Genomic DNA, 221,611 nt, shown 5'->3' on the forward strand with positions numbered 1-221,611 from the left:
TGTGCCTTGACCAACTGGAAGTAATTTGGCTTTTTTTTTTTTTTATCTCAGAAGCTGTCATTCGGAAAAGACTGGCTTTCAGCATGAGTGCCCATTTATTTCCACTGCTTATTGAGCGGGACTGAAATGGTGGAAAACAAGCCTCTCCTGATGTGACGAGGGCAGAGTGGATATCCTTAACATGGCAGCCTGCTGTGTTTCACATGTAAGGACGGACCGCTGGACCTAATGGATGCAGAGAACAACAGATGCCGCTTCCTCTGGGAGTTCAAATTGGGCTCCTTTAATAAAAACGAAATAAAGTAATGGTAAATTTATGCATCAGTGTAATCAAAATGAGAGGAAGGAGGTGGGGGAGCAGAGCGGATGGCCTTCAGTGGAATATTCTCGGATGCTGATTAGAGAAGCCATGTTAATGAGATACATTGACAGGCTAATACGGAGAACAGCATGCCCCCTGCTGTGTCTGTCTGTGCCGTCCCTTACTCTCTGCTGCCTTTATTGTCTCGTATTTTGCTCTTTTTCGCACTTCCTCTTCCTGTCGGCCTGTCTCGTCTCCACAGAGGGGACCATGTTTACACTGGACTGAGACAGCGGGGAATCTGGCTCTTTCCACCAAACTCTGTGATGATCACAGTTATAGAGTCGTACCTTTAACATCACAGGCTTTGCACAGCCCTCCTGTCTTTTTTTCCTTAGGGGCTTTAAGCAGGAGGAGCAGCCAACACACACACACCCAAAGGACCTTGGGATTTGGGGACGGGTGGCGCCACGTGACAGGCAGGCAGCTGGGCCACATTAACAGGAGTAATGACAAACGGGCCACTGCTGTTGGTTTTTTCGCCTATAAGCTGTGTATCATATCCTGTCAGGTGCTGTCACTCAACAGAGTGCTTCGGTATGTGTGTCTGTGAGTGTGTAAACACTGTATTGCCCACCAGCCAAATCCTGAAGGATCCATCTCTGGTCTCAGTGGAAAGCTGTGCAGGGAAAGTAGGGGGCCCAGATGTTTTAGCTCAATAAGCTTAAGGATGAGTTCATAGGGAGAACATCTGAGACTTTCAGCTCCATTGACCCCAGGAAGAAACTCTTAATCCAGCCAGTTTGAGGACGTATGTGTACATATCCTTTTCATAGGAGAGAAAGCTGGAAATGCGACTATTGTGCGAGCACTTTTGTTCAGATAAACTGTGACCTATTTCCTTTTCTTTTGGCATAAGAGCACTTAAAAACAAAGATGGAAAGAGTAAAACATTGGCCAGATGCAGAAACAGAAACAAATGTTGGAATGCCTGTAGGTGTGTATGCAAAAGATTGTGTGTGTGTGTGTGTGTGTGTGTGTGTGTGTGTGTGTTTGCGTTTGTGCAAGAGGGGGAGATAAAGAGGGAGAATCAGGGGCGACTGAGAGGTTTTTAAGGAAATTGTTGAGACTGTGATTGTGGACAGCAGGAAGGGGGGCTGGAGGTGTTTGCAGCCAGACTAAAGTGGCCCCTATTAAGCAAAAGTGTGTCTGTGTGTGTAGGTGATCCAGTTTCAGTGCAAAAAAAAAGTCATACCGGTGCTAATGGCCTCCCCCAGGCCACACACTTCCTCAGCCATGCTAGCTGAGCGGCTGCAGCTTCAGCGTCGTGACAAGAGGAAGAGGTCAGCAGAGGTCAGATGGAGGGATGGATCTCAGGGTGCTGCGTTTGCACTCAGGTCACAACACCCAACTTCCCCCAGCAGAGGATAAACAAGGCCAAACCACAAACAAACATCCAGGGAAAAGTCCCCCACATGTTACTGTCCAGACTGTACTGCTGCAGACTCACATAACAACTGATATATGCTATCAGTTAGTCATGAAATGGTTGTTTTCTTTTTTACTTTCTCGTTTTATATTTTTCATACTTATTGTTGTTAGACAATGATCACTGGTGTGTGTGATGTATGTTGAGAAGTGCCTGTTTCTGCAAAGCAGCACATTAAATTTCCACTTCCACTTGAGACAACAAAGAACTGAGCTACACTGAACTGGAGTGCACTTAACTAACTCAAAATACAGTATATATTTGTTTTTTGTGCCCAGATGGGGAGCTTAAGGTTTGCCTAAGTACACTTAGGTGTAACACTGGACCACATAAGACTTACCTCATTAAAATGAGTTACAGATTTCAGTGCAGTAAGCAGAGCAAAGGCATAGTTGGTGCTCTGAAGCAGTCTTTAAACTTCACACTGGGGAGTGGTACTGCAAATGTAAAAAAAAAAAAGACTTTGAATATTCTTTTATGAATTCATGGTTATGGATAAATGATTGGTTAACAGCGGCCGCTGATCAGTCAGGAAACAAAGACATCTAAAAGTGCCATTCCTAGTCAGAAGATTACAAAAAAAAAGAAAAACAATCGCAAAAATCTTGGGGTGTGGAGTTCAAAAGAAGTGAGCTCATCATACTTACTGTATGTAGCAGCTCCTCAGCTCTGCTAGAAGATAGTGCCTCAAGGCTGCATTAGCTGCTACCTGCATAACACACTCCAGTCAAACTGTCAATAGTTAGGTTGCATTGTGGGTAAGGTAGACACCAAGTTTTGACAATGGAGAAAAATGAGTGGCATAAAAAAGATGATATCTCTGATTTGGCTACATTGATTTTGATCCTTTCTTTTCTTTCTTTTTAAACTTTAATTGTGAGTCTGGCATTGTTTGTGAGTACAATGTTAAATCAATGAAGTAATTATATTGTGAAACTGCAAATTGGAACATTTTTTAGTTATATTTCAACTTTTGTTCATTGTTCAGGACCAGATAGACACAGGAGGGACCCTCTTCAGACTGAGCAGACAGCAGCGGGACAGGATGAGCTCAGCAGTGATCCACCTTGTCCTTTACAGTCTGCACCAGTGGACAGAGAGGTCATATGAGACCAGTTAAGTCTTTTATTAGGCCATGCCAGACAGACAGAGGGGAATAGGACAGGAGAAGACTGTCTTTTATGGGCTACTGGGGATGGTGAGCTTCCATCTCAAGGCTATTAAAGGTCTCCCCAGCATGCAGACACTCAGAGCCTGGGGGTGGGATATGGTGCACCTGGGCTCTGGATGGAGACAGAGGCTTAACCCCTACTCTCCCTGGACCCTGTATTATACTCTGTGTCTTAAGTGAGAGACATAATACACTGATTTTTAGATTCAGAGTGACTTACATGTTGATTATACCAGTTTATAATGAATAAATGTCCCTAAATCAGCTCAGAAGTAACCGAGACGAAGACGCTCCTATAATAATCGTGTTTTTAAGTTTCCTTTTAGATTCAAATCCAGTAATAGTTGTCTGCATGCAAAGAAATAAAGGCTGAAAAACAGCATTTCGTTGAAACCGGCTCCATGAAATCATTACACTTCCTGTTTACATCCCCCAAAGACCCAAAGTTTTCTTTATTTTGACCACCTTCATGCTTCTGATAATAATTCTAACAGCTGAATTCAACAGTGAAAGGCAAGCAGTATATATGTATACTGTACCCTCTTGAGGTTAGCTTGTGGCTCTGGTTAGTTTTATACTCAACAGGCAGCTGCAGGGATAAGTGAACTCACTCGACTTTTACTGACCTTCCCCATCTCCGCCGACAAACCTTTATGATGCACATGTACACCCGCAAGAAGTGAAAGCCTGTATCACTGGGGAAAATTGTGGTCCCATAAATGTGATTAACTCCACCACTGGGGAAAGAGAGGTGGGGTTGTTGAGGCTCCACACCTAAATGAATTTTATTTTTTAAATTTAACTCACAATTCCCCCCCCCCCCCCGCTCGCAATCCTGTACCCAGCCATCCAGAGAGCCGAGCAGTTTGCTGCCAGCATAAGAGAATTTTTTCGCTAGATTGGCTTTGTCATTTTGATTCATGTGGGGCTCGCTAGTGAGTGTGTTATTGTGTGATCATGAGTCTGTTCTTCTGCAGCACCATGCTCTCCTCCTGGTGTTATTACTTTACCACCTTAGATGTGGCCTGTAAGAGAAGAGTAGTCACAGGGGGGGATTTGGAGAAAGATAAATTGTAAAAGGAAAGTTTCTTTTTTCTCACTTCCTCAGTCTTGCTGCTGATTGAAATCTCACAATCTTCACTTATGAGTGAGTAGACTGAAAGTGGGTGGGTGAAGGTGGGAACACAAGGGAGCAGGAGGAAGAAGAAAGAGCGTGAGGGAGAAGGTACAAGGTGAGTATCGGCTCCATTTGGCATGCAGTGCATGACACCGGTGAGCAGTAAATGATTGTGGATGTAACAGCCTCCTTTTTACCTCTTGCCTTCTCTGATGTGGATCATCAGCTGCCACAGGGCTCCTCCTGCCCACCTCAGGGAGTGATGAATACTGTGTTCATGCCAAATCAAGTGGAAAAAAAATCAGGTGTCTGATTTGTCAGCAAAATTATTTTCTCACATTGGAGGTGTGGAACAATTTATGTTGCTAAAGCATGTTGTGCAATTACTTTAATGGAATTCTTCACTCCTAAAATGACCTTGAGGAAATTCCTGATGAATTGGTGTTTTAGGTGGTGCATTTAACAACAACATACCTATATCTAAACATCAGTGTAGAAACTCTCACACTTTCACTCATGCTTACCTTTTTTACAACCGTTTGCATTTTTGCTAAAGACTATTTAAATTACTTCCACGTAAACAGTCACACTTGCGCAGGCACACTTACTCATCTATTTGAATGACTATTTATGAGGAAATTTGTTCACTTTCGAGGCATATGTGAAAAAAGGTTTTCGTAAGAAAATTTTAAGGTTTATGGGGTACAAATGATCATTTTGAGGGTGAAGTATTCCCTTGTAAAATCACAACATGTGATCTATTCTTTTTTACTTATTAAATAAACCAATATAATGTGTGCATTAGTGAGCTTTAGCTTTAGTGAGGTGCTGGGAAGTTTATAAACAGGCAGAGTAGCTGCATCCCTTGTTCCCAGTCGTTATGCTAAGCTAAGCTGCTAGCAGTATCTCCATATTCAGCATACAAACATGCGAGTGGTTTTGATGATCTCATCTAACATCTAACAAGAAAGCGAATAAGTCAGATCAATGTTGAGTTAAACACTCTATATATTAGTGTAAATTTAAAAAAAACAAATCCCCAGTGTCCAGCTCATATTTTTCTCTTTCTTTCTCCTCCTCACTGCAGTCTGGACTTGGATGCCATTTGCTTTCGTGGCCTGTGGATAAGAGAGTGAAAGTGACAGGGCGGGACGGTAACTGTCCCCAGAGGGACGTGATGTCCTTCTGCCTCGGCAGCGAGTGAGAGCCAGCCAGACCAAAATGAAAGTCTCATCCCAAACTCACCATGACAGAGAGGATGGAGCCTCAGCACAGCCCTGATGGCGACTGGACTCTCAGTCTGGTCTGATCGAGAGCCAGGTTTACATGCTACACTGCACCCATATGGTCTGAAAAAATACCTCCAGGATCCTGAATATGTTGGGAATCCAAATCCATACATGAAAAGGGAACATTATGTAAAACTGCTTTGTGATATTGCTGTATTCTCAACAGGTGCCACACTTCTGGCTCTGAGCCACTGCCCAATAGTGTGTGGTGAGGAGATAGAAGATGGCAGCAGCCATAGAGTGTCATTGTAAATCACTCATAGAAGAGTTTTACTGGCTCGTCTGCTGTAGTGCATATGCAGACGTGCTGGTAAACCTCAGAAGTCTGCTCTGTGATTGGAGAGAGAAATGATGGGCCTCTTGGTTAATGGGGAAAGCAACCGGCGGAGGAAGCCTGTGTTTTTCTAGCTCATCTGGCTTAGATTAGAGCACGCCTGCACTCCACTGTCACAGTGAGAGTGGAGAGGAGATAGAGGCATTAAGACACGCAGAGAGCAGAGAGTGAGGAGGGAGGGGACTGAGGGGAGGGAGAGGGGGAGTAAAAAAAACAATAATAAAGACAGAAAGCAGCCAGGGAGGAAAAAAAGCATTTGCAGAGGGTTTTAGGATTTGTGATGAGCTCTGGCTCTGTCACCCCGAGTGCTTAGCACAAGTCAGAAGCATAAACCCTTTAGATAGGCCTTGTGGAACAATGAAGGGGGGAAAAGCTCTTAAGACAAGACCATGAATGAAAGCAGAGGGTCTGGGTTCAGGGAACGGAGCCAAAACGCGACTGCACGTCCCTGGCACGTCCTTGTCCACTAACTGTGAGCACATGCCTGGCACAGGAGGACAACTTTCACCATCTCCACCTTCAGATCATCCTTCTGCCTCAACAGCCCCCCTCCTCCTCTTCTGCTAATTCACTCAGACGTGACCCCTAAGACTCTTGACGCTTGTTCCCTGCACTCTAAATGAATGAAAGAAAAACAGAGAGGAAAAGGTGAGGGTGTCCATATCACTCACTGCAGGTTACTGTTGTTTACATGGCTTGCCAGCTTCCTCGCAGCATGCAGTACCTGCAGAGTCAGAGAAACAAGTTACAGACATGCTGGAACTAATTGTCTCTTCTGTTGACAACTGCACAGAAAGCTATTTCAGAGGCTTTAAATTAGTTGCCCAATTTCAGTGTTGGCACTCCGCCCATGTCTGTTTTTTTTGTCGTCCAACATGCAATCTCTACATACCTCTCTCTGCATGTTACTCCAGCTATAAACAAGTATTGGGATTGAGGTTTTTTTGTTTTTAAGTGGCATTTTCTGTTTGCATGTGTGTTTATATGTGTTAGAGTTAATCCAGGCTTTTAGACAGTGAGCTGAGTTGAGGGATTTGGAGTGTTTTGAACCCGTCAGTCTGTTTCAGCTTGTTGTGTAGCTTTCGTGCAGACAGGCTTTCTAGGTCAGGCCTAATTGACGACCTGTATTAATAACAGTGAGTGGCGTGAGTGTGTGTGCGCGTGTATTTATATGTGTGTTACTGTCCTGGTTTTGCTGTCTCACTGTCCTCAGGCACAGCTGACACCCCCCTCCACCACCACACAGACGTCCCAAAAAAAATCCCTCCCTCCTCTGCTGCTCTCTTGGGTTCTTGCTGTTTTGGGGGGATCTCAGTGGGATGTAGAGGGTTGTGTGTGTGTGTGTGTGTGTGTGGGAACGCCCTGCTGTCACTGCAGGCAGCCCAGTCTTCGTCCACACCCTCGTCTATTTTGCCTCTACATGGGGTCTCTCTCTCCTACTCAGATAGTAGTGGGGGATGTTTGGGGTCGCAGTCTGAACAAATAACATCACCTCTAATGGGCAGACAGCACGAAGCAGTGGCGAATAGCAGGCGATTTTCCTAGTGGACACTGGTTATGAATATGAACAAATCAATGGAAACAAAAGAGCCTCTGATAATAACAAGAATTAGAGGTTTTCAAACTCATGCGTGCCTTTATTTCCAGCAGGGGGGACAGCTGCAGCTGCTGTGGCGTTTGCAATGGAAAAGACCGTTTAAGACAATTTAATTACATTTAGAGGAACCACAGTTTTAACAAGAACCAAGAGAACTAAGCACGCAATCTCTATCAGTAGTCATAACATTTTGCTCACCAGAGATCTGGAAATTGCTGAGGAAAAGTCAGTTTTTAAGCTGCTGAACTCATTAAGAAGAGAATATTGTTATTAACCCAAGCTGCCTGTTATAAACATCCATCATAGTTCCTGTTTCAACTTTGATCTTCTCTAATTGTATGCACATGCTGTTAAAGACATCACAGGTGTGCTGCCCTTTGAGTTTACCTCTCAAATAAAGTGGTTCAGATAATCTGGCCAAACAGTTTGTTTACAACCTGTATGATGTTCTCACTGCTTGTCCCTCTTTCCCAGGTGGACTGCATTGTAGTCAGGTGGTTGTGATTCCCAACTATCAGCACTTATGTTGGTGAGTCTCTTATAACATCCTGTTAGAGCTTCGGTTTGGCTCCTGAATGTGCTGCAATTGTCTGATGGTCAATTCTGAGAAAACCATTGTGGGGTGGCTGTAATAAACTAAAAATATCCTTTAAATCTTTACACAGGCTTTCGGGTAGTACATAGAACAGATTTTAAAGCTCTGCAACTAGTTAATAAATTACTTTGTTGGTCTTGGGCCAAAATACACTTTTAATTTGCTAAAAAGGGTGGCATTGTACATTTCTGCAAATCACAGATATGTTTATTATATATATTATATTATATAATTTTGGCACCGATTAGCATCTGTATGAGACATTCTGGGTTGGTGATGTCACAGTCTGCAGATGGAGGAGGTTGCTTTGTTTTATAGGTACAACAGACTTTACCCTTTCTTTACTTTCACCCAGGAGACCTGGGTTTGGGTACCATTCAGGTCCTGTGAGAAACCAGAAATCATTAATGTTTCAAAGTTGACCTGTAATTTAACTTCTGTATGTAAATAAGTTACATTCTGTGTCCCCTTACTGCATCGAGTAGCTGTTTTTTCAAATCTTTATTGAAACTATGTCCAGTACATCTGTACAGATGAAGTTTGTTTCAACCCAAATTTGGATTGTTTTCCTAATCTTAACCTTAATCGGTAAGTTTAGTTTTCAGTTCCCAACGTTAAACAGGTTTTTATAAATGCAATCCTGTGTGTCAAAATATGATGAGTCGGTATAGTAGGGAATGAGAACATTTTGCAGGGTTTCTGAAGCATCGAAATTTGACAAATCTGTGGTTTGTAGAGGCGCACAGGGCCAAAATTTTATTCAAGTTTCATTCAATCAGTACACTAAACACAAAATGGAACCGACCGTCTCAAGATATTAAATGCGCACCAACTTTAATCACTTAAAAGTCTGAATTAAAGAGGCTATTGTTTCTTTTATTTGATTGGCTCAATTCTGGTTGACTGAATTATTGCAAGAGGTGAAAAAGAGACTTTTATTGTTTTTTTCTGTGGATTTTTTTTCCTTGTTTTTTTTTACCACACTTTCAGTTGCATCTATGTTCGGAAGACTCTATACCAATAACCTTGCTTTGATTTTGAGGTCATCTCTGTGCTGGAAAGTGAAAGTCTTTGAGGACAGCTTGACGGACAGACCCTTGTCATTAGAGGAACTCTCTCATCGTGGGGAAAATGACTAACTGTATGATGTAAGCCCTCACCTCACAAGCTTTTTTCATCAGGAAAAAACTCAACTTTTCCAGCTCCATCTTTTTGTGGAAGATATTAGCTTTTTTTTCACACAATGACCAAACTTCCCGTTAATCTTGCGAGAGGCACTTTGAGCGAGTGCATGCATGCATGCTGAGTGTGGAAGTGAAAGCTGTGTTACCTTGAAAGCAGAAAGTCAGTAAGCTGTTCTCTCTGGAGCAAATCGCTCCTGCTGCTCGGCCTCCTAATCCCTCATGGAGCTGCTGTGTTCAACACAAACTCTAATAACCCTCCGCTTCTGTTTTCTGACACACGCCTCAGCTTTATCGGTGCTGCCTGTCTTTCATTTGTTTCTCAACCACCAGCTGTAGCTGGAAAGACCCCCCCTTCATTCTCCATCCATCTTCTATCCCAGAACCGTCGCTGCTCCCACAGGAGATGTCGGAGCAAAGAGAAATCATGTCCGTGATCACAAAACTCCTCTCTCTGACAGGCTAAAAGCCCAGAGCTGCAGAAACAACGTGTGTGAGATGTAGAGAAGAGAAGTGAGGGTGAAATTATTTGTTTGTTTATATGAGTAATAGTATTCACATGCATACTGATTCTTTCAAAATTCCCCCTTCGACTAACATCTGACAGCATGAGGACAATAAATCTCCAGCTCCTTGTTAAGACAATGTTTTGGACTTGCACTCAGGCACACATTGGTCTGTGGAATGTGAATGTGATAGCTTGTAATTCCTCACATCTGCTTTCCTCATAAGCGTCCACATCTTTATATGGTCAAAGTATTCTGTGGCTCCTGCTATTTGGTAACAATGTCTAGAAATGGACTGAGATCATCTAATCACGTCCATATCCCCCATTTGACATCTGTAGCGTATGGGTATTCACAGAGGCAGCGTTAAAGCGTGTCTTTTGCTCACTCTCTTCTGCAAAAAAAACTGTCTTTGTGATTTTTCTACATGTTAACATTAGCATGCATATTGCTGCTGGAGGACACTTAATGTGCACATTGTTTCCCCTCTCTATGAGAATCGTGCTACTTTTGCCGGAGCAGACTGACGGGGCCGAGTCCTGCTTGACTCGCTCGCTGAACTCCGTTGTCATGGCGACAGAGACATCGTGGCAGTTGGAGTGCATCTCCTTCGAAAAAATAAGACCAGTACCAGAGCATTATGCATCTACTCGTGCCGCCTCTTTACTATTAATGGACATAAATATTTATATGGTTTGGAAGACATTTTCACGGTGGAGGAGAGCCGGCGGCCTGTGGAGAGCGGAGACATGAGCTGATGAAGTGGTCCGTGTCACACATTTGTGACTGTGTGCTCATGTGTGGCTGCACAAGTACATCTCTCAACACCCTTTAATCTCACATAAGAATAATAATGTAGGATTTTAATGTAGCACAGAAACTGGGCTTTTTTATTGTGTTTTACAGGCATTTAAATCTCACTCATCTCCAGCCATCCTCTAAATTAGAATCATTAATCTCTTTTATAGAGCCCTGATACTACAGTTTGTTTACAGAGCTGGCTGCTTTCACACTACAGTGCTGTAACAGTTTGTTGATTACAATGAGAAGTCAACCACAAAAACATTTTATTGAAAAGGATTTTGATAATTTGTTAATTAGTTTTGTACTGAAAATACCAAACATGTACTGACTCGAGCTTCTCAAGTGTAATGTTGGGCTGTTTTTCCTCTTTTTTTTTATATCACTTTAAACTGAATTTTGAGTAATTTGTTTACTTAAAGTGCTTTCATTAGATTGCAGATCTCCACCAGTTGTCTCCCTCTCCTTTCTTACTGTCAAGATGGCGGCAAGATAACAAAAACAGGGATTTATTCATCTTGTATTGTGCCTAACATTAGTGGATCATAACATATCGAGTGTGAAATTAATCTGCAGATGCTTTGGTGCAAAATGAGACCAACTTTTCTATGGATGTCAGTTTTTGAACCATGAGAAAGGTCAAAATGTGGCTTGCAACTGACTAGGTAAGGCCTGTTTTTAGCTGGGCCGATTGCTTCAGGAGTAAAAGAAAATTCTGACAGTTGTTAATTACTTGTGGCCCCTACTGACCAGGTTAGTGGAGAGAGGAGTCAGCAGTCATGTCATTAAAATTGTGAACAACAACAACCAAGAAATGTTCTTGAGCCTGGTCATAAATGACACAAAAAATATTAGACTGATGGGTCCAGTAGTCTACGAGATTAATTGTGGACAGACAAACAGATGCATGCACATACACATGCACTGAAGATACTTTCAAAACCAGACAAGAAAGCAGTTTTTCTCTCAGTGTGACAGGGATTTTGTGGAGTCTGGAAACAGTCCAGTCACCTTGTAGAATGCTTAAACCAAACAATGTAGAGACAGAGAGAGAGAGAGAGAGCAGGACGAGTAATGCAGGCTGACATAAAATAAATCCAAACTAACTATATTTGCTTTTCCTTTTCTTAGCTTTTCATAAATGGCTCTCTCTGGCTACAAGGTCACCCTGTCACTTCAGTGTGATGTTTGAGATCTATATTTTATTGGCTTCTGTGCTGCCTCCGTTTTTCCCTCTGCAGCTTTGTTCTCTAACACACACATCTTCTTTTGTATTTCCTCTTTCTCTTTAGATTCTCTTGAATTTGTAACATTATTCCTGGTGAAAGTATAGCATAGAGGCTCCTCCCCGCGGGCTTCTCACAGTGGGCTCAGCTTTATAGCAGATTAAATCATAAGTAGAGCCTGTGGAATCTATCGGGAGAGAAGGAAAATCATTCTTTTTTATATTTCATTTGCATGCTCTCCTCATCTTTCCTCCAGGCCTTTTGGTTAACGCGACCCACCTCCCATGGCTGTCTCACAATCGAGCCTCTCCATAATGACTAATTTAAATGGCTTTGATAATCCGTTAGTACTATGAATTAAATAGCCATTAGACGAGGGTTCACAGGGAATGAGGTGAAGGGAGGATGTGGCCTGAGCCTGCTCTCCATCTCGCCTCTCACTCTGCAGACTTTTTTTTTCTTTTATTCAAAGCATTGAAACAAAAGGAGCTCAAATATAATTAAAAGCTGGATTCATCTTGCAGTTTAATTTCTATTTATTCTTTGAAAACAGAGTGAAGACATTTCTTTTTTAAAGAAATCTGTGAATGAAATTGCTCTTGCAGCCTGAAAGAAGTCTACACACTGGATTGTGGCATTGTTAGCTCAGCGCTCAATATCACTTGGCCCTTTCACACATTCAAACACTTTAACTCTGAACATATCTAGACATCTCGTGGAGGAGCTGTGTGTGAGAACGCCAATGTTGGTATCAGTTGGACTGGACATTAAATGCCTTTGAAATACTTTAAGAGCTTGTATTTGTGTATTTGATTCATTTAAAACTCAACTTAATCACAGGCCTGATCCAAGTAAATCAATTGATATGAACTGTGTGAACTACTGTATTTAATTTGTGTTTGGGGGTACATGGAGGAGGATCCTGTTGTTGGTATTTGGGATAAATGGAAGAGGGGTTCTTCTCTTTCTCTTCTAGTATTTTGCATTGTATCATCCTCTGCTGTAATGGTGCTGTTTTGCATCTTTGAGACTTATTCATTTGATTGCTTGTAAAGTTGACAATCTCAGAAATGTACTTACTCTGGTTCAGTTATATTTATTGTTTTTAAAAAAGCATCTGCCTGGTCTTGTCATCTGGAAGAACTCATTTATCACCATGGCCTAATGGTTCAGTTTTCCTAGTCGCATTTCAATGGGCTATTCTCTCAGGGGTCACTTTGACTGACAGAAACTGAGATATCCTAATTGATCACTTTTAAAATCTATGATATGGTAAATTAGCAGAGCTCATATTTTTCAATGTAGAGGGGGTTAAGGTTGGACTCATATTAAGACTATTGCCTAAAATAGTCTTTTATTTTGTATTTTCAAAATGCAATCACTTTTATATTTAATTAAATATATTTTCTCACACCAGCATTTGGTATTTTATTTTGATATTTCGATGAGCAAGTATTTGTAATGCATTGCCACATACTTTTTAAAATGTATTTGTTCCCATGTTGGAGAAGCGTTTCCCAAAATGTTAAACTTTTCCTTTAACAAAGTGCCTTGTCTGGATATTTGTCTGGAGGTCATGTCAGTTCACTGTACTCATAATATCCTTTTTCAGTTTGACTCGTGGGTGGTATTTTGTCCAGCGTACAAAAAAACAACCATTAATCTGTTCCAGTTCACTAGTAGCGTGCAGTCTGTCATATCCCTGCCAGGAGAGAAGAAAATGCTTTCATTATTAAACAAGGCCCTATGGCGGCAAACATTTGTATCGTTAGCGGTAATTAACACACTTTCCTTCAGGATAAACAGTTTAATAAAGCAAGCAGCTGAAGAGTTGGAAGCTCTTGACACAAGGTGAGCGGTTGGAGCAGAATTACAAGTCTTCCTGTACGCTCAAACAAGAAAAACTGATGGAGGAGGCTTGGGATTTCATATGCACATTTTACGTTAAATTTTCATGTAGGTGTCACTTTTCTGAGCGGTATCGTGGAGTCAGAGCAAATTGAACATTCATCCTGAGGGAATATAAATATCACATCAAAGAATCTGATCTTTTTTTATTGAGAAAGTGTACACTACCCACTGACAAAGGCACCAATTCTCCCCTGATGGACTTGGGCTCGTGGATTTATGATTTAAAAATGAGCTTTTATATGAAACTCGGCAGTCAGGTGTTTCCCTTGAAACCACCTGCTGAGTTTTGACATGAATAAGAAAATAAGAGTCAACCTGTGCTGCTCTCCGCCTCTCATGCTTCCTTTATTCATTATGTCCTGCATCTCATATGCTATGTGACATTTGCTCTTTGATGCTGCAACAAATGGATCCTATAGTAGAACTTTGATATGGCAATATGTCACAGCTCATTGGCTGAGCTTTGAATCGCCACTGATGGTTATTCAAGGTTAAATGTTCAATCAGACTCTCCACCTTCACCTTGTCTTGCCCTTGTATAGAAATAATTACACCATTGTGCCGCCGTTTCTCATGATAGACCGTTCCAATCAATCACCTGGATTATCTACGTCCACCAATCACATCTTCAAATAATGAGACTGAGATCCATCAGTAAATTAATGTGTCACTTCACTCAGACATGATGGGGATTATCTTTGCCCAGGTGGACATATAATTGTCCATTTCTTACCCATCACTCTACTTTCTCTGACAGACTTTTTGGCAACATGGACTTCCATGCAAAGTATGTGACCAAGCCACAATTACAATCTTAAAATGATCATTTATAATGCATTATTCTTTAAAATGTATCATATATTGGTCAAAAGGAATGGTGTGCATTTAGCAGATAAAGTGAGCAGAAAGGCTGTTTTCATTGACTATTTGTAGTTATACCAAGGAAAAGTAATGCAGTATGATGTATATATAACCTACATAATTATGTAAACACAACACTACCATTGCAGTTGATATGGCAACTTGTTACAGATAGGAAGCAACCTTAGCATTTAATTGGAGTTGTGTGTGTGCTCACATGATGATTTTAAGTTAATATTCACTCTTTTTTTTAGCTCTCTTTTGAACAACCCTTGAGGAAAAGATCTGTCTCTGTAGCTGATAAATGCTCAACTATGTTCACCAGGTAGTTCCTCTGTGCAAGTAGAGTACAGTACAGCTGCCAGAAACGATACCACTTTATTGGATATACCTGTTCCACTGCTCATTAACACAAATATCTAATCAGCCAGTCATATGGCAGCAACTCAATGCATTTAGGCGTGTCGACATGGTGAAGGTGGCCTGCTGAAGTTCAAACTGAGCATCAGAATGTAAAGAACGGTGATTTAAGTGACTTTGAATGCTGCATGGTTGATCTGAATATTTTAGAAACTGCTGATCTACTGGGATTTTCACGAAACAACCATTTCTAGGATTTACAGAGAATGGTCTGAGAAAGAGAACATATCCAGTGAGCCAAAACGTCTTGTTGATGCCAGAGGTCAGAGGAGGATGGCCGGTCTGGTTCAAGATGATAGAAAGGCAACAGTAACTCAAATAACCACTTGTTTCAACCAAGTTATGCATAAGACCATCTCTGAACACACAACACGTCCAACCTTGAAGTGGATGAGCTGCAGAAGAACGCACCGGCCACTCAATTAGATACACACCTCACCTAATAAAGTGGCCAGTGAGTGTTACTGCTACAAGAGCAGGGAGAGTGAAGTAAACAGTAATGTTTCACCCAAAGGATGAGCTTAAAGATGCTAAAACGCACTGCAGAAGTGGGGGGTATTTAGAATTGTGTGCATAGACTGTAAATACCCTTTACAATAAAACACAGCATATCAAACAGTTTTTTCTTCTTCCTGCATCAACCTGTCCTGTTTGTTCCAGATGGTTCTGTTATAATGAAGGCTGTTTTTTAATACAATGTTTTGGCTGCAGGGATTTTCTGCAGATGAAAGCTTGTGCTGCTGACCTTGTGTGACCATTAGGGGCTGGTGGTCCAGCCCACCTACACTACGTTCTGTATGGGGAGGGGGGGTCAAAAATATAATGTTTGTGTTGCTTTCTGCTCTGAGATCCCCAGTAACCTTGTACTGTACTTTATACTGTAGGCATACTCTAATATTTAAGAACTGCAAGTTCTTACAAGTCGACTGGTAAACACAAATATGTAATAAGGTCTCTCTTTAAGTCTGACATCACTTTTTCTCCAGCCTGAGGTGCTTATTAATCTGTCCATGGAAACAGCACCAAAATAAACATCCATTCAGCGTAGTAGGTTTTGTTTTGGTCACTGATTTCTGGGTATTCCCTGTTTTTTGTGTGCATCAGTGGAAGTATGGCTGCAGCTCCGGTGCATGTAGAAACAGGTTAGAAAACACTGCTGTCACGGGAGGAACACCTGATTCGTGTTTATGATCCCAAATGAAATTATGCATGCGAGTTCTGGCACTTTGAACATGTTTGAGCAATTTTAAATTTGTCTGAGAGTTTTGTTTACATCCATATCTGACGACATGTGGAGTGTGATGAGGAAAAAATCCTTTCCTTGTGTGCTCAGATTTCTGTTCAGAGTATTGGACAGGTGTTCCTGAGGAACATGCCTGTTCTTCTTATTGGACACACTGTGCACACACACACGCACACACACGCACACATGGACGCTCACGCACGTAAGTCCCTGTTGGTTGTCCTCAGGCCTGGTGAATCTCACATAGAGCAGACAGTAATGAGAAAAAGGATAACTGTGTTCCATCAACAGCTGAGCCCTGCAGCTCCTGTCAGCATTAAATGCACATATATAGCCGCTGGCCATGCAGTTGCTAAGGAAGTGTTGGTATCCAAGCAGGAGTTGGCAGGGAAACATCCCCAAAGTTGATTCAAGAGATTGGATGCCGCTGGAGTTGATTTCGAGCTGCATCCATATTTCATTTATGTATAGTAGCTCTCTGAAGGGAAAGAGGGAAATTACCTGGGCATCTGTAAAAAGGCTGCAGCGTAAAGTGCAGCAGGTCCAAAATAAACTCTGGGAACGTCATTATCGGGTTGTGGACATGAAAAAACAACGTTAGCAGTGGGATAGGACAGAAGCAAGAGTTATAGTTCTGAAAGACCCCAGCTCAAACTGTATTAACAGGTTTCCACATTAATCTTGGAGAGCGGGGTCTCCGGCAGGCCGGAGGCGGGAAAAATAGTGACCACCATGACAGTGTAGTTTCTACGCCTGGTCACTGAACTGCAGCTAAAAGCTGTCAAAACCACCCAGGCGTCAGCAGACACACCACAAAGAATACTGTAAAACATCATACTGCAATACTTATAAACTAGTATTGTTTGATGATAAACTGACGTGAAATGGTGATTTGAATGAATGTACGGTAAGATTTCATTCATCTCATCAAATTTAGTTGCTAAAGAGACATGGTCAGCTTTTAAACAGACTTCCCAGTAGGCATTTTTGGGGAGTTAACACTTCTGAGACAAAGCAATGTGATGTTTACAGATTTATTTACTCAGAAAAAGGTGTGCCTCAGGGTTCTACTTTTTTTTTTTTTTTAACATGTAAAATGTTTTTCCTCTCTTACACCTATACAAATAATGTTCAATGCATTTGACTTTGATTTATTTATTTTTCTTATGCCAGTAGCTGTCCTGTAAACAAATATACATGATGGGGACTTATTGTAGGCCTGTGTCTTTTAATAGCCTACACATTACATGTTTAAAAAAAAAAAAAATTAAAATAATGCTACCCCTGTTGATGCTAAATATTTATTTTAGTCCCTTACCCAATAAACTTGTACATTGAGGGCATGGGAGCAGCCTCACATGTTGTCGTTATTCTTGCACTGGTACAAAAGTTGCTTCAATAGGAAAAGCCAAAGCTGTAAGGACTTTGTGAACTGAACTGAACTGAACTGAACTGAACTCAAGTTTGTAACTTATTAAAGGCAGACACTATACGTAGCCAGCTTTTTTTCCGGTAAATACATTTTTGAGTTAACGTGAATAAAGGATGCACCTTGCTAACCAAGCTAGCTAGCTAGCCCTGGAGTTAGTTAGTTGGTTAGCATTGTATTACTATGCTAACTGTAGCTGACACCCCAGCTCCACCCTCTCATCCAAATACAGTCACTTCTGGCTCCAAAAAACTAAGATGGTGACGCCCAAAATGCCAAATTCAAGACTCTAAAATAGGATTGTGCTGCGCACACATTTTGAACTATCATCACCTCCAATGGTAGCAGCAAAGGGCGTGCCCCTTTATGTTATTAACTCAGCAGCCTAATCATGTCAGAGTTCTTGTATCATGATTATTTCAGTAGTCTTTTGTTTTAACCTGGGTCTAATCTACACTGTATCACTGCTGAATTATCAACAGCGCTTTCATCCATCAGAGGGTGGTGCTCCACTGCTAAAGCTAAAGGTGATTTAGCAACGCAACACATTTTTGTGTAGGAGTTTGTATGATTTCCTATTAAATCTTTTGCAGCGTGCTTTGATATCCTATAAGTTAAAAGCTTTTACAGAAGACTCTGTTTCTATAATATTTTACAGTGCACTGGGCCACAAGGCCTCAATCCCCAAATCATAATTCATTTTTAAAAATCTGTTATATCCCACATTTCCACCTTCCGAGACTCCCCGACCAGAAAATGTGTCTGGCCTGGACCAATAACCACAGACCTCCATACTTGTGCTTCACACACAACCACATAACTCTGACAGAAGAAGTGGAGCAGACCTGTTTGAATTAAAGCTGAACGGTGATGTCTTGTCAAAACACACGCTGAATGTATTGCACACCTTCAGCAAGTGAGTGGATATGAGAAATAAATCTTCAGAGTTAAAAATGCATGTTCTCTCTGGTAAACGAAATCCCCAAATGAAATGGAGGAGGAGAGAAATTGTGTGTGACAGACAAATGGATCTTTCCCTGCCGGTGAATCAGATTTCTGCAGGAGGAGGAGGGGATGCAGCGGTGGCTCCCCTGGCCTACTTTACTCCATTCACCAGCCAGTACAGCCTCCTGGGAACACTGGAGGTATGGTACAGTATATGGACATTCAGCCACGCTTGGCTTGTCACTGCAAGACAGCAAAGAAATGGCTGCACTCAGGGGGGTGGGAGGGGTGGAGGAGAGTCAGTCAGCACACTTACTGTACATAAAGAGGGAACAAGGGCAAAAATGGTCCAGTCATTCCTTATTTCCACTCTCCATTTCCTCTCGCTCTCCAGCCTCGGAGCCTCCTGTGTGTGCTTTCTTACTGCTTGGTTAAAGTCAGACGTTTCTGTTGTGTGAATTCCTGAAGAAAGAGGTGTATGAAATATCAGATTGACATACACTCTTCCCTTTACTTTCACTCCCACTTTTTTCCTCCCTTGCACTCTCTTGTATCCTCAGGCTCCTGTCACTGACTGAGCTACAGCGGGTAGACATTCGTAATTATTAAGGTGGAGGAGAAAGCCTCACACTAAAGTGCCTACAGGTGTTTTTAATGCAGGGGAATGCACTGAGAAAAAGCGAAAATGAAAAACAGTACGCTGAGTTAAAGATACCTCTAAAAGCTTTTCTAATTTCAGATTAAGCGTGTTAATAGTCTGATTTTCCTCTTAACGCCTCTTCCCACGGATTTGTCCAATTATTCCTCTAAACAGCGTCAGGGGCTTGTTGCTAGGTTACAGCCAGGTAATACACACCATTACCACAGGAGTTGTTAAGATGATGTTTCCAAATAAAGAAGATTCAGTAGCTTAAGAGAGTCATTTCTATTGTTACCTCTCTCTACCCCTTCTCAGTCAGCCTGGCCCTGTGACAGACACTGACAGGCTCACTAAGCCAGATGGAGATGCATGAATTCACAGATGATTTCATGTGAAAGCACACTGATTTTGAATGGTGTCTTAGACAAAGTCTTGGTGGGGAGAAATATGTTTGCCACTTGCCTCATGAGGACGGTTTCTGCTTAAATATCTACATTAATGATAACTATTTTAGCCTCCAAACAAATACATGTTAAATTCTAGAAAACAGAATTATGACTCACACTATCAAATGAAAATTAAAGACAGCAAAGCCTCTTCAGTGTTAGTGTAACCAAGTGTGTGTGTGGTTCCCCTATGGGCATCCAGGAGATGAGTCTTACCCGTCTACACCATGTCTCACAGTTTGATCAGAGTCATGCGGGGGGCAGGAAGCCATGAGGCACGATGGCGCGTTTCCCCTGGGTGCTGGCTGATGCCCTCTGACAGATTGAGGCTGCAACAGTGTGTTCCACGTCTTCCAGTGTGCATCTGTGTTTGTGTACGTGTTTGTGTGTCTGAGGGATGTTGCATTTATCAGAATAATGGCAGGCAAATCGCACAGTTGGGGACAAAACCTCCACGGCTTTGTTTGTTTGTTCAAGCAAATTAAGTAAAAATTCTAAAATAAATGAATCTTAAAAAGCAATCATCAGTGTTTTGTGACTGATCCTCCAACTGTGATTTCTGCTCTGTTTATCTTTTTTAAAGTTGCCAAATAACTTTTTAATTGCCTTTTAGTAAGTGTGAGCCTAATCCGAACAGTTTATGTTCAATCACTGAGTCTGGTTCTGATGCAATAAATTTACATCTAAATGAACACAAGTGGTAACGTGGTAGAACAATTACTCACCAACTGACTTCAATGGCACTCATGCTAAGCTAAAAAAATTATACCATGCAGTGGTGGAAAAAGTATTCAGATCCCTTACTTAAGTAAAAGTACAAGAATACCAGCATTAAAATGTATAAAAGGTAAAGTGCTCGGTATGCAGAATAGTTAAATCATGACCTTAACTAAAGCTATATGTAGTGGAGGAAAAAAGTACAATATTTGCCTCAAAAGCAGTGGAGTGGAACTAGAAAGTTACATAAAATGGAAAAAACTGAGTATGAACAAGGTACATACTCAACACTGGCTGAAACAGTTAGTTGACTGACAGAAAATTAATTTCCAACTAATTTGATATTCTGTTAATATGGTAATTGCAAGAATAAACATGAACGCTTTATAAAGTATAAGTAAGTAAGTGTATACTCTGCTTTGATTAATATTTTCTTTAGTACAGTTTTCCCACATAAAGTTAGAAAAAAAAACTTTTTAAAAAAGGGCTGGAAGCACAGTGCTCTTTCTCCCTTATTGAGAAATTCTGAATCCAGCCAATACCTCTGCTCACCTTAGGTTGACTGGTGAAAGAGATGTGACCATGGTGGCCGTGTGAGCTGGAAGACTCAGGGCTAGTTTTGGCATGTGGTCTATTTTTTCTGTTTGATGAAACATCAGAGATGTTACTGTAATGACACGTCTCCTCTTTGCGCGAGGTTTCAGGTTCCTTCTTTGTTTGCTTTCAAAATTGTGACACACTTAATCTAGCTTGACCAGCATAAATTTGAATCTCAGATTTTAGGAAGTGCACAGACATCTCCAGACATTTTATGGAACATTAATATAAGAAAAAGACCTTTTTAAATGGAGGGGGACTTTAAGGTTATCTAATGTGGAGATTGGCAGCTTTTCATTGGAGTAAATTGAATATTTTATGGCTTTGGACTGATAAAAAAAAAAAAACCCACTCTGTATATATATAACTTCTGGCTAAGGGAAAGTTAAGGTTAATTAAATTTTTTATGTTGTGCATAAAATAATAGTGAGTGTCAATAGAAAAGAAGATGCACCAAGCTTAAATGTCATTTTAAACCTTCACAACATAAAAACCATGCTTTAACACGAGGAAGAGACAGTTTTATCTCCATGCAGCAACCACAGGATGATGAAATTACATCTCGTGTTTACAGGAACTAAAAATTTACATATTAAAAAAAACATTTAAAGACAAAACAATCCAGCATCACATTACCACAGAATGCAATATTAAATTACTCCTATGCTGTTGCCGGGGAAATTCCTTAAGACTACGTCCCCTGTGTGCATCAGTGTGTGTGTGTGTGTGTGTGTGCACAACAATGAGGCCTACTTTGCAAGAGCTTGTGAAGCATGTCCATGGCCTGTTTAATGAGATAGCATGTGGTATGATGCTATGTGTGTGAAATTGAAACGCGGGCTGTGTAAATTGAATTAAATGGGTTTGTGTGCGATAAGAATGTCGTGTAAGAACGGCCTGTACGCTAGCATAGTTGGCCTATCAGTGTGTGTGTGTGTGTGTGTGTGTGTGCGTGTGATTAACATGGACATGAGTAAATTTTATTGCCGGCAGCTTGGAAGGAAGAGGAACAAGTAAGACCGAGCACCAAACCATGCCAAAAAATGGGTTTAAAATGATTTTTGCACACAGAATGAACACAGCGTTCAATCCAAATTCCCTGTGGTTCAACATCCGCATGATTTCATTGGAAGCTTTCACTGAAATAAATAGTTTGCTCTACTTGTTCCCCGCAGCAGCAGAAACCTTCCATCACCTCATCTGAGTCACCTCAAATGTCATTAATTAGAGTTTGGAAAGAGAATGGCATCGTGGGTTTTCTCATGTATCAGTCACCACCTTTTATAAAATCCTGAGTCAATTTAAAGTGTTTCCTTGAATTCTTGCAATGACCATCACTAAAAGGTCAAAACCGGAGACGAGTAAACGGATTTCGGAGCTGTGTATTGACTGGTGCACTACATCCCGAGGGGCCGCAGATCACTACATTTGTTGATCAATCACTGATTAGCAAGGGAAAACAAATAATCTCTGAATTGAACTGTGTCAGGGCCTGAGGAGAGGACTTCTCCTCAACACCAGTGATCCATGTGAACGCTCAAAGGCGGGGGGAGGAGGCGGTTCAGTCAGTGATTCACCTCAGCCTTTCTTTACTCTCTGAGCTCTCTGAAAATACCCAAGGAGCCAAAAAGAAAATACCTCACAGCTGTTCCCTCGGCAGCCAAGCCATTCCTGTGATACTTTTCTTACACAGGCGGGGGCCCTGTATCTGAACCGAGCTCCTGACGAGTCGCTGAATCCAACCTTTCCATAAACTAATCTCTGCCTTGTTTTAAACTTCACATTGAGCTGATGGTTGTCGTTTATTCTTGACTTCAGCAATGCTCTTAAAATTGCAGACTTCCTCAGGGCCAATAAGAAGGGGATCAGGAGAAAACACAAGCAGACTGGGGGTTGGAAGTATCACGTATGCCACTGGGAATGTCAGTGTCACGACCTTAGAGGAGAAGGCAAAAAGATCAGTCTCTGGAGCGCTTATCTTGCTCTCCATCTGTAGTAGATTTTGTGACACGAGGAGCACAGAGGGATAGAAAACACTTCAGGCCCCCCCTCTCTCTCTAACCCCCTCCAAATCCGAAACAAAAGCACTCCTCTTGTTTTCTGGCTGTGAGAGAGGCACACAGCATGAATAATTAACAAGGGACAAACAATAACTATCAGCTGCCTATCTGAGACTTGTCATGTATCAGTTGCTGGAATCAAAAACAATGTTGAGCTCATTTCTCAAGAAAGCAATACTCATTACTTTCAGAGAGATAATATTACTTTAAGCATTAGGGTACTCTGAAGCAGTAATTGGTTGTACTCAAACTTTTTCAATACTTTCCCCTCAAGTGATAAGATCTTGTCAACATCTCATCTGCATAAATAAGATGTTGACTTCCACCATGGTTCTGTGTGTAAAAGACCATCAGGGTAAACAGGATGATGTGCTTGATTAGTTTTTTCTACACTCCCAAAGAAAAGGCATTCCTCCACTGAGACTAAAAACAGTCTGTACTGAAAGATAAGAGCCATGTGGAAAAATATTTGAGTTCTGAGATTGCTATCTGAATTCAAAGAAAAGAATCAGAGTCAGAATTCGGCTCAGCATGCTTTTATTCTGCAACTAAAGTAAGAATTTGAGTTTTTAGGTGAGGAAATCCAGACTTTATTCTTACAACTCTGTCTTTATATGGGGGGAAATCCTTGTTTCTAACACACAGAATCCTGACATTAAAGCAATAGTGTTTATAATCAGCACTTTTTCCATTTGAGGATCAATACCACTCTCATATCTGTCTGTTAAATAGAAAGCTATAGTCAGTAGCGGGTTAGCTTAGCTTAGCACAAAGACCAGAAACAGCTAGCTCAGCTCTGTGCCATGCAGCCCCTCAAGCTCTTGGATAAAGCGTTGTATATTGTTTTTCATCCAGATGCAATATTGTAGTGAAGTTGTTGCTGATTGATGGGCAACTTCTCAGGTGAGGAAAATACTTAATGAAATCAAACTGCTCCTAGCCAAATAATCACATAAACCCTGGTAAAACAGCATTTTACACTTTGAGATATAAGGTGAGCCTTACACCTGTTGGTGGACAGATTTTGTCCTTGTTGCACAGAGTGAGACTAACTATTAGATTAGCTTTATGCTTGTATAAAATAACTGGCTGCTCAGATTAAAGTGATATCGATGTTTTCACCTAGCTAATGTTAACTCCCAGCAGGCATTTTATCCTCAAATGTTGTAATATTAATCTGAAACCATATTCAAAGTGATACTTCATTGTTAATATGGCCATTTGTATATCAATTACCCAGCTGTCATGCATTTTTGAAGCAAATACAGAATTCAAAAAGGGTTTATATCCTTGATGAACTGAAGTCAATGTGTGCCGATTTTAACAACAACAAAACTATCAGTTTATAAACTCTCACACAACTTTAATCCATCTCATTTATCTAGTGGTATCCATATTATTTCCTAAGTACATGCATTTTCACTGAACTATTAGTAATATAATGCTTCTGCAGTCAGTGAGAGTCCAGATCACAGACTGTTTAAAACATGGAAGTGGTCTCTGTCACGTTACCCTCTGCTTTACTAAAAAAACAAAATGAAGCTCAGTGTGGTGGCTGCAGTTGTTGCCATCTTGGCAGCGCTCCTAATCCAAAAGTGAGCAAAGAGGTGGGGCAGTGGTGAGCTGAGGCAGGCCGAAGGAAGCCTGATCGTCATTAATAATACATAACTTTAAGCATTAATACAATTTAAACAGGTGAGTTGTATCAAAATTATCCTTGTACTGTTGCCATCAATGGGGAGATTGGTTATAGAGATAAATATGTGTTTGTACCAGGCTGTAAACATTTATTGATGCTTTACAGTAGAGGATTTTAACATGGGGGTCAATGAGGATTAAAATAGTCTCAAGTGGCCACTGGAGGGAACTGCAGCTTGTCACATTGGCTTCATTTTTCAGCCCTAGATGTTGCCATTTGGTCCAAATAAGTAGCACGCCTTGTAAAAATGAATGTTTTGATGCAGTTGTGCTGTTGTAAATGCTGCTTCTATTTACTTCAACTTATGAAAAATTCTCCGCCCACCTTGTAGACAGAAAAAACTATTTTTTTCGCCAAGAATTCAAAATAACTTGGGTTGAGTAATTGATGCTACAAATAGCCACAATATGGCCATAGCAAACAAATCAGAGAGAACTTTTTGTATAAATAAACTTTGATTCAAACACGTCATTGTAATATCCTACGTGAGCCACTGTTGTTGGTGCTAAAAATGCTAAAATAAATAATAATTCCTGCTGCACTGACTGTGTTTACATCTCCAGCTCCTACCGGAGTGACAATAGGAAGGTAAACCGGAGGCGTGTGTATTCGGGGAGTCTCCGCCCTCCGGAGCAGAGCAGGCTGCTGGATGAGCCGCTCCGCTTTCAGTGACTTCACAAAACTGTTTGCATACCAATCTCCCCTCAACACTGCGTGCTTGTCCAAACTGGGACCGCAGATCTCGGAGCGGTGGATTTTATGAGTTGGACGCTGCTGGGCACAATTCACCCCCTTGGACATCCCAGCTGACCGGCGTTTTTATTTGTTTTATTTGAAAATACTTACCTCCAGCGGTCCCCGGGCTTCTCAAATCGGCTGTTTTGGTGACATTTTCGCAGGGAAACATCAGAGGGGTTTCGGTACTGAGCTGCGCTTTGAGGTAAGAAACGTGTCGCTGCTTTTACAACAAGTCTGCAACTTAAATGTGTTGAAATGAGAGCTCACATTTGGACTCCCTCTCGCTTGTTTTCGTGGCTGCAGTGTTGAACGGGCTCATTATTTACAATAGCGTGTCTAATGGGCGCTGCTGTGTGTTTGATTTCTGCTCACTTTGTTGCTGCAAGTTACATTTTCTCCTCGGATGAGCTGCAAACACACCCTGAAAAAGAAATGAACTGATGCAGAAATATCAGCCTCATTGTTTAAGTCGTTTATTAAGCTGTTACACCATTTAGACTCGAGTTAACTTCGGGTCAGGTCTGTGTTTTTTCCTTTTGGGAATAAAACAGAGTCATGCATAAACAATAAATATCCCCAGGTGCCTTGAATCAGTCTGTCCAATGTGGTGAATATGCAGTCTACATATAATAGTGTGTTATAGTATGAGAAACCTGACATCAGGGGGAATCCGGAGTGATGTGTGTCAGTCTTCAAGCTGGCATCCTTCCCACGGGGCTCCAGCCATAGCTGAGGAGGAGGCTGTCTGTGGGATGTATGGGGTCACCAGATGGATGTCTCTGACGGCGCTACCTTTGCTGTAGGGCAGGAGTTCACTGTCAGTTTGCATTAATCAGAGGGATACATCATCCCAAACCTCCTCATCCCTCTCTCTCTCTGTCTTAACTCCACTGGAGCGAACATGACACATTCAAGAGCACTGAGAGAGAAAAGTCAATAGCTCTGAGGATACTGTTAACATGCTTCCCCTCCCTTTTTTTTTTTTTTACAGTGACTTTAAAGTGAATTCAGGGTGACTGACTCAAAAGTTTGGACACCCACAGCTAAAAAGTTTCTCCTCACGCAGACTCAAACATTTGTCTAGATACAGTAACAGCTGGAAGTCTGATTATAATCAGATTTCGCCCAAGGAGATTGGCTCCAAGGGACCCATTAACACACAGCAGTGTCCAGGTGAGTGTGCTGGATTTTCTTGCCTCCAGTCACAGTCACAACCACTCGCTCTGGCTCTCCGTCTCCCTGAGGCTGGTACAGTGGGTCAGGAAAGAAGGGTGAAGAATCATATCACGCCCAGCCAGCTTGGACGGACTGACAAATCAGCTCCTGGCCTGATTAATGAGCTGGGCTACAATACTGCTGCATCATGTACAGATTTCTTTCTTTCTCTGTCTCTTTCTTTTTTTCCCTCCACCCTCTTTCTTTCCTCCCAAACCCCAAAATGACTGGGAGTTAACAATTTGTAGAGAGGGAGAAGCACACAAACTGGAAACAGAGGCGTGTTTGTTCACCATGTTGTGGGTGAACATTTGCCTTGTCAAAAAAAAAAGAAACAGTAGTATTGATGCTTTTGGAGCAGCTGCCAACACGGATGACTAAACTCCGCCTGAAGCCTTTCTCTCCTCTGCCTGATTCACATGAGTGCTGGGTTGGGAAATAGTTTTGTTGCTCAGACACACAAGTGATATCTGCGAGATGAGTACAAATGCAAACAACAGGGTTTGTAAACCTACAGTGTAATTTATACAGGGGAATAAAGGTTGGCAGCAACAATGCGGAGAGCGGCAATTAAGAGGGAGCGTGTTTGAGTGTATTCAAATCTGCTCCGAACCAAGCTGGTATTTATTCCGCCTACAGACACAAAACACCTGGTGTGAGACTTGCCACTGGTGATCAGTGCGCTCATTTTAATAGTGCCTCTGATAATGTGTTGCTCTTAATCACACATTTGCAGTGCCAGCAATGAAATGTACAGCAAAAACAAATGAATAGAAGAGGAATGAAAGGAAAGGAAGTGGAGACAGTTAGTGTGTGTGTGTGTGTGTGTGTGCGTGTGTGTGTGTGTGTGTGTGTGTGTGAGCTCCTCCGCTACCCCGGTCCTTGGCAGAAATAGAAAAGTGTGAATTTCAGTGTATGGCAGCTCCTGCTGAGAGGGACTGGGTGGCTGACTTGATGCTGCCTGGCCTGGCAGAGCACCGCTCATTAAAGGCCTGAAATTAATCAATTTGCGGTTCCACATGGTTGGGTTCCTCTGATTTCTGTCTCTTCGCTCTCACATTCACACTTTCACTCTTTCCTTAATATGGTCTGATTTACCTGCAAATGAGGCTGCTGCCTTTTTGGCCGGTCATTTAATCACTGGCCCTCATTTCGTATCCTTGATTCAACCTGCTTCACCACCACCTCCTCTATCCGTCTCCCTCTGTATCATCTCATCTATTATTCTTTCTTCCGCTTGTCCCCATCCTTTCTCATCTTCCCTGTCTTCATTCCGTCCTCATCCAGCCTGCAGAGCACGTCTGCATCCGTATCGATGGGTTCAGAGTAGCAAGGCGGAGGGAAAACGAGGCTGGGTCATCACTCTACGCTCGCTTTCCCCTGTATCAGCCCCACTACGGCAGCAGCGGTCCGTAGAGAGCCCGGAACTAAATGGAGTATCTATTGGCTCAATGAGAAAATTGCTTTTTTCGATTGCTAGAGGACCCTTCATTTAATGTGTGTGATGCAGAGGCCTCAGCTAGTAATGGGTTCAGCATCTTTGTTGTCAGGAGACATGAGAAAATGAAATTTGCTTTTCAGCTGGCAGAAATAATTTACTCTGGGAAAGGTGTATTTTTCACCAGCTGTTTAAGAGCCATGAAGGTGTGTGTGTTATTGTACATGTCTGCACTGTGTTCTGAGAGCACTGGGTGTCCAAATCCAGCAGTTTGATGAAGGCAGTTTAAGCTAAAGGTCATGTTTTTATCAAAATAACCTGCTTTGGTGCCCTAAACATGGATTTTGGGATGTTTTTTTAAGGGATTAAGGTGTAGATACAAAGCCTAAACACCCCATAGCTGACATGCAACACTTAAAAATACAACATATTGGGGCTTTTAGTATCAAAATACCCCCAATAAGTTTTGCTGATGTAGAAAAGTTGATGTATTGGAATTAATTTGAAACAAACTTGACTAAGTATTATTAATTATGTACCTTTAGTGGCTCATACTCTCATGAATGGTTTCGATTAACGTGGTTCAGTTGATTTCACAAAATAAGTTGTCTTCAACATGTTGGTAAGATTGTGACGTGTAACTAGTTGGTTAAGTTTTGGCAACAAAGCTATTTGGAAAAAGAACAGGGTTAGGTTTAAAATGACAACTTTCATTCAGAACTATTGATGTATAATAGTAAAAAACAAATTAACACTTGTCCCCTGGTGCAAAGTCCTGGGTTTGTGTCATCCACTTCCCCTCCCTGCCTGCGTTTATGCATCTGCTATCTGTAAGTTTCATGAGATGGTTATGGAATTCAGCACATTACTTTTCCTAGGTGGTAACACACCTTGAGTGACTTTTTCGCCCACTGAGGGCCAAAGATGGCAGTGAAAACATCGGATCTCTGTAGAGCGATGAGGAAACTGTGCCCCTCCTTTAATTGATGTGATGTCGTTTAACATTTGCATAACAATACTGCCTTTTCTTTTACAGATTTTCTGGAAATTTGATTAAAATTCAACCAAAATTTGAATTGAAACTTGTGATGGGTCAACTTGGACTAATTTAGCTTTCCCTTCCAAGTTTCTTATAACTCCTTCTCTAAAGACACGTTTTACTGAAATAAGCTTTTCACTTTGCTGCGTGAATGCAAGAGAAAATGCTGTATAATGCAGTAATATTCACACATTCATGCATTCCTTTGACCCTTGCGTGTCTCCATATAGGCCAGGAAGTAGTGAATGACCTAAGCGAGAGCACCGAGAGCAGGAAGCTGAGGGGCCTCTCTCTGCCGACGCTTCCTTTTTATCAGGAGGAAGCAGGCCGGCTGTTTGTGCTCAACCCAAGAATTCTTTGTGCTTATCTTGCATTCACCCTGTTTCCCTCAATAATGGCTGTGCTGAGCAGGTAATGAGGTAAAAGGTATGTATTTGACAAGCTGGCCTCGGCAGATAGCGAGCTCTCCGAAAGGCTCACGGCTTGGTAGGCGCTTAGTTGAGGGTGCACTCAGCCCCATCTTGGATGTTTGAATCACATCTGTCTTGAAATCCCTCCAGCCATCTTTTCCTCAGCATAATGTTTTTTAGAACTAATAAACCGTGTCACTCAGGTGTCCATTAAAGGCTGCTAGTGAGGACCCGCTGGTCATTACACACAGCGAGCACACTCACTAAATCCCTGTGCCTTTGCCAGGGGGTTTCTTCATCACCTCGTGCTCTTTTCATCCCCCAGATGTAGTCAAAGCTCAGAGAGGGGCTTAGGCTGGCCGGGGAGTCTGGCACTGATAGGGATGTGACACGGGGAGATTACCTGCCTGGCTTTAGCACAACTCTGATCCTGAATGATGCTGAAGTTTAAACACATTGCTGCCTAAAAGAACAAAAGTGCTGGCAAAGGAGCCACACAGTGTCATCCTTTATGTGAATACCATGCAGGCATTTGTTTTTTGTTTGTCAGATGAACAACCAGTTCTTTACTAAGTTCACACAATAGCGCCGGGCTGACTCACACTGGGCTCAGTGTTGGCACACTGGGCAGGAGGAAGCTGGGTGTTGATCAAGCAGCACCAGGGAGGAAGAGCTTATTTTATGGATGTGTGGTTGTTTCCCACACTCGCTGACCAACAGTGGCGCTTTTCACTATGGATGATATTTGGTGCCAGTTTGAACATTTTATGGATTAAGAACTCTCTAAGACTTCTTGTGTCTTGCAAATTGTTTGGTTCCTGTTAAGGAAGTCGAGACCCAATGTTTGGAGGAATCAACACAAATGAAGGATTGTATATTGTTTGTGAATCACTGCAGATTACAAGACACGTTGAGGATAAAGGAAATCACTGTTTTATTTTGGGTACCTAGTGTGTGAATAGACTCCATGTTAGGTCCGTTGATGCTGTTCTCTTTATACTTCTACAGATGTTAAGTACAGTGTTAATAAGTCCAGTTTTGTTTCAATGCACTGACTCAGTGCGTTTACATGCAGGTGTTTCATCGAGCTATGCCTAAAAATCTATATCTCTGGTGTCTAATAGGACTTCTGTCCTTGTCCCAGTTTACATGCAACTGAGAAAATCGAATAACTGACGGGAACGTGTCCTCCTCCTTAACACTGGGTGGCGATATGCATAGCTTCAGTGGGTTAATATGGCCCCCTTTCCGGGTTGACTTCACATGCACTTCAGTTGTCCAGTTATAGTCAGATTAAGGCAATAATTTGATATTTTCAAGTGTCATGTAAATGAGTGTTGTGTTTTTTAGAACACACTCTACTGTTTGTTTGACTCTCAGGATGTAACGTAAGCATTAGAGCTTAATAGATTTTCAAATTTACCAATTCAATAATTAAGATCTTGTTTTAGGGTTTCAGGTGTGTTTTAATGTAATTTTCAAGCAAATTCCCAATATCTTCTGGTTCCTTTTCTTGGTATTTAATGATGACCACCGCCAAAGAGTTTATGCTCTCGGGTCCCTTTCTCTGTTCGTCAGCAGGATTATGGAAAAACTACTGGCCTGATTTTCATGAGACTTTGTCAAACGGTGCAGCACGGGTCAGGGAAGAACTTGTTAAATTTTCGAGCGGATCTGAATCACAGGGGGGAAACAAGTTGATTTTCACTGTCGTTAAAGATTGTGACAAAGGACATATATGCTGGATTCTTGTGCTGTCGAAAAAATCTTAAAAACGAGTTTCCTGATTCTATTTCAAGACTCACGTGATCCATTTCCTTTGTTCTTCAATGTCACACAAATACTGGAAATTGTTTTCAATGTGTTGTTGAAATGCGCCGAGCAACAATGTACAACACGTTTTCTTTTTGTAGCTTTGTTCTTACCAAATTAAGACTTGCAGCTCATGAACACACTGAAGCTGGAAGAATGACTCCCCAACTCCGAAAATTGGACTAAACAATTTGAGCTTGTGAATGTGCTGCTGGCCTTGGCAGAGGTCTTCGCTCTCAGAGTGCCATTGTTGCTGTAAGGTAATTGTCTGTTGGACAGCAAAGCAAGCAATTGGAGGATTGGGCTTAAGGAAACTGCGATCATCAGTTTTCACTATTTCCCATCTTTTTGTAGACCAAACAATGAATGAATGAATCAAGAAAATGATTAGCAGATTCAGAGCTTTGGAAAATGATTGTTAGCTACAGCCTCTGTGATCTCCAGTTACCTATAAAACCCTTTTTCTATGTAGATCTGCAGAGAAAGTTACATGTACTTCTGCAGAAGTGTATATGACATCAGTCTTCACTGATGAGGAACACTGCAGGGGATAAAAAACATTGCACTTCATTTTGGGCCCTTGCTCTGCGTCTCTTTGGCGATTTGTTGGAGGATGGTACAGCGAGCCGAGCTCAGCCCAGATCTGTTTTTTCAGCCTCTCCCTGTGACTCATTGTGCCTAATGGTTCTCCCGTCTCCTGACTCAGGCATTTTTCTGATGAAATGGGACTCTCTCCCAGCTTCTGGTCTTTCTCTTTTTGCCCCAGCCACAACTGTGTCCCAGCTCTCCTCTACTCCACCCCTCGCTCCTCTCTCCCCTTCTCTATTCCCAGGTTCTCCTCCTCATTGAGTGCTCCTGCTCTTTCCATCCACATCTCTGGAAGGAGACAATATAGCTTTACAATTCTGCCCTCATTAGTCTTCTGGGGCTTTTTTTATGTGTCCTATTTTATTACATATTCAGCTTTGCATTTTTATTTCCTCTGGCTAAAGGAGATCTGAGCCCCTGTAAATATCCTGTTTATTTTTAATCACTGGTGATAGGCTACACAGTATAATGTGATATGGTAATTGTTTCTCCCAAATACAAACACACACACACTTGCTCTTACCACAAATTGATTTGGTAATGCAGAGCACACAAATTATTGTAGGGATGGACAGTATATTGGTAATGAGGACCCGGATAATTAGCCCATTATCATTTTAAACAAATTAAATACATGTCGGGATTTGAAGCTGCATGTTCAGCTCATTATCTCACTTTCTCTTGATTGAAAGTTGTGATATGAAGCGGTTACATCACATTTATGGACACAGAGAAGACTGTTAGTTGGTATATATGACGTCCACTTGTTTGCTGTCTCGGATTTTCCAGCGTGGCTGAATTATAGAGTACCTCAAGGAGATTTATTTTGAGCATGATCTGGGTTTGCATCCCAGTCTGCTAATAACACTTTACCGTTCCAGTCAGTGATAACTGTCCAATACTCAAATACACAAACACGTATGTACATGAAACTCTCCCACACACACACACACACACACACACACACACATCCCTGCAGCCTGAGAGCCGCAGGCAGAACTCAACTGGAAATGGGGTTACTTCATATTTATTCTATATATCTGCTTGAATCTAGGTTAAATGTTTTGCATTGAACTCGTAAACATGGCACAGAAAAACCTCAGATTTGCAGAGGTTTCTTTGTTTCAACTTGGAAGTGAAGGTTGTAAACTTCAGTCGATGTAACTGGGCTAATGTGATTCTTCTTTGCAATCTGATTATGTGCATTTGATTCAAATATCAGGCCAGTGTGAGAGTAAAAAGCCCCAGCATTTTTCTTTCCGCTAGGCAGGCTGCTTTTCCTTTGAAGCCCACACACCTTGTCCACAGCGCTGCTCCCTGCAGCTCCTGTGGGATAACAGCAATGTTACAGTCCCTCCCACAGGGCAAGACTCGCCACAGGTCTATCAGACATATGGGCTCCTTGTCAGCCTCTGCAGCATCAGTGGGACGGATCAGTGTTTGATTAAAAAAAAACACAGCGGGGTCCAACTTTTACCTGGGGAACTGTGGGGGAAGGGCCGGTTAATGATGTCTCTCCTGCCAGGATCACAGGCCTCTGAGATAGACGTTTGTGTTTCATTTCAGCTTGTTAAAGAACAGAAAATCTTTAGGGCATATAAACTAATAGCAGTGTCGGTGAGTGCCATCTGTCTGTTTGCATTTAGAACGTCTCTTGTGGTCTGCTTTGCTTGAGTGATAATGTTATCTCACCTGTGGTTACGGCACATAAAGTCCTCTTGTGTTAGAGCGCGATACAGGTGTTGCTTCTTCTGCAGGATTTTCTGCTACTGTTTCTTCTGTTTATTGCCCACAATCACACCATTACACCACTTTGGTTTGAAGAGTGAAGCACAAAGGGTCTGCTGAACTGTTACTGACAACATAGCCTTAATGCCAATTGAGGTCGTTCAGGCAGCCTGACTTCCTCCAGCGATCCAGACCGATTTATGTGAAGACTGCAGTGACGGTCTTTGGACAACTTCCCCATATGCTTCTCACAGTGATGAATCTCCTCTTCTTAACAGCCTCTGCATGTCTGACTGAATAATAGCCTTCGGCTTTTAACAGCAGATCAAATGTACACGCTGTAGACAGTTATTTTTACTCCTCAAAAGGGAAAACAATTAGACAGCAAAGACCGAGCGCCTCACTGCCTCATGATTATTTGATGGTGCTTTATGAAATTTTTAGCCCACCACCACTTTAGAAGTGCGCTCCTCAAGACGCCAGTCACGGGTCACTGAACTAAAACACGGCCTCTGTCCTTTGGGCAAAGAGTCGGTCAATGCCAGGCGATGTGTTACGGCCACAAGCAAACCAAGCTGCCATTAGTGTGCAGTCTGTGCCGCATTTTAAAAAACTCTGTGGTTCAACTTCTCCAAGGAATTCTTAAGGTTTTCTAAGAAGATGGAGCAAAAATAGATATAAGGTGGTATTTTCTTGGCTGTAGAAATGTCTTTGCTAATAGTTATTAGGGTAAACACACGCACACCATGAAGCATAATTCCTTTTTTCCCTAATCCTCACTTCGCTGCATCTTCTTTTCTTTGAAGCTTAAGGGAAAAAGGAGACGGCGCTGCATAGGAAAGCTAGCCACTGTCTCACCATTTGAAGTAAATTAAAGGAGTTTGATATTTTCTCGAAAATGTATTTCAGTCTGTATGTTTCTGACAGTAGAATCCAGGGATCACCTTCACATGTGTTTGTCAGAGATAGCACAGGCACGGCAGGTGTCTCTGCTATGTGAAATTAAATTGGCTGCAGTGTTCATTGATTTAAGCGTCCAAAAAAAGAGTACAGATGCTCTTAGGCGTTCTATTTTCTGTGGAACATCAGGTGATCTTGGATGGCTTCCCAATCATTTGTCAGCTGTCCCACGTCAGGACGACAGGCCAGCAGCAAAGCCGTCCAACCTCATCTTGACCACCTGGGTGTGTGATGCTCTGAACTGTGAACTGTTTGAGGAATAAACAGACAGCTCAGGCATTTCTCCAAGAGTTTGCGCCCCGGAGGAATGAGCCCAGATCATCTTTCCCGATAACACTTGGCAGAGTCAGATCCCATGTGCAATGCCTCAGCACCAGTGCTCCAGCCAAAGTGATTTTGTAGTTGTCTCTGAAAACCCCTGGTTGTGTAAAGGTTCTTTTGGTTTTATCTATCAAGCCATGTCGTTAAAAAAAAAAGCATGCCAGGATGACGAAACAGGATTTAACCCAGATAAAAACAGCATTTAGACCACTTTCTTTAATACTAAAGAAAAATCTCTGTCAATAACCGGACGTGATCTCATATGAGCTCCCCACATTAATGATGCACAAAAGAAACAATTAAGGAGGGGAAAGGCCAATGTTGTGAGCTACTACCAAAACCACTTTCGCTTATCTCTGCAGGCAGTTTGGAATTGGACGAGCTGTTTTTTTCATGTAATAAGGAACAGATGTCCAACCTTTTCTTACTAAAAACATCTCAGAGTGAGCTTTCTTTACATTTGCCATATCTAGAGCAACCCCCACCTCACACAGCCACCCACCCTTGATAATCCAGTCTATTCTACAAGCTTTCAAAACACCCCCCTTCAAATATTTGGCTCGCTCCTCATGTGTATATATTTATTCTGTTGCTTTTGGCCTGAACCAAAGGTCTGTTGTGCTTCCAAGAAGTCCGAGACTCAGCAGACAGTCGGAGATATTGCAAACTTAAAAAACGAAACCATTTAATATCGCCTACTGTAACTCCACAGCTCATTATACTGTATATCTATAATCTCCTCCTGCTTTGTTCATTTCTTCACCATTTGGTGGCTGGTATCAAAGTCTCATGCAGTGAAAGTTAATGAGTTGTGTTTTCCTTTGTTGTGTGGGCTCATATTTGTCATGTTTGTCTGGGCTATATGACAGGAATCCTGCATAAATATTACTTCGGCATGGACTTTTTTTTAACAATCTGAGACATTCATCTGTGGTAATTTAATGAACCTTCCTTTATTAATGCTACAGGTGATTAGCACTTCAGTCACACAGTGTCTTGCTTCAGCTCACAGGACGTTCTGTACGTGCATCTCCTAGACAAGTAGAATCTCAAGTCACATGCAAATGTTTAAATAAGCAGAAGAGCAGTAATGTGCTTCAGCATAAATATCCAGCTGTGGTCACTCCTGTGGTCCTGTTACAGTAGTGGAGAGCACTAAATGGACTGTTTATTTATAACTGTTGAGCTGCGGTGGGCTGATGGAGATATGCTACCCTGCTAACGCTGCAGTGTGCACGCTTGGGTGCGTTTCTCACAATTTCATCACTACACCCAATTAATACTCAAGACAGCATCTGCAGCATCTGCTGGAGTAAGACAGTTGTCATCAGCTCCCTAGAGTTGTGAGAATTAAAAGTTCATTCTGCTGTTTTTTGCTGCTTTTCTGAACTTGTCATCCGCATCTGCAGGCTCGTCGAAAAGCTTCTGTCTTACAATTATGGCTGTTTTTTTGTGTTTTCAGTCGTAAATCAAAACCAATCATTTTCAATAGGTTTGACCCTCACTGTGTTGCCAGTGTTCCCCTGACCACATGCATCCCCACACAATTGTCTCAGATCCATCATGTTTTGTGGTGTAAACCTATTGACTTGTGTTTCTTCTGGGACCAAATCTTGGACCGCCTCCAAGCGGCTCAGTTTCCATCCTCTCCCCATCTTTCCTCTGTCTCCCATAAATCAATGTGATGTAATTGCATAAACTCCCTTTCCCACAGCTTGGGCCTACAGGCAGAGTATTCTCAGAGAGAGAAAGTGTTTCAGTGTGGCCCGTTAACCTTAACCCACTGACTCCCACAACTGTGATTTCCCCGGCTTGTGAAAGTTTTATTTTGGCCTTTAAATATCTCTGTTTGCAGAGTTTCTTCCACTGGCGATATTTGATGTTTCATGCATTGTTTTTCCAAGCAGCAGGGCTGTGGAAGTTAACTTTCTCACAGCTGGTGCTGGCTGTTTACATCTGGCTAATACACTCTAAGCTCAGCAGATTAAATCTCATTTCTCTGAGTGCTTTTTGTGTTGAGCCAAGCATGATTTCTCCTGACGTCTCCCCGCTTGTGGCTCCCTCAGCCTATCGAAGGAATGTTTCTTAAAGCGCTCCTGCATTTTCACAAGATTGTGCCATGGAAAATGTCCAACCCTCTTTTTCCACATTGCAGGCCCTCTTGGCTTCCTCTTGGGACTCACTCACAGGCAGGATATCTCCTCAAAGGATATCTTTCAACTCCTTGTCCCAGGAGTACTGAGCTTAGAGTGAACCCATGTGGAAAGGTGTACCTTAAGGTTTCTGGAGTGGGTAGAAGTCTTACTCACACATTTAATGAAACCATTTTTTTTACCCTGAGTGCAGAAATACATTTTCAGGCTCCCTGGCCATTAGTGCAAGTATATTTGACAGTGTGAGAGACAAAAAGCTTGAGTCATTTTCTCCCTCTGTAATGTTGTGAGTTTGTCACAGCTTGTTACCTGCTATCACCACAGCCTGCCACATACAGGCTGACTTACAGTAGATGAAGGATTCAGAGGGATTTGGGGTTCTCTGGCACATGTGCAGCTTTATGAGCAGGTCCCAGTGTGGAGCCCCTCTGGGCTGAGGAAATGATCCAGATGCAAAGCTTCTGGCTCTCGTAACCCAGTGGGACACCTGCCCTGCTGCTCCTGTACAGCGAATGCACACACTGGAACCTCACTGTGTGCAGCAACTTTGACAGAAAATACAGTTTCATACAGATTTTCTATGCAGCTTGTATCAAGTTTGTCTGGTGGCTTTTTGTTTTGTCAATGAGCAGCTTTGTGTGTTTCAAAAGAGCACAATTATTGGTGTAAGCTCCAGTCAAACAATGTTTCCACTCGAACAGTCTGAGTTACTCCAATTTGCACCTGAATGCAAACTCTCTACAAATCCAATATTTGGCATTACTGCAGTATGAATTCACCAAGTGAATGGCTTTAAAACTGACATAATTGACAACACAACACAAGACTTATTTTTCTCTGTTTAATAGACAGAGAAACCTGCTGAAGGAGCAAAACTGCTGTTTTTTAAAATGTATTTCAACGCAGATTACTGAATACATGCCCTAAAATGGAAATTATTTCATTAGAAACATAGACTCAACATACTTTGGAGGACTTTAATATTGTCTTATTAGGTTTATTTGTCTTGGTCTTGTATTTATACCAAAAACACATTCCTGCCATTGTTGTGTGGCAGGTGCAATGTGAACACACAATGCAGAAATATCTGTAATTTTATCTAAGTTGCAATTAAAACAATCATGTTTTTGTCACTGCAAAGTCCCACAAATGTTTTGCAGCATCAGTCAGTTCTACTGTTGTCTATATTTCTTACAAACATATATTAATCAATGGTTCTGTTTGTAGGTGGTATCGAAAACAAACTAAAGAATGCAAATGTAAAATTTGCGTTGCACTTGTTTCCATTGGGTGGTAATACATTATATCTTCTTTATTAGTCAGTAAATTGTGGCACAAGATATTGATTTTAGTGTGCACAAACCTGCCTGTATAAGATCAAAACATTATTTATTTATTTATACTTTCAACTAGATGTGAGACTGCAATCAGCAGGGATCTCCAGATATGATATATTATTGATTCATGAATGCTGTTGTGTTATAGTGTTACAGTTCTGTAATATTGCCTTTCAGTATTTCTTCAGTCATTTCTACTTACTATTCAAACACTGGACTATGACAGTAGATTGATACTTTTAGTGATAGCACTTTACCCCTCGGGAAATGGTTTAGTGGAGGTGGTAGCCACCCACATCTAAAACCATTTCATCTTTTATTCAATTAAGTTAATCATTACTGGACTGAAAAAAACTGCTACACTCATTAATATATATATATTGCAGTTCTGCTCTTTTCCCCCCAAAGATAAATGTTTTATTTCTAAGGAGTGTATTGATTTTTAGGATGTTAGTGAAGGAGATCCGCTGTAAAACACTGCAGGAGGTGGAGGTTTCAGTGTGTTTCTGGAGTCTTTTGTCCAGATTAAGCAACAGGTTTCTTCATGTCTCCTCCGTCTGCTCCTCAATTGGGTTTTTGAGAGAGACTTTGGCTGTTTTACTGCAACAATTAACATTGCCATGACAAAGTTGTGAAATCCAAAATACCACCAGACGTTGGATATAAACTGGGCAGCAATCCTCCCTTCTTCCTCCATGTTTGTTTATACTTTTGTATAGTAATGTGACCCAAATGTTTGTTCTCATAAACAAGGGAAGTCAGTGTTCAGCACAGGCTTTACAGCGTTGTTTTTACCTTGTGTGAACATGGTTAAAAACAACAATTCTATGCCTCAAGTATGCCAAATCAGTCATGGTTTGTCCACTATTATCTGAATTTGAGAATGGTGTGTGAGTGAAGCAGTTAGCTTTGCTGGGTGTGCTCAGTAAGGTATGCAGAGAAAACCATCAGCAATGGGAACCAGATCCACCGGGCCTCAGATTTTGGGGCTGAACTGATTTTGTAACTACCTGGCAGTGATCCATGTGTCCCATGTTGGTTATATTGTCTTTTTGTTGGAATTTATATTTTAAACTAATCCTCCTTGTGTCAAAGTTTTTGTTTTTCATTTGCATTGCCATGTGATATGAAGGAAAAAAATGGTCACGGAGCAAAACTCAGATTAACAAAAGCAAAACATCCTTTGGTTTGGCATAGTTTGTTTTTTTTCATGGATTTGAGCAAAATAACCGTTTCAGAGACAGATATTTGCCTGTGGAGGAGCCCAAACTCAAATGCCCTCCACTGGTTTTAATTATAAAAATAAGTTGCATCTGGTCTCACTGAGTAAAGAATCTGTTTCCACTTCTTGTGTATCTTCTGCACATTTGGGATGTTTACCGCATTGTTTGTCAGTGCAATAAGCAGCTGTAAGAGTCAGTCAGAAGGATCGAGGTGAGGGCATGTTGAGGACAAGTCTTCACAATTACAGGTAATGTTGGAGGTAGACAGTAAAACAATCCTTCTGATAAGGACCGTGTGGTTATAATCATGATAAAGTAGTCCTTGCTACAGAATTTGATTTTAACAAATATACAGAACCTCCTGCTCTATGGTATTATAGCTAAATTTAAATGGGGCCGAGAAATGGTTACCAGATGTGTTCTTAACACATGTTTAAGTGGCTGGTTTGACTTATAGGACAACAGTGGCCACATATTTCTACATGCAGTGTCTTGTGGAAAATATAACCATATGTTTTAGTACAAAATTTTATGGAAACCTACTGGATTTCAGTCTGTCAGGTGTAGAATAGACAATAAACCTTGACTCATCAATTATTGTGATACAGGTAAATAGTCTGTTTTTTGTTAAGAGGGAGTAGGTTTGGGATCAGTTCTGTGTGTGCTGGCTGACTGATAATTTATTAGTGTTGAGCATGAATAAATGTAATAAAAGAGTGTGTCGTCTGCCTGTTCGCATGTGTGATGAGCTGGAACAATTAGTAAATGAATCAATTAATTGTCCAACAGAGAATAACCAATTATTTTCGATAATTGATTATTGTTAAAGCAAAAATGTTTTGTTTTTTTAAAAGTATTTAATTCCATCTGTAAAAGTGATAGTTTAATATGATTTGTGGCTTTTATGTGATTCTTTTTTTTTTTTTTTTAAATGTCTCTCTTTTTTTTAACTGCTGGTCAGCATTTAGCTGTTTGTGAGCATTTTACACATTTTATACACTTTCTAGACCGAATTATAACAAAACAATCTACTCATTAATCTAATCATCATGAATCATTATGTGAATCATGTGTTACAGCTCCAGTCTAGTCATAACTTGTTTCATTGTCCTGTCTGTCTTCTAATCTGTCTTGACTACAGATCTGGTTTGTTGTTTTGTGCGCACTCGTAATATTGCAGTTGAGGAAAACATCCTGAGGGAAGACTCTATGCAAACTTTGTCTTTGTGCCGGCAGCTTGGATCTTCATCTCAATTCCTCTCTAAGTTTGAGGCTGTGCAAGCTGCATGATTCTCAAGCTTTAACGGGCTTTAGGATTTATCTGGGATGGAAATGGTTATCATGCGGCTGTTCGTCAGCTCGTAGGGCCTGTGGGAGGAGGAGATGGGCGAACAAACTGGCGAGAGTTTAACAGCCCCAGCCCCCTCTGTGTATGTAGTAATGAACTCTTACCTTGGCTTGGAAGGCTGCACTGCTGGTATCCTTGCTGTGTTTTTGTAACCCTCACTAAAAAAGCCTTGCTCTTAATTGTATCCCACGGGGCCCTGAGCTCTCAGTATTCACAGCCTTTCCTGTCCCTCGTACTGATCCTCCCCCTCTTCCAACCTTAGCCCCATCATCCCAATTCGACAGGTCTCTCCTCTTTAATCGCCCGACTTCAAAGCGGCGTTGTGCTGCCCCTCCAGGCCTCCGGCTCCTCCGAGACAAGGGGGCCTAGCCTTTGGGGCCTGGGAAGTAGAGTGTAAGTGTGTATACAAGGCGGCTAGTTAAGTTAGACAGGCACGGGTTAAAGAAAACAACAACAAGTAGTTCCGTCGCTGTTCTTCATCACGGTGTCACCAGAGAGAAGTTGATGTTGTGTAATTATAGAAGCAGGTTAGAGATGTTTCAAAGGATCCCTGTCAGACACTTCTCACCGTTCTTTGATGAGGGCATCTTTGTAGAAAGATACGGGCTGCTACAAAGAGACGAGGCCTGGCTAATGTTTGCTGCTGAGTTCCCAAAGAGGTGGACACAGTGTCAGCTTTCATCAGCCTCAGAATAGCTCCCTCCAAACACGTTTAGCAGAAAACAATTAACACGGAGAAAACAGATGAATAGCAGCTTGGATAATTGCAACTGAGAGAATACACTCTCGCCTGGTGTGTAATTCGAGCGCACCTATAGTAGTGCTGAGAACAAAGAGTGTGTTTAGCTGTGGCCGGAGACAAGAGAGTGAGTGATTAATTGAGCGATGCCCTCTGATCAGAGTGGGGATTGTTTCTCCATCGTGGTGGTTTATCTTTATCTCTGGTGGTTGACTCACACTGTTAGATCAATAAATCCAGATGGGGTGAGGCGATAATTCTGCCTCAGTATTGCCCTCATTAAAACAGCTGTTCAGGAGATATATGGCGGCCGGTAATTGCCCTCTTTCTCATTTCTATAATATTATTCCATGATGAATACGGACTCGGGCTTAGTTGGAGATCACCGGGGAGAGCCGACGTCCACAGCTGTAGATTTTGCCTCTTATTAAGTGTGTTTATAAAGGTTTGATTCATGGTTTAAAAGGCCCCGTAGGTCATCGTGTCAAAATCTGCAGTTGCCTCTACAGCTCGGAGCTTTGCTTTTATCAATGCTCGTGAGAAATTGAGTTCAAGCCCAGCTGCGATGTGTAGATGGAAAAATTGTCACTTCCTCCTTCATTTTCCTGCCCATTTCCTGTCCCCAGAGGAAGTGTCACTGCTGTTCTCTGACCTCTAACATTTCAGTCAAGGTTGGCCACCTGATTTGCAGGATGAGAAGACTTGACACATACACATGAGATCCGGTAGTGCGAGGAAAACGCCAGTAATACCATTTCAATTTGAGTGGTGGCTGTGGCTGCAAAAATTTGAAGCAAACTCAACTTTTGGAGAAACACAGGCAGACGTTACTTCAAGAAAACTTTGGTACAAGAAAGTAAAAAGAAACTTTGAGGTTTAAAACAAAACACAAGCACACGGCTGTAACACACAGATTCTTGTTCTTTGGGGAATTTGATCAAATGTTTCCTGCAACGTAAGCGCAGTCCCTCTGTCTTTTCTTGTCTAGCTGCTGTGAAATGAATGAAGCTGGTCTTAAACACACTCAAATAGAAAACAATAACAGTGAAATATAAAGTCTACTTGTTCTACATTGTGAGGTTAAGGTTAACAGCATGACATCACATAAATGGACTCCCATGCCTCCTCACATACCTGCGGCTACATCTCATGTGAGTGTGGCCTTGTGGAGGGAAAGAGAAAACATAAAAGACAGCCCTTTAGCAGATAGTACTTATATAGTAAAGGTCAACGAATGCTTGAAAAAAACAAGATCAACAGAGATGGCGGTGCACACTTTGGGACAGTCTCTCCTCTTAGAGTTGTACCTGGATGTACATGCAACAAGTAGCTGTGTTGAGAGCTTGAGAGAGAAGTTGAAATCCTGCCTACACTGAGAAGACTTGAGGATTATTAGATAAAAAAAAGTCCAAACTGTGGTCAACCTGAACCGAGCACAACAGCAGCATGAAGTGTTATCTTTACCTCCTGCGCCAGCAACAAAACATTCTGCAGCCAACTGGACAAGTGTAGATAATCATTTTCTAGCCAATTTAATGTCTGTGAATCATCTTAATTGTCATTTAACAGCATCAATCATTTCCATAGACTGGTTTACTGAAACCGTGCTGTGATTGTGATGATGTACCATCAGTCAGAGTATGCTTGGGTCCTTTAAAATTGAGACCCGTGACAGTAAAATGAGGCCAAATGTGAACAGATTAGACTGAGTATAATTTGGAGCTATTCCAACTTCCACAAACCCCAATACCAAGGTCGGAAACTGTTTTACGATCAGATGAGCACTTTATTTGGAGCCTACTGACTCTTTCTATCCTGTTATTCCTTTATGGCCAGTTTCCTCTGGTATCTCCATTGTGAATTAGACTGCGGGGGATAACTACAGTACAAACTGTATGTAGAAGCGCATAATTCATAATGTTCCACTGTTTTACACTCTGTATAGATGGCTGTGATGCAATCATATTGTCAGAGGCTGAAATATCAGCAGACGCTAATCAATTAGTAGGCTGCCTTGATGTTTAAATTGCCCACAGTGCTCTTGAGCTTAAATGTCAATGACTAGTTGGCAGGGGGAGATATATTTAAAAGGAAAGCCATTGAGCGGATGTAGATGAAACCTTTTCTCTAGTGTTGAGTCGTTCCCCGCTTTGTTGAACCCTCATCGGCCTGGCCTTTCCAGTCTCCCTCGAGGGTTCGTCCTATTGTTGTGCTTTCTCCGCCGTCTGCGCTGATCTCTCTTCTCACCCCCATAACCGATTCAATGAGGCTCTGCGATCCTATTGGTGCTCCACTTTCCAGTGAAAAGGGTTCCCATGGAAACGAAAAAATAATGCAGACCCTCACCACTGTTGCTCTCCAACAGCTAATAGCTCTCTAAACAGGGGTTCAGGATAGACACCTCTGCAACAGGCTTCATGGTAAAAATCTGACCACTCAGCGGCTGCAGCCATGAGGATGCACCTCTCTGCTGCTGCTGTAATGGACTGAAACAAAATGGAAAGAGATTACAGTGCTGTATTGCCTGGGGATGTGTTTGCTAAGCCATATGGTGAATATTTTGTAAATGGCTCTTTCAAACAGGCTCCATCCTTTGGCTCCCCGTGCATGTGAAGCCACCGTAGAGATGCTATTGATTCCCTGAGCGTGTGCTTTGTCGAGTCTGAATTCAAGGCTCTGTGATAAGGAGGTGTATCATTCCAGTGCATCTCACCATTTCTCGGATTTGTCCATTTCCTCACTCGGGCTTTGATTGCCTTTTCTAGATGTAATCAGAGCCTCTGTATTGTGCGGGGGGGAGGGTGTGTTGCCTCACTGTCAGTTGGGTCTCTGCGTCCGGGTGAATCTGATGTCTGCTAGCAATATGGTGTGTCTGCGGGAAGATGTGACTGGCTCTATCAGCCAGAATACTCCTGGGATATTCTCCATCCCCAGCCCCCTGTCAGACTGAGAATACCCTGCCTGTATTTCACCATCTAATGTGGCAAGAGCTGCATGCTGTTCATGCCTCCGTAGGCAGCTCTCGCCATATTTGATGCTGCAGTTGTCTGTGCCAGTGCTTTGAAACCGGCTCCAAAGTACTGTCAGTCAAAACCGTGCTGCTGACTATTTTTGCACATCGAGGCTGGAATACCAGCAGTTTAATTGGCTCTCATTGCTATATCGTTATTTTCAGCGGGGAGACACTTGTGGCAAAGTAGTTTAGAAACAGGGAAAAAGTTTAAAGCATTTATGCTCATTAGACACAGTTGGAAGGAGATGTATTTTACAATGACAGTTTAAACCAGCGAGTAAGAAAGCAAGGTATTCTTCCAGTGAATAATGCATTAGTTCATATGCTCGTCAAGGCCACGTCACACACGGTATGAGGAGACCGTAGTGAGTTGGGTTTTCTAATAAAGGATAATTAAGCAAGTGTGAAAAAACGCACATTCAAATACCTCGAAGCAGATATTAAAATTTTACCTGCCCAGAACACAGGCCTGCACTTCTACTCTTAAAGGCAGTATGCTTTCTTTCATTTTATCCTTGTTAATTTTGCCTTCCAGCTGAAAAGCGAAGCATTCACACATAAAACACTGATGCAGTCTTAAATTAGCCTGCTGCTGGGAGCGAGCGCTTCATACATAATAAATGCAAACTCTGTCATTTTAAGTGTCCTAGAATTTTATTTTCTGTGGGGGATTTTTTTCAAGCTCACAGTCTTATTCTGCTTAAATGAACTGCACATAGCAAGACAAATGTGCCACTTTTCTGTCTCCTGGCCGGTGCCTCACTGTTTATTCATCTCATTAGCTCAGTCCTGACCTCTGCTTCTCTTCCATTGTGCTTCTGTCCAACAGCCCATGAAAACAGGAGAGGAGAGAGAACCGAGAGGAGTCATCAGCTTCACCTGAACAAAGAAGAGGCAGACGCAGATACACATGGTATGGTAGTATTTTTGTCTATAAATAAAGCACACATGCTCTTGAAGAAAAGCCACAACTCCCATCTTCAGTTTTCCCTCAGCAGCAGTGTTGTAGGGGTGTTGCCATGAATGATTCCCACCCAAATCCAGCAGCGATTCCACTCCGGCAGACACATGTTAAATCAGCAAGAGAAGCAGCAGCGAAAGCTTGTTGATGGTCTCTTTTCAGTAAGATGCTGACAGCACAGGCGCAAAGCCATTGTTGCCGTCAACAGGAGGCGCGGCGCTGGCGAGAGTCGGTGCGTGAAGCAGGTCCTGTGAAGAGGCAGACAAGTGCTTTTGTCCTTTACCCACCACAGCAGGCCAACACTGGTCTTTGTTAGCCTCTGATTTGCATTGGCATTTGTAATATTAGTATTCCAGGCACGGCTGAGCAGCAGACGTGTATAGATTTAGAGGTTAAAGGGGAGTTTAGACCCAGACACATCAGCTGTAATCAGTCATAGCACATAAGCATAAAAGCAGCCAAGCAGACAAATAAATGTGTGTTACATCTGCAAGCGACATGTAAGATTATAACCAGATACTTTTTAATATTATATGAACTGACTTAAAGCATCATTCTGGTTTGTTACAATTTCGATCTTGTTTCTTAGTTTTGGACAGAATTTTTTATGGCTAAAAATAAGATTCACCTCACCTAATGAATTATTGATGATAACATGTCAACAAAACAGGGAGAAAGAAACGCAAGCAGTCAGGTGACTGTACCTTTTTCAAACAAAGGTTAACAAACTCATGAGAAAGAAAGACAAAACTTCAAAATGATTAGCCAAATTGCCAGAAAAAATCATCTAATACAGTTTTTACACCAGCTTATTGATACAGCTACTTACCATAGTACAGTTTTTCTGTGCAGTTACAGTTTTTACCAACACTTCGGATGCTCCCCTTTAATTTTACCTCCTATATAAATGTGTTTAGTACATCTGGCTAAACTGTAAACCAGCGCTGGTCTTTGTTGCCCTGTACGAAGTGCAGATCCTACATCATAGTGTAGGACCTGTTGGGTAAAAGAAAAGTTGTACAATTCATACTTGCCTAAGAATGGTCCTGTTTACATAGAAATTTTATAATTACATTCATAACTTACTTGTCAGACATGTAGAAGATATGTTGTACTTACCTGAATATAGGTTCATAACTTATGGTAAATTACAAATGTTTTGTTAGCTGCTATGCCAATGAAGCATTACTGGTTCAAGACGTTTTTAAAAATTAAACAGTGTTAATTGTAAAAAGCATAGATCAGTAAGACTGAAAGTTCCCTCTTGACCTTTAAAAGTGTTGTTGATAAAACAGTCTCAATGCACGTAGTTAGCCTGGAAACCAGACAAATCTACAAATTGTGTTTTATTTGCTCTGGGGGATTCGTCTATTCCCCTCTCCTTCAGACAGATTTCCAGCCGGCCTGGTCAGGGCAGGCCAGTCACAACCATTTCTCTAATATGGACGTGTTTCAGATGATGACTGAAAACTAACAGAGCTTGTCATGATGTCATTTTTGGCTCACCCCAAGGACACTACAGTGAGCTTAAACCTAGCCTAGTAAAGAGGCATTGAGGCATTTTTTTGAAGACAACCAAGATGGCTATTTTCAAATTCTGATGGCAAAAATGGCAACACTTGTTCACAAACATATCGATAATATCTCTGCATGCTCTAGCCTGTTTACATTTGTTGCTGAGCACTACGCCATATGTTTAGTTTCAATTGGTTGTCGCCCAATCCAATGGTGTCCAGAGGCATTTTGATCTACGGCAGTTGATATAAAAAAAAAAGCCAGACTTACTCACATTTGCGATTTGGTATGGCAGTGTCAGGCTACTATCTAGCAAGATCACACGGTCTTTCTCAGTTTTTGCAATTTTTGGACCATGTTGTTTTAGAAATTGACATTGAAATTCATTCTTAACCTTAAAAACAGCATGCCAAAACAATATTCTCAGGAGGAAGTGGAAATTTTCACATCCATATTTGCAACCATCTGCTGAGTGAGATTGTGTGATACAATCAAAAGCTCCAAAACAACAACTAAATGGAGCATGTGGTGAGGTTGTTTTGTCAAAAAGAAGATCCAATAGACTTAAATTATACTTTTAAGGTTTGTGGTAAATGCTTTAAGCAAGAATGATCTCAACCATTGCTCCATAATAGCACAGTCAGAGAGTTACATTAATAACTACATAGGTGTCTCTGTTGCAGTAAATTACAAGGAAAGATCAAAGAATCATGAATTTTCTGCTTCGCTCTTCATGCACAGGCATTAACACGCTTTTGGTTTATTTCTATGAAGTTGTTATTTGCAATGGGGCCTCCGATATATGTGGATATCTCTTTCATCTGAGGCACAAACATTCACACGTTTTATCCTCGAGGCTTTTGTTTTAATCTTTGCATTCCTCTTGAAACTGCAGCCTGTAACACAAATTAGGTTACACTGTTCCTTTTGCTGTTTTCCTTGTTCTTTCGTTGAACTTTAGCTGAGTGTGTGAAGGCTGAGATGTGTGTGCATCTGCAACACAGAACCATCAGTAAAATGATGAAACTGCTTCTGGGCTTTCTACAGAGAAGAACTAGTTGTGTTCAAACTGACATATGGCCTTGCAACAGGGTGTGAGTGATCGCTAATTAGACAAATGGCTGGCCAAGCTGTCCCCCTGTCGTAAAGTGCTCGGCTCTGCTCCCCTTTGTTTTCTAACAGGAACTAGTGCTAAGTGGAGATGCCAAACACTGTTCTGCAGACAAAGGCCACTCTCACCACATATCCGGGTTGCCGTGGAGACCAGTGTCCTTATTGGAGAGCTGGAGAGATTCCAACATGTGTTACAAACATCCCCAGCGGATTTCACAAAATTATGTATTTATTTTGGGCTGTGATAAAACCACAACTCTGATTAGAAGTTTCATCATACTGCACATATTTTCTATTTATTGTCAGGATTTAGTGACGTACGAGCACTTGTGTGTGTGTGTGTGTGTGTGTGTGTGTGTGTGTGTGTGTGTGTGTGTGTGTGTGGTGTGTGTGTGTGTATATTTTGTGCTTCTGCGCATGTTTACCCTCCTAACTTTCCTTTTGTGTTTGGTCCTCTGAGGCTGAAAGAGTTGACTTTCCTTAACTCCCCCATTGTTTACTTCTGCTGAGGGCCATCTGTGATGTAAATTGTCTTTATATGGAGATTTGGCAAAGACAACATCCTCAACTTGTTCGCAATACTATATTAAACAAGGTCCTGAGAGACCATCACCGACATTTTAATTGTCTCTTGCCTGAGGGTCAAACACTGGTCAAAGTAGAGTTGGTGAGATTATTGATTGGTTTGCAAACTTTTTTTTGTCAAAATGATATTGATTCTACTCCTCATGACCCTGACATAGAAAGAGGATTGTGTGAACATGCAGAATATAAGGCAAAAATACAAGCAGGGAAATAATTCCCCCTGTTACAGTCACAGTAGTTAGTGAGCATTTACTTTTGTATTGAGTTATAACTAAATTTTGTGGGAAGCCCCAATGGCAATGTGTCATTCTCCCCGTGGGAAAAACCCACGCTGAGCCCTACCAGGCGGTTAGGTGGAGAAGTGTTTATGTGTTCATTGTGTTGCTGCTACCACATGCCCTCACTGCCAGACAACCAGCGGACTAAGAGCTGGAACTCCAGGGGATCAATGCATCATTGACCATGTGCCTGGGCCTGGTATTGATCCAGCCCTGCGCGGTCGGTTTGTATCTTCACTCAGCCAGATAGAGGTGCCGACACAATTAAGTGAGAATCTCTGCTTTGAGAGTGCGAGGATCACACACACACACACACACACACACACACACACACACACACACACACACACACTAGTGTTCAATTGAAGCCAAAATCTGCTCTTCTCAATCACATGTCCTGTGCTCGAGTTAACCAAGGAGCCATCAATACCCTCCCCCCATTCCAATCTTTCTTATCTAAGGAGCCGGAGAATCGATTTCACTGTAGGAGTATGAGCAACTGTTATAACAGCTGGATGCGTGCCCAGCTGCGATGTCAAGAATGTGGCCCGCAGTGCTGTTGACAACACATGTTCAGTGAGTTTCTGACTGTGCATTTGTTCATTTTGGGAGTCTTCTCTAGTTAATCAGCCTTTTGTTCAGGAGTGTGTCAGCTGCCTGGTCAGAGGACTTCTGCCCTCGGGGCTCACACAATCTCTTTTCCAAACTGAATGGGTCAGGAGAGCGCCACTCACAGGCTCAGATAAGAAGTGCTTTAGATTCACGGCACGTATTCCAACAATGGACTGAAATGATAAATGGCTTTGCAAGGCAGAGCAAATTCATCAGAGACTGTCTACTTTTTGTAGTGAACTAGCAGTGCCCGTAATGTGCAGAAGCTGATAATGTTCACCATTCCTGTATATGTGCTGCGAAAACTCATTAAGCTAAGCTTGCCTGAGGGTAGAGCATTTGTATGTCTCCACCTAAGCATCTACCCAACACAAGGACCTTTGCTACAAGCCTAGCAGTTTCTCCAACTTCCTAACCCGGCTGAGCTTCTATGCTGCTCTGTGTGAGCTACACCCACACACACTGTGTGCTGGGTTGCCTTTGAGCTACTTTCGTACACTTTCTCTCAGTGGTTGTTCGCTGTTGTCTGCAAGCTGCATGCCCTCTAAAGCATACAGTGCTGTAGCTGCTTAGCATTCAGTACACTTCAAAGCCCCTCAGTGTGACAGCACAGCCCAGGGCTCATTCTCTCCTAATTGGAGGTTCATTAAGGGACATGGTGCGCCTCAGGGGAGCCCTGCTCTCTGCCAGAGGAGCCTGTCTTTATTCGGATTTTGGGGTGTTTACTTGCTGTGGCTGATTTAGGAAGTCATAGAGAAATATGAAAATGGGTTTTTAATTGAGATAAAGGCTGATGTGGCATGTGTGTGGTCCCATGTCATTGTCAGAGGGTATTAATGCACTCCGGAGAGAGCTTTAGAGTGGCATACAGTGGATGGAATAAGCACACCTGCTCCAGCTGCATCAGGGAGCCGGAGGACAAAATGTGCCGTCCCAAGGGTTCAACTACAGGTGATCATTTAGAGGGTCAATGACATTTAAAGGGGTCAAGTTGCAACCCTTATAGTCTCAGCAGGGGTTTGGTATTAATGATTATTTATTATGCAGGCTCATGCTCAAGATGAAGTGAACTGGCTGGTTATCAGGGAGGTGGAGGGTGACGACGGTTTGGCGAGGAGCAGACGCAGTGTCCTTGTCGTGCTGATCCATTTGTGCAGGGCGGTGGCCAGTGGAGCGGGGGAATATGGACTCACTTCATTAATCGTGCCGAAAGTGTCAACTTCAAGGAGAACCACCCAAGGGTGTACTATTTATATATGGAGCACGCTAAATGAGGGTCTATGTCTTCCTTATCTTTAAGCCACAGTGAGTTGACATGACCATCATGGTCGATAGTGTAGACGCCGGCCAAACCACCCTCTGGTTGAGTTAAGCATGAAAACAGGCCTGTAGAAATGTGTCAGAATTCCTCATCTTCATACGGAGAAGAATGTAGGTCAGATGGGTTTGCCCTCATTACAGAGCTATGGCTTCTGTCAGTGCTGTGAATTTGATTTAGGATCACTTCTCATTAATCCACCATCAAACTCAACCGTGCCATGCTCCTCAGTCCAAGCTGGCTGTTGGATCGGTCTCTGCCAAGAGTAAACAATGGGATCTTGGTGCCTTTTGGCATTTCATGATGTCAGTAACAAGAGATGCTGCAGACGTAGACGGAGTTGGCATTTACTGGATACCTCAGGGCAAAAACTGCCACTTAGATTGTCAGATTGAGGACATACAGTGTTTCCAGCTAACAAACACATTGTCTGCAAATATAGCAGTGCAGTATTTCTCACTGCTCTGTGTCATGTTTGTTTGTAATGGCTGGTTTTTTTTTTGCTGGTCTATACAAACACAATGCTACACCACTACTTATCTTGACACATTGCTGGCTTGGCAAAGCAGCACACCTGAGGAAGATCTGCTTATAATCTAGCCGTAATTTCTTGATGTTGTTGCAAGGCTGCAGCTCCTGGGGTGTGAACCACGTTTCTCTTGTCTACACATAACATACTCTGCAGAATATTCAGAGAGACTTAGCGGTCTGATCACTATGGCTGGAGCTGTGATCGATGAGGACCTACAATCTCATGGGAGTCATGGGAAAGACCAGTGTGTTTACTCTGCACTTTCTCCAGGGTCTCTGTGGCAGTTTGATTTATACTTAGCTGGTTTGCACCATAGGCTTGTTATTTGGAACCTGGCTCGGGCTGCAGAGTCCACTTCATTCTTAAGCATCCAATGCATTTTAATGCAGGAAAGAAAATTGGCTCCACATCTGACAGTGGGCTTGACCCTGAGATGGGAGCGAAGAGCAAAAGGGTGAAGCTGGAAGAGAAATCAGACATTTTGTTTGGAGAATGAGATGTGAGCTGAGCCCTGAGAGTTTTTCCATCCGACCCCTTCCTCCCCCTCCTCGTTCCGCCTCTTCATCCCCTGCTCCAATAAATACAGTTTGCACTCTTCATAGGGGCCCAGGACTCACAGTGAGAGCTGAAGGGATGAGAAAGGGCCTTTTCTAATGCTTTTTTCTGTGACACTATAATGTATGCAAATCTCAATTAAGACCTCCTGTGCCCTCATTAGGGCTTTCAGTGGAGCTTAGGAAAGGGGGGGTTAATTAAAACCCTTCTCGGGTGATGAGGCTGTTGGTTGCTCTCAGAGTAGCACGAGGAGGCTGATCAATACCTAAGCATATCATTATGATTTAGAGGAGGTGTTAAACCATAGCTCTAAATCAATTTCTCTGGGTCTGGGGAGGAAAGGAGAAGAGGAAAAAATAATAAGCCCTCAGGCTGGTGAGGGGAGGAAATGTTCTCATTCTCAGTTAGCTCGCTCCCACAGCAGACAAAGACCGCCTTCACATTTTTACTATTGTTCAATTTTATTGTCACAGCGACTTGTACAAGCCTACAATAAGACAAAAGGAAAACTTTCTCTGGAGCTCATAGCACATTGAAATATGAAGCAGGAGTAAAAAACTGCAAGCAAGCCACAATAAAAGAATATCAGACGAGATAAACATATGGGTCATGACTTTCTTTTTCGCACAATTTCCGTACTTCTGAGTGAAATAATAATTTGCAAGCAATTGAGCAGTTTTTGCTAAAGACAGTATTTTGGGGGAGATTATGGTCTTTTTCACGCAAGAATGTGAATTTCTGAGTCATGGAGGTGAAAGGGTCAAGGCTGTATTATATTTGAACGGCAGCAGAGCCCCCTTCAAAGACGGACAGGAATCAAAGCTGGAGTCGATCATAACTCAAGCTTCTTCGCGGCTCAGAGAAGCAGAGAGATCACCCAGAGGAGACGTCTGACAGCACATCAGGCATCGAAAAGACGACTGAAGATTATGAGATTACATCTGACGGACGTGCTGCAAAGTGCAGACAAAAGAATTGAAAAGAAAGGCATTTTAACTTTATTGTTTTCAATTAGAGGTGACAGAGTCTTGCTGCCTAGTTGTGTAAACCTATTTACAATTCCTCAGAGAAGTTGCTTTTTAATCCGCTTGTTTCTCAGCCTCAATCCTGGCTATCACTATGGGAGAGCAAATTAATAATCACAACTACAAAGCAAACAGTGCCGGTTCATTTCTGCCAAATAATTAATTTTCTTCTTTCACTGAAACTGCAATTATAACTGCCCGAAAGATTTTTTTTCTACTTCGGTTTTTGCAGACTGTGTAGAGATTATTCCTTAGACAATTCCTGTCCTCCCTGAGGGGGAAATCTTGTTCATTTCTAGCTTGGTAGGTTAAACAAATGTTTGAATGAAGGCATTGTGGTGCATCAGATATATATAGATATACAGGGTCATGATACTGACGCACTCATGTTGTCTTCTAATGCAGGAGAGGTGTTGTTCATTAAACAGGAGTGCCTCCAGGACGGGCCCTCATCAGGGAAAGTGTGTTTATGTCAGATGGAGGGGTGGCCGATGGGAGCACAGGGCTTCTGCCTCTCATTACATTAAGTAGAAGAAGCTCCAAGGTAAAGGCCTTACGTTGTTGGTTAATGCGTATGGAGCCCCAGTCAGGACTCATATCCTTAAAATGCTCTGAGATAGACAGCTGAACCCGTGGACGGATTACTGAACTGGCCTCTTGGGCTCAGTCCCAGGGGTTTACCTTCAAAATGTCATCCGAAGAGATACATACTGACCATGAAGAGATGCAAAATGACCACAAAGAAACATAAAACAACTATAAAGAGATGCCAAAGAGTACAAACAGAAAAGAAAAGATTACAAAGAGACACAAAATGACAAAAAAGGGCAAAAGACCACCACAAAGTGACCACAAAGACACACAAAAGAAGCAAAACACCTAAATGATTTCGAAAGAGACACAAAATAACTACAAAGAGGGACAAAACAACCACAAAGTGACCACAAAGATACACAGAAAGACTACAAAGATGCACAAACCAACTTTCAAAGAAACGCAAGATATTTTCAAAGATGTGCAAATTGACCACATAGAAACATAAAACAACTAAAAAGAGAAGCAAAACAATTACAAAGAGACACAAAATAACTACAAAAAAGGGACAAAACATCCACAACATGACCACAAAGATGCTCAAATGACTACAAAGATGCACAAACCAACTTCAAAGAGACACAAATGGCTACAAAGAATTGCAAATTGCTAGAAAAAAGAGGCAAAAGCATCACAACGTCTATGTTCTGCTCCTATGTAAGAAAGATGGCAGGGCCTTTTACATGTCCCCATCTGTCCAGAGACAGGAAGTGCTGATGGGGAATCTGCCATCTGACTGTGAAAGTGCTTTTTAAAATTACATAAGTTGTCATGGCGTTTGGTGAAATGAGTTGTGTCAGGTCGGGTTGACATTGCGTGGCCCAAACTTGTAGTTACTTAGGGATTGCTGAGAGACTATAGCTGGTACCGTGCGCCTGAGGGGATAATACAAGGATTTTCTGCTGAAATTGGACCAAATGAACTGACAGGCCGGTGTGTGTGCATTGTGCGTTTGAGTGGCAGAACTCATTAAAAATGTGAGCAGGTTTTTTTTGCAGAGTATTATTTTCTTGGCAGTTTCATCTGAATGCCTATCCGGAGTGCAGGGGAACGGGAATTCTGCGAGCATTTGGCAGGATTCATTAAGTGGCACGTTTTAATGTTTATGTTGTTTTTCTTTCAGGGGCAGGGAGAGGCTTCAGCACGGGGGACAACCATGGAGGGGGACTGTCTCAGCTGCATCAAGTACCTCATGTTTGTCTTCAATTTCCTCATCTTTGTAAGTAGTTTTCATCTCTTTCTCAAAGACACTTAATCTGCCTATCTCTGAAGTTACTGTCAATCTAATGATTTGAAATGGGCTTCTGGTTGCCCCCTGCCCCACTGACTAATGGAGCCGCATTTGCATTTCATTAGACGGAGGCAATCTTGATTCTATCAAATTCTCTTTTGATTAGATTTTAGTGTGCTGACACACATCTGAGGCACACTGTGCCATGAAGACTTTGTGACTGGCACCTGAGTTTATCAGTCTTGATCAGACAATCAAGGGTAATCCTGTTAGTCTGAGCCTGTAAAGGGGGGAGGGTCTGAGTAAGAAGGTTTGTCTCTTTTCTTGCTTTATTAAGCGCAGCCGAACCGTTTAGAGACTCTACGCAGACGAGGTTGTTCAAGGCCGTGGTAATAATGCAAGCAGCAGAGCACAGAATGAACTTAACTGTTAGGAACACTCAATAACAACCACTGCTTTTTCACTGACATCCCTTATTTCTCTCCAAGGCCATTTTTCAAACCTAATGTACTTTCAAAATGGCTACCTCCTCTCCTCATACCCTAACCTCTGCCTCCAACATGAAGTGGCGTTCATTTGCTTCCTGTGACAGGAAGAAGGGGATTGTAGTAGAAGTGTGTGAGGCTCAGATCTCTTCCACCCCCTACCTCAGTACCTTCTTTCCTTAATCACATGAGTCACCTCTCGGCTGCTGGAGATAGGGTTTTAGTGAAAGGAAGGATGAAGGCTGCAGTGCTGTGCATTTCTTTGGCAGGTTGGGGGGTTAGTTGAAGCGGGTTGATATCTTCCACCAACCCCCCACCGAGCCTTTACAGCTCTGTAGATATCCAGCCTTTTATCGGCCCTCAACTCTCACCCCAACCTTTTAGAGATTTGCATTACCAGCATGTTTTCCTGGCAAAAAGGCACAAATTTATTTTCCATTACATGACATCTTGTTGAATGTTTCTTGTGCCACTTGGGATGCCGAGCCCTCCTCTGAGTTCTTATTAATTTTTAAAATTCAGCCAATTTCTGTTTTGTCTAACTGCAGCCTCTTTCCTTTTTTCTCCATCAGCTGGGGGGCTCTTTCCTCCTGGGAGTGGGAGTGTGGGTACTGGTGGACCCCACAGGGTTCAGGGAAATAGTGGCAGCCAACCCCCTACTATTCACTGGTGTCTACATCATCCTGGGCATGGGAGGCATGCTCTTTCTTCTGGGCTTCCTCGGCTGCTGTGGAGCCATCCGCGAAAACAAGTGTCTGCTACTCTTTGTGAGTCGACCGACAAATTTAAAATGTTGTTCTGTTACTGATCTTGTTTGTGTGCATATGTGTTGATTATTCTGTCTGTCAGCTTTTGGACTGTCATGCTTGAAACAGAAATCCAAAAGAGCAAAATGCCCTTCTATTTGCCTTGGTGCCTCAAGCCTCATGCATAGTTAATGCTGAGTGAAGCGGGCTCAGCCAGAATGTGATTTTCACTGACTGACATGCACTTTTTCTGCCACTCACCACCTTGTTCTACTCTCTCTCTCACTCTTTTTGCCTTTTTTTCTTTTGTGTTATCACAGTTCTTCATGCTCATCCTCCTCATCTTCTTAGCAGAGCTGGCTGCTGCCATCCTGGCCTTCATATTCCGGGAACATGTAAGTTAGTTTTCCTCTCAGGGATGTATTATTTATTGGCTGATACATAACATTAACGTTAACATAACTGATGATTTCACATGTTTGTATTATAAAAAAGAAGTTCAGGATCTGTAGTTTTTTACAAACCTGAGGGTTAGAAAGACTAAGATGTACTGAGTTAAGATGGATGATTTAATATCCATATATTCTAACCAAATGCAGTTCTGACTCTTCAAATGTTCATTTGTTTTTTATTTTTCCCTCCTCTCTTTTCCAACATAAAAACTTCACAAACATAATTTAGCTTTAGAGCATCTTGTCAAAGAATCCACATTAAATGCTTTGACATAATCTGCAAAATCAGACATGTAAATGTTTTAAATACTTAATAGCACTGACAAGCCACCACCACCTATTGTATCAGAGTATGTCGATGCTACACTTGTTAAGTCAATAAAAACAATTTGGCTTTGTATTATCTGCCAATAATTCCTATGATTGCATTATCGGAATAACACATTAAGAAGAACATTTCCCGTTATCGACTGATAATTTATCGGTAGTGGTATATATTGTGCATCACTAGGCATTTATTGGCAATTAATAATTCATTTCTTATTTCTTTGACTTAACAAGAGCAGCATCATCACTCTCAATACATAAGTTGTCTCTGCAGTCTGCTGATGTATACATATTGACAACAACATTGACATGTCTTATTTGACAGATTATGTCAAAAGCATTTAATGTTAAGTCTTTGGCAAAATGCTCGAAAGCAAAAGTATGTTTGTGAAGTTTTTGACATACTTTACTGGACAAAAATAAACACATTTGTAGAGTCACAACTATTGTATTTGTTTTGTTAACAATAGTGATGTCAGTTAGATTAGGTCAGAACTATGGATAATAAATCATCTATTTTTGCACACTACATCTAAGCCTTTCACACTCTCAAGATATGAAGTCCTTACAAATATGTGAAGTTATTGGTCATCTTTTTGGTATCGGCCATGAGAAGCAAGTAATTAGTGGTTATTGTTAAAATAAAATCCATGTTGTGCATCCTTGATCCCCCTCCTAGACAGAGTTCACTATTTCTAAAGTGAGAGAAACAGATGTCATGCCTGGGACACTAACCTGTGCTCTTGCCGACTATTTTCTTTCCAGCTGACCAGAGAGTACTTCACCAAGGAGCTGAAGAGACATTATCAGGGCTACAACAACACTGACGTCTTCACCTCCACATGGAATGCCATCATGACTACAGTAAGGCCACAGCACACATGTCAAAGAGCTCACACACTGTAGCTTTTACCCACTCATTGCTTCCACCAGCAGTCTGTGGAGACAGGAAGGGTTTCAGCCTGGCGTCAGGAGGCTATATTTTATAGATAAAATCCTCGACATTTAGGTCAATATTCATGCTGGATTGGTGCACGCATACAGTGGACCACAGGCCAGTGCACAAATAGGCACTCGGAAATAAGGGCTTCTTCTCTTATTCTCTCCTCTCCTCCAGTTTGACTGCTGTGGGGTGAACAGCCCAGAGGATTTTAAGGACAGCCTGTTCAGGCAGATCAACAAAAATCATATGGTGCCAGAAGCCTGCTGCAAGCGTGCCAGTCAGACCGGGGAGTTGGCCTCTATCACCCAGGAGCAGTGCTTATCAGGCAATATGATGTTCCGCATTAACAAGGTAACTTCTGACATCCACCAAGACACATCTCTCTCCCTCCCTCGCTCTCTCTCTCTTTCTCCCTCCTTCCAAACCACCTCCAGGCTTAATTAGAGCTGGAGACAGTTGAGGGGTGACATCCAGGGACTTGCTGACTCCTCCATGGCTGATTAGTGCTTTTGGGTGTCATGGGAGGCCATCCTACTATGTGTTATAGTGTGGAGACACCAGTGTATGAAAGCATCTGAGGAGGTGTTGCGTACATGTGTATGCAATGGTAAATTGGAATTTTGTGGAGCATATATGTGTGCAAAAATAGAGCATAAGAAGTGCATGAATATGTGAAAATTAAGTGCATTTCACAGTTACACACATGAACACCCACACCCCGGCTTCCATGTGTGTAAAGAAAGCCTTGGAGTGAAATGTAATTACAGTGAAAGCTGATAGGAAGAGGTTTTTACCACACTCTCCACCTGTTGTTTTCCAAACCACTAGAACAATGTGAGATGTCCACAATGTGTGTCTCTCTCTGTTCATTCACACAAAGAACCCTCATTAAAAGGCAGTGAAGCTAGAGGCCCTGCTTCCCACTCATTCAAGCAGGCTTTTGTTCGGAGCCTCACTCGATTAAAGCTGTGATGTTACTTTAATTGTCTTGGTAATTCTGCAAGTTTATAGCCTATTGATTCATCTGCTGAGCGCCATCTCCTTGTGTGTCCACAGGGCTGTTACTCTGCAGTAGTTGACTACTTTGAACTGTACATCTACGTGGCTGGAGCGCTGGCCATTGTGGTGCTGACCATTGAGGTATGAAGGTGTTTCATTTTACTGAAATCATCACATAACCAGCATTTTCTTTGTTCTCTCCAGTGATGTAAATGTTCATTTCAGAAATGGGGAATTCTGCACTGACCTGGGTATACAGTATTTTCCTGAATGGGTGTAGTGTAGTGTTATCTATAAGCTTTTTGTATGACAACATCTCCATCTAGTGGTGGGACTTGGTGCTGCAGGGACTTTATAATTGGTTACAGGCATGTTTCTGTACTAAGTTCACTTTTTCTTTACACTTTTTCCCCCAATATGCAGTTAATCTCACATCCACAATGCAATAGTGAAACCAAAACACTTCACAGTGAACTCCTGCACCCAAACACTAATAACACGTGGCTCTCAAAAGGAAAACTAAGCCACTCATAATAATACAATTACCTAAAAAGTGCTGTTACAACCAGTAGCATTACAGTATTCTATTTAATTTGATGTAGCTTTTAATATAATTGAGTAAATATTTTTGGGGAAGCACCAATACTCAACCCAACAATATCGATATCGAAGTATTTGGTAAAAAAATATCGTAATATTTGCTTTTCTCCATATCACCCAGGCCTAACATAATGTACAGTATATTCACTATACCTACTGTACAAAGCTACAGATTTAGATATAATATTGGATGGCCCAAATAGTGGTTTATTTTTTCATATCTTCTCAGTGGATGTGTCGCAGTCTAATTTACAGTAGTTAATCGATACAGAGAGTTTTTATGGTTGAATTTAAATGAAAAAGAAAAACATGAACGTGAAATTTGAGAAATACATTTTGTTTTAAAGCAATGAAAACATTTCCAGTTTTAGCAGTTTTACAGTGGTGTGTAAATGGGAACTCCGTATAGAGAAATGCATGTAACCAATGGTATAATAAATACACACAAATATAATGCTGTTGTAGTTCACCGTGTTTGTGATAATTTTGTAAAAACAACCCTCATGTCTTTTTTCAGCGTGCTAATAGTGTCTTTCTCCCTCCTGTCCTCAGCTCTTTGCCATGGTCTTTGCGATGTGTCTCTTCAGGGGAATCCAGTAGAGCTGCTCCATCTGTGAACTTCTTTTTTTTACATTAAAAAAAAAGGGAATTCAGGAGAAACAAACAAAACGGACACTTGTAAATTTGTTGATCTCTTTTTCTATTGGCTAATTGGTAGAAAAACAAACTCTCGTACTTCACAGCTGGACTTATGAGGTACTGGGTGGCAAAAAACAACAACAACACATGCACACACACTCATAAACCATAGATAAAGTGGGAGATCAGAGACGAAACTGATGTAAAAAAAGATTTGTGTGTAAAGTGGAAACAGTAATTCTTTGGACCAGGTCTAGCACAGACTGGCTGTAAAGTGGACCAGGCATGAGGACCAGGTGAAGCCTGAGCAGAAGGCACTGCACTGACTTTTGGATGAAGAATATTTATATTAAGTAAAGTTGGCTTAACTGTAAAAAAAAATGTGTTTTATGTACACTTTGGCTGTTTCCCTTTTTCTGCTCATACTGTATACTGTAACACACTCCTTTCCTCAATAGCGCCTTTTTTTTTACAGCCACTCTTTAATGCTGTATTATATAAGCTCCGTGTGTGTGTGTGTGTGTGTGTGTGTGTGTGTGTGTGTGTGTGTGTACATACTGGACGCTCTTTTTGAATGTGTATGGAGTCGTTTGTGAGCATGTGAGCTCGTGGCTCTTCATGACCCCTCCCAAGCTTGAAAGCCAACCTCTGATTCTTTTTCTATTTGTACGGTGATGTTCATTGCAGTAGTGGTTTTAATGTGGTTTTAGGTGGTGAAATGTATGTGTATGCATTTGTATTAGATCCTTGAAAAGTCAATGACATAAATGGCATTTGAAATGACCGTCCTTGTGTTTGGTTTTGTCTTATTCCTAAGCTTGTTGCACAATTTCAGATCATATTTCGAAATATAATTAAATTAATTTGTAGAGTTCTGCAGTTAAATCTCATAATGCATCATAGTACGATGGAAATATACAGTGCATAAACGTTTTTGTAAGAATGTTTTTCCAGCCTGATCAACTAAGAACAACTTCATATTTTAATCTTTATTTGTAGTTATCGTTTGATAAAAGGGACAAAACAAAACATGTTTTCCAGATGTTTTTTCAGGTCACAAGATACAATCAATTTTGTAGTTAAACTGTGAAACCAAGATATGTGTCAGAAAGACATTTTTTCTGCTGCTGCCTTGTGGCATGAGTGATAGATCTCTTTTAATAACAAATCATTAGTCTCACACTCTGCGGCACGTTTTTGACATTTGAAGAATTGAAACACAAAAGATGGATGTTTCATGTATCGATGAGCCAAAGCATGGCGGAATGTGGTTCCACATATGGCTCTTAGTGTTCTCGTGATAATGGACTCAATTTCACCTTGAATGCATTAGTCGATTGATTTTTTTTCCCCTGCAAGAAAAATCTATAAGAAGTGTGAACAACATACAGTAAGGATGGAAAAGGTAAGGTACATCCTGTATAGATGTTCCAGAGCATAATATGATGCAGTAACACTTTGTAGAGTAGACAGTGTGACCCAGTTTGTCTGAACCAAGGTCTGGTTTCCACAAAAACACACTGTTTTGGCTTAGATCCATCAAATAAGTAGGACTTCAGACACACATATCAGATTGTTGGTTGAACAAACCTGTATTCCTGAATATCTTAAGCAGGTTACAAAAATTACATTCTGGCAATGGTGACTTAACTAATCTTTATATTTTAATGATAATTTATGGATAATAACTTAAACAAAAATAATCTGCATCTCATGTTGTACAGTACACATTTGTGCTATAACTGTTTTTGTAAGAGTAATTAGATTTGACTGACTTTTATGCAGAAAATATATATTTTTTTCTTCACCATTTGCTTTTCAGATGTTTAAAGCAAGATAAAATGATATATTAAGTTCAAATCTATATGGCTGTATCCATTTATTTAGTATAAAGTGTAATATTTTCAGTGTTCAATTTTACAGTAATGCGAAAGTAGGATTTCAAATTAGATTAATTTCTTTCTAATCCAATATTATGTAACTAATCAACAACTGCATTTGTGTTTAGTAACTGACTACATTTAAAAGTGATCTGACCCAATTTAAGCCAATTAAATTGCACTAAGGTGTAATTTAAGACTCTCTTGACTAAAAGCAACATATCTGGCAGAGCCCCAGCTCTGACTTTGTCCCTTACAGCAGATCAATTGTGCCTGCTGAAATCATTTCACAGCAACAGTGTTTTTGCCAGCAGGTGTGACTGATTGCGGCAATGCTCTCAGCTCAGAAACATCCAGAGGACACCATGGCAGATTAACTTTAAATTAAATGTTTATTTCTGTGCAGCTGAAAACGCAAAACTAATCCGGGCTGTACTCCACAGAGCAGTGGAGCTAAATGTACAACCAGCACATCGTCACCCTGTTAAAATAATCGCCTAACTCATTTTTTCAAGTTTTGCAGGAAACACAAAAAACTTCACCAAAAGTGTAACATATGACATTTATTGATCATTTCACTCAAAAAGGATGTAACAAAGGATGGCTATTGTATTGGCATAGTAATAACACTGTGTGTAAATTATGTAACTTAATAGAAATAAATGACTGAGGCAATTTTTTTAACATGCCTTTGTGACTTAAGCAAGATATAGTAACACTTTATTTTGAAGGTGTCTACATAAGAGTCACACAAGCCTGTCAGAAACATGACATGACAAGCATCATGAGCATTAATGTTACTTCAAAGTGTCATTAATGTTCATGACACATCCCATGTCATGTTTATGACACGCTCATGTCACTCTTATGTAGACACCTTAGAGTAAAGTGTTACCAATATTGGTGCCAACAATAAAACACTGATAAACTAAACTGATAACTAAACAATCTCCCTCTAGCTCTTCTTTGCTGGGTTTTTATCTGATGCCTATGAATGTGGCAAATTGTCAAAGTGATGATCTTAACCCTTTATAGGGCACTCCTGGAAATTGAAAACGTCAACCCTGAAGTGTTATTGGAGGATATTACAAGAATTTTTGCTAAATGTTTTATTTTTATATTGCAAATTGAGGTCAATTGAGTCATTATTATTATTATATTTATTATAGTCTCTTTCCCACAGCAACCCTAAATAGACACCCACCATTTGCATCCATCACCACTTTATCTTTTATCTTTAAACTATTTATTATCTTTTTAGACTACTTATTACATATGCATAATGTCTGAATGTCTTTTTAAAGCACCTTATATATGAGAAGCACACGTAAATTTAGTTGTATACTTTTTTAATACAATGACAATAAAGGAAAGCTGGAATCTTGTGTGATTTACTGATTGGTCAGTGATGTAGAAATCCATGTGGTTCTATGACCTCAAGTTACCAAATATGGTTAAAGGGTAAAATTACATGATCTGATCAACTGAGGATGTAGGCGATTTTACCATAGGTGGCATGAGGAGATGATTTAGGCAAAAAAAAAAAAAAAAAAAAACAATTTTGACAAAAAATGACTTTATTATTTTATGCTGGGCTTACACCAAACGATTTTCCCAGTCCCAGACTAAAAACTGAAAGTCTTTAGTAAATCTAGGAGTCTTACTGGAGTCACAGCGCGCTCCTGTCATCCCGATCGTTAACTGTAAGATAGTAATCTGCGCTGTTTCTTATCAGTCTTTTCCTAGTCTTTGGTTTGCGATCACACAATCACAACACAATCAACAACCAATAGATGAGCGGTGAATGTGTGATTAACTAAATGAAAGTTGATAGAGCTGATAAGTATAATTATTCAATTAAACAAATGATTAAATAGGACATAAATGTATATCATGAATTCTTTTCTACAGTTTCCTTTCCTTTATTCTTCCTTATATCTATTTTACTGTAAAATAGTCAACTTTTCATGTCAGAAAAACAGAAACCCCTTTTCAGCTTTGTGAGGGGCATTTTGTGGCGTCTTCTCCTCTTCTTTTTGTTGCTTTTTTTCAACACAAACCACTGCACACAAAAATTGCATGGTAGGTAAAAAATGCTAAAGGAAATCTAGTTGTAGTCTTGTAAATAGTGATCCTGCAAGATTCACAGTCTTTGTAGAATCTCAGTCTGAGACTAGGCTGGGACTAAAACTCTCAACAGTTGTCTTTAGATGTGAGCAGGTGTGAGCTGATAGTTTTGCAGGAGTCTTTCCAAATCTTTTCAAAGTCTTCTGGTGTATAGGTAGCATTAAGTGTGACGACATTAACTCACGGCTGGAGGATGTTTGGCCACTAGGAGGCAGAAAAACATCCAAACAACATGGACGCTCTCTGTCGGCTCTCCGTCACCTGTCTGGATATAAAAGTTGTTTAGACAAATACTACCGAATATAGGAACAAGTGCCTATATTCACTCTAAGTGGAAACGGAGGAACATAAATATTCATTTGGAGTCTTGTTTCTGGCCACCTGGTGAATGTGAGTACAATTTCCGCTCTGCATTTAGCTGTTTGTTTCGTCTTGGTTAGCTTGCTAATGGCAGGTGTGCAATTGATTACAGTCTATGGTTCAAAGATGCTTTATTAGCTCAAAGTTTCAAGAACAATGTTGCCAAAATATTACTCGAAATGTTTCATCAAATGACTACTGTTTGATGAGACAAGCTCTGTTATTAAATAGAACAGAAAGTTTAAAGAGACAACCAAACTGTTTGCAATCTGGTCTGTGATTAGCAAATGTTGCACATTTACAAATATACAGCAGCTACTATGAGCCATGAACACGTGATTCTTGACAGTTAGCCTTGTGGAGCAGATACATTACAGTATTTAGAGCTAACATGATACAATGGGCCCCTGAGCACAGACAGGTAAGAGGCCCCTCACCCTGTCTACATAGAAATAAAATCAAATAATCTAAAAGAGACGATTTTTAGTAAGTTTGTGGTCTTTTTTTTTTGTGATGGTTTTGCTTATGTTTAGCATCTTTTTGTGGTGGTTTTGCATCTATTTTGATAATTTTGCTTATCTTTGTGATTGTTTTTATGTCTAGTTTTGGTTGTTTTGAATCTGTCTGTGGCTGTTGGCATTTTGTTTTTAGTAACTTTGCATATCTGTGAGGTTGTTCTGCAACTTTTTGTGGTGGTTTTGCATCTATTTTTAGTCATTTGTATCTCCTTTTAGCCATTTTACATCTCTGATTGTTTTACATACATTTTTAGTAGATTTGTATTTTTTGTGGTGGTTTTGCATCTATTTTCAGTAGGGGTTCACCACAAAAAAACAAAAGATATTTAACCCTGTCAATTAAATATATTTAGGTTTTTTTTTTAGGATAAAACATACAATTTGGCGATATCATCATGGGATCTGAAACATTTTGATGGGCATTTTCCCTATTTCTGACATTCTGTGACATTCTGAATAAATGATTAATTATTCACAAAAATAATTGACAGATTGCTCAGTAATGAAAACAGTCATTGCCCTGTGTTATTGTGGGTTTGATGTGGAAATTATGAGGATGTTTGAAGTCTTTCAATAACTATGGTCTATGCAGCTGCATTGTACCTTAAAACGTCCACTGGCCTGTAAATGCAGAGGGCATTTAGCATCCAGTCTTTGGCAAAGGGCACCATCATGAGGTGATATAATTAGTTGAAGATGTGCAGGAGAACTGCTGCATGTGTTTGCTGCTACGCCTCCAGAGCTCTCCTCTCAGTGGAAACACAGGCCTACAGTTTTGGGTGTGTAAAGTAGCTGGATTATAGCGTGTGAAATAGTGAGAGTGAAGTGCACTATTCGGTGAGCTGGAGGGTTGGAGAGGGGGCACTGAGGCTCTACAGTCAAGCACAACAGGTGTTATTACTCGTTCACTCTTTCCTGGTTGCCCTCAGTCAGTTGTCCCGGCTGCTTACAGGCACTTCTGCCATGTTTCTCCTCACCTCCCTCACACTGTTCTGTTGTTTGTTTCTCTCTGTTGCTGTTTTTTTCCATCTTGAATTTTATTCAGATCCCTCTGGGCTTTGTTTTTCAACAGCACACATTGAGTCTGACTGAGATCTAACAAATACTCAGACAGACATCTTGAGTTGCAAAAAGCTGTCTGATTCTTCACTGTCCTCTAAATAGGACTTGTCTGCTATGCGTTCTGGGTAAATTATAGGGCTGCAACTACTATTATTTTCATTATCGATTAATCTGTCGATTATTTAAACGATTAATCGATTAGTTGTTTGGTCAATAAAATGTTGAAAAATATCAATCAGTGTTTCCCAAACCACAAGGATGACGTCCTCAAATCTCTTGTTTTGTCCACAAACCAAAGAGATATTCAATTTATTGTCAAATCAAGAACAAAGAAACCAGAAATATTCACATTGAAGAAGCTGAAATCAGAGAATTTGGACTTATTGTCTTTAAAAAACTGCTCAAACCAATTATTCGATTATGAAAATAGTTGACAATTAATTTAATAATCGATTATTGTTCGATTAATCTAATAATTGTTGCAGCTGTAGTTAATTATTTCAAAGTACAAAAAACAGCTGAGGGAGCTCCAGTTTGAGCTGCACAGCACTGTTCATGAGTGAAGGAATAGCAGCAGAAAAGTGACGGGTTGTAATAACATGTAAGCTACATTTTTTATCTTTTATGGCAGCAGGTGACTGATTGAATGGAAACACTGCTTTTATTTCTGGGAATATGCAGCACTAGTGTGTAGGGCTGGACCTAAATCTTTTATCTGGATAGGTCATTTCATATGCATGTTTTCTAATACTTAAATAAATATGTCATCTGTGTGAAATAAACTCATGGTAAAGCCTATTTCTGTATAAGTCATACTGTTAAAAAATAGACAAACACTGCCACCATTCACTCCAGCTTCACTCCCACATGCAAAGATCAGAACACAATGTGTCGTCTAAATGACAAAAAGCTGTAGTACAATTCAGCTGTGATAGAAAGATATAGAAAAATTGACATGATAAACATTTTATGTAATTTTAATGATTAAAAAAATGCATATTTAGTAATAAAATATCACCCAGCCCTACTTGTGTAGCCAAGCTTTATTATTATTATTTTTTTGTTGTCACATATATGATGGATGTATTGTCATCTTGGGTTGCAGCTTGCTAATTATTTTGGCTCTATTGTTTCTACATATCAGCAAACTCTTATTCACATTTTTTTTTCTAAAGAATTTAAACTTGTTTTTTGGTTCGACACAGATTATAGCTTTTGTTACACATAAGTGTAAATGAAAATATGATAAACAAACATCTCTTGCACTGCCAACAAACAAAGTTAAAGTAATGCAATTTGCATTTAAGTAACCTAGCTCTAAACCCATCTGTTAAGCTTATTACATCCCCATTCTGTTCACTAAGTTGTTCTATTATTATTGTTATTCATTAGTTATTATTTTTTGTAAATTTGACTCTGTTTGGTGACCTAGAGTGATATGAAAGGTGGCTATAAAAATTTTATTATTATTAAGATATTATTATTATTATTATTATTATTAACCTTTTTATCTAGATGTATGGGTATGGCTGTGTAAACGCAGTGAATATCCTGTTTAGATAAAACGCAGCAACACCCAGTGTTTCTTTTATAATTATATTATTTTATGTTATATGGTGCATGTTTTGCACAGTTAATTAAATTAGAAAAATACAGATTTTTATTGCTATTCTTCCTTAAACACAATGATTTATAATTGTACTTTTAAAATAAACTCTTCAGTAATGTACTCTCATTATGTCGAGTTTCTCTGGGATCTTATTGTTCTGTCCTATTTATATGTAATTGGACACAAATTGAAAATAATAGTGAAGATAAAACTTTACACATCCGAACATGTGATTACAATTTTCAGGCTAACAGGCTTATTAAGAAACATACGTTTAGACTTTTGGGAATGTATGAATACTTGTTAAGCTCAAGGTGAACCGAACAACGGCCAGCTGAATTCTTTTACTTTCCCTCCCTCATTACCATATACTGGAGCTCATTACAGTCACCTCAAATAAAAAGAGAAATTTGCAGCTCTGTTTCCTGTGCCATACATGCCGAGGGCAATCAATAACAGTCACAAAACAGTAACCAGTGGTGTTCAGTCAATCGTAACCAAACCGAATCATAAATTTGAAAAACCTGTACAGCATCTCACAAAACTGGTATTGTGAACTGTTCAGCAGCGTTTATTTATGTCTTCCCTCCAGCTCTTATTTATAAACTTTCACTTTAAGATTATATATCAACTATCTGTTCACCGAGGACAAAGAACCGCTGACATTTTTACTTCTTACAACTTGAATTAAATGTTAAGCTTATCTTACAGTATGCCTCTTTTAAATATAAATGTCTCATTATAAGATAATGTGAAATTTGTTACAGCAGCACAAGAGTCAAGAAGGTGAAAAAAGCGATTGATAATAAGAAAATAAATTAAACAACAAAGAATATAATTCATTTATAGTATAATAATAATAATAATATAAAATTGATATATAGTCTTTTTAGACTTGTACACTTGTACAGATATAAAATTGAAATGCCAAATGATAGATAAATGTCTTAAAATAAGATCATGTGAAATAGTTACGGCAGACAAAGTGTCAAGATAAGCAGGTGAAAAAAGGGAGTGATAATAAAAAAGATAAGTGAAACACAATAAATATCATAAATAATATAAAATGAATAGATAAAAATATAAAATAGATATATACTCTATTTAGACTTTAAATACCCTTCACTTGTACAGATATAAAAATGAAATGTTAAAGATAGATGATAAATTCAGCAGTTCAACGATACATAAATGTCTAAAGTTGAGATAATGTGAAATGTGATACAGCGGCAAGAGTCAAGAAAAGCAGGTGAAAAAGTGAGTGATAAAAAAGCTAAATGAAAAGCAATAAATAATATAATAAATGAATAGATAAAAACATAAAATAGCTCAAGACTCAATATGGACTTTATACACCCTTCACTTGTACAGGTATAAAAATAAAATAACATGTCAAACAATAGAAGATAAATTCACCCATTTGCATCTTTGTACAGTAGCCAACATTTATTAAATTGACCACTAGAGGGCGGTAGCGTTCCTGCTACACTGCATCCACTGCTTTAAAATATGTTTCTCTTCTGAGGAAGAACAAGAAGGAGCCTTTGTATAGAGACAGTTTGTGACGTCCAATGAGGATTTGAGCAAGTATTTATCCATCATTATTTAATATGTATATAGTTTTATTTAAGTGTGTTTTTTCGACTAATTTCTCGTTTTTCACCTTATGTGAAATGTACTCGAGTGTTGCTGTTTGCCACACACACATTTAACACCATGGTGCCCTTTCACTGACTCTGCAAACATACGCTGCGATCTCAAGAGGTCTGAGATTTTTATCCTACAAACTCCATATGTTGACTGAAGCAAATTTGACATGACTATAAGGCCAGACCCCCAAATTAAAACGGTGTGTCTTTGGTATTTTAGGCACATTTTGTGTTTGACCTGCTGATCAGAAAGTAAGCACCAGTAGCAGTCAATGTGTCAGCCCACCACCTCTTCCCTCTTATTTGAAGTGTCTGCACTGGTTCAGGTCAGGATCTCGCTGAGTATTTAACAGCTGCTAAGTGTTACTGCTGGTCAGCACGAGCAGCTCCTGATCCTGGAGGTCTGCTCTCTGCAGCGCGCTCACACATCACATACTAATGGTGTTAACACAAGCCGGAGGTGTGCAGCCCTCATGGTGGCGTCATAGCAGACATCACCTGCAATAAAGCTGCAAAGATTACTTGATTAATTGAAATACTATTTTGGGAATCAGTTTGAGTTTTATTTTTTTTAAGGGACAGTTCACCAAATCAGAGCTTGTTGTGAGAGGTTTCATGTAGGAATTACTTTCTTTCTGGTATAGTTACCACATGAAACTAATCACAACAAAGACTAGATTATCTTAAGTAACCGGGTCGTAATCTGTTCTCGAAAGAGAGACATTGCTGTTTTTATCAAATTATTTTTTGGGTACTTTGAGCACCACAAGCCAAATGTATGTTGTTCTAGTATATTCAAGTGAAAGCAGACATCTCAATGCCCAACACTCAGCATCTTGATTAACTGAGAAAACAAGTAACAGATTATTCAATTATCAAAATAATTCTTAGATTTATCCTTGAACTGTAACTTTTTTTACCTCTGGGATGATTATGCTTGAAATTTAGACCCACGAAATCAAACTCAAAGAAGTTGAATTTTCAAATCTGGCAAAAAATCAACCCGTGTGACTTACTGTGAAACTATTTTTTGTTTGTAATATCTTATAAACGTCTTGTAAGTTGAATGAAGAATATTAAAATTAAGGATATATTCTGCTTTGATTTTTTATATGTGAACTGACAGCTTGTGTTAAAACTTCTCTCAGAGCATCTTTGAATATGTCAGCATTTTCTTTCTTCATTGTGGTCTCTCAGACGTACTTGCAAAAGCTTTCTGATCCTCTCTACAGTAACTTAGCAGGAGAACAGACACTAAGCAACATATATTCATGAACGGTCCTTTGCTGCCATTTATGTGAACAGTTCCAGAGGCAGGATTTGTAGTCTTCCTACTGCTGTTAGAGGAACTTGTATAAAAGCTCTTAAAATAATGTTGGATTTTTTTGTAGTTTGGGGTCACTGCAGAGGATTGATGTTGTAGTATTTACCTCTTTGCTCTAGTTTAGTCTTGCACCACTACATCTCTTCTTTCCTCATAAAAATTCCTACCAGGGAAAAAGGGAGAAGAGAGCGGAGGATAGGGGGGAGTGGTGGGGATGAGGGGCTCCGTGTTCAGTTTGTTTTAGCCCCCTGTTTGGAGAGGAAACTTTCATTGCTTGATGATTTATGAGTGGTTAGACTCCCAGGGGAATTAGAGAGTCCTTTTTCCTGCATGTAATAACCCACCCTCTAACATAAAACTTACGTTTCTCCTTTGTGTTGTGTTTATCCAGTGTGAAAGGTGTTAGGTCCGGTGGGGAGTTGAAGGGCCTGGAGAAGCCCCTGAGGACCGTTCAACACAAACCATACCGGGGGCAGATGATTCACATCTGCTGCGACGTGACCGCAAAACCCATTGTGAAAATGTGAGAATATAAAAAAACACACAGTAAACCAAGTAACGCTGCAGTGTTGCTGTTGTGGTACAGAGCGAGTGAATTGTCCCACAGCTATGGAGTCCCACAGAACCAGTGGCCTTTAGACTCGACAGGGCAGCCTTTGTGACGCACAGTGTGGTGCCCATGACCCAGCATGAAACAGGAAGTGAGCTGGAAAGGCCAGGAAATGAGTCTGCAGGGATGGGTCGTTTCTCAGGCCGAGCATCACTACTGTCTTGAGAGATCTCTTGTGCTCTGTGACTCACTTGTGGAGCATGTGTTTTCAGTCCACAGGACTTGGATTTAGATGACTACAAATAGACGGCCCGAGCTATCGCATGTGAGAAGACCACAAAGTTCTCTATGGTTACAAGAGAAATGTTTTGTGGCCAGTTGTCAGCAGAGTGATAGTAACTGTATCAGGCCACATTTTTCCTCATTAGATATCTTTTTTTTTCACTTTCTCTGCTCCCCTCGCTGGGTTTCTGTGCTACAAAGTTCCCTCACAGCTGGAGGCTAATGCAGCGCTTAGCTCCTCATTGCACGCCAGATTTTCTCACCCTGTGGCCTCCGCTGTCAAGCCGTCAGCTCCGCCTGTCAATCAGGTCCGGAGCGACCCGACGCACATGAGCCCATGAGGGGTCAACTGTTGTGTATGTCTGACCTTTGAGCTCTGCAGCAGGAGGGCTTTGGGTGCAAATGCACTGAACAAGGCTGGACTTGAGTGCTCAATAAATCAGAAGGATGCTTCCACCGCCCCCATATTCACAAGATTCATAATTGGAAGCATATTGCTGCGAGGAGAGACAAAATGCTGCAATTGAGCAAAGAGCTTCAGGGAGTTTAAACAGCCTGATAACAAAGTTGAATCAGGAGGAAATCAGTGGACAGGCTGCTGATTTCAGTGTGTTGACTTAAATATTTAAGGGCTGCACACAGGCAGAGAAAAAACTAGAGGAATCAACAGTGAGTCATTTCATTGCTACAGCGTGCCAGCTGACAATCGAAGCATGTTTTATCAGTCATATTATTTATGTTCTGCCATGTGTGTGTTGTAAATACAAAAAGAAAACTGCTTCCATAAACTTAACCAATCTCGTCTTATACGTAATGCTTCTGCAAATATGAACTTTTTTATTTGCCTGTTACTTTTAACAGCGCTGCCGCTCCACAACAATACACGAGTGCTGATTTAACCCACTAACCCAGTGGTTAGATCCACGCCGTTCACCTCAGCCTGCCCAAAACCTCCACCCATGTGTCAGTACCACTTTAAGTCCTTTCCCTCTCTGTTTATGTTAGCATGTCAAAAAGCCACACTAGACATTTCCACACTCTAATAAACTGGAGTTTTATTAGTGGGAGTCAGTGAATGATGTGAGCCATCGTGAGGCTGTCTCCATGGTTACAGACCGCAGTGATGCCTGTCAGGCAGCTGGCAGGGCATTGGTTGTTCGGTGGCCAGCTGATGGGAAAATACAGGAGAAGCTGACAGAGTTTCAGAAAGGAAGCTAATACCTTTTCAAACATGATATCCACTCATTTGCACAGTGATTGTAATGCAATGGTACTTTTTGTTTGTAGTTAAAACCAGAAGTTCCAGCAAAGCAGCATCCTCTGGGGCTGAAGAATGAAGCAGACGCTTAAATGCTAAAAACTGCAGTTTCTTATATGGCCATTTGAGGCTGGCTCCAAAAACAACTCAATCTTCATAAATCCCCATGTTAAAATGCCCAACTTTACAGCAGAAATGTTTAGAACCCTACAGAAAAAGGTTTCTCATCTCTGTAGCAAATTTCACCATTCAAAGCAAATGTACAGGGGTACATTTTTACATAATTCACCCATTTAAATTATATAAATGCTTTAAGTTCTGTATATTTAGGGATGTGTTGCTTTGAGTGACATGCAGGTGCCGTCACAGGTTGCGTGACTTCATTCGGCCCAACACGGCTCACTCATGCTCCACCTCTTTGCTCATTTTTGGATTTGCCGGGAGTTTGGTAGAGTCAGGGGTCATAATAATGAATTATTAAATGAATGAATGAATGTTTCCAACACCTTTTTTTCACCACAGATGGTTTTCATTTGGACAACTTTGTTGCAGACACAGTGGTAACATCAACAACCCTTGCAACCAGATAGACAAAAAAACATTGTGGTTTCTTGCTAAATTAAAAAAATACAGATAAGACCTCTCAGCTAGAATAATTTGCCTCACAGAAACGTTATGCACTGTTGAGTGCTGCAATTTGGTTGTGTTGGACTGGTTGCCCTGCGTTATAAACCTCCTCATTTAATTTGTTGCTGAGGTTGTGAAAGATATTGATGAGAATAATGCAGTACAGGCAGTTTTTGCCACGTTGGAGGAAATTACCACAATAGTTTAAGACCTCATGAAGTTATTGAATTATTATTATTATTCTTTGCCACATCTCATTGTTTCCTCACAGCTTGGTGGCAAATGTTCCTGTTGCCCAGAAGTGTTCTTAGCCTCTTGAATATTAAGTGGAGAAGGAGAGGACCTCTGAGAATTTATACTTCAATACAAATCATTTTTATCAGGTATGACCACTGCAAATTATTTGCAAATTTACAGCCCTGCAGATGTGCTCCAGAGTATGAGCATCAGAGGAGATGAAACTGATCTGATTGATAGAGTTGAGTTGTAGATCCGTTGATAGTACAGGCTGGCCCCAAGCCAGAGAGCCCATTAGAAGGAGCTTGGGGAAGTAAGGTATCCATGCTCCTCTCTCAGTAAACCACCACTCTGATCTCTCCTCTGAGCCAAGTCCTCCTCCTACACGAACCTCCTCCTGCAGACACAGTGACCTGTCACGTCCTGAGGTGCACAAGCATGCTGACATGCAAATGCACATTTCTGTAATTCTGAGTTGCATCCTAAAATGGAGGGATACATGATATAGAATTTATTTTCAGCCATTACCAGTTACCGAAAATGACCTGCTTCTATTGTCCGGTGTCAATAAGACAACCCCATTTTTGTATTGTCAAAAGAAACTTATAACCTGTAGTTTATGCACACCTGAAGACAAGAAAGGCTAAGCGGAAGTCTGAAAAGGTGGATTATTTAATTTTCTACAGCTCTGACAAAATCTTAATGGCATGACTATTGTTAACAACAACAAAAAAAGAACAGGTCAGTCTCCTCTGTTCATTAATTTTTTTAGATAAACTTCAGAAACATAGTTTGGCTCTTATGGAGCATTTAACCAAATAATTCAATAATTTGAAATAATAGAATGTATTAAATACAATGTGAATACGCTTTTATGGTCTGCAGAAACACCATGACAAAAAGCATATAGTAAACTGTTCTGTTAGGCAAAGAAATGGGAAAGAGTTTAGAAACAGCTAAGATACTTTTAATGCATGAGGATTAGGTTTTTCTATATTTTGGCCGTATGATTAGGTGCTGCGTTTGTTGAGTCAGTAAGTAAGTAAGTACGTTTTGCTTTGTATCAGTTCTATTTATCAGCAATAATTTATCGTAATTATACATAAAAATATACATTTTCTATTATCAATACATATCCTGCATCTCTGCTAAAATTTGCACACTTCATGTCCCTGTGAGTACAGCACAAAACACTTTTTAACTCAGACAGTACCACCCTGTCTCTTGCTGTTTGTCTGTTTTTCTTCTTTACTAGGTCGGCAAATCTTGCTAAAAACAGATGTCACTACTTTTAGATCGGTGGTATATTGGAGCTGTTTGGGATTGGTTTCTTGTGTGTGTCAAAAGCTTAGCTAAGCCAAGTTGTTTACTGGCATTTTCAGCTTGTAATGAGGGACGTTTTACAGGACAAAGTGATGTATGTGGTGTTCCTTCCTCTTCAGCCGCCTGCTTTTCTCCACAAAGCCGTGCTGAGGGGCTGCAGTGCTGACTTATGACCACAGCAGGAGACTGCTCTGCCTTTTATGTCCCTTAGGACAGCATCAATATATTAAGCTTCTACTGGCTCTTTTGATTTATGACAGCGCGTCACTTGAAGTTATTTGAGTGAGCTAGACTTTGGTTTCATAGTAGCAAGCATGCACTTGCGTGAATTTAAATGTCTGGGTTTGTCAGGAGGAGTTTTTTTTTTTACTGGTCAGTGTACTTGTCATTTTCCTTTGGCTCCAGTCCTCTACAGTTCATAAGAGTCTCTTCACTGGTCCAGAAATAAGTGGAGAAATTTGATTTACAGTGCAAGCACCAGCTTTATTATCAAACCAAAGGGATCATTTAACACTGTAAGCCAAAGTGTCAGCTCTAAAATATGACCTATAAGATTTTTATTTTTTTTTGCTGAAAGCTGATATAAGTGCTGATTTACTGCCTTGGCCTTGCTAACGATGGCCCTTAATGAGCGGCTCAAGCATCCACTTGTTTATGGAGCAGTCTGATTGACAGGCCGACCAATGGAAAAATAAAGTAACGGATGAGGAATTGGATCTGTCCCCTCTTTGCCATATCAGCAGGGCCCTAATGTAGTGGGGTGAACTTTGAAGTGCCCTAATGGTCTTCATGGTCCCTTAACCATGCAGGCTTCTATTAAGGGTGTCAGTGGAGCCTGGCTGGAGCAGTGTGACCCATTAGATTTAATGAGTGCTGCTCAGGGCACAGTGGGCTGCTCTTCCTCCTCTCTGCAAGTGTTTATTTATCTCATCTAGCCGTGTTTTAGACAGAAGGGGAGTGAAGTCGAGGCAGGAGGAATGTCTCTTTAACTAGCAGCCTTCTTGTCTTTTGGGTCTCTGATTGTATCAGTCCTCTGATGACCTCTCTGTCAGTTAGATGGTCTCACTGGGGCCGTAACCTTTTAATTTTCTTATTATCATTGGTTATTAAAGGATCATTCTGATGATATTCTTTAACAAGTCCAACTAGCTGTAGCCTCTTATGGCTTATTCCTCTGTACCATAGACCTCCTACAGCAGTACTCCACACTTCAAATTCATCTTCATTTTGATAGGGTTCATCTTAAAAGCATTCTCCATTTGGACGATCCAAGTTAGACCTTATTTGAAAGTTTTTGGACAAAAATCTGTGCATGGTGTGAAACACATTTTAAGACATGTGGGATATGCTGATTTCATTCAGGTTTTAGGGACATTCATAACATGCATCTCAACTTTTAAACAGGAATATTATGTTTTATTAGCCATGTAAATTCTTTAGTGGGATTATTGCCTTTTATTTTGGAAAGAGGACAAAAACTGGAGTATTTTTTGCATGTGACATAGCTTACAGAGGAATATAGTTCGTAACAATTGCACAATTTACTCCTCTTAGAGTAACATTTGATAGAAGCTAATGTCCAGATTTTCTAAAAATGAAACTCAGAAGTTTGAAAGTATTGACAGATGGAATAATTCTAACTAATGTATGTCTTTTCATGTGATTTGGTGACCACAAGAAACATCTATAATATTTGTGGAATAAACCGTGTTTTCCTGACAGCATTGCAAATGTCAGAAGAGTTCAATGTCATTTAGTTTATTGTTATTGCCATTGTTATTAACATCATAAAGGCAAAACAGAGAAAAGGGAAATTGCATAAGACACATTTTTGTACAAGCCTGCAGTGAGGCAGGTCCTCTTCAACCCTTCCAGTGCAGTCTTATTGATGATCTCCAGTTCCTCGACGAGAGCTGGAAGCTTTAAAGGGTGACAGCAAACTTCTCTTGAGTTTTCCCATTCTCGTGCGATCAGAGCGATCCAGTTAAACTCTTGCACAACTGTGGAAAAGACAGCAAATTTTGGTGGGAGCGAGCTGAAATGGGAGCGATCCAACATTCTTCGTAGGGCAAAGACCACAGCAATGGCAAGATGTGAATTGGCACAGGTTAACTTTTTTCTTCTCTTGGCCATGTCTTCTCTTTGTCTTTTGTGAAAGTTGTCCTAAGTTGTTGTGCCTTCTGTGGATGATATTCAGCACAAAGTTTCAAATAAAGGGTGGATTGATTACAGACATAGTTTTTGTTGTGTAGGAAAGATGTTTTGAAGTGATTAGAAATGTTTTTCTGAGGACTGTTTTGTTGCATGATTGAGCTCGTATTGCAAAAACAAAGAACATCTGTGTGAGACAATGTTGCATACTGTATTGCATGACATCTTTCTCTCGCCCGGGCCATAACTTCACTGTTAGCCAAAGACCACCTGGAGGTATTTAAGTCCCATTCAAACTATTAGGCTTAACTCTGGGTTCTAATGGCTTGGGCAGAGCATCCCATCTGGAAGCTGCTGATGCGAGAAGAAGAGCGGGATCACATATCATCCACCTTCAACCACACGCTCACACACACACTAAATACACAGATCCAGATGCATTCATCTTGAGTCAGTGAAACATTGAATATTTCTATGCTTTGCTGCTGCATGTTGGTTGTATTACAGTCTTTAAGCATCAGCATGCCAGTATCTGTGTAGATCTGCCTCTGTTATAATGTCCGTTGGCTGTCACCAACTCAGACATGACACTGACAACCGCTGCAGGCACTGTGGAAACGATATAGAAAAACAAACGATGGACTGTATGGTTTTGACAATATATGTTGTCATATCGACCGGCCCTAAAGTACACTATATTTAATCCATCAACATTTTATTTGAGTTTCAAACATTACACAGTTCCCTAGTGGACCTAAAAACAGAGTTCATAGCAGTAACACTACTTCTTTTCTCATGTAATAATCCCAGAATCCAATGTGTCACATTTTATAGCTGGTTGTGTGACACTACACAGGTCAGTGATGATTCAAAAGCTCAATGATTCAGTCCAAAATATCAGTTTATTGCTCACTATGCAGTAAAGTGAGTGTCTGCTCTATGGGGAGTATAATGTAATCAGCGTTGTAAAACAGTGTGGGTGTGGTTTGATCAGATTAAACTGGCAAAACAAACAACCAAACACGTCACAGTGATTTTAGGTGAAATGTTGCTTAATCCTGATTGGTGCGTAGACGTTTGTGTCATCACCTTTTCCACCTGAGTCCATTCAACCCAGTGAGAAGAGACACACAAAAACACAAATAGAAATATTTCATGTGAAATGATAGTACAATTGTTTTTACCTCTAATGTTATACCTCCACTATTTCTCTACATCCCTCTCTATTGGCACCAAATTTAAAGTGTACTATATTTAATATTTGACCATATAATTTTATCTTCGTTGTATTTAGTTTTCCGTGTGTCTGTCTGTCTGTGTGTGTGTGTGTGTGTGTGTGTCTGTGTGTGTGTGTGTGTGTGTGTGTGTCTGTGTATTCTTGCTGTACATTGTATTTTTATTCAAACACCTTCATAGATGAAATGCACATTCCTGGAAAGAGCAACAAAGCATTCCACTGCACAGTGTAGAAATAGTTTGAGTTGCAGACCAATTAAAACCTTGAAACAATAGACCAATTATTTGTGACAAACATTGAAAATGTACATGCATGCCTTTTGCAAAAAAAACGACCGCCAATAAGAACACTGTGATATAACAACTTGAAACTCGCTGTTAGGCAAGTATAATAAATGTATATGTAAATTTATAAAATAATAATGTTATGTATATACATATTTAAAAATGAAGACTTTTATTGGTACCTTTTTGGTTTTGACAACCCACCGCACAAAACGACAGGTTCAGAACAGATTACAACTCTTGATGTGATTCAAGTTTTCTCATCTTTTTAAGCCAACTCCTGATTCCTTGAGACGAGCGTGCACAATCATGTGTGACATTAGAGTGACGTGTTCTGATAAGGGGTCTATAGTGTCATCGTGTAGGACGTTATCATTTATAAAAGGAAGAGAAACTAATAAGTGGGTTTTCAGGGCCTGTAAAGAAAAAACTACCTGTACTCATTCAACCGTTGGAGATTCATTTATTTTAAAATCACTTCAAAAACCATCATCAACAGAAACAGAAAAAAATACTTCTGTACAAACAAATGTCAGGCACCTTAAACAGATGTCAGTGATGCTGCTCATGGTGCTAAATATGGACGGGTTCAGGAGACAGTTCTCGACTGTTGGGACATAAAACCACACGCCCTCAGCTTTAGCAAAGAGACCACTGTCCCAGTGGAAGTTAAAAAAAAACAAAAAAACTTATCCAACACTGTAAGTGCAATAACTTATTGCAATGGCACATTATATAAAGTCACAATCAGAAGTAGAAATACTTGATTAATATACAAAAAAGCTGCTTAAAGCCATAAGAAAATTAAAAGCAATTTCAATCTTGGTAAAAGTCCAGAGCAACTGTTCAGAATAAAACACAAAACAATATTGGCAATATAACTATAATACTTCAATGGTTTATCTCTGGAGGTCCATTATTTGACAAATAAGCAAAACAAATGTACACGCAAAAGAACAATATCATTTATATTGCTCACATTCACACAATACGACATAACTATGGATTTCGCTTTATTTCAGTAGTATCAACATGGACGGAGCTGCAGAGGAGTGGAGCGCTGAGGGAGCGACGACACAAACTCAACTCGACAAAGTAGGAATTCAGTCGCACATGTAGTCATGCAATCATTTATTTTGACCACATTCTGCTTTCATCTTGAAAATTTGATGATACTGTTTTTAATTTTTTAGTCCTCACATCACAGAAAGTCTATATTGATTCAAAATGTTTCTTCTTTGATTGTTTGGAGTCATGGCTAAATTTTAGAGGCCTTTGATGCCATTTGTCTAAGTTCTGCCAGTAAACCCCTTGTGTTATAGATATTAACACACACAACACTCGTGTCAAAGTAATCAACATGTTTTCACCTCATTAACTCACTGCTGACATGAATGGGCTTGATTTAAAGGCAACAAATGTTTTTCTCACTGGATGATATTAGAAAAAAATGTCCTCCCTATGAAAAAAAAGCTGTCTCTGAGGATGCAGCTTCCCTGAATCTGTTTGTAGTGTGAAACGGTAAATAACAGCCACAAAGGTAGCACACACACAGCTTTGTGACTAAATTGGCTGAACTAAATGTTACTCATTTGTTCTGGCCACGTCAAACAAATATGCTAACATTTCAGCCTGCTGGCCTGAAGGAAAAATGCTTGTCATGTATTTGAAGGCATCTGATACAAATGACATGACTTCAATTTTCCTTCATGCTCTGATGAAGGCCACTAAGCCTAAACATTTTGTGTTTGTTTGACATGGCCACAATAAATTAGTGAAATTGCGTCAGATTAGTCATGTGTGTCCAGAAGATCTGTGTGTGCTACTTTTTTTACTTCTTCGTTTTTAATGTTTAAAAAATACAAAGGTTTTGTGATGCTTTTTTTCATGAACTGTAGAGCTGCAAGAAGGGGTCAACTGAAAACCACTATATTCATGATGTTAAATAGTTACTCAAGCAAAAAGAAAGGCCAAATATTATCCAATTTAAGCTCTTCACGTTGCTGCTTTTCAGTAAAACTATTTATTATATTTTTGGGTTTGGTGCAACAAAACAAGACATTTGAAGATGTCACTTTTGGGCCTTGATAGTTTGTGATTCTGAGAAATTGTGATTTTTCTGAAAACGGTCCTTGGTTGCAGTCCTACTCTCAGGCAGGGTGGCTGTAACGGGCACTCATATGTTACAATGATCAACCCGCCACAAGGAGCACAAACAGACTCTCCTGCCATCATCCTCACCAGGGAAAGAAAAGGGATATGTAGCCCAGCGGGCGTCATAGAGAGATCAGCCAAAAGACTAATGAAGCCTGTCTCTGGCCTCGGCCTGCAGCCCAGCTCTGGTGACAAACTCATTCCAGCGGGGTAACACACAGAGACACCCCTGCAATCACTGGACATATTCACCACATTCCTGCAGTCCAGCTCTAAAGTCATCACATTACCTAAACATTACAGAATGCTCTTCAGGACGATTGGGGCCACTGATTCGGCCTGCAGTCTCTGGCATGTGACGGATTCTGTAAGTGAGCTTCAAATCCGAGAGTCATCTCTGCTGAGCCCACGTCTCACGATGAATTGATTATAACAGCGTGTGGAACAGTGTGCAGCATGTCCTCACCGTGCACGCTGCGATGCACTGTGGTGTTCGCAGGGCAGGACGGCGCACTTTGATGCTAATTAAGTGTGTCTATTCCTGTTGGTCGCTGATTGAAGCTGGCGTGGCTAGTTGGTGTTGAAGGCTGCTGCTGTGCGTTGCTGCGCCTTGTCTGCCAGTGGAGACAGTGTTTCCTGTAACCTGAGGCCTGAGCCTAGCAGGGGAACCTGTGGAGGCAGCCCTGGGGGAGGAAATGACACGTTGGTTTGAAATTGCTGCCAATCCAATGCCTGCCCTCCTCCCGGAATAAATCTGGCGCAGGCCATGTCTGCTCTCGCTCAATTAGACTCTGTTCACTTATTGCATTCAACCTCTGTCCTTCTTTGCAGGGGCATAAAATACCCACCGCAGGCTTAAACAAAATGAATATTTTCTTTTATAACCAATTATTGCTGGTTTCAAAGCACAGTTTGAAATGGCAAATGACAGAAAAGAAACTCTCAAAGCGTCTATCTATCGTAGCTTGTTTTTTTAAATGGCTTTTTAAATACGATTGCTGAATGTTCTGTACAGGATGTACTTGAACTTGTGTACAGTATGAGAGAAAAATCTAAAGAAACACAAACAAAAGGGGAGGCAGGATGACTGGGATAAAAAATAAGCTAAAGGAAGTAAATAACGTACACCAAGCTTAGTTTTAATCAAAATCCTGTATGATAAGGCTGGCTTTGGCACTGAATTCCTGTATTCTCTTATAGTAATTTGTAAACCATATTTATTGTATTATTTTATTGAAACTTATCATAAATGATACCCAGTTTAACAGGCACTAAACCCCATATTTTAATGAGACCTGAGAGATCACGGAATCAATAATGGACACAGTAACATCTTCTTCCGAGTCACACCTCTGTTTCTCTCGCTTTCAGCATCTGCTGATTCTCACAGTCACAGTTGTTATCTTGGTATCAATGGCCGCTGTAATGGCCTCTGTTATCTCCACAGTCTCTCTCTGTTCATTTGACCTGTGTTATCGTTAGTGCTCTCAGGAAAACTCCCTCCTCCCCCGCAGCGCTTGCTGATGGCTGCTCCAGAGAAGAGGGGGCGGAGTGGGACTGGACTGAGACATCATGTAGCCCAAGAAATGGCCGCACTGTGTTCCTTAGCCTTCATACGCAGCGCAGCTATGCTGGAAGACTTGCGGTCTGGATCAAGGTTGAGATCATAGCCATTGATTCCGCCGCCCATCCCGGGACCCCCAAAAAGGCTGCCCATGTGTGTCTGTCCCATGTGGCTGCTCCCTGGACTGGGCACGCCCAGGAAGTCAGCGCCACCTCCAGGACCGTGAGGGTGAGGCGGCATGCAGGAGGTGACGGAGTCACAAGGCACAACGCAGCCCGGCACTGGAGATGCTCCACTGCTGCTCCCGATCCACGATGGGTTCTGGATCTGGAGGAGAAGAGCAGGGATTATGAGTTAAAGTAGCTATATTTAAACTTTTATAATAACAGAATCAAATGATGATATGAAAGAGATCACTTGATTGGAGTGATGAATCATAGACTGTACATAAAGGTGGACAATGCTTTCCCCCACTGTGCATAAATGAAGCCAACCAATATTGAGTCAAAACTGTAAATCATGACATTATGCCCCCCTTTTTGCAAAAATCGCATTATTTATTTAAAAGGTGATAATGTATCAGTGTTTATGATTTTCACATCTCAGATCCTGGGTATCTGTGCTCTGTAATATTTAGGAGTATGCTAAACCTTTTTTTCCTTTACCTGTGCGTAGTTCTCAGGTCTAGTCAGTAGAGGCAGCTCGTAAGCAGTAGAGAAGTGTGTCCGGACCTGTTGCATCTGGCCGTAGCGCTCCCTCTTCCTCCACTTGGCTCTGCGGTTCTGGAACCACACCTGCAAAGAAAACAATCCATCAGGAAAATACAGACCAACTACTCTACAAGAAAAAACCTTTAATATCACTTTAAACACAACTCTTATAGATCTTATATCACAGGCCAAGTCAAGTATTTCTTTTCTTTTGCAAAAAAACAAAAAAATCAAGGCCATCCTCTCCCCTCAGCAAGACAAAGTAAGAACCACATAAAATGAAGATAGTGAAGCAAATAAATTCTGCAGCACATGAAAGTCCAGGCCCAGGTTTTAAGACTTGACGTGTCTTTAAAGTGCCGTCTACACGGAGCTATTGATGTGAAAATGGTGAGTCTCCCCTGGTGCTGCACGAATCAGCTCCTCCCTTTGATACACAGGCGTCTGCCTCCCTTCAGGCTGCCAGCGTCGACAGATCCACATCTGGGCCTGTAGCCATTCATAAATCACTCTGAGAGAGGTGTGCTCTCCCCCACATGTCAGCGCTGTGGGATACAGTGGGGAATCCCTCCGTATAATCCATGAAACTGAAGGTCAACTTTTGACCAAGAATATGTTTTTCTTTGTCCGTCTTTTGGATTATTAAGCATTGGACGCGGCATATGAAGTCGGTTGCTACTCTGTAGAAAGGTTGTACTCTCAGTACCTGCTGACAGACCGAGTGCAGGCTACTTAGACCACTTCTCCCTGTTTGTGGAGGAAAGCAGGACTGAAGGGTGAAATAAAAGGATGATTGTTGTGAGCAAAAGAGTAAACTTTGTATCCTGAGAGTATCAGGATCCTTTGTGCTCATTAATGTCTCCTCTGTAGACATGAAATCTGTTGTTTGTCCATCTGTCCTGGAAGACAGATTCTTTCTGTTACTCTTCCTGAGATTTCATGGGGTTTTGTTTTTGTTTGTTTTAAGGGTCTGAGCATAGAGAGTTTGGTGTGTTGTGCAGATTGTAAATTCTTTTGAGCCAAATTTGCTACATAAACCAAATTTAACTGTTGGCCTAATCAAACATTATAGATCATATTACCTCCCGTTTCCTGGCATTTCTTCTGTTTCAGTTCTGCTTTCACTGTTTCATTGCTTTATATTTAGTTAAATTTTATTAACCTAATGCTAATTTCTGCTGCATGTTATGGCATGGCCCTAATCAGCTGGACTTTTTTTCTCGTTTTCAATTAAAAGTTGTGAATAGTGCCTGGTAGTTTTCTTTGGTTGTAGGTCGGGCAAACAAGACATTTATAGATGTCACCTTAGGCTCTCTGGACAGAGGTTTTTATAGAACCAATGGTTATTGTAATAATCAAGTTTTCTTGCCAGAATAATTCCAGTCCAAGCACCCTCCTGTTTTGTGTAGCCAGTAATAATTTGATGTGGGGTAAAATCTGACTAAAAGCAATATCTGCAATTTATCAAAGCAAATTCATCATATTACATATAATTATATAATTAATCATATTACAAATAATATAATTTAATCTACCAAAATAACACATTAAGATATTATCAATATTATTAATACATTGATTTCACAAAATGTAAGCTGATTGTAGCCACTTCTATTTATTCTCCACATTTTCTCTTCCTTAACCTCTGCTGTTCCTTTATGTAATCAGTTGTAACTGTCTCTACACTTCTACAAAGTTTTCTCACATCTCTATGCAAGAGAAGCAAAGGGGGGTTCTAGATGTCTCCATGTTTATTTGTATGTATTTGTTGGTAGTCTGAATCTTATCCTCCCAAGAGGGAAAGGGAAACTTCTTCAAAGAGAAAAAAAGGGAGCGATCCTGCCTCGACACAGGGGTTTGAACTTGGATTGTGGGTTGATTCCCAGCCCAATCAGCTTGTGGTTTTCACAGTCCTTGACATGCAATTTCCCCTCAGTCAACCTCCTCAAATCCCCCCTCATGTCCCTCTCTCACCATTTCTCTCAATCAACAATAGAGCCTTAGTGACAAACATGAGCGGTAAAAATATTATCCCATGAGTTTTTGGGGGAATATTTATCAAATGAGATAAGACCAGCTAAAAGCACCACAACATGTGCACAAACCTGCCATCTTTCTGACTGGGTAGAGCATTTTTAAAGAATACCATATATGGCCTCCTGTGGCACATACAGCCATCAACTGTTTTTTTTACGAAAAGGTGACGTAAAGAAATGTCGTCCGACTCTGACATTCCTCGGGTCAGCTGGCGAGATTAGAGGACAGCTCACCCTTGCAAAGCGGTAAGCTGATATCTGAGGTTGTGGCTGAACCCCAATGTCAAGGTGAGAGGTTGTAGCCCTTTGAATTATATCATATGTTTGGAAGGGGGGCTCTGAGTCTATGTTATACTTCCCCTGAGGGTTTGGGGTCTATTATTGTTTGAGGTTTGTCATGTCTTTTCTTTGGTTTTGTGAGCTCATAACATCACAGGTTTTACAATGTTATCCTCAACACACAAGGCCCTGATTGGAGTGATGGGCGTAAAACTCTCTTGTCATAGTTTTGTTTCTAGAAAGTTTTTAAGAGGTTAATGTAGCCTTTTGTGTATTACTATTACATCCAAGTCAGTCGGCAACATTTGAAAAGTCAATCGTCAAAGGCTTTTCTAACCATCTGGGTGAAAGAATGTTACATCTGCTCCACAATTTGAAAAATAGTTTTAACGTGTTTTCCAAGTTAGACTTCTTTTTCCTCCTTGCTCAGTTTGTGCAACATGAACAAAAATTACAGCTTTTTCTCATTCTCATGAATGGGTTTGTATGATTTCTTATAAAAATATATGATCATATGATATCCTTCAAAATATGACACATGACAATGGTGGATGGCTGGTTTTAATACATCACAAGTGCTGTTTTAAACATTTTGTTAATGTACAATGGTTCGGTTTAGGCACCACAAGCACTTTATGAACAAAGAACACGGTTGGGCTTAAAAGACGCTACTTCTGGACAGATTGTTGAAAGTCCTAGGTTTGTTTGGGCCATCTACCTCTGGTTTCTATCACTACTGTGCTTCTTCAGTGGACAAAATTTAATGGGATACCTACAAATTCAGTGCATTACTTTTCTTTGGTATAGCTACAAACCGCTTATGAGAACAGTTTTTTTTTTGTTATATTCATGTTTCTTTCCAATATTCTATGTTTTCTTACAGAATAATGTGTTAATATTTGATTGTGTTTACAAAAGGAGCAAAGACAAATGCCTTTGATTAGAAAAAATACAGTCACATCCTTGGGAAACACATAAAATAATTTTTTTGTTGTGTTGCAGATGGAATACATTTTTATTCAGATCATGAGAAGAGTCTTTAATGATTTGGAAAATAGTTTCAGAACAGAAATTAGTGTCGTTAAACGGCTTTCTGGGTTTTTAAAAGACCTCCAGGACATTTGGATGCTTACTTCTAAGACTCGATCGTAATGGTAATATATGAGAGGTAAAAACTGGAGCTAAGGTTAATGTCGGTATAGGTTAATTTTTCTTTCTCTTTTTTTGAAATATAAAGTTTTATCAGATGCCGAGCTGTCATTTTAATTGAGATGGATCAAGATAACCCCAGCTCCTCTACTTTTAATCTCTTTGTCGTACTCCCACTCCTCTGGTGAAGCTCAGCCTCTTCTCTCAAACCCCCCCCCACCCCACCCCACCGCCGACTCCTCTCTCCGTGTCTCTCTCCTCCCTCCTCCCTTTTAAGTCAGCGAGGGGAAGTGGGGATATTGGAAAGTGAGATGGGAGAATGTTCAAACTGGAGCTTGTTTTCATTTCATGTTTAATTTCCTGACGCCTAAGCCCTTGGCTTTCCGCAGCTAACCCCTCTGACCTTTCGGAGGCGTGCAGACGAGAGCAGCGGACCAAGCGTACACATACACACACAGGATACACACAAAAAATACATGCATTTACATAGCATGTTGTACACAAAACTCAAAGGCAGTCACTAACAAATGCGTTCTTTTAACCTGGACGTTCTCACACATTTACTGGAGCCTTTTATAAACAAGCAAACAATGTCTGTGCACATGTATGCCCCTTGTCTTGGTTTCTGGGTACTGAGTGTGTCATGTTTCACAGAGGGTTTGCTCTACGTAGCTTTGGCTTTGAACGGCAGTAGGATTGAGACCCAAGCCAAATAGTTTGGCAGGGAGATCATTCAGGGAACATTATGAAGTCAGATGTGTCCTTTGCGGCGTCTTTTATTCCCCAACTTCTAAGTTCGTTAGAAAGAGGAACTAATGGTCTTTTTGCAGAATATCAATTAACAAAAAGCATTTCGATTTTCCTCATAATGAACCTCCAATATATGAAGCACAAAAGGTTGGTGTTTACCCTGCAAACACATACTACTCTTTTTTATTTTATCTAGCGGACATCTGCAAGGAAGGTGGCTCAGAGCTCTCTGAGCTCAAAGTGCTTGGCGGTGATACAGTAATTGCTAAAGACGTTGACAGCAAAAGGCAGCTTACAGAGCCATTAAAGAGCTTTATTTATGCTCCAGAGCCAGCAGGCAGAGAGAGAGGAAGAGGGAGAGAGGGAGGGCAGAGTGCACAGCTCCAAAAGCAGCTTTGAAGTCCAGCCGTCTCACCTCATCTCTGTCATCCAGGACCACGGCGATTGATAGACTGCCTCAGCAGTCACTCACACACACGGCCTCCCTCGCCATAAAAAGTAAGCGGCGTGGTGAAGTTCAAGTCTGAGGTTGAGAGCTAATTGTACTAAATAAACTAGTGGCAGCAGAAGTCACAGATGTGATTGAGGAAAACTGCAGCTCGACTTTATGAAGACATTCATCATCAAACTGAGGATGAAACTGTAGGACCTTGACATTGGCATTTTAGAAGAAAACATCTGTACTCTGGATTTCGATGGCTGTTGTTTCGGAGATGAAAAGGATTCTCCAATCGCTTGCCAAGCTTCCAGTGCCCCTTGGTATTCAACAATTGGATATCCCTGGACTTTGTCTTGATAGACCTTCAGTTGAAATTGTGGGGTTTAGTCTTGATTGCGTACATATTTAGGGTCTGATTTTAGAAGTATGGGTCAAACCTCACAGTGACTCAACAGAGTCTGCTGTGTGCCTGTCAGATGAAGAAGTTAATTATATTCATCTGGAGAATAGATGGGTCTGTGTGAATGCAACATGAATGTACTTTTTTTTTTACTGTACCACCACAAGGACCAGGCCAGGTTCTCTGTCCCTGACTATGTCTTGGACCATGCGTGGAAATTGAAAGTGGCATCTCAAAGTGTTTTTTATATCCTTGCCAAATAGCTTTGATGACTCTTTTTTTCTCTCCATGTGTTTTCCCTCCCTGCCTCCAGAGTTGTGTGGTGAAGTAGTTTGAACATAGTGGTGCTGGGGAGAAACCCTTGGCCTCTGACCCTTCTGGAGAGTCTGCAGCATGTAAGAGCTAAGAGCAGAGTATTCCCTCAGTCCCACCCATCCCACTCTGATCTAAAACTGGCAGGCAGAAAGAGAGATGGAGAACAATAGGCCTCGCTGTCTGCTGCTGCGAACACTCTTTGTCAACATGCCAGTCTTAACTCTCCCAGCCCTTTCTCTCAGTTCCCTGAGTGATTATTAGCACGCAAACATTAACGACTGCAGTCACACAACACAGCTCATGGAGACAATCCTCCCAAGAAGGAGCATTCGTTGTTTAGCAAGTAGTACGTTCCCCAAAACAATATGTTTACAATAAAGTGACAATGCCCTGTGGTGAAAGTATTAATTTTGATAGAAACAACAGTAGAAGGATGGATGGATGGACTTTGACATGGGAGACCACTGTTTGTTTACCGTTCCAAACCAGCAAGCAGATGGACTCAGAGATTACATTTTGGCCAATGTGTTCTGCTTCTTTTGCTCTCACACAAAGTGTTTACCTTCATGCAACCAAAGCTCGCCCAATTGTGATTCTTCAACTCTACTTGAACCACCAATGGACTACCGATGGATACCAGAACACCATACCCAACATATTGTCCTGTGCCAACCAATTTTTCATTTACATGCAGATGTTGGTTTATAGAGATTATTCTAACCATAACAACTGTTAAACTTACTTAACTTAAACTTGTAGAGTTGTTGCACCATGAAACTGATTTAGTTTTCAATAGTGACTTGTAATTGCTCGCTCTGGAAGATCAGAAAACTTTTCCTGTTCTAGAAACCTGTTTGTAATGTTATTAGCCATTAAGTATAGCTGTTATCAGTTGTTATTATCCTTGTACATGTGGTTCAGAAGCTGCTTGCTTCACCAATTAGGATGTAGAAAAGGTCGTTCAGTGGCCTTGTAGTTTCACTTTCAATTTTGTTTAGGTGCCTAAATTAAATGCTTAGATTTGGGGAAATGAAAAGTATTTGCTTAGGTTTTGAAAGAAACATCATGGTTCGGATTAATTGTTTTATATTACTGAACATACACACGTTGTGACCCCTACATGATATAAATATGTCTTATGAAGTTACTTTTCATCCCATACTTTTAATGTGTTATGGGATGCATCATGGTGCAGCAGGCCCCTTCTTACCCACCCCGAAAAGGCTGATATCCCCACATAATGCCCATTCAGGTGCATGATTACGTCCAAACTGAGTATTCTAGAGGCCATGGACAATTGACATAATGCAGAAAGTATTCTTTCCACATTAAACTTATTTCCCCGTTCTTACCTGTACACGAGCCTCAGTCAGGTCCGTCCTCAGTGCCAGCTGCTCGCGGGCATAAACATCTGGATAGTGTGTCTTCTGGAAAACCTTCTCCAGCTCCTCCAGCTGGTAGCTGGTGAATGTGGTGCGATTGCGTCTCTTCTTGCCTTTGTTGCTCTCTGCCTCACTTTTGTCCAGGGGGCTGGAAAGGTCGGAGCCCGGCCGCTCACTCAACCCCTTCTCACCCGGCGCCTTTAGGTTCAGATAGCTGCCTTCCATCCCGGGAGGGTCAACGCTCGTGGGCAACTCGGATTCTGTCAGGCCACTGTTGTCTTTTCCTGTAAAAAAATTAAGAAAGACAGAGAAACAGGTGCGGAGGGTTATGGTCAGTTGTATGCTGTACTTTTAAAGGGGAACTTGAACTTTAACATGAAGTTTTGTACAGATTACAGATTAAAAAAGTGATCTAATTTCTACTCGAGGGACCAAGTTTGAAAAAATGTCTTGGCTTGTACTTGACTTTTTTTTAACAGAAAGCCTGCATTACAAACTGAAGGTGTGGGGTATGAAGCATTGTGGCAAATGATCCAGGATTTTTGTCATCTCTGACCGTTCTCTCTCCAAATTTTCTGTACAAGTTCAACACTAAGAGAATCTTGTAAAACATACAAGAGATTTTAAAGTTTAGATGTTAAACTATGGTTCTAATGAAATACATTTGAACAATTTTGGTTTCAGTTAAAGTGAAGTGTTCTTACTATTTTTATGTGAAGCATGAAAAATCTAAATAACGTTCACAGTTTACCCAAGTGTGGCTTCACATATAATACAAGTCATATTCTTACTGTAATAATATTTTCAAACAAGCTATTACAACCTACCCGAAAAAAAGAGGCCCACATGTTGTCAATAACAGTCCTATAATTATAGTTACTACTCTATAATTGAAATATTCAGTTCTATCAGTGCTTTCTTTAAAATATGGCAGAATAAAACTAGTGTGCCTCAAGTTCAAGTTGGGAGTGTGTCTGCTCATCATCACGCTACAACATCTACACGAAATGACATTCCCTTTTAGCTTACATCACCTCTGTAATGTTTTATTTTAAGGTTCAAAGGCCTTGTCTGTTTGCAGCAAGAGCAGAAATGTCTTTTACTGTTTGAAAAGTATGTCACTTCACATTGGCGTGACCTGTGACACAACCCCTCTCGCTCACATCTCTCAATCACGCCACCTGAAACCCGAGCCACGCAAAAAGCCCGCTCCATCTCGAGCCGTATATATGGTGGGCCTTGTGTACGGCCACGCTCTCCCCGCAGCCTTGCCCTTAAGATGTAAACAACATTGTGTTTGTCACCTTCAATTTCGAGAGCGTCCATTTTGTGACAGACCTCGCTCTGTTCCTGTCAGAGCTCGCTAGCTTTTTTGTTTCCTTTTAGGAGATGAAGAAAGCTGTCCCTTCTCCTTCAATAAACAAACAGCTGTGTGAATAAATAAGCTGAAGGGCTCTGGTTGCAGGCCAGTGAGAACAGTGTGCTCTGTCAGCCTCTCTGTTTGCCTTTCCTGCGACTGGGCACGGGGAGCGCCTCGTCCTAACTGTATTGGTCCGAAACCAGCACATAATGGTCTCCCCCACATAAACAGACTTGAGTCTTGTGCAACACCAGCATTACTTTCGTCCAACAACATTTACCTCTGAGTTAGATCGAGTTCAGGATGATTAACATGTATTTTATTTGTCGTTTTGCATTTTTGTCATGAGTAATGTCAGTAATGGCTTTCTGTCATTCTCAGAAACCCAGTGCTATGTGGGAAAGAGAGCTGACACCTTGTGGCACTGGCGGATCTCTGAGCCAAGTGCTTCAGTGGTTAGTAAGATGACTGAATAGTTTTAGAGTGATGAAGCTAGGCGGTGGCTGTCTGCAACATGCATGTTTGTTTTCAGGGATTAGCACGCCTTTGGCTAGTGTGTCCCACAATGAGATGTCAATAGTCATTCTGTCGATACTGCAGCAGCCCTCCCCTGCTCGCTGGCTCAGACTTGCGCCGACAGAGACACTAATGGAACAACACAGCTCGCCCAGCTGGAGTTCATGACCTCATATCGCTGTGGCCCACCTGTCAGACCCTCTTACAGTCTCCACGCAGGCAGATGTTCTGACATCACCTACCCCTCCACTGGCCTCTCATGCTAGAGCACTGTGCAATATTTCCTTTCTACCCCTGGGCAGGAGCATGGCTGCAATGTTAAGAAGTAAGGCAGGTCAACTCCAGGTTCCTGCCTGGCATTTGCATCTGTGAGAGAAAATGCAGTTATGCCCCTGAGCAAGGCATATATCCTGTAAGGCAAAGAGTTCAGCTGGGTGCACAGATGGGGGGGGATAGTTGTAGAAAATACAAGTTCTCACTCTTATATGAATCTATATTAATCATGTTTACTCTGGAATCTACACTAATTAGAAGTTTAAAAGTTTTGGGAAATAGATGTATTTGCTTTCTTATCAAGAGTTAGATGAGATGATTATCCTGACACGTCTGTACAGTTAATATAAATCTACCTTATGCAGTTGGTTAGCTTAGCATAAATACCTGGCAATTCATCTTTTTTACAGGGGTTATGCGACTATTTATCAGTTGCCAGGTAAGCAGCAGAGACTCTAGGTAGTTACTGGTCACACCCTTGAAATAGTTTGAAAAAGCACATAACCCTTTGTAAAATGATTATTTGTTGTTTTTACATTCCCGTTTTTGTACAGGTTTAACTCATGAGACATAACATTTTAATTAGTGAGCTTTCAATCCAGTCGCTAAATAAATGTTTGCATTTTACGTTTCTGGAAACCACAGATACATTGAATCTTAATTTTTTGAACCACAGATATGTAATATGTGACGTTTCTGTAGCACTGGAACCCATTCTCAACGGCTGATTTAAACACGCCACAAACTCAACAGCCACTATTTTAAACACTTTTCCAACACTTTAGTTGAGGTTAGGCACCAAAACCAATTGGTTATGGATGTGAAAAAAGATAAGGGTTAGAGTTAAAGAAAAGAAAAAACTAATTCAAGGCATAACTTCAAACAATGAGACATGAAAAAAACACCAAACCAGGAGGCTGATGTTCACATCCAGTTATTGGAAGTTTTGTCTGGAATGAAAGTCTTGGATTGGTTGGTACCAATCACCATCCTTCCTGTCTGCCTGACAACGGACCTACATATCTTTAAACATCACACTGCTTTGTTAATGCCATAAAAAAATCATTCGGTCCATCTTATTCTTATCTGTGGTTCTCAGAAACGTAAAATGCCAACTTTTTTTTTCTGGTGGCTGAGCTAAAGCGTTAGAGGTTACACTAACTAGCTAGTGGCGGACGTTTCATATTTAGATATGAAAGTGGTATCATCCAACAAACTAACTATTCCTTGAAGGTTCTCGGCCTTTTACTGACTTATATCACCACAGTTTGCACTTGAATCTGCTCTAATCAACATCTCTCTCTGTAAAACTCCAAACTCATCTCTCTTTTCTTTGTCACGCTAACAACACAGAGTCCTTTGCCACAAACATCTTTCAGTGTTCCCACATGCTGAGCTGTCTTTTCTGCACGCTGTTCTGGAGAACACAGCCATCACACACTTTCTTTCGGGAGCCAAGATTCCACTGCGTTGGCTCCAGCCTTTTTTTTCTTTTTTGGCATTCAGAGGAATGTGTTTTTGACTGTTTTCATTTCAGTGTTCATCAACGTATATATAAATACAGCGAATTTCAACGGCTGATCCTGCAATTTGCCAAAGTAACTCTGTGACAAGTCGCAGACCTCTTCAGTTAACCGAGGTCAGATGTTTACTAGGGTCAGCAATTTAATCACTGCTGAAAACAGAGAGAAAACATCAAAGTGTAATTTAAATGGTTGTAAAGCAACAGGGCACCCTCTCAGTTTTTATGGAATGGGACGGGGAGGGTCAAGTGAAGCCAAATAAAAGAAACACTATAAATTAGTAACCTGGGGAAGGGTTAATGACCAAACACTAAATAGGGAAGGGAATGCTTTTAAACAGAGTGCTCCAAAAGGTTCTCAAAGCTGACAGCAGTCTCTCCACCTATCACACCTTATATGGTCCAAATAAAGTCAAATATCCCATTGGCTTTGGTGGCTATTAATTTTACATTCATTGCCAGCTCACAGACATACATTGGGCTGCATTATTTTTTCTGCAGCAGAGTCTAAGACCTGCTGTTGACTGTTGTTTCCTCAGTGGAAGGGAGGCTCCCAGATGTTCCTGAGGAGAGATCTATGCCAGCAGCTCACGCAGGAATGCAGATTCCCTGGGAAACCAAAAAATCTTTCTGTTCAGCCTCAGCTCCTGATAAATTGACACAATCATGACCTCACTACTGTCATAATACCTCGGGCCGCTGCTGTCACTGTCTCATATCAAAGAGCTTAGAAACAGTTTGGGATGTTATGGGTTTTGTTTAAATGCAGGAAATAGTGGTGGCAGTACACATGTTTTCTTCTTAAGGGAAAACGACTTATAGAGCATCTTAATAAAAGGATATTTTGGTAACTCATGTAATTTTAAAAGATTTTGCAACTAAATGCCAAAAATAATTGAACATGTTCAACCTAATGTTCTTGTGTGTCAATGCAGGGAAGCAGTTGATAGTCGAAGCATTAACCTCTCAAGTTCAAGATGAAATAATTTGTCAGGCTAATCCTTTTAATGCTGTGATTGTGTTCTGTATTATCAGTATTACAAATGGGTTGGGCTGTCCGCCGATTGTTGGCAGTCATCGGCTTCTTGTCTCAGTCCTCACTCCTGACAATTGTGCTACTATGATGCATAAAGTTAGTGGTTTGTGGTTCAGGCCTGGCGGTCGAGTAACGCAGGTTTTTGCGGATTGGCTCTCTGAACGGTTCTGGTGGTGGGTTCATATTAAAAAACCATGACTACGTATCACCAATAGGGAGAAAAATGAGGCTCAGGAAACATCCAGTGAGGAGGGGAGGATGGACTGTGAACAATATTATTGTTCATTGTGATGTTTCACTGCAGAGAGCGTCCAACCCCATACTGCAAATAGATTCATATTTGGTGACACACATGAAGTAAAAAGAGGAGCATCATATGATAATTGATTGAAATCTGATTATAGATTATGTAATCAATCATCTGTCAGTTAGTTAGTTAGTCCTTAATTCATTCCATGATCACACTTATACCGCTTGGATCATATTGGATTCCTTTTTATTTGGTATTTTTGCCTCTTTGAAATCTTAGAGAGCATGATGAAAGTTTGTTTTTCAGGTGGTGTCACTTGATGATGATTTGGATGAATTTCCACCTCTGGCTTTTATTAGAAAATATATATCAAACAAGCAAAAGAGCTATGTCTCTCTGCTTGGGGAAAAAGAACATCATGGACCCAGAAGTGATCAGCATGCTTTTGTGTTGCCCAGTAGTTTTCATCATTAGTCAGTGAAAGTTGGCTTTCTTGAGTTTACATTTTGTTCCGTGTCAAAGGCAAAATGCTTAGGTCCCTTTTTTGGACCACATAACATACTGTTTGGCCAAATGTTTGCATTTGCAGAAATCCTTCAGATAAGTCCATTGATAAGAATCGAGGAAGTCAAGGTAAAGACGGAGCACCAGCATCAACATGAAAGGCACGGATCAAAATGTGCGCCAGCTGGTTGAAGTTTCCAAAGCATCTCTTTAATCTGGCCTGCATGCGTTTCTCAGGTAGGAGGTGGAAAGTTACCTTTCCCTGCAACAGAGGTGGCTGAAAGTAAAAAGGCCAAAGCATGCTGTGTTCGCTGCAAAACATCATGAGAAAAAAACTTAGTTTATGAGTGGTGATAAGAGGAGTTTCACCTCCTTAGTCACATTTATACAAGCCAGTACATTTTAACAAGCAGGAATTCATCCTTTCAAGCCTTCTCATTATATATTCTAATTTATTCTGGTTCACAGACACTTGCCGGCATGATCACAGGTGTCATTGAAGCTTATTGTTAACATCAACACAATGTGTTAGTCATCAGCACATGCATATCCTGTGACATCACTTCCCCGAGCCTTTTAACATGTACTTAGAGTACTATATTTTGACAGGAGGCTTTTAAAACGCTGCCAGAACTTTTTTTTTTCTCCGGGTCCTTGTGTTGGTTTTCATGCGCAGAGAAAAAATGTTTTACATATCACAGGATGCTTCAATACACCGCTGAAAGGAGGAGGGGTTGTTTGAAAGTACAAAGATTGAAAAAGCTGTATGTTATAAATGTTTAATTTACTTTAAACTGTTAGTTTGTGAGACAAAGAGGATAAGGCACAAGCGGACTTTAACGAGCACCAGTTTTCCCGCAAACAGTACACTGTACATCAGCAATGCAGAACTCAACCACAGCATCAAACACGGGCCTGTAAACACAATGAAATCTACTTTTTTAGATTTTACCTTATATGTCCACTATTGTTTTCTCTAAAGTGTATAAAACTATACAAAAGCATGATCATATTTTCATCATAAGTTTGGTTTTACAAAACTTCATAGTTTCTCTTTGCAGAAATCTGTATCAACAATAAAAAATAATTAAAATTATGAAGCAAAACTCATATATGCAAGGCCTCTAAAAGCCAAAGAGTTCAGTAAAGTATGTGTATGTAAACATTCAATCCCACACGTGTGCGAACCCCTCTCATTTCTCCAGAGCCCCTCAAATCATTACCCAATCTCCATGTCCATTTCTGACTCGTTGCTTATTTGCACAAGGTATTGTTTAGACGGGGTTATGTAAACTAGTCCCACTTTGTCATCTCAGGGACTCTCTGTAGCTTTGGAGATCTGATGTTTGGGGAGTATGAATAATAACTATAGGAGCCAGTAATGCACATCTGCCTTAGATTAATGCGGACTCTCTCCTGCGGTGCTGACCTGCATTCCTCAGCACTCGATCAGCTCCAGGGGTTTTATTTCATTCATCGCAGTGTGAGCAGGTAGACGGCTCCATCCCTGCTCTCGCTGTGGGACAGTCTCACTGATTAACATGCACTCAAGGAAACAAACGCGCCAACCTGAGCCACTACTGTGCAGAAATGTGTTCATTCACTCTTGCAGAGGCGAGCTTGTAATTTAATTTTTTTTAAATCTCTTTAAAAAATCTAAGAATTTAAAAATATATATGATTTTCCTCCACGCAAAACAACATAAACCTAAAAATATCCAGTGATTTTTTTTTTAGAGACTTAACAGCATGTTTAAGTTTTTGAATATGAATTTGAGAATTGCTCTAAAGCTCTTTATATTTTTATATTAATTTATACAAATGTATCATACTTTGTAGCATTGGAATACATTTATTTTAAAGAAATCATTTGCAAAAAATGTGTGCAAGTGTTCTGAATTAAGTGTAAAAAATGAGGTGTGAATATCATGCAACATATGCCAAATAATCCTTAATATATTTAACAGGATTAACACAGTAAATCTACATTTATATTTGCTTCTTTTGTATTCAATTGTCACTAAATGGAAATAATAAGATATTAGATATTTTAGCATATATGTACATTTTCCTCCTTTTATTGGGTGTGTTTTGGTGCGCCAAAACACTGTTTTGCATGCAACATCCTCAGATATAAAATGTTTGGTTGCCATGTAAACAGTATTGCAGTTGTAGCTCAGCTTGCCACACAGAAAACTCCCTTCAGTTATGAGATGACTTTTGTCATCATGATGGAGATAAAGCGTCAGCATTGAGCAATATATCTCCCATTGAGGACCACACATAACAGCACAAGCCTGTTGACGCCTGAGGCTTTGGCAGGAGCCCAAAGCATCCTCCCCAGAGCCACGATGCCTTCATCTGGCTGCAACATTTTCAATGATAACACTGCAGAGAGTTCTCCACCAGAGAGGCACGTTGCATTTAATGGTGCTGTTTAAATGGTTCTGTCAATGCACTTGCCAAATCAATTCACTTCAGTGCAGGAGGGCTCCAGTCTGTGTGCAGACATCGCTCTCACACTCCAGAAAAAGTGACAGTAAAGTAAAGAGTGGCTCCAGTTGTTTCTCAGGAAAACCGATTACTTTGCACTTTATGGATGTATTTTGGCAAAGTGTGGTTCTGGCTACTGCACAAACAAAAAAATATATTATTCTGCAGGCCCAGTTGTAATTGGTCCCTCTGAGCAGAGTAAGGCCAGTTCGTTTCACTTAATGCTTAAATTTACTTCTCATCACGAATTTAGTAAAGTGTTTGCCAGTGTTTAGGCTTTTTTTCTGTGACCGAATCTATTTTCCAGCATAAATGACATATTTAAATATCTATTTAAAGGTTGGGTCAATGCACATTTCAGCCTCGATCACAACAGCTGTTTTCTTCTGCATCACAATAAACATCTGGACCTGAAATATATATAAAGGCGCCAACGAGTCTGCACGCTGATAACTCCCCAAAATATTATTTTCAGTGTCATTTTTCAAGTACAATCTATTGTATGAATATCATATGAAATATTATAATTTATTTTTTCCACGGTATACATTCTTTTCGACTATCGGCCGTGTCTTGTGGACCTGTGGTCACTTAGAGTCATCTTCGTCTGCTCAATAGGAACGTTTTCTCTTATTTTCGTCTCATAAAATGGACAGTTAAACGGATTGTTTTCTTTAAACGGAACATTTGTAGTGCAACAAATTGCTAGAAGACCCTGTAAAGGTTTTGCTTCAAATGAATGTTATTTGTCAGGACGTCCAAGCAGTCAATAAATGTTTAAATTGGTCACTGAGTGTTGTGATATAGTGAACAAATTATGAGGTCTTGGCCTAAAACTGGAGCTATACTCCATTTAATAAACATAGCTATGGGTACATGGTACAGTTATCAGTTATTCTATTTATCATTAATGAATCACTCGTGCTTAAAATATGTAAAAAATACAATAAACACAATTGACTGTGTGAAATATTCCAATAGAAGCCTGTTTATTTCTTCGTTTTTAACACGAATTGGATGCTCTGTTTCAGCGCGCACGTGTGTGTCCGCGCGTGTTCGTCAGTGGCTTATATTTTATATTTAAATATTAGAATAATCCCAACATAACTATATTTGTCAGTGGTGAAGAGTTTTACTGTCTATGTAGACTGTAGGCCAGTGAGATCAGTGTCTGATGCTGCGGCTTCAGGCTCAAATTAAACACTTAACGAAGTGGGTAGCCTATAATAAGATCAATATACACAAAAGGGCCAACATCCATTCAAAATAAGTTTTAATAACTTTTTCATCTGTCAGTCTAAGCACATTAAGGGGAAATCATTTGTTGTTTGTAACGCTCAGTTATAGGCTTACAGGTCAGAAAATCTGGCTGCTCCTGAAATAAATATTCATTAAAAGCTGCGTTTTGCCAAGCAATTGTTAAATTCCCTTAAAGAAAATATCTTATGACTTTAAAGTTTTGAGCTACTAATGTAGGATATTTTATTATCTATGATGGACAAAAAGTTATTTTTTCTCATCGTAGCAAACTAGATTACATTAAATATGAATTGATTATTAGTAAAATAAATAAATAAAAAAGCCATACACGCTACATGATCAGTTAAAAAAAGATTGGTCTCTGATAGAAGTCCTGCTGGGTCTATCCTATCCTCCTCTCCTCTCTTCACTCACACATTTGTGATTTGTGACTAGTGTATAGGAGCCCACCACGGAAAATGCCTGTTATTGCTTGCAAATGTCCTTTTTTCGTGCATTTCAGTTGATCTCAACATCAAATATGCGCACTTTGTGCCTATCTCATGCGCACTCACCATAGCAGGGAATGAGCGTCCCGTTGTGTCCGCTGTCCGGGTGCAGCTTGCTGCCTTCGGGCGGAGTTTTGCAGGTCGGTCGCTGCATGAAGAGCTGATATTTGTTGAAGGTGCCCTCCTCAGCAGCGCCATCCAACGACTGGCACTCCGGCTGGAAGGGACTTCGGGACTTCTCTCCGTAAGCCTGCCCTTTACCCGATATGAACGTGCTGGGGCTGTATTTGGTTTCAGCGGTCGGGAAAGTCCTGAACGGGTTCGCCTGGTGATCCCTACCTTGCGCAGTGGACGTGCTATAATATGAATCCATCGATGTCATATCGCAGTATGAGACGCACGCTGCGTTCATACCTAAAAAGTGATATTAAAAAAATCCACACGGTTCTTGTTTCCCTCCCCTTCTCTCTAAACTGCAGATATTCTCCCCAAATTCTCTGACAGACTCATGCACACACACTCTCACGCTGCCGCATCTGGGACTGGTTAAAAAATGAATCAGATGTTTTCCAGAGACTGCAGACTGAACAAATGCTAAAAGCCCCCCAAAGGTTTGTCGGGGTAAAGAGAAATGCCTTGCTCAAGCTAATGCCGCCTCAGTAGCCTACAGTGTATCTGACACACACACACGCACACTCACGCACTCACACATACGGACACACATGTGAAGAAGGCCCACACCGAGCTGCAGCTATTATGCAGCCTGCAGAAATGGGAGGTCAAGCTCAGAAGGGGGAAAGCTTTTTTGGTAAACACGCGGGAGACACAACACATGACATTAATGTGATTAGAGGATGAATTGAACGGCTTTGATTCGTGCATGGCTCAAGACCCGATCTGACTTTTCGTCATATCAAACTTTAAAGCATTTAAAAGTTTCAATCTCTGCAGGGGAGCCACACTTTCCTATTAATGTGTGTTTTCTTTGCCTCCTGCATGCAGACAGAAGACCTTAATATGAAGTGTAAATGAAAGGATCAAGCCCGGAATTTAGACCAATACCAGCGCTTAAAGTAAACCGATGTTAAGCTTAAACAGGATTATTAGACAAATATTATCTTTTTGTTTTAGAGAGCAATATTAAACCAAACGACATCAACATTTTGAGGAAGTTACGTGAGAGTCTGTCACTGCGGATATATCCACTTATAATAATGAAGAATTAGAGCCCATCATCGCAAACAACTTTAAGCCCTGCAATTTGAGAATTGGCTTCTTCTTAATATTAAATTAATTAGAAAGCATTAAGCCTATGATGCTTATTGAAATACTTGGCTCCGTGCGCTTTCACTATTTGGTGTACGACTACGCGCCAGCAATTTGGCTTTTCTTAGCTAAAAAAAGATGTGAATGAAAGCAATTAAAGCGTGTTGTAAGTGAACAAGATCGGCCTTTATGGCTGCCGATAGTGAAATTGATGTAAAGTATCTCGTATCACGTATTTGTTATTACATTTTTCTCCACTTGAAGCCATTGTCAAGAATTACAACTGAATGTGAAGAAATATAGTAAAGTTTGGTAGAGTGGCTAATTAATCGTAGGTTAATAATTAAGGACCAAACAAATTATAAGCCTATATACAGCTTTAGTTTTGTTTTAAAGGTTTTACGTTGCCAGGTCTGAATTTTATTTTAAAGACATGAAACGAAATATTTCCTCAGTTTGAACTGTCAGGCAGATGCACATTAATTTAGTATGAATGGTGAAATTTCACTCCGCCCTTACTCTCTCTCTCTCTCTCTCTCTCTCTCTCTCCCTCCCTCCCTCCCTCGCGCTCCTTCTTTCTTATTTTCCGGCATAATTAACTCATTAATTATGACTCGAGACATAACTCGTGTCTTGTCGCTGTTGCACAACATGTCGCATCTGCCGGAGGTGGATTAAATTTCTTAAAATGTAAAAAAAAATAAAAACGAATCAACCGCAAAACGTTGAAAATCACAAGCTCTATTTTAAGATGCAGTTTTTTTGTTTTTATTTTCTCCAAAAGCAGTAATATTCCAGCGTCAATTAGCCTAAGGTTCTTGCTGACAGGAGGTCAAGTTGTAAATTTGAAAATTGAATTGCACAGTTGTTTAAAAAAAGGAAATCAATGCATATTATATAAATATATATTTGTTTCATATTGTTTCATTTTTACCTTATTTTATTTTAAGCCATTTACTGCTTTGGGCCGAGTGCACGCGCCGTCTCCTCGGTGCAGTCTCGTGCACCACCGGCACCTCTCTCGCTGTGCAGGTATTCGTTAACGAGACTTTTGACTATATGTTTCATTGGTTTATTAAGAGCTATTCCCAAAATAACGTAATGAGTTTAACTTTGGCTGCTCATCAACTTTTGTTTAGTAATTTAGGTGATTGTTTTTAATGTTGCGGCTTTTTTAATATGAGGAGACCATTTTTCATTTCATTCCTCGTGTTTTGGCGCTCACTGCTGCAGTTTATTTCATGCGTTAATGTCTCTGCAGGAGCTTATAACTGCATTATCCGCATAGATCTGCATATATAAATATCATTATAAATGAGTGACTGGCTCAAAAAAACACACAAGAGAAGCACAAGCTTCTTATTTGCAAGATGATCTTTAATTAATTTGTACATATTACACAGCTTTTAAACTAATTTAGTGAAACATTTCTATTTGTTTGCTTAAACAGAAAACTGATGTTGCACCTGGATAAAAAAAAAACAATATCTCTTTTCCTATTGTAAGATATAATCAGATTTTTTCAGTATTTAAATAAAATCCTCTTTCATAATTATATCTTACATTTACTGTTGACCAAATATTTATTTGCACTTAATTTAGCTATTAGGCCTACTTGTGTGCACAGGGCATGTAATATATATATATACATATATATATATATATATATATATATATATACGCATGCACATACACTTTCACACATTCCTGAGTTAAAACGAACACATTTTGCTTTAAATAAAATAAATAAATAGGAATTGGAAGTTGAATATTTGGATATTTTTTGCATTTCTTCCTCTTTCTGCTTTTGTTTCTTCTACATAGTTAACTATCCTGCAGGAAAAGCTGAGACAGACATTTTCAGATAATAGTGTCATGATAACAGAGAAAAAAGAAATTGCAAGTGGAAGGTCATCACACAGCTAAACAATCAAGAATGACAGCCTTCTACTGAGTGCAGCGTGTTTGCAGGCCTGCCTTAATATAAACCACTCCACTGCTAAAGGCTAAAGTCTCAGCTGTCACAGATATACATCACTCATGCGTGGCATTCTCTCTAAAAGGTTTCCACTAAATGGTGACTTGTCTGTTTAACTTCCAGCAGGAGCTACGTCCAGGTATTGGCTGCTGAGGGGACGGGCTCTCCACTGATGCAGCAGCTCAGAGCCTCTGGGGTTTATGTTGGCACAGAGTTTCATGTGCATCAGCAGCAGGGACCCTAAAACTCCTCTGGCTATCGGTTTCTGTGAGAAGCATGGTGGTGCGGGTAATGGGCTGGAGAAAGTGCTTCAGGTTCGACTTTATGTCTCAGATATGTTCAGTTTGACTGTGGGAAAGGCCAGGCTGGTGGATGGGAAACATGTAGCCTGTATGGCAATGTTATGGAAATATTTTCTAATGTTCAGATATGTTTTTGTAAAAACAGCACATGTATGGAAACTTTCTAGAATGATGACGATGAAGGTCAGTCATCACCAGTGTAAGATTTTAATTTTGTAGTACAGATGTTCACATGTCCTTCAGCCAGAAAGATTCACAGCAGTAAGAGCTGTTTCAGTTTCACTCATAGATGGGAATTTTAAATAATTAGAGGAATGTTGGGAATTTTTTAAACCAGCTGAGGCCAGTCTCATCACTCTGCCATTTGTCCCCACAGTCTATTTTAAGGTGATGTGTCCTCTGTTAATGGCTGCAGTAAGCCTCACTATAGCAGTGACCTTTCTCTTTATTCTCTCCGTCTCCTGTGGTTGCAGGTTATGGTAAAGGATAACATTTTTAAGGTCTATCGTAAATCTACCCTCACATGCCTGTATGCTCACTGAAACAGTTTTGATTGCTGTGATTGTGTTCTTGTTGTGAAGGAAGTGCTACCTAAAGCCGGGCTTAGACTACAGGAGAACTCAGCTTGCATCATGCACAAACTGAGATACTTCACAGATGTTCTTTTCTCTCTAATTAAACACTACAAGATTTGAAAAAAATGGTGCATGGTTGCAGACAATGGTTTGGGGAGATGCAGTCCACACAGGTTGGCCTTATTTTTAGTGAGAACTAGAGGTTAGATTTGAATTGTATGTATCAACAGTATAGTATGCTAGCTGCTAAGTTTAGCCTCAGGGCTAGAATTGTTTGTTTAAAACCACAGACAGCTGCTCCGGTTCTCGTTCTCTTTGGTTATTGGAGTCCTGCTCAGACAATACTGACAAAGTCATCCAGGTTTTTAAATCCTAAATATCAAGCATTTTTGATGCTGTGAAGCCCGATGTGTCAAACTATGTAGTTAACCTTGTGAATTCAAACAAAACTACTTGTTTAGGTTTAGGAGAAGATGATGGTTTGGGTTAAAATAAGTAAGTTTGTGACTAAACTTCAGTTCCGGACACAAGTTAAAAAGTCACAAATAAGTCAATGGGCCTCATTCACCAATATCTTCTTAAGAATCTTCTTAGATTTTTTTTAGTCCTTCTGAAGAAGATTTCTAAGAAGACCCTACGTCAGATTCATCAACGTGTTCTTAAGCCGCCGAATTGTTCGCAGCCGTGTTCTTAAATTGATGAATGCCATCTCCTCGTAAATTGAGCGGGCGTGCCAGGTGAGTCTAATTAACATAGGATTAGCATAGGTAGGCGCCCATTAATGCCCATTAAAGGGCCCATAAAAAGGACTGCAGGGCCGTGTGTAGACGCCACACAGAGGAAACAGCAACAGAATGCCTAAAGCAAAGCGTAAATCCGTTGGAGCACAGGTAAAAAGAAAAAAAAACTTTATCAGTTCAGAACTAGAAGTTCTGCTGCAGGAGGTCACTCGGAGGAAGAAAATTATATTTAGCAGACTTAGTGCAGGTTAGTAAGTAAGTGCCCTGTAAGGCAGGAGTTTACCATAGTGTGTAAGCTCAAAATATGTCTTTAGTTTTGGACTGAGGGGTTGCAACCTTGGCTTGGTTTTATTTTTATTTAATTTTTATCACAGATGAACTCCTGCAGAGCCAACTTGCAACAGAACCAGAACGGACAGAGCCCTCCTGCAGCAGTAATATATATGCCATTGTTTTGTAGGCCGTGGATGGAGAAATGCTACCTATAAAAAGGGTGGAATCACTAATTGACGGCATGATTTCCAATTTACTTGATTCATGTTAAAGCGTTGGCACATTTAATTTAATTAAAATGAAAAACGAAAAAATAAATAAATAAATACATATTATATATATTTGGTCAACAGTAAATGTAAGATACAATTATAAAAGAGGATACACAACCATGCCAACATGTCACCACTGAAATGTGCTTAAGAGTACTCCTGAGTGTTCGTAGGATTTGTTCTTACCGAAAAATCCTGGATAAGAAAAAAATTAATGAATGCCACAATCTTTGTAAAATCTTCATAAGTTGGACTTAAGAACAAATTTGTTCTTAAGAAAGGTTTGTGAATGTGAAGGCCCAATGTTTACGTTGTGTTTCACCCGAGACACTAATATTGGCCTTCTGGCTGAGCTCACATATTGTTCGAAGCATCCTTCCACTCTGACCTCATCTTTACACGGACTTTGTCACACTTTATACCTCGTCAACTGACAGCCGGAGCACCTGCTCTCAGCGTCTAATATTGCAGCTGTTTTGTTTGGATTGGAGTTGAAAGCCCAGTGCATCACAGATATGACAAAGAATTACAATAAAATAGAATTAAAAGCTAAAAGATATATATAAGATGTACATAATAAAATGAAATAATAAAATAATAATAAAAATGAAATAGATATGTATAAAAACAAGAACAAAGCTGAACTACGAACTACATAAAATTGATAAAAACACGCAAAAAAAGAAAAATTAGAGCTTAAGAAATAATAAAGTTAATAAAATGATCTAACTACAGTCTATAAACCATTATTATTTAAATTTACATTTAAGAATTTTAACACTTTTAGCAGTTTTCAGATTCTCAGGCAATCTCAACCTATATTGTGACCCATAACTACAGATCAGCTGCTCTTACTAATTGTGGATGTGAAATGTTGGATTTGTTGTGCTTCATAGTTGTGTAACTGTACTGGTAAACAGAGGCAAGTGTCAAGGTTTCATGTTAATAAGATGAAGTTAGGTTTCCGGTCTCAGTTTGCGAACAGCTTGTTCCATCCACAAAACTGTTGATCGGTTGCTGATGATGTTGCCACAATATTTATCTGCATGTGGTATGAATACACCATCCTTGAAGCCACTATATTATTTTAAACATGGCTGTACTCACAATTAATACCACATTGGTCTGAGTCCAGTAGAATTTGTGAAGTATGTCTCTTTATCTCACCTGTGGATAGAACTATCACCTGGTGTTCCCTGCTGAGATTATTAAGAGATTAACTAGAAAAGAACTTCTGCATCTCTGACAAATGGCACACACTACATCGTGTGTGTGTGTGTGTGTGTGTGTGTGTGTGTGTGTGTGTGTGTGTGTGTCCGTGTGTGTGTCCGTGTGTGTGTGTGTGTGTGTCTGTGTGTGTCTGTGTGTGTGAGAGAGTAAAAGAGACACCAGATCAAGATGTGTAGCTTTAAATTGGTTTCACATGAGGCGGGCACACACTGCATCAGCAGATTCTCTGATCAAATTAAGCAGAGATGAGGGGAGAGAAAAAAGAGGCAGCGGTTGTACTGATGTATAATTCAATAAACAGGACCAAGCAGGGACAGACAGAGGGGATGCTGTACTGCCTTCATCTGTCAGCTCTATATCTGGTTCAGCCACGGACAGTTAACCCATGCAGGAGTACACCTCCATCCATCATCACTGCAGCAGCCAACGCTCTGGTGTCACCATACATATGAAGTGGATGTAAAAACACAAGAATAAGGATGTACAGATGATAATGCACTTATTTTTTACAATTACTTATAGCCTTTTGTAATATATACACACAATAGAGCTGAAACTAATTGTACATTGATTAGCTGATCAACTGAAAAGTGTTTTAAATAATTTGATCATTGTTTTAGTTCAAGCAAAAACTGCACATTATCTAATTCCTGCTTCATAGTTCAGAGGATTGTCTGCTTTTCTTTGTCTTGTGGGTTCTTTTAGGGATTTTTTTGGGCAATTTTTTGCAGCAAAGGGACCTCGGGCAGGATTCAAACCTGGCTCAGCTACAACCAGGACTCAGCCTTAGTGGTTTGCACTTCCGTGTCTTATGTGACAATAAAATGAATATCTTTGAAGGTTTTCGACTGTTGGTCAGATAATCCACAGACCCTGTAGTGGGCAGTAACATGAACTAAAGGCTACTAATAAGAAAATAGACATGAAACACTTTTGATTATCTTGAGTAAACAGGTCAGAGAGACATTGCTTGACATTGAGTTTAAAAAACAAACTTATATGTAGTTCCATTATATTTGAGAGAGGGTTGACATTTTTACAGCTGATACGCTTGATAACTTACGCACACCAAAACAATCTTAGAACTAAGAGAAATTAATTTAATTTTTGTATTTCCTGTATTTTTTCGATTTGGGTTTGAACTGTCCCTTTTAAAGTTGTCAATAATTAAATTAGCCAACTAACAGAAAATGAATCAGCATCTGTTTTGACAATTGATTTCAATTTGATTTCCTTTTTCAAGTAAACATTCAGCAGTAACAGCTGCTCCAGCGAGAGGACTTGCTGCTGTGTTTTATCATATGACCGTGACAGCTAACAGAATGTTTTGGGGGTTTTAGACATCAAGACATTCACTTGCATTCAGGGAAATTATAATGGACATTTTAACTAATTTTCATTTTACTGGCAAAATTATTAAGGAATTAATTGAAGAATTAATTATCAATTAATCGATTGATTAATTGTAAGTTGTGGCCCTAGATAAAAAAAACAGTCTGGCAGCTATGGATTTTATAAAATAACTCATTTAATGCACTTTTCACAGTATTGGGTCACTTTTTGTGTTGGTGATTTGTTTTCTTGTTGTTCACTTGCTAAAAAATTATATATTACCAGTTGTTTCTAACATATAGGAGCTTGTCATCTAAGGCTTAATCGATTGTTTCAGTTGTTTTCATTTCTTCAATCTGCTTAAATGTGATGATTTGCTGCTGGGGTTTTTTTTTGCCATATATGATAGTCAACTGTATTTTTGAGGTTTGGATTGGCCACTGCTGTTCTTACTGATGTAGAAAATTGATCACACACTGCAATGTCTAATCAATGAAACATTTAAGAGAGAGAGACTAAAAAGAAAAAAATCAAGGCTCATATCACCTCAGAGGCACACATAAATAATACATATTACAAAGGGACTGTGCTAAAAATAGATCAAACATTTCACATGTGGAAGCTTGAGTGTGGAATATATTTATCTCTGCACATTGTTAACATATTCATGGAGGTGCCTCGGTCTAATAACGAAAAAATTTGAAGCAGCACTCATGATTGTCCAAACACCAGACATATGGAAGAATTCAGGACGAGGCTGAACAGTTGCGGACACATGCTGCAAATATCACAAGGGCGCACGCACACACACACACACACAGTAATGTATTCCTAAAGAAGAAACATTTCTCTGCTGGTGTTAAATGTCTTTATATTGAGCACTGGTTGATGACAGCTAGGGGGAATCTTCTCTATGAGTTTGCCGAAGATCAGTCGCTGCAAACGAACACGGGAGATAATGAGGATAATGATTCTCTCTGTTAATGCTGTGCAAATTGATTGCAGACAGAAAATGTGCCATGTGCCTAGCATTCTGAAAAGATTACACTAATATCCCGTAATTTTGACGCTGGCTTTAATATTGCTGGGAAAAGCCAGATGTGCTTTGTTCCCAAATCATCATGAAAAGCAACGATGAAGGCATCTTATGCCACAATTTTCAGTCTTCTGAAATTATCATTATTCTAATATCTTCCTCGGCTTGCTGTTATGCAGATATGCTAAATGTACATGATTTGTAGACACAAATCTCAGTTGTTTCTAGCTGCTGCATTGCACCTTCTTAAGCGATTTCATACAAAGACGCATTCAAGGCAAGCTTAATGCGAGTCAAATGCTCTCAGTCTGAAAATAGCACTTGTTGCATGTCCATGTACTAATGTTTATTGTTTACCTGAGACCTAATTTACGAACATTCAGACTTTTTTCTTTCCAAGTTACATGGACAACTGATTACACTTGCATCCTTTCAGACCATTATAAAATAACCTGCTGACAATTGTAGCCCTTTCTGTGGATATCTATGCAGTGAAATTATTATAATAGAGCCTAACAAGACTATCTCTTTGGAGTACATTTCAGTACAGTATTGCTACAGGGAAAATGGAGCTCATTTAATCAGGCGTAACACGGTTTGCATTGTATCTAAATAGTGTAATTGCCCAATTACATTTGACTTGGGTTTGTGGAGGCTTGGAACTAAATAAATACATAGGGAATTACACTCAGTGCGCAGTATGTTAGTCATGTTTGTGATTTAACTCTCTGAACCTTGAGTAGTTTCAGGGTGTTTTATGCTCCTGTCACATTTTACTCACTGTGGTTTTGTTTTTCAATACAAAAAAAAGTCCTACACCTGTGTGGAAACGGCACAATCATGGGTAGAAATAGGGCACCTCAAAAATGTCTTTAAGTTTTATATATATACACATATATATACATATATACACACACATATATATATATATATATATATAAAATTAAATCAGACTATTCAACAGGCAACAGGTGTTACTAATATTGGAAAAAAGTTCAGTCTCCACATGTTATACATATTGAACTGTTTACATTTTTACAACCTCTCCTGTCCACTCCTATCTGTGCTAACAGCCTGCCCTTACATCCAAAATGCACATATTTTTTGTCACGGGACTGTTCGGTCTCAGCCGAGTCATTCTTGTTGTGTTGAGCAGCGCAGAATTTTTTTTTACAGAATCTGATTAGTGCAAATTGACTATTTTGGACACATTTTTCCAAACCCCAAATCTGATGGCCAGTTTTGGGGTTCAGAGGGTTAAAGTCTGAAATGAATGATATTTTTATATTGCATGTGAATCTACTTGTATCAGTCACTGTTGTCATCTCAAGACCATGCAAGGTAATAGCCAAAAATACATTATTTTTCTACCCAGGTCTCCTCTATCTGCCCGTTTGATACAGTTTTAGAAAGTGTTTGGATTGTAACAGAACACCATGTGTGTGCTGACCCAGCCTGATCTTCCCACAGCAGTGTCTGGACGAGACGAGGCGATGTGCACAGAGACGTAGGACCAAAACAAAACAAACGGGTCTGAGGGAACATGTCTGTCGATCCAGGGTTCAGTGCAGCCACACAGGGCTCAAGGAGGACTCCTATCTAGATGGGGAAAGAGCCACATTCCCCTGAAATGAGCTTCTCTGGGATGAAAGCCTTGTGTGAGCTCCCCAGATGACCCACGACCCTGTCTGTATTTGTGCAGGGGGGAGCCCTGATCCTAGGTTCTCTGCCTCCCTGCCAGGATCCTGGGGAGTCAGATTGGGGTGGCCTGACAAGCCCACCGTTCTGCCCTCGGGTGTTTTGCTTTTGGGGTAAACAGAGACCCTCAGATGAGCCGGCACTGTCACAGCAGTAACCTTTCACCCCAGGAGTTTCAGAGGTGGGCCACAGGAGGCCGTTCCTGGAGCGCTGCACTATCTTGTGTCAGAGTTTGCTACGCACTAATATTTCAGCAAATCTTGAGATCTGTTGTCAGTGTTTTGCTTCAAAACACAGTTTGATATTTTAATATTGGCAGAAAATCACATATATCTGAGTTCATATGGCAGTCATGTGATTTTAGCATATTATGCAGCCCGCATGATGTCCACATTTTGCATGCCAGTAGCTGAGAAGAGCCAGCATGTCTCAGAAGAGACTGGAGGCGAGCTCCAGAAATCTGTGTGAGGAGGTGAGGAGAGAAGCTGTCATCAAAAACCTGTTTGCTCTTTTAATATCTGCCAGCGATGGTGGCTGACATCGGCACACACAGCAGCCTCTGACAGCTCACTCGAGGGACAAGAAGAGCAGAGATGCAGCTTCACAAGACAGAAAAAAAATCACTTTTAAAACCTGATGGGGATGCATTTGAAATGTAAGGATGCTCAGAGTTCAACAGCGCCGGTTTCAGGCTTGAGCACAGTGCACACCGGGGCTACGATGGCTAACCTCTGCCCTACCCCTAAGGCTTTGCAGGATGTCAGAGTCGGCCCCAAACACACACAGTTGCAAACAAACACAGATGCCCCAAATTCCACTTTCACTTGAAACAGTTGGCTGACCCCCCTTTCCCCTCTGTTCAGGTTACCTCTGCCCACTCACACCCTCAGGCCAATTTTAATCCAATAGAGCACTCGCTTTAAAGGAGGTTGAACAGGAGGACACTGTGGGTGACTGGTTGACCAACCCGGCATCCACCTCCTCCCCCACCAGCCTGCATGTGTTTCAGAAGGGAACACAGGGATAGAGTGCATCTTGACCCGATCGTTATCGTTACTGTGACCCCTTCCAGGTTACCTACACTTCCTTCCAGCTCTGCAACAGGACACATTTCCCCTCAGAATAAGTCCTAGATTTTCCCCTGAAACCATTTTGCACAGCAGTGTTTCCTAACTGTTAAAAGTGGCGCTGTGTGACTGTAAAAGGACCACTGGTGGAAGAAGCAGTAAAAGCACTGATACCACACTGCACAATTACTACACTATAAGTAAAAGTCCTGCATTCAGAACTTACTTCAGTAAAAGTACAAAAGCGTCAAAAGTAAAAGTACTTGTTATGCAGATATTTATATATCTATATTCCAAATATATTATTGAATTATTAAACTGTCAGCTAAATGTAGTGGACACATATGTGGAAATACTCAAGGTAAGTGCCTCAAAATTGTACTTTTGAACAGTACTTGAGCAAATGTACTTAGTTAAATTCCACCACTGAAAAAGACAAGATAGAAAAAAGGGGAGATTAAGATTTTAGTTTTCATCTTTAACCAAAGCACCTAATGCTTGTTGGATAAGACAATAAAACAAGACTAAGGGGACGATCCATCGAGACACGTCACCAGGAATGAAGCACCAGCCATTGTTTTCCTATGACCTAGTGTGTGCTCCTCTCTGAAAGCGCAAAAAAGTTAAAATATTCTCAATGAGTCCTACCAGTCGTCAATGTCATATTTGGCAGCCAATCAAATCGAGCCTTTTTCGTTATTTTTCATTTCCGAGGAAACAAACTTCCCTCGACCTAAACCGCGTCCATTTTCTCCCTTCATTCCTCTGTCACTCCATCGCTCACATTGTTTCTCCCTTGTAGTCCTGTCCCGGGAGGCTCAGTGTCCCAGCAGGCAATATCCGGATTTGGTTTTGTGGTTGCACCATAAAATATTCTGACCAAGTGACATTCCCATTTATGTTCTCTAGTCAGCTCTGAGCATAAAGCCCTCCAACTCCAGTCAAATTAGAGGCTACTTTGACCCAATAAACACATCTTTCATTTAGAAATGAAAGTGTCTCTTTGTAAATCAGTCTTATCTGTTTAACTTATTTGCAACTGGCATGATCAATAATAATAGCATTCTCTGTAATTACTGTAATTTTAACTGTCTTGTAGCCATACTTTACAGAGAGTAGATGGCTCTCCACCTGCCATTTGTTAACACTGTCCCTGCAGAGCTGCATGCAGATGGATCACATGGTTTCTGTGCATCTTAGACTCCCAGGTAGTTGCTGACCCAACAGACAAGGTTGCCTCCGAGAGACAAACAAAGCTGCACTCATCCACCTAATTGTCAGGAATGTCCTCATTGAGACAAGAAAGAGGCTCATTCACATGGCGTTATAATCAGAGTCATGCTGCCTGCACTAAATTTTGGAGAACACTTGCTGAACAACTGCCTTGTCCTCTTTCAAATGGCTCTGTGTCCTGCTCACCCCTGCAGAACCACAACAGGACAATGTTGGTTCACAGCCTTGCCCATGTCTCAATCTCTGTAATGCCGCATCCGTTCACTACCGCTTTGAACAACATGTCACCCTCGACTCTTGTTTTGCTTCGATTATTCTATTTGCTCATGGTTTCAACGTCTGGGAAAAACACTCAAGGATAAATTACAGATCTCCCAGAATAAGTTAATCAGACTTGTGTTGGGGTTGAAGCCAAGGGCACATGTTGACAAACAGATTTCAACAGCTCGTGTGGTTACCTTTGAGGGTGAGACAACTGCAAATCATTGCAGTTTGTTATCTGGTTCTTTAACTTAAACAGCTGTTTACTCCATGAGAGCTGTGAGAGTGAACCAAAACATTAAAGTTGCGGGCCTTGAAACCACAATAAGCTTAAAGATGCTAAAACCCACAATAGAATTAAGGGGAACTGGAAAGTGATAATTATGTGTTCATCACTACAAACAACTCCTTTCATATTAAACTTCCATTGTTAAAGGCAACATACTATCCTTATCTGAAGGGTCGTTCATGTATATAGGGTTTCTGCAAGAACATGTTTAATCTTCATAAATACATTCATCTTCAACATCTGTACTCTCGTAGTCTTTGCACTTCATTGCAGCCAGGGAATGATGCTAACAGCACTGTAGCAGCACTTTCTCCATATATGGTATAGTTGTGACATCACAACCTTGCAGAAGTCCTTACACCTCGATTGAAGGCACAGTTTCTTAATACAGGCTGTGTGGATTTCTCATTGGATTGAGATTAGCATTGCTTTCACAGTATTTATTGAGCACCTAGACCAGATTTAAAATCACAAAAGACAAGGAAACCTCAGTTTTTGCAATATTGGACATTTAAAATAGAAATAGCTTAGCGTGATTTGCTGCCACTGTGTATTTCTTGCATGTTATTTATATTTCACTGAGGGGAATGGATTTGATTTAGTTTTATCCTGTATTTAGTTTCTTTCTTCTTTTTGTGTATGTCTGCATATTGTTGATTTAATATTGGTGTTACCTCCTCAAAGCAGGTTATGTTTTTGTTTTGTTTTGTTTGTTTCTCTGTTTGTCAGCAGGGTTACGGAAAAACTGCTGGGCTAATTTGCATGAAACTTGGTGGAAGGGTTCAGGATGGGCCAAGGACGAGCCCATTAACTTTTGGAGTGGATCAGACTCACAGGACAAACAAACAAACCAAACCCAAACCAAAAACATAACCTCTACGGTAATAATGTTGGTATTTTTGTGTTTAAAAGATAATGAAGTCCATTGCTTATTGGATATGGGAATGAATGTGTTAGATATTACAAATGAGTTGATACGATGTTAACCCACGAGTCGATTACAGCCCCACTTTGTTGATACAAACACTCTGCATGTCATGCTGACTTCTCTGTGATTTGTGGGTTCAGATGTGCTGTGAGTCAGCTGCAGTAGCCATCATTGTATCCAGGAGTCTGTAACAATTATAGTAACAAAGCTTTACAACAAAGAACTTGAGAAAAGGGCCTCTGGCTGCTCTGCTCTCACTATTGTGCTGCAGGGTATTACTGTAAATCTGTGGGCCTTTTTGGCAGAATTCAAGAGGGTGTAGTCTATCTTTAACAATAAGACAGTTGGCAAGCGGGCTGACCAAGCATTAAAGACACATGTTGGATAATACACTTGTCTACACACACATTTGCCAAGATTGCTTCCACAAGTCAGTTCCTCACATAATGGCGAGAATATTCTGACATTTCTACAATCCTGGATTTAAGATTAACATTTTCCTTTATATTTTATAACGAGCCTTGACTTTGTAATCCCACTGAGGGCTTGTGTCCCTTTGGTTTAGTAATGAGCCATATTTTACAGACTTCAGCTCCTCTGGGGACTTTGATTTACTCTGAGAATTAGCAGACTTGATATAATTTATGGAACTATTTCACTGCGTCACAGTAAAGCTATGGAGTGGGCCATTTTCCTTTTCTTTATTATAATGCCAGGCATTTCCTGCCAAATTTGCATGAGCTAGGGCACACTGACAGTAAACAGCTGTGTGAATGTGGAGCTAATGGATCCAAACGCAGGAGTAATATTTCAAGCAGGGATGAGTTGTGTCACATTCCGGAATAATTTCACAATCCTGTGTCGCTGATGTTTTTGAATTTTTACCTTTTTTTCTGTTGTTGAAAGCAGTTGACGTGTGTCTGGTACAGTGGCTTCAGACTGAATGTTGGTCCATCAGAGTTAGGTGCTGGAAAACAAACTTGATGTATCTCAGGAAAGGGATTTGCGGAAATTGTTCTCGCAAAAAATAATAACTGGGATGTTTTTGTGTGGTTGATCCTGGTCTAAAGATAGTGACTCACATGGCAAACACAAGACATGGCAAGCCTGAACTCCAAACCTGTAAACTGCATGGTTCCTGAAATTGGTGGCCTAGACAATTAGAGTGGAGTGGTCTGCAGAGGGGTGCTGGCCAGAGGCCGATCAGGCCGCGTGATTTAGTCTGAAAGGTAGGAGCGATGATGGAGGGTCATGGACAAAGGCTCCACTCACCAGTGCTCTTTTGCTTTACGCCTCAAACTCACGCGCATTGCCCTTCGATTGCTTATTGAATTACATCTAATCATTCAATTAAAGTCACATGGAGGGGCAGCATACGTTGTCTCAACCGGGCCACTGGACACTGGATAACGGGCGCTGTGTTGTTGTTCGTGGGAAGGTTCAAAACAAGATGTCTGAAATGTTAGCACTATGACAAATGTCTCAATCTCTGGCTACAGTCGACTTCTTGGGAAAACACCACCATGAATCTAGATCAAACGCATTGCAACTACATTCCATTCATATAAACAGCTCACATAATATGATTAGATAGTTATAGATGTCTTAAATATATAAGTTTGCCAAAAACGTATTCCAGATCGTTAAATTATAAAATACAAATATATTTATTTATACATTAATAGATTTGGGGGGTCCAGGGTTGCCATGGCACAGGTACCTTTTAGATTCTGATATATTTATTATGAATGAAAGCCCCGACTACATCTATGTGTTTATAATATTGATCATCATTTTCCACTCCCACTGACTGCAGCAATGCAATCATGTGCATTCTTCATCAGCAAATGTTGTGTTAGTTACTTTTAATTTCACTCTGCATGCACGGCTCTGCATAGCCAGCCTGTCTCTATGTGTATAAAACATCTATCTCCTGAGTGCTGACTCGTATGATAATAATTAATATGATGTTGACTTGGGACCAAGGTTATAATAGTTTTGGATTTTTTATTAGTTTTAGTTTTAACTTCGTTGTCAATTTTTGTTTTCAAATTCAGTTAGTTTTAGTAAATTTTCAGAGTGAGTTCATTAGTTTTAATTAGTTTTTATTTTTTTTGGAAAATGCTTAGTTTTAGTTTAGTTTTTATTAGTTTTAGTGTTAGTTTTAGTTTTTTTGTAATGGGGTATTTGTTGGGTGCCAGATTCAATAAGGTCACAATAAATGTTTCCTTTATTTCCTTTGTCTGATCCATCTCAGCTCCAATAAGTTTATTAAGTCATAAAACCAGATGGATTAAATAGATTTAATATCAACCAAAAGAATTACGTATGAAAAAAATTGACAAAGACGAAAACTAAGGACATTTTCACTTTAATTTCAGTTAGTTTTAGTTTGTTTTGTCACCACAAAATACAGTTTCAGTTAGTTATCGTTTTTTTTAAAAACTCTCGTTTTTATTTTTATTTCAGTTAACGAAAATGTTTTTTCAATTCTAGTTTTTGTTATTTCGTTAGTTTTCGTTAACTATAATAACCTTGCTTGGGACAGGATGTTTGTTGTTTGTTATTGTTTAATCTGTACGTTAACATGTGAAGAGGTTTGGCCTGTTTTGCATGAATTTAAGTGTGTGATCAAAGAGGTTAATCTGAGCATGTGTATTTCAGTATGAACATGTCGTACTAAAAAGCGTTCTGTAATATTACTTGATACGACTCACTGCTCTGTCTTACCAGGATCTGCAGAGGTGCATGTGTGTGGAGTTTCAGTTAATAAATATTGTCATTATCAGATAATCTGATTTCTTAATTCTATAATTATATCTATAAAATATTGGATAACATATAATTGAGTAAATGTGTCATACCATTAAAACAGACCATCTTAGATTACTTAGATTACATAACACACAATAATACAAGACATAAATAACAGCTTCGACACTTATGTTACAAAGACAACAAATCATTGCTGCCAACCACAGTCTGTATGTAGTTATAATAGATGTTCATATACTCACATGGAAGAAAAGTGTCACAAAGTGTCTCCCAAAATTTTACAGAATATCTGCTTTCTGAAGTTATGATACAGATACACTGCAAAAAAAGCCAGCTTATTTTTTGGCCTAAAACAGTGATTTAAGTTGGTAAAACTTGGAAATATAAATGATTGACATTTAATTTCAAGGCAATAATGTAAGTTAGCACAACAAAGGAAGCCAGTTGTCTGCTCAAAAACAAGTTGGTGAGTTTTTGTTACTTATATCTTTAAGTTGGGGTTCACAACAAGGACAATAGTTCTGCTAACTCTTATTTCTTTGTTGTGAAATGCAGGAAAACGGTAAAATTCGGTCATTAGCGAAAGCCATTAGCGTATCAATGCTAACTCAAAATTGCGGTCACAACATTTCATAGCGGCGTTACAATCGTGCCAATTCAGCACATTGCAGAAGTTAGCAGAAGTAAGGATTAAAAGTCATTACAATGTAAAATTATAAGTTCAAAAATCTCAATTCAGAATTGAGCAAACTCAAAAACAAAACTTAAAATATTTAGTTTAACTGTCCAACTTAAAATTTTGTCGAAGTTTGTTGCCTTGAAATTTTGAGTTCACCCAACTTTTTATTTTTTTGCAGTGTACAGAAAATAGTAGAAATCACCATTAGAAGTTTTCACAGTGCAAGTCAACATATTCAGATTGCTTGTTGCATCACGCAAAAAAGCAAGCAAATCTTCATATTTTGATGCTGGAATGTGTTAGTTTTTCACTTTTGCTTGGAAAATGACCTACATAACAAACAGATTGCCAACTAATTGAAGAATTGACTAATTATTTACATAGTTACATTAATAAAATCAATTTGGAGCTTTTTGGGCAAAATTTCAAGATAATGAAGTATTTGAATTAACTTTTCCAGTTGGATTGCCAGCAGGATTTGGTATTATTTACCATGATATCAAATAAAAACGTCTTAAGCATATTTTGATATTGCACGATGTTAACAACATAATATTTGGAAGAAATGGTCATTTATTAGCATAGTTCTCCATGTATGTCTAAGGCCTTATGCAGGGTCACTTCCAAGGTTTTCTCAATCTATACAAGTTCCATGTGGAGATCTACTGTGGCTGCAGCCGGTTGGGTGTTGAGAGGCAGCAGTGAGTGAGGAGGAAATGGGGTCTGGCATGTTGACTCAGGAGTAAATCCCCCCGGACTTCTCAAAAGGCTGCTATTAGAGTTTAATCACCCTGGGATCCTGGACACACTCTGAAGCTGAGAGGGATGACTGATGAGCATGCAGCGTGCAAACTGTGAGCATCAACCCATCCAGAAGCTGCAGTCAACGCTTTGGATGGATGAGTGCAATCCAGCGATGAGGAAACAGAATAACAATAAGTGATGTTGCACTCTTCTTTCTACATTTCATGTCTCCTATTTTATTAAAAACTGGCTTATGCCTTCTTTGGAACAATATGTTTCTAGAGACCATTAGATTATACTAAATGATACTTGAGAGCCAGTGCAAGTTATTATTCCTCCTAGTTATCGATTATTACCTCAAATTTCTCAAGGCCTTCGCAGCAGTGTTTTCCCAACAAGCCAGTTTTCATAATGCACAGCTTATTTTTAGACAAAGAGCCCATTCTGTTGTCTGCAAAAGCAAAAGGCAGAGCACCAGTGAATTGTTTCAAGGAAATTTGCATAATGGTTAGTGACTGAGTCTCTATTTTAAGCTGAATTTTTTCCAGACACGGCTGGGTGAGCTACCAGAGAAAAGAGAAAGAACAAGTGTGGAGAGAAATAGACTATCAAAGGAACGAACTGAGCTTTCATGTTAGGACACTTTGATTGTGTTACAGATTGGTTCCAGGTGAAGCAACTCTGAGAGAGAGGAAATCCAAGGGAAGAGAGAAATTCTTAACTAACGATGGCATTGCCAGGATTTAAGCATTAAGGGAAGATTTAGAACAGCAGGTGTAGAGAATCGATGAGGCTCAAATATTTTATATTGTGGTGGGTGGCAACTCCCTGGGGTGCTACAACAGTTTGGGAGATTGTCATGTTTTAATTTTAGAACAAATTTTCATAGCAGGCCAGTCACCAGAACAAATGTTGCCATTGTATGTTTCTGCAAACCACAGATAATGTTGAATCCCTGCAGTTGGACCACAAATATGTTTAATATGAATGTTTCTGAGACGCTACAACCCATTCTTATTGTGACTCAAACATGTGACGACCACAACACATTGTAAACATGTGTCTATCACAAGACACGATGATCACTGTTTTAAGGGCTAGGCACCAAAGAACTTTGGTTGAGGATAAAATAAAATAGCTTAAAAACAATGCTAATTCTAGACATATTTTCCTACAATGCGACAAAAAAAAAACAACAACTTCTGGACAAGTTCCAACAGGATGTGAACACCAGTCTCCTGGTCCTGGGTTTGGTGGTCCCGTCCATGTCCCTTTCTGCCTGTGTGACAGCAGTCTTACATGGCTCTACAACCCTTGGGGTTCCAGCAGGCTGTCTGGACTTTTTTGCTGTTTTTATTTCAGAGGTGGAATCGATTTTAAGGCTACAGTGAAGGTATTATTATTGTATCAAACAAGAAGATCGGAAAACATTGGTACCATGATATCTTATCTGTAATAACACTCGAAAGTTAGTCCCTTGATCCCTGACCTAAAGATATCTGAATGAACATGGGTCCTATGGGTACCCACAAGTATTCTGTACATCAACTTTATGCTAATACCATACAGTTTAAAGCTGCAACCAATGATTACTTTCATTATCAATTATCTGCTGGTGATTTTCTCTGAATTTGGTTTTCATCACAGTATCCCAGAGTGCAGGGTTACGTCACTAAATGTCTTATTTTGTCTGGCAAACATACCAAAGCCCCTAAATATTGAGTCCAAGAAAAACAGTTGTCACATTTGAGAACCTGGATCCATCAAACGTTTTTTTCTTGAATAAAGAAATATATAACATATGATATATTTAGATAAACTACCCAGGGACTTTTACTCATAGTAGAGTTGTTTCACTATTACCATCACTGACAACAACCATACAAAGCCTTTAATTGTGTAATATATAATCCCCGCCCAGTCAATTTTCTGTCCTGAAGTTCTTCATGATCTGTCCAACTGTGGTCCACCATGCTGCCAGTGTGCCCTGTTGCCTGTGCTGGCTCTCTGCAGTGATTGGAAGCAGGCTTTGCGTGGGAAGTCCAATTAGAGACGGAAATTGCACAGAGCCTGACGCTGTGTAGCCACAAGTTTGCCGCATGGTCACTTACCTGCACATCTGCGCTGATTTTTTAAAAGCAGTAGCCACCTTTTTCCACCACCTTAATTGGAGTTTCCATCGCTGATTGCTTAAAAAGAGAAATACACTGCCACGGTCTGCTTCCTGGCTTTTCACTGATGTCTGATGAGAAGGAGGTGGGAGTCAGGTTTAGATTTATACCAAGAGGTCCTTTTTTATGCTCATCTAAATAAAGCAGGTTTAAACTTATGAGGTCCCCATGATGTGTGGTGCAGAGGTCACCTACTGTGACTGGAGTAATGTGTCTAGATAAAATATGACGCACTGATTGTGTTGTGTTTTAATGAGAAAATAGAGATAGCTGGCTGCTTGAAAAGAAACCACAGAAATCAATCATTAAATTGTAATAACTGAAATAGCTTACGTATTCAAATGTAAAGGAGAACAAATCACAAACATTATGTAAGATTCTCACTTACGAAAATAATTTTTCTACTTTATTGGACATTTTTGGACATTTGCCGCTCTGTCTGCTGGCAGCACAGACAGAGTTCACCTTTGACCTTTAACACAGTATCCACTCACTCATGGTTAAACTGAACCGTCCAGAATGTTTTCATGTGTCATGTTGGTTCATTTTCTTGACTATTCATCCATGAAAGTACAACAAGTCAGTGGTTTTGGAGTTATAAAGCACATAATACCCATGATTCTAGTTTCTAATCTATACTATGTGGTCTTGACGTGCAGCTATATTTATTGTTCTGCAATATCGTTGCTTACCCGTATCAGTCAGCGTAAGAGAAAAAAATGGATCACCTAACACCCCACCCGTCCCGTAAAGGCAGCATGTTTGATGCAGGTCTTGGGACAGAGCCTTGTGTGCACTTGTGTAGTTGGTTCACACTGCTCAGCATATGGGGATCATTTTAGGGGGGAAAATGACTTATGGCCAAAGAAACGTGTAAAAAAAATAAAAAGAGCATACAGTAGATTGGCTCATAACAGATTTACTACACTTGCATCACATATTTTTGCAGATCTAAAAAAGTTTCAGCTATGATAAATGCAGGAATTGTCAGTGTATGCATGTGATTTATGAGTGTAACAAAGTAGATTTACTCAAGTACTGTACTTTAAGTAACATCTTGGAAAATGTGCTTACTCACTTTCTTAGAGTTAGATAAGAAGATTAATAGCATTCTTAAGGTTGGTGCAGTGAATATTAAGGTAAACAGTTACCTTAGCTTAGCACAAAGGCTGGAAACAGAGGGAAACAGCTAGCCTGGCTTTGTCCACTCGTCAGTGTTGAGGTGTTACCTTTTAAAATGTATTCCACTACAGTTTACTGCTGTAAAATGTCAATTGTAATGTATTCTTCATACTTTGGATTACTTTAAGAGTACCTCAAGATTGTGCTGAGCTCATTTGTCCTGGTCTTATATTTCCATGCCAAAAAACATAGAATTGCATAGATTTTGCACACAGAACATATAATTATTATATAATTATTTACATTCCCAGAAAACATTGGGACGTTTTATGACTGCTGTTTCAACATCAAATCAAGGCATCCTGTTATGGTTCACAGCTTTTTACATCATAAAAACTGAAATGAATCTACTAAAATCTAATATCACAGTTTATATCACTTATGATTTGAACCCTAGCCTTGCAGGTTCATGTCCTGCACTTGACCCTTTGATCCAACTGGATTTACAATTAATAATGTTTATTGTAGGTTAACTTACTTTAGGCAAAAAAGCCCTGAAGGCATTTTTTTCCCCAAAGAACGATGAAACAAAGCTTAGAAAATGAGGTTTGGCACTTTCAAACACCGCTGGCTGGAAACGATGAAACAGGAGTATATTTTACATGTAGATATGAATATTGGTAAACATATTATATTATAAAAGGCAGTTGAGTACTAATCTAGTCTTTGGAGGGAGTGGGGAGTGGACAGCACAGGCATTTTACAACCAAATATATTGTCAATCAAATGTTTTGGTTTGGTTTTTTTTTTAAGAATAAGGCATATGGATTTGCCTTTTTCAGTAATAATTGTATCAATATTTCCTGTTTTTTAAGAGTGGGCCTGGCTGGATCATTATTGGATGTAAAAACAACATCACTATCTTGCCGTCCACTTTATTACCATGGTGCAGTTTTTGGTGATCAACCAGAACCATTTTTGTCCTGACCACTGTTTGCTGAGTTGATTTAATTGCACAAAATTGTAAAAAAAAAAAAAAAAAAAATTTTAGCTCAATCTTAATCAATTACAAAAGTAAAATGCTATTTGTACATTCATATATTAGTAATAATTATTCAATATCGTAATAGATTGACACTCACAGGGACCATTTTCTATATTGTATTTACTCAGGTTTTGATAAAGTACATTCACCTGTCACTGAGTATTTTTACATTACTAAGTTTGATTTGAAGATCTGAATACTTCCTCCACTGTGCTCAAGGCCTCTCGGCTTCTCTGTTTGACGTATAAGCCTGCGGGCCTCCAGGCTGAAGCAGTAAACATCATAATAATCACAGAATCCATCACATCACACATCTGTACACAAGGCTGATGGGAAAGTATATGAAAAATATAAAAAAAAATAGGTGAGAGAGATTGTGTGAGGTAGGGAGAGAGAAAATATAAGGTGGCAGAGAAGTCGAGGTGGAGGCAGCTCAGTTTGGGAGTTTTTCTGGGGCCCCAGAAGGCTCCTACCTAATAAATCCACAGCACATATTTAATCCAGTCAGAGGACAAGCCCAGCGAGAGCTAAAGGATGCACGCTTATTACTCACCTATCCACCTCTGAATGTGCTGCTGTTACCCCACAACCCCCACACCCCACAACTCGCACAGCCCGTCCTCCGTCCAGACTGCAGGCGCTACAGGCTATCAGAGAATCGGAGCAGGAATGTGACTCCTGACAGACACATCTCTCAGGACCACAGACTGAATATGTTCCCAATTAGCTCCATCTGATAAAGTGTGAGTGCAAGTGAAACCCAAGGCGGGCATGATCAATAGCACTTGACTCATTTTGTCATATGGGCTTGACATTGACAGGCCACGCTGTGATTAATCACCACGGCGCTGCAGATAATTGTCCAACCACATCTTCCTTTGTAGGTGTCATTGAACTCTCACTGTCATGTCTGTAGTGCTTTGAATATGGCTCGTCACTTTCAGTTCAGCTCTTTCAGTTCAATTTATCTTTTCTCGAACAAAAAACAGCTTTCCCTTAACCTGCCTGTCAGTTATTTTACAAATGCACACACACAGCCTTTTTTTTTCTTGTGCATTTTCCTCAAGAACATCTACCTGGACCAGAACTGCCATCTGCTGTTCACACTGCACACTGCAGCAGAATGAGGTCGATGTGTGGTGGTTGTTTCAGTCGGGTGAACTGTTTGATAAAAACAAGCTGCAAGCCGTTGCGGTTTTATCCTCAGAAAGTCTCCTTGGTTTCGATGCCCACAGCTGGATGTTTTTAGGTTTACGCGTACGGGGCTGCAGTGACATGGGCACTGGAGATGAAACAGGCCTCCCCCGGCACACAAACACAGCACTACACTCCCGGCCTTGTGTACAGCTGGTAGGGATGACACAAGAGGCACAGGGCTTTATTGAGTCCTGCTGAGGCTGCTGTGCAAGGCAGGGCAGTGCTCTGGCAAAGCTCAGGCTGCGGAGCAATAGAGGAGAGCTGGCCGATGGAACGCAGGCTGCTTGGCTGATGTTGTGGGTCTCTGTAGGCCGGTGTGTTGTGTGTGTCAATGTCATGAGATGAAAACTGCCTCCCCTCAGCTCCAGTCCCCTGAAACTCAGTGAACTCTTTGTAGAAAGGGAGTTGCGCCGATATGGGTTCTGTTTGGGACTTTTCTTGACATCGCAAAAAACGTACTTTACGTTTATCAGCTGGACACTTTATGGCTTTTCTGAATGAGAATTGCTCATGAACATGATTTTGTAGTGATGCCTTGTTTCAGAAGTCAGCAAAGGCAAAGTTAAGCTTTACTTCTGTTTTGTTTTTCCAAGAGAGCACAGCTGTAAACAAGAACAGGGCTACCCTGTGATTGACAGGTCAATCCCACAGCGACCGGTGTGTTTTTATGTCCCAACTTTGACCCTTCAGTGACTGAAAGTTAACTGATACATTTTCACTAAAGAGGCTCTTGTTCAGTGTTTGGTTGGAGTAAAAAACACTCTAAAGAGTCTGCTGTTCACTTTATATAACGGATGCCCTTTGCTAACCATGTTAGCAAGCTAGTGATAGCATTGCCTCATAGCATAGCTTCCTTTTGGCTCCTGATCTGTCCTGTGTATGACTTGATTGCAAAAAGCCAAGATGGTGACAGCCACAATGCCAGTCTTGAGGCTTTCAAGCTAAAGTCCACAAACCAATGGGTGATATCATGGTCACTATTTTCATTTATTTTTCACACTCAATGGTCTCTGTACCAAATTACATGGCAATCCATCCAGGCAGTTGTCAGGATGTGTTACATAAAGCCAAAGCACCATAGGAAAGTTCATCCTCTGAGGATATCGAATGTCTGTTCACAATTTAATATTAATCCATTCAACAGTTGTTGACATATTTCAGTCTGGACCAAATTGTTGGAATGACTGACAATCAAGATTTTGCATCCATGGAGAAAGAATGCTAGAATGACTAAAAATGGTTAAATACAAGTCTAGTAAGATTTCTATTATGTGTTTAACAGTGTAACAGTTTGTTCATAAGGGGTCAAACAGTAAAGAAGAGCTAATTGAGGTCAAATGGGAATGGGAATAGATGTGTGCTCATGTTTTGCCTAAATGACACATAAAGCACTACTCATTTCCTGTTTTTGATGTAATAATAGTATTTTATGGTAATTTCTGTCATCTTCATTTAATGAATATTAGCCCAGTTTGTGGGGGAAAAAAGGGGTTGCAACTTTTCTACCTATTGGAATTAAATGCAGTCAGAAGGAAGGAAATATGATATTTACAACAAAAAAATCTGGGTTTTGTAATTATTCTTTACACAACAAACAGACAGGAAGTAAAGCCAATGTCACAAGCGTTAACAGTCCTGTGTCACCAGCATTAAAGATGTTTTCGACTACTGAGCTGTTTCCAATACCATCCGTTTATGTAGTTACTATGTTATTTATCCACACATATCTTAAGCCGGGTGTTCAATGTGGAGCTGATTTGTTGTTGAGACCACCGTGTAGTCGTTTTTTTTCTGTGCAGTCATTCCTCAAGCATTGCTTAATGCCACACTGACGATTCTTCAATCTGCAGACCTCCAAACGAGCAAAGGCTCAGTATCCCTCTGTGTGCCTATACAGTATATTTCCCATCTCTGTTGTGGGAAAACTCGTTAGTGTCACCATAAGTATCTCTTTCAACAGAAGACTCATCTCAGCTTGGGTGGGTTTTTAACTCTATCTGCTCCTTCGCCCCTCCCTCATATGTGAATAAACTCCTGTCAGTCCAGGCTAAAGACACCATCCTGGAGCTTCTGTGCTCCGCTTTACCCTCCTCTCTTTTTACTCTCCTTTGTCTTTGTTTCCCAAATACATTTTTCACCCACTTTTTAACGTCAGTTAAGGCTGTCACTCTTACCCACTAATACGGTGTGGTCAGGCGCCTTCATTCCCAACCTCACACGCAAGAGCAATTCATGGATTCAATTATTGATGTTATGCCTGTAAAGATAACTGGGGATGGCAGGAGGTTGTGGGATGGCACTCGAGGAGCACGCCTTGTGGCCAGTTCAGAGTGAGTTGACAGCTGGCAGATGAAGAAGAGAGCAGAAACACTGTGAGGGGCAGCGGCTTTGAAGACAGACTGCAAAGAGGGAAAATCCAGAGACAGTGACTCTCACAGCCTGAAACATCATGACTTTATTTAATGTTTCTCTCTCTATTCTTTCTTTTTGCCCTGCCTGGAAGTTAAAAGTATATTTTCCTCATGCTCTTCTTGACCCGGCCAAAAGAACCCTAATAACTGATTGAACTGTTATTCTCTGGATGGTGAATGGAAATCTTTTAGTGACCTCCTGTGGCTAAAACTGGTAAAAGCACTACTTCACAACAAGGATCTACTGTGTTTTGTACGCCAATAATATTTTTCTACATACTCTCTGAGGCCATAGCTGTTTCTCAGTTTCATAAACTCTAAACGTATCGAGTACATTCGATGTGCAGCTATGAAACAGATAACAAGGAAGTAGTAAAAAAGTACTCCAACTTCATTATACAGCTGGAATTCAAATTTAAGAGCATTAAAAAATGGAAAGAATAAGCTTTTGAATCAGAATTCAAAGACAAGACTTCTTGAAACGGTATGAAGGGATTAAATATATGAATGATAACTGAATAATATTGAAGGGTTCATCCTTTAATCATTTAACTGATTTTAGTTTGTTTGTTTTTTTCTTTTTTCTTAATGTGTGTGTGTAGCTATATACACTTGTATGTGGATATATATATATACACCTGTATATGTATGTATATATGTTTTTCTATTTTTTATTTTGATGTGTTCAGGATGTTGGTGGGTGTCACCAATGGAAATAGTGAAACAGTGCCATAAAAAATGCATATATATTGAGCCAAAACACCATGTCCAAAATAAGAGTGCTTTCACTTTTGTTAAGCCAGCGAGGAGGCCAAGTTCAAATGTTGTGTTTACAAACCATAAGCAACAATTCCTGCATAGTATGCCTTTAACTCCAGCAACAAAGTTTATAAAAAGAAGAGTTTTTATTATGTGGTGAACCTAATGATCCTGCAGCCTTTTAATACAACCGCCATCTGAACATAGTATGCACAGCTTGTGTGTTGATGGCTGTCTTAATTATTCCTTTGGATGTATGGATTTCAAGCTTTGTTGTAACTCACAGTAAGACACTCACACCAAAGATTATCAATGGATATTGAAATTTTATTTAATAGTAAATATTCCCAAAAAATCTTGAATGCACATTCAGAGAGGTGTAACAATTACAAAAGATACCACTGGAAATAGCTCCACAGTCAGTAAAATTAGTATTGCATGGGATTCCTCGATCACTAGGGGGCGCCACCAGTTCAACCTGGCAAAGCAGTGCAATCAGTCTGATCAGGACTTCTCAGTATGGACTTTATATTCCATTTATCACATGAAAATCTGGTTACGCCATATTTCACAGGTCTGTAATTTCCTTATAAATTCTTGGGAAGTTTCCTGGAAATAAATGCAAAACTATTCATAAAGAAAATAGAGACAGTCAATGCAGCTGGCTAGCTGAACATGCAACTGTGAGATTTGTCCTTGGTGAAGCATATAATTCAGAATAAATGGAGAATTAAGCTTTCAGTAATAAATGAATACTGAATGAATATTTAATGAGGATTCTAGTTACCCAATAATTATTACCCAATTACATAGTTCTTGCCACAAAATTCTTAGGAAATTAAGATCCATGAAATAAAACGTAAAGACATTTTCATTGAACACTTCAGACCAGACTGAGGTGGTGAAACAGTGTTTAACTAGAAAAAAAACTTGACAAATATTTCATATTTGTTCGTTGCTAAAGTTCTTAAATTCCAGTGTATGTAACAACTTATTGCATCTAGTATTTCCAGTATTTAAGCATTTTTTGCATTGAAGGATTAAGCCTGGGATGAAAAGCTTTCTGTTATTGCTGGTGTAGTCTTCTTTGTCTTCAGCAGGGAGCAATGCAGAGAGACAATGTTCACATGATTCCAGATGCACGATAAAACCTGCAAAGGCTGCAAAATGTCTGTTTATCAATAGTTCATTCCCTTTAAAGCCAGTGGTAAAAGGCAGGGTGGCGCTCCATCTTGTTGAGCAGGGGATTCTGCTAAACCATGTGGTTATTGTTGAGTTTGGTCCACTCGAAGATGTCCTGCTCGCACACAATGTCTGAGTTGATGAGCAGGTAGCGGTCGCCCACGCAGAAGTGTTTCTGGCAAGCGGCACACTTGAAGCACTCCAGATGGTAAACCTTGTCCCGCACACGCATCGTCATCTCAAATGCTCGAATCCTCTTCTCACAGGAAGCACAGAGACCATCCTGACCAAAAAGCCTGAATGGATGAGAAGATTGAAAACAAGAATCCATTGAGTCTCAATTTAGAGCAACAGCATAGAGGAATAAGATTTATCAGGCTTTAGCTACATAGATATATACTTTTTCCTGCTAACTACTTGATTAAATCATACTCTTTAGACATTACACCATCAGACCAACCTGAGGTAGTCTCTCCGACACAGTTTTCTCCCCAGCTTGTAGTAGAGCCGGCGGCCCACCTCCCCCAGTCGACAGCCACACAGGTCGCAGCTCAGGCAGTCCTCGTGCCAGTACTGCTCGATGGCCTTTAGGAAGAATCTGTCACCGATGCTCTGCTGACACCCGCCGCATGTCAGCAGAGAGGGGGGCATCTGGAGGACCTCATCCACTGGTTCCCTAAGCAAGAAAGAAAACTGATTAGTAAAAAAAACACTGAATTTGTGAAACAAATTGTACTAAGCCAAAAAAAAATTGCTGGAACAACTTTAGAGACATAATTTAGTATGAGAATGGCTATCATATACTTCTGTTACTGTTTATTACAGATTTATGACCATAACATCCTGACACACAATGCTGAGCTGCATCCCAAAGTATTCTTCAGGTTCCCAGCTTTCAGGTGATATATACCACTTCTATATGGTATCTACTGTTGACCTGCAATCTCCACCTATACACCCCCTGCCCCCCTCCCCCAAACCCTAAAAAAATATTGCCATTTATTGGTCCACTGATTCTAATCTGCCCATCCCGAGTTGCTTGTAAAACTGCAGTTTGATGCCGTCCACCTGAGGGAGCCATTGGATATTGTTCAATGCAATAATGCTACTTTACTAACCTATTAAATTTTTTGTTTTTTTCATTTTCTATCCAATCAGGAAGCATTTAGATAGTAAAAATCACCTTATTTCACGCTGTCTGATAGTACCATAACACATATATTCTGCATTTTCCAGCTCCTCGTCTAAACTATAATGATTAGTTTATAATTACTGATACATCGAGGAAGAAATACCTATTAAATACAGTATATTAAGCCTATTGCCCAAAATAACAGATATACAAATAACCGTGAAATAATTATTTAAATATCTTGCCTTCAGGACACTTCACTTGTTCTGGGAAACACTAAACTTTTTTTTTTTTTTACCAAGAGCTGTATTTACTCCCTGTTTACACACACTAGACAATCTGCTCTCGGACATGAAGATGATCATTTTTCTTGCCAGTCAGCAGGAGGCTCCTGACCTCATGCTATCAGCCATCTGCATGTCAGATAGTTGTCTGTCACAACCGATCATGGTCCGTCCTTGGAGGTCTATTTTAATAATATCATTAATAACAGTATTACCGCTTTATACCAAAAAGCTACTTACTCATTTGTTTCCAGCGTCTTCCTCTCTATAGTGGATGTCATGTCTAAGATATGATGTCCAGTCGGATACAGATTAGGTTTCAGAGTCCACAGCCGGCTCAGCGGCTACCTGTGAAGCTGCCTGCGGGCAGACTAAAGCCAAGAGCGGTGCACCTGCTCCCACAGCCTCCAAGACGCCGCTTTGGGCTTTGTGTATGTTAAATTAAAAGGCAGTTGAGTCCTGTGGAAATGGCCGCAAGACGAGACTGTTTCGCTCTAAGCAGCTAAGCGATGATGGAGGACACTGTCATCATTTCCTGAGGCAATAACCCGCGATGACACTTCCATGTCTCTCAAGTGTCTTTTATCATCCTGCAGCGACTTTGCACACGCGTAAAAATGAAAACGGCGTCAAATGGATCAAAAGGTCACTTGCGGGGATCTCCGTGTCCGCGCGTGTTTCCTCAGTGAGCGGGCTGTAGACGCGCTCCTCCGGTCACCGTTATTGTGCGGCAACAGCAGCATCGTGTTTAAATACGTCGGGCCCCTCGGTCTCTGCTTTCGTTTCCCTCTTCCTGCTCACGACTGTTTGACAATGGGGGGAAATCGGTCTTAAAGCGACAGCTAAACACTGCGCAGTCTGCCCTGACAGGAGGGGAGTTTTTGGGTCGTGACTGGGACTAATGACTTGATTATAAGCTCTGCTTCACTGAAGGGGCGATAGGACAAAAGATAAAGGCTGGTGTGATGCAATTAGTAGACCCACATGCCCCGTGTGTTTTCTCTGTGATTACAACGTGTCACATTACATCACTTATGAAAACAAAATGAAGAAAATATGTTGAAAAATTACTTAAATATTGTTTTCGTAGCACTTTCAACGACGCCGGTGTCTATAATACTTAATAATACTTATAATACTTACATAAACTGCGTTATAATCTACTTATAGGACTGTAATTATAGTTATAAGCACCACAAAATATTAATTATTATTGATAACTATAATCGTAGCACGTTATAAAGCATGTTCTGATCATTTAGAAGGTAAAAAATTATAACAATTCATAATTGCTATTGATTTACCGTCTTTTTTGCAAGGAACATGATGTAATATAATTCTCATATCAGTAAATATTGATTGATTGATTGATTTAACATACAAAATAAGATATGATGTATTATTATAGATTACAGGTCCAGCATAAAGTTTTCATTATGACCAGACTTATTCAGGCTGGAGGTGTGCAAAGCTTTGCTGGGATTTAAGGTCACTGAGTTGCAACAATACAAACAGTAAAGTCCCTGAAGTCCCTCAAAAATATATTTTTTTTTCTAGTTGCATCTCAATATTGTGTGTACATTGTATTATATTGTACACAGAAGTTTAAAGAGAATTTAACTCTGAAGTATAATTGTGAATGCATTTATTGAACTGGTGGTTAAAAAGGTATTCACAAGTATCAACACAAAGTACAATGTATATACAAGTAAAAAGTACTAAAAGAATGAAGAGGCCGAGCGCTCAATTCGTTTTTTTCCAAGTCAAAAGAGCCTTGAGGTGCTCTTAATCAAAGAAAAGAAAATATATTATAAGCGTTTCTTAGTCGGGCATTGATTCAAAATGCTGATCGGTTTCAATCTCATAAGAATGGAGATATTACATTTTATATACAATATAATACAATAAAAATACACAAAAATTTAACTTTGCATCACATAATTAAATAACAGGTACAGAGATAACAGTGATCATATAGGCAGTTGTTTATATAAAAAAAGGTTTTATTAATTGTTTAGTTCATTCCGATCCAGATATACCTAGTATTGTCATCTTATTACTAATTATGCACAGATTCCAATTATTGTTTGATGTATATTATAAGTTGTGTAGATAAAGCTTTGACATTTGCAACACAATAACATTATGCCATGCAACTAGTAACTACAGCTTTAAATGTAGTGAAATAAAAAGTACAATGAGAAGTAGAAAGGAGAAAGTAAGTAAACGGGTATATGACTAATAATACTAAAAAGTATAGCTTATATACTATATGTACATATACAGTTTTTGAGTAAATTTAGTTACTTTCCACCACTTTGAAATCATGCAAGATAAATATATTTTGTTAACATACAAAGCTAAATTTAACAGTTTCCAATATTCTTTTAGTTCTGGCCTGTCTTTTTCACAAAGCTCTAAGAAAGTGGTGGAGGACAGTAAATGACTTGCTATGAAATACCCCAAAATAAGATCTTTTGAAAGTTGTCTCTGTGAGAAATGAATGTGATAGTTGGTGTCCTCACAGCCTTTTCTTTTCAAACCAGAGCTGCTGTGGGCTCTTCCTCTTATCTGCTGCCAGCGCCTTGGGGCTGCCTGCAGGAGGGAGGGACACAGACAGCAGTTGGACTGGGCAGGGAGATAAAGCACCTTGACTCCAGCAGACACAGTCGGCTCCTCAGCCAGATGCAGCGGAGGAAGATCGCAGGCAAACTCTAAATTCAGGCTGAATGCCTCCTTGGGCAACACAGTTGTTGGACTGTGTAGGCTCACTGGATAGATACCAAGCTGAGCGGGCCCAGGAGCAAGGTGAGCATGGCATCGTGTTGTGCCAGCTACACAAAAAAGCAGAGCAGCTTGACAGAGATAAAACTCCAACTACATATCCTTCAAATGAAAAACATTTTCAGAGCAAGGTTCTCGCCTACTGTCTTTGCACAACACAACAGCACGGTGCAAGGCCTCTGTTGACTTTCTGAGTCTTAACTAAATAAAAATGGCACATACTTATACCTCTCTAACATCCCTTTGGTGAATGAAAACTTAGCAGAAAATCCTCTCTGCAGCTGATCTGAAGCTTTCCAACATATCACACGATATCTCAGCTGAAAGATGTTAACCAGCTGTGATGGAGTGTAGATGTTCAAATGTCCCCCAATTTTCTTCTTCTTCTTCTTCTTCTTCTTCTTCTTCTTCTTCTTCTTCTTCTTCTTCTTCTTCTTCTTCTTCTTCTTCTTCTTCTTCTTCTTCTTCTTCTTCTTCTTCTTCTTCTTCTTCTTCTTCTTCTTCTTCTTCTTCTTCTTCATAGCGCATTAAGGACCTCTTTCTTTACCATCTCCCACATGGTCCACTCTGGAGCTTTTGATTGTGTCACACACTCAGTCTAAACTTTTAGGCAAAAAAAGTATCTTTTCTCATTCTTTTATAGATTTGTCAGATCAAACTTACATGACAGTACCATAATGTCTCAACACACCAAAATGTCATGTTGCACAATCAATTAAATTCAAGGCAATAAGCGTACAGAGTGATATACAAATCTACAATTAATTTACACACAGCCATTTAGGAGCAAGTATGACAAAGACATCAACAAGGTTTAATAGCAGCAATATCTAACACAGGTCAAAGTGTAAAAGGTAAACCGTGCAAGTGAATTTCTTAGTCTAAACACAAGCTTAACTGCCAATTTATTGCAATGTGGCTGTTCAAAGTCTAATGGCTTCTGGAATAAAACCAAACTTCCTGCTCTTTGTTTCACATACAGGTCATCTGAAACACATTCCAAGTGTCCTCATAGAGAACACGTGTGGGATTGTTGATAATCTCATATGCTTACTTGAGAATCTTTGTGTTTTGTCAATAATTTTAGAATTTAGGTCAGCAACTATTTGCAGTTTTTGCAACTTTAAATATAAAATGAATAAAATGTTGCCAATATTCTCTGATCTAAGATTTAAGTCTATTAAGAAATAGCTGAGCATTTATTTCACAATAACATCTGTATTTTCACTCTGGCTGATTTCAACACTATCACACAGCTCAAAAATAAATTTATGACAGGCGAGACAAGAGAAGAGAAAGTCAGTACTGATATGACAACCAAGTTATCCACTACTTCCTGTGGAGTTTAGTGAGAAAGCCCAGAGGATGTGCAACTGGCATGCAGAGATGAAGCTTTCCTGGGGGGTTGGTGCACAGTGTATTCACTTCCTACCCCCCACCCGTGCATGATGGCACCCCTCTAATGGCTTCCAAGATAGACAGGTTGACTCCAGATGGTTTAGTATGATAGGAGTAACACGCTTGTTGTCACTAGGCATTAAAACCCTTATCTGTGTCTTTAAGCTTCCTAAATGTCTCCAGAGGAGAGTTGTGAGCTTAATGTCTCAATTTGAATTTTTAGAATAACATTTGTAAATATTTAACCATTCATGGCACGGACAATGCAGTCAGTGTTTTTTTCCTGCTTGTATTCCTATCCAAGGTAGAATTTGGGAAGCAAACAGTTAAGAATGTAGACAACCTTTTGGGAAGTGATGTTACTCATGTCCAGCTTCCTGTTTTGCCTGTTCGGTACTGAGAGCATTATGGAGTTGAAAGCAGTGTGGAATTTGAGGGCAGCTGGAAAATAAGCATCAGCACTGCACAAAAAGAATTATGCTAAACAGCTATTTCACCAGTCATTCAGCAAACAATGTGCATTTCTTACAAGTGCCTAGATAGCAAGGCTGATGCAGGATGTAAAACAAATGGCCACAATAGTTGCTGAATCTTAGGAGATTTCCAGTTAAACAGATTTCCTAATTAGTAGGTAAAGTTGTCCATACATCATGGGCTATCTGGGTGCAAACTTGAAGGCCCTTTTCCTGAAATGAAGGGACTCTGGAGGTATTGTTGACGCTTTGATAGCACAAACTCTAGAACAGCAATAGCAAAGCCGACCACTTCCTGCCTAATCTAAAGTGAAGTGATAATTAGCAACTGTTTCGAAGCCCTCCTCCTAAACAGTTTCAGCTCTGCAAGAGTAGAAATGTTCACAACAATGTGGGTTAAAATGAGAAAACTGTTCATTGTAAGTTTTGAAATGCCAGAGTGGAAAGGTCAGAAGTCAGACGAGGAAACACCCTGGAATTCTTTTAGAAACTGGCCAGTGGACCTTTGTCAGTGTTGTTGTTTGATTGAAATACAGCAGGCTGCGGAAATGAGTCACCCGTTGAAAGGGAGCTTCACTTACCCTTGGGATCCTCCCATAATCAGTATTATCCCTAAAAGAAAACACTTTCAGTGGAACAGTGCAATCAAAAAGCTGTGCTGCCATGTTAACTGCTTCCTGTATTTGGCAAAACAAAAGAAAGCTGCTGTCAAATTATTCTGGTCAGCTTGCTCTGATGGAAAGTTTGCGCTAAGAGGTAAGTTAGATAATTTAGATAATCAAATATGTATTTAATCGTGGGGTTTTTTTAGCATTCATTCAGTTTGGATATGCATATCCATATGTGATGTGTGTAAGCTATTGATTTTGTCTTATTATAGTAAATGTGTCATTCAATTTATTAAAAATGGATACTCAATCTATATATATCAGAGTCAGAGGATGCACATAAAGTGAACCCTCTCTAAGCACAGTTTTACTGCATCAGTGTTTTGTTGTTGCTCATATTGCTGAGCGTTACTACCACCTACTGGTGTAAAGTGGCAGTACAGATAGAAATATTGGCGAGGTCATCAACAACAGTTTTGTTTTTGCATGTATCAGAGACTTTCCATTTAATTAAATGCTTACGCAGCCCATTATATGATATGATTATTTCATGAATTCTCAATATGGGAAACTTTGGAGTTCTCTTTTTAAATGTACTTTTCTTTCTTCTATGAAAAGTGTACGGCAGACTTGTCAACTTCGGACAAAGATGCATGAGATGCAGATGGATTTGTGGTTGTCACACTGGCAGATTTATATTTTTTCATATGTTCTAAATGTGAACAATATATTAGGAAATACATTTATATTTACATGCTAACTTAACAATTCTCCACATGCTGAAGTCATCATTTCTATTACTTTCAGCACTGGGGCAAGCCCAACAGTAACTCATTATAAACACATCTGTTGTGCAATTATTGCAGGTTCTGTCAGTATAAAGTACAAAAGATTTATGTATGCAATTATAATCCTTCAGACCAACAGACTAAAAAGGCAGTACATAGATAAAGTGTTACAGGTGTGAAGATTCAAACTAGCAACACTGCAAGGATAATCTTTTGGTTTCAGTAGTTTTTTTGTTTCTGGATTTGGAATCAAGCAGTTATCCTGAAGCTAGCTACTTATTGTTTTTTGCAAGGCATTAAATAAAACTTGCAATTTGCAAAAATTGCAACTTTAACTCTAACTTTTAAAGGTATTTTCAGTGACAGTCCACTTGAGATATTTAAATTCCCCTTTTTAATGTTGAACTTGAACTTCAGACGGATGTGCAAAAGATAGTGCAGCCAAGTATTGTCACAACTAATTGTGTGCTTACATACTTACAGCATGGTGGGGCAGCTGTAAACACACTGTATATGGCAGTGATAGAGATAGAATAGCTTAATCAAAGCTAATGATTGTGCAGATTTTCTGCCAAGAGGCTGTTGACTATTTTGCCAGACCGCAAATAGAAACTTTTAATATTAAATTGCGCTAAAGCAAACTAAGACTTACACAGTCACATGCGTGTATTTATATTATATGCGAGCATGTTGTTTTTGATAAAGATTTTATTTTACGGGGGTTGTTTTTATGATGTATTCGTTCAGGCATGTCGCGGACAGCTAAAAACGGACCTTCGCCTTTTATAAAGAGTTTCTCCGTCTTTCGAACCGTCTCAGTTGTCGGTGAGGCCGGCGGGGCGGATCCCACACTAGAGAGAAAGACAAAATAAAGCAACACAACAATAATAACAACTCGGCCGTTCTGTGTAATTCGCAAGCAAGCTCCCCTGTGGATATACAGCATCAAGGTGGGTGAATCGGGAGTCGTGCTGCCCAGGTAACACGGCTCCCGGCCGGCAGTTGGTTAGCACGCGTCGCTGTAGCCACCAGTTAGCAATGCGTAAAGATGTTAGCTGAGTCAATGGTCTGTGCTAACGGTTGTGCGGCCAGGGCCATTTTACCAAACCTGAAGAGATAACACAAGCGAGCTGACCGCATTGTTGGGGGTACTCCGGGTCACTGAGCTGCTAGCCAAAGATACAGCTTTGTAGCTGCAGTTGTAATGGAAACATTTTCAAGAGGAGAAATGCAGGGTTCAAAAACGTCCCTTCAGTTTACACACAGTACCAAAGTTAGCCAGCTGCTGCTATGATGAAAATGGGCTTCAGTCTTAGGAATATAACGTTAGTCGAACCGGGACACTTATTGTGAAGCTATATTTTATGTTTACATATTGTTGACAGCCAGCAGTTAAATTTAGGGGTGTCAGTTATCATAAAGCCATGATTGGATTGGACTTTCGATTTTAAGGTCACGATTAGATTCAGTTTACTACTTCAACTTTTTTCCAGCACTGAAGTCTCTGCTTTTGTTAAAGTATTAAATTTGGATTCAAATGTGATTGGGATTAACAGATGATTTGTTTTAAACCCTGGCAACTGCCATTTATAGTGCAAAAAAAACCCTTTTGTAAACCGCTACATGGTATCAAGTGGGGTTTTTTTAGTTTTTTTTTAGGAAACTAGCACATTCGGGCCATATGGTAAAATTGCTTTCGATTTCGCCCACTCTTCAAACACCGACATACATTACATTGATAATGCACCTCCTTTAGTAATCCTACCCTGTAGTGTTTTGCTTGTGATTTTAAATCCCGTTTCCATATTAGGGCTACCACAATATCAGATTTGTACCACGATATTGTTGTGGCATAAATATTCATAAATATATTATATCTTTATACATTTTTGGGGGGAAACATCTGTCAAACCCAGATGTAGAGAGCAGAATCTGTAACTATAACTGTATAAAATCCTGCAAAAAGGAACATATAAGACTAATACAGTGAAATGGCAACTAGATGAATTGGGTAAGCGAGAAAGAAAGAAACAGAAATTATTTCGGGGCTGTGAATTATTTACACTATCAATACTTCAATTTTAGACATCACAGTTATTGCCAATACTGGTATATCGCAACCCCCCTCCTATAATAACTTTGTCAAGTTACATCTTTCTAGGCCCACTATGTCACGCAAACTGACGCCATCTCATGTAGACATGACAATCGGTTAATTTATCTAGAAGTCGCCTGGAAGAAAATCAACCAGCAACATTTTATTTTATGATAAAAGAAGAAGCTGTATCTGCATTTATACAGATCTGGACTCTTTGATCAGTGCATTTCTGCTATTATTAGATAGTTTTAGACAAAATTATGAATTAACCTTAGAAAGTAACTAATTTCTGGACCTAATCTCATGACATCATCTATAGTCATCACTTAACATTTATTGAGTCTGTTTAATCATTGTTTAGACATGTTTTTACTCCTGCTGGTAACATTGATTTCCAATAAGCCCTTCATGATTTTATTGAGCGATGCATGTCTTTGTAACCACGAGTTAACCTTTCACACTTTAATTTCTAGATGCCCTCAGCGATGAATGCAAATAGGACAGTGCAGTCTGCCAGCCCAGATGTGGGATCCGCTCCAGGGTCAATGGGCAATTTTGGACTTTGTGGACAGTCTGAAGTTATGAAGCAAGTACTGTGTGTCCTCGATAAGAAGGTCCGCAACATGGAGAAGAAAAAGGTGAGTCAAGAGCCATTTGTTCCACATCATTCCTGATAACAACATGCAGATATGTCTCTAAGTATGAGCCGTGCCAGGTGTCCCTCTCCGGCGCAGTCCATAGCTGAAGTCCCTAAGAGCGAAAGCACTGCCAAGAATTGCTAACATTTAGAACTGCTGTATTTTGGCTTTTTTATTACAGAGTAAACTGGATGACTACCAAGTCAGGAAGGATAAAGGGGAGCGTCTCAATCAGGACCAGCTGGTGGGTGCACTGAAGCCTTCATCATTTTGTACATAAGCACAACTAATCTTGTAATTCTTACAAAGAACCTAGCAATGTGTGAAATGCCTCCTTTTCCTTTGTCTTTTTAGGAGGCCCTCGCCAAATTCCAGGAAATTGTGAATAACTTAGAATTTGGACGAGAGTTGCAAAAGACATTCATCACATTGGGACAAGATGTAAGGATGACTGTTTTTTTTTCTTTTTGTAAAATCTTCCCTCAGAGTTGTGTCCACCCTACCTGCAGAAACTTGACTTTATGTGGCTCATGTATTTTATCTTTAGATCCAGAAGGTCGTGAAAAAGTCTGCACGGCGGGAGCAGCTGCAGCGGGAGGAGGCAGAGCAGCGGAGGCTCAAGACGGTTCTGGAGCTGCAGTTTCTCCTGGACCGGCTGGGAGAGGACACTGTGCGGCAGGACCTGAAGCAGGGGGTCGGCGGCTCACCGCTGCTGACAGATGCAGATCTTGCCGCTTTTGATGAGTTCTACAAGTTAGTGGGACCAGACCGTGACCAAAACGTCAGGTATGTCTGAGCCACTGATATCTGGATGAAGATGAGATGCAAAAGACTTCAATTTTTGTTGTTCACAAGGGATCCATTCAACATATCTCTACACTTGCAGGTTGGTTGACCAGTATGAAGAAGCATCTGTGCACCTCTGGGACCTGATGGAAGGCAGAGACAAGGCTGTGGTTGGAACCACATGTAAGTGAAGTTTTAACTTGGAGCCTATGAATGCTTGCAAGCAGACAGGCACATCAACAAAAAAAATTCAGAAAGAAGGAAAATAGAGATACAGCACCAGTTCCTACTGTCATCTATATTTGTAAACTGAATATCTTTTGGCCCCTAGCGGTTTGAAGAAATTAACTTAGGCTCTACGACGCTGGTGATGCTCATTTTATGTCAGAAAATGAGCATCACCAGTGTCGTAGAGCCTGACATTTTATAGGCCAGTTAATCAAGTTAAAGTGAAAATAACTCAGATTTAATCATGTTAAAAATAAGTATTAGTTGATAATACTGTAATTTATAGCAACATTGAGTTGATCTAAAAGGGAATTCAATTTTGAAGTCAAACTGTTTTTATTTAGATACCCAGCTGGCTGTGAAAATTGTTGGCAGGACATTTTATCAGATGGTTGGTGACACAGCAGTCATCATCAAGCTTTTTATTCGGTTGGAGCTATCCATAAGCAATTTGTCACATACGTTTGAGTAATCCCGAGGCGAGGTAGATACGTTTGTTAAATGCTCTAAACCAAACCTTCCTGTTATAGGTTACTGCAGGCTATTAACAGATCTTAATATGTTAATGTAGCATGTGCATTGTATTTTGTTAATGCAGCATGTGTGCAGTGCTGTGATGTGAATAATCGGGGCTTGGGGATATTGGCGTATTGCATTCTCAGCGATCTGGCCTCAGGACTCGCATTGCTGCATTCTGCTTGGGGGCTGAGCGCTGTGGGCTTATCCTGACTCAGCAACAGGGCAGGGTGCCAGTGGCCCTGTTGCCTGTGGTTCCACTGGTTGGATCTCTGGAGCCACATTAGGATACTGGTGACCCAGTTCATTGTAATGACACCAGCCAACCCTTTCACCTCAGAGAGGAGGTCTCACTCGGTCACTCAGGGTCATATTTATTCTGGCAGTAGCAGACCTCTTAGCCCAAGGCACGAGGCAATAAAGGAAATAACACTGACTTGCTCTGCCTGAAGAGCCAAATGTGGAAATGCCTGAGCTAGCTTAAAGGCTTCTTTTCTAGTAAATTGCAAGTCATGATTGTTACATTTTCTTATCGAAGCAGTTAACAATTCAGCTTCTATCAGGCCTTGGGTTTTTAAAATCATGATTGAATGTTGATGTGACCATAGTATTTAGTTTATCAGTTGACTATTGAATTGTAGAAACTACCTTCAAGACAATTTAAATTTTCAGTTCTTTCACATGAAATATTCACATTTTGTTTGAACAGTTGGGTTTCCTTGCTTTTGTTGTCAGATCACTGTAAATTAGATCAAGCCATACCCACACTGTCTTGATTAAATTTTTGTGTGGAAAATATTACCAACAGATGCTTTCCTGAACCTTGATTGTTGCTTATTTAGTTGTAGATGGCACATTTTCTAAGTAAACATGTAGATTTGAAACAAAAGTCTTCAGGGCTTTAAAGTGGATATTGAAAGTTGTTGTGTGTCATGCATGAGTTTCGGACCAAATATTGCTGCAGTGTGCACAGTCTGCCTAGCTGAACTTAAAATGATCTTGTGGCCTAATTCAGCTCACTTTTCTTTCACCTTGCTGACCTAGTTATGTTGGCCATTAGTCATCATTTAGGACTACAAATACAAATATTTACATGTGAGTAGCACAGAAAACGCACCAGTTGAGGTTATGTTTTGATAATACGGCAGGCAGAGTTGTTTATACTAACATGTAATCACGATGATGCAAGAACTGCAGAAAAAGCTGCAGAAAAAATCAAAATCAATCAATCAATAAATGCAAACATACTTCCATTACTGATTAATCTATAATTTCTTTCAAGTTGAGTGATTGTTTGGTCTATGAAATATCAGGGAACGGCGACAAAAGCTTATGACAACATTGTAAAGCAGAAGGTGATGTTAGTGTAGTGTAAGACCAAGAAGACATTTTACAATTGAGAAACTGAAAGCATCAAATGTTTATTTTTGCTTCAAAAATTACTTTAAACATTTAATCAATCATCAAAATAGTTGAAGATTTCTATTTTGCTTTCTTAATTGTTGCTTCTTTGATTGTTACTAGAACTTTTTAAGCAGTGCACCTGCACTTCAGAGAGTAAAATCTATTTTGCACATTGAGTTGTGAAATATGTTCAACATCACTCCACCCTGATCAATGGGTTTATAATTCAAAGCTAACAAAATAACGGTTTGATTGTTTCCACTTGTGCAACATGACTTTCCAATAAATTGCTTACTGTGTGTTTTCCTCTGCTAGACAAGGCACTGAGAGACATTTTGGACCAGGTCCTGCTGAGTGGGTACTTTGACCGGGTACCGTCTCACCATAACGGAGTGTGTGAGGAGGAGGAGGAGGAAGAGGAGGAGGAAGAAGAAGAGGAGGAGGAAGAGGAAGAAGAGACGGCCTCAGCAGCAGTGGCAGTGGCGGCCGCAGCCGCAGTAGCTGAATCGTCAGAAGCAGAAGAGCAGACTGTTGATCCAGGTCCTGACCACTCTCTAAAGTCATGCTACATTAAATTCATTATTTTTAAAATGGTAATGTAATGAAGTCATAAAGAAACCGGCTCTGCATTTTCTAAATAGATTTTCTCTTTATAGAAACTGAAATAATTGAGGAGTTCACAGAACCCATTGCGGTGGAAACAACAGAGGTGAGATTAATTCTCCTTTCCAGTGAAGTCTTGGGGCTGATTATATTATTTTTTAGCATTATGCTGATGTCTGCTTTTTTCCCCCGCCTCCAGTTTATAAACAGACAGTTCATTCCAGACGGCACATACAGTGGCAGTGAGAAAGAGCAGGGGGATGAGTGGACCACAGAAACAGAGGTAAGCTGCAGGGACATTGTTTTTCTGGGGTTGGATTGTCCTTTTTTTCTCTAATGATGCTGATTATTTTCTTTATTGTTTAATTCTCACATTTGTTGCAGCCTTAAGCAATCTGGCCTACAGTTACCTCCATTTCAAGAGGAAAATTCAAGATTCAACATTCTTTATTGCCATTGTACAATGTACAATAAAATTCTGTTGGGTATCATTCTGTAAAAGACATAAAAACAGATTTAAACATACTGGCAATGAATAATTCCATATTATAATATCCATAAATCTGGTTTTAGCTGGCTGGAGCATAATCCATGTTACAGATTCAACAATGTCGGAAGTATATCCTTGTATAACAATCACATTTATTAATCATCATTAAAAATGATAGGGATGTCAAAACTTTTGCATGCCTTGTAGGCCCTGTAATGACTTGATGAGGATGGACCTAATCAGGCATTAGAGGGCAGAATTTGTAAATGAGTAAAGAATATTTTATTTCAAACTTTTTGGAATTTGTATCCTGAGTGTGTTTGTTTTTCAGCAAATATTTGGAGGATGATGAATATTTTTTTGTTCTGTGCAGCCACAAAAATCAGAAAATGTTTCATTAAATAACTAAATACCGTTCTGTGAATGGCGGTTGCTCATATAAGCAATATGTTGCTGAGTTGAGTACTGCTATTGTCATGCATTTTCTTCTGTCATGTTCAAACTAGTTATGGGATGTCCAGATTAGAATTTTCAGTGCAACGTATGACACTATCGCACGCTTGTTTTTTGTTGTTTTTTCCTTTGGCATTTGATAATGACAGTCGAAAGATGAAGACAAGAAAGTGTTTATCAGATTCAGACTAGAAAGATTTTGTCACATGGCTTATCCATTTGGCCGGTATTTCAATGTTACTGACACTCAAATTGGCAGACATGCAAACGATTGTTGTGATGGATGCAGCCACATAGTTCTTCCTGTTCTATACAACATGCGGTTCACTTAACCTAGGTTTATGCTCGGCCCAGGTTCCTGCTGCATGCAATTAAAATTGCATTATGCATTTTACATTCATGAAGTGATGACATTTTGTAACCCAAATATCAAAGGTCAACTTCAATGTGTTGTCGTTATGTCCTGCAAAGACACTTTTCCGACAATGCAATAACTCAGAAACAGAAGGGTGATTGTGGCCATATTTCACACTTAGTCAGATACTGTATTGGCGACACTAAACTTTGGTGATTTATCTTCTCTGCTGCTGGGTTGAAGGTGTGTGTGAAACATCAACATTTTAGAATTTGTAGCTTCCTTGCACCAACATCCATATTTAAAGCATTGTCTACTGTTGTGGCTTTATACATGAGTCTGGACTAATGTAGATTTAAACTGCAACTTGGCTGGGTGGTGGAGGCATTTATCTGTGAGGCTCTAGTTTTTTACCTTATAGTTGTGGTCACTCAACATGAAGTGCATTCGTGTTCTGCATTGTCAATGATGATTACTTGATTGATGATTCAAAATTGGGGAAGAATAAAACATTGAAAGTTCCTTCACAGAATGGTGAATTGTTTTTATAGGCATTGTACAGTGGGTACAGGCTCTTTCTCCATGAGGGCACACAGTCAGATGTCTGAGCACCATCCTGTGATGGGGTGATTCCTTGTGACTGCAGCGTGTGATTTGCCTTGACTGATCCAGTTTTTGTTCAAACTATGGCTGTGATTATGCTCGTCTTTTCAATGCAACTTTTAGCATCCAACTGGCAAGTCATTTTGCTCTCGCTCTCACTTGGATCTGATCGAACCACATGCTGAGTGCCTTGGCTCATATTGAGTTTGGATCTCCGTGAGGTGTGGACAGCATGTGGACACTATCAAACGTAGGCCTTGCATCATCTTCAGAGATTCAGGAAAATGCATCTCACAACAGCTCAACCCTGGGTGGTGAGGTCACATGTGTCTATTTTTCCCTCACCAATCACCACAGGAGGCGCGAGGGATTAACACAGTGACATGGTGTCAGCTGCTGCATTTTATTTTTCAGGCCAGCTGATGTATAGCACTGGGGTCCAATGCCACAGTGAACTAAACTTGACTGCAATTGCAGCGTTAATCACATGGTTCCTCAACAAAGTGTGTCAAACAGAAGAAGGCTCCCTCTTGTACCAAGTGCCATTTTGGATGCGCCTATTGCAAGGGAATATACGTGATCACTGTTCTATCAGGCACGTTGCATTGAAGTGCATTGAGTGTGGACGCAGGGATGCAGAGTTTGCAGACACAGCTGAGTTCAGATCTGGTGCATCGGATCACAAAAGTCACATTGAAAAGTAACCATGACCTATGTTGCCTCTGTCACACTAGTCAGCGTGTTAATCACTGATTAACGAACACATAAAATAAACAAAGAAATTGAATAAATGTCTACACTGGAATGTTGAAGGTACGTTTAACTTAGAGCTGTAGTGTTTCCATTTACAAACCACGATAATATAAACCCACAGGTAGCCTCTCAAAGTAGTATACCAGGTTTCATTATTCTTTCTCCTGTATGTTTCTTATTTGCCTGTTCTGTCTGTCTTCCACTCTCAGGCAGTCAGTGCCATGCAGCAGCAGCCACCCATGCAGCCTGCGGCTTCACCTGTAGCCCTGGAGACCCACCCCTTGAGCTTAGCGTCTCCTGTGCCACCTACTGACCCCCTGGTCAGGAAGCAGGTGGTGCAGGACTTAATGGCACAGATGCAGGGAACGTACAACTTCATGCAGGTGGGTATTTTGTTCTAAGAACAAATGTTTACTGTAGATATTAAGCACAGCACTCATCACTCTATTCTTAGGATTCTATGCTGGAGTTTGACGGACAGCCCATCGATCCAGCCATTGTCTCAGCGCAGCCAATGAAACCCGCTCAGAACATGGACTTACCACAGATGGTGTGTCCTCCAGGTACGTATGTCAAAGAGAGAGGCCGTTCTAATGTCTTGTGTTGTGTAAAAATGACGCATGAATGCTTTAAATGACTTTTCTGGTTTACTAAGGTGCAATGCTCAAATCTTCTTAGTTCACCCAGAGTCCCGGCTATCGCAACCCAACACTGTTCCTGTCCAACCTGAGCCCACACAAGTGAGTAATCAAGTTCGAACAGACAACACTGATTCTGGAGCCACGCTGAAGACATTTTAAACAAAAGAACATGTTTCACTTTTACTCTCTCTTCTTTCAGGTTCCTATCGTCTCCCCAACTCCGCCCCCCATGTATCAGACCTCACACACGCCAGATCCCCGACCCCCAACAGAAAGCATCGACCCCATCCAGGTAAACCACACTGCTGTGGGAAAGAGTACCTTTGTGAGGAACATATTACTGTGTATGTGAACAGATATTACCTGATATAATTCAGGACAGCTTTCTAATTTAAAGTTGGAGTGAGCGATTCTGCTGAGAGATTGTAGATATTTGAACTTAACACCCAAACAATTACATCCCTCCTGTCAGCACACCTTCAGAACATTAGCATGTGCCCAATTTACTGTCCAACTTGCTTTAACTGCCTTTCTCTTATACATCCATGGCCTTTCTCCTGTCCCGTGCATGACCATGAATTGAATAGACAGTTGGCAGGAAGGGCGGACATATTTGCTCATTTTTCTTCAGTTAGAATAACAGACTCCACTTTAAGACTTGATCTGTTTTACATTTAAAAGGCTAAAAACATATAAACCTCAAAACAAGCACAGGTCTAAGCAGGGATACAATGACCCAGCCCCAGTCCTGTGTTTATGGACCAAACGTACTCAAGTTTAGTATTGTGAAGTCTGCAAAATGCCCAATTTGTGTAAGTAATTAAGTGTAGGTTGCGGAATTCAAATAGCCAGGAAAATACCAAGGACATGACCTCAGTTATCAGCATACACCATAATGCCATCTCATCTTTTGATGCTGCCAAGAAAATGTAAATAATTTGGAATTTGAATTTTGAAACCTGCACTCAAATAACAAATGACATTGAAAAAATGTTTCGACCTTCTGAACTTTGTTTCTCCTCTCCAACAGACCTCCATGTCGTTGTCGTCAGAGCAGCCTCCACCCTCTACAGCCCTCCCACCTGCCTCTCAAACACAAGTTTTCCAGCCTGTTTCCAAAGCTCCTCACAGCAGTGGCATTAATGTCAACGCAGCACCATTCCAGTCAATGCAGACAGTAAGGCCCTTGTAAAGAACCAGTTAAACTTCCTGAAGAATGGCCCATGTTATCAAATAATACCTTCCTTTAAAAGCATTTATTATTTAAGTTAACTCAGAGGCAGGAAAATCTGGCTTGTCATGCAGATAAAAGAGGTCTTTGCAGGACTTTGTGCGTTACCGCCAGTGGAATCAACAAAGAAAATCATTAATGACTTCCATTTAGAATTGCTCATGGAATCCTTAAGTGCCCCCTCATCATATTGTGGTTTTACAGATCTGTTGGAGCGGTTATATCCAGGAAATAATGAGTAATGGACTTTGCTCCTAATGAGCCTGTGACCTTTCGTCTGGTTCTGGCTTCACCACAATGTGGCTCTTGTTCTCCCTTCAGGTGTTCAACCTCAATGCCCCAGTCCCGCCAGCCAATGAGACAGAGGCTTTGAACCAGGCCAGCCAATACCAGAATAGCTACAACCAAGCCTTCAGCAGCCAGCCGCAGCATCCGGTGGAGCAGACGGAGATGCAGTCAGAACAACTGCAGTCTGGTGGGCAGATTTTCAGTATTTCTTTCACTATTTACTTAATTGATTTTGTCAAATTTGACTTCCTGCTAGACTCATTTTTATGCAAATACTGTGTGTTTAACTTTGCTGGAGATTAATTAGGGATCAATGTGGGGGCCCCCAACTCTGTGTTATTTAGTAGTTGGTGCCTTCCATTCCCAAGACCAGTCAGGGGGCCATCAGCAGCCTCCCCAGCAGGGCCCAGGGTTCGTCCGGCAGGGTCAGTCCTTCTACAACAGCAGAGGCATGTCTCGCGGTGGACCTCGTAATGCCAGGGGCATGATCAACGGCTACAGAGGCTCATCAAACGGATTCAGAGGTGAGCTCACAACCTACAGCCATAATATAATCATTATAATATAATTGATTTTCTTTAATTACACTTCTCGTGCTGATTGTCACCTATGTACCAGCATCTGGCCAAATGATGACAGAGAAAGTTGTTTTGTCAGTATTTTTAATGACATTTTATAGTTTGTAATTTTAATGGATAATGGAAAATTACATGTTATACTTAGTGTTTTGCTAAATATAGTGGAATTACCAATCTGATTATTATTGTAAGGTTTATTGAACAATAAATATATTGCAGAGCTCTTAAAAATGAGGAATGAGAAGTGATTTTAATTCCTCTTTGCGTTTAACCTTATGCTGCTGTTGCCTTAAGTTCGGTTTTAAGGCATTCTGACTCTTTTTTCAGAGTAGTTTTTAGGGTTTTTCGTGGAAATGTTGCTCAGCTTGACTTTGTAAGATTGCTGTGTGACTTGTGCATGCATAATGGGGCTGAGCTTTTTTTTTGTAAATCTTGAAGAATTTTTAGTTTAAAATCCCCCTTTTTTCAGGTGGTTATGATGGTTATCGCCCTCCTTTTGCCAACACTCCAAACTCTGGTTATGGACAGACTCAGTTCAACACACCTCGGGATTACTCAAACGGGAATTATCAGAGGGTAAGTAAGAAGCATTCAGACCTCAGACCGCTGGCTTTGTTTGTTACCTTTGCTGTCTGTTGGAGTTGTTTATAAAATGTGTCTTAATTTTTATCCCTCTGTTGCTTAAGGATGGATACCAACCAAATTACAAGCGCGGAACTGGTCAGGGACCCAGAGGAGTGTCAAGAGGCAACACTCAGGCAATACGATCCTGAAAAGGCCTTTCAAAATGACTGTGACTGACTAACTTGCACCACACTGAAAATTCAAAATTCAAGAATGCATTTGCCCCAGCTCACTCATGTTCTCTTTATTTTTGTTCTTCATTAGTGGTAATTTTCCTTGTCTCTTAAATCAAAGTAATGCCTGCTTTGATATTTGGAAAAGACTAAATCATATAAAGTCTGGAACACAGGCTGAGCTGTAAATCCAATCATCGATTTACACAAGCCATGTGTTACAATATTCCTGTAAACTTGAAAGATTTCATAAGTTATTTTTTGTATAAAAAAAATGCACCTGCCACTGCTGGTCCAACCCTTGGGAGTTTATTCCCCTTCTCAGTTCCTTTCTGTCATTTTGGTTCTAAAAAGTGTTTTTTTTTTTTTTTTTTTTTTTGTCCAATGAGCTCCCGTTTCCTTGTTTGTAAATTGATGTTGCTTCAAGAGTTTCAATAAAGTTGTGTTGCATACCAATGCTTCAGCCTCAGTTTTTTGCTATTCAGTAAAGGCATGAGTCAGTGAACATGTGTCAACCATTAAATTCTGCAGTGGAAAATTTACTTTGAGTTCAGGGTAATTGTTGGCCTTCAAAGTTTCATTTATTTCCTTTGTTTTCAGATGTCTGTGATACAGCGCCACCGTGTGGTTGATCACAAAACAGCTACTGACATGACACTGAATTTATGAATATTTAAGAATTTAAATTGTTATACCAGAGTGAGTTATTAAAATCAAAACTTTCGTATTACTTAACTACAATTACTGTTTATCCAACTTTACTTTACAAACTAAAAAGCGTAAAAGCCCACACAATTTTCTGGAAACTGGTTGAAGAAACTGCTTCGTTGACCATCTGATCAGTTCAAACCCAAAAACATTTGACTGACTCACATCATACTAAAACCAAAACAACATTTTAATGTGTTCATTATAATATATTTACATTTTTGACAGTCTTGCTTCAGAAATGATCAAGATAGTTGAAGCCAAATTCGGGAACAAAAACTGCCCTTTTAGATAAGATTTGGGAAATTTTGTTGCAGCTCAAGAGTCACAAAGTAGGTGAAAAAGTGATTTAGTGATTAAAAATCACTCATGCTAATGAAAAAAAATTAATATATTTGATTTTAATATGAGTATTTCATTTAACAAAAGAAAAGAAACTGCTACATCAGAAAAAACGTTTTTTACTTAAAATAAAAAAAATCAACAGATCAAAATGCAAACCAATGTGCACATTTTCTCGGAGACCGTCGCGCAGTGTTGACGTCACACGGGGTCCTCCATGAACGGATGTCTCCACGTGAGTTTATCAACAGCATGATGGCTGGCATGTAAATTTAGCCTCGACTTGTTAGAACTGCGTGAAGATTAAACAACAACCAGTTTGTGTGAAACAGAAGGTAACTGCATATGTCGAGTGTCTGAAACGAAGCTTTTATTTCTGTCTTTCTTGATCGCGCTGTGGCAGATTTTAGATACCCTGCTGCCTTTAACTCTCATTTGTTTTGACTGCAAGTTAGCTCCAGTCAACCCTTCCTCTTGTGTGTGTAACTGTATATCTGAGATTTGCTTCTTTGTCTTTTCTGACTTCTCTCAGCAGCAGTAAGACGATGGCGACAGTCCGCAAGAAGGTAGACAACCGGATCCGCGTCCAGATCGAGAATGGAGTCGCTCTGCAGCATCGGAGCATATTTGTGGTGGTGGGAGATCGTGGGAGAGATCAGGTACTCTTTCCCTCCTTGTTCTCTCAGGCAAATCTGTCAATTTCATATACAAGGTTTTTTATACAACTGTCTTTACGTTTGAAGTAAAACGTGTTAACTCTGCCTCTGATCCAGGTTGTCATCCTGCACCACATGCTGTCTAAAGCGACAGTCAGAGCTCGACCCTCTGTACTGTGGTGCTACAAGAAAGACCTGGGGTTCAGCAGGTGAGTGGACTCCTCACACCTCATCTGTAGTTGTTTGCCACCTGAGACCCTGAAAAAAGGTCTTAATATTAAAAATTAAACTTTCTATTAATTTCATTATTATTATTAGTAGTAGTAGTAGTAGTAGTAGTATTACACAATTGGGATGCAAGAAATCTATTTCAAAGATTTGTTTCTCAAAAATTACATTTATTATTCATGTCCCTTGCAGTTGGCATCAGGCTAATCTTTTTTTTACACAAAAACATTACAGTACATCATAAAATTAAATTCACTTTTAAGAAATGTAATATTAAAGGTTTTGTATATCCTTTTAACTGATTATACATACTGTGTGTGCTCGTGCACATCTAATTACACACTTGTCAAATATTTTCAACTGAAACTAAATTCTGCCTTACTAAGTCCCACTGCAGGACAAAAGAACAGAAACAATACATCTTATTACATTTGAATCTATTCCCCCCTTAATGCCATTAAATGCATTTGCAGCAATGCCCTGCATTTAGATTATATCCCCATATATGTGTTACATTGCAGATAAAGCCCACAATGTGCTTTTTACAGTACTTTAGGACTCGGATACACTGCAGGCATTGTGTTTTAAATAAAGGCCTCAGTGCCATGTAACAAATGTGAATTCCATGGTCTCAGTAGGATGTATTATAAAGGAGAAGGGTGTTTTTGGGTGATTTTGTTGAACAGCAACCGAAAGAAGCGCATGAGACAGCTGCAGAAGAAGATAAAAACTGGCACGCTGAATCTGAATCAGGACGACCCATTTGAACTCTTCATCGCTGCAACCAACATCCGATACTGTTACTACAACGAGACACACAAGATCCTGGGAAACACGTACGGCATGTGCGTCCTGCAGGTGAGTTAGTTAGTTATTTGGCTGTAGACCAGTGGCTCTCAACATGTATTAGAGTGTATAAAAAAATGTTTGAATTTAGTGTGTCACAATCCAAAAAAGGTTGTGAACCACTGATGTAGACTAAAGTATTGTAGGAGCAAATATACTTGACACTTAAGAGCTTTTGTTTTCTGTGTCACATAGGATTTTGAAGCTCTCACTCCCAATCTGTTAGCAAGAACTGTTGAGACTGTAGAAGGAGGTGGTATAGTGGTGATTCTGCTCAGGACAATGAACTCTCTGAAGCAGCTGTACACCATGACCATGGTAAGTCTATAACTTGTTCCATCTAAACACATGTCAGACTCTTTGCTTGGCTTGATCATTGTGACTGGTCTTTATTCAGGACGTGCACTCTCGATACCGCACTGAGGCTCATCAGGATGTGGTCGGAAGGTTCAATGAGAGGTAAGGGCTCCTCTGGCTTTCATTGAATTTATAGCATTTGTAGGCAAAAGTTTGACAATTTTTTATTCACTTTGTACCCGTTTCTAGATTCATTCTGTCGCTCGCATCCTGCAAAAACTGTGTTGTCATCGACGACCAACTCAACATCCTGCCAATCTCCAGCCACATGGCAAACATCAAGCCAGTTCCCCCAAAGACTCAGGTGACTACATTAAAGTAGAAATGATTAGTCGTCTTATTTATAAGCTGATAACGGAAAAATAAATCTCCAGCAACCTATTATTTGTTTCAGTCAATTATCAAGCAGCCCTAATTTGATGATTTTCTTCTGTAGAAGTAGATATCATTGGGTTTTGGACTTTTGGACAAAACGTGCAATTTGAAGAAGTCTCATTGGGCTCTAGGACATAGTGATTTTTTTGGCATTTCATTATCCAAACAGTTTACAAAAAAATAGTTATTTAATAGTATTTATTAAGGACAATTTTCTTCTTATCAAAGTTTTTGAGAAGAAGAATATAATCGTGACTTGCACCTTTAAAATTTATGAAAAATGGAGATTCACACCAATAAAAGGAAAATCACAACACACCACTTGTTTCAATGTAGATCACACATTATACCGCAGCCCTTTTTTGAGCAAAAGCATCTCTACACTTATTATTTTCTGTGTTTTCTTGATTGTATAAGTTAATATTTTGCGGTTTGTACACTGTTTTTATTGCCTTTTATGTCTCTTCTCTCTCTGTTCCATAAAGTACCTTGTGAATATTTTTTTGAAGTGCTACATAAATAAAGATGTTTACTTGTTTGCTATGAGCTTCCTGATTTCTGACCAGTTGTCTTTTCCCCATCAGGAGGATGGTTTGTCTCCACGAGAACAGGAGCTAAAGGATCTGAAGGAGTCTCTTCAGGACACTCAGCCCGTGGGTGTGTTGGTGGACTGCTGCAGGACCATGGACCAGGTCAGGACACCTTACACTTTAAACCTAGTATAACTATTAATGAATGCACCAATAAAACCTCAACAAGTGGACAACTTTAAGTACATCAGTTCACACACCTGGCATTAGAATGCATCTTAAATGACCACTCGTGATTGGATCTCACTTTTTCACTCTATATGCCAATAAATGTGCTGTTAGCACGTGGCTAAAACAGCAGACATTGCATCATAACATTACAGGAATGATACAGAAGACCACTTGCGACGCACTTGTCTGCATGTTTATTCATTTATATTAGTTATAATGAATGTGAAGTTTCCTGGTATCTATTGTCCTCTAGGCTAAAGGAGTGCTGAAGTTCATTGAGGCGATCTCAGAGAAGACTCTAAGGAGCACCGTGGCTCTGACTGCTGCCCGAGGTCGAGGCAAGTCTGCAGCACTGGGGCTGGCCGTCGCCGGAGCTGTGGCTTTTGGGTACAGATAATTAGCTTTAACATCAAACAAACTATACCAGTTTTATTTATTAAATGGCCCTTAAGTTTTGCTAAGAATCGTCTAACTTTCTGTACAGCTACTCCAATATCTTTGTGACCTCACCGAGTCCGGACAACCTCCATACCATGTTTGAATTCATCTTCAAAGGTTTCGATTCGCTGCAGTATCAGGTAGGCTACATGAGAATCTCCTGTATGAGAGACATTATGATCTTGTTGTTACATGCCACTTCATATTCCTCTTCTGCCTTTGTAGGAGCATCTTGACTATGAAATCATCCAGTCTTTGAATCCAGATTTCAACAAAGCTGTGGTGCGAGTGAACATCTTTAAAGAGCACCGGCAGACAATTCAGGTAAACTCCTCTCCTCACCATTTCCTGTTATTCAAAATAGTAATTGAATTATTGATATCTGACATCCTTGTTCGTGTGACCAACAGTACATCCACCCAGCTGATGCGGTGAAGCTGGGCCAGGCTGAACTGCTGGTCATTGATGAGGCAGCTGCCATCCCTCTTCCTCTGGTTAAAAACCTGCTGGGGCCTTATCTGGTGTTCATGGCTTCAACAATCAACGGGTCGGTTATAGGGCCGAAAGATATTTACATAATCAAATACTGCACTACTTTACAGCCACATTACTGAGAATCTATTTTGAATAATATGGATTTAATGACCAGTGAAGTGGAAGCAGCAATAATGAGTATTATTTGTAGAGCTGCAAGGAAGGATTGTTTTCAATATGGTTTTTGGATAATAGTTTGGTGTAAATTCAGGAAAAAAGTAAGTCTACAGTAAATTTACATATTTAAAAAACTTAGTGTGTGCGACCAGTAGTCCATAACCCAAACACATTCTATTTAGTATAAAAGAAGACACAGAAAATGGCAAATGTTCACCCTTGAGAAGCAACAACCAGTGATAATATTAATCAGTTATCATCAAATAGTTATTTCTGTCAATCGCTGCATCGCTTCATCATTTCTGCTCCAGCTCTAGCTATTTGCTGTTCCTGACCACTGTTTTTCTTTCTCTGTGCAGATATGAAGGCACAGGGCGCTCTCTGTCACTCAAACTGATTCAGCAGTTGAGGCAGCAGAGTGCAGACAGTCAGCAGAGAATGTCCGCAGAGAACAGAGCCACCAACACAGAGAGGCTGGCAGCAGGTAAACATCTTTCTGTATTACTGTGTGTTCAGTGTAACACAGTAGCCAGACCAGAGGGAAGCTTGTTGGCGAGGGTCTGCTGTCAGACAAAGGCTGTGCTGACCTCTGGCATCATAGATTGCACTATGGAAGAAATTCTGCAAATTTTTGCAGAGCATGTGTGGGTTGTGACCCAGACTCTGCCAATGACTGGACTTAATGTAGCTGGGTTTGCCTCTACACATAGCATTGGGTCTGGAAACAAACTGGCCCCGCTCCTTTTAGATAGATTGAGGGGTGAAGATTGACTGCTGTTTATCGTCCACAGCTCGCTCGCTCCATGAGGTGTCTCTTCACGAGTCAATCCGATACGCTCCAGGGGACGCTGTAGAGAAGTGGCTGAATGATCTGCTCTGTCTGGACTGTCTGAACATTCCCCGGCTGATTTCTGGCTGCCCACTTCCACAGACATGTGACCTGTATCCTTAAATCTCTTTAAAGGACGTTAGGTTGCTCCCGGATAACATATTCTGATTGTTTTTTTTTGACCAACCAATGGGTTTCCATTATATTCGTTTATTTTAAAATTTGACTTTTTGTTTTGCAGCGTAATTTTTTATACTTTCTAAATTGCTGATTGATATTTACACACACACACCATCCAGGGGACAAATAACTCTTTTCCCCTGCTGCTGAAAAAAATCCTAGAGAAAACACTGCAACCAACAATCCAAAATCTAAAGATATAGAAGTTTATACCAGTACTGTATACCAGTCAGAGTGAAGTCAACCATGTTTCTAAATGCGTCTTGCCTGATTTCTGAGAGTGACACTTTTTCTCAAGTTCTTTATTTTCATATAAATGCCAGGAACACAAAGTAAACACACAAGCAAAAACAAAAGTGAATCAAAGACAGAAAATAGTGCAAGTCAAAGTTACAATAAAAGGACAAAATATAACATGTATACAATAAAAATTGTTTTAATTCCGACAAAATCTAAAGTAAAAGCATGTGTAGTTTCTTCTGTTTGTCCTTAACCCACTGTGCAGATATTATGTGAACAGAGACACACTGTTCTGTTACCACAAAGCATCAGAGGCTTTCCTGCAGAGGTTGATGGCCCTCTACGTGGCATCGCACTACAAGGTGATATTATGAGTTTGTTATAACATAACTTGCTTTTCCTTAAGGAGCATAATGTCCTACACACAGTGTTTTCACTCTTGTGTTTAATCGCTGACTCAAACGTTTTCTTGGGCTCCAGAATTCACCAAACGACCTGCAGATGTTGTCCGATGCTCCGGCCCATCATCTCTTCTGCCTCCTGCCGCCTGTTCCTCCCACACAGAACTCACTCCCCGAGGTCCTCGCTGTGGTGCAGGTAAGACACTTCAGGCGCCTCATTAAATGTTTGTTTGAAAAGATTAACAGCCATTACATGCATTTGAAAGCAAACGCTTCAGTATACTCTACATTTTTATGAATATGAAAATGCTAAACAATTACATTTTAATGATGATTTTGTCATGTCATACTATCATGACATTTTTTATTTTATTATATAATGCACTATACTGACATTTTTAATGGAATTCTTGTATGACATACTATTCTATGGCATTTTTATAATTTTAAATTACCTACCGTAACATTTATTTTATGAGGGCCCGAGCATTGTATTTCGAATGATTATTATTTTTTATTTTTTATTTTTTTCTTCTTCCCAAATGATCGCATTTTTCACTGCCTGAACATACCCCAAAACTCATGAAACTTTAAATATAAGTCCTAGTTTTCCTTATTTCCTTTTATGAAATGTATTTTTTAATGGTATGACATTTTTTTTATTCATATTTAGATACATACATTTTTATAATTATTTATTTATTATTTACTATAATATGACATTTTATTATTATGTGTGACATTCTATACTATGGCCCTTTTTTATACTAAAACATGACATACTTTACATTTCTTGAAAGATTTTTCAATGACCTACTATAGTGACTTTTTTATCCCAAAAATTATTCTATAATATACTTAAATTTTTTTTAAATTTTGAATGTCATGTCAGGATATTGTACTTTTTTAATGCCATACTATACTATGACTTTTTAAAAAATGTTTTATGTCATACTATAATGTTTCTCTCCGGTATATTAGGTTTGTCTGGAGGGAGAAATATCTCGGCAGTCCATCCTAAACAGTCTGTCCAGAGGAAAGAAAGCCTCTAGTGACCTCATCCCCTGGACTGTGTCTGAACAGGTACATACTGCTTACAGAGCTTATGACAAAATTATAACCACTCACGTTTTCACAGACCCAAACATAAAATCCTCTGCTCTTTACTTTGTAGTTCCAAGACCCAGAGTTTGGCAGCCTCTCTGGAGGCAGAGTGGTGCGGATAGCTGTCAACCCAGACTACCAAGGGGTGAGGGTTTGCACAGGCCTCAGTGTGTGCCCCAGTTTTTATTCATCTGGATGTACTGTATGTAACTGTTTTTTTTTAACCTGTCCACTAGATGGGCTACGGCTCCAGAGCTCTCCAACTGCTGCAGATGTACTATGAGGGCAAGTTTCCCACCATGGATGAGAGCTCACACTTAAATCACAATGAGATCACCTCCGTCAGTAGTGAGGTAACACAATTCCATGATTCATTGATTCATCTATTTTAACCCATAAGAACCCATGGTGACACCCGTGTAACAAACACTTTGTTTCAACCCATTTAACAATTCTAATCCGTTAATAGGGTGCCCTTCAATGCAATCCTATTGCATTTAACTTGTTCTGACCATATTTCCTGAGCAAATTAAAGTCACAATGTTGGTTTATGTTATGGAGATGCAAACAAAAAAAGGCAAATAGTTATTTGTTTTTATTTATTATTGATTTATTCTTATTTTGCTACTTTAAAACAAATCTGACAAATAATTTGTTGTTAAACAGCACTATTAATGTTACAATTTTGATATATGTTGTGGAGATGCAAAGAAAAAGGCAAATTTTGTTTCTGTGAGCAGAAAATGTGTCTAGTTTTTTTATTTTAAAATAAGTAATATCATAAACATAAATACCATAAACGCCCAATGTAACGTTTATGTCACATCACAGATCTTTGACATTTAGGGGTAGTCATTACTGTGTTCTATGTGGTCCACTTGTTCTGTTGTGTAACCCCATAATTTTTCCTTTAAGGATAACTGGTCTGGGTTCTTATGGGTTAAAAACACATCAGTTGAGTGTAACTAGATTAAAGACATATTTTATAGGTGAGAGATTAAATGCACACTTCTGTGACAGCAGTAGCTTGTTGTTGTCTCTTGTTCAGGCCGTCAGTCTGCTGGAGGAGGTCATAACTCCACGGAAGGAGCTCCCTCCTCTGCTGCTGAAGCTGAGTGAGAGAAGAGCTGAGAGACTGGACTATCTAGGAGTTTCCTATGGCCTTACTACACAGCTGCTCAAGTGAGTTTCTTTGAATATGCAGAAAAGGAAGGGAGGCATAATATTTTTGAAGAAAGTTTAAAAAAACCTTTTTTCTCAACCTGACAGGTTCTGGAGAAAAGCAGGTTACACTCCAGTCTACTTAAGACAAACCCCTGTAAGTGTAAAAAATATGTTGTACTTTGTTTCTGTACATTGCTTTGTTGTTGCATGCTGTAATTATTTGTCTGTGTGGTTGTCTCTAGAATGACCTGACAGGAGAGCACTCCTGTGTGATGCTGAAGGAGCTGAACACAGATGAAGCCCCACAGCAGAGCCAGTGGCTGACAGCCTTCTGGAAAGGTGAACAATCACGACTTTTCCTGCTTTGCTGGTTGATTTACATGTTTTGTAGTCCGACTGAACAGTTTATGTTTTCCTCAGACTTTCGCAGGCGATTCCTGTCTCTCCTCTCCTACCAGTTCAGCCGCTTCCAACCAAGCCTTTCACTCAGCATCTTGCAGAACAAGAACTCCAAAGAGGAGACGAGCAGTAAGACTTCCATTTAACCTGATAAGATTTCCTCTGCGTCTCACAGACCTCATCTGACTTTTCTTTGACCTTTAACAGCTCTCAGCAGCTCCGAGCTGGCGTCCCTTTTCAGCCCTTATGACCTCAAACGTCTGGAATTGTATTCGAGGAGCATGGTGGACTACCACCTCATCATGGACCTGATCCCGACAGTGGCTCGCGTGTTTTTCCTCAAGCAGCTCGGTGCCGTCTCTCTCTCAGTTGCTCAGTGTGTAAGTTTCCACACCGGTTACAGTCTGTTGTTCCTTTAATATAAATACAGTTTTATTTTGATCACTGCCGATTGTCTCTCTTCGTTTTAGGCATTGCTGCTGGGTATAGGATTACAGCACAAATCAGTCGATCAGCTAGAAAAGGAACTTGAACTCCCCAGCTCGCAGCTCATGGGCCTGTTCAACCGTCTGATCAGGAAATTTGTGCAAGTAAGTTCACTCATGAAGTCAGTACATGATGAAAGGCTACTTGTTATTCTTCAAATGCGTTTTACATTTTGTATCCAGCTGGGATGCCTTTGAAACATTTCAAACCACTGCACTTGCATAATAATATCCAGTTATACACATTTTTAACCTCACTACCGTGTTGAGGTTTCAGAAGCAACCTCTGCAGCACAAGAACTGTGCTCTATTCTTTTTTCTAGCTTGTTGATCTTTGTCAAAAATTGTCAAATTTTAAAACGCCTTAAAATGGGCCAAATTATATTCTGTGGTATTTATTTACTTTGTTACCTTTGTATTTAGCTACTTTGGGATGTCCACATTTTTTTTTTTAAAGGTATCATGACATGGTTGGTACCGATGCATTTTTTGGAATGAAACAATGGTCTTCCACTGCATCCCTAATACTGAGCCGGCTACAGCCTCTGAAAGACAGTATGTCAGCTGGGACTGCTGGTGGGCAGTATGATCCTTTTTAACTATTGCAACAACATTAATATTTTTAATGTGTTTACTATCCCAGGTCTTCACCAACATCCAAGAAAAAGCTATTGAGGCAGAGATGGCAAGCAGTAAAGATGTTTCGATGGAGCCGACAGCTGGAAGCCTTCAGGATGATCTGGTAAGTGATCATTTATCAAGCAAAAATACAAAACATTTGCTGTTTTTGTCTTTCTATAATTGTAAATATTTTATGAAGTATTTTCTGGAGCAGTTCAATCACCATTTGTTCCTTGGTAAAAACAGTCTTTTTCTTTATTACAATTGTGACATTTTATAGACCTAACAATTAACTGAAAACATAAAACACATGTTTGACAAAATGTTGAAACAATGAATGTTTCTAACAGAATGAAGCAGCTAAGGAGTTTGAGGAGAAACACAAGCAGGATGTAGAGAAAGTAAAGGACATGGACTTGGAAGAGTAAGTCACAGGTTTGGGCGGGGATGTTCTTATTTGTGTACAGAATTTTGAACTAAAAAACTATACAGAACCATTTCTACTGTAGTTGTAATGACTTCCTTTTGTATTATCAGGTACAAGATTCGTGGAAATGATGACGAATGGGACCAGGTGTTGAAGAAAGCAGGAAACACGGCTGTCATCAGCATCAAGAGGTGCAGTGACATTCAAGATCTTTGACTAAAGTATGGTTGTTTGGTTGCTGTATGTGAAAAATGTTTGTAACTATGTCGTACTCCAAACAGTGACAAGAAGAGGAAGTTGGATGGGGGAAACGCCAAAACAAGTAATGGGGCTCCTGAGCATGGAAAACTAAAAAAGAAGGAAACGCAGCACAGCAAGTTCAAGAAAGGCAAGGACAAACACGGCAAATTTGGAAAAAGAGCGTGAACGTCGCCTGTGCTGCATTGACAGGACACTGTTTGGACCCAAAGCAGCATGAACATGAGCACCCAAAAGACTGAATATACGTTGAAATTTATTTTTTATCTGTTGAAACGCCTGCACAGACACTGTATATCAGCAGAAAATAACACAGTTGTTGTACTCAACAAGTATTTACTTTAGTTATTTTATTTTCAAACCAGACCTATCCCTATTCACATTTTAGCTTTCCCTTTTAGTTGTGAAGATTTCTACAAATATTTGTTAAAGGTAGTAGAAAAGGTTGTTTTTTAAAAAAGGAAATTTGAGGTATATGATGGTTTTAGGTTCCACTGAGCGGATCACTTGAACAACTGAGGCTGGATAGCAGTCCACTTCTGTTTGAGCTGCTGTTTCATGGTGTCTGGTGCGAAGATACAGTCTATGGCCTGCTGGGAGAGTTTCCATACCGCTTCACGACTGAGACCAAAGGTGGACGCTGCAAGCTGATATTCCTGAGACAAATCTGTACTGAAGACTCCCTTATCATCGGTCTGTAATGTGACAAAGAATAAAGATCATTCATTGTGAATTATGATTTTGTCATCATGGGTTCTCAAAGTTTTGATAGTGGAGTACCAGGTAAGGGAAAACTGAATGTTTAATAAAAAATAAAAAAAGTACAAATATAGTAAGGATATAAGTAATATAGAAATGCCATGGATAATGCTAGTGTATTTGGTGCAAAAATTAAAAAAACATACTAAAGTATGTCCAAAATTTAAAGAAAAAAAAAACCCTTGCCATAGTATAGTCTGTCGAAAGCAGTCGCAACATTGTCATAGTGGTCATATTTGTTTTCCCTAAATCAAATTAAATGAAAGGGTTTTCAGGTGAAAAACATGTTACAAATTTATCAATCATTTCGCACCAGTACTGAAACTAGATGTTTGAAAACCCTGATCATCTGAGGTGCAAAGAGAGGAAACTTACACAAATCACACTTGGATGTCCCATCTCGTACCAATACTTAAAATGATGTTTAGAGTAACACGGTACAGTTTGTCCCTTTACGTTTGATGTAAGGCAAAGCTCTGCAAGAAAAAGAAAGTTGAAAAATCAATAACCAAGTCATATTGTTCACACCACTGAAAAATGGCAATCTCATCTCATTCTTACCCAGTGGTATGTTGTTTGTCACCACTTTGTCAACAAGACTTTGAGATCCACCCATTTCAGGATGCAAGAAGGTACCGTGACCGATCCTGTCTGGAGGAAGATTCAACAGCAGATCTGACTCCTTCAGCTGGGATGGTACCTGCAACAGTTTTTATTGTAATGTGAGATTACTTATATAATGTGATGAGAGAAAACCAGGATATTGAAAATATTCTGGTCATACTTCTGAGAGGTGCAGGGACAACTTGAGTCCACAGTTCTTGGCCTTCTGTAGAGCAGGCAGTAGGTCTTTTCCATGGCCAACCTTGAAATGAAAACATTGACATAATTTTTTTTTTTAGACCATTAATACACCATACCAGGATCACAGTTATTACAAGAAAACCTGAGCAAATTGTAACGCAGCAAGCAGGATGGAAACAGTTTTGTTTTATTTTGCTTTTGATGCTTTAAACTTCCATTATACTACCATCATTAATGTATAGGAAACTTTCAGAATATGCCATGACTTGTAAGAAGTACTTTCATGTTCCCGCTTGTCTAATTGGTACCAAACTAGTAGGTGTTTCAACTCTGATTATGACTAATATTAGGAGTAAAACTATAATTTTTCCATCTGTTTGAGAATTACCCCCACCAGTTGTAACAAGAAGAAACAGTCATATGTGGAGTGACAGCTTTTCTTAGCACATAAAAAAAAATTGCTGGAAAAGTCACAGCTTTCACCAGAAAACCTCAGCCAAAAGACCTGTTTTGTGGGCAGACCCTAACTGGTGGCAGAAAGTGTCAGTTAGCTAAAGCAAAGGTGTTTCTTCTGCTATTTTTGGCATTTTTAGAATTGTGCAATTTTTGACAAAAATCAACAAACTATAGTATGACTTTTTTGAGAGGGGTCATTTTTGGACATCCCATAATATGGTGTTTTTCTGTCATTTCTGGCCATATTATGGTCTAATATGTTTCATCAGACTATAATAAACCCATTTCTATTAATTTTGGGCATTTTAAAATCATACAATTTTTGACAAAAATCAACATGCTATAGACCAATTTACCGTTTACCAACAATAATGATGTATTTTGTGGGCGGAGCTGAACTGGTGGCAAAAAAGTGACAGTTGGCTGCTGGTCCCAGCAGTGTGAGCAGTATAGTTGTCCAATAATATAAATAGTCCATATGTTTTTCCTGATTATTTTCTTGTTTTATTATCAAATGACTATGATCTTACATGAGTAAGCTAACCCTTAACAATGCTGTAAGATTTCCTGTATTCACTGTCAGGGTGGTAAAGGACCCAAAATAGCATTCAACTGCCAAAGTTTGAGTGGTTTAATTCAGCAGTCCAGTCCGTCTGTTTAATGGCGTGCAACCATAAACGTCTCTGTCGCAGCAAGACATCTATACCCCTGAAACTCATCTGTTTCCTTATTGTTTTTATAGATCGCAACTGTTTTCCTCTGAGTTTTTTGCCACCAGTCTGTGCACGCAACTGCCAGTGAGGTAGCTGTGACATTGACATATTGGTCTATAGAGAGTGATCGAACTCTAAAGATGCATAATAATTCGAGCAAAATTATAGAGTATGTTTGACTGACCGTTGGATCTCCACTAAGGTCGAGTCCTACCACCAAACCATCAGAGGACAGCATGAACTCTTCAGCAAGCTTCACCGTCTCCATTGCAACTTCAGTCCCATTTCTGCGGTCAATCGCCACCAGAAACCTTCAGGATGAATGGGCACATTCAGAACCATGCACTCAAGATACTGAATCATCATTGTATAATAATAAGCAGGGTTTTGGTGGTTTTATCACAAGCAAGTGATGTGCTGGGAGTGTGTCCAACACAGTGTTACAAAAAGAGTTACACACCATGAGGGAGTGAGAGAGAAAGTCCCTATACTATGCCTACCTCACATCAATATCCAGTCCCTCACATTTACACTGTTGGATGGCTTTGATGACAGTTTCAACATATCTCTTTTTTGTCAACCCTGTAAAAAAAAAAAAAGAACTTGTAAGCCTAATAATTTGATAAAACAAACCTGACATTAAATGTCTTCATCAGGCTCCATGATTACATCTTTACCTGTGTTTTTCTCCTCCCTTGGTGTACTTCTAAGCTCTAAATATTTGACACCATCAGCTGCAAACTCCCTGATAACATCTGTCGCCACCTGGGAAGATTATAGGCAAAAGTTTAGATAAAAGTCAACAAAATCTAATTCTCTTTTGATCAAATAACCAATCCTCACCATCAGGATGTCCTCCTCCGTGTCCACCAGCTGATGAATGACCTTAAAGACCTGAAAACACCTGCCGACATTTGCACCATGTCGTTTTAATATTAACCCGTTTAACAAGGGCCCACTGTCAGTTTACTATTTGTCGCTAGTACTCATCAACATTTGAATTAAAGATATCCGTACTCATCCAGTGTCCTCCGCTGGCCCTTGCCGATAGCAGTCATGTCGTGTTCAATCTTGAGATGAGGTTTCTTGTTGATGAGTTTCTCGATGGTCTGACAGCTAACGGAGCCGTTGAGGTGCGCGTGAAGCTCCTGGTAACGGTTAAAACGCTGACGTTAGCATGAAGCAAACAAACACAAATGTTAACTAAAACATACATTTACCCACTTTAAACTCCTACCAGTCCTTTTCTTCGAAAGATTTATCAATGTTTTTGTGACTTACCACTTTTGGAAGCTCCCGGTAAAATATATCAGCCTCATTATCCATCAGAAGTTTAAACAAAGACTGGGCTAATCCGTTGGACGATCCTCTGTGTAATACAACTCGACTTTGTTTTCAGGCTATATTTTACTGTAGCACCACAGAGTGCAACACAGAAATGCGCCCTCCTGTTTGTAGTGGATTCAAGGTTCCGCTACTGCCGCTAAAATAAAAGCATTACAGTCCCGCTAAATTAAAGAAGGAAAACAAATGTTATAATGTTATGTCATCTCTTATTTTTTTCCCTTCTTCATTTTCTTTAAGATAAGATAAAAAAACAATGTCCCTAATTTGAGTGTTGAATGAAATAGGAAATTCTATAATTGAAAATATTATATAATTTGATTTGACCAATTCTAAAAAAAGTGAAAGTGTTCAACTTAATATCAAAAGCAAAGTCTTCCAAGTGGCTTTTGAATAAAAGAACTGCAGCAACTAAAACTTACACAAAAGAAACCACGTTGTAGAACACACACACACACACACACACGAACACACACGAACACACACACAGTTTGTGCTAGTTCTTTTTTCTTGGCAGGGTAATTTGGTTTTACTTACTGGAAATGTGGAATATGCAAAGCGCGTATTATTTGCATTGAAAATGTTTTGAGAGAAAAAATAATACATGTGGAACACATTTGTTTGTCACTGTATGCATTTTACAAAAATGTCAGGGGAAAAAAATGTGCTTTTTAACTTTACCATATGAATCTAATGATCTAACTATCTAGTTACTTTGCAGAACCAATTTTCATACAACATAGCATAGTCCATGAACCATCAGTAGCAAAAGTAAAAAATAGCAAGAAAAATACATTTTTGTCCTTATTCTTCTAGAACCAATCGTAGGTACAATATTTAGGTAACATTACAATAAACTATTACAGAGATGTTTAAATTAGGAATTACTACCTACATATTACATAGCAAATACTTTGACAATTGGTTTATAAAAGGATGCTAAAAAATAGTTGCTGTTTAAAAACAAATTTCAAAATATTCTTTTATTGAAATGGCAGCACAGTAAATAACATTCTTATTTTCTCATTACATACAAAATTCAGAACATTTGGTTCAAACTGAAAAATTCCCTCAAAAAAAAAAAAACATTTACTGAAAATGCTGTACATGGGAATGATGTCTACATGACTGAGCTGAATGGTGTTATTATATCAGTAGTAAAAGTGACATTTTTTCCAAGTTTGTGCTTCCTTTTTTTGACTTTTGACATTTTAAAACTATAAAGCAGTGAAAAAATAAAGCTGCACAATTACAGGTATTTTAACTTAGTCCTTTAACAAAAATAATTCAACATTCATGCAAAAAAGATGTACCTGGAAACTCAAAAATAATACAGCGAGGAATGATATTTCAAAAACCATCAGTCATCTTAGTCAAATTATGTTCCGGTTTACTATACATGTTCATTAAATGCAATGATGTCACCAATATATCAACATAAAGGACATAAACCGGGAAATACACCAAAAAAACAGGTCAAGGCACTGTGGCTCTGAGGCAGCTCTCTTCGATGACAGTTAATCATTCACTCTTTATAACCGGGCGCAGATCGACTCACTGGAGCAACTGAGCCAGTAATTAAGAGTTACTGCAGTTTAAACAACCTGAGGTGAGGGATGATGCTAAGAAAATAAACGCTGACAGTTTTCAATAACAGTTTGTGGACAATGTGTGAAAGCAAACTTTTTTGTGAACTTTGCAAAATAAAACAGTTCTTTGAAATCTATTGTTTTCTCCTAGGCAATGGTCCAAGTGGTCATCATGAAGGATGAGGAAAGTCACGTTCTGTGTGTCAGTGTTTTTTTCCCACCCCTTGGGTGATGTGTTGTAGCCACTCCTTCAACATTTGAAAGCTTGGTCGAGCAGCAGGATCCAGGTTCCAGCACTGTTTCATGATGTTATACACCACTTCAGGACATCCATCTGGACAGTCCATTTTGTATCCCTTCTCCACTCGAGGCACAACGTCCTTTAATGGCTACAGAATGGAAAACAGTTTTTGTTAGGAAGAGTGCTAACAGGAAACATATTCCTTTGATAAACTAGTGTGATCCCTGTTTAAGGGTTAGGGCCGGGCAATATGGCAGAAATCTATAAATGACTCTTCACTGTGCAGGGGCCTAAAATATAATTTTAATTTTATTTTCCTTTTTGCATTTGGGACAGTTTATGTATTTTACTTACTTGCCTTTTGTATTTTTATTATTTATTTATTTTCAGTTATATCTTTATTTTATTTTTATGTTTTAATTTTATTATTATTATTATTTGGTGTGTATGTGTGTATATGTGTGTGTGCGTACATGGGTATGCACATATTTATATATGGTAATTACTTTATTTATGTGCTGTTGAATGATGATGATTGTTGTCCTTCAAATCCAAATAAAAATTTGATCACAAAAAAAATATAAGTCATTACTTATGCTAAATTAAAAAAATACACCAGCTCTAGTTTTCCAAATGTGCATATTTCCTTTTGAATATGAATTCTGTAAAACTGTGCTGGACCGTTTTATAGATTGAACGACTAATCAAATAAATAAACATCAGTTTAATCAATAATGAAAATGTTCATTAGTTTTAGGCCTGTGTTCTGTATCACGTGATGGAGGATGAGAAGCAAGCCAGTTACTGCTTAAAGATACAGTTAGATCATTAAAGAACAAAATACTTTTCACATATTCATTAAAGAGGAATTTAGTCTTTTTTAATCCTGTTCTTTAATTTCAGGTATGCACATGACCTCAAAGAAAACTGTTTTAGATGCTATACATATTGTACATTGTTAGGCTCTATAAAAGTCCCAAAACAACAACAAAATAGCATCCTTTGGCATGATAAACAGCTTCTCAACAATTACTGCTATAGGAAAGAGTCTAGACTCTAAATGCACTTCTGATTAATCTCCCTCCTAAATCAAAGCCCTAAATCCTACTTTATATTTTCCGTATGGCTCTTTCCAAAAAGATACTGATACTTACAATTCTTGGATAAGGCACTCGGCCAAAAGAGTAAATCTCCCAAAGCAAAATGCCATAGCTCCAAACGTCTGATTTGGTGGAAAAATTCTATTGATTAAGAGAAAAACACACATGTAAGAGTTTATCTCAATCAGTGGGAGCTGCACATGGCAAAGCCCAGCACTCGTCATGGCAACAGTCCTTGTAAACTACACTGTACCTTTTCTCTGAGGGCCTCCGGGGCTGTCCACTTCACAGGCAGCTTTGCAGTGTCCTGAACGGAAGAAGCCTCTTTGGTGAGACCAAAGTCGCTGACTTTGGCGATGTTGTCGTCTGACACGAGAACGTTGCGAGCTGCTAAGTCTCGGTGGACAAAGTTATTGGTTTCCAGGTACGCCATGGCTTCACAGACATCTCTGTAAAAGTGCAAGGAAACAACATTTTCTGTTTAAACTCTCAATCCTGGGATCAAAAACAAAGACTATCCTAAAGTGCTCACTGTGGAGGTGTCTTGCAAATAGTTTACATTCAGTGTTTCTTGCTTACAGTGTGTTGCCTGCATGTCAAACTTCTGCTTTTACTGGTGCATTGCTGCCTTTTACACTTCTAACAGTCACCAACTGTGTAGAATTACATGAAACTGAGAGACATAATACAGCTGTTGTCACTTCCATTTGGAAATAATAATCCATTTTGAGGTAGGCCTACATGCAAGTTGTTTTTTTTTTTTAAACATTACGTTATTTGAACTGCAAGCCCTGACAGCAACTGTTTCCAAATGACATTTTCCTACACTAAATGAAATGTGGAGCTAAGCAGCCACGTTAAGATTTAAGTTCTAGATGCATTACAAATCTAAATGTGTTGAAGTTAACAATAATGGACGAAACATCAGCTAGTTGTGTGCAATTTGGACACCGAAAAACATTGGTGCAATACTGCAATAAATACTGTATTAAAAGTAGATATTGTGTAAATATAAAAGCGTATCACTTAAAAAAAAAAGTTTTCCCTGAATTTTTTTTCACAGGATAATAATTTTTGTTAATAAAAAAAAAAACTTCATTAAGACACAGTTTTACGGATCAGAGTTTTTTTTCATGGAAACTTTTTTCTTCTGAGTGAATAATCTCATAACATGTTTTTTTTCAAGTGAACGCATTACATTTTCATTGATAATAGCTGTCATACTCACAGTGCAAAATTAAGGAGGGCATCTCCACCGAGTACTGTCCGGCCTCTAGAACGTAAGTAGTCAACCAAACAGCCCTGAAAACAAACAAACAGACATGTGGCATCCTTCTGACATTACTGTGGTTGCTGACAAGCTATCAGACAGACAGTCTGCCACCTACCTTGGCCATGTACTCAGTAACTATATACAGACTCCCGTTCTCCTCCACAATCACTCCAAGCAGCTGCACCAAGTTATCGTGCCGTAGTTGCCTGAGGGAGGAGAGGAGCACACAGACATGTTGTGTGTTACTTACTTGTGTATTCATGTTCCTTAAAAAAAAGAAACATCAACCTGTAATTATCCTTACGTCATGACAGAAGCCTCTGCAATAAAAGCCTGTGCTGTAGCATCATTCTTTATGCACTTAACAGCTACTTTGGTCCCTCTGTAGTCTCCCACCATGACATCTGGAATCATCACAAACAAACAATGAACTGTTAACTCACATTTAACAATGTCTACTTTATTCACCATTCTTCCTGGCACAGACCAAGAACAAAGATAACAAAAACCTCTCATTTTACCATCATGAGTGAATATATTGACCTAGAATTGAATGCAATTAAGGAAGTTTGCATGTTAAGATTTACTTGACTTTTATCAAAACTTTTGTATGAATTCTCTACACATTTTTTTAAAATAAACTTGTTATACCACATACTCTTTAAAGTCAAAGTCACGCTACATCTTCCCCATTTACATGTTCATCATACATATCTGATCTCTGCAAAGGGTCATTTGTACTATTCAGTGTAAACTCAAAGCTACTTGCCTCCAAACTCTCCTTTCCCAATAACCTGCTGCAGCTTTAGGTCTTTTCTGTTCATCGACCAGCCACCTGTTGGAAAATATTACATGCAGCTGAAATATACTGTACCATGCTACATGAGCAAAAAAATGACATGGTTGCAAAAACTGTAAAGCACCAAAAAATTGAGACTTACTCCTGGAAAACTCATCCTGAGCAGCCACCGTCCCCTCCTCCACCTTTGGCTTTAGTAGTCTGGTGCACAGGCCATCGGCATCTTTGGTGTAGTGCTACAAAGAAAAGCAACCAAGAAATAAATGAATGTTGAAAGATAAATAACACCAGTATTAGGGCATTTTAGGGCTCTGCAAAGGCTTCTCATTGCAGATATAGCCTTATATACTCAACATGAACATGTTTCCAATGACCTTTGGTTGCTCTTAGTGGCTTTATATTTTAATATTTTATATTCTTTTTAATTATTTGAATGATCTTCCAAGTTTTATTGTGTTTCTGTTTTAGATTTGTGTACATTATGATAATGCATTGTATTTATTGATTTATTGTTGATTTATTGTTGGTTTATTGATATTTTATTGTTCATGTTAACTTGTACAGCCCGTCCTTTGGTCATCTTTGGTAAACATGCTATATAAATAAACTTTGATTTATATGTGAGTACAATATAAAAAAATGTTGTGAGAAAACACCTAAAAAAACTGCTTACAGTAATCATTGGCTAAATTATTTGTCAGGTTATCCTCCATCAAGAGAAAATCCAGTTTGCCCTGAAGGACAAACTTAATATATTGCTGGATTATATATTAAAATATAATGCTTTATATGAAATATCTCTTTGAGGGTCTCAATTAATATAATTGATGTATGTATTTCTCTTTTGATTTTCTGTTATTTTGTTAGCTTGTATACTCTTCTATTCTACCAAATAAAATAAGCATCTAACTATACATTCTTTCTAAGCACTAACAGAGCTTCAATAAAAATACTATGTCAGCTATCACTGACATTACAGTTTGGAAGCAATAAAAGTCAGCAGCAGTGTATCAGAATGACCAATAGAGGGCTGTATAGTCAAATTACTGACAACTAAATTAGATCAGACTAAAACTACTTATACTCTTATTTTTTACGTTGCAGAATTTATAGTATTTTTCTGTTCAAAATAAGCATGATAAACAGGAAGAGGAGTCAGTTTGAGAGTAAAGGCCTGATGTCTTTCTGAGGTTAGAACTGTGCACCTCAGCACACTGCTCACTCTTCCTCTTTGACACTTCCTGTTCATTATTTGTTCCAGGAACTGTATGTGGTCTATGAGGTAGCACAGAGACGCGGGGGCTCCGAAACAGGAAAATGTTATAAACATACAGTAGATGAAAGCTCATTTTAGTAGCAGGGCAACACTTATTGTATTTATAAAACAAAACCTAATTTTAATGCATTACCTCAACCAGCTGCATGAGGTTTTCAAAGTACCCCTCCTCATCGATTGTGAGCTTGCCGTTGTGGTAGATGATGCGGTAGTGCTCCACTTTGCCGTCACAGCTCACACACAGGGTGTAGTCGCCGGGGAAGTTGGTGCTCTCTCGCACCAAGAACAGCCCTGTTTCAGGAGGGTTAAGCAGCTGCTCGGCCTGATCCCGAGTTATCTTCCCATGGAACCATCTGAGAGCCAAAGAACCAGAGAGATAAAGAGACCAATACAACAGGGCTGCACACACAAAAGAAATGTAGTAAAATGGAAATATGAAGTGCAATATCCAAATTGGAGGAGAATCCCAAAAAATGTGTCAAAATACCACTCTGAATTAAGTATTGTGGTGTTGCAAGGTGTCTTGTCCTACAAATTGTTTTCTACAGATTAAATAAACTATATATTTTGATCCTTTTTACTGTCATTTTCAATGAAAATGAGAATAATGATCCAAAAAAATGACTATGCCCTCCCAAACAATGAATTATATCCCAATTGCAATATCAAAATAAAACCATCATTAATCTATTTACTTAAGTAAATCTATTTACTTACTTGATTCCTGTGGTCTTTGTCTAGTACCATCAGGTTGAATGCACTTATTGTAAGTCGCTTTGGACAAAAGCGTCTGCTAAATGACATGTAATGTAATGTAACTTTGCATGAAACCTTTTTCTAATGTATCAAAAAGTCCTTATAATGATTTTTATATCTTAGAAACCAAAAGGTACACACAGTTTCTGGTTTATTATGTACAAAAATCTAAAACTAATGCAGTCTAACAGATCAGTCCTGCTATATATCTGCCATTCATTAAGATTATTATGTTAAGTTTTAGTTTACACTGTTTCAGAGCAGCGCTGGTTTAACTGTGTGGTCATTTTGACAGCTACACTTAAACTGCTGTTGAAGTTTACCACATTATACTGATACTAAAAAGTGTTAGTAATAATATTTTGTCCACCCAATCTTTATCAATAAGTGGAGACTAAATATTAGAAACACCTTTCAGTGTAACACAGTTACTCAGTTTCACACAGTTCAACATCACCGCAAACTACTGCCTCAAAAACAAGAATTAACCCATTGACGCCTAAAACTTCCTGTAAAACCTCTGGGTGATTTTAAAATAACCCCCTAAAACCTGAAGTTTTTCTGGAAATTCAACAGAAGTGTCAACGCTTCTACTAAATTATAGATTTTCAGCCTCTGTAGCAGATAGAAATGAAATTCAAAAAGTATTTGAGAGCTTATACAAATACCGTACTACAAAACGACGTATCCGCTTTCCAGGCTTCAATGGGTTAAGTAGTAATTATTTTTAGTATAAATATATCCTCTGTCGGCACTGGAAGGGATGTCTCGAATGCTTTCACGATGTTTGTGAAATCAGTGGATCCTGGATCAGAATTTTTGTTTAATACTAATGAAAGACTGCAGGGTTCAATACTGTGAGCCTGTGTTGCTGATCCTTTCCTTCTGGCCTTTGAGGCATTTTCATCCTTTTTGCTTGATGCACTTCAATGTCTTAGAATTAAGGAGGTTTTTAAGTGTATGTATGTGTCTGTGAAGCCAAAGGCAAAGTTCCAACGAGTGGAAAATAAAGATGTCAGTCTTATCTTAAAAAGGCCCTTAATGCAAATAAAACAAATACTGTTCTGGAGATACAGAGGTATAGATTACAGTCATTTGCATAAACAGTGTGACTAGCTCTATTATTGAGACGGTCACCTAATATACAGTACATTCATTTGCATGATGACATTCCTTGACTTGTGTCTGTTCTAGACATAATAAACTATATTATATTTCAGTGTACCTGTAAACAAGTTGTTGTAATACAAGAGAAAGGATGCTCAGCCACACTGTATGTATAAAAAATAAATTATATGTCTGTGAACATACATATAGATACTAAGTGATGTTTTAGGGTAGATTAGGCTAAGAGTAGTCTTTATGTCTATCTTTGTCATTTCATATTAGATTATTGGTTACTGTTGCCTGGTTAGGTTTGTCTTCATGAAGTCATTCAAGACATTATTTTGTGATCAAGGGCTCTATAAATAAACCTGTCATTCATTCACATGCTCACTTGCATGTAACCGGAAACCCGTCATGTGGACAAAAGGGGAGATTTTTTCAGATTACTTCAGTCTGAGACAGAACAGAAACAACAGGAAACAACGCAGGGTTCGAGCAAAGCTGAGCTGGAAACAGACAGAAGTGCACTGCAATTACAACACAGCCCGACCCAACTGTGGTCTCCATTCACATAACTACAGCACCACTGCCTTTAGCAACCACACAGCCTTAGGGAGAGGGCAAAGTCAAGCTATTTTAGCCATCGCTGCAAACACCACACAAAGTTAATGTGGTGGCAACTTTTGAGATAAAGATAAGACACATAAACCTGATCCTGTTTGCTTTGTTAATAAAAGATTACATTTAATAAACCATGATAATCTGTGTACTCACGGCATTAGACTCAGCTTGCCTCCAGATTTCACACCTTCTCTTTTCTGAACATAGTTTGCTGGAATTGTTCCCTCGCGACCTGCAGTGTTTTTAGCTTGGTACCAGTTTGGATCCTGGAACAAGAAATGTCAGAATTGGTTAAAATGAAAAAGCTAAATATGAATGTGGAGCAGGAAACATAACCATGAAGTCATTCAATATATTTTTATTTCTACTCTGAAGGTTTCAAGAAGTTCAATTTAAGACTTTAAGAATTTAAGATCTATTGATGCAATTAAGGATCTATTTCACGTCCATACTGGCCATGTGGGGAGGGGAAATCAGAGCCTACCTTTAAGTCAAAAGTTCTTAATTTCAGCATTTTCTTGCGCAAGGTACAGGGTGCTTCAGATGTTTTATTTTCAAAGGGCTGCGAACAAGTTTTTAAGTTTTTTTTTCCGATTTTACTGAACATGCACCTACCCACATTACATAATAGTAACATGAAGAGAAACTATTTTAACTGGTTATTTCTAGTAAGTTAGTATATTTATATATGAAGAGAAGTCACAGTAGCCCACGCATGACGCCTACAGTAGTACAGAATATACCTACGACATCAAATGACCATTAAACGTCATAGTTTGGTCATTTTTAAGTGCCAAAATTACTTAGTTCAAGTGCAAAAAAGTATTTAGGGACAAAACTACTTGGTTAGGGTTAGGAAAAGATTGTGGTTTGGAGTAAATATGAACGTTACGCCCAAAGTTCAGGCTCAGGTTATGGGTGTCTTTGGCAGTAAAATGAGCATGTTGTGTAACCTGCAAGACTGCAGATACAATCTATTTTGCAGGGACATCATTGCTGGTCTGGCTATGAGCGACTACAAAGCAACCTACACACTAGGGTGTGACTAAATAAATTGTGAACGTGTTTCACGGTTTGCAGGTTGTTGGCTTTGTTTTTTAGTTTTGTTTCAGTGTGTCAAAAAGAAAACTCCCAAGAACACATTTAAGAGACTTGAACTAATGAACTAATGCAACTTCATAAAAGTAACTTGAACTACATAATCGATTTATAAGATCTGTCAAAATTGTGTTTAAGATATTTTATGGCCTATTTATATATAGTATAGTATTTAGGGACCTGGGAAAACCCCTTATCTACAGACAATAACTGTCACTATCACATTCACATATGCATGAGAACTCAGAAACAAAAAAATATATATAATAAAAGTATTTATAGAAACATAGGCCATGGAATATTACCTTTGTGACGATAATGATAGTCAACACATCTCCTTTGTTGAAGGGCAGGTCCTGTTCCGATGTGCCTTTGAAGTTGTACCTGGCCACACACTCTGTGCCCTGTGGCCATGGAGTCTACGGGAACATGGGCAGAACACTAATTAGCAAACAAATTTCTCAAAATTACTCATCAGACATGTCTCGTGTGATTCTGTCTGTACTGTTGAGGCCGATCTTACCTGGACCTCTGTCATGGTGAGGTGGTTCAATCCTCTCACAGGTGATGTTTTCTAGCTGCTACCATTAGAGCTAATAATCACACACGCACATACAGTACCTGAGAAGAGAAACAGAATTGAGTCAGAATGACGCCCCCCAGTTCAGAGATATTGACTGAAAAATTCTCAGGAATTTTCTCAGAATTTGGGGTTTGTGCACAACATAAGTGACAGTCAACAAGTCAGCTGTTATCAGAATGCACTAGAGAGGCGTCAGATCAGACTGTCAGTAAAAATAACTCACTGATACAGAAAGCAGAACTAACAAGTCTATTTTTTTTAATCATACTTTCACAACTGTGGCAGAATGTTTCCATGACGCAGGAAAACAGTAAGTATATACAGACTGGGCCCCAGACACAACTATGCTCTGAAGTGTATTTTGGAATAATATTCTAGCTTAATAAAACTTGATATTGTTTTGTATTCTATATGGTACCAATGGTTCAAACTGCTTCTCCAGCTGAGCTCCAATGACTGGCCCATGTAGGAATCAAGATAGCTCTCTTCAACGCTGGAATGCAAACTTGCGGTGAGATCTGACCAGGCCCTAGGGACTCATCCAGCCCAGCCTTTCTTTACGTCAATAAAGCAGCCACTGTGACTATAACCTTAGGCCTGAGTCACCCAGGGGCAGCGTTTCCATGATACATGCACAACAAAACTGAGCGGAGGCATTATAATGAAATAATGACCGATGGATTAAGTCATGCTCAACACAACCCCTCTCTATCCTCCCCCAAAACCCCACTTCCTCTCTTCCTGAATCAGTTCCCATGGAGAAGTGGTGAGGCCCAATGGTCAGAGCTCAGGGAAAGTCCTGACTCTGATAGATCAGTCATTTTACATGAGGTCACATCCTCAGACATGACCATTTCTTTGCAGGCGGCTTCCTGTATGAGAGCCCAGATTTAAAATACTTTGAAATATAAACTATAACTGCTGAAATCAGCCCGAAAGCTCTTCTTTAAAAAAACCTTTAACAAATGTTCTATATCTGCTATGTCACTCATTAAAATAACTGGCCTGGCTCTTCACAGACACCAAACGTGAGACTAAAAACTCTCCCGTGTCCCAGAGAGGACTGTCATCACTCAGTGTGATGAGGATGTGGCGGATGTTGTCCTCTATGGAGTACTGCAGCTGTCTATATGGACACATTTCCCACGCCCATCAACCCACGAAGGACACCCCCATTCTGCATCTGCTCATCCCAATCCATCTTTTTGAAGTTACACTGTTCGAAAGGTCATAACAGGAAAATAAGTCTGCAGTCATGCTGGTATGGCTTTGAGGCTGTGGTGCTCATTGTAAAGAAGACCAAACCAATCTCTTCAGCAGGCTCAGTCAAACTTTCTAAATGCCTCCAATAAATAAGCTGTAGGGTAAACAAAAAACGTTTACAGGTGCTCGATCAGAAAACTAAACCAAGGAAAGTACCTGCTATTTTAACTGTGCAGAATTTTGATCAACAAAAGATCTTCGGCAGACTTTAGACCAATCTTTCCTTATCTTACACAATAAAGTATTTGCGCACAAGTGGGTTTTTCTTGATAATACATATGTACTTTCACTTAAAAGATCGTATCACTTCTTTCACTACTGATAAAAAGTCAGGGGGTCGCCAAAGTTGCACCAAATTCCAGTAGTCAAAAGATTTCAGTCTGAATAATAAATGTCAACCTGCTGGTGGTGCTAGATGAAAAGTCAGAGTATCACCAAGTCATCCTGTGGGGATCATGGATGTCTGTACTTAATGTCAATGCAATGCATCCAGTAGCTGTTGAGATGTTTCAGTCTGAACCAAAGTGGTGGATCAACTGACAACACCATCCCCAGAGCCATGCTCCAAGCTCATCTAAATTAGAAAAGACATCCATTCTTCTGACTAAAATCTTAGCATGAGTGTTAACTTGAAGCAATGAATCATGTTCACAGTGATCTGAAAGTTGTTGATCTGTTGATTGCAACAGAATCTGCCTGAGCAAAGTTCTTGGTGAAGGAGCAAAGTGATCTCACCAAGTGAGGAATGGATCAGTGGAGCCAAGGCTGACACACAGCAGCACTTTTTAATTCCCTTCTTTCGGGACAGTGAATGCATCTCAGCAGCGGGCCACCAGCAGCAGATTGAAAAGGACAGAACTCAGTCTGTCATGGTGTCGCATTGCCATTTTCAGAGAGCTCTACATGGAGCCACAGCTTGCTCTTTTCAGGAAGCAGACAAGGCCGTCATTGTGAGTTAGTTGAGCTTCTACTGACCCCCTGGCTTCTACTGACCCCTGTCTCATTGAGAAGTCCATCATCATCAGTCTTTCCAGTCCTTTAGGGGCAGCAGTGCTTTAGTTCTGCAGGTCCACAGATATGAGCTGTACTTTAGTTTACATTTTTTTGTTTCATTAAGTGAAAGTGTCTGCTACTCTGATATTGTCATGGGAACTATATTTTACAAAAAAATAACCCCATGATACAGCAATTGCATCAGTGAATTAGTAGATCAGACTGAGAGATAGTCTGCTGCGGAAGTGATGCACGACATACAATGAGCTACTGAAAGCAACAGGAAACCAGCAAACACGTCAGAAACTGACTGAATGTGAATGAAGCCAGGAAAGAGTACAAACTTGCTCTAAATCTAACAAGTCGCTGATAAGAAGAGGTGTCATATCACTTTTATTTTCCAATTTGACACATTTTAGACATCCATAACAATCCTCTTGTTGAGACCAAACTGGTTGATCAACATTTGACTCTTGTCTTGTGTAAGTCAGCCGTAGTCTAAACTGTACAAATGAGTGGAAGCCTGACGGCACGAAGCAAGACAGGACAGGAATGTAGAAATATCTTCTCTGGTCGTGTTTAAATCTGCCACTCCCTCTCCTGTCTGCATAGGTGAAGAAAATGCTGATCGTGCAAGGTGTAGCAAAAGGTGCTGTGATAGAGTGAAGTCAGGACGGCTGGAGGTCCTGGGGATTGATTTGCAAATTTGTTCATTTCGAAACAGCATCATGTTACTTTAAATAAAAACAGTGTGACAAATACAATTAAATATATATTCTCACTTGTAGAAAGCAAAGTACAAATACTCAAGTACTATACTCAGGTGAAATTTTGAGTTACTTGCATATCGATATTATATTGATAATACGATGAGTGTAGATATCGTCTTAGATGTTGGATATCGTAATAATGTAAATGTTGTCTGTTAATGGTTTTAAAGGCTGCAATACAGTAAAATTATGTTATGTATGTGTAAATATTTTGTAAAAGCACCAATTCTCTAAGATACAATATTGTTGCAATACTGATAGAGGTATTTGTTACTTAGGCTACTTACCTGTTTTCATTTTAGGTTACTTTATACTTCCACTCCACTACATTTTAGAGGAACATATGGCACTTTTTACTCTTCTACATTTGTCTGATAGCTAGAGTTACTTTTCAGATTAACATATTACATTAAAAAACCTATAATAAACCTAACTTAACTTTGATTAAATCCGTGGCTCCAAATTGTTATGCCAAAAAGCAGTGTCTACTTGAGGTCTCTTGTCACACTTCAGTTTTAAGCAAGGAGACATTTGCCCTCTAAACATCTGAGATAGCTTCATTTAAATAGGTGTTCATTGCACAAAGTCAAACTTCGTTTCTTCTTCTTTTAAACCACATTATTCATCTCACTACCAAAAAGAGTTTGCTTGCTGTCTTTTGTAGGCGCCTGAACCCTAGGCTGGTGTCTGTATAAGTTCAAATTAGCTCCAGCTCGATCTGCTACAACATATAAATACTGCTTAAACATTGACACATCAGTATCAACAATCTAATAATACAATTTGTATTAATATTTCAGCCACAGAGGCCATCTATTTATGTTACAAGTACTACTGACACTTATCTGTATTTTGCTGATGGTACTTCTGTGCTTTTCGAAAGCAGGGCTGATTTTTACAGTAATGTATTTATACTTTTATTTATACTTTTTAAAGGATCTGAATACTTTTTCCACCTGTGGATATCCTGTAGTACTAATGTCTTACTGAGTATTGAGTCTGTGTTGTTGACTGTGCTGCCCTACATCCTTCTCCTGTGTGCAGCAGGGGGCCTGTGTATCTGTCCCTCATGCTGACCCTCCAGTCTCAGGATGCTCAACGACTGCTTTGATGCTGCTGCCCTATTATCATCACCATTACAGCAGCAGGGTGGCAGGGCCAAGGGCAGAGAGAAGGAAGCAATGGTTTCTGTCTTGTCCCCTGAGCTTTTATCTGTCAGGTACACAAACCAATCTTGTGGTGAGAAATGGTGGCATGTGCTTCTTCACATGCCACCAGTTCACCCAGCTGGGTCTGACAGCATGCAGATGTTCTAGAGGAACCTCAGAGGAGGAAACCACCTTTGCCTCTGGGACAACAGCTGGACTCTAATGCAGCAGCACTGCTCACTGACACAACTGTCTGCAGGATATAAGACAGGAAGTACGAGTCCAGTGGTAGGCCCTGCAACACAAGCTGTCATTATATCACTTTAATGGCGGCCACTTTTGCCTGTGAGGCTCGATAATACAATGAGTGAAAGTAAATGGCATGGTAGAAAGGGAAAAAAGTATCCTGTTTATCATAAACAAATACAAAGGTTAACACTGAAGAACAAGGAGGTCTTCAGAGTAACAGGAAGAGAAAATCAATGACTGTCAGTCAAGGGAAATTCCCTCTTGATTTGGCATCAGGTATGACAGTAAACTTTGCATTTTACTCCGATCCAACGTTCAAACACCACAACGAAGGCCTTCAATCTTGACACTAATTAAGAATATTACAAAGTAAACACGCCAACAAAACAAAAAAAACACCATGTAAGGCAACGCTGCTATGCCTGAGCAGTGGACAGACACTTCCTTGCTGAGGTGCACACCATGCAGTGCAATGCTGCTCTGCTGATGCAGCCATGCACAGCACATTACAGGGTAGCAGGGTATGCTTTGCTGTGGTTTCATGAGCTTTTTTCACCAGCTTCATCCTTCCTTACAGTTTTTCACATACAAAGAAGAGTCATCTGTGAAGAAGCTCTAAGGCAAGGCCAGAACCAGACTGGCCTTAGAATTGTTTTCTCTTTAGAAATTTGCTCTCTTGGCTGGAGGAGCATCACCCCAAAACAAACCTAAGAGGTCACTGCTCTGACAGATACTGGTTTAGTTTAACATTTTTTTCTGTTTTGCACTTGAGGCACTAGCAATTTCTCAAACTTTTTGATAAACTGTTTCCTGAGCCAGAGCAAAACTGAGAGGCTTAAGCCCTCTGCAAAACCATGCACTCCAGCAAGTGCAGACAGTTTTATAAAGCCAGTAACGGTTTAAAAGAAAACCCTCAAAGGTCACAGGCTCTGTGACAGATCTGATGCACCATCTTGAGTCAAAAAGTATCACTATCAGTATCAATATCTACCATGGTGTTGTGAAAAGCTGCATGATGCAACTGCATCACCCCAAAAGGCAGAGGAAGTGGCAGAAGTTTGGAGGATGTTAAAAGGGAAATTATATTGTTAAAGCTTGTGATTTTTCTGTAAAACACACAGAGCTGCACTTACATATAAAAGGAAGAATGCTTTCTGATAAACTTCATCAGAGCTGTCAGTTACTGTACAGTAACAAAGTGTAGTGTAGGGGCTGACAGGCTCACAGTTTAGCTCGATTTTATTGTACAGCACAACACAAAAGCGTCACAGCCATGGCTCCACTTCAAAATAAAACTCTTACCTGTTTGCAGGCACACCAAAAAAAACTTAGTTTGAGAGAATAGCAGGTGATTTGGCTACTGCCCGAAGTCCGTTTTCATCTGAACGCCAGCAGAGAAATTCCCATTCACGAATTAAATACCGACAGTTAATGTCGAAGCGTAAAACACAGCAACGAGGAAGTGAAATAATCTGCCGCAGGTGACCTGAAACTTCAATAGTCCAAAAGTGTCTCAATAAAACAGCAGACTATTCGTTGCTGTGTGTCCTGTCACATCATTTGAAAAACTCGCTTTAAAAATGTTTTAAAAAACAACTTTTCCACAAACTTATCGCCGCGGTCTTGGTGATCCTTCTGTAGTAATAACTGTCAAGTGTGAGGAAAAAACGAGATAACTTAACTGGGTTATTGCAACAAAGACATAAACGCGATTTAGACTAATTTGTGGCTACTTTCTGCTGCCCCACTCCTTTTCCCCGTCAGAAACATTCAAGTTTTTTTCTTTTTTTTGCCCCACCTTGATTTTGCAGTGCACATGCGCGTAGATGAGAAACTAGCCCGGCTAAAAATGGATCATAGAATTAATTTCGGTCAAGTTGCTGAAGGAATTTGATTATCAGTGAGGAGAAATCAGACCACAAAAATAAAGCAACGATGAATTTTGTTATTATTTTAATATTCTTTTAATCTGCAGACATGAAACAAGAGGACTGCACAGTGTTTTTGCACAAGAACAGTGACAGTGAACTTCGCTCCCAAAGTTAAACAGTTGTCCTGTCTAGTCAAAAGCTCCCACTGGCTTTTATATGCGATTGTTTCTGAATTGCAAGCTCTCTCGCATTAATCAAACATCCATTTCAGATATGATAAACCTCAAGAATCATAACCTGCGTTCTAACGTTTTCAAAACAGGTGTCTTCCTGTCAAAAGCCAGCTCAACCTCATTGCTTCTCACTGTTCACATTTCGTGAAGAAATTACACTTTTGATTGAGGAAACAGTACATAAAGCTGCCATTAAAACAGAATAAGGAAGAGCCACAGAAAGTGTTGTTCACGGCCCCCTGGCGGCCGAAGACAAAGTCTTGCTCATCACATTCAGTAACGCTGGCAGATGTTTTTCAAGCCAGACTTGTCTCAACAGATGTGACATAACACATCAGGCCGGAGGAATGTTGGAGAAAGGACAAACCCTTTGTGCATGAAAGCAATTTTCACTGAATCAGTGTAAGAGCCCTGTGCAGCTGAATGTGCACAGAGACCGAAAGCAACAAATAGAATCAAAGTATTTTTTAATCCTCTGAGATTTTAACATGTGGACACAATACCACAATGCAAACCATAGCCCAGATATCATTTATAATCTGCAACTGCTTCAATCCTGACTTTTTTTAGACTATACTGACCTGGTTGATACAAGATTTAAGAATATGTTGATGTACACAATGTTCATTAAACACTGCTTCTGTTCTAGACACATTTAAAAAATAATGTGATCTTGTCATAGAAAGAACAAGAATCACCTTCAACCTCTCTGACAAGGCCTCAAGAAGCAGCACAACACAAGCAGCATTCACAGTCTATGCTTAAGTTTCATGGCAAATACCCATAATTGTTACTGGCTTACTCTACAATATCACAAAGGGGAATCCATGAAAATAAATGTTTCTTATCACAAAGACTCAGTCTCTATTGGTTCAAATAGGGTACTCAGTGCAAGATGTTTCATCTGGATCTTTGTGAATTTGGATAGAGATGATTCACCCATATTTGCATTCAAATATTTGTAGCATTTATAGTTTGTGAAATGCTACTTGTTTTGTCAACCAACAGAATTTAGATTTTCACATTTATTTTTAACATTCTAACCTGTTAGGTTGTTTGAAACTTAAAGGACCAAACCACCATTTATGACAACTAACTTCCATTTTACATCACAACTAGCAATCTGCAAACCATGCTACTGTGCTTTAGACATCTGGATGCATTTTGTCTCCCAGGCATCCATTGACTTCTATTCATTCAACATGAGAATCTACTCGGACACAACCATTAGTCTGTCATGGATAATGTCAAGTATGTACACATTTTTTGTATATTTAATACAGTGCAGACTGCATTAAACAACATATCCACACAAAAATGTAATCGGAACATAGCAGAGTTCAAAGAGCCTGCTAACTGAGCTTTCCATACTGTACAGTAATTGGAAACAAATAGAAAAATATAATATAAAAAAATTAAACTGTAGTCTGCAAAAAACAACAACCTCAGAACATGTGTTGAATATGATTAGTAATTAAGGAACCAAAACTTGCAAACACTTGGGTACGGACCTTTTACAGACACAATAGAGAGCCAAAAATAGCACAACTTCTGGGTTTTGATTCCGTTAAAACATCATTCACTCACTGACTTCTGTTACTACGCTTATAACTGAAACTCTAGCTTAAGAACGTTTTTTTCTCAACAGTATAACATGTGGTTCATTTTATGTGTTTAGACAAGGATGGCAGATTTTGGGAAAAAAATCCTTATGTTTTTCTAAATTTGTGTTTTTAGCTGCATTTATTGAACACAGTTTTACTATCAACCTTATGTTTTTACTGTGCTTTAAAAGTAATAATTTTGATGTATCTGAACCATTAATTATGATCAATTACAACATTCTATAATCCGTCATTGGAATCTAACAGAATTAGCAGAAGTAAAAAGTCAAAGTCATTTTAAAATCAATATTTCGTGTCAAATTGATTTCTTTATTAAGAAGCCCTGCAATGAGCAGAATAATGTACAGCAGGCTGATCATTATTGCAAAATAAACCCTTCCAGGGAGATTCATAACCCCTTTAATGATCAACCTCTGGGTTTATTTCGCAATGACCCACTCACTGTACATTATCCCTCACTTGCATAACAAAGACTGCTATTTCTCATGACAACTGCTATAGTGGATGCCGAATTATCTGGATTGTCTTGACGCGACCAGTCAAATAAATGCTGAATGAGAGATTGCATTGAGTTACATAAGCTGGTGAAACAGAGGCTCAAGTCAATACTTTGGATCTCTTTTGTAGCAAAATTTACCCAGCAAACTTTTTTTCCTCACTAAAAGTTTAAATTGCCAGAGGTTTTGCATGCTGTGTCATCTTATCAAAGCACTTATAATCACAGCCTTATTTACCATGAACAAACAAAACTACTGGATTCTCCCCAGTCACTGCTCCATTCAACACTGATTTAGTTTGAAAATACAAAATGACTCACATACATGACAAATATTAATTTGCTTAAATGGTTTTCTATAATAATAAACATCAGGCAACAGTAACAGAGTGCTGCAGAGTATGGCAGGCTATAAGCAAAGCCATCAGTAATGCTTACACCAATGCTAGCTGGATTCTTAGTTGTCTAAGTTAGTCTAACTCAGCAGATGTAGACTGTAGGGAAAAAAGTCGTACATTGGTCCCATCTCTTATCTGCCAGTCTCCCTCCACTTCTGCTATCTATTTTGCAGGAACAGCGTTGCTGCATCCTGAGCTTAGCGCCGCCCAAGGAGATTGTGATCTGTTTAAAGAAATATATACAAGCTTGAGCTTTCCCCACACCCCTATAACAGAACAAAAATGGGTACAGCTTGACCATTCTCCAGCACTGACACAGAGCTGTGGAGACAGGTCTTTGAATGTGAGACTACATCCAGATGAATGTAATAACATCACATGACCATGTAGTACATGGTAGATCTCTGTTTATTTACCAGGTGGCTTTGGAATGAAGTTAGATTACAGTGACATTCAGAAATTGTTCCACTTAAAGTCAGAGATTGTCCTTTTTGATCTAAAACTTAACATAATGCTGTGTTTCTTTTTGACACTTAAGTTGAATTTTTGAAAAATCCATCTTCCAAATATCTTGTATTATCATGTAAATACAACAGTATCTACATAATAGCTGAAGCCTCTGATGGTGAAGCTCTTTTCTATCACCTAACCCATATGATCCTTGCAAAACTACCGTGCTAAACAGAGGTCCCATTGACATGTTGATGAGTTAGAAACATAATAGAAGATATTTTGAACTGTGGAAAATAAGGCGCCAAAACCCAGATGGTCATGGAGGGTGAAAGATTCGATCTGCCACGTTGACTATTAGTCCCATTATGCAGAGTGCAAGGGGATGACAAATTTGCAGCCAAAAGGAGAAATGTACTTGATTCCCACTTCCTGGAACACCTGGCGAGGAATACCTATGTCACACAGGTAAACCCTGCCAGCCCCCTCAGCCAGAGGAAGCGGGAGGCAAAGAGAGAGGGACCACTTAGCCTCAACTGCCTGCCTCTGTCCACTAGCAGGAGGGTCTAGGCTCAACACTGGTGCTCGGTTCTGGTTGGCCCAGTCTGCAGCTGCTCGGTACCAAGGCTGATCCATCAGGAAGGTGTTCTCGTGGCAGTCGAGGCAGTTTATGATTAAGTCCACCGGTGTGTCTGGAAGGTCTGTTAGAGAGATTTTTCTTTTTTTTAACTGACCACATAGAATGTAACAAATAAGATAAAACAAAACAACAGCACTATATAAACAAATATAGTAGACAAATAAGCCCACCTTTGATATTTGACACCTGTTTGCCACCGGTCTTGTTGAAGAGTGTGAGTTCGCTTGTGACTGAGTCGAGCATCTTGACAAAATTGGGCAGAAACAAGATGACCTCTACTTCATGATTGGCCAGGTGACGGCCGCAGCTGATGCCCTGAGATCCCTGAACATGAGGCCCACACAGCAGAGCCACTGTGGGACGCTGGTGTAAATTTTTTGGAGTGAACCTTGAAGAAATGTAAAAAAGTAGTTGATTTCCTGAATTCTGCACTCTACAAGCACCAAATTCCAGTAAATTGACATTTGGTATGAGAAAACAAAACTATTACTAGTGTGAAGGTCCAAAGTGTCTAAAAGTGATGGACATCACACAACTTTATAACATAACCATGTCAATGTGATATCAATCCAATATATTTCTGAACTTTTTCTCAATATTGTTATATTTATGGCTGTCCTAAATACCATGTTTTCTTTGTCAAATTAATTAATTAATTAATCCCAGCAGAATACCACCATGGTTGAATTTATTCCTGCACGCACATTATTTTCAGAGCAGAATATACTGGTCCGAATCACAAAATGGAAACCGAAAACCAACCCAACCATATCCAAAAAGATGATTATTGAGGTCCAGCCCTAGTTAATTAATCCTGGTTGTTTTCTGATTATTTAAATAGGGCTTATTTGTTGGTCTTAAATCAAAAAACTATTATTTGGAATCTTATTACAGATAATAATGTACCTTGCTAATAAGACTGAACCACTCTTGGATAGGTAACTACTTTCTATATATAGTTTAGATAAAACTATTTTTGGCAGTTATTGTTTTATGGGACATCAGCACAACAATCAATAAAATACAAGTAGGGCTGTAATTTTGATAAGGCTGTTCTCATCTGAGCTTACAAACTATCGCCACATGCTTACCTGTTGGGCCCACCCAGCAATGTAAGTGCCATCTGACTTGCACACACCCCAGTCATCTCAAGTCTTCGCTCCAGTGACAGGCCATGACGCTCAGCGACTGACAGCAGACGCTGGTGTAGTTCATAGGATATACTGGGTACAACAAGCCCCGAGTCTGTGTAGGAAAAAGACAGTGTATAAAGCAGTACTACAGCTATAACTTCTACTTCTTCAGATACATAACTCACTACCATTTGTTTCCTCAGTGAACTTACCAGTGCAGTACTCTTTGGCCCCAGGCTGCGGTACAGTAATCTGTCTGTACACAATAGGTTTGGCTTCCAGAATGTTTTCATCATGGCGGTACCGTGTGGGCGTCTGCTCTTGAGGTGTCCCACGTGACCTCGCACCATTGCGGCGCTCTGATATGTCAATTTCTGAGAAAACTGCTGCTTTGTCAAAAAGAGCTAAGTTTCCTTCAAAATCAAAGTCTGTATCCAGCCCATCGTCCATGCCATCCCCAAAACACTCGTCGTCTCTATGTTTCATCTGCCCATTCTTCACCCCGTTCTTTTTCGGTGTCACTTGGTTAGCCCCTCGACTACTCGATGACCCTGATGGGAAAAATGCACAGTTAATCACAACACAGCAAAAATCATTAAAATTATTATACACTGAACAAAACACCCCATGTCAAATTTTTGAGTTTTTTCATTAACATTAGGGTTATGCAATATATGAAGCGAATCAAAATTCATTTTTGTCAATGACTGATCTTCAGATCAACGTCCATTACATCTTGATATTGGTATCAGCAAAGGAGTGACAATCCTTTGAACACGCTCGGGGTCAGGTTGAAGAAATTGAATGTTCAATATCTTGTGTGTCCACCATCTAAAATATCTCAGAGCATCACACCTCCTTCACATTGAGTTGATCGGGTTGTCTATCATGGCCACGCGGAGCTGGCGCACATTATCTGGAACTGGAACTCGGTCGCGGACACAACGATCCAGAACATCCAAAAGATGCTCTATGGGGGACATGTCCGGCGAATACGAACTCTCATACGGCCTATCGTCCAATAATTAACATTCAGCTGCACAGCAACCGCTCTGGTGGACGTCCCTGCATCCAGCATGCCAATGGCACTTTCCCGCATGACCTGAGACATTTGAGGCATGATAACTTATGGCAAAATTTAACATTTTGGGGTGGCCTTTTATTGTCCCCAGTATAAGGAGTGTCTGGGTACTGCTCATTCTGTCTGATCACCGTCTGGGAATGCCCAACCCATGTACTGAGTGAAATCACTGCATCACTGAGCAAATACTCACTGACAGAGAAATGGATTAAAAATGTTACACAAATCAAGAGAAATAACCCTTTTGTACATGTAAAAGTCAGCATATGTTCACTAAGAGTTGTTAACTCCATGTGGCATCAATATTTGACATGGGGCATTCATATTTTTGTACAGTACATGACTGAGCTGTACTGCAATACACTTACAGGAGTTGTGTCTTCGACGAAATCCTTTTGGCTGGCCGGGTATGTCCAGGTGACGTTCTCCGTGGCTTTTGGAGCAGTGCTGAGGAGAGTTGAGTTTCTCCACAGACCTGGGGTCACCCCTTGGGACTGCAACTGGAGCACTGCTTACTTTTGTAGATGCAGAAGAGCTGTTCCTAGTATTGCCATTTCTGATATCTAAAATCTTTAGCTCCTTAATGTCAATGGCGCTGGAGAGAAAAAAGTAAAAAACTATATTTAGAAACAAGAAGAAAGAGTAGCAATAAGCCCAATATGTCTGTACTTTACCTGAATGTGACCTCGGGAACAGGGCACTTGACTCCGTTATGGAAAGGTTGCCTCAAGGTGATGGTTTGGCTGGACTGATCCACAGACACCACCTCTCCCTGATAGACTCCCAGTGTTGGCCCACAGTTAATCGACACCAAACTACCCAACCAATCCGCTGCCATGACTGCACAGGACAACAGAAGTTTTAGGTTCACGTTAACTTGTCATAGAGGCTTTGTAGAAGCCCCTGCACTTTTAAATTTGGTTAAAATAAAACGTTCAATTTATGACAGTAGGACATCAGAAATAATTGATGCTGCCGAAGTTATGCTAACTAAATAGCGTTAGCGTCGGCCTGTTACCCAACGTTAGCGTAAGCCAACTAAAGTTATCTGTTAGTGTTTAACACAGACGCTGTATTTCATAAAAAAAATGAGGGGCTAAAGTGTTGTACCTTTTCGAAAACCGGAGCACACTCTTTTCAAAAACACAAATGAATGCAGCGTCAAAATTAAGCGCTAAAGGCAAAATTGTAGCTCCTTTAACTGCTAGCTATTAGCTTATTGAATGGTTCAAAGATACTGCTCTGGGTGACAGCTTCCGGTTTCCTATATCGGGGGTTTTCAAAATAAGAGCTTAATCGTGTTTTGTTTTGTTTTGTTTTATTTATTTATTTATTTATTTATTTATTTATTTATTTATTTATTTATTTATTTATTTATTTATTTATTTATTCATTTATTTATTTATTTACCCAAATGTACATCTGTATAGTCTATCATGCTAATAATGTCTGTCATGCTAATGCTTTTTACTATCCAAATGCATGTTGTTACCAAAAGCCTATATTTTTCATTTTAATTGATGATTTTCATGTAAATTATGTGTGTGTTACAATTATGGGTAGAGTGATGTAATAATTCGGTGTAATTATATTAATGTTCTATCATAATGTACACTTTAATAACATGTAACAGTGACGTGCAATTTTCCTGCTCAGGTATTTTTCATGGACATTATTAATTATATGTTTAAGGTGTATGTATTGTATATAGTTTAAAATGGCTTTTCAAAAATTGACTTTTCTTTTACTTATTTGATTTCACATTTTCTATTAATTCTTGTTTATTATCACCCAATTGCTTTTATCCTTTTTACTCTTGAGTTGCTGTAACAAGGGAAATTCCCTGATAGTGAAATCAATAAACCTTTTTCTTTTCTAATGACTTTTTAAGTATTCATTGGGATGTGCAATATTTTTAAAGGATAGAGCTAAATAATAGTCTGACTACCATATGCAAAGAAACAACTTTGGATTTAATCGGTTGCATGCAATATTTCACACTGAGCTGCAGAGTTTTAGCATGCTTATAGCCATGGTACTATGACAAATCACATGCTTACTTTTCCCCTGGAAAATAATAATAATAATAATAATAATAACACAAATACCTATCTGAAGGCATAATAATGAAACATGCTATCATGATGAATCATGACACATTGATGTCATGCATTATTAATCAGAGGAAAGATATGTGTGTTATGAACAGTGTTTAGGAAATGTTCTTAACAACTTGTGTCAACAACAGCCAGTCAGCAGACTGAGTGAGATCATGTGGAGACTATCCCAGAAGTGTTAGCACATGACACACCCACCCCACTGCGTCCTGTGTACACAGGTTACCATAGATACTCAGTTCAAGGGCTGCACACTGAAAATCTTGCAATCAAAGCTTTGTGATGCTTACAAGGAGAACAAGTAACATTGTTAGTGGACAGCACAGGGTTTCTGCACCAAGGTATTGTAAAATAAAGTCATTTTCTGCAGACTCAAGCCATTAAAACACACGTTGTGTATTTGGAATTGGAAAAGGGTGTATTTAGCACATTTATAATAAGACTAAATAATTATGAAGATCACAAACACATTGTAATAATCATACAGTGTCAAAGCTAGTTGTTGACCATCAAGCAAGCGGTTGGAAATATTAAGACGCATGATCCAAGAATAGTCACACACGTCGAGCTGCCACCTTTGTGTGAAAATCTATCCCTGACACTCGGGCAGACACGTGGGTAGATGAGGACTGGAGCCTCACCCGTACAAAGGAGAGACCTAACTTGCATCTAGGAAGACACTCCAAAATGTTTAAACCCTCATACAGGAGTTCAAGTCCTTTTTCTCTCCCGGACCTCGACATGTGGGACACCAACTCTCACTTTACAGCTCAGGTAAGATCCAGATATGGCCATTATTCTATAAGGGAAATGCAGTTGTTTTAAAAATGTGTGTTTTTCATATGTTAGACCTCAGCATGGTGTGGTATGGCATCTGTCTCTGGGACAGGGTTTCTGTCAAAAGTCAGCACAAGGTCAGGGCGATTAAATCACAGTAATATTAATTTTCAACTCAGGATGGTGTAGTAACTTTTGGCTGATATACTTCATGTATTCCAGCACATCTGGTAGCGCCGGTGGCTTCAGACAGAATGACCCAAGTCTAAGGAAGTGGCAGTCTTTGTCCCATCTGGCTCCTGAGGGTGTTACACGACCCTTTCCTCCATCTCCAGGGGCTGAGTTAAGGGCTGCCCGAGGTGAAAGTAGCTTTAGACAAGCAGAAGCAACGCAATGGCTTCAGGATGCTCATGGGCGTTTAGACACTCAGCTGGACCGACTGAAAAGGAGAAATTCACAGCTGAGCTACAACATAAATACTGCGCAACTACTTGACATGAAACATAAGGTAAACAAACTACATTTAAGTGTCTATAAAACAGATTCTGGGATCCACCTTTGTATTTGCATTTTTCTCTCTCTCCTTGATACTGCTTGTTTGTGGTGCTTTTATAGTTTTCTGCTCCAAATAGGTATTTTGTGTGTATTTAATTGACAGCAACAACATTATATTATTTTGCACTGATGTGTTTCACAGCAGCTGTCAGGGACTCTGGCTGCTCTTGAGCAAGAGAAGGTAGCGGCTGAATTATCCCAATTTGAAAAGAGCCAGCAAACTAGAGAGCTTCATGAAAAGTAAGTGCAGCGATAGCGATGAAAAGGAAGATTTGAATTACTTTACTAAAGATTGAAAGTCCTCATGCAAAATTCACTCAAAAGGGTGCTACAGCTTGAGAAGGCCCTGTGGAAAATGAGGTCGACCTTGGAAACAGAAAACAATGATCGACCAACAGAAAGAACTCCTGGTTCGTTGAGCACAACATTACCAGCGAGTCAAGAAGACTTCAACACACAGGTGTGTACGCTTCATATATGAAGAAAATAGATTTGCGTTCCAAATAATGTATTATTCTGTATTTATGACTGTTTTTGCGCTTTCATTCAGGAGCGGCAGAAGGTTGACACAGAGTTGTCTAGGCTGAGGGAGGCTCTGAGAGATGCTGAGACGAGGGCAAAGACACAAGAAGAAGAACGGAAGCAGGCGCTCCAGAAACTCCACACTTCCACAGAGGTCAGTTAAAATATATACAAGGGAAATATCAAAATTAACTGCTGATTTCTATTAGACGAAATCACAGAGTGACACATTCCCTTTTACATTTTACATATTTACACCTTAAGAATGTGTGTTTTCTGCTTCTCTGTGCCTAGACTCAAAAGACGCTGTTGAATCAAATAGAGGATATGAACCAGAAGCTGAGCTACACGAGACAGAATCACTCTGAAGTGCAAGAAGAGCTGAGTGAGGCGAACAACAAGATCAGCCAAGCATGCTTGGTCAGTTTCCTGTCTCTGATTCAGTATTACTTTATCATATTTTTCTACATATTACAAAAGGAATTACACCTTGAAAATGCCCTTTAATCTTCTCAGGAAAAAGCCATACTGTCAACTCAAGTGCTAAAGCTGGAGGATAATATAAAAGAACTGAAGGGCAAACTGACAGGGTCTCCCTCAGACAAGGATCAAATGACCCAGGTATCATATATACTCACATAGGTTTGAGGTGGAAAAGGATCAAAATATAATGTTTTTTTGCAATTATGAAAGTGTCTCTTACATGTGTGTTGTATAGGAAGCAGACCACCAGAGGGCCCAAGGCCTGGAGGTGCAGCTGCAGAGGCCCCGACAAGCTTCAGTGGGTTGTGAGTCCCACAACAACAAACAGGATCAGGAAGCTGCTCTGATGAAGGAAGAATTAAAGGCCCTGAGAGAGGTTGCAAACTTCAACTGGACATCATTTGTTAAGTTTAACTTTTTTCTGAGTTCTTTATCTAATGGTCCCAGATGTGTCTCTTCAGGTAAATGAAAAGCTGACACGTGAGCTCGAAATTATTGAGGAAAAACTGAAAACATCACAGTCTCAGCTACAGAAGGTAACAACAGACAGGGCCAACAACTCCAAACTGATCACAGATCTGCAGGCAGAGCAGACTCAGCTGATCAGAGACAAAGAGGAACTGTTGAGTAAAATTAATGAAGGTGCACATGAGTTAACAAAGATGAAAGAAAAGTGCTGCCAGCTCAGGTGAGATGTTGATCAAACATTATTACAAACATATTAAAATGTAGTACATCTCTACTAAAACCCTCAAACTATGTTTACAGGGAATCTGTGGAATTAGAAAAACAGGAACTACAGGATCGGTTCCTATGTTTGGAGGCTGAGGTTCATGAGAAAGAGGAGAAACTACACCTGCAAGAGGAAGAGAGTCGAAAACAAGATGCAGTGAGACTCCAGACCATCAAGGAACTGAAAGGTGTGGCTTCACACTGGGCAGAGAAATGGCAAAAGGCTGCTTTGACCCTGCAGTCAACACAGGAGGAGCTAGAGGAACTCAAAAAGAATAACTCCAGAAATGAGGTAAGTAAATGAAAACAGTAATTTTACACCACATCTCTGCATTTAGACGTATCTGATTTTAAAAAATATATAATTCCAGCTCCAAGTTGAAGCTGTACATCTGGCAACGGAGATAGAAAAACTTCAGAGAGAGCGCCAGCAAGACAAGTTAGTCAATATTATAAATCACCGATTCCACCAATGAATTACTCTCACACACATCTTGTTTTGATGATGCATATTTTCCGACCTAGGCAAGAAATCAAGAATCTGCTGCAACACAAAACAGATATAGAGACAGTCCTGACCAGAGCCAAGGTAAAGTGTCCCTGAAAGTGAGATAATTATAGATGTAGTGCATACATTTGGGATTATTTAACTAACTGCTTTTTAACAGAAGGAATCAGACTCACTGCTAAGAGTTGAGATTGATGCATGCAAACAAGAGCTGGAGCTGGAGAGGAGCAGGAATTGGGCTCTGCTTCACAGATATAAAGCTAAAGGTGAATGTGCCTTCCCAACAAGATTACAGTTGAAGCACAGCAAATGCTATTTGAATCTTTAAACACAAGGGGGTGTTAAAACTCTGTGAATCTGTGTTTGCAGGCTGTGAAGCCTCAGTGCAGACTGAGGACACAGAGACACAGACAGAGTGAGTGGATTTTCATTTTCATTTTCAAAATGCACCATCAGCAAACGCCCCAAAATGAAATTCTGTGATCTGTCTCTTTATCATGTATCTGTTTATCAGCTTATCTGAATCCTCTTTGTTATGGGAGCCACCGTCAGACTGCCACAGCAGCCAAAACAAAGCCCCTCAGGTAACAAGATGTTCCACCCTCTCTGAACTCAATTTGAACTTATTTATCAGAGGGGGAGGTGTGCAGTGCAGATGCAATTACATGCAATGATATTTTTTATGTAAACATGTATTGAGAATAAATATTGTGTGTATAGAATCAGTCAACCTTACATACATTACAGGTGTGTATACAAAGCAGTGAGGTGCAACGGCTGAAGCAGAAACTGTCAGAAAAAGAGAAGGAGCTGAAGGAAAAGTAAGCCTTCTTAGAAAAACTGACAAATGACTAATTGTTTTGTTTTTTGTGTGATTTTTGTTGTCATTTCTTCCATAAACAAATGACATTCTACACAGTATATAGCTCCAGATAGTAATTAAGTTTTTAAAAAATAGAATTTAAAAAAAATTGTAAAATATGTATAAATGAAAGTAAAATATAAATAATACATTCATAAATATTTGTAAAGGATAAGAGAGAAAAGAGAAAAACATATATATAATTAAATGGGGGAAATATATATATATATATATATATATATATATATATATATATATATATATATATATATATATATATATATATATATATATACATTTTTCCTCTCCACTCCAAAGGCATTTAAGATAACATACATACATCATTATTGTATTATATAGGTCTGGTATTTTCCCCATTTTAAATTGTAGTCTTTCCATCTGTCCATCCTTCCATAGTAGACTTGTTTGTGAGAGGACCCCTTAACTAACTAATTGTTTTAAAGACTGTGAAGTGAGAATGTAACAGGTTTTCATCCCCACTGTGATAGGGAAGAAGCTTTGAAGAGTCTAGAAAGGCTGAGAGAGACAGAAAAAAATGAGGCTCAACTCAAGATTTCTGCTTTGGTGCTCAAGGTGCAGCCACTACACTGAACAAGCAGCCTCATCAAGCTATAAATCCAATACATCATAGATCTGTGCTGTGTTGAATGGGGGGTTAACCTGCACATCTCTTCTTTCTTTATCATCTGTTTCTCATGAAAAAGGCCACTGAAGATGATCAAGATGATGGAGAAAAAACAAAGTCTCACTCACTGAGAGCCCAGCTAGGAGGTACGAGCCTGCTTTTTTTTTTTTTTTAAAGCTACAAATAGTAGTGTTGATTATTCTAAAACCTTTTTCCTCCACATGCTTTTCAGAGAGCAGGAGGAGGACGAACCAGATGCAACAGGAGGAAACACTGGCAGTACAGAAGCTTCAAGCACTCAAGCAGCTTTACCCGGTAAAAAGTTCATAAAACACCTCTAAAAAGCCTCTTATTGTGGTGATGAACATGATGAATAACAGACTCCTCGTCTACAGGTTAAAGATGAGAAACCAGCTGAAGGCAGAAAGGATAAAACGGTCTGTTCAGTTGATGTAGAGACGGACCAGCAGAGGAGGCTGGTCACTGAGCAGGTAAATACTGCATGATGCAAACATGATTTCAGTTTTGAATGCAACATTTGGATGTACACATGCACCTCTTACTTCTTGACCATGCATGTAGAAAATGTGTGCAGGTTTTATCGTAAAAACACAGATTTTCTGGTATGGTAGTATGATTTTAAATTGTTGCAAATATGCTATATCTTACCATATTTATAGTTGAAGAGCCTGTTCAAAGAGCGAGAAGGAAATGATGTAAAAAAGGTTGACAACAGATCAGCAGCAGGTCAGACTGGAGTCACATCACTACAAGACAGATCCCAAACAGCTAAAGCTGTGAGGGTAAGGCACGTCCAGCAACCAACAAATACTGACAGAGATTACTCTTATGGGAATATGTGCAGAGAAAGTTTGTTTTTGTTCTCATTCAGAGTTCAGTGGACAGGAGGAGCTGGCAGCAGTGCTCTGGTTTGATGCCAGTGCCTGAGGAGGACGAGGAGGGCAGTGACTGGCTAAGAGACAAAGGGGCTCCTGCTGAGGAAAACCTCCACAAGCATAACCAACAGGTTGTAAAAGCTTAAAGTACACCAAGCGGAACGATTGCCAAGTTGAAAATCCTTAAACAGTCTGTATATGCAACAGCTAAATGACTAAAGCCATCAACAAAACCTGCAGCCACCACAGCGCTCAAAAGGCCATCTGTATCTGCCTGTCTGCACGCTACCATGTTTATAAATAATGTATTAGCATCTGCAATTGATGCAAATTAATATCATTGATGGCATAATCTTGGCACACAGATTATATGATAAAATTAACAGAACTACCAGCACATTCATTCATTACTTGCACACACACACACACACACACACACACACACACACACACACACACACACACACACATATACTGATGCATTAATCCCAGCTTCTGCTTTAATCAAAGAGTATACAGCAGCACACAGGGAGGGGTGTCAGTCTGTCTGTATAACCACTTTAACTCTATGTGAAACGTAGTTCAGCCATAATCTCACATATGACTCTTTTGACTAAATAATCGGATTTGAAGCTGACAGGTCAGCTGGAACACATCTGACTCAATGTTAAGAGGATAGGAAAGAGTTACAGTACGTCACTGTCTTCTTAGAAATATCACATATTGATTCTCAGTAACTCTTTCGATACCACAGCAAAAGAAAAAAAGTTCTTCCTCCAGTCACGGGGTGAGGTTGTTGCTGAAGAGAATACAGTGACAGCCTTGATTATTGTGATTATAGATCTGTTTTTTAATAGCTTTAGTACTTTCAATACTATTGAATACAGATATTGTATCGTTTTACCACCAACCATAATATGATAAAGTCTATCAAAGTCATTAAAAGCTTAATATAAAGTGCAATTTCCATCCTCTAAAAAGAACAGACTGTACAACAAAAGATCAAGGCCTTAAATGTTAAATAAGTTGCACTTTACTATAAAATTAATTTGCCCTCTTTTACACTTGCTATATGAAGAAAAAGTGAAACCCTTACAACTAATACATTTTTTTTATTTAAAATGCAATTAAAAAAGAATGCATCTGCCCATATGAAGAGGAAATGAGAGCTATATTTGAAACCATTCTCTCCTCTGCCAGATGTCAACTATGTGCGCAGAAATCATCAATATGAAGGCAAAAAATGAGAATCTGCTGCAAGGTGAAGTTTTGCATGAAATGATGTAATAATCAGTAGTATAGAAGTGTGCTGTGATCTGTAGTTTGTTTATAGTCCTGAGGCTTTAGGAAAAGCATGGGATACTTTACCTCAGACAGGGACATATCCAAAAATATCCAAGTGGACTTAATCAAATAATAAAGTACATTGCTTGATAATTGAACAAGCTACTTTTCTCATTTCTATTCATGGATACATCCCTGATCCTATTTACCTTCTTCTTTCTGTGGCCTTCTATCGTCTGTATGTGTAGAATACTAAACTGACACAACATTTTTAAATATGTGTAATTATTTCCCTCATCTTTTTTTTCTTTCTGATGTAGCCACATTAAGGTGCAAGCAGCCAATCCAGGACTGCCCTCCTACTGCTGCGGAGAAACTATCTGACAGGTCATCTAGCTGCTCCGATGAGATCGACCTGCAGCAGAAGAGGAAACCTTCACCCTATCCTGATGGAATATTCCAGGCTGAGCTAGTAGTTATCTGCAGCCCCGATGAAGACGACCAGGACAACTGATGTGATGTGTTAAGACACCTGCATTGGGCAGAACTTGTTATATAAAAGTCCATACATAGACCAGCCATCTTTGTGTCTTATAGCTTATAATGTATAGATGTGGTTCATTTTTGGGGCCTCATACCTCCTGATTTGGGACACAGCTTGTGTTTTGTTTTTTTAAACTCAAATAAAATTGAAATGTTGGATTCATTGTTTATTGTTTGTAAACATAGAATACTATTTTGACCTCTTATCTCCAGCTTAAACTGAATATTCACTCTCATGAACGCTGTCTTTTTTTCTGCACCATGCCTGTGATTTTTGTAGCTTTTGTTGCAAAAGATGACGCCTGGAAACTTCCTGAGCACAGTAAAATAAAATAAAAGATAAGATACATGCAGAGGGCACCGTCTCTGCAGAAACAGCCAGCCACAGACTTCTAGTGGGACACAAGTGATAATTTGAGGAAATACTGTATGTATGACTCTATACATTGTCTTGTTTTGTTGTTGTTTTTTAATAAAATTCTGCACTGTATGCCTTCAAAGACTGTGTCACATCAACAATTTAATGACAAGATTTTGCTAAATTGATATGTGGTAGATGCTTTTATCCTGGCCAAGAGTTTTAATATAAGTCACCAAATTACCTCATGCAAATGTGTGTTTTATTGAACACTCAACATTCAGAAATCCAACAACCAACAAGATATTTCAACATATCTTAAAAGAACAATGAAATGTCAGATATTTTTGTGTGTATTACATGTTTAAATAAAGTGTATTTTAGTTACAAGGACTGAAAAACTTTAGATAAAGATCAGCTCAATAACCTTCATCTCACCATTTTTCCTTTAGGAGAAATACTGAGTGGTTACAAGAGATTGGTAATTTCCCCAATATTAACAAAACATCAATTCAGAGAGTCTGATTTAATAAATACATTGTTCAGTTATAATTAGCCTACACATTCTGAACTTACAAGGCCCATTTTGTGCACTTACAGTACCTTCCCATAAGAAAATTCACAGGTTGATACACTGAAATAAGGCCATTGTAAAGATTTTATAGCCGAGTGCCCATTTATCCACTTATGACTACTATCATTGAACAAACACATTGTTTGATATACAAAGGGAAACATTAGCTGTGTGCAAAGCTGATCGGTAGCTTAGTTTGGACACCTACTGAATTTATAAAATGTGTTGGGTCACAGTTTTTTCAGCACACCTGTGTCAGATCTACAGCAGCTCTGGTTGCACAGTGTGCCAGCGAGCCTGCTCCACCTGCAGGCTGCACATGTCCCTCCAGTGAGCCCGTCCTGCGTCTGCAGCCTCTGCTCCGATTAGGACTCGACCAAGAACTTTACCTTCTGACAGGACCTGGATTTGTCACATAAGAGGAAAGGAATTTACAGGGTTAAATTACAAATAAATGTACTTGTTTGTGGAAAAAAAATACATTGTATTTTGTGATTGTGAGCTCCGGTCACGATCTTTACCTGCAGGATTATAAACTCAAGCATGAGGGGCAGCTGACTGACGTCTCCTGGAGGCAGGTCGAACAGGAAAGATGTATTCCACACAGTACAGGATCCTCCTTCAGTTTCTTTGCTGCTGATCACAGCTCCTTCATGATGCAGATTGATCAGCACCTGAAATTCTGTGTACAGACAGACAAACATCAATAAATGGCAGAATGACACTTTTTAAAATATATATAATTATAAGACAGGTATCATATTCAAATGTAGTTCTGACTTGAGTTGACATACCACAAAGCCAAAATCAAGGTTTTTTTTTGTTTGTTTAATGTGTGAATTATTATCTTTTTGTGTTGTTTTTAAGGCATCCCCACAGTAGACAAGCATTAATCCTCTAAATAATTTGGGAGAGCTTGGACAAAGTCCAGTTGAGTGACAATAACTCCTAGTTTCATGGTGAAATATCTAATTTGCCAATAAAGAAATACCAAGGTCTTGAGGCATTTCTGACCACATTTGAAGTGGATCTGGGAAACTGGCTTGGAGGAAATTTTGGGCACAAAGGATAATATAGACTCAAGATACAACTTCCTGTTTATGGTGAAACATGATAATTGCCACCATGCCTAGGCAACAATTTTGTATGAAACTTTTCATTGCAAAGGTCTTAATATGCACATACCATTTGAAGTCTAGTAAAATCTCTCAGAAATACAGACCCTGAAAATGGTGAAATGTTGTCTAAAATTGCAGAGTAACTTAAAAATGGCTGAATTCCTGTCTAGTTTACAGTATGGATCCAAGAGGCTTTTATGTGCTTTTCCAGTGTTATATATGCTTACCAAATGTGGTATATCTACATAAAATGTAAAGGCAGGGGCTTGGATTTTGACTCTGTAGGGTGGCGCTATAAAACCCATTAGACGCATTAAATATAAAATACATTTTCTACTGTCCTCAGGCCATTATCTCTCCTGTAAATGTATTATAAGGTATGGGAGTTTAAAATATGGAGCTAGAATACATAAAATACATATTTTTTTCTGTCTTTATCCATAGTGATGCAGTTACTGTCATGAAACAAAAAGAGATTAACCGAGTCCAATTCATGTGACATAATGTATGTGAAACAGATATCATAAAGTCTAATGGCTTTTTATACATGATGTGCTAGTCTGCAATGAGAGTAATGCCTTGACAGGCTAATGCAAACAAAGACTAGATCTGTCAGATCAGAGATCAAGAGGAGATTGAAACATTTCCTGAGGATTGTGAATAGTGAAGGATTAAACCACAATGTCATTAAAAAAAGGATGATCTCCTGCTGCATTCGGGTCCTGTAAGACATCATTTAATCCCCCAAACATTAAAAGCAAACATAGGGAATTACTTTACCTCTGGCCCCAGAAAGGCAAAAGTTAGTTCTGCCCATGCATGCTTACATAATAATGCTCAATGCAGAATGTCCTCATGGGATCTCTAAACACACATTTTTTGTGACATTAAACACTGGGTTTACCTGCTGCTTCAAACGTGCCGACGAGGTTATCTAGGTTATCCGCTCTGAGGACCGAGGCTTTGATGCGGTGGGCCAGAGTCTGATACTGAAGCAAAATGAAGATCTGTGGTGGACAGCTAAGCCCCTGACACAGCGCTGCATCCTGTGAGATCAGACTCTGCAGTCAGGGAGCAGAGAGGGAAACCTCCATCAGCAGGAAATATAGCATTTTGATGTGTTTTTTTGGTTTGTTTTTACCAGCTCTTTTTTATTAACTTTAATTGTGTTTTGATTGTGATTATTTAAGGCTCACTAATTGCTAGAGTAAGGAATCAACTAGAGGACTTTTCTAGCTATAAATGACGAGTGTTGTTGTCAGGGAACAGACAGCCTTTAAATCTTAAAAAAAAAAAAAAGCTTAAACATTTGGACATAACATATGAATGATTGTGTTGATGAAACACCAGATAATGTAAAAAAATAAGCTTATTTTCAAGAAGTATTATTCAAATTCAAGCATTTTCCCAACTTTGAAGACATACCTTTCTTGACTTTGTACAAACTCAGTACATTTTTTAAGACACCAATACCTTTTTTAGCTTCCCCTTGTATGAGTTTAGCTCTTTTGTGAAGTGAAATTGATGCTCTGCTTTCCAGTCTCTTCCTCCACATTCGGTCTCCAGTTCACCCAGTGAGGTGCCTCTCATGCTGGGAGGTTCTCGTGTGTATACAGCTATTCTCAGCACACACTTTTGGAGCTCGTTCACAGAGCTCACCTTCAGAAGCAGCACCAGGCTGTGGCCCTCAGGGCTGAGGCCACTCTGGGTGGGGGAAGCCTGTACTGGACAGGGGTACAGAGGCGGCAGGCTGCCCAGCACACACACATCCTGCAGCCTGTGAGGCGTCCCGGTGAGGCTGAGGACAGTGACTGCCAGGGTTTGCTGCTCTGGAGAGAAGGCCATAGTGAAATGGAGGCAGGGTTTTGGTGATATTGGCTGTTGGCAGCTGGCATTGGAGCCGTAGCTCAGTGGAGCCAGCGGGATCGGTTCTTCAGGCATACAAGGAGAGACAGCACTGGGGCTGGTGAGTCTGCTGTGTTCATTATAAGATATTTTATCTCCAGTCACCATGCAGCGCCTCTGCAGAGCCTTACATTTTTTGGACAACAGTCCCAGCTTGGGAAATGAAGGCAGGGAAGCATGGCTGGAATCAATGGGTTTATAAAGGGGTGATGTTAGTGGTGGTGTGCTGAGGCGGCGCAGAGAAAAATAAGACTTTGGCTGCTCCTTCTGCTCAGAGTCGGCTCGAGCTCTTTTAGAGAACGGCAGAGGAGCAAATTCTCGTTCTGAATGAGCAGGACTAGTGAAAGTGGAGGGGTACTCCACTATGTCTCCATCCAGCTCCTCGCATTGCTGCCTGGACGCTGTCGTTGCTGCTGAGGGAGGCGGGCCCTGCGGTAAGGTCACAGGTTCAGCAGAAGCTGGAGCTGGTGCTGACGTCACAGGATCTTTGTCTTTGGCTGCACAGATGTGACTGTTCCTCCAGCACAGGATACATCCCAGCACCAAACACAAACAAAAGACTATCAGTCCAACCAAAAGTAGAATTTGGAGATGAACTGCAGAAAAAAAGAGAATAATAATGTCAATAAGATAGCTGCAATTTAGAAACTATGCTTGCTCATGCAACTCCTGTATTACATAACGCAGGACACTATTTCAAACCTGAAAATATAGACTCCATTTTTCATATTTAAGTACAGTTAAAGGTTTGGTTCACATTTTTAAGTTTTTAAAAAACAACCACATGCCTATTGAAAAAGAATTGTACCAATAAGCAAATATTGTAATAATAATAATAATTAATAATAATACCATACCTTCTAGTTGTTTGGTGAAAAGGACCTGCACCAGAAGCCAGAAGAAGAGTATGACCATGATGCCCTCAATCATCCCCTTACAGCAGAAGAGCAGCACAGACTGCCACAGAGGCTGACCTGGGTACTCCTCGTCATGGTAAGGCATGGTGCCAACAGTGTGCTGAAGGTTTGTCGCAGCTTAATTCAAAACATCCACGGGTAGAAGTCCAGAGGTCCCAGTGAAGATCATTTGTTTGACTTATGAAAACACAGTCCTGGAGATATCTCCCCACATGTTTCTGCGTCAGTCAATCAAAGCCATTGTTTTTGGGCACAAAAGTTGCAAAGGCACAAAGACATCTTTATTCAATTAAAACATCTTGGATATTTTAGTTTCAGGTTTGAGCAAAAAAAAAAAGAGTAACAAAACCTGTGCATTACATAGTTTTATTTTTTAAAAATTGCTATCTTTAGCAGCTGCAGGTGTTCCTTTCTCAAAGTTGTAAAATCATCCTAATGTCCGCTCTTGCACACAGAATATTCCAGTCTTTATCCCAGGACAGTGATCTCGTCATCTACACAGTGACTTGACCGGAATTACTCCTCACAGGAGGGCGGGGGTCTGTGGGCGGAGATATCATGTCATAATACCTCTAAAGTGTGCCTGTAGCATCTTTCTTCTACAGTGAACCAGATGCCAATCCAGTAGTGTCACTATAGAATAACTGTCCCAACAGTAAATCCTGCAACCCATCCCCCGATTCATCCTCTGACCTGTGAGCTCTTATCTCCATTAGTGTAACCTCTGTCTGTAGTCTGCTGCAGAGTTCAGGAATTAACTCTCAATACAGACTCTTTCTCTGCTTCGTCTGTCATATACACAATGAAATGGTGTGAAATACAGATTGTGGAAACCAAAAACATAAAATTGGTTTGTGACCAATGTAATAATTAAGAGAAAACTTAATAATAAAAATCCAGTGCAGGAATTGTTAAATAAAATTGTACATCTTAATTGTTCATCTGTTCAGGTTTTTGGTTAAAGACATTAAGAACAGAGATGTCAACGTGTGGATCGATGAAATACTGCTAAATATGCGTGTTTATGGATGTATAATACCTCTGAACTTGTGTCTTTTATAGAGGAAATACTACCACCATCTGGCCACTTCTTTTCTTTTTGGTGTGCTTTCAAATGATGGAGGAAGTATTCAGATTGTTTACTTTAATACTGTTGTGCATAATACAGGGGTTACAGTTAAATATATTATTACATGCTGTGATACTGTAAGCAAGGATATATATATATTAAAATACATTTTTTGGAAAACTGTCATAGTCATAATAAACATTTTTTTTCACTGAAAACATATATCATGATAGTCATGTGTATCAATATTTCTTACACCTCTGATCAAAAAAATGCAAGTAATAGTCCTGTAAAGGCCAGAGAGTGCATATAAATAAAATGATCCTAACATATCAAATGTAAAAGTACTCATACATGAATGTTATACTAATATATATTATTGGCTTATCGTTGTCAATAATTTTGAAAATATAATTGAAATAAGTTATTTCAATATATATAATATATATAACAATATATATTTAAACTGATCATGTGTTGTGTCTATGTAAAATCTTGTTTGCACAGGAACATGGAAGTTGATTCTTGACAAAGGGTTCAGTATGCATGACAAAATAATTTCAACTCAGCCTCTAATGAAGACTGTGAGATGCAGCTGAAAGTTAAAATCAAATAAGAAAAAAGCATCTGAAAAGTGGACTTTATGTTGAAATTATTCACAGGATAGAAAATGTTTCCGTTTAGGGATTTGTTCAAGCCCACACACAACTATAAAAAGACTACTAAACAAAAAGGTTTATCTATCTTGAAATAATGACTTGGCCATCCATCTCAACCAACAGTGACCTAGTAAGTCATTATATTTGAGAAAATATGTCATTATTTTGAGTTATAATGTCTTTTTGTTTTATCATCACAAAGTTATGGTTTCATCTATTTCTTTTTTATTGGTGGAAATGGGCTTGCATGATCATTGGGCTACTCTTCATAAGGACAAACACACTTAAGGCTTTCTACAGCACACAAGATTGTTTTATTCTTAATGGCCACATGTCCAAGAAATACGTTAATCAAATACCATTACAACACCTTTGATTTTTGAAGTTCACAGTGACATTTGTTTGCATGATTGATATGTCTACTTGATTGTCCACATACAGTATACTTCAGCAGATGGCTTAATCAGCACATACCACATTAAGTATTGCATATTTCTCTAGAAGAGTGAGGTAGCACTGTTTCAGTGTTCACTTCTGAAAAAGCTTGAGGTCATTCGCGATACATTCTCTGCGTTTATGCAAATACAACACAGTAAAATATTCTGAGATACAGTATAACAGTGATGAGTCCAGAGGATATTCCTGAGTCTGAGAAACTTACCAACATGGGAAGTCAATTGAGGTAAATGTTGAATTACATCCTTACAGCAATAATAATGTTTTGCCTTTGAATGACAGCTGACATGAAATAAATGTTCTGTATTTTGAGGCTGAGCCAAATTATTAAATAGAAAAAGTAAAATGAAACAATACAAAACATAAAAAACTAATTTCTCTCCAACTCTGATGATGCACATTATCCCTGAAAGCTGTTATGAAAAGTATAAACTATAGTATAAACTTGAGCTCTCACTCAAACAAAAGTTTACTAAGAGGGATACAAACTGGCTTCAGCAAAATAGTTACACACAGTAGCTATGACTTAGAGGTAAGGCTTTTTGGTCTTCATCAGCTGCACTTTGGCAACCACATTGTTCAACTATGGGACAAGGCAGCTAGAGAACTGTTTGATAATTAATTATAAATCCAGAGGCTCTAAAGACACATCTGAACAAACCATGCAGAGCCTTTCAGACGTGGAAGCCACAATCTTAAAAAAAGGGGAAAAAAATAAGCTTCTAACAGGCACAAAGGTAAACTGTGATCTGAATCTATACTGTGGCCAGTTTGAAAGCCTTAGGGGTCAAACATTAATGTCAACTTAAAGCACGTCATGCGGCCAAAATAAAACTAACTAACTAAAAACTAGAACAGCTGGAGATGCGCTAGTTGACAGCAGTATAGTTTGAGTTCACACAGTTCTTGCCTGATAAAAGATGTACACATTTTGCAATATTATTTTGCTGAGAACAGATTTAACGATGAGTGGGGCTTAATTGGGTCCCTTTGAGGAGGTGGAAGATGAAGAGGAGGGACTGTGAGAGGAGGACATGACACTGAAACCGTTTGTTCCTGCCAGAGCTGCGGCCTGTGATGCTGCAGGAGCAGCTGACTTCTGGGCAAATAGCATTCCTGCGTGCATAGATCAGAGAAAAGATTAAAGTTAAAACCAATAGACATTAAAAAGCGCATTTTGTCTCATTAACTTGTCAAATGTGTAGAAATTACAAATTTCAAGGTCAAGTTAAAGGGGGAATGCAGAGCTATTAAGTACTTTGTAGTGCTGCACAGAAACAGAAAAAAATAGTATGACCATGTTGCTTATTTATTTTCTTGCTGGGATTAATCTGAGTTTATGGATTCCACTCTTATGATGCATGAGATATAAACCTCGAGCCTGCAGGTTAGCATATATACAAGAAGCTGAGTGAAAGTGCTGGTTCTTCTCAGAGGTAACCCATTTGGCAACCAACACCTCTAAAGCCAATTAACTAGTAAACTAGCTAATCAACTTTGTATTTTGTTTTTTTAATCTGAACAAAATCCAAAGTTAAAAAACCCCGACACATTGCAGGAGGAAGTCACTGCTACTAGCAACGAATTCATGCCATGTTATTCCACTTCTTTATAATCTATCTTTATAATAAATTAAACTAACGTCTAAATTTGATTTGATTACAGTTTAGATATTATCAGAATATCTTTTCTAGCAGCTTCTTTTCTTTTGTTCTTTAAAAAAAAGGTGAAATCCTTTTAAAATGTAATTACACACCTGAGTAAATGGTGCCATTGACCTCCACAGATACACTGATACTGGCGGCTCCGTTAGTGGAGATGCTCAGAGACAAATCCTTTTTGCTCTCTGTGGAAGAAAAAGAGAAATACTCCAGTTAGTGGACTTTCCTCAACTCATGTTAAGTGTTGATTGGGCCTGTATGATTACAGCACGAGCATCTCACCCTGTCCGTTGTTAAGTTTGAGGTTCATGGGGTTGAACTGAGACGCAAAGGCCAGCAGGTTTTGTTGGAGGGCCTGCTGCATCAGGCGCTGCTGCTCCTCCGCCATCCGCATCATTTTCTTCTCTGGACCGTCTGCTGCAGCGGACGCAGCGGCTGCAGCTCCTCCAGCTCCTCGCTCCAGCCTGTCTCTGAAATGCTCCAACGTGGCAGCTTGTGCCAGCTGCTGCTGCTGCCGGCCCAGGGCCAGAGTTATGGGCATCCGTCCGGGTAATACAGGGGTCGACATCTCATCTAAGTGTGAAAAGTGAAAACAATTTTAAACATGTCATCAAATCAAAAGAAAGCAAGCAATAATAGTAATAATAATAAGCCAAAATAATCCTGTCTATGAAACCTTCATCATACAAAATAATAATAATAATATATCTGGTAAAAGTGCAGGAAGATTTAAACCATTCTTTGAGACAAGAGTGACTTTAAAATGATCAAATCAGGGATTAGAGTTTTCCTACACAGCTAAAACTGTCTCATACCTGCGTTTCTCTTTAGATTTGGGCTAGCAGATGCACTTAGGCCGTTGTGTCCAGTTGGGGTGGTTTGCATGGTGGGCGAAGCAAGCAGGGTGTGTGGAGCGGAGCTCGGGGAGGGGGAATATCGGTACAAGCTGTTGGTGTAGCTGGGACGTCGACCTTCTCTGCGGTTACTGTCAATGGCAGCCTGCAGCTCACCTGGAGAGCTCAGGCCCTTTTTCTCACACTCAAATGGGTACAAATACTTCATATACCTGCAAAAAAAATGTTTCAAATTAGACACACAGTTCAGTGCAGGTTAATGCACCCATTGAATGGATTCCCTTTTTTATTGGGAAACGATTTAACTATTAAACTTGAAAGAGCTCGAACTCAACATTCTTTTATTTGAGCACATTTTTTTTTCTGATTATTCCTAAATTCCTCATCAAGCTTTTCTGTTACACATGAGAGAGACACCTACTGGGTGCGGAGGGTGAAGGCCGCGCTGGTGATGGATGTTGGGAGGTTGAGACCTTTGGTGATCTCCCTCCAAATCTTCTTGTTAATAACCTCCACCAGACCACCTTTCTCTGTCACGAGCTTATAGAGCCTGTACAGGTCGAGCACTTGCTTCGCCATGATGGGAATGCGGTTCACAGGAGTTCCTGAATGAATGAGATAGAATACATACAATTAAATGCGTTTTTACTTTGTTAAATTTAAGTTGGCATAAAATTCAAGTTGGCATAAAACCAGAGCGGGTTTATGGGTCTTAAGGACTACACAATGAGGACGAGAGCATATTCTGATTAACGCACCTGGCGTCCTGAGGTCAATGTTGGCTAATATGGCTTTAGCATGTATAATCTGTGTGGAAAGACTTCTCTAATGAAGCTTATTTTGGACGGCTGGGGGTGGGGGTAATTCCACAACAGCAGCTCTGTTGCTGCATTGATTGGAGTGTGGGGGGAGGGGTGATTTTAGAGCCAGCAGTGCCTGCCAATCACAGCGGTGACAGCTAACCCTTCCAATCCAGATTTGGATTAAAGCCAATTAAGCAACGAGGCTAAAAGCAAGTTGTAAAGACAAGATTTCTTTGTGCTTAAGATGAGCCCGTGCACATGGACATTTGCCATGACCGTGACCTCTGCAGACACAAGTAAAGATTACAGATGGTGTCTCGCTGCCGCCTTACTTTGGTTTGACTGGGATTTGTTTTCATTGGATGAAATGAAACTGCATAATTGTTTTTCCACCAGGGTTCTTACAGCTTTTTAAAAGTAAAATTCAAGCACTTTTAAGATAATCTAAAGATCTAAACCAACAAATGTCCAGACTCTTAAAGCTATTATGGTCACATCTTAATGTATATGCTATATACATAAATATATGTATTAAAAAATGGGGGGGGGGGGGGGGGGGGGGGTTGCCCTCAAGGCGCTGTGGAAGGGAACCGAAGGACTTCCCCTTTTCTTTGCAGTGTCCATGTCAGTCAATAAATTATTGATTTGTAACAACGGATTATGTGGGGAATCAAATATTTGAGGTATAATCAAATATAAACATATTCCTTATCTTGAAAACAGAGATTAAAAAAAGATTATTTCTATTGCAGTGGTGTTAAGGTTGTTGTTTTTAGCTAATTAAAAAGAGTTTAGGTTTTCATAAGAGGTAAAAAAAAAAATAAGAAAAGATTTGAATTTTATTATTAAGCACCAATTCACATTAATAAATATAATTAAGGGTCTTGACTTGATATGACTAGTAAGACATGCAGGGCCTGAGCTTCAAGTAAGAAATAAATAAGACGGACTGTATTTTTTTAATTTCCATTTTCATCAATAATTGACATTTTAACCCTTTAACCTAAATTTGAGCATTATAGATCATTCTAATACACTGCTAATAATACTGAACCTACTTTGGAAACAACTAATTCACTTTTTTTAATAATTTTTCAGAGACAAAGACGTTTCAGCTCATCTAAAGATAGGTCAATTCTCAAACCTAACCATCAGTTAGTAAAATTAAAGTGTGCCATTGCATTCACTGGAAGCAGAATTTAAATATCAGCTACAATCACAGCCCTGCTGCCTAAATTAAGATTCCTTTATTAACAAATAAGCATCACATTTAACCAGCACTTCATCAACAATGCTATTAGAGTTTTTTAATTTGATGCTTAAAAGACTACAAAAAGCTCGGAAAAAAGCCAAACCATAAGACTAACTGTGAATCATACCTCGTTTCTGCATAAAGACGAAGAGTTCATCAAGAAACTCCTTCCGTTGTGGGTCATTATCCAGTTCATAAAGCTGTAAGTAAAAAACAACAACAATAAAAAACACATCAGCAACAAGACAATAAACTCTAGATATTTCAGCCATTTTCTTGTTTACATACATCGACTAAGTGTACTGACCTTGGCAAAGTCCCTGGATGGTTCTCCTCGTACTTTTCTTTCGTCATTTTCCTCAGGCCAGATGGCATTTCCTTTCTGTAAATACATCCACAGAGGAACATTAGAGAACAGCTTGTCCTTCAGATGATGAGTTTAATGAGGAAAACATGGCAAAAACACAGGTTTTAATGTTATTTCCAGTTGCTTATTATAGACATAAAAGGAAGTACATGTGATACATATCCTGACCAGCAGACATGCAATATATACACAGTATATAGACACAAGATTATTAAAAAGATTATTCAACTCAAACAGTGGGTGTGTTTCCTCAGAGATACCATTCCTATTTAAAGCTTCTCTGTATTTGTCCCATTTTCCTCTCTGGACTTTGCTCTTTCCTTATGTTCCCAAAACCTGCTTTTTCCCAGCACTCACTGTAAACAGCTTTGAGAGTTTTGTACAAATTAAGACATACTTTACTTTGTTGTATTTTATATTCGTGTGTGTGCGTATATATATATATATATATATATATATATATATATATATGTACACACACACACACACACACGGTGGGGTGTCACAACTGATTGAAATTAGCATTTAGTTTCAATTCTCAAAAACAGGATTTGGCGATTCCCTTTTGCATTCTCATTTTTTTTCCAGCTTTGAAGATTATGCCATTGTTGGATACGGAAATATTTGTCATCACACCTAAATTACTATAAATGCAAATTAATTGAATTGTGAAAAAAAGCAGAAGGTTGCTAATGTCTGGAGTGAAACACCAACAAACTAATGACAACCGGGATTGTTTCAGTTCAAATATTAAATATTACCGTTTCACATTAATAATTATTCCTATGAATAACATATTCCTAAACATGAAAACATAATTCATAAAATGAAGCATTTGCAGACTTTGTTCAAACCCTGCAGCTATCAGTCAAACCATTACGTAAAAAATGCATAAAATTCAGAATGAGTGTATATACTGTTAAAAAAGATTCCCAGTTTGAGCATTAGAAATCCACTGAATGTAGGTCACAAAGGATTTGCAAATCATTGCATTCTTTTTTTATTCTGATGTTTAACTGTGCCCCAACTTTTTGGGAACTGGACTTGTAATAAAAACAGAATGCATTCATTTGCAAATCATTTTTGTCTTAAATTCAATTGAATACAGCACAAAGACAAGAATGCTCAAACTGAAAAACCTTTTGTTTTTTGTAAATATATTCCACTGATTCTGAATTTGATTTCTTTGATCCTTTTCTTATTTACATTTTTCACAGCGTCCCTCTTTCTGAATCAGGATTAATTACATTAAGTATTATACGTGTATCGCTTGACTTATAATTGAAAGTTTTATTTCTATTATTATTTGATATACTTCTTGTTATGCTGCAACCCCTAATTACCCCCTCTGGTGATCAATAAAAAAATCTTCCTAAATTTCTTTCTTGGCACTGTAAAAGAAAGATTAATGAAAGGCCCTGTGCTCACTAGGCAGTTTAATGTGACATGTTATTCCTCCATTATCTCCCCCTTAACATGACAGTTAAAGGTTAAAAATGTGAGTGGAGGGCAGTGTGTGTGCAACAGTGTGGAAAAGCCCGCTGAGACGTTATTGTCCTGCCAACGCACACGCAGAGCTGCAAGATGATGCCAGCATGAAAATCAAACATGGTTAAGAATGGTCTGTCGTTACAATTACTCCAAGTGGATGATGTTTTTTCTTCTATTATTCCTTCTATATACCTTAAAACTAACATTCATTAGTTTTAAGGAGTCTTGATGCAGCTTATGTAATGTCACAGAGTTTTCTTTCTGTATATTTATCTTTGGCTTGCTTACTGTAGGCGTATGAGGGCTGGTGGCATTCAGTTCATGCTCTTGTTTTATGTGAACATGTTTTATATTAAAACAACTGTGTATTTCCAAACACAAACATGTTGTTGTATAACAGGATCAAATGCCTCAATTATCATGCTTGTGGTTTAGCAAAATAATGGACTGTTTTTGTCTTCCCTCATGTCCCTCAGCGTTTTTACTTGACACTTGTATCATTTTGTTCTTTTAACACATTGCCCCCCTTCACTAAAGGTTTGGCAACCTGATTAGACATAGAGCTAATACCCTTATTATTTCACACTTAAAGTGACAAAATACATGGGAACCAATGATCTCTTGGCTTGCAGTCCAACTGTAACTCTCCTGGTGTTTACAGTGAAAATACTGCTCAAACTGTGAATGCTGACACACAAACAGCTGCATGACTGTAAGTCAGAGGCCTTGTTGTCAGATGGACCCACATAGCCAAAAGGTCTTTTCACCATGTTTTAAACCACTTTTTACCATTTCAACCATTTTTAAGCACGGCTGCTGTAAGCCGTCCATTTCACAGGTTTATCCATTAGGCCTACTTTTAACTGACCATTTCATCCAATTACAATTTAGCTTATTAGCTTAATTACACCATTTATACATTACCTTAAACTAACAATTTAAACTCATTATACAGTACATTTAGCCAACTACTTTGACAATGTATCCTTTAGTTTTCACTTACTATTTCATCTATTTATCAATTATTTTAGCTTACTATTTAAACAATTTATTCATTATTTTTGGGCAATTTAAACCATTTAGCCATTAGCTTTCCCCAACAATTTACAATAACACATTACTTTTAGATAATGACTTCAACAATGTATCCTTTAGTTTAGTTTCAACTATTACAACAATTAATCAAATATTTTAGCTGTTTCAGCCATTGAAAATGTAGCTAACTATTTATTTTACTCTCATTTAAACAGTACTTTTAAGTAAAGACTCAGAACATCCTTTACTTCTCATTTACTATTCATCAATTATTTATGTTTACACTTTATTCATTATTTTTGCGGTAATTCAAAAATGTATACTTCGTTTTTAGCTAAGTTTTATAACCATTTATTTCTCATTGACTACTTCAACAATGTGTCTTGTACTTTTCTAACTATTCCAACCATTTATCCATTACTTAAGTTAACCATTTCAAAATGTATTCATTACTTTTCCCTAACTATTTCAAACCTTTTATCCATTATTTCAACCACTAATACAACCCAGATTCCCAAAAAGTTGAGATGCTGTGACAAAAGTAATAAAAAACTACATTTGTAAATCCTTTCCCATCTACATTCAATTGAATACAGTACACAGACAAGATATCTAATGTTTTGTAAATATATACACTATTTTATTTTCTAATTTACATTTTACACAGCACCCCAACTCTTTTGGAATCAGGGTTGTACACTGCTTTAAGCCAACCATTTATATGTTACCTTCAGCTATGCTAGCCATTTAGAGATTACTTTAAGATATCTCTTTAAGCTTTTTTCTTAATCTTAAATACTTAATTGTCTTTCCACCACTACAGCAGATGTAAGCGGCTCCTCGGTTGGAAATCACTGCTGTAATGGACCCTTATAAACACAGACTTTTCCTCAAGGAAAGTATTTTGTATACCCTGTTTTAAGTTGTTAAACTAGTTTAACAGTATAACTGTGTGTGTCCACTTTACACATAAAACTACCCCCGTGGTGGCAGAGCTGTTGACACATCTAATGGCTCCAGCTTAGAGTTTCTAATAAAGGACTTCTACTCCCCCAACAGAAACCTTATTGATGTGAAGGTAGATAAACATCCCAGTCCTTTCACCATGAAATGGAAATAAAACCCTTCCCCCCCTTATTGATGAGCAAGTGAGACCTACTGTGGTTCTATTAACAAAGAGCTTTCAGTTAATTGCTCACAGTTTTCACACATCCAGCCCCGGGAATGCTGATAGTATTCAGTATGTAGGTCAGGAAAAGGTTTCTTTTGTTTTTTGCTGAAAAAGGATAGTTTTATTAGGTTTTTAGTTGGTTTTATATCTTAAAATGACAAATTATCAGGCTAATGCATAGAACTATAAAATAAGTAGTTATGTAAATGTTTGTTCAACTAGTCGAGATAAAAAAAACCCACACAGTTAAAATGTCCATTGAGATACTCAAACATTAACAGTAACCAGAAACTGGCTCTTATAATGAGCATTATTAAAACCCATCAGCTCCAGCAGAGCACCAGTGAAAACCTACCCCTCTCCAAATGTCACTGTAACCACAGGGGGACCAAATTTTTAATCCAAATTAAATTATTGGGCATTGATACACCCGAACAAGTCAAGATAATTCATCTGGACCCTTGCTGTGCTGGGACTGAGAGCAAACAGGGGCCAGTTGTCCCCGCCCATGTCACATTTAAGGGCGTACAGTAAGACTGCACACAAGGGGCGAACAATGGCTGCCCAGCATGGTGAGGCTTGTAGAGCATGTCTGGATCTTCAAAGATGTTTGATTGCTGTAATGACTGTGAGAGAATAAGCTACAAAAGTAGCAGAGGGGGACTCAGTTTTAGGGTGAAGAGAGGAAAACTAGTAAATAATTGCAATTTTTTTTAACTTGTAACCAATTAACTAAAAAAAGATACTATTTCAAACTAAAACTGACTTTTTTTTAATTAAGGAATTCGAGTGAAAAGCATTTTCTTTGCGTCTGGTTGTAGGCTGCAAACCATTTTAAAAAACAGCTTCAATGATGTTCACCACCAACCAGTTAATAATGAAAAAAATAAAGCCAAGATGCTTTTTTTAACTTATCTTGACCCAAATTCATCAAAGCAAATGCCTCATATACATTTGTTCTATTGTTAAATTTAGGTTCTGAGATGTTTCTTATGCTTAAAAATAATCCAAACCATTTAACGCACATGCAATTAAGCTATTTCCATGACTTGTTAATGTGCTTTCAATCAAGCTGAGGAAATGTTCTTCCTTGCTCCGGGTGTTTTGTGCTGCTCTGACAAAAGGAAATGCAATTTTCCCTACAGTGGCCATATAATGTATTGATTACTTGCAGTTAAATTAAGCCGCCATTAAGTGTTGCCAAGCAACGGCTAAATTATGCAAAGCTATCAACTGAACTACGTCAGCAGAGAGCATTCTGAGCCTGTCGCAGCTTTAACAGAGGTCAGTGAATAACGCTACTAAGTAAGAAAACAAGAGACTTAAAAACAAAAACAAAAGTTTTCAACCCAAGAGTGCACAGATGTTACACTAGGGAAGAAATTAGCCACATGTTAGGGCTGAACAATTTGGAAATAGTAAATAAAAATAAAGAGATTGTATATAAAATATTGGGGGGGAATTATCATTTTTGCATCATTTTTATTATGGCGGAATATATTAAAGTGATAGTGTAATTTTTAAAAGGATCTTGCGAAACAAAGATTTTTTTAATTCCTTAAAATATAATTTGTAGGTGGGACATACCTGCCGCACCACAATACTTAATTCAGACTTGTATTGGGACACTTTTGCACAAGTTCATATTGTAATTTTGATAAAAACTCAAGTAATTTGCTCAGATCCACGGTGCATTGGTGTATCTGTACCTGCACTGTATCCACATTTATAGATCAATTTTGAGTGCCTAGGACTTTTTCTTTTTGCTTTGGTTTTATACTAGTATTGTATCAATGTTTAAATTCATAAAGATAACCAGTAACTTTTTACTCAGCATGTAACTTTTACCAAAACTCTTTTACTACAACGAAGGGTAAAGAAAAACACACCAAAGTATGAAACATATCTAAATAATGAACAAGAAATGTATCAAAGTGACAAGAAATACCAAAAGCCCACCGTGCTCCACTGAAACTACTGTAAGTCAACTTTATAGGGAGTTGCTCGCTGGTATGCTGTGAGGCACAGCTGTCCTTCTGGCCACAGGCCTCATTAATCATAAAGTATTGTATTGAAGTGAGGCCTTTTCAAGGGACACACACACATGCACACACAGAAGAACCAATCAGATTGGTCCCCATAAAGAAAAAACTCTGAAGGGACCCTCTGTTTCCTATAAGTAGTCAAACATATCCGTTAGAAAACACACTCGTAAATACCAGCTTTGGATCTCATTTAAAGGAGATCTGTCTGATACAATGAGAGAAAAGTCCACCCCCTGCCCAGCAATTCCTTACAGGAGTTAACCCTTGAATCCAAGCTTGTCCATAAATACACGCTCGAGGCCATTTCATTAATCCTCTGCTCTCATTTTAACTTCATCTCTGTCAGGCCTGGTCCGGTTGCTTTGAACAGTTAGGATTGGACCGTGGCCAAGACCAATTAGCTCGGCTGGTGGCAAGGATGCATTTGTGAGTGTGAGACATGAGGGGAGGTAAAGCAGAAGGAGAGATCTTTGGCCTTGCAAGTAATTAAACACTATCAAGTGCGGGCATCTTGCCAGAGGGACACGCTCCTCCCCCCCCCACACACATGTGAGAAAACAGGAGGCAACATTGAGCCCGACTCACCAGGAAGAAGTCAACAATTAATAGTAAGATTAATAGTGCACAACTGCTAACACAGAGGGTCACAGCTGTTCATTACATCTCTGTGAAGATTAATTGGGGCTGTGGTTACCTCAATATAAATTACTATAATATACCCGAGAGTGGACATTACAATAAGAGATATGAGAGAAAATGTTCACTATAAAAGAAAGCAAATGATATAGGAAAAACAACAACATGGCCCTCATTTTGGTAGTTAAATGGCAGGTAACTTACTTGTTTATATGATTCATCATAGCCCCAGTCAGTAAAGCCATTGGGTGAAGTGAAGGCGTGTTGGCCTGCAGGAGACTGCAGCTCTTTCTCCTCCTGCTCCTGCTTTATTGCCGGAGATTCGGACATTTGCTTCACAGCAGAGGACTGAGGTGTGGAATAAGGAGCGAAGGAGAAACCTGCGACCTGCTGGAGTTGAGGCTTCTTCGCCTGCTGAAGAGGTCCACCCTCCATCTCCTCCTCCTCTTCATCATCATCATCATCATCCTCCACCTCGTCGTTCTCTCCAGGATCCACCATTTCCTGTTCCTCGTCCTCCTCATCTGAGTCTTCATCTTCGTCATCTGGATCCATTCTGCTGAAATGGCTGTTCAAAGCTTGCTGAGCTGCTTGATAAGTCTGTCCATCTGCTTTGCCGAATAATGCAGAGTCCAGTCTGGAGCCAGAGGCTCTCGCTGCTGCAGCAGCGTGTTGAGCAAACAGGAGCTGGGCGTGAAGAAGCTGCTTCTCTTGCAGATTCATCTCCAGTTTGGCCTCTTGTTGTCTCTGCAGCTGCTCCATCACTGCCCCAAGTTTCACCCCAGCATTACCAGACTGCTGGCACCCAGCTGAACTGCCCTCCTCAGATAAGCTTGACTATATAGGGAAAAAAACACACATCAAGTTGATTTGGTGTTGTTAATTTGATATGCTGCAGGAATCACCCAAAGTAATAGATAATGGAAACTGTATTCAACAAGTAAAAAAGTATAAATGAGGCCAATTAAACTTTTACCAAATTGTTGCTGAAATACTAGGAAATGTCTGAATAAATCCATATATGGCATACAAACAAATAGTCATGTTACAGTGAAACTTTTACAAAAGAGGCTGTTTTAGCCTCAGAAAGAACATTATTGGTGGATTAAAATGAAACAAAGCTTGATGGCCTAAGACAATAATTAGGTTGCATACAAGACATTGATTCAATTGGGAATAAATTAGTAGCAGGATAAAAAATATTTCCAAGAATTACTGTGTCCTCACTTTGTTGAAAGCTACTTACATATAAAAGAACCCTGGTTTAAGTTGTTTCACAAATCGATTCGTCTGTTTTAAATGAAAAGCAACTTTATTTCACAGAGCAGGTAAACGCGAAAACAAGGCCTACACTGAAAATCATGGAAAACACTTCAGCTACTTAACAACTTCAGCGAAAACTGATTCGTTAAAGAGCAAATGCTCCTTAAAAAACGTCTACAATAATCGCCATTTGCTTTGTTACTGTAACAAACACGAGTGGGAGCGCTACCAAACAGTCGTCGACTCGACACTCACCATTTGCGCCTTTGAGTAATCCATCATCGCCAACAGGTCTTATCTAGTTTTTCCTTCTTCCCTCCGGCAGAAATAAATCGCATCGCATGACCAGGGTCCTTTTTAAACAAATAAAAAAGATTCCTCTGATCAAATGTGATTTAAAGCTCCTGTAGTGTGGAGGCCGGAGTGATCGGAGCTGGAGGAGGAGGAGGGGTAAAAACTGCTGTGCGCTTTACCTCCCTGGTCACTGCGCATGGAAACTCAAACATCTTTGATTGTCTTTGACTGAGTGGCCTACACCCCCAACTCGCATGAATGAAAGGCCCGCCCCGTGCGTAAAGCGCGTAGAGAGGGTTTCCTTCCCTGCATATCTGTGGAGCTACCCACCCACTTCACACAGAAATCCCACCCACTGTTATTATCCAACACACTTGTATAGTTATTGAGGTAACACGACCTCTTTTTTAAATATGACGAAACACAATTATAGTCTGGAGCCGCTTCAGTCACACTGCAAATGGGTCTGATCTCTGCACCTACAGGACACTTTCGTTATTTCCCCACTGCTAAATGGGTTACATTTCACAGCAGAAACATGCATGGAAATTCAGTCTGGCTATAAAGTCACGGTTCATTAGCCATTGTCCTCTTTTGTATGGAGCAGGATTAAGTACACTGGAGCAGAAGGTGTGTAAAGGAGACTGGGAGCAGTCATGTGATGGAGGTGCTGCAGATCTAATAATTTGATCTTCCCCCAAAATTGTTAATCTTTAATTCATATAGTCTTAGTGGCATTAACAAATAGATATGTTTCAGTCAGATGAGCCTGATCACTGAGTACTAATCTGAGATCCAACAAGAGGAATGTGGCTTTTTTTTTTATGTGTTTCTGTCTACAGAAACCATTTTATTATATTTTATAAATAATTATTTAATACATTTCGCACCTTGGTGAACATCCAAACCGGTTTCTATTTTGAACAGCTGAATGCCATATGTGACAACATTGGAAATCTTGGTTTTCCCAATATTTTTTTTTTCTGGGAACCCACTTTTTTTAAAATGATAAAGCATTCACAATAGTATTTATATACAACAACAAACAATCTGTGCATAAATGAACCATTTGACAATTTTACTGCTATTTCTGCGTCATCTTCTTCTGTCTTGAATAGGCTTACAATCAAAAGATATATACGTTTGATTGATTACAGTTTTATGTTTCAATAACATTTAATGTGTATATTATACCTATCATAATGTACACTTGCCTTTCATATTAGAGTCAATGTTAAAGCTGAAGTACAATTATTGGAACAACATCCAGTACAAAAACATGCTTCTTCTTTTTGAAATGCAAATAGACTTGTGTTTGAGTGCTATTGCTAAGCTATTGTTATCAAACAGTCAATAAATTTGAGCCTTTATAGATCTTTTTTTTTTAACAAATCAGGTCCATTCCATGTTAAAACACATTAGATATCATTCTACTTACACCTGACAAATTTGATATATGCCTATTTTCTTTTAAGTTTTGCATTATGGAAGAAATTCTGCAAATTTATTTTGCTGATTTTTTTTGTCCCAATCCAGTCTCTGGGAATGACCAGGCTTCAGGATAAAAGCAGAAACCAAAGTCAAGGATTTAATTCATTCCTTAATTCAGCTCAAGATGTTTTATCTTCTTACACACTCCAGTGGGTCTCAAGAGATGATTGAGACATATTATTTTACTTTATACATTGATTTTTAGGCAAATCCTGCAAAGACCTTTAAATTGAGAAATAAATCACATATATTCACACTCTAGCAGTCAAATTGTGTATTCATGGACTTGAAATGAGTAGTACAAAATCTAAACTTCTTCCTCTCAAATATCTAATATTTGTTTCAAAGGGACATTGGAGCAGGGGTAGATGCAAAACAGTGACAAATATGAACAAGTTTTACCAGGTTTTATTTAATGGCACTGATTTATGCAGTATCATAGATGTTTAAATTGGAGAAAATAGTTGTTTTTATCAAGTACTTTTGTTCTCTTCTTTCTTAAGTATTTCAAAAGATACTAAGAATTTAGCCAGAGCCACCAGTATTTAAACACAATTGTTATACCATTGACATGCTGATAACCCTGCACTACAATTTGCTGAAGAACTGGAAATAATTTCCAAGGTTGCCGTGAGAAAGAGCATTATGCAAGGTGAAGGAACATGCTGTTAATCATTAAATTTCGACACTGTGGATGCTTTCGACACTGTGGATCACCAGATCCTCATCTCCACCCTTCACCACCTTGGAGTATCTGGCTCTGCCCTCTCTCTGCTCAAATCCTATCTCAAGGACCGCACCTTCCGTGTAACTTGGAGGGGTTCTGTTTCAGAACCCTGTCTACTCACCACCGGGGTCCCTCAAGGCTCGGTCCTTGGTCCGCTCCTCTTCTCGATATACACCAACTCCCTTGGCTCCCTCATCCACTCGCATGGCTTCTCCTATCATAGCTATGCCGACAACACCCAGCTAACCTTCTCATTTCCCCAGTCTGAAACACGTGCAGCAGCACGTATCTCTGCATGTCTGGCCGACATCTCCCAGTGGATGTCCTCGCACCACCTCAAACTCAACCTGGGAAAGACTGAGCTACTTTACCTCCCAGGGAAGGGCTCCCCCACCACTGACCTCCACATCACTGTCCAGAACATAGTGGTTGCCTCCACAGAAACCGCCAAAAACCTTGGCGTAACTCTTGACAACCAACTGTCCCTCTCAACAAACATCACCGCCACTACCAGATCTTGCAGATTCTTGCTGCATAACATCAGGAGAATCCGCCCGTTTCTCACCCAGAAGGCAGCTCAGGTCCTGGTCCAGGCACTGGTCATCTCACGCCTGGACTACTGCAACTCCCTCATGGCAGGTCTGACTGCCAAAGCCATCGGACCTCTACAACTCATCCAGAATGCAGCTGCTCGATTGGTCTTCAATCTTCCCAAATTTTCACACACAACACCCCTCCTCCGCTCCCTCCACTGGCTACCAGTGGCTGCGCGGATACGCTTCAAGACTCTAGCTCTGGCGTACTCTGCTGCTAACGGTTCAGGTCCTACTTACATCCAGGACCTTGTCAAACTCTACACCCCTGCCCGTCCTCTCCGCTCTGCATCAGCCAAACAGCTGGCGACTCCCACCCTGCGTGGGTCAACTCGCCTCAAAACCACTTCCAGACTTTTCTCTGTCTTGGCTCCCAAATGGTGGAACGAGCTCCCCACCGACATCAGGACCTCAGACAGCCTGTACATCTTCCGCCACAGGCTGAAGACCTATCTCTTCCAACAATACCTCGGTTAAGTCATGGTCACCTAACAGATATATATATATAAAAAAAACAAAAAAACTCTTATTCTTTTCTCTTCTTTTCTTCTTTAACATAAAGCACTCCTTAGCAATGACAGTTAGCTCTTAAAGTTATGTACTTACTCGATTCCTATGGTCTATGTCTAGTACCATCAGGTTGAATGCACTTATTGTAGGTCGCTTTGGACAAAAGCGTCTGCTAAATGACATGTAATGTAATGTAATGTAAAGGAGAGGGACAGATACAGCAGATGCACATGATTTTTGTTTTACACAATATGCAAATTGACTGGAACATTCCCAAATGTTGAAATAACAAATGTATTAAAAGAAGAAAACGTTAAGATTCCCAGTCCTTGCATGTTAAATACAGTAGTGTTCAAAATCAAATCAAAATTACTTTACTCATCCCCAAGGGGAAAGTCTGGTAGAATCTCTTGAAGAATGAGACAGCCTGATGGCTGTAGGAGAGAAGGATCTTTTGTATCTCTCCGTCCTGCAACAGAGAGAGAGAGAGAGAGAGAGAGAGAGAGAGGAGCTGTCCACTGCTGTTTTTTTGGTCCGTAAAGGCTTTGTGTAGCGGATGATCTGGGTATTTCAGGATGGCCTCGAACATCTTGACAGTGCGTCTCTACACCATCTCCTCCAGTGTGTCCAACCTGGCTCCAACCACAGAACCAGCTCTTTAGACCAGTCTGATCATCTCTGTGTCTGATGCTGCCTCCCCAGCAGACTGCAGCCTTAAACAAAACACTTGCCACCACAGACTGATAAAACATCTGCAGCATGTCCAGAGCTTCCTTAAGAAAAAAAGGAGGCTCTGCCCCTTTTTGTAGAGAGCGCCTGTGTTTAGGGACCAGTCCAATTTATTATCCAGGTATGCACCTAGATACTTATAACTTGGCACCACCTCAATGTCCACCCCACATGTATTCACTGGCTGAAGAGGGGGCTTGAACCTGCAGAAATCTGTGATCATTTCCTAAGTCTCTGAGGTGTTCAGTAGGAGATAGTTCTTGTGTCTCCAGTCACTGAAGGCTTTTATCAGATCCCTATATTCCGATTCCTGTCCATTCCTGATACACGCCACAGTAGCAGTGTCGTCCGAGTACTTCTGCATGTGGCAGGACTCAGAGTTGTATTTGAAGTCTGCAGTGTACAGTGTGAACATCAATGGAGCCAGAACAGTGCCTTGTGGAGCCCCAGTGCTGCTCATTAATGTCTCAGAAACACAGTTCAACAAAATAATAGCAGTCCAATGTGACTAACCAGATTAATCTAGGTTTTTAGTATATTTTAATTGCTACATGGCAAACAATTTACCAGTATGTGCAGTAGATTCTCAGAAAACCAACAATGTGATATGCACGCTCTTAAGGCTGTGCCATTGGACAATTAGTTGGAAGGGGTGTGTTCAACAATATAGCGTCTGCCGTTGACTTTACAAACTCAAAACTGTACAAACTTTTTGGTTTCTGGGATTTAGCAATCCTGTGAATCACTAAACTAATATTTCGTTGTATGACCACAGTTTTTATAACTGCTTCACATCTGTGTGGCATGGAGTCAACCAACTTGTGGAACCTTTCAGCTGTTATTCCACTCCAAGATTCTCTAACAACATTCCACAATTAATTTACATTTTTTGGTTTTGCTTCAGAAACAGCATTTTTGATGTCACCCCACAAGTTCTGAATTGGATTAAGGTCCACTCCATAACATCAATGTTGTTGGTTTGGAACCTAGATTTTGCTGGTTTACTAGTGTGTTTGGGGTCATTGTCATTTTGAAACACCCATTTCAAGGGCATGTCCTCTTCAGCATAAGGCAACATGAACTCTTCAAGTATTTTGACATATGCAAACTGATCCATGATCCCTGGTATGTGATAAATAGGCCCAACACCATAGTAGGAGAAACATGCCCATATCATGATGCTGCACTGTCTTCACTGTGTACTGTGGCTTGAATTCAGAGTTTGGGGCTCATCTCACAAACTGTCTGCGGCCCTTGGACCCAAAAAGAAAAATTTTACCCTCATTAGTCCACAAAATGTTTCTCCATTTCTCTTTAGGCCAGTTGATGTGTTCTTTGGCAAATTGTAACCTCTTCTGCACATGCCTTTTA

The 221,611-nt window shown here is 39.6% G+C and overlaps 10 protein-coding genes across 14 annotated transcripts; 3 read left to right on the forward strand and 7 right to left on the reverse strand.

Annotated features, from left to right (window-relative positions):
* Positions 1-25,249: 25,249 nt before the first annotated feature.
* Positions 25,250-60,137, forward strand: tspan18b (tetraspanin 18b). Its single transcript, XM_059336177.1, has 9 exons — positions 25,250-25,515; positions 45,467-45,550; positions 54,849-54,944; positions 56,014-56,208; positions 56,508-56,582; positions 57,732-57,830; positions 58,084-58,260; positions 58,966-59,049; positions 60,061-60,137. Exons 2-9 carry the CDS (start codon positions 45,548-45,550, stop codon positions 60,106-60,108), a joined length of 777 nt encoding a protein of 258 aa, XP_059192160.1. The 5' UTR covers positions 25,250-25,515; positions 45,467-45,547; the 3' UTR covers positions 60,109-60,137.
* A 4,334-nt stretch (positions 60,138-64,471) lies between these two features.
* caprin1b (cell cycle associated protein 1b) lies at positions 64,472-148,360 on the forward strand. 4 transcript variants are annotated; one of them, XM_059334937.1, is made up of 20 exons: positions 64,472-64,544; positions 71,068-71,199; positions 79,648-79,720; positions 138,108-138,272; positions 138,454-138,516; positions 138,627-138,713; positions 138,820-139,058; positions 139,159-139,241; positions 141,522-141,746; positions 141,863-141,915; positions 142,009-142,092; positions 144,673-144,846; positions 144,918-145,026; positions 145,142-145,203; positions 145,304-145,396; positions 146,135-146,281; positions 146,657-146,810; positions 146,971-147,147; positions 147,671-147,777; positions 147,888-148,360. In XM_059334937.1, exons 2-20 carry the CDS (start codon positions 71,153-71,155, stop codon positions 147,972-147,974), a joined length of 2,229 nt encoding a protein of 742 aa, XP_059190920.1. In that variant the 5' UTR covers positions 64,472-64,544; positions 71,068-71,152; the 3' UTR covers positions 147,975-148,360. The 4 variants fall into 4 exon arrangements, with proteins under 4 accessions (XP_059190920.1, XP_059190919.1, XP_059190921.1 ...); XM_059334936.1 differs by having other exon boundaries at positions 64,479-64,544; positions 146,968-147,147; XM_059334938.1 differs by having other exon boundaries at positions 64,479-64,544; positions 79,651-79,720; positions 146,968-147,147.
* On the reverse strand, positions 82,350-99,916 carry LOC131973089 (homeobox protein aristaless-like 4). Its single transcript, XM_059334940.1, has 4 exons — positions 99,571-99,916; positions 89,774-90,087; positions 83,009-83,137; positions 82,350-82,670 (listed from the first exon to the last, which is right to left on the reverse strand). The coding sequence occupies exons 1-4, from the start codon at positions 99,914-99,916 to the stop codon at positions 82,350-82,352; spliced, it is 1,110 nt and encodes a 369-aa protein (XP_059190923.1).
* Positions 127,194-130,280, reverse strand: lmo2 (LIM domain only 2 (rhombotin-like 1)). Its single transcript, XM_059334941.1, has 3 exons — positions 129,726-130,280; positions 128,530-128,745; positions 127,194-128,365 (listed from the first exon to the last, which is right to left on the reverse strand). The coding sequence occupies exons 1-3, from the start codon at positions 129,764-129,766 to the stop codon at positions 128,140-128,142; spliced, it is 483 nt and encodes a 160-aa protein (XP_059190924.1). The 5' UTR covers positions 129,767-130,280; the 3' UTR covers positions 127,194-128,139.
* Positions 148,361-149,233: 873 nt separating the features above from the next.
* nat10 (N-acetyltransferase 10) lies at positions 149,234-160,201 on the forward strand. 2 transcript variants are annotated; one of them, XM_059335626.1, is made up of 29 exons: positions 149,234-149,383; positions 149,581-149,707; positions 149,822-149,913; positions 150,619-150,790; positions 150,974-151,096; positions 151,176-151,237; positions 151,325-151,439; positions 152,095-152,202; positions 152,525-152,658; positions 152,756-152,849; positions 152,935-153,033; positions 153,120-153,256; positions 153,720-153,844; positions 154,152-154,302; positions 154,875-154,971; positions 155,090-155,206; positions 155,992-156,093; positions 156,185-156,259; positions 156,351-156,467; positions 157,163-157,296; positions 157,384-157,432; positions 157,521-157,617; positions 157,699-157,806; positions 157,885-158,057; positions 158,148-158,267; positions 158,806-158,904; positions 159,134-159,207; positions 159,321-159,401; positions 159,492-160,201. In XM_059335626.1, the coding sequence occupies exons 2-29, from the start codon at positions 149,594-149,596 to the stop codon at positions 159,634-159,636; spliced, it is 3,114 nt and encodes a 1,037-aa protein (XP_059191609.1). In that variant the 5' UTR covers positions 149,234-149,383; positions 149,581-149,593; the 3' UTR covers positions 159,637-160,201. The 2 variants fall into 2 exon arrangements, with proteins under 2 accessions (XP_059191609.1, XP_059191610.1); XM_059335627.1 differs by having other exon boundaries at positions 149,239-149,383; positions 149,584-149,707.
* adal (adenosine deaminase-like) lies at positions 159,021-163,640 on the reverse strand. The gene is made up of 10 exons (XM_059335628.1): positions 163,482-163,640; positions 163,218-163,348; positions 163,044-163,104; positions 162,878-162,965; positions 162,701-162,782; positions 162,385-162,511; positions 161,012-161,092; positions 160,789-160,927; positions 160,603-160,703; positions 159,021-160,163 (listed from the first exon to the last, which is right to left on the reverse strand). Exons 1-10 carry the CDS (start codon positions 163,524-163,526, stop codon positions 159,972-159,974), a joined length of 1,047 nt encoding a protein of 348 aa, XP_059191611.1. The 5' UTR covers positions 163,527-163,640; the 3' UTR covers positions 159,021-159,971.
* Positions 163,641-164,520: 880 nt separating this feature from the next.
* Positions 164,521-180,207, reverse strand: LOC131972991 (tyrosine-protein kinase CSK-like). Its single transcript, XM_059334826.1, has 13 exons — positions 179,713-180,207; positions 173,928-174,025; positions 173,710-173,823; positions 172,460-172,572; positions 169,956-170,175; positions 168,689-168,782; positions 168,517-168,582; positions 168,052-168,151; positions 167,863-167,953; positions 167,703-167,776; positions 166,728-166,923; positions 166,529-166,615; positions 164,521-165,522 (listed from the first exon to the last, which is right to left on the reverse strand). The coding sequence occupies exons 2-13, from the start codon at positions 173,940-173,942 to the stop codon at positions 165,337-165,339; spliced, it is 1,356 nt and encodes a 451-aa protein (XP_059190809.1). The 5' UTR covers positions 173,943-174,025; positions 179,713-180,207; the 3' UTR covers positions 164,521-165,336.
* Positions 180,208-183,423: 3,216 nt separating this feature from the next.
* On the reverse strand, positions 183,424-187,608 carry edc3 (enhancer of mRNA decapping 3 homolog (S. cerevisiae)). The gene is made up of 7 exons (XM_059334825.1): positions 187,448-187,608; positions 187,012-187,177; positions 186,706-186,932; positions 185,469-185,807; positions 185,215-185,368; positions 184,294-184,511; positions 183,424-184,184 (listed from the first exon to the last, which is right to left on the reverse strand). The coding sequence occupies exons 2-7, from the start codon at positions 187,173-187,175 to the stop codon at positions 183,850-183,852; spliced, it is 1,437 nt and encodes a 478-aa protein (XP_059190808.1). The 5' UTR covers positions 187,176-187,177; positions 187,448-187,608; the 3' UTR covers positions 183,424-183,849.
* Positions 187,609-197,455: 9,847 nt separating this feature from the next.
* On the reverse strand, positions 197,456-201,219 carry syt18b (synaptotagmin XVIIIb). The gene is made up of 5 exons (XM_059334836.1): positions 201,075-201,219; positions 199,786-200,813; positions 199,217-199,373; positions 197,707-197,876; positions 197,456-197,596 (listed from the first exon to the last, which is right to left on the reverse strand). Exons 1-5 carry the CDS (start codon positions 201,217-201,219, stop codon positions 197,456-197,458), a joined length of 1,641 nt encoding a protein of 546 aa, XP_059190819.1.
* A 1,934-nt stretch (positions 201,220-203,153) lies between these two features.
* LOC131973420 (AT-rich interactive domain-containing protein 3A-like) lies at positions 203,154-216,415 on the reverse strand. The gene is made up of 9 exons (XM_059335414.1): positions 216,152-216,415; positions 214,838-215,470; positions 208,196-208,270; positions 208,016-208,088; positions 206,255-206,438; positions 205,795-206,045; positions 205,262-205,552; positions 205,075-205,164; positions 203,154-204,434 (listed from the first exon to the last, which is right to left on the reverse strand). Exons 1-9 carry the CDS (start codon positions 216,176-216,178, stop codon positions 204,295-204,297), a joined length of 1,764 nt encoding a protein of 587 aa, XP_059191397.1. The 5' UTR covers positions 216,179-216,415; the 3' UTR covers positions 203,154-204,294.
* Positions 216,416-221,611: the final 5,196 nt, after the last annotated feature.

Source organism: Centropristis striata, chromosome 6 (genome assembly GCF_030273125.1).
Source record: "Centropristis striata isolate RG_2023a ecotype Rhode Island chromosome 6, C.striata_1.0, whole genome shotgun sequence".
Classification (NCBI taxonomy): domain Eukaryota; kingdom Metazoa; phylum Chordata; class Actinopteri; order Perciformes; family Serranidae; genus Centropristis; species Centropristis striata.

Coding starts and splice junctions, on each gene's coding strand:
- tspan18b (XM_059336177.1), top strand. Junction 56,209..56,507: donor ACAAGTGTCTGCTACTCTTT/GTGAGTCGACCG, acceptor GTGTTATCACAG/TTCTTCATGCTCATCCTCCT. Junction 58,261..58,965: donor TGATGTTCCGCATTAACAAG/GTAACTTCTGAC, acceptor GTGTGTCCACAG/GGCTGTTACTCTGCAGTAGT.
- caprin1b (XM_059334936.1), top strand. CDS start 71,153: ATGATTCACATCTGCTGCGACGTGACCGCAAAACCCATTGTGAAAAT. Junction 145,204..145,303: donor TCCAACCTGAGCCCACACAA/GTGAGTAATCAA, acceptor CTCTTCTTTCAG/GTTCCTATCGTCTCCCCAAC. Junction 145,397..146,134: donor AAAGCATCGACCCCATCCAG/GTAAACCACACT, acceptor CCTCTCCAACAG/ACCTCCATGTCGTTGTCGTC.
- LOC131973089 (XM_059334940.1), bottom strand. CDS start 99,916: ATGAACGCAGCGTGCGTCTCATACTGCGATATGACATCGATGGATTCA. Junction 90,088..99,570: donor GACGCTCATTCCCTGCTATG/GTGAGTGCGCAT, acceptor ATTTTTTTACAG/GAAAAGACAACAGTGGCCTG. Junction 83,138..89,773: donor TGACTGAGGCTCGTGTACAG/GTAAGAACGGGG, acceptor TTTTCTTTGCAG/GTGTGGTTCCAGAACCGCAG.
- lmo2 (XM_059334941.1), bottom strand. CDS start 129,766: ATGACATCCACTATAGAGAGGAAGACGCTGGAAACAAATGA. Junction 128,746..129,725: donor AAGACGCTGGAAACAAATGA/GTAAGTAGCTTT, acceptor TTTCTTGCTTAG/GGAACCAGTGGATGAGGTCC. Junction 128,366..128,529: donor TGTCGGAGAGACTACCTCAG/GTTGGTCTGATG, acceptor TCATCCATTCAG/GCTTTTTGGTCAGGATGGTC.
- nat10 (XM_059335626.1), top strand. CDS start 149,594: ATGGCGACAGTCCGCAAGAAGGTAGACAACCGGATCCGCGTCCAGATC. Junction 152,659..152,755: donor GCCGGAGCTGTGGCTTTTGG/GTACAGATAATT, acceptor CTTTCTGTACAG/CTACTCCAATATCTTTGTGA. Junction 156,468..157,162: donor TCACCTCCGTCAGTAGTGAG/GTAACACAATTC, acceptor TCTCTTGTTCAG/GCCGTCAGTCTGCTGGAGGA.
- adal (XM_059335628.1), bottom strand. CDS start 163,526: ATGGATAATGAGGCTGATATATTTTACCGGGAGCTTCCAAAAGTG. Junction 161,093..162,384: donor ACCTTAGTGGAGATCCAACG/GTCAGTCAAACA, acceptor TTTCATTTCAAG/GTTGGCCATGGAAAAGACCT. Junction 160,928..161,011: donor TGTCCCTGCACCTCTCAGAA/GTATGACCAGAA, acceptor AAACTGTTGCAG/GTACCATCCCAGCTGAAGGA.
- LOC131972991 (XM_059334826.1), bottom strand. Junction 167,777..167,862: donor TTACTGAGTACATGGCCAAG/GTAGGTGGCAGA, acceptor GTTTGTTTTCAG/GGCTGTTTGGTTGACTACTT. Junction 166,616..166,727: donor CGGAGGCCCTCAGAGAAAAG/GTACAGTGTAGT, acceptor CTTAATCAATAG/AATTTTTCCACCAAATCAGA.
- edc3 (XM_059334825.1), bottom strand. CDS start 187,175: ATGGCAGCGGATTGGTTGGGTAGTTTGGTGTCGATTAACTGTGGGCCA. Junction 184,512..185,214: donor TTGCTGGGTGGGCCCAACAG/GTAAGCATGTGG, acceptor CATTTCTTCAAG/GTTCACTCCAAAAAATTTAC. Junction 184,185..184,293: donor ACAGGTGTCAAATATCAAAG/GTGGGCTTATTT, acceptor TCTCTCTAACAG/ACCTTCCAGACACACCGGTG.
- syt18b (XM_059334836.1), bottom strand. CDS start 201,219: ATGCCTTACCATGACGAGGAGTACCCAGGTCAGCCTCTGTGGCAGTCT. Junction 197,877..199,216: donor CGGCACGTTTGAAGCAGCAG/GTAAACCCAGTG, acceptor GTCTGTACACAG/AATTTCAGGTGCTGATCAAT. Junction 197,597..197,706: donor TAATCCTGCAGGTAAAGATC/GTGACCGGAGCT, acceptor TGACAAATCCAG/GTCCTGTCAGAAGGTAAAGT.
- LOC131973420 (XM_059335414.1), bottom strand. CDS start 216,178: ATGATGGATTACTCAAAGGCGCAAATG. Junction 206,439..208,015: donor CGTCTTTATGCAGAAACGAG/GTATGATTCACA, acceptor TCATTCATTCAG/GAACTCCTGTGAACCGCATT. Junction 205,165..205,261: donor CAAACTTAACAACGGACAGG/GTGAGATGCTCG, acceptor TTTCTTCCACAG/AGAGCAAAAAGGATTTGTCT.